Genomic DNA, 242,290 nt, shown 5'->3' with positions numbered 1-242,290 from the left:
CTTATGGTAAAGAGACGACAACTTTGCTCAGATCTGATATAACAGTGGTTTAATCGTTGCGGGTTGTCTTTAAAAAATGGTTGTGTTTTGGAAAGGCATTTTTCATGAAAAAGTTGAAGAACTGAAGCCTATAGCCATATATAATAAACAACTTATCTTGAAATCAAACTTTATAATGGGCGATGTAAGCAAACAAAAAGAAATCATGCTTCAACTAATGACACTCTAATGTTTTCTCTTTTAAGTTCTAGCTGGCAGAATGATCAAAGTGACTTTAGATCTATCCAGATAAAAATAAAGAAGAAGATAAAATAGCATTACTAAGAGCAAATATTTTTTATCCATTATTATTAGAAGAAAGTTTCTGGCATGGGATTTCAAATTATTCAAATTTTAGTGTCTGATAAATATTCTTAATTTTACATTTATGATCCACTAACATTAATACCTAGTAAGCGCTAGACATTTATTTTGTCTAGTTTTGTAAAAACTTTTGTAATGCTTTGTCTCTTTTTTTTTTGGTCCTCCTATACGTTGGAAGGTTTCTTGTAAGATGCATTAGGTTTCAAAGAGTTGTTTTGTTTCAAGGAAAAATATTTATAAGAAGCAAAGACCGAAAAAAATTGTAAGAAATGCAATGACAAACTGAACTATTGGTAGATAAGACTGCAAAAGTTACTTTTTTTTTCTCTTTTGAAAGCAAATTTGTTAATGATTTAAATCAAATATGCTAACAGGGTTTTTTTTCTACAACTATTCACAAACAAGGAAGACTACATTAATAAGAGAGGTGATTTTCAGTTTGTTTTAGAACAATTAAACAATTACTTTTGTTATTGTCTAGAAAAAAGGTCATTACAAATATTTGCATATCTAAACCAAGTGTTTTATGTAATAAAAGTTAAAATATTTTTTTAATTACGTTTATTTTTTAAATTTTCATTCATTTCAATGTATTTCGGTATTTTAGTCAATAGGGTTTGTTGGACTAGTCCGATTCGTTTCTTTGATTAAAAAGTATTGGGCCGGAAGTCGATTTTTTCCCTATATATCTTTGTATTTTTCAGTTCTCTTTTCAAATTAAACTGACATTATTATGCTATAATTTCAAGTGTACCTCATAGAGAAAAAAATTCTGCACAAAAATACGGGTAGTCGGGATATAACCCGATAGAGGCTATAAAAAGAAAAGACCTGAAACTAGCGCGTGAAACTACACATTTACAGTACTTTATTTGATGAGTATTTTACCCAAGATCTGTGTTGTTTTTTTAGGACTAGCTTATTTCATGTACCCGGCATTTTCCGATACACAATTTCATACACAAAATAATTGTTGAAAAAAATTGTAGTGATTTTAAACTTTAAATGATTACTTAACAAGGTGTTACTCTAATCAATTTTGAATATTATTTTGTTATGAATGTCACTGTTTATTTTGTGTCTGTTCTAGTTTCTTAAATTTTTCTTGAGTTAAGGGGTCGTTTTTCTCCTAATGTGTATACCTGATTTCTCCAAGCAGCCTTTGTAAAATATTCGTCCTAAATAATGCTATGTTTATAAACGAAAAATCGCATGGCTGCATTATGATGAATGTACGTTTTAGTTCAATATATTTTATATTACTAGGTAACTATAAATAACCGCATAAATAGACGTAAGTTTAATTTTTTTTCTGTTAGATAAAGTCATATGGCAATTTTGTTTATATCCTATGTGATGTTGCTTGTTCAGGCTGTCTTGAAGTCAACTATGGATGACTGTTGGATTTCAACCAATTACTCTGCAAGCGTTTGGGTGTAATTTTTCGGGTGTATTCCGTGTAGTTGAACAACAATCCAGACGAACAAACAAATCGGTTTTAACTAGTGAAGAGATGTAGTCAACACTGATGAACAACTTCACATATATTTATTCTAATAAAAGGCCACAGTAGAAGTCTCTGTCACTAAACACGTCGTTACCCTGGAGTATTCTATCGCTAACTGATTTTCCGGTCTCTAACCCAACATATCCCAAACGTCACTAGTCCCGTTCAATATGCGTCTCCTATGGTGCGTCGCTAAATAACTAAACTATAAATAAGGTGTCTAACACCTAATTCTAAAAAGGAATAATAATAGAATTATACAGTAAAAATAATCACTAAGATTTTCTTTTAATAGTTTTGAAAGTCTAACTGAGTTTGTGTTTTTGCAGATGTACACAAGCTACACTATGAGTCAGTCCATCTCTTCTAATTGTTTAGAAATGAGTGTAAAAATGTAGGCTTCAATATTTTTAGCCTGAATTTAAGAAGTTAAAAACTTCAAACAACTAATATATTGCCTCTACCATAAAACTTTGTACTTAAAAAATAAATTTATCCAATGCTCGAAATCCTGCTTGTATACTTAGGCCCTATTTAAATCGATCCGGTATCAATGTATTAAGTAGCAATAACCCCGCAAATAAAAATTAAATGAAAGAAGATTGAGATATACATATATTTTTGTGACGGTACGCACCGGTACGAGGTACCGGCACCTTTTTTCAATGTCGGGAAAAATGATTACTTTTCTTGTAATTCAACGTTAATTGTTAATTTATTATTAGTTGAAAGTTAGGCAATCTATCACTGAGTACCGACATGCCTTATTATTAAAAACACCTCTATGTGAACTTCTCAATCATCTAGAGTCTTAGACAGTCATTATTTTAGACTAGATTTAAGTAGAGTCTAGACCTAGATTTAGTAGGCCTATTATTATAAAAAAAAATACTCAGTCATTATAGACATCATTCGCAATTTTATTATTAGGTCTAGACATTGAAAAGTAAATCTAATAATAAACTATAATAGATCTAAGTCTAAGTACTAGCTTATTAAATAAGTCATTATAAGTAGAAGTATTATAATGAATATTGTATATATCTAGATTGACTAGATTATAGATCTAGTCTACTAGATTAAGTATAGAGTATAGTAAACGTATTACAGTATTATTAGATATATGTCTTGTCTATATCTAACAATCAAATAATTAAAAAACTTTAGTCTTTATTAATATCTAGACTTTTTTCTAATAAAAACTGACTATAGGCATAGCATAGGCTAGACTCGGCAATCTAGTCTCAAGATAAAATCTATACTATTACTAGATCTATTCGATTTTTATATATAGATCTAGACTAAAATTAGATTATAGATCTAAATATACTAATGAAGAGATGATATGAGGTGTTAGCTAATAGCGTTGCACAAAAAACAAACCTGGGTTTTTCTAAACTCTAATACTTGGTATGTAATAGTAAAACAGCACCTACCTAAATAAATAGTAACTAGCAATCAAAAACCTATATTTATTGTAGTATATATAGGTCTGTGGTTATATTTTATATAGCCTTCGTATCTTCTTCTATAGAGAAATGACTTTTGTAATTTCTTGTACTGAAAATTGGGCTATTCGCGTCTGACACATATAATTTTTATGTTCAGAAACAAACCCTATTATATCATAAAGCAACATTTAATAAGCAGACTTCGAGTTCAAACATTATATAAGGCGACACCTTTAGACACCTTATCAAATGGGTTGGCTTCTTCCTTGACGGCTTGAATGAAAGATTGACAATTAACAAAACCATCAATTAGATGATTTTTTAAATACATCAGTTAGGTTAGCACTGAGCCATATCTATTTAATTAGTTTTGTATTCATTTACTATCCTTTAGTTTAACAAGCATCTATATAAACAGTAACAGAGTGATACTCATAGCTCGAGGGATTGATGTGCTTGGTAAAACCGTGTACCGTGGACACTACATAGTATTCGCAGCGCAAACCTGTGTGTCATCAGTCCTAGTGTGTCAAATCGTCGTACTGGAGTCATGGACGCTAATCTACTACGTCGCATAGGACGCACATGTGTGTTACTCAAATCACGACCAGATAGCGAGGTTTTCCGAAATATTCGTCGACTTGGCATCGGGCGTAAACTGCCGACAGTTCGTGGGTCTAGGGCTGGGCGTCTTATTCGCCTATGGTATAACCCATCGCAATTCAACTCAACAGATACATGTCACACAGTTTAGAGGTCTCTTAACTGTGTTGTTAACCCCACCCCTACCCCTGTCATTTCTTCTACGACAGAGTTCAGCAGTTCCCTACTAAACTGTTTTATTAACCACCCCACCCCTATTGCTCTTCACACAACAGAGGTCAGATGTCCCCATCAAAAACCTATAATTCGTGATATTACTCCTCCGGTGTCTTTAAAATGTGCTACGCCTCTGGTGACTATATCCTCCAGTCTGCTTAAAATAATGCACCTAAACGCCCAGTCATGCAGTAACAAAGCTCTTGAGCTTGCAGACACCATCACTGATGATAGCTACGACATCGTTTTCCTTAGTGAGACATGGCTTAAAGAAGTTGGTGATGAGCCAAGAACCATTGAGATAACGCCACCAGGCTTTATTTTAAAGAGTCTCCCTCGAAAAACAGGAAGCGGAGGAGGTTTAGCAATACAGTACAGAGATAGTCTAGCCAAGTATGTAACAATAAGACCAGAAATCTCAACGTACACAACCTTTGAGATGTGCGAGTTTCGCCTTTCCCACCACAGTAGAACACTGACTTTTATTTTCCTGTACCGCTCACCACCAAGCAAGAGAAATAAATTGACAACAAAAGTTTTCATCGAAGAATTTCAAGACCTCCTTGACAGTCACATATCAACAAAAGATCTATTTGTCATAGACGATGTGAACTTGCATTTTGACAGTGAAAATGAGACATACGCGATGTCGCTGAAAAATGCGCTAAAGGATAACAACTTAGACCAACTGATAAATGTTCCGACACACGTCAAAGGCCATACTCTTGACTGGATTGTTACAAATGCAAGTGAGCTTATAGCCAAACTCAATGTCTAAGACCTCGGCTTGTCAGATCATTTTCTTGTACACTTTGAAATGAGCCTATCAAAAGCAAAAAAGCCAAAGAAAAACGTGACTTCCCGTAAACTTAAAGCCATAGATATTGCCTCCTTCAAAATGGACGTGACCTCTTTGTTGTTGCAACAGAGCAACACAGACGTTCTAAGCAATTACATTTTCTGCTTGAAAAAGTTGCTGGACAGCCATGCACCTCTTGTCACTCGTACAGTCTCAGTTAGGCCATCTGCACCCCGGATGACGGACATAAAGACTGCCAAACTTATTCGCCGACGTGCCGAACGTACATTTCAAAAGACAGGTCTGATGATACATCGACAAATATACATACTAGAAAAAAACAAGATTAACCGTATGATTAGAGACGCAAAAACTAGTCATATTCGACAAAAATCGAAACTTCTGATTCTTCAAAGGAGCTATTCAGGATCACCGCTGAAATGTTAGGGGGAGCAAATAACGAACGTTTGCCATCATTTATCCCAGTATCTAAACTTCCTAATTACTTCAATAGATTCTTCATTGGGAAGATTGAGCAGATTAGAAATGACATGCCATCCCTCTCATCACAGCTTGACCACTCTCCAATTTTTCAAAATACTCCTTTTTGCGAGTTTCAGCGTGTATCTGAAGATTATGTCAAAAGTACTATTTTAAAGATGCCAAATAAGTCATGTGACCTTGATCCTATTCCAACTTCCTTGCTCCTTGAATGTTTAGATGAGCTTGTACCTACAATTACTAACATTGTAAACTCTTCACTGACTTCAGGCATTGTACCACAGCAATTTAAGCATGCACTTGTCAGGCCCTTATTAAAGAAATCCAGTCTTGACCCGGAATGTCTAAAAAACTATGGCCCGATATCAAATCTTCCCTTCCTGTCAAAGCTTCTGGAGCGCATCGTGTTAGCGCAAATTCTTTCTCATCTTGAACAGTACTGTCTCTTGGAAAAATTTCAATCTGCATATAGGAAGTGCCGTAGCACAGAGACAGCAGTGGTCAGGGTACTAAACGATTTACTTCACAATTGCGACAAAGGCCACATATTAATTCTTTCCATGCTGGACTTGTCCGCTACACCATGAAATTATGATGGCCAGATTCTCTGCAACTTTTGGTTTAGCAGGAGTCGTCCTAAAGTGGCTTGGATCCTACCTGACGGAACGCACCCAAAGTGTCGCTGTTAGCGGGACGGAATCAACAAGCTTACTTTTGAAGTACGGAGTATCCCAAGGATCAGTTCTAGGCCCAGTACTGTTCACTATGTACTCATATCCACTCAGCGGTGTCATACGGCCAACCGGCATCTTATACCATTTCTTTGCCGATGACTCACAGTTATACGATTCATCAGTACCCTCAGAGGTGTCGCATCTGGCAGAGAAAATCAGTAGTACCGTTGCAAGGGTGAGCGGACCAAAGGTTTGGAACTCACTCCCCATTGATCTCAGACAGACAACATGCTACACCACTTTTAATAAGAACATTAAGACCTATCTGTTTAAAACGTTTTTAGATTAACTGTCATTTTAGCTCTGGTGTTTTTTGTTTGTAATGTTATTACACCGCCTTGAGCCTACATTTTTGTTTGTTAACAGCGGTTTATAAATAAAATTAGTATTATTATTATTATTATCTTCTAAACTTTCTTTGCTAAGGAAACTATACTAGCCTGCAACCTCTTCGAAGCAAACAAGAAAGACTTCGATGTTTTCGCTTTTATCATCAAAGTGCCCCATCGGCATGTGGGGTAGGTTGTTTGATAAAACTTGACTGGAGGCATTGCTTGATGGGGAAAGCACAGAGGAGTCCCGACGGATGGCCTCGTTCTCTTTGTCCTCGACTATCCTTTCTCTCTGTTATCTGTTTCTCCTTTTCTATTTCCCTCTTAGTTATTCCCCATTCTTTTGCTATAGCTACATCTGCGTCCTTATTTTTTTCTTTGTCTTTTATTGACTGCACCGCTAATTCATGTCTTGTTTATCTATTTTTTTTTCTTTTTGTCGCTATCAAGTGCTTTTTGGTGTCTTGGGGGTGATTATTTAAATTTGCAACAAAATGGGCCATCAAAGAATTATTCGGAAGCAGGCATGCAACAAAACAGTCAAATGAATTTGATACAATAATTAAAGATTTACTAGATATTATTTACCTTGTAAATATGTATATACATATATATATATATATATATATATATATATATATATATAAGAATAAATAGGGGGTTGCATCCATCTATTAGTAATATTTAATCATCAGTTTGTGCACGCAATATGATAAAGTATATGTCACTTCGTCCTTGAGCTTAGTATCCTGTAGATATTGTAGATGTCTGTGCTTCTAAGTGGAGCTCTTGCAGCTTTAGGTGGCGCTCTAACGAGTAGAGGGTCACCGATTACTAAGTACTTGTGAAGTATCAATCCAATGTCTCTAAGGTCGGTTGTGTGACTACCGTGGGCACGAAGATTACAGTTGGCAGACCTGATCTAACTTAAGAAGCGTCGTCAATAGGATCAATTTAGTAAGTTGCGATCGATAAAGGTAAGTATTGTGAAGAATCGCATAACAACGTGGTATCAAATAGACACGTATATCAAACAGATCAGTAGCGTCAAATAGACACGTAAAACTAAGTAGGCACGTAGTACCAAATAGGTTGTCAAAACGGAAGACGCCTGCGGGATGCACCATGTATTCCTCTAAAAGTAAAGAGGATGAATGACCCAGACTAGACTATCAGCCAGCTGGAAAAATGACGAAGTATGTCGATTTCCGAATAAATCGAATTCTAAACGTCCGGAAGATTGCGGAAAAGGAGGGGGGCGAGAGATTTCCCCCCCCCCCCCCCCCCGCGTAGAAGAATTTGACTTGAAAGAGTCAGAGTCGTGCCTAGGAGAAAAGAGTACCACAGAGAATGACGTCGGCCCAAAAAGGCGGGGTTGGTAGGTTTATAGGACAATGCCTAGATGACGTTGACTAAGAATGTCACACACCTGGCAACAATGACCAGCGCCCGTACTAGGACTGTTTATCTTTCTCCGCGTCAAGGGGAGATAAGCGAATGGTTGTAGCCAATTGTCGCCAACGTGCTTGACTCAATCAAACGAGAGGAGGAAAAGTTGGCAATTTGGTGTTATAATCGGGATTAAAAGAGAAAATAATTGGGATGAAATGAATAAATAATAATTAATGCTGTAAAAAAAAGAGAAATTGTCTGCAAACATTTGGGCTGCAAGAGTAATAGTAAATTATCTTCCCTTATCCATTTTCTTTAGTCAAGAGTTTTGCCTCTTGAACGGGCACTCTCTATTTTTAAGTTTCATTTCAATGTTTATGGTTCACGTCCGTTTGTAAATAATGATGTCATGGTCGCTATCCATTTACCTTGATTATGTTTAAGATTGTTAACTCCCTCACTTTACTATTACATTTTAGTTCCATAAGTCATCACCTCCACGTTGTACTTTAAATCAATTGATACCAATCTGACAAATGCAATTCAGTCCAGGACATCGATAAGCTGCATGAGAAACAAGTCCTAACCCTTCTATGTTTATCTGCAGCTTCTCTAAAGTATTTGCCTATTCGATATTATCTGCCTTTTTTAGACTTGACTGACATTACTGACCACGGCAGATCAGCTCTGCCTGCACAACTCATCGTGCCCACAAAAGCCTGCCACCCGCACTAATGTGCCCACAACCGACCCCAGTGCCTTCAGATTATAAATCCAAAAGACACATAGGTCCTGCCATTACTTGTTTGCGCAATGTCTCGCTATTGGACTTAGTTGTCAGAGTCTATTTGAGATGCATGCCTTTAGGAGTGTTTTATAGACAATGAGAGCTTATTCCCATTGACAATCCCTGGCCATAGCAACCTATGAAACCCATATATATATATATATATATATATATATATATATATATATATAAAACTATAGAAACTAATTTGAACACTTAATCAGTAACTTGTATGGCTTTTAACGGTTCTAATGTACTTGTGAAATTAAGGAGGGGGATCCATGAAGGACGATATGGCCTAATATGTGCAGATGTGCCGTTACTAAAACGGAAATTCTACAGTATGTCTTACGTAGTTTGTTGTAGTTTAGCATGAAAATTTTGTGAAACATTTAGCTCAATTGAATACAATTTTATAAGCCTTCTTCTTCGTTCGTCATTATACAGTATTTTATTACAAAGTATATAAAAACTCACTCTTTCTGTCTGGAAGAATGTGTGTAAACGCAATTTACTCTATACTCTTTCTCGGATCAAGTTGAAAGAGTGCAAAATTATTTATGGACATGGACAAAATTTAAATTATTACAAAAAGAAACAAATTAGACAATTAATTACTGATAATTATTATTTTTTCTTTATTAGGAACAAGGGAAAGTAATTCTTTAGTTTAGATAGATATGGCTAAATTTGTTTGTTTTAGTCCCCTTAATTGTTTGTTAACGTTGTTTTATCCTTAACGCATTCTCCGAGCAAGTTGATATTTCAAACAATTGTTTTGTTGTATTTAACATAAAATGAATCAATAAACAAATATACTCAATTAGTCAATTGTCAATTAAATAAATTATTTAAGGAATTTTTACAGTTTCGCTTGTATAGTTGGCATCGTCGAAGTCCTTTTCAATAGTTGTTTAGTAAACGATGCAGGTAAAAAAGAGAATTTTTTTTATTTCATTGCACAAGGATAATTTTTTTCTACAATTTTATATTTATTTAGACACTTGAATATTCTATTTCTATCCTTTTACAGTAACAATATATAAAAATAAGCAGCTATAAACTACCAATAATCAATAACTATAACTTTAATTTTGTCTTCTTCCAAAAAGACATTCACATCTCATATATTATACCTCATGTGAAAATTCTGTTGAAACCTATTATTTTTTTAATAACTCGTAATTACATAATTTCTTAAGCTTAAAACTTTTAAAATAAAATTGATTGATTAAAAAAATATTAAAGAACAAATGTAACATCTATTCTCGTTGTTCAAAGTTATTCTTCTAGGATACATTTAAAAAAATGAAACGTATATTACATCTGATAGCGTTGAATAAAATGTATAGTGTGTTTTGAGAATGAGCATTTTAAACAATTGTGTTTTACTCTTCACCTGTTTTGGTAAATCTTTGATTTTAGCTTTTCTGTGCTCTGAAGTATTATTGTCTAGCATGGGCGTAGCCAGGATTTTTTTTCGGGGGGGGGGGGGGGGGGGGTTGGGGGGGGTGAATTCCCCCCCCCCGTATTTATGTGTGTGTGTGTGTGTGTACATAATCTTTATTACATTCTGACCCTTCATTCTTTCGGAAGACGTTTATTGTGCCCTAGAATAGGTTGTTCCATGAGTTAGTGAAAAATTGTAGATTCCTCTACATTACTAGGAAAGGGGTCTGGGGGAGCGCTAGGAGCTCCCCAAGCGCGGGGCGAAGCCCCGCCGCCAAGCACTATTTCTGATATTGAAAACCAACAAAATGCATATTCTGAGGTATCTACAGTGCATTTTCCTGCTATTAAAAAGTTTTATTTCAAAAACCTAATGTGCTATTCTTACTGACTTAGACCCTCCCTCGTCGTTCTGCGCATTTGCCATCAAGCTGTTTCCATAAAATTGTGGACTCCCCGCCATTACTAGAAAGAGGGTCTGGGGGAGCGCCAGGAGCTCCCCAGCGCGGGCGAAGTCCCGCCGCCAAGCACTATTTCTGGTATTGAAAGCCAACAAAATGCATATTCTACAGTCTACAGTCAATTTTCCTGCTATTAAAAAAGTTTTATTTCAAAAACCTAATGTGCTATTCTTACTGACTTAGACCCTCCCACGCCGTTCGGAGCATTTAACGTCAAGCAGTTTCCATAAAAATCTGTCACTGGTAATGTCTGAAGCCTCTTCCCACCTACCATGAGGACCTCCATGAATGAGTGGCGTCAAGTTGTACTAGCATATCATTGCAACTCTTCAATGCGTAATTCATTTTGTCGGAGAACATGACCCGCAAACCTCATGCGTCGTTCTCTCACAATCTTACTAAGGGGTCGACTCCCAGTTCGGTATAGGATTTCCTTGATTTAGATCCGATCTCTATAACTGACTCCTAAAATCTGTCTTAGCCATCTTTGTTGAGCTATATTTAGTGTTTTTCGATTTCGGTAGATGACTATTCACTGCAGTTTATTAATGGAGCCCTGCCACTGGTAAAAATGTGTAACCTCTCTTGAATACGCTCTTGGAATTAAGTGACTGTAGTTTGCTTTTAGATTTTATATCGAAAAGAGAAGTTTTATCGTCAAAATCTTCTGTTGGGGGTTTTCCACCTCAAAATGCTTTCTAGGGGATCTTAGACTCAAAACCATCTGAAGGGGTTTTAAACTTTAAAAAAAAAGCCATCTGTAGAAGAAATTCAAAACCCCCGATTGGCTTGGCTACGCTCAAATAATTTTAGTGTGTAATTTCCTTTTTTTTTTATATTGAAGATGTTTTTTTAGCACCAAACCCCTCTGAATGGGGGTTTAAACTCAAAACCCCTTTGACTACGCTCATAGATTTTAGAGTGAGTAATTTTCTTTTATTTATATTGAAGAGGTACTTTTTAGCTTCAAACTCCACTGGAGGGGAGTTTAAACTCAAAACCCTATAGACTACACTCATAACATTTTTAGTGTATAATTTGCTTTTTTTTATTATTAAAGAGGTATTTTTTACCTTCAAACCAGACTGAAGTGGGGTTTAAATTAAAAACTTAGTCAAAACCCATTTAGCTACGCTCATAACCTTTTGAGTGCGTAATTAGCTTTTTTTATATTAAAGAGGGGGTTTATCGTAAATTTTAGACGGGGTTTTAAAATCAAAATCTTCCTTAACTGTGCTCTTGGAATTAGGGGATTTTCGTTTGCATTTTTTTGTTTTGTTTTATAGAAGAGGGGAGTTAACTGCAAAAACCCCAGGTAGGGTTTTAAAACTCAAAACCCCTGGTAGGGGGTTTTAAACTCAAAACCCCTAGTAGGGGTTTTTAAACTCGAACCGCTCTGGTAGGGGTTCTAAACTCGAACCCTCCTGATAGGGGTTTTTAAACTCGAACCCCCTTTGGTTGTGCTGGGGCAAGTGATGGTTTAGTATTAAAATCTCACCTAAAATAAACAAAATCAAAGCAAAAAATCAGTCACTAAATTCCGACTCCCGGGGGGGGGGATTTCATTTCGGGGGGGGGGGGTTTGAACCCCAAGAACCCCCCTCCCTGGCTACGCCCATGTAATGTCTAGTATACTTTGGATAAGATCTAGTAATGTCTTATTGTTTTCTACTGGTACTATAAGCCAACACTCTGTCAAAATATAATTATTTAATGGTTAGTTGACGCCTTATAAAATGACATTCATACTTATTACTTTTATTTTGTTTAGTACACTAATACTCCAGAAAAATGTTTTATCAATGGTTGATTAAGTTGATTAACTAATTAAATTGATGAAATTATAAAAATATAAAAATCCAAACTCTGAATCTTTATATTTCAAGTATCGCTTGTTTATGAGGATAAGTCACGAATGTGGGCGTGGGTCAAATCCCACTTCTGACACCATGTAACATACACACTAAAACAACAAGAGTCTCAATTAGCATATTGATTTTAGAAGTCTTGTATTTGTCTTCTATACTCCAGGACATTGTTGTGAATCTGACCCACTTTTACACACAGCCACTAGTCATTTTATACAAACTGCACTACTAGCCTTTCGAAACACATGGTGACCCGTTAAAATAGCGCGGACAATATAGCGCCGACAAAATAGCGCGGACAAAATAGCGCGGACTTATATATGATGTGTATAAAAGTAGCGGATTTATGTAAGTGAACGTCCTGGACAACATTTTCGATGAGCTCTTCTTGAAGTTTAATATCTATAGAAGTAAGCCATATTTGAAGATAAAGAGAGTACATATTATTTTATCTCATTCGCTCAGGATTAGTTAAGCTGGTGATAACTTATCTGTTTGGTTAATCTTATTTGTTCCACCTGCCTATCTAAATACTGCGTAGATCTAGATGACTCCTGGCCAGATGTTGTAGACTATTGGTTGAACAACTATATTGGTTGCCAGAGACGAAACCGCAGAGTGACTCCTAAATTTCCGATAGCATTATGCAATGTTAGATATCGAGTATTCACGATCTACCTAGAACAAACAATGCAATGGTAGGATGACATCATGCATTTCAGCTTCCCATTGACAAACATCCCCTTAATGTGTAAAACTAAATCCCTTACTTCCTTAGAGAACAGGAGAACACTGAGAACAAGATTCTGAGGTACAATGCTGGAGAACCTCCAACTTGATAGACGTCTTGCAGCTTTGTTGACAATGTACGAAACAAGTGAGTAATGGAATTTCTATTTGACATTTCCATCAATTTTACTTTTGTGAAAGTGTGTATGTGTGTATATATACATACAAATCTGACAAGGATCTTTGCTTTGTTTTCAAAGTTTACTTTTGGAATGTAAACAAACAATCTTTTGTTCCCCTTGCAATCAAATCATTAAATAGAAACAATCTGATATAAACTTTTCACATGTAAATTATGGGTGTGGTTGGATTGTACATTTTGGTTTCTTATAGTTATAATGCTTTTTTTGTTTAGTGTAATGCACAAATTGTACGAGAAATTTCCATACGGACAATGAAGATTATATTTATATCCAAAAATGTTTTGCCATGAACGAAGAAAAAGAAGTGTTCGAAATCACATAGGATAAATCAATGACAGAATCACTGATAGAATAAACAGTTTAAGTCCTCTTTTAAGTCCTACTGATTTTTGAATTTTGGGTATAAAACTATGTAAACAAATCAATGTCTTTTTATGTTTTAGAGTTCTTACAACCATAAGAACTAGAGTTGTACCGAATAGTACTTTTTGATATTAGGCTGGAGCCGGATATGGCCGGATAGTTCAATATGATATCAACCGTAGCAGGATACCGGCATGACGTGTAATAAACTAAACAATGAGCAAAACTTCTAAATAACATACCTATATTCATACCTGCTTCTGGTGTATAGGTGTTGTTATTGCAATTGCTTCTATTATTATTTCTGTTGTTTCTGTTTTTTAAATTATTGTTTGAGTTATTGTTTCTTTGATGGTTATATGCATCTCTTCAAGATTGTCTATTGTTGTAAAAGTTATTGTAGTTGAAATTGTATTTTAGTAGTTTCTCCTTTTAATAGGACTAGCACTCTGGGTTGACCTATAGTATCCATTGTTGTTGTTAGTGTTGTAATTGGGTTGTTAAGTATTATTTATGTATCTATAATTATTAATATTATTAATGATTTTAGCTATTCTGCATTGACTTTTGACATATCTTTTACTGACACAATTTAAACACATTTTAGCATTAGAATATTTAAAGATATCCGTACTAGTATTTGAGACTGAAACTGTGACTGCTAACTTGTGCAATTCTCTTTTATCTATTGCATGACCTAGATGACTATCCAAATAAGTTTACGTTTGTTATTAATTCAGTTTCAGTTTTATTTTTTTTTCTTTAAGGAAATTGAATACTTGGTCAGTTGCATTGGCTAAGATGTTATCACTTAATATCTTGTCTATAATTTTTTTTTGTGGGGTTTAAGTCACATTTTGATAGTTCTAGCCATTTAATCATGTTTTTCTTCAAGTTAAAGAGTATTTTAATTAGGTCTCACTCTTTATTTAATATACTGTTTTTGAATAATTTTCTGTAATGTTACTCTGATTTACCAAATAGTTCTAGTAATCTATTTTTACTGTTGTGTACTCTTTCTTTTGATGTGATGTCAATGTGCTTATAATGTTTAAATGTTCTCCTGATAAATTTGCTAACAAATGTTTAGCCATATCTACATTTGTTAAAGAGTATGTTAGGCAATATGTTTAAAGTAAATTATAAATGGTTTGTTAGTTGTTTGTTGATTTTGAATATTGGAGTTTATTTTGGTTGCCTATAGTTTTGCTAACTCTACTCTATGTTGACTTTTTTCTGTTTGGTTTCTAATTCTTTTAGTTCTTTTTAATAAGCGCGTTCAGCTGCCCTCTCATCTCTTTTTCTACCCTTTCTTTAATTTTTGCTTTCTCTTTTTTCTGCTTTCTCTAACTCTTTTTCAATAAGTTCCATCATCTAGTCCCATACATTACTTTCACCAAATCTAATTTTTTGTCATAGGCAGACATAAAGTAAAGTAGTTTTTAGATGTATTTAGCAATGTGAAAATTTAGTTAAGTTTTAAGTTTGTTTGAACTCAATATAATCTTATGTTAAATTTGAATCAATATATAAAATTGTTACTTAACAAATTAAATAATAGTGTGTACTTAGAAAAATATCTGCACAGAACTATAGTAGAGTTATCAGTAATTGTAAATTTTTAGAAGAAAAAATGTGTACAATATGGTACAAAATTTCTATACAAAACACCTGTCAGTGATAATCAATTTCAATGTACTTCATCAAAATTATACTTTAAATAAATTCAACCAATAGATCAAATAGATCAAAAAAAAAATGAATGTACTCAATATATTTTCAAGGATCAGTTGCTATATATAGCTATAATGTGTGCCAAGTAAGAATAAAAATATTAAAAAGGAAGAAAATATATATATAGAGAGAAAATATATAACAGTCAAACAGAAACACTAATAATAATATATATATATATATATATGAATGTAACAACCCAGTCTGCTATAAAATAAATATATAAATAGAAGAAATAGGATAGGAGGATTACTCATATAAAAATACAGGACCTAGACAAACAAAAATATGAATACAATAATAGGTTACACTAACAGTTACACAAACAAAACTATACAGCTAAACAGTTTTCAATTTGGTCTAATAGCTCCTAACAACAAGAACGTTCTTAAACGCATTGGACCTTATCAAGCTAGGAGAACAACAAGAAATAATCCATAAGAAGATTCAGTTTTCAAACTTTTTTTTTCTAAATATAGTAGCGTTGTGTCCAAAAGCATTTAGAAGTTTTCTTTTCAGTACTTGATAAAAGTTTTCTGTTCTATGATCTTGATTCTGGCATATGGTTAAAGCTTGGCCATGCACAAAATTCAATATTATCTCTAACCATTCCTCCTCTTGTGCAATGAAACAATATAATTTAATTCCAAATCTATTTAGAAAGTCCGCTGTGTCATTCTTATTTTCATCAAAACCTCATCAAAACCTTTGTCTTTCTTGCTTTACTCCTCGTTTTGTCTCCTCTAATTTCTGTATCCACCACTTGCTGCAAATATTCTGCCAATTGTATTTTGTATTTTCAGCTCCATCATCTTTCCTTCTTGAGTAGAATTTTCCATTTTAAACAATGTAGTCTTTTACAAAGACTTAGTAGATAAATGTATTATTGGAACGCAATTACGAAGCAGAATTGTAGCGATTCAAAAGGTAGTAGAGTACATTGAAAAAGCACGTAACGAGAAAACAGCCTAGTCCAATTGTGCTATTTACAGACTCATTGTCATACCTACAGGTCATCGAAAACTCTGCTGGAAAACTACCGAAACCACTGGCAAAAACAATGGCATGCGTGAACTTCATCGAGAGAAACACAGCATTCGGACGACATTTCAGTACATACAGGGGCATGTAGGGATTGAAGGAAATGTAAGAACTGGCTTACTAGCAAAGTTCGGAAACCATGTGAATGAGCCGCAGATACTTTAGCAAGCTCAGACAATTGTACATGAATGAATGAGAGAAAAGTGGCATAGAACTTGGAAAAATGGAAGCTAAGGCATGGAGGTCTTAGGAAAATTTATAAACACCTTCTAAATCTGAAAAATGGTGGCAGTTAAACAAGGAAGAACAAGTTACAATTGATAGGTATTGTTATGACATGATTAGAATTTAGTATTTGTTTGGGAAATAAGGGAAAAGTTTTACTTAGCGACAAGTGACATGACAGAACTTTAAAAAACAAGAACTCTCTAGGCGACACTTTAGAATCAAGACGTTTTCTTATTTACATTAAAAATAAGAATAATTATAGAGACGGCTAGTAATAGAGGACATCGAAAGGTTACCGTATTCAGTATTAAAAGTGTTTGTTGTTTCAACACCAGCGTCGACTTTATTTATCGAATGTTGGCCTTTCGTCGGTTTTATCTGTTCCAGTATTGAGTTCAGTGTTACCTCCAGTTACATTTTCAAGTACTAGATACCTCGGAAGAGTTTAACAGTATAGATCGGAATACTGTCTAATCGGAGTTTATTTTGCTAAATTAAAGGCGGATTTCTATTCTTCTTGTAGACACTGCCAGCAAGACGACGAAACGTTAACCATCTGATTCCAGAATGCCCGATACAACACCCCAAGAAATGGTCATTTGAGTGAAAAAGAAACTAGTATTCATGACGAGCTAGCCCTGTACGGAGACAAGGCAACTCTACAACAAACTGCACCTTTCCTTGTCCGTGTTATCAGAGAATAGAGTTCTCAACACGGTGCCTCAGTACTATGAGACTTACAAAAAAAAAGGAGATACTAACAAAAGTATAATGTGAACACTGAAGATTTAGTGAGGACGATTCTTAGCTAAGTATTTATAATGTTACAGAGGGTTTGATAGTAAATGTGTCTGTTATGAGTGTAGTGTGCGTGCATGTGTATGAAATGACCAGTTGACCTTCATTGTACATGTATGATTGAACAGCAAGGAACAATGTGTAAGTCAGGACTTGGGCGGATCAGATTGACAAGATGATTGAGTGAAAAGACAAATAGAATACTAATAAATCACATATTGTTAATTGAGACTACTTGTTTTTAGAGTTTCATTTACAGGTTATTTTAGGCATACGATACTAAAGTCTTACAAACGTGTATATCCGAAACTGGATGGATTGTAAAAGGACCAAAGTAATAAAAGAGTAAATTAAATGCTCTTTAAGTTCTACAATGAAGGTACTATTATTTTTACTTTTTTATTTTACAAAATCACACTCTGTCTGAATGGTAATATATAAGCGTGTTTTACCTCTCACTTCCGATTCTCGTATCAGGTTGAAACTTTTAAAAATTATTTTTTGTACCTGACAAAACATGAACCAATAAAAGAATTTAACCGATTAGTTATTAATTAATGAATAAATTAATTAGTTATTAATCTCTTGTTTTGTCAAGTTTTTAATATCATTCCCATTCTCGGGAAAGTTGAAAGTTTGGTAATTATTCATAGTCGATGACAATACAAGAATCAATCCAAAAATTAACCAATTTCTTAATTAATTAGTACTAATTAATTAATTGTGTTTTATAGAGAAGAGGGGGAGCTAAAACTCTGCCTTTTTCAGTTAAATGGCAGTAATTAGCGGTTCTTTCTCATAAGTAAGTTTTTTCTAATATATTTTTTGTTTCACTTGTTTTTTAATGTTGTTTTATTTTTTTTTTTGAAAATATAAAAATTCAAATTATATTTCGCCAATTTTTGGTACAAACTTATATTTGAATTTTTGTTTCTGCTTTCTTCGATTAGTCTACTCTCTATATAATTTAATATGCCTTGCATACTGCACTCCACAATTATTTTATTTTAATACTATATAAACAATTTGTAGATAATTACCAATTGGGTATTGCGTTTCCCAATTAGTCATGTTACGACTATAAATAAATATTATATGGAACTTTGAAATTAATATTCTCTACACATGATACATGTACGTTTGTTAACAATTTGTTGTTGGTATGTTGTATAAAGTAAAGCAAAACAAATACAATAATATTACCATCTTCACATTGACACTTATTATTATGAAATTACCTCCCCCTTTTTCCAAGTGAAATACAAATTTATAGAAACATTCGATGGGCTTCTCCTGATGAGTTAAAAAAAAATGTATAAAAGAAGCCAAAAAAACAAACTAAACTGAATGAGGTAAACATTTTATTTTTAAATATATTTGTATTGAAAACATAATGACATTTATATTTTATACTTTTCCCTTTATAAACTATATAATGCAAAATATTTGAAGATTCATAAGGGTAGGCTACATAAGATAATCAAGTAACGTAATCAATCATTAAAAAACATCTAGATCTATGGCTGATTATTTGATAATAAAGAAATAAAGAAAAAAAATGCTTGCTACATGAGCGTATTACGTTAGAAAATTTCAAATGTACCGAATAGCAAAACGTTTACAATCGTCTTATGAAATTTGAACATATATTTTCTCGTCACAAAAAAATATCATATCTTTTACATACTTTATAAGTAGCTTAAAAAATTCATTAAAGTTAAAATGAACTATAAAATTATAATACGTTTTCCATTTCAAAAGAATAATATATGTTTTAAGACTACTCTATACTCAGAATTAAATGTGAAAACAATCCAACAAATGACAAGGCTAAATCCAAACTACCAAAACTTGACGCTTAAAAAACTTTCATTTTGGTCTAGAGCTGCCGTTTTAGTTTGTAGCCTGATATTTTGAGTTAAATGTTTGATTAAATAAAATATTTTATCCCTTTGTATATTTGAATTGAAAACGATGACTATTTTTAAAATGGAGTATCTTTAAATTAGATAATTAATTGATCAGACCAATTATACTAGTATTCTTAGGTAGTACTCTAACATTGTATGTTTATTAATTATATATATATATATATATATATATATGAGTACGAGACGGAGAAAGACATAATAAAAGAGACATTGAATTATTTAATTTAGTAATCTGTATATTGAACAATACACGGATAACATAGAAAGTCACTAACATTTAAATATATAACCAGGCAAAAATAATTAACAAATTGCTACCACTACTTATATTATCACATTTAAAAAAAAGGATAATTTTTCTAAACATTGCCTTACGTTAAAATAATACATTTACAGTGAAATGTTTATATATCTTAATAAAAAAAACTAGCTACCAACATTAGCAATTACAATTAATTGGTATATTTGAAGTTAAAAGTAATATAAGCAAATAAAAAGTTAAAAAGAAACATGAATTCATCACAAACGAATCTAAGGTGTATTTTTTTGAATGTTTAATTAAATTTTCAAATATCGTAACATCATTATTTTCCACATTTTACATATTCTGAAGTGTTAGCTGAGGACAGTTTTGACTATTTTTTCCTTTTATTATAAGTGCTAAAGTAAATGCTGAAAACAAAAGAACAAAGATGTTAATAATTTTTTTATTTGGAACGTTTAATGAAGTTATTAAGGATAAAGCTTTTAAAAAGTTTATAAATATCCTAAATTAAACCATATCTCTTAATTAAGATAAAAATGAGACTAAGACTACACTATTAAGCTTTATGGATTATTTTTTTGTGATTGCAAGTACTTTTTTTCTCAAATAAAAACAACAACCTTTTGAATATTGCATACATTATTTTGAAGTTCTTGTATGTATATAATGGTACTTACATTGATAGCTTTCATTGGACCATTTTTAAATTCTTGTAATTCTATGACAATAGTAAACGAAAATATATTTAACTTTATATATAATTATGCAAGCACGTTTAAATATATAATCGTCTACTATATATGCTTTGCTTTCAGTACGTTAGAGCATTTGTGACATATTTACTTTAAAAATTATTTCCTTCAGTGAGTTATTACAGAAATGCATTGAATTTGTTTAAGCTCTATAAAAAGTTATATAAATCCTAGTTAGCCCACAGCTACAGAAAAAATAACTGCCATTAAAAAAACTCTCTAAAATGCAACAGAATCAATAGAATAAGTGTATCTATTATTTCAGATTTTTACGTCGATGTCGTCAGGTGATGCCTCGACCTCTCTGTAATGGTGGCATCATTTGCAAAGGAAATTAATATTTACAGGTATAATATACGTATTAGTAAAATAAATGCATACAAGAACTGATGGAGGCAACACTTAAAAAAACCGCATCACAATTAAGGAGATCTGAAACAGGATGATAATGGCCATTTCGGGCCGACGATGTCAAAATAAAAAATGAAAACGCAAACTAAAACTTTATGGTCATACCAAATGTCCTCATAGCTTGCAAAGTCTTTCCTTCGGGGAGCCAATACCAGTGACTAAAAGATTGAAGAAGCAGACAGAGAAAGCGATGGGAAACAGTATCAAAGAATGGGTGGCAAAACAAAAGGCAGAGACAGTCGACAGGTCAGATGCGAATGTCGAACTCTAAGAATTGCTGTACAATGTTTAAACTTCAAGAATTTCGACCTTTCCTTTTTTATTTCTGTAAATTAGGTCACGGATTCTGATAAATAATCAATGAGTTAACCTAAACTATGTCAAGCTGTTGTTTTTTTTTTTGGCTGATGTAGACTATATTTTGTTTAAAAATCGGTCGTTGGGTTGAAGCTTAAAATAGCTGATTTTGCGTTATGACACTAGGATAAAGCTCTATGATAGATTGCCATAACAGAACAAGCCTATTTTTTGTAGAGACAGTAAGGTTTCTGTGTCAATATTTCTGTTTCAATGTTTAAATGTTGACACATTGCTACCTACAATTTGTTGACATTGACATCAAATTAGATGAAAGGGGAGGGTTGAAATGGGATGGAGAAAGTGCGCAGCAATTAGCATGATTCAAAAGTGTTAACCTGTCACTAAAAAGCAGCGTATGCTACGCCACGGGTCGACTAGTTTCATACAGAATTGCAACAGTTGGATCCACATATTTGTTTTTAAAATGTCGACTTATAAAGTCTCTCAGCATTGTAATTCAAGTGTACTAAATGTTTTGTTCCTCAGTCGTTTACCTTGTGCTCTCTTGTTGATTTTAGAATGTGGCAAATGATATGAAAGAAAGTATATATACTTTGTAAGCCACATATCTATCTATATATCTATCTATCTATCTATTTATCTATCTATCTATCTATCTATCTATCTATCTATCTATCTATCTATCTATCTATCTATCTATCTATCTATCTATCTATCTATCTATCTATCTATCTATCTATCTATCTATCTTTCTATCTATTTATCTATCTATCTATCTATCTATCTATCTATCTATCTATCTATCTATCTATCTATCTATCTATCTATCTATCTATCTATCTATCATCTATCTATCTATCTATCTATCTATCTATCTATCTATCTATCTATCTATCTATATATATATATATATAAAATAGAAGTGTAGAATTTAGATTTACTTTTGATGCTATCTATGTATCTATCTATTTATCTATCTATCTATCTATCTTTTTATCTATCTATCTATCTATCTATCTATCTATCTATCTATCTATCTATCTATCTATTTTCCTACCTTAGACTAATGGAAGCTTCACATAAGTCTTAATGAAAATTGAAACTCCTTACATAACCTTATATTTTCTTTATTTAAATGTCTATCTATTCATTTTATTGTCAATAGACCTATATTACTTTGATTTTAATATACTGACAATGCTCGAAAGAATGGCAAATATCGTGTATAAAATTTTTTATTTGTATAGAATATTTTATAGACATGCGAGATCATGGGCGTAGCCAGGGGGGGGGGGTTCTTGGGGTTCAAACCCCCCCCCCCCCTCCCCGAAATGAAATGAAATCCCCCCTTCGTGGGGGGAACGGAATTAAGTGATTGATTTTTGCTTTCATTTTGTTTATTTTAGGTGAGATTTTAATACTAAATCATTACTTACCATAATAATACCATATAATTTTTTTTCGCGTGGGGGGGGGGGGTCGGCTTCCAAAACCCTCCCCGAAAAAAAATCCTGGCTACGCCCATGTGCGAGATACATTATGACGTATAAGAAAAAACTATTTGAAATTAAAAGTAATGAAGAAATATTAATGATTTACTAATTGAATTTATAAGCTTATGGAAAGGAAACAAAAATAAAATAAACAAGTTTACAAAGAGAGTGTATGTTATTATTTTTTAATAATGTAATATGTATTTATATTCATGGCTCAAGTGTTTGAACAAGAGGTAAAGGAAAGATAACTCTTTCATTTCAGCAAGTCGGACTAGAGTTAACCTACTAAAAAAAAGAGTTGGGAAAACTAGTAGTATTTATCCATCACAAAATAGCAGGCCGGACTTCATCGTTGGAACAAAGAAGTCATGGAAAGATTAATCTTTTTTATTTCTAACCCACGTAGTTTTATCTTTAAAAAAAAGAGATGTGGGGAGATGAACAAGTAATCTACTCTGTATTCACCCGTCACTAAATAGGAGGGCCTCGCATAACCAAAGTGGGGATTCGTGCGAAAGGAATTTTGCTGCGCCATAATGGAGTAAGGTTACGAATAATAAGAAAACATTAATAGTTTGTATTAGAAAATAAATTCGTTTTTGCATTTTATTCATTCTTTACTATGTACACCTTCCGTGTAGCGAAGTCATATATTATATCTTGAAAATTATATTTCCTACATAGATATTACTCAATAGCAAGAATTTAAAAATGTTTAAATCTATCTACGAGAATTTTCGACCTCAAGTCATTCTTCATTAGTTTGAGGGTGAAAAGCTTTTTTCACCACATTCCACAATTAAGGGTATCGCATAATGCCGTTCCTTATCGAGCGTAGGATTCAATAATGAATGACACCCCAAAATGACAGAGATTTTTATGAGTTTTCAATAGAGTTTAATAATTTCCGGATATTTCCAGGAATTGTTCGTATATTTAGCAATTTCAGGAGATTTCCTGCAGCTCCTGATAAATCAGAAGACCGCGAAAAATATGTAATAAGTTATAAAATGGTTTATTTCAATAATTCTTACAATTATTACTAGCGCAGGCCCATGAAAGTGCGGGGCACACTGCGGACGCATCGGTTGACTAGTTGCAAATAATTCCCACATCATATCTTGTAAAATAAGAATTAATTAAAAGTCATACAATGAAAAAAAAATGGCGACAATTTCATAATATTTTTGGCACTCTACTATTGATATTTTTTATCATGAAAAAAAATATTTCTCGTTAAACAGGGATCTATAAAATGTGGGTCGTGGCCAAAGATCTTTACACTCTTAAACACCAGCAACAAATCTTTTAAATATGATACCAATTTTTTTTTCAAAATTATAAGATTCCTCATAGCCATACTATTAAAGTCACAGATGTTGTTCAAACTTTGAAGCTCTGTCATTTTTTAAAATCATATCACCTACTTTTATGCCTATAGACTTCTCTTATGCCATACCAGTTGTGTATTGTAAGTAACGCCCTTCATTTTCAAACTAATATAAAAAAAAAAGCAATGTTAAAAAGATGGTTTGTGTGTTAACAAGAACTCGAAATTCGGCCCCAAAATAGCCCACCCAGGCAGGTAAAAAGGCAGTTTTTAATATTTTTAGAAAGAACATCAGAATAAAATTATATCAAAGACAAATGACAGAGAATAATGGAGACAGATCATGTGTGGTGCCCCGGTCCGGCAGACTAAAGAACAAATGAAAATGAATATGAATTTATTGAATTGATACTGGCCTAACTGATGTCTTATAATGAATATCTAATTAATCTAATTGTTTTGTAAAAGGTCAATCTCTTATTCGTCAAGAAAAAAACATTTCCGTAAAAAAATCCTTTAGTTAATTTTTCTGCATTCATACAGTTACTTATCAGTTCACGTGATAATAGGAAAAAAAAACTAATTATTAATTGTTGATTTATTATGTCCAACTTATATGCATACTAAATAAATTTTTTCTCTTTAAAATAGTTATCATTTTCAGTGTAAATGTAGTAGTTTGTATAACAGCACTTATCTAACTTTGCATAAATGTGTTGAAAAAAAGGAAAATATCACTCTACTCCTATTAAAAACCTCTAATGTTTTTTATTAGTAATGCATATTTGTAAAAGTGGTGTATCTTTAATGAAAAAACTGCTTGCATACTTGATTTTAAAAATTAGATTTTTCGCTTTTAGAAAAGAAAAAAAGTAGCCGTAGCATCAGAGCTTTGAATGGTCTAAGATATGATGTCTGATTTAGTGTAGGCTGGGTGTTTCCTCAGGCTTTTTTAAAATATATAAATATATATAGTCCCCGCATTTTAAGGGAGTTTTCGGTCTTGGCAATTTTCTCCAATACTGACATAAAAGGAAACATCTAGGTCTGAAGACTGTAACCGGAATATCCATGGGACAAGGTGGGGTTGGCCAATGGTCCATTCTCCGCCATCCATAGAGCTCTCCAAATTGAACTTTTCTGCAGTAGAAAGCTTAAAGTGGACTGTGCCCTGGGTATGCTCTGTGGAATCGTCACATCCTGGATCCAGGCCCCTTCACGATATCACATTCACCAGATTTAGAAAAAAACACTTCATGTTGGGTTTATGTCTAGTATTAAAATGTAGTGAGACAAGGACCTCCGTCTGGTGTAGTGCAATCCAGACCTCTGTCAAAAAGCACCTAGTGAAATGCAAGTGGAAAGGCAGTGGGGTTATTTATTTCTCTTGGTCATTTCCAAGCCCCGATACCCACACGGGGGAGTATCGCCACAGAGTGGAGGTTTGGAGTCAGAGTTTTCCTTCTCCTAGATGGGTTGCGTTATTTAGGCTGACGTGCCCCATCAACACAAAGCTGAACAACTGAAGAAAACAGCACACTTTTTTTCCTTGGCACAGTCTGCAAAAGAGCTCACAGCTCAGCAGCAATAAAGCTGGCTAGAAGAAGAAGAAGAAGAATGTCTGATTTTTGCTATCTTTTCTAGTTTACGACATTTAAACTGGACGGACGGACTTACATTCTACACAAAACTAATAGCGTTTTTTCCCCTTTCAAAGGGTGCTAAAAACACTACATTTTTATTGCTCTTAAAATAAATAATGACCTTATATCATAGATTTCTGTGAAATGTAAACGAATGGATAATGCATCAACAGAATTGTTTTAAAGGATATACTTTAATAATCACGCTACAGAAACTTACCTTTCTTGTGTCTTCGTTTTAATACTCTTCCTCTATGTATTGTCCATCTAGCTGAATTAGAATAATTGGTTCGACTGTATAGAATGGAAAAAAATACATTGATCTATATGTTTCTTTAGATTACCACATACCCAACAGCATTGGACGGTTATATGATCATAAATGGCGCTATTACTGATTTTTTTTTTACGGAACATTTCTAAATAAACGGTAGTACACCTTAAGTTTATGTTCAAATATATTTAATAACATAAATGATATTGCTCAAATGAACACTTTATAAATGAGATGGGTCATCTGAACACACACATTAATGTTCTCTTGCTAAAGCTTAATAAACATTTTATCTCAGTGATAAAATGAAACATTAAAGCATTTTTTGTGGTAGATTTATAAAAGTTAATAAATAAATTTTATTTTTATTTTATTTTATTTTTGTACTTGTATTTGAACAAACGTATTTATGAAATAAAAGTTTCTTCTCCTTCCACAAAATATATGGACATAAGTTGTTTAGCCCAAATACCGAGATATAACCAATATGTGTTACATGGTCACTCTTCATTAATCAAATTAAAATAAACATAGTTATGTAGAGATAATTTCATAAGTATACTTATAAAAAGTTATCTTTCTAATAGATCTTCATGTGTTGTTTTTTTTTAGAGTTTGCTTTATATATATATATATATATATATATAATAAGAAATCTAAAAAGTCATTAATTTCTAACATCTACTTGGTGACAGAATAAAGCAAAAATGAAATCCATGCGTTTGATAATACATTTATTTGCTTTAAAAAATAAATATGAATGCAGTATTTTGCAAGAATCTGTCGCAATTAGTTACCTCCATAATAAAAAGGTACTCATTCCGATAGCGCCGCTTTTATTAATAGGGGATGGCGTCATTTATACATAGACACTTTATAAAAAACAACTAAGACTTCTTGAGCGCTTTCACCAAAGATGCTTGCGCTCCATCATGGACATTCGGTGGCAGGACCGCACTACAAACAGCGATGTCCTTGCGAACGCCGGTATGGACAGTATAGAGGGACTACTTATGGTCCGGCAACTACGCTGGGCAGGGCACGTATGGGAGACGAACGTATGCCAAAGGCAGTCTTTCTTGGTTAGTTAAAAGGTGGTCGACGTAACAGAGGCGCCCCACGGAAACGCTTCAAAGACCAGCTTAGGCGTCAACTTTCCTTGGCTGACATAGAAGAGAGCACTGAGCTGCATGCGGCGTCGGAACGAGACAGCTGAAAATCACTCACGAAGGTCGAGGGATACACATTTGAGACCAAAAAAAAAATATGCTGCCGAGGACAAACGCAGACGACAAAAAGAAAATCAATGGTTATGCTTGCCCTGGATGTGGCAAAATATGCATGTCTCAGATGGGGCTGCGCAGCCACGGGAAACACTGCATTCCTCATTAATCTTCGGACTCGAAGACAAGCCTTATTATTTGTATTATCATTTTGTGTAGTAATTTGTTTTCTCCCCTTGCGCTTTATCGTAATTTTCATATGATGTCAATATTGTCTTCTTGGTAGTTTGGTGCATTCATGCCATATTGCTGGACAGAAGCAAGCTGTATCTTTGGAGTTCCTAACTTATCCAAGTGCTTATGTTACTGGACAGCCTTTGCCTTAGTATATATTCTCAAAGGACTATTTGACCCCTCTTTAGGGTGAGTTTGTTTTATTTCACAATGTAAAGTTATTTTAATATGGATTCGGTCGTATTGGTATTTTTGTTCTTAGGTTAGAAGATAGAGGAATATGTTATTTGTCTTTCTATAGGGTTTTAAGTTTTGGGTTCTGGATTTCAAGTTCCAGATTTCCGATTTTTAGTGTCAGTCTTGGTGATACATAGTGATTTGATTTATTTTTTCGGTGATACTCTGAACTTTGGTTATCTTCACCATTGCTGAACATTCGTCTTGGTTAGAAGATACTTGTGTTACCATAACAATATATGAAGTGAACTAAATTTTTAACGGAATCTTTGTCTTTGTCGGAATCTGTGTCAGGTTCCACTGTAATTAATTCACCATTATTCAAACGACTCTCACCCAGATAGGCAGAAGTACAAAGGTCTGTTAAGACCCTGTTAGATTTCTTTGCATGTGTACTGTCACCGAAGGGCACCGCATGTATAGTTCTAGTCAATTGCATGGATGCAGTTGCCATGCTTCGAGTTTTATATCAAATTGTTTCTTTCTTGGCCTTTGTTAAGGCCCCGTAGTCACAATTTCACAGAAGGAACCAAAACAACAAATTAAGACCGGTCTTTAGGCGTTCATAGTTTTAATTATCGTCAAATGTATTGATAGATGGCAGACGACTTTCAGGTTCACAACAGCAAACTTTTAAGCAGACCCAAAGTTGTCTTGATCTGTCTGGCTTATTGAGGTACTCGTTGCCACGTTCTCGCCTTGAGAGCCTCAGTCGCGATACTTGCCTTCATCTCAGTCACAAACGATGCTACAATCACTCAGCGCCTTCATCACCACTGTTTTTGCAGCCACAGTCCTAACCAGACAACTTCTCTTTTACCAACGAGTCTCTTTCACCTTTCATTACCATACAATATTTTCTCTTAGGTATATTTGGCCTTCTACTTGCAATACAGTAGAATTATCTGCAATGTTCCCCATCATGTTCACCATCATGTACATTCATTCACGCATCTAATTGTTTAAATCTTGTCGGGAGTCTTAAACAGTATTCAAAAGCTCGACGAAATACGGTTTCACCTCAAACAATATTATTCCAGTTCATTCCCTTTATCAGCTAGAACCTGCCAAATTCGTGCTCTAAAATTGTCTTAAATCTTCTCAAAGCGTTTCAAACGTTGTCATTTTATCTCTTTTATCAGTTCTTTTCATTTCAACTTGTCTCGGCGTTCATTTGAAAAAAAAAAAACTTACATTATGCTCCAGTTGAGTCACCCAATCCCACTTCTAGACACCAATGTCATAACAACAGATATATTTGTTTATTCACGGGATATTTCAAATACATACAAAAACGTCTGTGTATAGCATGGCGTCTTCGTAAGCTTTAGACATGTGTGGAACATCATTATCTTCTTCCAAATATAACAATCCTTCGAAGTCTACACTATAACAATGAACATCTTCTGCACTAGCTTGGATGGCGGTGTGTATGGCATGGTTATAACAATACTAGATAAATAGTCAAAAGTTTCTCAAAGGCCAACGTCGCTTTTCGTCGTCTCTTCGACTACAAAGTTTATAAATTAAGCTCCTCACGACATTTTTGTATAGCTTTTTTCAACTGAGTACTCTATTGGAAGACTTTTGGAATGCTTCAAATTAATAAGTGTCTTCACTCCAAAGTAGGCATAGTCCAGAAAACATTTTAATAATGTAACGTAATATGCTAATGAGTTAAAATTTGCATCACGGGGAAATTTTTTCTGTTTTATGTTGACTTTGCGTTCATTATTTTAAATCACCCTTAAAAACTTAAACATAAACGACATTTATAAGTAAAATACTTTAGAATATCGAACGTATCTTTATTATCTTCATTGATGCCGAAAAATTATTTTAACTGTCAAGCTGCAAACGACAAAATGACTGTCGATTGTTTTAACCAATTCATCTAAGCAAGTAAAGATTGATAGTAATGTACTGTAAATAAATAAAAACGAAAAAGGAAAAAACCTGAAACACTAACTAAAAATATATTTACTTACACAGCATAGAAACTTTTTTTAGGTGAACATTTGTATCTTTTATTTAGAATGGAATCTGTTGATAAATAATGAAAGTTACATAATGCAAAAATCTTTTTAGGCGAGACTCATGTCCACTAAAAATCACAATTCAAAGCTATGTTGTGTAGGCCATGTTTTGGGAACCGCGAAGTAGAATTTTTGACGCTAGTGTGGTTTAGTTGAAGTCATAATTATTTTTAATATATTGTAATAAACCTGGTAGTGACACATTGGGGTAGTGGTATGTGTGTAGTCAGCCGACGCAAATCGCCCGAGGAAGCGCAAGACGAGCGATCAATAGTGACGATTTAAGACGGTCAGCCGAGATGAGTGTCAACGTGACGGTTTGGGAAGGATCTCCGTCGTGAACAGAACTCAGGAGCATCACGAGGGATGTAGTCATTTGGCCTCCCAGAATGGTCGAGCGACGTTCGATCCGGTTCTGGAAGTCTATTGGGGACCCTATATAAAGAGCAAAGGTATCAGATTCGAGTAAGTCAAAACTTTCCGATCGACGGTTTAATTCAACTGCTCAATACCAGTCCGAGGCCAGGCAGAAAGACAAGTGCAAGAATTGATACAGCGAAACGGTGTTATCGGAGAGATATTTGTACAGTGTACGTGCTGCCAATTGTACAGTGTTGACTGTTATTTATTGAACATTAAGCCATTACGTTATTACGGAGCCCTGAGTTTTTTAAGCTGGTGGTGTCGTGTGGCCTGCGGAGAGTCTTGATAGTGAGATTTGTTACAAAATTTATTTTTTTTCTAACATTAAACAATGTTAAACAATTTAATTCTATTTAACTTGAATTTTTCAGCCCTAAAAAAGAAAATGTATTTGTATTTGTTTTGTCTGATATATCTAATTAATCGTTTTACATGTTTAAAAGTAATTAAAGAAAATAAAATATTTTAAGTTCAATTTTATGATTTTTTTCCAGCTTTTAATTTTATATACTACTAATAATTTTTGTTTTTAAAAAAATAATCTATTATTATCTCAATTTATTCATGTAATCAATATTTTTTTTTTACATACACCTCTTCATGAAAAGTCCTAAAAATTTGGAAATATAGAATTAAAGCTAGATGCTGAAACAAATGATGATTCATACATATATTAAACATAAATGACCAGGGACCAAATTTTTTAAATGAGAGAAAGTTGTGAATTAAATGCCAAGAAAATAAGGGACTGCGCCGACTAAGGCTCGTACCAGTGACCCTGGAAACGACAACACCCATAGTGATAACGTATTTAACTAATAAACCTCTAGTCCTTCGAAATGTCCTTCTTCTTCTTCTTATATGTTACAGACGTTACTTCAAAAAAAGAAGATGAATACATCCTACGCAGCATGTATTTAGTCATGCATATTAACCGATGACCTAAATTCTGCCAAGTCACTGGTTTTCCTGGCTGGTTCTGGAAAGCCATTCCATGCTCCAATAGCGCTAGGGAAGAAAGAGCTTTTCTACAAATTGGTCCTAGCATCTTTGTGTCTTTCTGAGTATTTTATTAAACTTTGTTTTTGTATTTGAAGATTATGGTTCAGTGTTTTATGTATAATTACTACTTTACTTTTAAGTCTTTAATCCGGTCCAAAAAACATTTTTCTGGTCTAGAGTAATTTCACCCGTATGCATATTATCACCCCAGTGGTCAAAGGTCACATGCCTTAGCTAGCCTCCTCCCCCACCTCGCCACATCCGTTCACCGACAACTTCAATATAGCCGCAACGGACAGCCGTTAAGCATGTATTAGACAAACAATGGCTCTATTTAATTGTGTATCTCTTATAATGACAAGTGGACAACATAAATACATTACATACAGAAGCTTCAGTGGGTATGAGCAATTAAGCTTGGAATGTAAATATAAAATTGAAGCTAGGTGCTAATGATACATGATGATGATACATACATATATTAAACATAAATGAACAGCAGCACCACGGACCAAGTCTTTAAATGAGAGAAAGTAGTGAATTAAATGAGACGAAAAAAGTGGTCCTTGGTGCTGATGTTTAGCAAAATGGAAAATCTTTTTTCTTCGTAGCATTTATAAATCATCTGTATTTGTCGTTTTATCATGTTGGCAGAAAGTCTGACAATGCATAAAAAAAAGTTTAATACTGCCCGACACATGTTTGATAATAATAATTAACATTTCAAAAAGTAATTGACAATGTGAGAATTTGAGTTTTTAACATCAAAAGAACTGCTTGATTAATATTGCGAATTAAAATGTCTATAATTAACTCAAAGCAGCTGTCACATTAGTAGAGTTTTATCATTTGCCTAGAATTAATTTTAAGTAATCTCGATGGTCACATGAAACCCTCGTTAACGGTGGACCACATAAACAGATGACCCATAGATCACAACGCTTATAAGGAATATTTCCCTTTAAAAATAAAATAAATGTAGAATAAAAAAAAAAACGTTGAGTTATTCCAAAAGAGATTTTTCAAATGAGTGGATGTACTTTTTTTTTCTAAATTTTTAAGACATACATATGTTCCTCATTTGCAATAACAAAGTTTCCGTTATGATAACAATAATATACAGAGAGATACAAACGAGACCTTATAACATTGAAAATTGACTGAGTATAGGTAAGACAGAGCTTGAGACCACACTACATGGAGAGAGATGGAGACCAAAAAAAAAAAAGATATGACTAACGGAAAACATGGTCTTCAGCCCTATTAGATAAGCGTGCCTTAAAAAAATGTCTGGCTCCTCTTCCACCAAAGCGAAAGCCACCTTAACCTGCAAATATATGTGAACGGAAGTGTCCCTCCCAAAAAGGGCTCGACAGTAACATGAAAAAAAGTGTTTAAAATAAACCATTTTCGTTCTTAGACTAAAGGAGGCCAACAAGAAATAAAAACAACAACTCATATGCACCCATGATCGATGGCTGAGGAAATGGAAAAAGGCAAAACGTCTTTGAAATTTTTAGCGGCCCCCGTAACAAGAAAGACACTAAAAGGTTTGTGCAAGACGTCCGTCTGTCCGTCTGTAACATTCAGATCCCGAAAACTAGAAGAGAAATGAAAAGTATTATTTCCCCATGGGATGCTGCTTGAAAAGTTAAGGTGCAACGGCTACTTTTGGTTTTCTAAAAAAAACGTTTAATTTATTAAAATTAATTATATAAGCTGTTTTTTCCATAAAAATACACCAATTGAAAAACAATTACATAAATGGAAAGGAGGCAATGTTACAATATGTTAACAAAGAAATGACATTATTTTTAAAGATTTTCAGTATCCCTAAGTCAATAAAATGTACAAGAAATGTTCACAATATATGTAAATATTAGTTAAAGGTTGTTGTTTTTTCTGGTTAACAAGCTGCTGAAGTTAAAAAAAAACACTTATGTTTGTTTATAAAGGCTAAGAATGCACTTCGTATATAAATAACAAGCAAAATTTTTTTAATGGACTTTTATGCAGTGACTATCGAGCAGTAGCGTAACGCCGCGACATGATATAATGCTAAACTAATTTCTTTTTAAATAAGCAGATTTTATAAATTTTTTGTTTAGTACCCCATCAAAATAAAGGTCAGTTATTTTGTGCGTTTTGTCTATTGGTCGGTCCGTCACTGTCCGTCACGTTTATTTACAAAAACAACAACACTAAACGCTAGTGAAATTCTGATTTACTTTTAAAGTTCCTTCCAAAACATTGCAATATATTTAAGTATCTATTGTTTCGGATGTTTTTGTGAAAAAGATCAACGGTAACGAAAGTTTATTTGCTCTTCTAATTATATTACATATAGTGTCTGTGATATGAACTATTAGTATTATGATATTGTTTTATAAAAAAAAAAATATGTCAAACGATTATTTGAATTAGCAAGATTTACGCTTATATAATTGGACAATAAGTAACTACAGTTTAATTATCGATATCCAATTCTTCCGTATTTTTAGCTTAAAACAAATTTATGTCAAATGACTTTTTTTTCAAAAATATCGACAATAGGTTGTTCAGGTTTTTAAAATAAGGATGTAATTTATTACAAACAATTATTGAAAACCCTTTTAATGAAATGCTAAAACAACTCGGTACAGTAATGTTTATATAAACTTCGTTAGCATGACTCGTATTTTAAAAGGACATAATAGCTAGATTTAGATCTAATCTAGATTTTTTAAAACTACATCTAAGTTTTTTACATTATATCTAGATTTTTTAAAATTAGATCTGGATTTATATTCTAATTAAAATCGTTGTAGAGTATAGATCTAGAATTTTTAGGTCTAGCTTACACTGATATAGACTAAATCAAGATATATAATTTCGATTTCTAGACTTAAAGTGTAGATTTTGATTTTTAAACCTCTAGATCAATATTGCTATGTTATAATATACTTAAACTAATCATTTATTTTTAAATTTAATGTTGCATATTGATAGATTATCTAGGATTTTTTTTACATAAATTTAATATAAATTACATCTAAGTTATTCCAAATTTATATTCTAGATCTAGATCTAGATCTAGTTGATATTGATCTTAAGAGTTCTAAATCAGAAGTTTATCTTATCTTATCTTATCTTATATAATACAGACGTTACTTCAAAAAAGAAGATGATTACTGTAATAGTAAGTGTATGTTTTGCGTGGCTGGTAGTGCAGTTTGTGTGCCTGTGTATGAAATGACCAGTGGACCATGAGTTTACATGCTTGAGTGAACAGCAGTGTGTCAGGGACTGTGTGTAAAAGGAAGTCAGAGTATAGAGAACAAGTGGTTGGAGTAGAGAGCATAAATATGGACGAATAAAATCATTGTGTTTATTGAAGTTCGTGTTGTTTTAGTCTATTACAATTACGTCCTACGCGTCATGCATTTAGTCATGCATATTAACCAATGACTTAAATTCAGCCAAGTCACTGGTTTTCCTGGCTAGCTCAGGCAACCCATTCCATGCTCTAATAGCACTACGGAAGAAGGAGTATTTGTACAAATTTGTCCTAGCATATGGGACGAGGAATGTGCCTTTATCTTTGTGTCTTTCAGAGTATTTTATGAAATTTTGTTTTTGTATTTGAAGATTATGGTTCAGTGTTTTATGTATGATTGCTACTTTACTTTTGAGCCTTCTGTCCTGAAGGCTTTCTAAATTTAGTGATTTTACTAAAGGTGTTACTCTAGTCAAATGTAAATATTCGTTTGTTATGAATCTCACAGCTCTATTTTGTGTCTGTTCCAGTTTTTTAATGTTTTCTTGAGTTGAGGGGTCCCAAACGGAGGATGCATATTCTATTATTGGCCTAACCAAGGTTAAATAACATTTAGTTTTATGTTCTTATTTGATTTATAGAAATTTCTTTTAATAAATCCTAATGCTTTGTTAGATTTTTTTGTAGTTTCATCAATATGTGGATTCCATGACAGTTTTTTCATTTATTATAACACCTAGGTATTTTGCGTTTTTAGTCTGTGTTACTGGTTTGCCATGAATAAGATAAGTGGAATTAATTTGTTTTAGTTTTTGTTACTCTTAACAACTGACATTTTTCTGGGTGGAAAGACATGCTCCAATTTGATTTGTTTAGTTTATACAGATCTACATCCTCATTCTAGTTCCGTTGCATTGAAAAAGTCAATAGCTCTTTTGATAACTGTGCAGAGACATCGAAGTACAAACACGATATAGTTGGTCTTTTCTCTTTTTTTTCTAATTATAAATCAATGCTGAAAGATTATCTAAAATCACTCATCTGACATATTGTAAGTATCCAGTAGATGCCATGCCATAATGTGTAGGCTATTAGTTTGTAACCAGTTCGCTATGTGACAGGTTGGGGAAATATACGTGTGTTTGGCGTGTTTAATGTCTAGGGGATGATTATTTTTGAAAGCTTTCACACACCAACCCGTCAGCATATAAATCGGGAGCAGGCACGCAACAAGACAAGCAATGAAAGAAAGATACAAAGTTAAAAATAAAGAATATTTATTTACATAAATATTTACATAAAAGAAAAAAAAGGGGGAGGATTTGCATCTATCTCTAGTTAATACTGTGTTTAATCATCACTCTTGCACTTAATAAGACAGTATGTCACTTTGTCCTCTGACTTAGCTGGTTTTCCTGTTGATGTCGCAGCTGGCTGTGTCCTGGCATGAGGTTTTGCAGCTGGAGGTGGCGCTCTAGCGGGTAGATGGACGCCGGTGATATAGTTCTTGTGGAGTCTCAATCCAAAGTTCTAATATCTTTAGTGGGCACAGTAGGGCGGGTGGCCGTCTACCCTTGGCACAAGTGTACTGCGGGCAGAGCGGATCTGCCGTGGGCAGCGTAGTGAACAGGATAAGTCCAATGAGTTGCAGAGGGTTTGGCGTAGCTATTACGCCTCGCACAGATCTGAGTCTCTAGGCACGTCGCACCTAATAAGTTGACAGGTGGGCTATCGAATAGGCGGGCAAGGCCGATAGCGCCAAGTAGTAGTGTTGAGTAGATCCACGTAGGCAGTAGAGGATACTCAATAGCAAGTGGGCAAGTGATCCGATAAATAGGTAAGTGCAGTGCTGAATAGCACTAAGCACATAGGCAGTAGGTGATTCTCGATAGTAAATAAGCAGACACCTGAGGGAGGCTGCGGATAAATAAAGACAGGTTAGGACATGTCTCTCATGCATCCTATTGATGCCCTCGACTGAGGTGCATTCGTCAGATTGGTAACATTGCTTTAGAGTACAATGGGGAGATGATGACAAATGGGATATGGAAAAATAAAAAATGGAGAGGGGCGCAACTCTCGTTAGAGTAAAATGAGTAAAGGGGAGACAATTCATATCTCTTCTCTTCTAAACGCAGTAGCAGTGCGCTAGTAAAATTATGAAGGCGGACAGCCGAGATAAAGAAAATAAAATAAGATGTACAAATATATACATTTTTGCATCAACGATCAATTGAGCAACGCAGCATTAATAGATTAATGCAATACTTAACTACATACATAGGACACGTTTATGTTTTCTACTTACGATAGTGAGAAATACACAATGCACTAATTAAATGTAAATGGAATAATAAAATACACATAATAGTCTCCAGTGAGAAATATGCACAAGGTAACTAAGATGGAACTTGTGATTAAGTTCGGCTTATCACCAGTTATTCCTCTAGGAGAAAGAATAAATGATATAGTCCAGACTCGATAGCTCAGCTCAAATGAGAAAATGAGAGAGTCTGACTTGATTTGATTTACCTTATATACAGGCCTGGAAAATGTGGGCGGAAAAAGGAAATGTCCTAGGCTAAGAATTATCTTACACGTGGGTGAATACGACTCGAGGTGGGAGTCGCGCATAGGAAAGATCAATAGATGTGTTGGTCCGAGTGATCTCCTAGATCAAAGAGAGACGTGGGAGAAAAGGTGGGGGGGGGGAAGGGTGACTTGCATTCCACACAACGTGGTGTCATCTGCGACAGTCATTCAGACATCCGGTGGGTAAGATTAAAGAGACTGAGTTTATCTTTCCCCGATCAAGATGAGATAAGTCGAAAGACGCGGCCTAGCTATCTCCAATGTGGTCAACTAAGTCTAGCCTGGAGAGGAAAAGGTGGTGCGGGTTGAGAAATTGGTGGTAGGATGGAGAAATAATTAAAATAAAATAAGTAAATAATGAATAATAATAATTAATGCTGTGATAAGTATATATGGATTCCATGATAGTTTTTCATTTATTATAACACCTAGGTATTTTGCGTTTTTAGTCTGTGATACTGGTTTGCCATGAATAAGATAAGTGGAATTAATTTGTTTTAGTTTTTTTGTTACTCTTAACAACTGACATTTTTCTGGGTGGAAAGACATGCTCCAATTTGATTCCCATTTCTGTAATTCATCTAATTCTCTTTGTAAAATATCTGTGTCTTGTGTTGTTTTTATTGTTCTATATATTATGCAATCGTCTGCAAATAATCTGACTTTTGTTCCTGAACTAATGCAATATGGTAAATCATTTATGTAAATTAAAAATAGTAGTGGACCCAAGACTGTACCTTGAGGTACACCTGAGTTTACTGTTATCGGTGTTGATTTAGAGCCATTTATTATTACAGTTTGTTCTCTCCCTATCAGAAAGTCTTTAATCCACTGATGCAGTGGACCATTAATGCCGAAATATTTTAATTTTTTAAGCAAACTATGGTGGTGAACTTTGTCAAAAGCCTTAGAAAAATCTAGTAAGATAGCATCTATTTGTTCACTATTATCTAAACCTTTTGAAAAATCATCAATTAGTCCTATTAGTTGTGTTTCACATGATCTATATTTCCTAAAGCCATGTTGGTATGGTGTGAGGACATTATGTTTGTCTAAGTGGTTTATGATGTTGCTACATATTATGTGTTCTAGGATTTTACATGTGATGCTGGTAAGTGATACTGGTCTGTAGTTCCCTGGGTCAGATTTTTCTCCTTTTTTAAATAGGGGGGGTGACATTAGCTTCTTTCCAGTCCTTTGGTACTCTGCTCTGGTTAAGTGAAGCCTGAAAGAGTATTTTGAACACTGGGGCTAGCTCATTACTTAGTTCTTTGAGTAACCTAGCTGGAATACCATCAGGTCCAGAAGCTTTATTTGGTTTGGTGTTGGCTAATAGTTTTTGAATTCCATTTTCTTGTACTACTATATCTTCTATGTTGTCTACTTGGTTCAAATTCAGTAATATGTCTTTGTCTCCTGGGGCTGAGAATGCTGATGCAAAGTATTTGTTTAGAATGTTTGCTTTAGTTTCATTATCATTATGTATTATGTTATGTTCATCTTTTAATGGCGCTACGCCTGTTGTTTCCATTTTCTTAGACTTAATGTATGACCATAGGTTTTTGTTGTTATCTTTAGATATTACATTGTTTATGTATTCACTCTGCAGCTGTCTGCTTACTTTTTGGGTTAAGTGTTTAATTTTTTATATACTTTTTGTAAACTCTTTCTGCATTAGTTTCTTTAAATTTTCTATAGAGGTTTTCCTTCTGTTTACAAAGCTTCTTTAGTCTATTATTAAACCAGCATTTATTTATTTTGTTTGATGTGTATTTAGTTGGTATATGATTTTCTATTATGCTTTTAAGATGGTTTTTAATGAAATTCCAGAGGTCATCGACTGGTTGGTTAATGTCTTTTTCTAATAAGAATGTTTGTTGAAAGTTTAGTGCAGCTTGGTGTAGTTGTGTTAGGTTACATTTATTCCAGAGTAAGATTTTTCTTTTGGGTTTTGTATTGGCTACTGCTTTTATCTGACTGTGTATTTTTATGATCTCATGGTCTGATAGACCAGGGATAATTTCATAATCAACTACTAATCCAGGTCAGTTGGTTAAGAAGAGATCTAATGTGTTGTTTAATCTAGTTGGCTTTTTAATGATTTGATCTAAACTTAGGTTGTGTAAAGTTTCTATGAAAAGCTCATTTATGTCCTTAAGGTTTTGGTGTTTATCTATGGTTAGTGTTTTCCAATTTATATCAGGTAGGTTGAAATCACCCATAATCCAAAAAACTGCATTTTTATTTGTCTCTTTAAGTGTAGTAATCTGATTACATAGTTCCTGCATGTATTCTAAACTAGAATTTGGTGGTCTGTAAATGCTGCCTATTATTAGGGATGTTGAGGTGGTATTAATTTTACAAAATGTTGATTCTACATTTTTTGAGTTAGGTAAGGTAATTTCTTCTGCTATAAGAGTGTTTTTTATTGCTCTATAAAGGCTTAGTACGTTCCATGTCGCAAAACAAAAATCATGTCCTTTTCCAGGCCTAGGTCGTTTTCCGTTGAGATCCGTCCGGGTTTTCTTGTGTGTATTAGCTTTCGTAACAGTATTTTTTATATGACAGAGTTGTTAGCCCGGTGCATAACCATCTGGGGGGCTGCCCCTTTCAGCTCTCTGGATAGCTGCCTTTATTTTCGGGTAAGGTGCCCTAGCCTTTGTGGATCCCTCCACTTCCTGCAAGGCACCTGGGGAGGCGCTCGATGGGAGATCAAAAACTCCACACGAGCACAGTTGTATAAAGTTAGCTTAAAATGAGTAGCTTTTAGGTTCTGTTCAGTACTATTAACAAATGTTACTGTTAAGATTATAGCTCAATTAGTAATACTTATTAAAGGTATTGATAAAACTTTTCTGAGATCTTTAAAAGGGAAAAAAAAAGTCAATTTTTTATGTATTAAGAGAATGTCTTAAAAATGCGAAAGTACCTACTTGCATTATTATGATGAATGGAGTGAAGTCCCCAAATTGATAAAGAAAATTTGTTGTGATTTCAATTGAAACTACCAGCAAACTTAAGACTAGTTAATAATAAATTGGAAAAGAGATTTAAAATTTAAATGCTATTGAAAAGATGTATATATTTTCAGTATACCTTTAAATATGGATTAAGAAACAGTGGTAAAAGATATGAAGTTAAATTTATTTTTCCATCTTTTTAAACATTTTAACCTTTCCAAAATAGCCGTCTAGAAAGACATTTTTCCAAAGGTAATATCTCAATAATTATGCTCTATAAATATACCAAAATATATTTATAAGCAGCTTAGAAAAAGCTATGCCAGAAATAGATTGACTGGTGCACAATTCAGACAACTTTTAATACAAACTACCTCCAAATCTAAACCAAATTTAGAAGAACTATTTATTATCAAAACACTCTTAAATTCATACATCATAAGTTTTAGTTAGATTGTGATATCATTAAGTGTGATATAAAATTTATGTATTGAAAAATTGTAACCAGACATATTTTTTTTTTAAATTCCTTTTTTAGCGTACTCCTTAAACCTTTGCCCATCACTGAATTAAATGATAGTAATTAAAATATAGTGCATTTTAATATTTTAATTTGTGCCTAACAATAAAAGACAGATAAAGAAAGTTAGTTGGTTGAATTTAAAGCTCATCATTTAACACACTTAACAAGATTAAAAAGAAATGATTTCTTACTTGCTTTGGCTGAAACTGGAGCAACACACAGAGATTTCCAATTTTTTTCTGATGCAGATATGAAATATTTAGATTTAATTTACTAAATAAAAGCATCTAAATACTTTTTAGATAAACATACACATATCTTACTATTAATAATTTTTCACTGTAGAATATTTAGTATTATTTTTAGCTTCCGGATAACATGTTGCAGAATGTGACACTAATTGTTTCTAATTAAAGTAAATACAGTAATAAAACATGTTTTGCTGCAATTTTAATATTTCACTATGTTTGTAAAATAGCACAGTTTAATAACAATTTACATTACTAACACAGACAAATGAATATAACTCTCTCTCTCTCTCTCTCTCTCTCTCTCTCTATATATATATATATATATATATATATATATATATATATATATATATATATATATATATATATATATATATATATATATATATATATATATATATATATATATATATATTATGGGCGTAGCCAGGGGGGATCTGAATTTAGTGACTGATTTTTTGCTTTGATTTTGTTTATTTTAGGTGAGATTTTAATACTAAACCATCACTTGCCCCATCACAACCAAGGGTGTTTTGAGTTTAAAACCCCTTACCAGGCGGGCTCGAGTTTAAAAACCCCTACCAGGGAGGTTCGAGTTTAAAACCCCTTACCTGGAGTTTTAGCAGTTAAATCTCCCTCTTCTATAAAACAAAACAAAAAAAATGCAAACGAAAATCCCCAAATTCCAAGAGCACAAAAAAGCAAATTACACACTCAAAATGTTATGATCGTAGCTAAATGGGTTTTGACTCAGTTTTAAGTTTAAAACAAACTTCAGCGTGGTTTGAATGTAAAAAATAACTCTTTAATAATAAAAACAAAGCAAATTATACACTCAAAATGTTACGAGTGTAGTCAAAGGGGTTTTGAGTCTAAACTCCACTCCAGTGGAGTTTGAAGCTAAAAAGTATCTCTTCAATATAAATAAAAGCAAATTAACCGTCGTAATGCTCCGTACAGAACCACACCGCTTAACTGTGCTGTAGTCGACCAGACTGTATTGAACCAAGCTGTAGTGGATCTTCTATCGTGAACCGGGCTCTGAATCTCCTTTCTAAATCGTCTTAACTGCTCCGCTCTTTATATGGGGTCCCTGCTCGCCTTCTAGAACAGGACGGAACGTCGGTCGACGTTTCTAGTTTCCACACATGACTACATTCCTCGTAACGCTCCTGAGCTGTGTTCACAACGCCGAAACTTCCCGAACCGTCATGTTGACACTTGTCTCGGCTGACCGTCGTAACTCGTCACGGTTGACCGCTCATCTAGCGCTGTCCTGGGGCGATTTTCGTCGGCTGACTACGCACACACACCAATATCTTTATCTGTGCCACCACCAGGTTTATAACAATATATATATAATAACAATAGCAAGAGGAGTAGAAGTTGGGATTTAATCGGGTATTTTTTGAGTGACGCGTCAGAACATTTAAAAAGTTAAAACTGAAATAGAGGAGAAACAATTAACGGACGAATTACGACGAAGAAGACCGGCTTGTACATAGAGATTATGTCGACTATGCTTTTATTCCGTAATAAACTGTTGTTCAATTTAATAGCTGGATTTCTTTAATATTGTGACGGAACTGGTGTATGTGAGGCTTGTTTGGTGTCTAGAGGATAATTATTTGGAATTTGCAAACTCACCTAGAAATCAAAGATCATTCGGATAAATGCACGTAAGAAAACTTAAAAGAATTACTAGATATTTATTTACATAAAATATGTGTAAAAAAATAAAAAAAATACGGGTCGTATGTAGATCTCTTGTGTAGCTGACTGTGCTCCTAGGTGGAGGTCTTGCAGCTGGATGTGGCGCTCTAGTGCTCAGTATAGGGTCGTCGGAGACCCAGTACTTGTGAAGTCTTAATCCAAATTCATAGGGGTCGGTTGTGGGTACTATAGGGCGGGTGGAAGGCTACATTGTGCACTAAAGGTGCAGCAGGAAGACCAGATCTGCCGTGGGCAATATTATCAATAGGATATGTTAAGTAAGTTGCGATCTACCTGGCGAGTTCTGTGAATTATTGCTTAAGAAGTATCAAATAGACGCGTAGTATCATACACTTAGTGTCAGATAGACACGTAGTACCCAGTAGACATTTAGTATACAATGGCAAATAGGCATGTAGTATCCAATAGCAAATAGCGTCAAATAGGCATATAGTATTCAATAGCAAATAGCGTTAAAAAAACATACACAAGATGGAGGCTACGAATTAACATAGACAAGTTAACATAGACATGTTAGGACATGTTTCTCATGCATCTTATCGATGCCGTCAACTAAAATGCATTAGTCAGATTAGTAAAATTGCTTTTGAATATAATGGAGAGATGATAACAAACGGAATGGCTTAACTAGATAGATTATAGTAGTGTTATAAACCTGGTGGTAATACAAATGAGGGTAGTGGTGTGTGTGTAGTCAGCCGACGCAAATCGATTCAGGCCAGCTCTAGACGAGCGGTCAACCGTGACGAGTTACGACGGTCAGCCGAGTCGAGTGTCAACAGGACGGTTCGGGAAGGATCGCCGTCGTGAACAAAGCTCAGGAGCGTCACGAGAGTTGTATTCATCTGACCACCTAGAAACGTCGAGCGGCGTTCTGTCCGGTTCGAGAAGGCAAGTAAGGACCCTATATAAGAGCGGAGGTGTGGCAGTCAAGACGGTTCAGAAAAGGGGTTCACGACAGAAGGTTCACTACAGCACAGTTTAACGGTATGGTTCTGTACGGAGAATTACGACGGTTCGTTGCGGAGTACTGTTAAGTACAGTTGAGACGACTTGCGTCTTTATCTTGGTCTTGATCTTGTACAGTGTATGTGTTGCCAATTGTACAGTGTTGGCTGTTATTTATTCAACTATTAAAGTGTTACGTTACTTTGGAGCCCTGAGTTGTCAAGTTCTTTAAGTTGGTGGTGTAAGGTGCAGTTTGCAGAGAACCTGGATAGTGAGATTTGTAACAGTAGCAATACAAAAAATGTAGAAAGTAAGTGAGATAACTAGAGAAATTTAACATAACAAAAAAGGGGGAAAGGGAGCATGGTCATAAACCTTGACGCCATGTTTGCATGTGGTCTTCGACCATAAACAAGGAACAGAAAAAATATTAAAGGGGCACAACTCCCGTCAAAATAAAGTGGATAAAAGAGAGATACAATAGAACTCTGTCAATGCACAGTGTCAGTGTGTTAGAAAGATTCTAAAGTCGATCAGGGTTAGTCAATATCAGGGTTAGTCAATATGCATACACACTTTGAACTGTGAAAGACCTCACGCTGCTGGATTAATTCTTATGGGGGTAAGTTAAAGATAAAGTGCAGTGATGCCCAACCTAATTCGAACTGCGGGCCATTTTAATTTCTGACACTCGTGTCGTGGGCCACATGAACGAAAATGTACACATTAAAAAAATGAAATTTACCTGAATTTGAAACTAATAGATTAGAAGAACACGTGGAGCTAGTGCTTACATTAAGGAATTGGATATCTGGAGTGATTTGTTTTTCACGCGTCAGAAAATGGCTTAATTTCTGTACTTAAAAAAAGAACAACATTGTTGCTACCTTTGACGTCAACTCATTTTATTGTCGCTTTTTGGTAAATGTTTCCAACAATCCTCCCATTTCTATGCGTAGTCTAACAATCTTTTTATTCGCGGCTCAAACCAAGAATATTTGTTTCATAATGACGTTTATAATTTGTTCTTTTTAGAAACAGCCACACTTTTTTTATAGATCAAATATGATCCACAAAAAAAAGTTAAGATCCGTTCCCTTTTTCAGGTAGATTCTTATTTCATAAACACACTAATGTTAAAGGTCATTATACCAATCAATTAAAGAAAAATTAAGGGTCATAACATAGGTAAAGATACATAAGTCAACTTTTTTTTCAATGGGGTTGTCTACACTTTGTGCCGACATTTCGGCGGGCCGGATGGAACCACGTCGTGGGCCGGATCTGGCCCGCGGGCCGTATTTTGGGCATCACTGATAAAGTGTATCAACTTAAATCACTTAACCTAGACACATTGTGGAATGAGATTCAGGCGCGCAGAAATCTCTATTGTACGATATACGGAATCAGTGTTGACTCGTACTCAGCAATGTATTGATGCTGAAGGTTGCGTCAATGATCAATATATGCAATGTACGTAGAGATAATAATTTTTACACATGGTAGACAAAAGGTAATGCAATCAAGTATGTACACATAAAATTATGTATCCCATTTACGCAAGTTAGAAATACATATATACACACATAGATTGTAAATGAGAAGAATTAAATCCAAATAATATTATCTAGCAAGAAACACTGATTAATTTCAGCTTAGTACCAGTTAGAAAAAAAAAGGATTTAATAATAAGAGTCCGGACTCGACTGTCAGCGAGATGGAGGAAATGACAATGTGTGTGATTGACCGAATTAATTGAGCTTATAAAGGTCCGGTAGAGATGGTTGGAAAATGGAGGGGGTGGGCGAGAGACTAAAGATTATCTCCCACGCTGAAGAATCTGTACTAAAAGTAGAGTTTTACCTAGAAATATCAAGAGACTTTTGACAGGGGATTATCTCTTTGATCAAAGGGAGACTTTAATATGGGTGGAGAAAAAAGTTTTACGGAGAATGGAGTATGTCCGGAAATGCGAAATGGTAGGTTTGTAGGACAATGCCCAAATGGTATCGATCATAAAACACCTGGCGCCACTGAACAACGCAGTACTAGGACTTATAATCTTCGTCCGTGTCAAGGAGGTGTAGTTTTTTTAACTACGTTGTCGCCAAGGTGGTGGACTCAATCTAAGAGAAGGGGAAAGGCGGGGTTTGGTGTGAAAAAGAGAGAGAAAAAGAACGAGAGAGAGAGAGTAGTGTACACATATATACATACACAGATATTATCCTCTTCGTACACATGACTTTAAAACGATTCTTTCTCCACATAAAAAAGTTGTGGAAAAGTTTTGTAAACACCATAGATAAATTTATTGATCTCTTCTTTGTTTATTGTACACCTTATTGTACATAGAAAGGAAGCGAATACTTTTTTTATTCAAGTTAAATCCGTTATGACAAATAGCACGATTTTGGTAAGTAACTTCCTAGGTCTAATTTTCTTATTAAAACTATTCTCTTTGATATAAATCATATTAAATATTGTTGTTAAGATGTACGTAATTAATATGATACCATTTGAAATATAAAAAGAAGATAAATACATATAGATTAATTTATTGTGCTAAATATATTCTTTTTTAAAGTGATGCGTACATGATCGATAATTGGTACTACGGCTTTGTTCTTCTAGATCTATAGAATTAAGATCTAAGCCTACTAGATTTATACAAATAATAACAATTCTACAAGGGTTTATTTGAAAAATTCGAAGCATAAATTATAGATTTATTTCTAAATTATAGTCTAGATCTATAAATAGTTTGAATAGTTCTAGTAGATCTTTAAATATATATATTTAAATGTTAAATGTATCACTTCATTTCCTTGTTGTATGTTTCTGTTTAGTTCTTCGAATTTTTTGTTTTAGATTAGAATTTACATTTCTAGACTAGATCTAAAACCAACTAGATTTAACTAATGTATAATTTAATAAGTTAAATAAAATAAAGTCTAAAAGTAGTCTCGAACTTATATACATTAAAATTATATCTGTGTCAGTCGATGACAACGTTGAGTGAATAAGTGAATGTATATGATTGAATATGTAGACCCTAATTGATCATTTTATACACATAATTTAAAATGTTTGATTATTAAATATAAATTATAAGTTTAAACATTACATCTGTTCATTTTTTGTTTTTATTATAGAAAACACTCTATAGATCTTACTCTTAATTATATATATATGGTATAACTAGAATAGTGGTATTTTAAGAAATATGCTTACTCATTATAATCTTTATTATAAATTTTAATAAACTTATTTCATTTTTTTAAACTCATACCATATATTTATTTGCAAAAATTTACTAATTTACTAATTATTTTTTTTTTAAATTATATTATTGTTATTGTAATAACATCTCTATCCAGATTTTTATCCATAGGACACCACAGTTCTAGACTTGGGCAAAACTCCATTATCTTCTTTCTAAAGTAAACATCCCTCCTAGTCTAGTCTCTGACTGTGCGCACCTACTGCATTATCTTAGATGGCGGTGTGCATGACAGGGTTATAAAAATATAATGGAAAAAATAACATTTCTTACCCAATATTTTATCACTGTAAAAAAAGAGAAAAACAGGAAGTAAATTATAACATATACATGTAAAAAAAAAAGTCATATTTTCGAAAATTTCAGCAATTATTTTGATACAAGCATGAAGATAGTTTATACAAACTAAGACCAGCGTTTCTCAACCTTATAACCTCGGAGTTTTTTTTTGTTTTGTTTTTGTTTTTTTTTACTATTCCTCGCTTTGAAGAAATTCCCAAAAGTACAAATATTGCTTAAGCTCAGATTTCATTATTCTAATGTTAATATTACATATACATCGCAAAAGCTTTATGTTTAATCACGAAATATTAGGTACTTATATTCATAGAATTTATCTTTATATGCTTCTCTGTATGAAATGATTGCATATAAATGAAATTGTATCTTTATGACGTGCATTGATTTACTTTTCCATGTCTTGTTCAACCAAGTCATGTTGGATACTTATGTAACAATTTGAAAAGTATGGCGAGCTCGGATAGCGTTTTGGATAATAGTAAACTACTTTAATAATTTACTAGAAATGGAAGAAAAAGGGGCAACACTAATCGGATAATGATTGCAAACATTTTGTCCTGATTTCTTTAACTGGTATCAACGAAAAATTATCGATGTTAATAAGATAAATTGACTCTTTTTCTAAGGAACACACACATTTTTTACTGTTGTCACGCACCGCTGAAAAAAAACAACATTGTCATGTGGCTTTTGGAGGTGTGTTAAATTAAAAACAATATATATATATATATATATATATATATATATATATATATATATATATATATATATATATATATAATGTAAAGTTAATGTAGTGTAGAGATTTTTTATTTTACTTATTTCATATGAAAAATTAGTTAACTAGGCAATAAGTAAATATTCTTATTTTTTCTAGGTGTAATAAATAACTGTTTAAAATTACAATTTTATCGGAGAATGGGTGTCGGAGAAATAAGGTGATAAATTATCAAAGGGACGAAATTTTACAATTTATTCGTATCTGTCAATGTTACAATATTATTCCTGCTAGTATCAAACAAAACTTCAAACACCGGCAAAATGCTAAAACAATCAATATAGGTAGTCGACGCTAGTGTTGAGATAGCAAACACTTTTAATACTCAAGAAGGGACCTGTCGAATGTCCTCTGTTGCTAGCCGTCTGTATATTACTTCTTATTTCCACTGTCCTAAGAAAAAGAGCGTTCTTAATTTTAAAGATCTATCACGTCATTCGTCTATAAGTGAAACTTTCCCCTTATTCCCAAAACAAATACCTAATTCCTAATCATTTCATAACATACTGACAATTGCTAAGACATAGCCTTAGACCACACTAGTCAGAGAGAGAAGGTGACCAAGAAATACATTGGCTTTAGCTCTTGAAGAAAAGCGAGTCACACAGAAAATGGCCAGCTCCTCTACTACCAAAGCGAAAGCCACATTGACCTGCAATATTTATGGACAGGGGTGTCTCTCCAAACTAGATCTCCACACTCATATGAAAAAGTGTTCAAGACGGTTCCCGGTCATTTCATCACCTGGCCATTTCATGCCATGGTCACTTCATCACCCTGTAATTTCATCCCCAATTAAATATTTTATTTATAAACTATGTTGAATGCTTTTTGACATGTTATGACAAATTACTGCTACGTTTATAGTGTTTTTCTTACACTTTGAATTCTTAATGGGAAATCTTCTAATATATTGTAAGTCTGGGTGTGTAATTTGCTATAGCCCTTGTAATGGATATGGGTGATGTAATATTATACTATTATCCTGCGCAAGACCTTAATGATCAAAGGTCAAGGTTTGGTGGAAGTTGTAAAAATCATTTGAGATAGAAGTGCTATTAGAATAATTGTGACCAAGCCGCTGATGACCTATCATCAAAGATCAAAGTGTAGTGCAAGTAGTGGAAATTATTTGACAGATAGAAGTGTGATTACAATAATTATGACTGTGCCACTGATAACTTATCATCAAAGGCCAAGGTGTGGTGAAAGTAAGGCCATGTTTCACTTTATTTTATTTGTCAATCGCTCTTTCTTGAAATATGCAACACCGGCAAAGAGAATTACAAACATTGTTCATCAATATAAATTGGATCGTCTTCTGAACTTACAATCGTTAATACTATTTTATATAATACAGGCGTTACTTGAAAATAGAAGATTATTACGTCCTACGCGTCATGCATTCAGTCATGCATATTAACCAATGACTTTAATTCTGCCAAGTCACTTGTTTTCCTGGCTAGCCCAGGCAACCCATTTCATGCTCTAATAGCACTAGGGAAGAAGGAGTATTTGTACAAATTTGTCCTAGCATGGGATGAGGAATGTGCCTTTATCTTTTTGTCTTTCTGAGTATTTTATTAAATTTTGTTTTTGTATTTGAAGATTATGGTTTAGTGACTTATGTATAATTGCTACTTTACTTTTGCGTCTTCTGTCCTGAAGGCTTTCTAAACTTTGTGATTTAACAAAGGTGTTACTCTAGTCAAATGTAAATATTCGTTCGTTATGAATCTCACTGCACTATTTTGTGTCTGTTCCAGTTTCTAGTTTTTTTTGAGTTGAGGGGTCCCATACAAAGGATGCATATTCTATTATTGGCCTAACCAAGGTTAAATAACATTTTAATTTATGTTCTTATTTGATTTATATAAATTTCTTTTTATAAACCCTTATGCTGTGTTTGATTTTTTGATAGTTTCATGTCAGTTTTTCATTTATTATAGCACCTATGTATTTTGCGTTTTTAGATTGTGTTTTAATAGTTCATCATGAATAAGATAAGTGGAATTAATTTATTTTTAGTTTTTTTGTTACTCTTAATAACTGACATTTTTCTGGGTGGAAAGACATGCTCCAATTTGATTCCAATTTCTGTAATTCATCTAATTCTCTTTGTAAAATGTCTGTATCCTGTATTGTTTTTATTGTTCTATATATTATGATATCGTCTGCGAATAATCTAACATTTGTTCCTAACTAATGCAATTTGGTAAATCGTTTATGCAAATTAAAAATTGTAGTGGACCTAAGACTGTTCTTTGAGATACACCTTAGTTTACTGTTATTGGTGTTAATTTAGAGCCATTTATTATTACAGTTTGTTCTCTCTTTATCAGAAAATCTTTAATACACAAATGCAATGGACCATCAATGCCAAAATATTTTATTTTTTTAAGCAAACTATGGTGGTGAACTTTATCAAAAGCTTTGGAAAAATCTAGTGAGATAGCATATTTTGCTCATTGTTATCTAAACCTTTTGAAAAATCATCAATTAGTCCTATTAGTTATGTTTCACAGGATCTATATTTCCTAAAGCCATGTTGGTATGGAGTAAGGACATTATGTTTGTTAGATTTTTCTCCCTTTTTAAATAGAGGCGTGACAGTCCCTGGTACTCTGCCCTGGTTAAGAGATGCCTTAAAAAGTATTTTGAACACTGGTGTTAGCTCATTGCTTAGTTCTTTGAGTAATCTAACTGGAATACCATCAGGTCCAGATGCTTTTTTAGGTTTGATGTAGGCTAATAGTTTTTGGATTCCTTTTTCTTGTACTTCTATATCTCCTATGTTGTCTACTTTGTTCAAATTAAGTAATATGTATTTGTCTCCTGAGAATGCTGATGCAAAATATTTGTTTAGGATGTTAGCTTTAGTTTCATTATCATTGTGTGTTAAGATGTCTTCTCCTTTTAATGATGCTATGCCTATTGTTTCCATTTTCTTAGACTTAATGTATGACCATAGGTTTTTGTTGTTATCTTTAGATATTACATTGTTTATGTATTCACTCTGCAGCTGTCTGCTTACTTTTTGGGTTAGGTGTTTAAGTTTGTATGTACTTTTTATAAACTCTTTCTGTCTTAGTTTCTTTAAATTTTCTATATAGGTTTTCCTTCTGTTTACAAAGCTTCTTAAATATATTATTAAACCAGCTTTTATTTATTTTGTTTGATGTGTATTTAGTTGGTATATGGTTTTCTATAATGTTTTAAGATAGTTTTTTTATGAAATTCCAGAGGTCATCGACTGGTTGGATAATGTTTCATTCCGATAAGAATGTTTAATGCAGCTTGGTGTAGTTGTGTTAGGTTACAATTGTTCCAGAGTAAGATTTTTCTTTTGTGTTTTATATTGGCTACTGCTTTTATCTGACTGTGTATTTCTATGATTTCACGGTTTGATAGACCAGAGATGATATCATAATCATAATTGCTAAGCATATCTATCTTACTAATGTAGATGAACATAAAAACACTTTTTTACATTATCTCTATATTTATACATGTTAAATTTTTATAGTTTTTAATGGCATTTAATTTTATTTTTATTCTAATCTAACGTGTTACACTTTTTTTTCATTGAAATAAAAAATGAATACATTAAATATTGCGCATTTAATGATTTTTTAAATTACTATTTGTTAGATAAAATGTTCAGATGATAAAAATTGCAGGGGATGAAATGACCGTGGAATGAAATAACAAGGGGATTAAATGACCGGGGAATGAAATGATCAGGAGATTAAGTGACCGAAAATGAAATGACCAGCGGATGAAATGACCTTGGATGAAGTGTCCTTGAATGAAGTGACCGGGGATGAAATGACCGGTCACCCGTTCGAGATGAACCATTGTCGTTCTACGACTGAAGGAGGCCAATAATGTCTTTTACATGTCAATGAAAAAAAAATCCTTTTAAGACCTTGAGATTTAAAGGCCAGATAATGTTAAGTTCATCTGTTTCTATGGCCAACGATTAACGAGCAGGGTGTCTTGTGGCCAGCTCAATAGACAGTCATCTTTTCTTTCCCAACTTAATTCAAGTACCATAAAAAGCTAGGTGGAGTATAGGGGAAATCTAAAAATTTCGAAATCGAAAGTCCAAATCTTTTCTGAGATTTGAACCCAGGATCCCAGAATCGGAAGATGTTACAGTCTCGGTTGACTTTGCCTGCTATATCTTCACCTCGGATTAAGTTGGTGAAAAGACACGTGGAACTCTTGATATAGAAACAGGAAGTAAGAATGACTAAATTTACTTGTAGTCAGTAGTATCTTTTGGTCACAGGAGAACAGTAGTAAGAGTCGAGAGAATGGTCCCTTGAGAGTCGGTAGTATCTTCTAATTATTAGAGAACAGTAGTAACTTAGAGCTGAGTAGAGTCGTCTCTGAAAGTAGAGATAGTACATATAGTTCTAATAGATGTTTTCTATACTTGGTACTGAACACATATTATTGTAAGTTTATTGTTACCCACTGTGATGCGGATGTGATTTAAAGGTAAAGTTATATAAAAACCTATATTGGATATGTTTAATACCGCTGTTATACGGGTGTAACTATATTTCTATGTATTGGATCATTTTTGTAACGACCAGAAGTGAAGTATATTATTAATGAATAAACGTCTTATTTGTTTGTCAAATATCAACTCAATTATTGTTTTCTATTCATGTCCGTTATGTGTTAAGTGGATGCACGAACCCAGCATTCCTCAATATTGCACACATTGACCAAAAATTTGACCCTTACATTTTGATAACCAGCAGAAGTGAGATATTTAGAAATGTCATTCAACATGGGCTTTACAGAAGTCAAGCGCTTAACCAGTCACTTTTTTCTTTGCCAATGAATAATTGTGCAAAATTTTAACTTGAACCGAGAGTATGATTTATAAAAATGACGTGTCCCAACTTTTACAAGAGAGACAGACATATTGAGTTAACATAAGCTTTGTAAAAAAAAAAAAAAGATGAAGCATCTATAATTCTGATATTATTATGAAAAAATAGAAACGAAACTCAACTTACCTCCAATCCAAATATTGAAAAAAAAATAGATTTAGATGTCTTTGCAGCAAGAGATGGACATGACTTTTAGGTATAATCCGAAGAACCAGTGAAGTCTTAGTCTTTAGTGCCTGTTTGTTACCTCGTGCAGGGTTGTTGAGTAATAAGATAAGAAGGAAAAATGGATGGAAGGGGAGAGGGCTTGAAAGTGATAGTCAAGGCAAGCAGAAGCATCTCAGCTTGAACCCATGAAAGCGGCTTTTTAAAAGTTTTCATCAAAAGTCAAATCTGTCCGAACTAGGCGGGGAAAGTGAAGAGAGAATGCAGGGGATTATAACATGTCACTTTTCAACGTATCAAATTGCTTCCGTAGTGGCCATTAGTGTAGGATTGGGACTAACTTGGCATTGTTTCTTAAATTGTTGTATAACTAATTTTAATGGAGTGGTTACTTTTGCAAAAGTTGAGGTTGCTCAATGTGGAGGTAAGAATTTGCAAATTTTCTGCTTATTTAGTAAGTACATGGTATTTTAGCGTTAAAGTCGAAATTTGGAAAGTAAAATTAACTATTTCTTTGGTTAGCGGTTAACGAGCAAGTTGTTTAAAAATCCAGAAAATTAAATGTCTCAGTCTTCAGCGAGATTTGAACCCAAGAACCCACGCTCGAAAAATCAAGAGTTTAAACAATTAATCACAAAATGAATAGCATCATAGAATTACAGTAGTGCTGCGATGTTACTGTCTGTACTTTTAACTATTGTCATACTTACAGTATTTTTAATATCTGAAAAAAAAAGTTATTAAACAGGTAAAACATTAAAGGTTATTGAAGTTAAATGTATATATATTCATGGGCGTTGCAAGGATTTTTTTTCGGGGGAGGGGGCTTGGGGGGAATTTCGCCCCGCCCGATAAAAACTTAATCACATATATATATGGATGTGTGTGTACATAATTAATCTCTATCGCATTCCGACCCTTCATTCTTTCGGAAGACGCTTATTGTGCCCTAGAATAGGTTCTTCCTGGAGTAACTGGAAAATTATAGACTCTCCGCCCTTGCCAGCAAGAGGTCTGGGGGAGCATTGAGAGCTCTTCCATTGCGGGGCGGAGCACTTCCGCCAAGCACTATTTCTGGTATTGAAAGCCAACTAAATTCATATTCTGATGTATCTACCATCTATCATGCTATTAAAAAGTTTTATTTCAAAAACCTAATGTGCTATTCTTATTTACCTAGACCCTACCGCGCCGGCAAGCTGTCATGAAAGTGTGGAGCAAAGTTGTACTAGGATGTCATCGAAACTCTTATTATGAGTAATTCATTTTTTCGGAGAAAATGTCCCGAAAACCTCATGCGACACTCTGTCACAACCTTACTAAGGCATAGGAGTTTTTTAATTGAGACCCGATCTCTATAACTGACTCCTAAAATCCGTCTTAGCCATCTCTGTTGAGCCACAATTAATCTTTTTTCAATTTCGGCAGATGACAATTCACTGCACTTTATTAATGGAACCAAGCCACTGGTAGAAATGTGTAACCTCTCTTGGCTACGCTCTTGGAATTAGGTGACTAAAGTTTTCTTTAGATTTTATATCGCAAAGAGAAGGTTTTTCGTCAAAATAATCTGTTGGGGGGGGGGGAGGATTAAACTAAAACATCTCTTGAGCTGTTTTTTTCTAAATTCTAAACCCCATTTAGCTACGGTTATAGAATTTGGTGACTGTAGTTTGCTTTAGAAATAATATTGAAGAGAAAGGCTTTCAACCTTAAAACGCTCTGTAAGGGAATTTTAAACTCTTAACCATCTGGAGAGGTTTTAAACTTTAAAAAAAAAGCCATCAGGAGGAAGGGGTTTAAACTCAAAACTCTCCATGGACTTGGCTAAGCTAGAATAATTTTTAGTGTGTAATTTGCTTATTATTATTATTTAGCTTCAAACACCGCTGATAGGGGTTTAAATTCAAAACTCCTTTGGTTACGCTCATAGTGTTTTATTCGCTTTTTTTTATATTGAAGAGGTATTTTTAGCTTCAAGCCCTGCTGGCGGTGGATTTAAACTCAAAACCTTTTTGGTTACGCTCATAAATTTTAAAGTGTGTAATTTAATATTTTTTATATTGAATAGGTATTTTTTTAGCATCAAACCCCTCTGAAGGAAATTTAAACTCAATACCCCTAATCGGCTTGGCTACGCTTATAGCATTTAGAGTGCGTAATTTGCTTTTTTATATATTGAATAGTTATATTTAGCTTCAAATCCTAACTGGAGGGGGGTTTCAACTCAAAACGAATAGTATTTTTAGTGTATTATTTGCTTTTTTGCTTTGCTTGTTTTTCAAATTAAAGAGGTATTTTTTGTAGCTTCAAACCCCACTGAAGGATGGATCAAAATCAAAACCGATTTAGCTACGCTCATAACATTTTGAGTGCGTAATTTGCTTTTTTTATATTGAAGACGTATTTTTTTTTGCTTCAAACTCAGCTGAAGGGGGGTTTAATCTCAAAACCCCTTTGGCTACCTCATAGAATTTTGAGTGTGTAATTAGCTTTTTTTATACTGAAAAGGAGATTTATAGTAAATTTTTTAAAGGGGTTTAAAATCAAAATCTTCTTTATATGTGTTCTTGGAATTATGATATTGTCGTTTGCATTTTTTTTTGTTTTGTTTTATAAAGAGAGGGATTTAAATGCAAAACTCCAGGTAGTGGGTTTTAAACTCAAAACCCCCTGGTAGGGGTTGTAGACTCAAAACTCCATTGGCTGTGCTGGGCAAGTGATGGTTTAGTATTAAAATTTCGCCTAAAATAAACAAAATGAAAGCAAACAATCATTAACAAAATTCCGACTCCCCCACCCTGCTGAGGTGGATTTCATTTCGGGGGGGGGAGTTTGATCCCCAACCCCCCACCCCCACCCCCTGGCTACGCCCATGGTTATATTACTATTAACATCTATATATCTGTCACGCAATAGTTTTTTTGAATAAATCGCACCACCTGCCTACAAAAATCAATGTTGACCTACCGGTGGTTCCCTCAACCCTTCTATATGGATTAGAGACATGGACACTAAACAGAAATCAACTAAGACTACTTGAGAGCTATCACCAAAGATGCTTGAGCTCCATCATGGACATTCGGTTGGCAATATCACACTACAAACAGCGATTAATTTGCGAACGCCTGTATGGACAGTAGAGTTATGTTACGACAATTACGTATCCCGTATAGGAGGCGAACATATGCCAAAAGCAATCTTTTTTTGTGAACTTAAATGTAGTCGGCATAACAGAGTTGCCCAATGAACACGCTTTAAAGACCAGCTTAGGCTTAAAGTTGCCTTAGTTGATAAAGAGAAGAGACCCTGGCTGCATGCGCCTCGGAACGAAACAGCTGGTGTTTACTCACAAAGGTGCGGAGTACATATTTGAGACCAAAGAAAAACCGCTGCCAAGGATAGCCACAGACGGTGAAAACAAATCTTAAACGACCACCGGTGACTATGGTTATGCTTTCCTTGGGTGTAATAAAATATGTAGATCACAGCTTTTATTGTATAATTATGGGAAATTCTTCATTTTTCATTATTCTTTGGACTCGAAGATAAGGCTTTTTTTAAATTATTATTATGGCAAACATTTAAATAATTACATATAATCACTAATTTAAGAATAAGATAAATTAAATTCACCCTAAAAGAACACAAGTTCTGTTTATTTCTAATTTCTAAAATATCTGATAGTATTTCCCTTGTGTTGAACAGTGCGCTCTTGTGCACTATAATTTTTGGAACAGATGTAAAGTTATAGCATTACCCCATTTGTAGCGGTGTTCATCCTAAACAGGTAAAAAAGCCTTACATAGTAGTGGGGACTGGTCAATGTACGTGGAAGGTTTGTCAGTGACAAATGAAATTTGATCAGTGCAAGAGGACATAAAACAATGGGAGTAATAGATTTCAGGAAGCTTTTTCCAAATAAGTAATTCCAACTGTTGACAGCAATCGCCGATTTCTCTTTGTCCGATTAGTCAGTCTGCTCTTGAGACGTTATCCTGATCGTTGCTTCCTCATCTTTATGACAAGCAGTTGGTCAACCACGTCTCTACAACATACATTCTCAATGTAAGTATCGTAGAAGAGTTAACTCCCACATAACACATTATAATTTATTAGGATCAAATAAATCGTCTATATCATGTTTCATTTTTTACACAATATTTTATAGAGCTCAACACATCCATTCTTCATTCTCGAGGTCGTCCTATATTTTAATTTTACTATAATTAACTTTCATTAAATCTTGTTTATTGTTTTGTGCCTTTCCATCTTCTCCATCATCGACTAATGTATCATTCATGTTTTTTTCATTGATCCTCCATATTAAACATGTAGCTGTTTTATTAGATATTGAGCTAGACAAGCTCCTAGTGTCTCCTTGTTATCGCTAATCATCAGTTCTCTGACTTTAAGTTCCTATTTCAGCTAAATGTAGCTGAGCGCATCTAGCTAGTTTAAAAAAATCAAATTTCTGAAATCTAATGTAGAAAATCTATGTCGAATATTTAACAAAATGAAATAAAAAATTAGTTTTATCTCTAAATAACAAATGAGATAAAGGCAAAGTTCTGTTTGATTCTCTTAAACATAGTCGAAATTCTCTTGTTCATCTTTACATCTGTACATCGCAAAAGTTAAATAGCGCGCGTGCGTATTCTATGCAAAATAGGAGAGTTTTAAGAATATATGATGTAAACAATTTAAAGCGTATGTCACTAAATACCTTAGATGACATAAATTGTTTTTCTTTAACATAACATAAAGCCCATTTTAATATTTTTTTGTACAATACATTTAATAAAAAAAATACCTTTTCTTTCATCGATGTGACAAAGTTTTCAATGAGGTTTAATATTTCTGTTGAAAATTAATAATACTTTAAGTAATTATCGTAGTTATATGATTTATGATTGTGTTGGAATGGTGTGTAAATCTACAAGGAGATAGACAGAAAAGACAGTTATATAAAAAAGAAATAATCAATTGACATTAAGTAAATAAAAATAAATAAATAGCAAATTAATAAAGTAAATATATTATACAAGTGCGTGCGTGTTTTTTTACTTGCACGACTAAGGTAGTACACATAGGATTTAGAAGCTATTTCAACTTTTACCTAATTCAACTAAACTTTACTTTGGTAAATGACATTTCTTTTTCCTTTTAGACCGGTTAGGGTCAAACTTTTAAAAAACTTATTAGTCCATATAACATCAAAAATATATCTAGAGTCTACATTTCTTTTTTTCTAGAGAGAGAAAGAAATTACACTTTCTATCACTCTCATTTCTATACTTTCTCTGCAATTAATAAAACAATAATGATATTTTTGTATAAATGCTAATATTGTGAAGACAAAGGTTAAAACAATTTATAAAAAAAAAAAGAAAAAACCCAAAAATATTTTCAGGTCTATTAAAATTTTTAAAAAATATTTCGAAGACACGATTCTCAATTTACCAAAATAATGTAGTGAAATAATCCTTTTTCAATCTTAACTAAATAATCTACATATGTCTTCCACTACAAAATTAACTGAATGTCACTATAACTAAACATACAGTTACTTTAACCAGATCTTACAAAATAGTACAACAAATAAAATGATAAAATTATGTTCTTAAGCTATGTACAATTTGGTCAGCTATAGTTCTTAAATAGTTATACAAATTAATAATGATCCTCATACATCGATGTGTTTTCGCCACAACACATTCTCTTTTCGGTCATAATCACTTAATTTTTAAAAGATGGAGCCTACATCATCATTTATGGTTTTTAATCTGGCGCGACTTAAAGCCAAATTTGCCTAATGGCATCAACTATAGCTAGGAGTCTTAATTTATACATTGAGGTTACAAAAGGAATTTAAAAAGGCTTCTACAGCAACGACAAAACTCTCTAAACGTCTCTGTGAGAGTTGCCAATTTAACAACTGCAAACAAAAATATGCTTGTCTTTAACAAATGTATAGTAAGCACTCTTCTTTTAGGTATTGAAATCTGGTCACTATACATATTATAAAGTGCATAATTTATACAGTCATTCCTTTCACTGATTTCGTCACTTAATGTCGTATCCTGGATTGGTAAATATCAACAATACAACAATACAACTAAATGTTAATCAAACAGTTAGAAGCCTAAGTTTGGCATTAACTACTTTTTCAAGCTGTAGAACAGAAATGGCTAAAAACGATTATCATTTTTTAAATCAGAATTAGAAGATAAATATTATAATTATATTGTGCAGAAACATTTCAAAACTTAATTAAAATTAATTATAATGCTATATAGAATATAGTGTGATACCTGTTTAATCTGCCTCAGACAAACTTCATTGCAGGTACTAAATTAATAATTCCACAGCGCAACACACACACATATATATATATATATATATATATATATATAATTAAAAAAAAAATGTCTTATAATTGAAGAAAAACGTACTTGTATTTTTCAAAATTAAAGTTAGAACCAGCTAGGAAAACAATATATTAATTACAAAAAAAATGTCTCAGGATAAAAGAAGAGGAGTACTTGTATGTTTTACAATCATTATACTAATTAAGGCATATAATATATATATACAAGTCCTTCTTTCCTTTTATCCTGAGACATTTTTTTATTTATATGTATTAATTTAATTAACTTAATTATATTTACTTTTTAAATATGAGTTTCCCCCACCAAAAACAAAACACCAAAAACAAAAGGGTAAATCCCTAAGCAGGAGCACAGCTTTGCTTTTTTTTTTTTTTTTTTTTTTAAAGGAAACCTCAGAATTCAGTTTTAGCTTTATCATCATTGGAATCCTTGGGCCTTAGGCCTCTTTTCTTTGCCTCTTTTTTGGGCTTTATGTGCCTCTTTTATGGGCCTCTTTTATGGGCCATCTTGCCTCTTTTGTGGGCTTTTTTTTTTTATAATATGTTTTTATTTGTAAGTTATCATAATTCACAAGTATTAAATCATAAACAATTGAAAAGTGATTAACCTTAAAATATAATAACAGTAATAGAAATATTATTTAATATCAAAGACATACTACCTAACCAATGAACCCCCTAAAGACAGAAAAATTTTACAAGTATACTCTACTCCAGAACAATCAACACAATATCAGATATCCCTGACCCCCAACACCCTATTTCTGAAAAACTACATGAGCATTGTACAGGTATATGAAAATCAAACTTGATAATTCTCTACCCTAAAGTCCATTATTTTTCTAAATGTTAATTCCAAGTGATTAGGATCAAACACCTTATTATTATGTAGACATTTGAGCCAGCTAGCCCAAACAAGATTCCTGTATTCGGAAACAATAATCAAGTTAAAGTTATGTATCATTTTATTTTCTAGTTTTGGCAGCTTGTTTAAAATAATAGACAAGTTAACATTTACATAATTGTCACAGTTTGCTTCCAATAGGTCCATTACAGTACTTCTAACTTGAAGGAATAATGGACATTCCAAATACATATGTTTCAGCATTTTCAAGGTGGCATAATATACATTCACGGTAATTTGCCCGTCTTCTAACCATAGGGGTCATCCCAAAGATAAGTCTATAACTAATCTCTCTAGCTTTTGGTGGGATATGTTTACTGTGTAGGTTTATGAATGTGTCCTTGAATTCTGTCACCCCAAGAACTCTCCCCCACTTAATCCTATTCACTAGGCTTTCCTGTAGCAGCTTTTTAAGTGTTGTGTATGATTCTTTGGTTTTGTTGTGTATTAAATGTTCATTACCAGGTAAAATTCTTGAAATATATCTGTAAAATGGGTGAGTGACTGTACCAAAATAGTGAGGAGTATCATTGTGTATTGGAAGAAGACTACTTAATCTTAAACCATAATAGTAAATTGTCAAGGGAAAGTTTGTTGGGTTCCTAACTACTTGACCTACAAATTTTAGTCTTAGCGAATGTATTTTTGTTTTAACATATTGCAAAAGTTTAATTAAGTTTGAGGCTTTGACAAAAATATTCTCCCACTGGTCTTTACAATAGAACAAAGGATTACAGGTATAGACAATACCACAAATCTTGATTTTATTAACAATTCTGAAAGCGCTATTCTCTTTGAATTTCCATTTCCCTAGTCCCATTACAGAGGATTTATTTATATTTATTTTTGAACCACTAGCTTCTCCGAAAAGTGTAAATTTCTTTAGTATATTCTCAATATCTTACTCTGAAGATGGAAAAAAGGTTGTATCATCCGCATAGGCTTTGACTTTGATGGTTGAGAAGGAACGACCCGGTATATTTATCCCAATAATAGATGGGTCAGATCTTACAGATTCCAAGAAGGGTTCCAAGCAAAGAATATACAAGAAGGGGGATAAGGGACAGCCCTGTCGGACAGACCTTTGTATGAGGATACTCCTACTAAGAGAATGATTAATTATCAATCTACTTGTTGCATTGGTATAGACAAGCTTTATATATCTGATTAACAGGGAACTTATTTTACATTTCTCAAGCACCTTGAACAGGAAGCTATGAGAAGTTTATAGTCCGTGTTGAGAAGTGAAATGGGCCCAGCCGTAGTTTTTATATTAAAGAAAGGAAATATAAACAATTACTTAGATATATCTAAAATTTTGAGGATATTTTTGGTACACGTATCTAATCTTATAAAAATATAGACGTTATTTAAAAAAAAAGATGGTTACGTCCTACGCGTCATGTATCTAGTCATGCATGCTTATTGTCACAGTTAAAAAGCTCGCTAACAGAGTCACTCAATTTTATCACAGCATTAATTATTATTTTTTTATTTTAACTTAATTTTTTCTTACTTCTAAATTCTTTTTTCACCAGCAAACCCAACCTTTTCCTCTTCTCGCTAGACTGAGTCCACCCCCTTGACAAAAACAAGGACACGACTTTTTACTTATCTCCCCTTGACCGGGGGAAAGATAAACAAACATTTCATAGGCGCAGGATGTCCGACGTTCACGGTCGATATCACCAGGGCTGAAATATACTTCATTCTTTCTTCCACTCCTTACTCCCGTCTCTCTTGGATGAAGGAGATTATTCGTGTTAACACGCCTCTTGACACATCAAAGTACGACCTCAATCTCGAGTCAGATTCACCCACGTGAGAGATAATCTGTCATTTCTCCTTCTTGCTCACAGTCGAATCTGGACTAATCAATATTCTTACTTCTAGAAGAATACTTGAAGATAAGCCGAACTTAATCACATTTCTATCTTAATAAGTTTGTGTGTATTTCTTGCTAGATATTATAATGATTTTAATTTTTTAATTTATGTTTAATGTGTACAATGTGTATTTCTCACTGTCATAAGAATGAAACATAACCATTGCATATGTACATATTTATATATTGCATTTACCTATGTCCACATTATTATTGCTTCATTGCTCAATTGGTCATTGACGCAACATTATATATATTTGTACATTTTATTGTATTTCCATTATCTCGGCTGACTGCTATGATTATCTTGTTAACTAATTAACGTTGCGTTTAGAAAGACGTTATGAATTATCTCCCAATTTTAACCATTTTACTGTGAGGAGAGTCGCGCCCCTTTTACGGACGCTCTTTTCATTCAAGTGCACTCCATTGTTCATTGCCCACTTCCGTATGTAAGCAATGGCGTCATAGTCACTGATCATCGTCCATTTCTCCCCCCATTCTTTCTACTTATGTTGTGTGGTTTAGATTATTATCTCCCATCTCCCACTTACTTTGTACATTGTTTTTATCTACTATAATTCATCTATTTTCCCACTCCCATTTGTCATCATCTCCCATTGTACTCAAAAGCTTTTACAAATCTGACGAATGCACCTCAATCGAGGGCATCGTTAAGATGCATGAGAGACATGTCCTAATATGTCTTTGTTTATCCGCAGCCTTCCTCAAGTTTCTGACATTTTAATCTGCCTATCTGGCAATATATAGCTCTGCTATTCGGCTCTACTTGCCTGCCTATTTGACAGTCCTTTTGGCAACCTATTAGGCACGGCGTTCCCTTAGACCACGTGTCTATGCGAGACGTCATAGCTTCGCCTACTCACTGCAACTTAATGGACCTACCATGCTTACGACGCTGCCCACAGCAGTTCAGCTCTGTCCGAAGCAAACTTGTGCCCACGGTAGCCTGCAACCCGCCCTACTGTGCCCAAAACCGATATCAGAACTTCTTGATTGAGAACTCTACCCGCTAGAGAGACACCTCCAGCTGCAAAACCTCCAGCCAGGAGCACAGCCAGCTGCTGCATCAATAGGTTGATTTGATTTGATTTTGATTTTAGGCACATTGGCACAATTAAGGCCATGTCGTGCATGTAGTCCCTTAAGGACTACTCTCTCTCTAAACAAAAGGGCCAGAATCTATACAGTCATATCATTAAAATCAAGGTCTATTCACAGTTAAAATAGTAAAGGAGTTTAAATTTAATTTTTTGGTAAAAATCTAATGTAAATAGTACATGTTCACAAATTCATAAATCAGATCTTCGTAGATAACCCCACTTTCCGGATAAAGCCCAGTACCTTCCATTATCAAATAGTGTTTTTAAGTTAATGGCTCTAAATTATTTCTCCCTGACATCCTGGTATCTGGGGCAATCAACGAGGATATGTTCCACGGTGAGGCGAGAGTCACAGTACTCACAAAGTGGGGGCTCTTCTCTCTTCAGCACAAAAGAGTGCGTGATGTAGGTGTGGCCAATCCTAAGTCTGGACATGGTCGTGCTACCACGCCTTGTCAGACCCTTAGATGTGGGCCGCCACCTGACATCCGCCACAATCTGCCTGAGTTTACTGTGAGTCTTAGCCTCCCATCGGTTCCGCCACTCTCGATAGGTGGTAGAGGCAATACTTTGTCTCAGGTCCGAGCAGGGAATTTGGGTTCCTGACACCGCTTGATTTAGGGCTCTCTTTGCTTCTCTGTCTGTGACTTCGTTTCCCTCAATGCCAACATGGGAGGGGACCCAGATGAAGGTAACATCCCTACGGTCGGCTGTTATTTGGTCCAACAGCTTCAGGCTCTTATGTACCAATGGGATGTCAGTCTTCATCCGCCCCAATGCTTGCAATGCAGATTTGGAGTCGGAGCAGATTATAAATTTCCTCCTTTCTGATGCTTTTACGGCCATAAGTGCAAGCAATATTGCGTGCAATTCGGCCTTAAAGATGGAGCAGCCATCGGGGAGTCTACGGGAGATTGTTTTGTTCCGAAAGGAGCAGGCACACGCGACCTTTCCCTCCATTTTGGATCCGTCTGTGTAGATGGTGCCAAAATCTCCGTAGCTCTCCTGCAGTTCCCTAAAGTGGACTTGTAGTATGCTTGGGTCTGTATTTTCTTTTTTGAAATTAAGGAGGGATAATTTTAATTTGGGTTTATTCATTAGCCAAGGAGGATTCTGAGGGGTTTCTATTTTAGAGATTTGGTCAATGGGTGAGGTTAAATTTTGGATGGGTTCTCTCGTTCGAAGGCCCAACGGCTGTATGACGTTAGGCCTTCAATTGTATAATTCTATCTCTGTGGGGTTAAATATAGAGTCGAAAGCAGGGTTCGTGGGGTTGATTTTAGCTTGACTATATACTGCATTGCAAGCTTTTTTATTCTTATATCCATGGGGAGTTCTCCAGCCTCCACATGAAGACTTGGGATAGGTGATGTACGAAACGCGCCGAGACAGAGACGCAAGGCAGCATTTTGTATTGGTTCCAGTATTTTTAGGTACGACTTCCTTGCTGCTCCATATATTATGGATCCGTAGTCTAGCTTGGATCGAATTAGAATCCGATATAGCAGCAGCAAGGTATCTCTGTCAGCTTTCCAGTTTGTATGGCTTAGTACTCTAAGTATGTTTCATGACTTTGGCATTTCTTCTTAAGTTCCTTAATGTGGGGGAGAAAATTAAATTTGGAATCTAAGGTGAGGCCTAAAAATTGTGTAGTTTTCACGATAGGAATCTTCTTTTTTTTATATAAATAGTTCAGGGTCTGGGTGGAGTCCCCTTAAATTACAAAAAAAACATACTAACTGTTTTAGAGTCCGAAAATTTAAAACCATTATCGCTTGCCCAACCCTGAATTTTGTTTAAACATAACTGTAATTTTCTTTCTAATGTGTTCATATTTTCCCCATATGTAAAAATGACTAAGTCATCAACATACAAAGAGCACTATATGCCAGGAGACAGAGCATTTATGATGCTATTTATTTTAATGTTGAACAGGGTGACTGACAGAATGCTGCCCTGGGGTACACACATTTCCTGGTCAAGAGTGTCAGAAGCGGAGTTGCCCACTCTAACCTGAAATTTTCGGTCTTTCAGGAATTCCACCACAAAACGGAGGAGGTGTCCCTTAAGCCCCATAAGCTCCAGGTCATGTAGAATGCCATGTTTCCAGGTTGTGTCATAGGCCTTTTCTATATCGATGAATACAGCTACTAGATGTTCTATTATGAGTAATGCATTTCTATTATAAGCTTCAAGCCTTAACAGGTGGTCATTTTTTGTCCGCCCTTGCCGGAATCCACACTGGTAGTTGGAGATTACTTTTTTCCTCTCCAGGTACCAGACTAGCGTTCTGTTAATCATTCTTTCCATGGTTTTGCAGATGCAACTTGTTAGTGCTATTGGTCGATAGTTAGCTGGGTCAGAGCCGTCTCTTCCCGGTTTAGGTATCGGTATAACTGTGGCTTTTCTCCAGCTGTTTGGGAAAGCGCCTGTTTGCCACACACAGTTATAGACCCCTAGCAGGACTGCCAATGAGGGTTCGGGAAGGTGCTTGAGAAACTGGTAATAAATTTCATCTTCTCCAGACGCTGCGTCATATGACTTGTCCAGCGATTCCCTCATTTCCTCAAGCGAGAACGGTTTGTTGTAGTCTTCATTGTTCTCTGACCTGAAATCAATGGGGTGTCTTTCTTCCCTGGTTTTGACTTTTTGGAACTATGGCGTGTAGTGTGCAGTGGATGACTTTTCTGCTATTGAGGATGCAAGGCAGTCAGCTATTTCTCTGGGGGACGTGACCGTTCGTCCTTGGTTTTTCAGATGCCCTATTGCTTTGATTCTTTCCCTTTGATTCGCCTTACTGCCTTCCAAACCGCTCTAGCAGAAGTTTTAGCATCCAGACTGCCGACAAAACTTCTCAAGGAATTCTTTTTGGCTGACCGTATGGTTTGTCTAGCCTTTGCTCTAGCTATCCTAAATAGATTTAGGTTTTCCTGGGAATGATTCTTTATAAATGCAGCCATTAGTTTCTTCCTATCGCCAATAGCACTTTTGCAAGCTGTATCAAACCATGGTTTGCTAGGCCGTTTTGGATTTGCGGAGGTTAGGGGGACAACTTTCCTGGCTATACTAAGTAGCTTGCTAGCAAAGGTATCAGCTGGGTTATGTTCATTGAGGATATTTCTGTGATATTCTCGGAGCATCTTTTTTGGAATTGTTACCAATCGGCCTTATTTAGTTTCCACCGCTGAGGTCGTCCCATTGAGGGGAGATTGTTAGTAACGATGATTAGAAAGTGATCACTTCCCCGTAGATCATTGCTAACTGACCATTTAAAGTCGTCCAGAAGTCCAGGGACGCATACGGTGAGGTCAATGCATGTGGTCGGTTATGCATCATTAAGTATGCATAAATCATGTTGGAGGAATATATCCTCCAGCATACGACCTCTTGTGTCGGTATTGTTGGATCCCCACATGGTGTTATGGGAATTGAAATCCCCACAGATTATATAAGGCCGGGGGAGTTGTTTCAATAGATCCTCCATGTCTGTTCGGTTTAATGGAGCGCCTGGTGGTAGATACAGGCTGCAGCAAGTGATAACCTTGTGAAGGGTTATCCTAGCTGCTACGGCCTGTAGTGTGGTCTGTAGTTTTACCCTCTCATGGGGGATGCTGTCCTTCACAAGGATACAGACTCCACATGATGCTCTCTCTGCATCCTCAACATTCTTGCAGTAAGCACTGTAGCTTCGGAAACTGATGCTATCTTTCAGAAATGTTTCCTGTAAGCAGACAGCTACAAGAGTCTCAGAGTCCATCAGTAGCTGCATTTCCTCATAATTGGCCTTGAGGCCTCTACAATTCCACTGTACGATTTCGGAATCCATGGCTTATTCTAAATAACCTACTTGGAGCTATTTATTTTGGGAGGCTCCCGGAGGGGTTTCCCTTTATTCCAGTGACCTTGGTATTTTTATTCTTGGGTTTGGATGGAGAAGAGGACAACCCCCTTTTGGGGGAAGTCTTTCTCTCTGGAGAGGGGAGATCCATATGGTTAGAGCAGAGGTTATTTCCTACTCTCTCATCTCGAGCATCCTCTCCGCTATAATTTCTCCCCTTAGAGAGTTGGTCAACCTCTAATTCGGTAGACGTTGGGGTGTCTGGCTGGATTCTCTGTGGAGAACCTGTTTCAGACATGATGTCTCCGGGTTCTCCCGAAGTGTTGGTTTTGACATGCTGCTCAGTCTCCATGCTCTCATCAGTGAGCACAGAGAACCTGTTCTTTAGCATGACAACAGGACTTTCTTGTTTCTTCGGAGGTGTGTTATTTGGCGGTATTTTCTTCTGGGTTGGAGAAGGAGGAGGGGGTGGTGGGGTCAATGTGTCCGTCTTTGTGGCTATGAATCTTCCTATCTTAGCAACAGCCTGGGCGTAAGTCTTTTTCAAGCCAAATTAGCCCTTGGGTAGGGCCAATACAGCCGATTTCGCCTGGCTGAAGGTACATCCATTTCTTGCCTTGTACTCCTGCACGGCGACCTCTGTTTTCCTAACAGGGCAGTCCTTGGAGTAGGCTGAGTGACCAGCGTGACAGTTTGGGCATTTGAACTGGGCTGTGCAGCCTTTGTCCTCATGACTCTCTCCAGCACATCTGGCACACACAATGTTCCTCTTGCAGACTGCCGCGCCATGTCCATAACCCTGGCACTTGAAGCACCTCATGGGGTTAGGTATGCAGGGCCTCACTGGAACTCGTAGGTATCCTGCCTTAACATACTCTGGCGGTGTCCTAGTTCCGAATGTGAGGATAATAGTGGCGGTTTTGACCTCCTCATCATCCCTGCGCCTGGTAATGTGCCGGGCATGGGTGACTTCTTCAATGCCCTCCACTATTTCCTTCTTGGAACATTCCAGTAGGTCCATAGAGCTGATTACATCTCTGCTGGTGTTAAGACTCTTGTATGGCATTACTTCCACCTGGAGATCACAGAGTCTTCTGCATCTTAAAAGCCCATCAGAGTGTGTCTTGCTATCTACTTCTACAAGAGGTTCCATTGACTTGTGTATCTTAGACACACTCTTGGGCTCTCCCACCAATGACTTGAGTCCCTAATGATAAGAAAAGGGCTCAGATTTTTCAGGCTTTTCCCCTTCTCTGTGCACCTGACCACCAAAAATGATGGCCAGGTAGTACAGCTTTTTGTGGCCTCCTCCTTTTATGCCTCAATACGGCGTCTCTTGCCCAGACTTAAATCTGGAGCAAGTAGTTTATAGTTTTTTTTATCCATATATATTTTCTTGTTAGTTCGGCACCTGTGCTCCCCACCCGCCATCGAGTCCAACAAGGGGATGGGCCATTCGGATGTCCAGAATGAGCCCGCCAGGGCTACACAGGTGCTATACTCAGTCAGCTGCTGCATCGGCCATGTTTCCGATACAGCAGCTACCTGATTGACCCTCCAGCCACCGCCCTCCAGCATAAGTCGACGACCTATGATGATAGCTCGGCATGACCAGCCGGTTGACCCAGAGCGGGCCATCTGGGCCTCAGGTCTAGGGGAACTTGGAGTCAAAGTATTGTGTTGTGGTGGTTTATCCTCAGATAGCCACCACTCAAACACCAGGATCTCTTTATCCCCCCTTACCCGTCGCAGTCCACGGCAAACGGACTGGTCTAGGACGTAGTGAGATTTTAGAGATAAGGAGACAGAGTGATGATCAATAAAGGCATACTGAGGAAAAGAGGAGGCAGACACAAAAGAAAAAGAAAAAGAAGTATGGCACTTTTGAGGTACAAAAGTGCTAAGGAAAGAGGAGCGCAGTTTAACGTCATGTCTCGGGACGCTTGCATCAATAGGACAACCAGATAAGTATGGAAGACAAAAGTGACATACTCTCTGATTAAGTGCCTTGTATGATGATAAAATATAGCCAAAAAAATAGATGCTAATCCCCCCCCCCCCCATTTTATTCTGCCTTGTACATTTGTGTAAATAAATATTCTTTATTTTTTCAATATTTGTATATTTCTCCATTGTTTGTTTTGTTGCGTGCCTGCTCCCGATGTATCTCTTATGGCCCAGTGTGTGTCCATTTAAAAATAATCGTCCCATATACATTAAACCAGCATTCACAAACGTCATACATGATGCCTGTCACACTTATCAAATAGTTAAATTCTGGCTGGGTAGGCAACCCATTCCAAGTTCTACTAGCACTATGAATGAAGGAGCATTTGTAAAAAAAATGTCTTAGCATATGAAACGAAGAAGGTGCATTTATCTTTTGTATTTGTAAGAATTTGGTTTATTCTGTTTTTGTATTTTTTTTCTTTGCATTTAACTCTTCACATGTCTTCTTTTTGATGTAATGTCCAAATTTTTATAAGAAGATTTTTTTTTTTATGTTTTTCAAGGGTAGACGCGGATATAGAAAATTGCTTCTAAATTAACGATCCCAAAATATAAATGCGTTTATATATCGGGGTTCTCATTATGGAGCGGGTCTTTCCAATGCAAGTCAAACGCTTATGTCGAAAAAAATACAACACACCGGTTAAGAAAAAACAAAACAAAATGGGGGTTCCAGAAAGCGAAAAAGAAAGTGAGTGTTAGTTTGTAGGTTATAATGTGGCCATTTACTACAAATTTAGAAACGAAATAAAGGAAAAATAAAGATGTTACTGCTATAAACATAAAGCTTGTGAACTAATCAACGTGTTAAGCCAGTGAGTACTGTTAATAGATTAAATATTGTGAGTCTTTTTTCCAGTTAATAAAATGTATTTTAACATTTTTTTAAAACAAATAATAAATACACAAAATATACCTTTTGAAACTTCTGATGTAGCAATAGAAACTGTTTGCTGTCTATTAAAAAAAAACATACATTTGTTACTACTTAATAAATATCAATATTCATTAATTGGTATATATCCAAAGATATTATAATTTGGATGTGGATAGCTCCTGTTTCACCTTCGTAATATTTTTCAAAAACTTTATTGTAGCGAATCGAATATTATATAAGAGTAAGTCCTTGGCTTGTTTGTGTCTTATAGTGCGCAGTCTCGAACCTAATTACAAGTATTTGTTCTAAAGTGCGGTTGAATTGCTCCACCATTCAATCCGACTGCGGGTGTAATGGGGTAGTGCGAGTTTTATCGATGCCAGCACCTGGCACATTTCCTGATATACTCTAGACTTAAAGTTTCTGCCCTGGTCGGAGTGTCGCTCTATAGGAACAGCAAATCGGCTTATCCAGTTCTCTACAAGCGTCTCTGTTACATCGATTTTTTTCCTTTTAAACGGAACTCCAACTATTTATTGTTTCCGTTGTCCCCTTGGTTTGCGTTGAGGGCCATTTGCGGCTGTAAAGAAGTTAATCTCCTGCACCATTCTTCCACATCCTCTCTGTATCTTAACCAGTATAATTTTTCTTGAACCTTATCTAGATTCTTATTAACATTAAGATGAGATCCGCTGACTTTTGGTAAAATAAGCTTAAGACGCCTTGATGTGCCGTCTACTGATTCCTAGACCCTTTTAATGACACTATTAATGATGGTTGATGGGAAGAGCTGGGAATTTATAAAAAAAAATTAGCATAAGACCTTGGAGAGTGGTGTGTTTTTTGTTGAGGCCCTACGTTACATGAGAAACCCAAAGGAATGATGATGGTGATTAATGATGGTTATTGAGTCCCATTGAGCGCATTTCGTTTGTGAGTCAGCCCCCTTATCAGAGATGTGCTGCCATTCGAACCGTTGTCCATTCTCCTTTCATAGCGGAATGGGGGCCAGATCATTATCTTCTAATTTGAATTAACTTGATTTAATCCTGTGTTCTTCCAGAGAATCATTGGGCCGCAACCACACTTCTCCAATAAACTCGGTTCTGTGCAGCTTTCTTAATCTGCTCCCATGACATTCCAGTACCCTTAGATTCACTGATGACTGAGCTTTTCCAGGTTTGCTTGGGTCTGCCCACTTTTTTCTTTCCTTGTGGGTTCCAGTCAAGAGCCTGCCTTAATACATTGGTATCTGGTTTTCGCAGAGTGTGTCCTATTCAGCTCTATTTTCGATTTGTGATGCTATTTGTGAACATTTTAATTAAATCAGCTACAGCCAACAATTTCCGTCTCGTAACACAATAATTCAATTGATACTTTGACAAACTTTTACTGAAATAAGCTATGATCTTTTCGTTTCCGTCAAAATTCTGCGATAATACAGCACTGATCCCTGTACCGCTTGCGTTTGTATCCAGAAAAAATGGTTGTACCCACCAGTGAGTATGCTAACATTGGCGACGAAAGAATAGCTTCTTTAATTTTTTTAAAGCTTTCTGGCATTCTTGTGTCATATGAACCGTTTTTTTTCGTTCTGTTGTTGAATTATTAACGCAATCCTAGATAATCAAGGAACAAAGCGTCGGTAATAAGTACAAAGACCCAGAAAACATTTCAATTCCTGTACACTTTCAGAGACAAGCCGTTGCCTAACCGCTTGGCTTTTGTCTAGATCCGTGCTTATACCTTCGTCTGATACCACATGGCCCACGTTTTTTACTTCCTTCTTAAACACTTCTTGGGGTTGAGCTTCATGCCTGCACTTCGAATCCTCTGAAACACTTCAATCAAATTTTTCAAATCTTCATCAAATGTTCTCCCGAGTACAATACTGTCATCAATCTCTCAATAGTGGCTTGTGCATTACAAAGGCCACATGGCATCAACATTATTCAATGCCTTGTAATCAACACAAAACCGCCAAGTCCCATCTTTCTTTTTAACCAGCACAAGGTGAACACTACGGGCTGTTATATGGCTCGATGACCCTTTGTTGTTCCATACGTTTCAGCATATTGTGGGCTTCTTGTTGTTTTTCCAACTATAGTCGGCGCTCAGTGGTTGTCAAATGGATCTGGACAATTCCAGTATAAATACGATGTTGTGCAAGGTTTGTACTCCCTAAGTCATCCTCGTCACAGGGAATCATGTCCTTATATTTAAAAATTAATTTCTCAGCTTTATTATATTCCTCCATCAAGAGAATTTCTTTCATCTTGTAAGATATTTGTGTATCTGTGCGTTCTCCTTCGATACCATGTTTGTCGATCCCTCCACGTTCAGACATTGTGTGACCGGATCAAATGAGTAAACTCCCCGCTCGTAATTTATTTTCCTGTGAGCAAAGGTTCATGACTCTCACTGGGACCTTTCTTTAATTATCACTGACTACTAACGTCTTACCTACAGCCAGCCTATTCTCTATTCCTCTCGCTCACGAGTTTCGTATTGATCGTTTTGCAATCTCATTTAATCTTTTAGCACATTAAACATTCTGACTGTGCTGGTATTGTCGTATCTTCTATCAACAATTTTTTTTCTCGCTTGACCATCTCCTATATCCTCCTCAAGTAGTGGAATCTCCAGGTTAGAATAGAGTAAAGTGCTATTTGCTATAGTTAAAGACAACCCGAATGATTGCATAAATTCGAAGCTAAGTTACACTCACAGTCACATTAGCGATTGATCGGTAAGGTTTGAAATTTAGTCTAACCAGTCCTAACACTGGTATTAGTTCGCCACTGGCTGTATTCAGTGTACAACCGTTCACTTCTGTTATTTGTTGATCTCCAATATAATAGGGTCGAATTATTGGCCGATGTCCAAAAAAAGCATAACACCCGCCGCCGATCTTTCCTTATACCTTTAAAGTTTTATTTCGTTCCAACACTGTGACAGAAATAACCATTTTTGGAGCCTTAGTATTTCGTGCTGCCTGTTTCAGCTCCTTGAAACCTACAGACTTTAGTTTTCCCTGTTACCGTTCTGCCTTTCTTGTAATTACCGTCCACGACCCCAAAACACTCTGGTACAATTCATTTGCATATGAACAGGGGTGTTGAAATTCCAGTAGCAAAATAGTGTTTTATTTTGTCTGATACAGGCTTGCTGTTCGTCTCTAGTCTTTTCCATCACCCTTCTGACCAGCCGTACAGGATCCTTGTGTCTTCCTGGGGTCTTCTTTTGTCTTCCTACCAGTTCTTCCCGAGCATATATACAAAGAAAATATGTTACGCAATTCAGACTAATCAGCAAGGATTCTTTGAATACTCGATAATGGTACTAACTCATTAATTGGTACCAAACTCATTGATTGGTACCAATTGCAACTGCTACATAATAGGAAAATAGTGATGTCCCACACTAACTTACTTAAGTGACTACCTTAAATGACTGTGATGTAATGACTATTCTTAATGTCTACTATCAAGTAACTTCGGCCAATGTTAAATATGTTCACTGGTGGAATCAATGAGTTTTGAATTTCCTTCATTATATCAAAATAGGATTTCTACAGTATGGCACAAACTTTAAGGTAGTGACAGTAAAAAAATAACAAAATATGGTGGATCAATAAAAGAGAAACGGATTCTATTGAATTCAGGATTCAAAATTCAGAAGCCAAGCGCGTAACCAATCATTTTTTTTTTAGTGATGAATAATTATGGAATATTTGTTCTTGAACCGATAATGTGATTGATGGAAATAACGAGTTCATTTTTAAAAAAATGAGAAACACAGAGTGAGTTAACATAAGATTTGTAAAAAAAAAAAAAAGAATAAAAATATAAAAATCAAGCGTATATAATCCTGACATGTTTGAGAAGGACAAGACATTTAGGCGTAATCTGAAGTCTTAGTCTCTAGTGTCTGTTTGTCACCTCGTGCACGGTTTGAAAGTAATAAGATTAGAAGAAATGGAGAGGCGATGGTTTGAAAGTGATGATCAAGGCCAGGTGAAGCTACGTGTGGCATCTAATCGCTTCTGACCAAGCTAGGCGTTGAAAGTAAATAGAGAAAAGGGGGAGGGGGTTTGACGCTCAAGATTGGAGAAAAAAGTCATGTTGCATCGCCTCATTTTTGTGTCGTAGGTGGCCATTGATGTGAAAGTGGGACTATGTTGGTTACTTTTGATACGTTGAGTATGGCGAAATTTGATAAAAATATGCTAGATCGCATTGTCTTAACATCGATACATTTTGTGTTTGTATTTTTTTTTTACATTTTAAAGTAAAGTTTTAATTTAGTCTTGGAAATCAGTGACATATAATAATGTTAAGATGATCAAACAAACAAGATGTCTTAAAAATCCCGAAATTTAAATTTCCCAGTCTTTAGCAAGATTCGAGCTTAAGAATCCAGGTTTGGAAGCTAAGAGTTTAAACAATTAATCACCAAATAAATAGCAGAAATAAATTTTAAATTTTATTACTACTGTGATGTTTTTATACAATATTATAGCTTTAAATCTACTTACCCTTTTGTAAATAACTGAAAAAATGATATTAAACAGTAGAACATTAACACATCAATAACATTGTATCTGATTTTTACAAATAATTTTAGGGTAGTGTGTTAAAAAGCAATATGGTAAAGACGATAACATTTAACTCTTTATCAATCAATCCATCAATCTATCTATTTATCTAACTATCTAACTATTTGTCTTTCTTTCTGTTATATTCCTATAGCAAGCAGGTTTTTTTTTTGTCAGCTATGTGTTCAATCTTTAACGTCTACTAGCTTATATAAAATCTCTAAAGAGATGGTCATAACGGAGCTTTTCTTTGCCGTTCATTGTGCTCTGTTATATCATCATGAAAATGATCTCCGGAACGCGGTTAACACATTTGCAGACATCGAAAAACATATCGTGATCGACCGCAGAAAATATTTGATTCCTCATTAACATTCGGACTTGAAGAAAAACATCAATACTTCTTTTTTTCATTCTCGAGTTCGTCTTCTATTTAAATTTAATGTAATTAACTTTCATTGAATATTGTTTAACATTTTGTCCTTTATAGACTAATACATCATTCATGTTCGCTTTCATTTAATCCTCTACATCAAACATGTAGCTGTCCAGACGCTTCTCTTCCAGTATTAGATCTTGAGGGAGACAGGGTCCGAGTATCTCCTTGTTGCCGCTAATTATCGGCTCTCTGACTTGGAGTTTCTACTTCAGCTGTATGTAGCTGAGCTCATCTAGCTAGTTTAAAAAAAATCGCATAGCCAAAATTATTTATTATTCGTTTTTACATCTGTCCTTCTCTAAAGCTGAATAGTGCTATTGTGCACTATAGATGCAGAGAAGCAGAGATTATCAATATATAAAATATGTAAAAATTTTATTGCGTTAATTTTTTAAATTTCTAAGATGATATAGATTGTTGTTCGTTAGTATAACATAAATCTTATTTAGAATTTTATCATCAAAAATAAAACATTATAAAGAATACCTTTTCTTTCATCATTTTTATTACATCTTTTTGAAAAATGTTTAATATTTCTGTTGAATAAAACATCGTAATCATATAAGTAAATTGAAACATTTTTATGATTGTGTAATTGTGTTGGAATGGGGTGTTGACAACCAAGGAGACAGAAAAAGGGCGATGTAAAAGGGAAAAATCATTTTAACAGTTAATAGATGAAAATTAAAAAAAATAATGCATCAATAAATTATATATTAATATATTATATAAGTGCGTTAGCTCTTTTATATGAACGACTAGGGTAGTACCTGTAGAATTAAGAAGTAATTTCATTTTTTACCTAATGCATCTCTTTTTACAATTTTTTAGACCGGTTAGGGTCAAACTTTAGAAAAAAAAATCTCAATAGTCCTTATAACATTAAAAATGTATGTATAGTCTACATTCATTTTTTTCTATAATTGTTTTTTTTTCTGGCTGACTAAGGAAACCCATTCCACGATTTATTAAAACTATAAAAATAAAAAGCATTTGTAAAAAAATTTTTTAACAATTCTAAGTATTTTATTATATTCTGTTTTTGGGTTATATTATTTTTTTTTTTGCATTTAACTCTTTATATCTCTTCTTTTTTATGTAAAGTCTAAATTTTTATAAAAAAAAATAAAATAAGATAAGATAAGCGTACGAAGGACTTTTTTTTCCGAGAGTCGAAGCGGATATAGGAAAATGCTTCTAAATTAACTGACTTAAAATATGAATGCGTTTATATCTCAGGGGTTAATTATGGAGCAGGTCTTTTTAATTCAAGTCAAAGGTGTAAGTCAAAGAATATACAAAACTCCGGTTAAGGAGAAAATAAATTCAACCAAAATTAGGGTTCTAGAAAGTGAACAAGAAATGGAGACTGATAAAAATGAGCGAGTCGTGCAATTTCCTTGTTACATAAACACTAATTAAAGTGCAAAAAATGAGTTTTAAGTTGATCGATATAATGTGACTATTTACTACAGATTAAAATAAAAGAAACAAAGGCGATGTTGCTAATGAAATTGTAAACATAAAGCTTGCGAATAATTAACCTTTGTATCAGGTGAGTACTGCTAATAGAATACATATTGTGTTTCTTTTGCCAGTAAATACATTGTATTTTAAAATGTGTATTATGAATAAATGGAATAAATAAAATATACCTTTTGAAACTTCTTGTATAGCAATAGAAGCTGTTTCCTGTCTATATATGAAAAAAAATTTGTTACAATGTAATACAAAAATCAATATTCATTAATTGGTATATATCCATTGATATTTAACTTTAGATGTGGATATATATGGATCCACCTTCGTAACAATTTCGTAAAAACTGTTCGTATTTAATTGCATATTATGTAAGAGTTAGTCTTTGGCTTGTTTGGAAATAGAAATGTAAGTTTGGGGAGAATCAATAATAACGTTTTGAAAACGTTTTATTTTTTAATATCTGTGGCTGAGAACCATCTGTATGATACAAAGCTAAACACGGAATAGTTAAAAACTACATCTCAAAGATATTGGTGTATTTAGTAAATACAAATAGGATTGCTATAAATTTTTTACTTACACGAGTAGCTGTGTCGGTTGCTGTTTGGATAGCTATACGAGTCAGTACACGTTTTAAAAAAAGTAATAATAGAAAAATGTATTTTGCAGATGGCCAGTGGTTTAAACATATGATCATATGGAAAAACTTGGTAACAGTTTTGTTAAGTTTCTTTCCCTTTTTGAAGCTTTTAGGGGCCATATATTACAAAGACTGTTTGTTTAAATAACAAACTCAAATATTTCCCTAAAATTGTTCCACCTAGAGTCTTCATCAAGATTCGAACACGGGACTTTCAGTTTCAATTGCTTTACCCCTTAGCCACAGCATTTCAATATATTTATTTAGCGTAAATTTATATTTAAAAAAAAGTATTAACCACATCCACTTTAGCGTAGCCAGGAATTTTTTTCTGGGGTGGGTGGGCTTAAGGGGGATTTTTTCTCCCCCTCCCTCAGCGAAAAAGATGTATGTGTGAGTGTGTACATAATTTATCTTTATTACATTCTTACAATTCATTCTTTTGGAAGACGTGAATTGTACCCTAGAATATGTTCTTTCTGGATTTAGTTGAAAAAATGTAGATACCCCGCTCTTGCCAGAAAGGGGTTCTAAGGGAAAGCTTGTAGCTCCCCTAGCCCGGGGCGTAGTTCCGTCAACAAGCACTATTCTGGTATTGAAAACCAACAAAATGTAATTTATGAGGTATCTACAGTTCATTATCCTGCTATTAAAAACCTTATGTGCTGATCATTCCGCGTCGTGAGGCGTATGGTCAGTAACTGCTTTCACAAAAATCTGTTACTGGCAATGTCTGAAGCCTCTTCCAGCATAGTGTCCACCTGCTCTGAGGACCTCCTTGAAAGTGTGGCCCATGTTGCAAAGAGATGTCCTAGTTTGCGATTTCCTCTTAATGGCCTCCCTGTCATCGCAACTCTTATTATGCGTAAATAATGTTATGTCACATTATATCACACTTCTGACATTACTAAATATCACAATGCTATTTTGGATGGTTGATGAGGGACTGATTGTAATGGGTTGGTTACTTTTTCTAAGTTGTATATGTATAAAGTCAAGAGTTGAACAATTAATCAACAAATGAACAGATTATACAATAGCATTTGTATTTCGTTGTTGTTGTTTAATATCATAACAATTAACTTACCCATTTTGTAATAACTGAAAAAAAAAGATATTTAACAGGTAAAGTACATAGGATATACTTAGGATATATATATATATATATATATATATATATATAAATGGTCATGACTATAAAAATTCTCTTCGTTTATCAATATATCAATCTATTTATCGATCTATTTTTGTATCTATTTCTCTATGTATATATGTATCTATTTATCTATTTATATCTATCTATTTATCTATTTATCTACCGATCTTTCGATCTATCTGTTTATCAAAGTATTTATCTATCTTTATTTCTGCCTATCTACCAACTTTTCTATCTGTAATATCCATATGGCAATCACGTTTTGTTTTAGTGTATATGTAATTAATCTTTGACGTCTTATAGCTTATATAAAATCTAAAGAGATGGTCATAACGGAGCTTCTCTTTGCCGTTGATTGCTCTCTGATAAATCACAATGAACAAGATCTCCAGAACGCGGTTAATAAATTTGCATACGATCCCGCTATTTTCTGGTTTATCGATAAACTTCTAAAAAATGAAAATCATGTTCGAATAGTCAACAGGTAAAAACTTACAGAGCCCCGAAGATCACCCTAATCGAAAGCTCCTTAACGTGGCAGAACCACTTTACGTATTGAAGGTGGTCTTCGTAAACTTAGGTGCCCAATGAAAACGCGTAAACTTGTTTAAGTTGATATAGAAGAGAGCACCTGGTTTAAAACGGCATTAGAACAAAACCGATGATAAATATAAACAAAGGCGCAGGACCAAAAGATAACCCGCTGCCGAGGACAGGTGCAGACATCGAAAAACATATTTTGATCGATCACAGAAAATATTTGATTCCTCATTAACATTCGGACTTGAAGAAAAACATCAATAGTTCATTTTTTCATTCTCGAGTTCGTCCTATATTTGCATTTAATGTAATTAACTTTCATTGAATATTGTTTAACATTTTGTTTCTTTTATCTTGTCCTTTATCGACTAATACATCATTCATGTTCGCTTTCGTTTAATCCTCTACATTAGACATGTAGCTGTTCAGACGCTTCTCTCCCAGTATTAGATTTTGAGGGAGACAAGCTCCGATTATCTCCTTGCTGCCGCTAATTATCGGCTCTCTGACTTGGAGTCTGTACTTCAGCTGTATGTAGCTGAGCTCATCTAGCTAGTAAAAAAAATCACATTTCTGAAATCTAATGTAGAAAATCTATGTCAAACACTTAACGAAATAAAATGAAAAAAAAGTTTTATTACTAAATAACAAATTAGATAAAGGCAAAGTTGTGTCCATTTCTCTAACACATAGCAAAAATTCACTATTGTTCGTTTTTACATCTATCCTTCTCTAAAGCTGAATAGTGCTCTTGTGCAATATATATGCAGAAAAGCATAGATTATGAATATATAAAATATGTAAAAAAAAATTTGTCGTAAGTTTTTAAATATCTAAGATGATATACATTGTTGTTCTTTAGCATAACATAAATCTAATTTAGAATTTTATCAAGAAAATAAAACATTATAAAGAATACCTTTTCTTTCATCAATTTTATTACATCTTTTTGAAAAATGTTTAATATTTCTGTTGAATAAAACATCGTAATCATATAAGTAAATCAAAACATTTTTCTGATTGTGTAATTGTGTTTACAACCAAGGAGATAGACATAAAAAGGGCGATGTAAAAGGGAAAAATCATTTTGACAATTAATAGATGAAAATTAATAAATACATAAATAAATCATAAAAAAACATATTATATAAGTGCGTTAGCTCCTTTATATGAACGACTAGTGTAGTACCTGTAGAATTAAGAAGTAATTTCAATTTTTTACCTAATGTATCTGATTTTTTATTTTTTTTAGACCGGTTAATGTCAAACTGTATAAAAAAACAAACATCTATATAGTCCTTATAACATCAAAAATATATTTATAGTCTACATTCATTTTTTATAAAATTGTTTTTTTACTGGCTGGCTAAGGCAACCCATTCCACGATTTACTAACATTATGAAAATAAAAAGCATTTGTAAAAAAAAATTCTAACTATTCTAAGTATTTTATTATATTCTGTTTTTGGATTTTATTATTTTCATTTTGCATTAAACTCTTTATATCTCTTTTTTTTTTTGATGTAATGTCTATATTTTTATATGATAAAATAAGATAAGATACGTTTACGAAGAACTATTTTTTTCCATGATGGAAGCGGATATAGGAAAATGCTTCTAAATTAACTGACTTAACATATGAATGCTTTTATATCCCAGGGGTTAATTATGGAGCAGGTCTTTTAAATTCAAGTCAAAGGTTTATGTCGAAGAAATTACAACGCTTCGGTTAAGGAAAAAAAATGGGGTTCTAGAAAGCGAAAAAAAAAGGGAGACTGATAAAAATGAGCGAGGCGTGCAATTTCCTTGTTATATAAACACTAATTAAAGTGCAAAAATGAGTTTTAAGTTGATCGATATAATGTGACCATTTACTACAGATTAAAATAAAAGAAACAAAGGCGATGTTGCTAATGAAATTGTAAACATAAAGCTTGCGAATAATTAACCTTTGTATCAGGTGAGTACTGCTCATAGAATACATATTGTGTGTCTTTTGACAGTAAATAAATTGTATTTTAAAATGTGTATTAGGTATAAATGGAATAAACAAAATATACCTTTTGAAACTTCTTGTATAGCAATAGAAACTGTTTCCTGTCTATATGTGAAAAAAAGATAAATTTGTTACAATGTAATAAAATAATCAATATTTATTAATTGGTATATATCCATAGATATTTAAATTTAAGATGTGGATAGATATGCGTCCACCTCCGTAACCATTGAGTTAAAACTGTTCGTATTGAACTGCATTTTTGTAAGAGTTAGTCTTTGGCTTGTTTGGAAATAGAAACTTAAGTTTGGGGAGAATCAATAGTAACGTTTTGAAAACGTTTTATTTTTTAATATGTGTGGCTGAGAACCATCTGTATGATACAAAGCTAAACAATGAATAGTTAAAAACTACATCTCAAAGATATTTGTGTATTTAGTAAAAACAAACGGAATTGCTTTAAAATTTTTGCTGACACGAGTAGCTGTGTGGCTTGCTGTTTGGATAGCTATACGAGTCAGTACACGTTTTAAAAAATAGTAATAATAGAAAAATGTATTTTGCAGATGGCCAATGGTTTAAACATATCATCATATGGAAAAACTTAAAAACAGTTTTGTTAAGTTTCTTTCCCTTTTAGGAATGTTTGTTTTAATAACAAACTGAAATTTGTCCCCCAAAATAGTCCACCTAGAGTCTTCACCAGAATTCGAAAATGGGACATTCAGTTCCAAGTGCTTTACCACTCAGCCACAGCATCTCCATATATTTATTTAGCGTACACTAATATTTAAAAATAATAATTATTAACCATATCCACTTGGGCGTAGCCAGGAATTTTCTTTTGGGGGGGGGGGGGGGTAGGGGGATTTTTTCTCCCCCTTCCCCCGCGAAAAAATGTATGTGTGTGTGTGTGTGTGTGTACATAATTAAACTTTATTACATTCTTACACTTCATTCTTTCGAAAGACGTAAATTGTATCCTATAATATGTTCTTTCTAGATTTATTTGAAAAATGAAGTTACCCTGCTCTTGCCAGCAAGGGAATCTAAAGGAAAGCTGGTAGCTCCCTTAGCCCGGGGCGTAGTTCCGCCAACATGCACTATTCTGGTATTGAAAACCAACAAAATGTATATTATGAGGTATCTAAAGTGCATTATCCTGCTATTAAAACGTTTCCTTTATAAACCTTATGTGCTGATTCTTCCACGTCGTGAGGCGCATTGGGCAGCAACTGCTTTCACAAAAATCTGTTACTGGCAATGTCTGAAGCCTCTTTCCGAATATTGCCCAACTTCTCTGGGGACCTCTATGAAAATGCTGCGCCATGTTGCAATAGGATGTCCCAGTTTGCGATTTCCTCGTAATGGCCTCACGGTCATTACAACTCTTATTATGCGTAATTCATTATGTCGGATAACGTATTCCGCTAACTTCATGCGACGCTGTGTCTCAACTGAAAATCTTACCAAGCACTATTGTCGGTATTAAAATCCAACAAAATATATATTCTGAGGTATCTACATGCATTATTCTGCTATAAAAATTTTATTTCAAAAACCGAAGGTGCTATTGTTACTGACTTAGACACTTTCGCGCCGTTCGGCGCATTTGCCGGCAAGCTGTTTCCACAAAAATTTGTCATGGCAATGTCTGAAGCTTCTTCCCAACTTCTCCGAGGACCTCCAGTAAAGTGTGGCGCCAAGTTTTACTAGGATGTCATTGCAAGTCTTATTATGCGTAATTCATTTTGTAAGATAATATGTCCCGCAAACCTCATGCGACGCTCTGTCATAACCTTACTACGGGGTCGATTCCCAGTTCGTCATTTGATTCCCTGGATTTAGACCCGATCTCTAGAACTGACTCCTAAAATCTGTCTTAGTCATCTTTAATGAGCCATACTTAATGTTTTTCAATTTCGGCAAATAACTCTTCACTTCACTTTATTAATGGAGCCCAGACACTGGTAGAATTTTTTAACCTCAATTGTCTACGCTCTTGGAATAAGGTGACTGTAGATTGCTTTAGATTTTACATCGAAAAGGAAGTTTTATCGTCAAAATCATCTGTTGGGGGTTTTAAATCTCTGGAGTTTTTTTTTTTTTTTCAATTCATAACCCCATTTAGTCTTGGAATTAGGTGACTGTAGTTTGCTTTAGAATAATATTGTAGAGAGAGGATTTCCACCAAAAAAGGTTCTGTGTGGAGGGTTTGAAACTCAAAACCATGTGAAGGGGCTCAAACTGTTTTTAAAAAGCCATCCGGAGGAGGAGGGCTTAGACTAAAATCCCTTATTTGCTTGGCTACGATCAAATAATTTTAGTGTGTCATTTGCATTTTTATATTGAAGATGTATTTTTAAGCATCAAAACCCTGAAGAGGGGTTTAAACTCAAAACCCCTTTTGACTACACTTATTTTACATGTGTAAATTGCTTTTTTTTTAAATTGAAAATGTATTTTTAGCTTTAAACCCATTAATGAGGATTTAAACTGAAAACCCATTTTGCTATTATCATTGCATTTTCAGTACCTTATTATTATTTTTTTTTGAAGAGGTGTGTTTTTTTTTTAGCTTTAAACCCTACTAATGAGAGGGAAGGTTTAAACTCAAAACCCCTTAGGCTACGCTCATAGTATTTTGAATATGTAATTTGCTTTTTTTATATTGAAGAGGGGGTTTATCGCAAATTTCGGAAGGAGTTTAAATTCAAAATATTCTATAGTTGTGCTCTTAGAATTTGGGGATTTTCGTTTGCATATTTTCGTTTATAGAAGAGGAGGATTTAAATGCAAAAACTCCAGTTAGAGTGTTTTAAATTAGAAACCTTTGGTAGGGTTTTTAAAATGAAAACACCTGTAGGTGGTTTCAAACTCAGAAATCTTGGTAATTAGTTTTAAACTCAAATCCCCTAGTAGGGGGTTTTAAACTCAGAACCTTTGGTAGAAGCTTTAAACTTAAAACCTTGTTAGGAAGTTTTAAACTCAAAACCCATGGAAGAGGGATTTAAACTCTAAACCACTTGGCTGTGCTGGGCAAGTGATGGTTTAGTCTTAAAATCTCACCTTAAGTAAACAAAATCAAAGTCAGTAAAATCGGAGGGGGGGGTTGAACCCCAAACCCTCTTCCTGCCTTCGCCCATGCATATCCATACATCAAAATTAATAACATGTTACATTGTAATAAATTGAAACTAATAAAGATTTATTCTTCTAACAAAATTAGATAAATTGGCTATCCAAAAAAAAATTGTTCGAATTTAATCTACAATTGTGTACCAATGACAAAAAAATCAAGTCTTAAACTTTTTCGATCGCTAATAAAATTAATATTTCCATTGTCATTTGTCATTTAAACTAGACATACATCTAGCAATTAGATCCTTGCTAGATCTAGACCTAGTTTAAATCTAAAGCTACATTCAAGATCTAAGTCTAGGTCTAGAAATAGATCTAAGTCAATATCGATCTAGAGTCAATATCTAAACAAGTCTATTTCTAAGTCTATATCTAGAATAAGATATAGAATCTTGATATAGATTCTACTATACCTAGACTAGAACTCTTTTTATAAAGATATGTAGATCTGGGTTCTATTTAGTCTTACTTAGACTGTCAAGTATAGGCACCTATAATAAGGATATGTCATAACTTCGCGCTAGTTATTTTTTAAAATTATAACTTAAACGAAATTCGTATCGAAATTATTTTTTTCAAATAAAATTTGAATCAGTTTTCTATTCAATGAGTTAGTTAATAAATGGAAAATTAATTTTATAATGATCCATTTACACCTTTACTATTGTGACTTAGATGCAAATGTTTTGTACCAATGCGCAAATCTATGAAACAAGCTTGATTTATTAATGAAGAAGCCCACGACATTTTAAAAAACAGTTTAATTATTTTAAAAAGATTACCTCTGATGAATTAAAAAAAAGTCTCTTTGCATATATAATTTTAAAAAATTACAAGGTTTACATTCGGAAAAGAAAAAGTATCTCTTGCAACAGAACTTTGAATGATCTAAAATATCATTATATCCAATTTTCAGTTTCTATTTTAGTTTTTAGGATCCAAACGGGATCAACGGACGGACGGACAGACGGACAGACAGGTCACACAAAAATAAAGTTCAGGTTCAGTTTAAGTAGATAAACGTTACGTGCTTCCAGCAGTTAAATTTTTGGTGTAAAATCGTTATGCTATTTTGACCCAAAGTTTCCAAGTCTTTATTTTTATGTCGCGAATAGTCTAGCTTTAGAATAAAACTGAGAATCCTATAGTATACAAACATAAAGAGGGTAAACTAAACAATGGAACATATAACAATATACATATACCCTAACCCAAAAGTAATGTCAAAGACGTATCCTACACAAAGTCCTTGACATTTCTGAATCCAACTATTAAACTTCTAACATTACTAAATGTCACAATGCTATTTTGGATGGTAGATGGGGGTCTGATTTTAAGGGGTTGGTTACTTTTTCTAAGTTGAGTATGTATAAAGGGAAGATAAGAACTTAGCATATTTTCTGCTTTCTCAGGAGAGACGTGGTATTTTTAGCGTTAAAGTCGACATTTAAAAAGTAAACAAAAAACTCACGACTTTAATAGAAAAAAAAAGAAATGCTGGATAGCATTGTCATAACATAAATACAATAAAAGTTTTTATTTTTTTAGATATAAAAGTAAATGACAATTTCAAATCTGGCAATCAGTGGTACAAATAATGTTAAGGCCATATGTTTTTCGGCTGTCGGTTAATAACCTTAAAACCAGTGTCTTACAAACCACAATTAAATTTCCCAGTCTTAAGATTTAAACCCCAAAATCCAGGTTTGAAATTCAAGGGTTTTAACAATTAATCACCAAATGAATAGAGTATACAATTACCTTTGTATTTCAATGTTGTTGTTTAATATTTTAGCAATTAACTTACCCTTCTTGCAATAACTGAAAAAAAAAGATATTTAACAAGTTAAATACATAGGATATATTATAGAAAATCTCTATGTCAATAAATCAATAAACCAATCTATCGATATATTTATTTATCTATTTATCTATATCTATATATCTATATATCTATATATATTTATCTATATCTATATATCTATATATCTATATATATATATATATATATATATATATATATATATATATATATATATATATATATATATATATATATATATATATATATATATATATATATATATATATATATGGTCATGACTATAGAATTTCATTCAATCAATCAATCAATCAGTCTATCTATCGATCTATTTTTTTTATCTATTTATCTATTTATCGATCTATCTATAAATGTATTTATATATCTATATTTCTACCTAATTTTTCTATCTGTAATATCCATAAGGCTATCAGGTTTTGTTGGGACGGCAATGTGTTCACTCTTTGACGTCTAGTATCTTTTATAAAATCTAAATAGATGGTCATAACGGAGATTCTCTTGATAGATCACAATGAACATTTTCTGGTGTACCGAAAAACTTCTAAAAAACAGAAGTCATGTTCCAAATGTCACCCGATAAAACTTACTGACCCCCGAAGATCACCGTAAGCGGAAATCTCCTTAACGTGGTAGACCCACTTTTCGGATCTAGGATGTATCGTATCAAATGACGCACCGCTTTAAAAAAAAATAATAACCGTCTGGCCAGGGCCAGTGGTGCTTTAGGACACCGTCAGGTAAGAATTAGTCGAAAAAAATCGCACCACCTACCAACAAAAATCAATGTCAAACAAGCTGTGTTTTTCTTAACCCTTCTATACAGATCTGAGACATGGGTACTACACAGAAAGCAGCTAAGAATACTTTAGTGCTTTTACCAGAAATGATTGCGTTCTATTGGAGATACTGTGGCAACATTACACTACAAAATACGATGTTCTTGTGAACGCCAATTTGAACCGTATAGCGGGACTTCTGAAAATCTGACAGTTACGCTTGGGCAGGTGACGTATCCCGTATTTGAGATCAACGTATGCAAAAAGCGGACTTTTTGTGAGCTTAAAGATGTCGATGTAAATGAGGAAACGCTTTATAGACCAGCTTAGGCGTAAATTTGCCTTAGCTGATATAGATCATAGCACCTGGCTGCATACAGCCTCGGAAGGAAACAGCAGTCGGACACTCACAAAGACCGAAGGAACAAAATGAGAGACTATAAGAAAAAATCCTGTCCAGGACAGACGCAGAGGGCAAAAACAAAAATATATATTAATCGACCTCAGGCAGACAATGGTTATGCTTGCCTTAGGTTTGGAAAATATGTAAGTCATGAAGACTATGAGACAAGCCAAAATACTTCCATTTTTCATTCTCATGTTCGTCCTATATTTAATTTTAATGTAATTAACTTTCATTATATATTGTTTAACATTTTGTCCCATTCATCTTTTCGTTTATCGCTTTCATTGAATCCTCTACATTAAACATGTAGCTGCCTAGATGCTTTTCTCCCCTATAGTTGTCCCTTTCTTTTTCCCTTTCTAGAACCCCTATTTTTTTTTAACTTAACCGGCGCGTTGTAATTACTTCAACATAAACCTTTGACTTGAATTGAAAAAACCCGATCCATATTTAACCCACAACATATAAACGTATTTATATTTTAGGTCCGTTAATTTAGAAGCACTTTCCTATATCCGCATTCTATCCCGGCGAAAAACAAAAAGTCCATTTCTCTAAAACATAGCCGAAATTCACAATTGTTCGTTTTTACATCTGACCTTCCCTAAAGCTGAATAGTGCGTATGTTCACAATATATGCAGAGGAGCAGAGTTTATAAATATGTATATAAAATATATAAAGTGTATAGTGTAAGTTTTCTAATACCTAAGATGATATACATTATTTTTCTTTAGCATAACATAAAGCTCATTTAGATTTTTATCATAAAAAATAAAATAAAATTTAAAAAATACCTTTTCTTTCATCAATTTTAAATCTTCTTGAATGACTTTTAATATTTCTATTGAATATATAATAATACTTTAAGTAAACATCGTAGTCATATAAGCAAATTATAACATTTTTAAGATTGTGTTATTATGTTAGAATCAGTGTTAACAACGGAAATAAAAGAGATGTCACTGCTGAAATTAAAAACTTAAAGCCTGCGAACTAATCAGCGTGAGTAGCCTGTGAGTAATGTTAATTGAATATATATATATATATATATATATATATATATATATATATATATATATATATATATATATATATATATATGTCATTATATATATTGTTACAAATGAGCAGTGATAGGTAGAGGTCAATGTATGATCCCGGCGAGATGACACAGCAGGGAGTGTTCTCTGGAATCTACATGTATAAACTGTGATAGTAAATGTGATTGTTTTGTCAGGCCCGTCCTATTATTGTAACCCAGTAACCCACATTACTGGCATGTCGAAAGAATGTGCTAATTAACAGATAGGGGGGATAATTGAATTCCTTTTAGGCCTATATATATGGACGATCTAACATGAATAAAGCAGCATTTAAACCAGTGGTTCCCAAACTTTTTGTCTCGTAGACCCCTTGCCATGTTTTCTGTTTTTCGGTAGACCGCCTGCTTAACTTGTATTGCATTTTTGCAGATTCATTAATTCATTTTTAAATTAAAACTAATTTATAACTGTGGTGACACGGTTATTGTGTGGTCAACCGTGACACACGGTCAAGTGTTGAGTATCGAGAGTTAGGGGACTTGGGGGAAATGACTAGTGTGTAAACAAGAGAGAGAGAAAAAGGTCAGCGAGTGAAGCAGGAGATCTGTACATAACGTTGCCGTGTATATGTGTTTTTGTTAAAATGTTCCACAATTAAAATACACTTTTAACGTAAAAGGACTTGTTTCTTCACAACTGGCGACCCCGACGAGACTCGAACTCGCAATCTTCTGATATTAAACAACAATTTGCTGCCCGTTTTCACCCCCAAGCAAATGGGATGTGCGAACGCCTGAATTCAACGCTGAAAACAATGCTGAACAAAGTAGCACAGGACAACCCAACAGACTGGGACAAGCTGATCAACCCCATACTGTTTGCCTACAGAGAAGTAACACACACAACAACGGGCTTCTCACCATTCGAGCTGCTCTATGGCTCACCTGTTAGGGGACCCATGTCACTATACAGAGACTTTCTAGTAAATAGGAACATAGAACATGACGTACTCACAGGATACGATCTTGTCATCAAGACAAGACAAAATATAATCAAAGCATGCGAAACTGTCCAAAAGCAAACAAACAGAGAGAAACCAGAACTATTGAGAAAGCTAAATCAGGGGCGAAAGTTGAGAACACTACAAGTTGGTGATAATGTCATGGTTCTGCTGCCTGACAGAAATAACCAGCTATTTATAAAATGGCAGGGCCCATTCCAAGTCACAAAGGTGATTTCGAAAGTCGACTACAGTATAAACATTAGAGGTCGAGACAAAGTATTTCACATCAATATGCTGAAGCTGTACATGCCCAGACCATTTACTCTTTCAACGAACGCTAAGCAAGACACGCAAGACAGTCAGAGAGTTATGATGATAGAAACAATAGAGGAAACAGAGGAATTACCATGTCCAGTTATTGAAAGCTGTGAAACTGTGAAAGATATAGACACATCACATCTCCAGTATCCAGTTAAGCAAGATATTGATAAACTGCTAGCTCATTGGGCGCCAATATTCACAGACAAACCGGGTAGAACAACTGCCATAAAACACACTATCCAACTGACTGATACGAAGCCCACAAAATCCAAACCATATCCAGTTTCCTTACACCATGAAGAGATACTGAAAAAGGAAATTGAAACGCTGTTAGAAATGGGAATAATTGATGCATCCACATCTCCATACTCAGCTCCAGCAGTCCTAGTGAAACAAAAAGAAACAACCGGAAAGATGCGTCTATGTGTAGACTACCGGAAACTAAACGCCATCACAGTGAAAGATACATACCCAATGCCTAACATACAGAACATTATACCTAAACTTAGAGGTGCAAAATATTTCACTACTCTTGACTTAGCCAGAGGTTATTGGCAAATTTCACTAGACGAAGATGCTAAGCCACTTACAGCATTCACCACTCCATTTGGTTGTTACCAATGGAATTACATGAGTTTCGGGCTTAGTAATGCGCCTGCAACCTTCAACAGAATGATGGCAAAACTAATAGGGAAAAGACCTGATGTCATTTTCTATCTTGATGACATATGTGTCTTCCACAACACATTAGAAGAACACGTTGCTGGCCTGCAACAAGTATTCCAGATAATACAAGACAACGGGCTTACAATAAAACCTAGTAAGGTTAAAATCGCCAGAACAGAGATTGAATTTCTAGGGCACAGAATACAGCAAAATACGATCAGACCACTACAAGACAATATAAGCAAGATACTCAACTTAACAATACCTACAACAAAGGGACAAGTCCGAAGCATCTTAGGTTTATGTAATTACTATAGACGGTTCCTGGCAAATTTCACAGGTATTACACAACCTCTAATTGAACTGACAAAAAAAGGCATGCCAAACAAGATCACATGGAGCTCCAGACTACAGGAATGCCTTCAAAGCATTAAAAATGTCTTCTCAGACGACATAGTACTCCAGCTTCCAGACATCAGAAACCCTTTCTACTTGGCAACAGATGCATCCTCCACAGCAGTGGGAGGCACTTTAATGCAGAAGTGTGATGCAACGCTAAGACCAGTTTACTACATTAGCAGAAAGCTGAACGCAGCAGAACAGAAATAGTCCACGATAGAGCGTGAAGCTCTAGCTATTGTGTTCTGCATAACGAAACTATCCCGTTACTTGCTTGGGAAATCATTCATCATGTTAACAGATCACGCCCAACTAGCTTATATTAATACAAATAAGCTAGCCAACCAGAGGATCACTAGATGGGCTTTAAAACTTCAAGACTTCAGCTTTACAGTTCAAGCTATTCCGGGACAAATCAACGTGATTGCTGACGTGTTGACGAGATGTGTCTAGGGACCGCTGGACTTAGGTTCATTCATTAATCAGATGATGAGAAAATTACCAAAAAACTTGTATGATAACTTTAAAATTTGTCTTGTCAAAAATTGAATGAACATTACGCTTTTGAATTTTTTTTTTAAATTTCATTCAGAGATGTGAAAGTTGTACTACAATTTAGTTTTTTAAGTTTTTTGCATTGATTGTAGTCATAAATGTCCATTTAGGAACTAATATGAAAGAAACACATAGTAAACAATTCCCTTAATTTGGAAGATGTTTGATGTAACATAAAGTATTAACTAATTGTGCATTTTTCACCTGACAATGTTGGCATTCAAAAGATTATTGTTACATAGAAAAAACTAAATGCGTGTATTTTTTTTTGTATATAAGTTGTATAATATAACAGGAAAGCTTTCTGCGATAGATCAATTGGAAATGTCCCTTGCAAAAACATATTATTGAAAATTTATTTGTCGTTATAGGCATTATCAGTTCTCTCATAGTAGAAGATGCCATTGTATTACATATCATTGTTTTTTTCTTGTCGATGTTAAACATTATTAATGTACACCCAAACTATTGGGTTCATGAAATTTTGATATGATCAAAATTTTTCTCTGCCCTGGGAGGACTGTGGTGACACGGTTATTGTGTGGTCAACCGTGACACACGGTCAAGTGTTGAGTATCGAGAGTTAGGGGACTTGGGGGAAATGACTAGTATGTAAACAAGAAGAGAGAGAGAAAAAGGTCAGCGAGTGAAGCAGGAGATCTGTACATAACGTTGCCGTGTATATGTGTTTTTGTTAAAATGTTCCACATTTAAAATACACTTTTAACGTAAAAGGACTTGTTTCTTCACAATAACTGTATTGAGTCGAAGAGCGAAAAACTAATTTTAAGCTACATCAAAAGTTACAGAGATCTATCTTTTTTGACTGATAAAATTTAAACCAAAAAAAAAAAAGTAATATGTATTGCTGCAATCACCAAACACACTAGAAATGTTGTTGTTGTTTTTTTTTGCATGTTCATCATTCGTTATTACGGTTATTATGTTTCATATAGACATTTTTTGTTCTATGAAGTAGTCCTTCAAACATTAAATATTAATTAATTAATCAATTTGCCTTAAATATCATTTTAAAAGTTTTCGAAAAGAGCAGTTTCTAGTGTGTTTCTTGATTTTTCACATCTGGCTCAAATATAAGGCACGCGGAGCTGTTTTCACTAACATGAGAAGGGTCAAAGACGAGTTACTGGTGCCTAAATCAGTCAGCTTTGGCAGGAGGGACTCATTAGCCTTGGCAAGCCAAAGGAAAACAGAATTCAATAATCTGCTGCTTTGCAGCTATACCCAAACATGGGAAAGGTTTTGTGGGTCAGCCCTGGGGATAAATATGGAGCAGAAGACCATTAGGCAGCTTGCAGCTTTAATGCTCATCCCACCGATGTGCCCTTGAACTATAGTGTTTCTTAAAGAAATTTGTTGCATAATAACAGATTTACGTTTATGTAAAACTTTTTTTAAAACTACTTCAATGGCTGGTAAAATCAATGTTTTATCTATAGTGTTTTCCATATTTGGCTATAGGTAAAGAGATCTTATAAGACACTTACAAATCACCATCTTTTCTATATGATATAAGAGATCTTATAAGACACTCATAAATTACCATCTTTTCTATATGATGTTGAAGAAAGATTGTGTGGGTTTACTCTGAACTTTATTTTTGAGTATTTGAAATGTTTTATCACCTTTATCTTTTTACGAGGGTAGCATCGTCTCAAATAATCCTCCAGTGTAATTGGTTTCATATGGTCATAAATAGGCACTTAGACATCCACTTATTTAACCAAGGAAATAAATAATCTATGATGTAAAATCTAGATTTCTTTTTGTGAAACATTAGTTACATGTAGACAAAAGTAACTATTTACATAAGTATTGAAATTATATACAACAATTTTACATTTCAATAGCAGGACAAATAAATATTTATTACTAAATTACAAATTATTTATACTTGCTTGAAATAGTTACATTAACGGAGTGTGAACATTAAAGTTATAACTTGCTTAATTGAAATCCAACATCGTAGACCCCCATGGACATCTCATAGACCCCCAATTTACTTTTTCACTTTCATGGACCCCCTGGAGGTCTTCGTAGACCCCTGGGGGTCTATATAGACCACTTTGGGAATCACTGATTTAAACAGACAAGAAAGTGTTTGTTAGTCTCTACAAGCCTACTATTACATAAAGAAAGACAGGATTTGACGTGTCCTCACGTGTTGTTCCAGGGGACGAACAGATCTAAGAAGGGGGCAGTTACTAATGAACAGTGAAAGATAGAGGTCACTACGTGTGACCCAGGCTTGATGACACTGCAGCGGGTGTTATCTGCAAACTACATGTATAAATAAAGACAGGATGTGACGTTTCCTCACGTGTTGTTCCAGAAGGTACTAGCAGTGTTTTTGCAATATTTTAGGAGCGATTATGGACTCTATATAAGCCAGAGAGTTAATGTGAAAGTCAGTCGTATGGAGTCGTAGGTAGAATCGTCAGTACAGTCTATGTTACTGTTGTCTACTGTGCGAGACAGTGGAAGAGAAATGTGTACGACTCGATGCAAGTTAACTAGGGTAGAGTTAACTGGAGTGGACAACTGTCGTTAAAGTCTATACAGCGAACTACAGTGGACTTGAGCCGTTACAGTCGATACAGACGATGTAAGACGTGTGCGGCTCTGTGGAAGAGAAATGTGTACGACTCGGTGCAAGTTAACTAGGGTAGAGTTAACTGGAGTGGACTACTGTCGTTAAAGTCTATACAGCGAACTACAGTGGACTTGAGCCGTTACAGTCGATACAGTTGATGTAAGACGTGTACGGCTCTGATTCGGTAGACTTGAGTACGACTTGGTTTAGCTTTGGGAGACCTGGAGCGACACTGGGAAGTGTGTCGTTGGTCTGTTCTGTGGAATACGGCTCGATGAATTGCAACGAATTGAAGAGATGAATTGCAACGAAGTATAGCTAACTGCAAACTGACAGATATTCTACAGTCTTCTACGCTACATGTTACAGTGACGAATTGTTAGAGTTAATAGTCGATAAAGTTAGATGAACCTGAAAGCTGAGTCGTCAAGTTCTTTGCAGTGTTTTTATTTGTGTGCCTACTAGTACATTTAGCCAGAAGATCAGAAATACGTAACAATATATATATATATATAAATTATCATTCGCCAGTTGATAAATGTATTTTAAAATATAGATTAGGAAGAAATAAGTTAAACTTCACCTTTTGAAACGTCTGCTAAAGCAAGAGAAACTGTTTTCTGTCTATGTAAAAAAAAAAAGATAAATTTGTTACTACGTAAAAGAATCAATATTCATTAATTGGTACATATCAATAGATATTTAAAAAAATGACATGGCCTAAATTGTGCCGATGTGCCTAAAATCAAATCAAATCAGATATTAAAAAATTAAATATGGCTAGATTTTTTTTTTTTACTTTTTTTTTGTAGCGAATAGCATATAACATAAGCGTAAATGCCTGGCGTGTTTGCGAATACAAACTAAAGTTTATGGGGTATCATTAGTATTGTTTAGTAAAGGTATAGCCATTTATTTTTAAAGGTGTGATTAATAGACACACTAAAACAACAAGAGTGTCAATGAACACATTGATTTTATTATTCTTTCATTCGTCTCCTTTACTAAATCAGTTACAGTGAAAGTCATCTGGTCTTTCATACACAGTCACCCACACATTGCACTACTGTCCACTTAAAAAATATACACTTACTATCACATCTCTCTCCTTTAAAGCATTCAGACATTAATTGAATATACAAATTAGTTCTTTGTCTCCTTATAAACATAAATTAGTAAATTGATTACATGTTAAACACAACAGAATGTTAAATAGATTATCAATAGTAAAAATATAAATTATATAATGTAAAAACGAAAGGTTTTGGTTTAAAAAAAGAGACATAAACTATATCAAAATTGCATAATAATAAATAGATATACGTGTATCTAATTATCTGCATCAGGATAACGTACTGTTGGCCAAACTTGCCTGTCATATCGAGTTATCACTGGCTGCGTATCGGTAGTAGTAGTCTGTTCCTGCAGGATGTTTGTATCGCTTACTTTCTCTAGCTGTGTCGGTTGACTATTAATGACTGTCACTGGGGTGTCCATTTAAAAATGTTATGAACCTTAATCTTGTACACGTGTCTCTTAAGATTAATATTTCTTTAGTATATTATCTCTTGCGGTGTTCTTAACCAGCAGAATCTTGGGCTCTTCTGAGATGACCACTACTGGTTCCCATTAATCGCCAGGTTTCTCTTGCATCCACACTTTGCTATCAGGCTAAATGTGTGGTCTCTCGGTGCGTCTCGTTGTTTTGTTATACTATTTTGCTTGATTTCTTTTTCTTGTTTTCCAAGAATTATATTTTTTTGTCTGGGATTTAATAACTGAGATAGGCCTCCGTTTTCGGAAGAATTGTCCTTAGACGGCAGCCCATGAGCAGTCGTAAAGGTGAAAGTCCATCAGGGCATGGGGCATTTCGAATTTGCAATAGGGTCAAATATGAGTCTTGACCTGACATTCTAGCTTTATTTAGAAGCCATTTCACTGTTTTTATGGCCCGTTCTGCCATACCATTAGATTGTGGAGATCTGGAGCTAGAAATAATGTGCTTAAACCCCAGTTTTAAGAGAATTTGAGAAAGTCTTCCCAAGTAAATGAGGGTCCATTGACACAAATTACTTCCATTGGGCTACCATGTCGAGGAAATAGTGATTTCATTTCTATGATCACATTGGAAGCTTTTAGAGTTAGGATAAGATTTATCTCCAAAAAATTAACTATAGTAATCTACAAGAAGCAAAAAGTTCTTCCAAGATACTCAAAAATATCAGCTCCAATTTTTCACAAGGAAGTACAGGAGTATCATATGGTATCAATGGAAGTAAAACAGCACTATCTGCAGTGGCCTGCAGAAACATGTTTATATATTTATCTGACATGGGTAAACTATTGACGAAGTGATGAACTTGTGCATCCCAGTCATTACTTGTGGTATTTTTTTTTACTGTTAGCGATGCTCTTGAAAATGTGGAATAGACAGCAGTATTTCATATTTCATTAGACGAAAAAGCATCCGCTGAAGCCTACCTTGATACCTCTTTTTTAACAATAACCTCGGAAAAAGCGATATTATGTTCTGGAATTCATCCAATAGAAGTAAGTCAGCCCCATCATGGTAGACAACTTCACAAATCTGAAAATCATAGTATCAAATGTCGCATTTATTTTAAGTGAGGATGATAAGGGCCAGTAGTACTTTTGGACGCCTCCTAATAATAGTGTGGCGAGAAAAATCATTTTTCAGCCTACAAAATCAGTGTTTATTAAGCATTGTTCCTCTTTACCTCTCTATGTGGATCTGAGACATGGGTACTTGACATAAAGCAACTAAGATTTATTGAACGTTTTCACTAAAGAGGTTTCCATACCATCATGAACATACGGCGCTAAGACCGCTCTACAACACGGTATGAACTTACTATAGTCATACAGTCACGCTGGGCAGGGCACGTTTTCCTTATTGGGCTCTAACATCTACCAAAGTTTTTTAGTGAGCTTAATGGTGTTAGGCATAAGGAGTTGCTAAAAAAGAAAGGTTTCTTTACAATACTAACGCAATGCTTTTAAGTGTCTTAAGGAAAACAGTGCTATGTTAGTTTGCTATAAATGTATGTTTTACCCAAAACGTAGAGATTTTGCTCACTTGATGTTTCACACTAAAGCTATAATTAATACACTGATTGTAATATTAATATCTGAACGTAACTATTTAAGTAATACACTTGTAAAGACTTTCTACCAAACCAATAATAGGCCAATAGCTTAACGCAAAAGAATCAATATGAGCTTTGTTATTCTAAGCTATTGGGAGAATTTTTATTCCATGTTTGGCATGTACTATGTCCTTTAGAACTAAAAGTATACAAAAGCAACTCTTCGTATTTTGTAGTTTTTAATCACATTTCCTTGACATATACGATCAAAATTAAAAACGTCAACACAGAAAAAGCATTCGACGAATCCCCAGACAAACGCATGGCAACAATTAGAAAACAACATAGGCAGTTTGCACACACTCCAAGAAATAGACTTACAACTTCAAGATTCTTACAGTTGGAGTGTGGGTTTTGAATAGGAATTAACATATATAGAAACAAGCTTTGAACTGTGCAAGGTTATTGCTAAGACACCATCTCAACATGTATTGTCTTTTTCTATGGCCAGAGCTTTTAATGAAAAAGTTGCAATGGATCTCAAACAATACAAAGTTTAATGGATACTAGAACTTGAAGCGGAAAATTCAGACGTAGATCTGGAGACTGTCTTATTCTGGGCAAATATGGCTAAAAACTTGTGAATAAGTGATGGTTATAGAAAACATCAGATTGTGTTTTGCAGAAACCCTAATTTAGCAAACATTCTGCAGGCAAAACTACCAGCTTTACAGGGTAACACAACAGTAAAGTCTTTCTTAAGCACATGTCTGCTCTCCACAAGGCACGTAAAGCTTACGTTCAATCAGAGTCAGGTGAAAGAATACGACGAGCCCTGCGTTCTAAGGTTCGAGCATCAGAGCAAGTGTTTCAAAATGGTGACAACGTTTTTTACAAGCGTAAAGGCAAAAAGAGATTGTTGGGACCTGGAAAGGTGGTATTTCAAGATGGCAAAGTTGTTTTTGTGAGACATGGCGTGTGTTTGTCAGAGTGGCACCAAACAGACTTTATAAAGCGAGCGTCGATGGTGTAGAGAGTACAAAAGATAATGAGGACACAAAAATGATTCATGACGTCATCAAGAGTGGTGTAAGCGAAATATTTGATGGAGATCGTGAACTTATTAGAGATGAAAGTAACACAAGGACAGACATTCATTCTGTAACTTGTTTGAAACCAAATGAACAAATAGAATAAAGAATGGACAAATCAGAACAATGGACAAAAGCTAGCATTATTAGAAGAGCAGGCAAAGTCACAGCAAATTATAAATATTAGTATAACATAGAAAATAATGTGGACAAAGAAATAAAAAGTGTAGACCTTAAAAGAATTGAGTAAAAATATTCAAGGGGTGGCAATAGAAACAATGTATGTTTATCAATGATTAAATCAAGCAAAGAGATAGATAAAGCCAAACAATTGGAGCTACTGAAATTAAAGCAGTTTGAAACATATGAAGAGGTTGAAGACTGTGGACAAACTGCTATTTCTACATTGTGGGTTATAGCAATAAAAATGAATGGGAGCTGCTTCTGTTCTCCAATGCCGCCATGTTTTACTGCAGCAACTAAACTGACTGTATAGGTGTCGTAGGATCTGGATGACTTTTTTGGGGATGCAGTATTCTCAAATAATTTTCCAAAGTGATTCTCGATGGACTCCAAATCTGAGGACCTTGTTTTTTGCTGACCTTAGCTTTCTTCGTTACTATCTCTCTTCATCTATTGCGTTATATGGCTATGCCTTCCCAATGGTCAGAATCATGTGTTTTTTTTACAGATTTGAGATTCCGTTTTATTACATCCATGTAACGGAGTTGGGAGCGACCTAGTATTTCTTGAGCCAGACGCGAGTTGCCCTAAAATAATGACTTTTATTTCTCTAAAATGAACTTTTGCCGACATGTCTATGGTATCATTCAAATCTTCAACAAAATGTATACAAAACCAAAACAAGAAAATGTACCTTTACCTTTACCTATCTCTTAGTCTGTTGAACCGTTGGGGCACCAAGCACGACCTGTCGACTGTCTTTCTCCATTCCTCCTTGTCTTTTGTCTTGTTTAAAACCTCATTCAATAGTAGGCTGGTCCATTCTGTTTATTGTTGTCCTCCCATTCAACTTTTGGTGAAAGTAGGCAGCCTTGTCTTAATCCAGCTGTGGTTTTAAACCAGTCCTCAATATTATTGTTGAAGTACACCGCACTGGTGGCATCCTTGTAGAGGTTCTGGATAACTATGATTATGTTTTTATTAATGTTGTACTTTTCCATTGTCGCCCAGAGTGCCCCGTGCCATACTCGATTGAAGCTTTTTTGAAATCAATAAATACATGCAAAAGATTCTTTTAGTGCTGGAGATATATTTCACAGAGTATTCTGAGGCTTAGGATTTGTTCTGTTGTGCTGCGACCTTGTCTAAAACACGCTTGTTCATATAGTACGATGGTGTCTGCTATCGATTTTAACCGGTTTAATATGATTATTAACAGTACTTTGCTGGGGTGGCTTATGAGGCTGATGGTGCGATAGTTTTGACAGAGTTGTAACTTACCTTTCTTTTGAATAAAGCAAAAATAAAGAGGATAACTCCCCAGTTAAATGTATACTTCAATAATGTAGAAGTTGTTTCCTTTATTTTATATGAGCAATATAAAACATAAATTTATTACCAGTAACAAAATATTCTTTTTTTTTATTTTTTTAGGTACAGTAAATATTTTTTAACGTTACAAGTGTATCGCAGAATGGGTGTGGGAGAAATAACGTGATCAATTATTAAATTAGACGAAACCATACAATTTCAGTCGAATCTGTTAATACTACAAGATTAATTTTCCCTGCTTATGTTAAGGAAAATGATAATCAGTAATAAATGTACTAATTATTTATTTTATTTTATTGGTTAATGTATTTTCTATGTCAATAAATGAAATTGAAAAAAGAAAGAAAAAGAAAAGTTCTTTTTAGATCTTGTCATCTGTTTCTATTGCCAAGAGTTAACGAGCAGGGTGCCATGGGCCAGTTCAACGGCCAACCTTCTTTACTTTTCCAAACTAAAGTCAAGAACCCATTCGATTTCTTTTAATCCTAAAATTTAAATTTCCTGTCTTTTCTGAGATCTGAGTCCAGGATCCCAGGCTTCGGATGCCAAGCGCTTAACCACTCAGGGAAAATTGATTAAAGGGAAGATGGCATTAAAGACATAGTCGAGACCAAGAAAAAGCAACGTTGTGTATGTTATCGGGAGCCCATGAAAGTGGATTTTTTATGTACCTGCAACAGTCTACTCTGTCTGAGCTGGGCAGGGAATGTTGAGAGACTGGGAGATTTTAACGCTTAACTTTGGAGTAGCAAGTGTCACGTTTCGTCACCTCATCTTGTGTTAATGGTTCATACAGGGAAGTTGAGATAATACAGAAAGGTGTCTAAAATTGTTTCATTTTAATTTATTTCAAAGGGGCGGTTACTTTTGCTTAGTTGAGTATGCCCAAAGGAGATATAAAAACGTTGCGATATTTCAGCTTATTTTTAGAAGAGACGTTATAATTTAGCATTCAATTAAAATTTGGACAGAAAAAAATATTTTCTTTAATAGAAATAAATAAATGCTTGGTCGCGTTTAGGGAAAATCTGTTTAAGCTGGACTTCTGTCACAACGTCTAAACATTCTGAGTGTGTATATTTTTAGATATAAAAGTAAAGTTCCTTTTCAGACCTTGCAATAAGTGGTGCAAATAATGTTAAGGATATCTTTTTTTTTTTTGGCTAGCGATCAAAGAGCAAAGTGTCTTAAAATCCCGAAAAATAAATTTCCCAGCCTTCAGCAAGATTCAAACCCATGACCCTAGGTTTGTAAGCCAAGAGTTTAATTAATTAATCACCAAAAGAAATAGCACAATAAAATTACTGCGATGCTATTTAACGTTGTTATAGATATTACCGTACTTACACTTCTTTTAATATCTGAAAAAAAAAGTTATTTAACAGGTGAAATATTAAAGCTTATTTACGTTATATTATATATATCTTGATGTAAAATTAGATTAAAGACTGTCTCTAAAATACTTTATGGCAGATTTAAAAGAAAAGGCATCACAAAGATTAAACATAATAAAACACCAAGAAGGAACATCCTGGGGAACTGAAAAGAAAAACTTAAAACAGTTATACAATGGATACGTCAGAACTGTCATGGATAACTATCTCTCCATACAAGTAGCCGCCAACAAAAACTAACAGTCAGCTTTGGACACAGTCCAAAATCAAGTCTTGCGTCTGATCAATGGAGGTATGAGAACTATTCCCACAGCAGCCTATGAAATAGACTTAAATATTGAACTTCTTAAAGTAAAGCGCAACAGAGCAGCATTAAAAGCTATTTAGAGATACAGAAGGTTGGAGGATGACCATCCATATAAACTACTAACATAAAGAAGTAATGGCGACACTTTCTTTTGTCATCAGAACAATTCTGTAATCAGAATTCAAGCTTGTAATTTTTTTGCTAACGTTAAATGCAGACAGTTTTTGTTGCATGCGATGTGGTTGGATAGAGTTGCACGTGGAGGTTAGTCAGTGCACTTTGAACGTTGAACAATAGGAGCAACATACGTAAAAAAGCTTTCTCCCACGAAGTCTTCCACACTGTTATCTGCAAGTGCCTTTTTTTTCTTTATCTGATAGGTCAAAATGCTATTGAGACGATGTTGTGATCATTGCTTGCTTTTTTTCATGACAGTTATCACTTTTATAAGGTACCTTTGTTTTCTCATCAGAGCAGTTGGTCCAACACGCCTCTACAACAGACCTTCTTGATGTACGTCACGTAAAGGAGTCCTAGTCCCACAAAACATATTAATCCTCAGCCATGTCGTTATAGTCCCACAAAACATAATAATCCTCAGCCATGTCGTTATAGTCCCACAAAACATAATAATCGTCAGCCATTTCGTCATAGTCCCAAAAAACATAATAATCCTCAGCCATGTAGTCCCACATAACACATAATAATCCTTAGTCATGTTAATATAGTCCCACAAAACACATAATAATCCTCAGCCATGTCGTTATAGTCCCACAGGTCACATTATAATCCCCAGCCATGTCGTCTGGGATCTCAGCTTAGTTACTTTTTTTCTTAGTGTTGCCTACAAATCGTATGCATCATTTTTCCTTTCAGACTCAAACTATTTTATAAAGCTCAATAGTTCCCTTCTTCATTTTTGATCTCGTCCTTCATTGTATCTTTCTTACAGTTTACTTCTTCTTTATCGACTTATATATTATTCATGTTCGCTTTCATTGACTTAACTTTACCATTCATTGAGTCATCCACATTAAATATGCAGCTGTCCAGACACTGTTATACCTCTATTGCGGGGAACAATCTCTGAGTGTCTCCTTGATGCGGCTAATCATCAGCTCTCTAGCTTGGAGCTAGCCTCTAGCCTCCTGAGCGTTAAAAATAACATATCTGACACGAAATATTGTAAATCTATGTCAAGCACTTTAAACAATTAGATAGACAATTATACATAAGTATAACCAGTTAATAACAAATGCGGGATAAAGACAAAGTGCTGTCGATGTCTCTAGAACATAGCCGGAAATCCCTGTCCCTTAATCGTCAATACATCTGTCCATCACGAGGGTTGATTAGTGCGCTCGTGCTCACCATAAGCAGAGAAGCAGAGGTATAAAAATATGTAAATATGATATAAAAATTATATCGCGCATGTTATTTAATACTTAAAATGATATAAATAGATTTTTCTTTCTCGTAATATAATATAATAATAATAATTTTTAATAATAATTTTATTTATAAAGCGCTGTTAACAAACAAAATGTAGGCTCAAGGCGCTGTAATAACATTACAAACACAAACACGACAATGGCAATAAAAAACTAATCTAAAAAAGTTTTAAACAAGTAGGTCTTAATGTTCTTCTTAAAAGTGGTATAGCATGTTGTCTGTCTGAGACACTGTCTCTATAAGCTCATTTAGATTTTTTCATAAAAGCAAAAAAAAAAAAAAAAAAAAAAATACCTTCTTTTTATTCTCTGTTACTTCGTTCTGTACAAGTTTTAACATTTCTGTTGAATAGTCAATTAAACTTAAAATAAACATCGTAGTCATAGGAACTAATCGAAACATTTTTATGAATGCATAATTGTGTTGAAATGTGATGTTAATAAACTATGAGACAGAAAAATGTTCAATGTAAAATGGGGAGAATCATTTGACAGTAAGTAAATTAAAATAAATAAATGATACCTAAATAAATTTTATATTATATAAGTACATGCGGACCTTTACTTGCACTACTAGGGTAACACCTCTAGGATTTAGAGGTGATTTAAACATTTTACCAAATTCAACTCAACTGTAATATGCCGAAGGTCATTTTTTTCTTCCTTTTAGACCGCTTAAGGTCTACCGCAATAAAAACAAAAACATGCTAATAGTCCTTATAGCATCAAAATTATATCTAAATTCTACAGTTCTATTATATATATATATATATATATATATATATATATATATATATATATATATATATATATATATATATATATATATATATATATAGATACATAGATAGATACATAGATAGATAGTTTTAGTATATAGGGACACTAAACCGATTTCTTCTTCTTCTTCTTCTCTTCTCTTCTGGCAGACAGAAAAAGCGATGGGAGGACAACATAAAAGAATGGACAGGCCTGCCATTGAGAGAGGTTCTAAACAAGGCAAAAGAAAGGGAGGAATGGAGAAGGACTGTCGACAGATCTTGCTTGGTGCCCCAACGGTCCAGCAGACTAAGGGATAGGTAAAGGTAAAAAAGGTAAAGGGGTAAACCGATTTATCAAAATGGTCACGAAGATTATTATTTTTTTATTTATTTAGATAGAACTCGCGACTCTTAGACTAAGGATACCAGATTTGTTCAAATAGCTTAAATATTTAAAAACATGCATGTAATATATGTCAAATTGCTGGGAATTTATAGATCTGTAAGAATAAATTACCATAAATAATATTTTATTTCAATATTTTGCTGTACATATAAATATAATGCAATGGTTTACTAAAACTCTAAAATAAATTAAACTTAATTGAGCTAAAATATGACACTAGTATACCAAATATAAACAAGTTAATCTCCATACTTTAGAAAGCTTAGATAAGTCTTCCCCTCTTCCAAAATTATAATGAATAGCATATACATATTAATATAAACTTCTGTTTGTAGGAAGCGTACTTGAGAGGCTAAATGCTTAAACTTGGCTTGCCTTGGCTACCTATGAAAGGGGTTCGAGGTTCCACTCCCGACTCGGGCAGAGTTGTGTTTACTGAGCGCCTAAAGGCAGCACGGAAAAACCTTCTCCTAGTTATCCCCCTCCACAACTGAGTTTGGACTAAAGAGCTCTGAGCATGCTATAAAGATGAAAGTAGCGCTATATAAAAACCATAATTTAAGTGTGTTGCGAACTAATAATAGTAAAAAACAAGATTACAAAGAGAGTTTGTGTTACACAAACTCAGAGGCGGCCCCCGTCGAAGTCGGATCCCTGTCGGATCTGCATACTCGCAAATAATATTCAAGAGGTGATTTAATTTTGATGTAAAATGTTTTACACGTTTCGGATGTTCCTTCAGAGTTGAAGATAATTACTTCCTAGTCCAAACGTCCCGAAGGACTACGGGGGATGGGAGCGGGCAGGGTTTGAACATTGGGCCATCCATAAATCTGAACGACAGTCCAGCGCGCAAACCGCACGACCAGGCAGCCATCCGATGGTCAAAAGTAATAATGTTTCAAAGATTCATTTGCCGTAAATTTAAATTTAAATTTAATAAAAAAATAGTAGATTAGTTTTAGTATATTAAAACATTACAATATTGATCAAAACGTTTGGAAATGAAAATCTACACTTTTTTTTTACACTTTAAGTTTAGAAATTGAAATTCTACATCTTAATCTAGTCTATTTTAGTCTAAACTAGATCTAGAAATTCTAGATCTAGACTCTAAAATAATTTTAATTAGAATATAAATCCAGATCTAGATATACTGTAATAAAAATCTAGATCTAGTTTAAAAAATCTAGATTAGATCTAAATCAAGATATCATTCCTTTTTTAAACGCGAGTCACATAACGAGGCTTAATAAACATTACTATACCGAGTTCTTTTTTCATTTCATTTGAAAAAAAAACACTACGTCAAACGGAATAGCTAGAATAAAAATCGCCTTCATCATTACGAGCCTTTTATCGAGTGTTCATAGACATTGGTGCACCGAGTGCGTTCTTTTAGCATTTCATTTAAAGAATTCATTCCATATGACGTCAAAGGAAAAAAAAAACACTACGTCACAAGGCCTAGCTAGACTAAAAATCACCTTTATCAACACGATCCATTTCTCGAGTGTTCATAGACATTGGTGCACCGAGTGCGTTCTTTTAGCATTTCATTTAAAGAATTCATTCCATGTGACGTCAAAGGAAAAAAAAACACTACGTCACACGGCTTATATAGACTAAAATATGTTTTCATTAATACAAGCAATTTTTTCGAGGGTTAATAGACATTGGTGCACCGAGTGCGTTCTTTTAACATTACATTTAAAGAGTCCATTCATATGACGTCAAAGAAAAAAAATTCCATTACCTCACAATAGGCTAGTACCGGTACCATAAAAAAAAATGTCTTTATTTACACGAGATATTTAACGAGAGTTCATAGACATTGGTGCACTGAGTTCTAATAGATATTATTTAAAAAGGATCAAAGCCACATTGTTTTTGCGTTTTGTCTGTCAGTCGGTCTGTCCGTTATCTTGATATAAAAAAACAACTAAAAGTTATTAAAAATTGATTAACCTTTATTTTACGTTTCAAAACATCGCAATAATTTTTAAGTATGAACACAATTGAAAAGTTTATATAATAGATTGTTCCGTATGTTTGTATAAATAGTAAAAGAAAAAGAGAATTTCAAATAAATGTAATACCGTTAATTAAATTTTTTGGATTGTCTTGTATAAAAATTAGATGTACTACAGCCACGCAGAGAGATTTTCATACCTTACTTTGGTGTTTGGATTCTGTTTTCCTTAAAAATCGGAACTTAATATTAACGATAATTAGATTTTGTAATGTTTTAGGTAGAAAGTTAAATGTACTGTAAGAGAGTAGTGAGTTAAAATATTTTTCATAAAAATCCGTAAAAACATTATTTCGTAAATGAGAAGATTATTTGTTTATTAATTAGAAGAGGGAGTTCAAACAATTATTTGGCGTTAGTAGATTTTTAAATAAATTCGGAAATTTCTGGCGACGATTTGTAAGAAACAAAATCCGGAACTTTCTTTATCGATTACAAAACTTCTATGTTATGTTTTACAAGAAAATTAAATGTCTAAAAAGTAATTTTCAGTAATCAATTCTAGTAAATTACTTTTTTTAAAAGCCTTATGCAATTTCAAACAATCATTAGGCATAATTCATGTTTTATAAAACAATATCCGGAACATTTTTACACTTAATGAAATTTAAGTCAGTATAGAGATTATGATTTAGCATTAATATGCTATTTACATAAAAAACGGAACAACATATTATTGATAATGTGTTTTTGCAACGTTTAAGCATGGAAATTGAATGTAATATAAGTTAGAAGAGCAAACAAACATTTGTTGGCGTTGATTAGTTTTGCACAAAAAAATCCGGAACAATCAATTTTAGATACTTAAAACTATTGAGATGTTATGGGAGGAACATTAAAGGGTAAATCAGATTTTCAATAGCTTTTAGAGTTCTAGTTTTTTAAATCTAATCGTGACGGACAGACCGACCAACAGACAAAACGCACAAAAATAAGCTTCTTTTATTCGGATGGGGGCACTAAACAAAAAATAAATAAAATCTGATTTTTAAAAAAAGTTTAAGGAATTGGTTTAGCACCTGATCATGTTGCGACGTTACGCTACTGCACGAAAATCGCTGCATAAAAAGTCCATTTAAAAAAATGTGAGTGTTATTTACATACAAAGTGCATTATTAGCCTTTATAAACAAACAGAAATGTTTTCTTTTAATTTTAGCAGCTAGTTGACCAGAAAAAACGTCTTTAACTATTATTTGTATTTGTTGTAAACATTTCCTGTACATTTTAAAAATATATTTGACTTAGTGATACTGAAAATACACAAAAATTGTCCATCTTTGTTAGCATATTGTAACATTGCCTCCCTTACATTTACGTAATTGTTTTAGAATTGGTGTATTTTTATGAAAAAATCGCTTGCATAATTAATTTTATAAATTAAACGGTTTCTTTTAGAAAACCAAAAGTAGCCGTTGCACCTAAACTTTTCAAGCCGGATTTAATGATGAAATAATATTTTTCATATCTCTTCTAGTTTTCGAGATCTGAGTGTGACAGACGGACAGACGGACAGACGGACAGACGGACATTTTGCACAAGCCTAATAGCGGCTTTTTCCCCTTACGGGGGCCGCTAAAAAACATACAGTCCATAGCTTTACTTAGATTTCTAGACAAAATGATCTACAAAGCCATTCAACTCAATGCTTTTTTATTTATTATTATTGAATCTTTAAACTCTATAAGCTGATTTGATAAACTGAAAATCAGAACTCTCTTTGTGTGCAGAAAAATGTTTAAACAAGGCTTTTTTATATCTTTTATATGACCAGTAATTTATTTTAAATAAAGCTCAACTATTCAAACACTTAATTTTTGACATATTGACTGTCTAAACAAAGAGGTTTGCATGAAAATGTAGGATATAAGCTGGCTACTGAATTGTACCATATAGACATCACTCACATATATTTGTCATCAATTTCATTATCTTTCTGTAGCAAAGTTACACTGATAAGGTTGCATGAACTAGAGTTGTGATATGAGGTTTGAAATTTCTTCTACAATTCCTAAATTATTAACCAAAAGTAACTGCTTCAAAGTATATTAACAATTAAAAAAATATTAATATAAAAATATTAATACATCCCAATACTAATGTGCTGTTATTACAATCTCAACCATCAAGAAGTTTGCCTTACAGATATAGAGAAACATTAGTATTTATAATCTTGCATCAGATGTTGGCCGATTAGGTGGGGTCGGGAGTGCACGATAATATCATTGCCGCCCCACCATACACTTTCGAGTGGGGGGGGGCGGTCCAATTTATTTGTAGAAATCACAACTTGCTAACAGAATCAATTAAATATCCATATGACTAAAACTTGTTATTGATATTTTAACCGATCTTTATATTATGTCGTTCCCTGTTTGCCGATTGATAGGGGGGGGGGCGAATACCTCTACTGCCCTTCCCACCTAAACCCTTTGAGCAAGGGGGGCGGTCCGTTTTTATGGAGAAATCATAGTTTGTGAACTAAATTAGTTGAATTAATATATAAATTTTATATTATGTCGCTCCCTTTCTGGTATTTTGGCCGATTCGGTGGGGTTGGGGGGAGGGCGATTGCATATACTGCCCTCCCTACTCTAGCCCTCTGAGTGGGGGGTGGTCCTATTTTTGTGGAGAATCATAGTTTGTGAACAAAATTAGTTAAATATATATATATATATAATATAAACTACGTATTGATATGTGACCCATTGTATATTATGTCGTACCACACTCTAATCTCAAATTGAATCATTAATAAATTTAAATGAAGAAGGGTTGTACCAGGTGGTAGGGGCGATACATGCAATCGTATTTCCCCCATCGGACAAATCAATACTTTTTGTTTTTGTATTATAGTTAAGAAATTACAAAATTTAAAAAATCTGTCACTAATATAATTTATATATACTATAAATTAAATTCTTATATCGAGTCGCCAAACCCCAATTCTTTAATGCTAAATGCAATCTTTAGCAGAAATTATTAAAGGAGCGAGGATTAATCGTTTTCACTCTATCGCCCCTCTCATTTACAGACAAAGTTTATCTAATTTCACATGAATTTATCATAATTATTTTTAAAAAAACTTTGCATTGGAAAAGTTAGAATTCAAACGAAATTTTTCAGTATAAGAGCCATGATTGAGATGAGTTCTAAACTCAAATAATATTTTCATAGTCGCCTTTTCGCAAAATTTACTTAATCTGATATTTTTCTAGTTGAATAAATTTGGGACTATAACTCACAATTTATACTATTTATCGAATATTTTTTTTTAAATATGTGGGGTATCTTATCTTTTCAAGGAACAAATCGGTTTTATTTGCAATGTATTTAGGGCCTATAAATTCATATAAGAATATTTTTCAAGTACAACATTATTCAAAAGGTCCTTTTTTAATAGTATGAATAATGAGCTTTAGGTCAGGAGAATGCGTTTCTGCATTGAAGAATGCACAAAAAAAGCTTTTGTCGTCGGGGCTTCGCCCTGAACTACATGATAAATAATTATCTGTACTTGTCCGAAAAATGAGTTTCTGCAGTGAAGAATGCAAGAAAACGCATTTGGTGTCGGGCGAACCGAACTCCATTGATAAATAATTAGCTGTACTTGTCATGAGAATGCGTTTCTGCAGTAAAGAATGCAAAAAAAACGCTTTTGGCGTCGGGGCTTCACCACGAACTCCACTGATGAATAATGACCTGTACTTGTCAGGAGAATGCGTTTCAGCAGTGAAAAAAGCAAGAAAACGCTTTTGTCGTCGGGACTTCGCCCCGAACCCCACTAGGGAACCTTATAGCACTGCCCCAGTTGTTTTGTTTTTCGCCGAAGGTTGAGGAATGCTGCTTTTTCTATTCACATATACATAGAGATAGATATAGATATATATGTGTTTGGGTTTGCGTAGTTATGTGAAACACTGCACTCAGCCGCAATCTTCGGAATCGAAGGCATTGGAAATATTATCATTATACAAAACTTATGTCAAATAATTTGATGTGACTACACAAAAAAATTAATCTGATTGTCATGAATTTCTTTCATATCCTAACAATTTTGGAATATTAGGGCCCACTGGTTTCAGGTTTAATTGTAGATTTATTTTAATTTTTAATATAAACATTATTATTGCTGAATTCACCACAAAATCAATTTTTATTTTATTTGTGTATTTTATTTACAATTTTTATAATTAGGTTCCAATAGAAATGAAATTTTTATTTAGATGTTGCCTGTGTATCATAACTCACAAGGTGAATAAAATGAATAGATCTGTTCTTTATTCTACATTACTTATGAAGCTACTGTACAACCACTGATGGTTCCCTACATGTCGTTATAAGCTACATAACTACACAATTTTAAAATATTATTTCATCACTAACAGAAAAAAGTCTTTTGTGTAACATATGTTTTTTTTTTTTTAATTAGCATTAATCAATTTTCAAACAATATCATAAGATTTAAAAAATAAAGCTATGCATTTTTCTTAGAGGCCACTAAAACAAATCCTGTTTTGCCGTTTTTTGGTTTTTAATATTGTTTTAATAGTAGACTTTTATAATTGTTCAGCAATATTTTAGAATTATTTTTGAAAATTGCTATATGTTCGTGAAGCCGACTTGGTTACATAACTTCATCTGAAAATGCCGGTATTCAAAGTTGAACATGGAATAATTTTTACCTGGTGGAAATTAACTAAAACTCTTAGAAATATTTCATTATATACTAGTGAGTTTTCGTATCAACACTTTGCCTCACTTTGGCAATATTTTTGTTTTAAAAAAAAAGGTAAAATTTTTCCATTTGAATGTTTGCTTTAATGTTTTTTTTTCAATTAATATTTACACATCAATCTATTTGCATATGTAGATAAAATAACAATAACCTAAATAGCTTATCACCTAGTTTGTTTATTAAATCATAAACGTTTATGCGCAAAAGAGCTAAGAACACTATACTCTACAGTTACAGCAAAAGAGTAAGAATTTAAAAATAGAAAATGGGATTCCCGAACTCCATTTCAAACGTTGTTTTTGTTCTTCAATTAGAAGCAGGCCAACTAGAACTTGTCTACATGCAGTTTGCCAGCTTTAATGTTGAAGATTTTATTTTATTTGTTTTGTTTTTCAGTGCACCATTAGTTTCTTCTTTCCCCCTTTATTCCCAGCGCCCACTTACCGCCCCCTATTGTGCCCAGCACCCCCTACCGCCCCTTTGGCTCGTAACGCCCCCCAAAATCTCGAAAACGCCCCATTGGGGCAAAAACAATGTCTATTTTCATTGTAGTCATTAATCCATGTCTGAATATTATTAAAATTACATAATTTCAAATGTTTTAAAAATTAAAATATTTTAAGTAAGAGATGTCGCTTCATCTTCTAATTGGGCCTTGTTAAATGTAGACTTAAAGAACGTTTTACAAAACTTTAAAATTATATAGGTAATACTATTGGTCCATTTCCGAAAAATAGCAACTGACTCGTTTTGTGATATTTCGCTATGTAAATTTCAATTAGTGTTAATAGTGTTAAATTAATATAAATAAAAAAAAAAAACCTAAAAATTGTGTTTTTATTATGAATGTTTCTTTTTTTTTTCATTACTTTCTTAAAACAAAAACTTACGACCTCACTGTGGGAGCCCACAACGCTCCTATAGATCCCCAGCTTCTAGGCAGGGCTCCAACGAAAATTTTGTCATGTAGGGTGTCAGCACACCGAAATTTTTTAGAAGCATTGCCTTATTGTGTTTTATTTCAAATCATTGTATAAGTGACTTGTACTTGGATTATTTAATTTGTATTAATTGAATAAAAAAAAATCAGCGCTGAGTGGCTTCATTTTGTCCTGGTGGTGTGTTGGATAAAGTTGTAGGCACCTATAAATCCGCGTAAGTCAGATGATTTGAAAAGAAACCTAAATAATCTTTTATAGAACGAAGTTTTATCGGCAACGTTTCGCTTTTAGATCCATGAAAAGTTTAACACCAATACAAAAAGATTATTTTTTCAATTAATAAAGACGATTTCAAAATTTGAGTGAAATAGAAAATGAAATCCTTGAAATTTTTTAAGCACACAAATATTTTTACACAAAAAATTTAGATTAGATTTACACCAGATATGTCTTATACCGAACTAATCTCTATTAATATTGCTTCTGTTTCTTAGACACCTTATGTAGAAATACATGAACTGGAGAAGGGCTTTATAACTTTGTAGTACACAAAAATGCAAAGTTAAAATTGGGAAAAAAAAAACATCTAAGAGGACATGAAGGATACAACAACAGTGCGATTATAAAAGGAAAACAAAAAACGATTGGTCTCTAAACATGGTTTTAAATCAAAGAGTACATTTTGGTACAATGGCCTGTCTAAAACTCAGTCTTAATGGGTGAGGGGGCGGCATTTTAAAATTTCGCACGCAGTCAGCCACAACCCTCGCGGTAGCCCTGTATCTATCTATCTATCTATCTATCTATCTATCTATCTATATATATACATATATATATATATAGTATAATAAATATATATATATATATATATATATATAGATAGATAGATAGATAGATAGATAGATAGATAGATAGATAGATAGATAGATAGATAGATAGATAGATAGATAGATAGATAGATAGATAGATAGATAGATAGATAGATAGATAGATAGATAGATAGATAGAAAGGGAGATTGATTGATTGAAAGAGAGATAGAGATATATAAAGAGATAAATGCCAAGAAAAAGGAGATAAAAATTTAATTTTATACATTAAGGAATCTAGTAATTGAGGAACCTTGGGAGGATTTTCGTTTTCGTTACGCTCAGCTAGTTCCAAAAAATCCATTCAATACTAGTATTAAATTTAAAAAAAACATGTCTCAGGATTGAAGAAAAAATAAGTTTTTTTTTAAATTTATCATACTAATTTGTATATATTAATTTATTATACTTATTTCTTTATAATATATTTTTAAAATGTTGCGTCCCCACAAAAAAAGGGTGAGTTCCTAAGCAGGTGCACAGCCATGTACAATCGGGAACCCAGCCCTGATTTTTATATTGAAGAAGTGACATATAAACTATTGTTTACATTAGGAGTGGGCACCTTTTTCTATCGAGAGCGCATTAAAAAATTTGGGGACTGCCATTAGCATAAATTTTTTCCTCCCAATGGTGGAATTACAACAAGAGTTAGCAATTTCTTTAACTAATTTTACGAATTATTTTTTAAATGTTGTCATAATCACAACATGTCACCACAAATGTACAATTGTACTTCATGTGAAGCATTAATTTGTTTACATCCGTGCATAATGTTCCAAAACTGTAGAACTAGCTTACTAGATGTTTGTTCTTGCGGCTGGAGTCAAATTACAGTCAGTAAGCATCGACCTGTTCTAGCAATTTATAATTTTGAAACAAATTTTTTTAAGTATCGGAATACAGGTTCTGGCACTCATGAAACTTCCGTGGAAGAAATCACTTTAAATTCTCTTTCAAATCAGAATTTGCTTGGATGTGTGTCTTCTTGAATTAAATAGTGAGCAGATGATATTGAAAACTAGTTCCCAGTTCTTGAAGTCTTAAAATTAACATTCAAGTTCCACAATAAAGGAATCCAAATAAGCCTTGTTTGTTTTAACATTTCACTAGAAATAGTTTTACCGCCCAGCTAAAAAAAATGACAAAACCTGTATTCACTTGCTGGCCTGGAGAAACGGAATAGCTTTGTTTGAAAAGATTTAAGAAGCACATACATTTATTTCATTTGCAAACAAAACATTGCAATGTCTCCAATGATAAACATAAAGTCTGTCTTCAACTCTTCATTGGATATATTGGTAACCAAGTCACATTCAATGTCCTGCAATGAATCTAACTATTTCTTCCTTAAGATTCCATATTCTTCTAGGCCATCGGATCCTACTGTGCATTCGAACATCGTAATGTTTTGTTTTCAAATCTTCAAGTACTTCTCGGAACTGCCAGTCATGGCAGGCAATTAATTGGAGGTCTTGGCAAAGTGAATGAGTTGGCCTCAAATAAAATTTAAAAAAAAAAAGCGACAAAAGTACAATTATTCAATTTATTAAAAACATATTGTACTTCAAAAATAACATTAATGATACGTTTCGTCATTTTTTCTCTAAAACCTACAAAACATGTATGTAGTGCAAGGCCCTCACCAATTGGTTTCCATAAGCAGTATGTCTGTCTAAGGCTGGCCTTTGCCAAAAAGGTTATTGAAATATCAATCCCAACAATATATTTAATATTCAATGCTTTATTTTATTAAATTGCCTGTTTTTCACATTCAAAGCATGGAATTCATTAGTTGTTTTACTTGCCATCTTGTACAAGCCGACCCAACACTTCCAACAAAGTTTTTCATATAATTGAATAATACTGGCTTGTGTTTGTCTTTAAAGGAATGTTTCGAAATGTTGATAAATGAATAATCTTCTTTTAATTTGAACTTTATATAATGACGTTTAAAGACAATGTTTCTTTAGCCTCTTTACGATAAGTGATAAGAATCAAAAGTTGCAATGTTTTTAGATCTATAGATATTTAAAATTATTTATTTAAATGCATTTGCATTTTTATAAGCGTAATGTGTGGGCACATCTAATTAAAACACTCCAGCGGGCTGCATGTGGCCCGCGGACCGTAATTTTCCCACCCCTGGTTTACATATATCCTAATGTTGTAGTTTTTTTAACAGTTGGTTAAATTGCTAGAAATAAATGTTCTTACCTTCTTGTGAGGGAAAAATATTATACGTGTTATAGTTGTAGGTGTCTAAGAGAGAAATAAATGACAAAGTTTGTTAAGTTTTATCTGAAATAACATATACAAAACATAGGCCTACTTTTTACTTCACATAGTTAATGCAAAGAATTGCAATAGCTATAGTTAAATGATACATTTATTTTTACATTTTTCTTTCCCTTTTTTTTTTTTAAAGTTTGTTTTAATAGTAAAATCGAATCGTTAAAAAGTAATATATTATATAATTGTAAAATACCACTCACTGACACATTGATCAAGCCGTATTGATTTACATGAAATTTCGTAGACAGATTCGATACCTGACGAAAGCTAATAGTGAAAAACCGAAAGCTTTGTACTACTACTTTCTATTTTCTTCTTGGTATTTTTCCAAAATGTCGCAATTTAGTTATAAAGCATTAAAAAAGATAGAGCGAATTGTTTGTTTAATGTAAACTTTTTCTTTTTCCTAAAGTCAAATTATTTTTATTATACCTAAATCTTTACCGCTTTCGTTTAGCAGTTAGATTCCTAACAAATGAATATTCATATTTGACTAGAGTAACACCTCAAAAGACTCTAAAGTAAAGTAGCTATTATACATTAAACACTGATCCATAAACTTCAAATACAAAAACAAAATCTAATAAAATAATCAGAAAGACACAAAGATAAATGCACATTCCTCGTTCCATATGCTAAGACAAATTGTACCTATGCGCTACTTCCATAGTTCTATTAGAGCATGGAATTGGTTACCTGAGTCAGCCAGGAAAACCAATGACTTTGCAGAATCTAAGTCATTAGTTAACATTTTTGACTAGATGCATAACGCGTAGGACGTAATCATCTTCTTTTATGAATTAACGTCTGTATTTTTATAAGATAAGATAAGTGTACGAAGGACTAATATTTTGTGTTTTTTTTTTGCCGGAGGGGGCGGAAGGATAGGTGAAAAATGCTATTAATTTAACGGAACCAAAATATTATTTCGTTTATAAGTTGTGGGTTTATTATAAAGCGTGTCTTTCCAAATCAAAGGTCCATGTCTAAAAATTACAATGCGCCGGTTAAAAAAACATAAACAAATGGGGGTTCCAGAGTGCTACATTGTTAGGTTGATTGTTTATATGTGGCCAAATCATTGCAATCTAAACCAAAACATAAAAGAAGAAGATGTTCTACAGGTTTAGCAGGTTGGTACTGCTAATCTACTTTATAAAGTAGAAAGTAAGGCATATGTATGTATGTATGTATGTATGTATGTATGTATGTATGTATGTATGTATGTATGTATGTATGTATGTATGTATGTATGTATGTATGTATGTATGTATGTATGTATGTATGTATGTATGTATGTATGTATGTATGTATGTATGTATGTATCTTTATGACGAATAGAAATCAAAACCATTTGACCAATCTTGATAAAACCTGGCAGAATTGTTCCTTGGGTACTAACTTAGACCGTAGTGTATGTATAGTAGCCCTAAAACAAAATTAAGACCCTCATAAAAAAAAAAGACCAACTCAGTTACAGCTATAGTATTTTATGGATCTAGGCCATGTTTACATGCTTAGTTTAAATGATGAAAGACGGAGAGGTCACGCATGCGCAGAGATACTAGATCTAAATTAGCTCTAATTTAAGAAAACAAAATTGTGTAACTTTACACATGAGCATACAAATTAGTGTCTATTCATTTTATTATTTAATGAAAATTAACATTCAAATTTGAGTTCAAAAAACATTCTTTACATAAAATTGTTCGCTCTAAATGCGAGAATAGCTTTAGCCGCATTGAAACCCTTTTCCCAAACTCGCGCCCGCGGAGTGATAAGAATGAAATTAACGTCAGAGGTCATAATATAACGCATTATAAAGGCATATTATTAAACAAATAAACTACTTACATAAAACAATTCAATTTCCATTGTGTTTTTAATTTATTTTACCCTACAACAACCGATTAGGTTTAATTTTAAGTCTTTATTTTCAATTTACTTTTTTTTTTCAAATTTACTTATGCGCATTTAAACATATTAATAAAGTAGCTACAAATATACATAAGCCGTGTCCACAAACATTTTTAATTCGTCATACCGCGGTTTCTAGGGCAACACAAAGTGTATAGTCTTTTTCTATAATAGGCTAAAATTTGTTATTTATGACTAAACTACTTTGGCATTCAATTTGTTTACATTCTATATTTAGATCTAAATAAAATTAAACTAACAATGTTATATAAACAATTACAGTTGCGTGTTCGATTTGATTATTAAATATATTTTTAGTGCTTTTTGTCACCTACAGTTTACAGTATTCACCAACGCAACGCGTATTGAGGTCATGAACTTTCGGCTCTAAATAAAATTAAAAACAGATGTTAACTCTTGACTAATAAATTGAATAAACTCTATTTTGCGTTATTTTTAGATTAAATCATTGAGAATTCAATATTTTACTCTCTTAAATATATACATTTGACTATACTTTTAATGAAGAATACACATTTTAGAAATACATCTAAAACCTACTTTCATTTACAAAACGTAATTAAGACAGCGAGATCTTTACTAGATCTAGATCTTTACTAATTATAGATCTACTCTATTATACCGAAATTATTTCAATTTCTATTTGTCTACATATAACTTTTATAAGTGAAACAAAAACAAACAAAAACTTATTTATTTTATAAGTAGATCTAGGTCTAGAATATAGATCTGTACACAATCATTCTCCAGTTGGGGAAATCATCTATCTCTGTCATCTATGTAGCCATTAGATGATACTTATACTAGAAATATCTAGATTCAAATTTCATACTTTAATCAAATATATAAAGGCCTACAAACGAATGTTTTTATTGGAAAAAATGGATTTAGGTTGATTAGCTAATTTGATATCTCAATTCATTCTATTTTTACATTCACGCATTTCGCATTTGCTTTACTTATAACATTATTATTTCGTTTAATCATTTACAAAACACTTTCAGTGACTACATCGACTGTGATATACGCAAATTAAGACCCTCGGGCCGTGGGTAACATATGGCTAGCAGAATATATATTTTACCTCAATAAAAATGTATATTGTGGAAAACAAAATAAAGAAAATATACCTTGTGAACCGACTATAGATGTTGCAATATTAACTGTGTTCCATCTAGGAAAAAAAGATACATTTTTGTTACTATGTAATAAAATCAAAAGCCATATAATGGTATAAATATATATAAATATATATATAAATATAAATATAAATATATATATATATATATATATATATATATATATATATATTAAAATGTGAATGTGAATAAATAAATTGCATTTTATGTAAGCGTAAGTGCTTGGCGTGATTGTGTTTCTGGAGAATAAATATCTTCTTATCTTCTTATATAATACAGACGTTACTTCAAAAAAGAAGATGATTACGTCCTACGCGTCATGCATTTAGTCATGCATATTAACCAATGACTTAAATTCTGCCAAGTCACTGGTTTTCCTGGCTAGCTCAGGCAACCCATTCCATGCTCTAATAGCACTAGGGAAGAAGGAGTATTTGTACAAATTTGTCTTAGCATATGGGACGAGGAATGTGCCTTTATCTTTGTGTCTTTCAGAGTATTTTATTAAATTTTGTTTTTGTATTTGAAGATTATTATTCAGTGTTTTATGTATGATTGCTACTTTACTTTTGAGCCTTCTGTCCTAAAGGCTTTCTAAATTTAGTGATTTTACTAAAGGTGTTACTCTAGTCAAATGTGAATATTCGTTTGTTATGAATCGCACTGCTCTATTTTGTGTCTGTTCTAGTTTCTTAATGTTTTCTTGAGTTGAGGGGTCCCAAATGGAGGATGCATATTCTATTATTGGCCTAACGAAGGTTAAATAACATTTTAGTTTTATGTTCTTATTTGATTTATAGAAATTTCTTTTAATAAATCCTAATGCTTTGTTTGATTTTTTTGTAGTTTCATCAATATGTGGATTCCATGACAGTTTTTCATTTATTATAACACCTAGGTATTTTGCGTTTTTAGTCTGTGTTACTGGTTTGCCATGAATAAGATAAGTGGAATTAATTTGTTTAAGTTTTTTTGTTACTCTTAACAACTGACATTTTTCTGGGTGGAAAGACATGCTCCAATTTGATTCCCATTTCTGTAATTCATCTAATTCTCTTTGTAAAATATCTGTGTCTTGTGTTGTTTTTATTGTTCTATATATTATGCAATCGTCTGCAAATAATCTGACTTTTGTTCCTGAACTAATGCAATTTGGTAAATCATTTATGTAAATTAAAAATAGTAGTGGACCCAAGACTGTTCCTTGAGGTACACCTGAGTTTACTGTTATCGGTGTTGATTTAGAGCCATTTATTATTACAGTATGTTCTCTCCCTATCAGAAAGTCTTTAATCCACTGATGCAGTGGACCATTAATGCCGAAATATTTTAATTTTTTAAGCAAACTATGGTGGTGAACTTTGTCAAAAGCCTTAGAAAAATCTAGTAAGATAGCATCTATTTGTTCACTATTATCTAAACCTTTAGAAAAATCATCAATTAGTCCTATTAGTTGTGTTTCACATGATCTATATTTCCTAAAGCCATGTTGGTATGGTGTGAGGACATTATATTTGTCTAAGTGGTTTATGATGTTGCTACATATTATGTGTTCTAGGATTTTACATGTGATGCTGGTAAGTGATACTGGTCTGTAGTTTCCTGGGTCAGATTTTTCTCCTTTTTTAAATAGGGGGTAAATAGTAATGTTTAGTAAAGGTGTGGACATACATTTTTACAAGTGTGTATTGGAAAACCATGTGTATGAGTACAAACATCAACTAGTTTAAAACTGTCTGTTGTATTTATGTGTATTTTTCTGTTGTGTTGTCTTTATAAGAGAAAAGATTCCTTGTAATCACAACAAATTTCCGTACGGATCAATAAAGCAGTCTTAGTCTTAGTCTTAAAATCTTTGTGAATATATAACTGTAGTGACCTAATAAAACACTACAGGAAGACATGTCTTGAAGCTAGGCTTTATTGAACAAGAATGACAAAACAGTTCACATAACACAGTATATAAGCTGACCTGGACACCATGACATTTTGACACACTAGAACAGATGAGTTCACAACACACAACAGGAAACAAAAATACACAAGAAATAGACAAATTGTTATAAATACATTGATAACACGGGTGTATGAAACATGAGAAGTTAGTAAAAATTGATAAAGTACTTGTAGGAAAGATCCACATGAGGCACAATAACATATTTAAGTCAATTAATTATAAGAGAACCAAGTACATATCCATTGTCCATTACATTGCGAAGCAAAAATATTTCATTGGAGAGGTTTGTTTGTGTACCTCTGCTTTCTCCCAATAGGTACAGAGAATTAAGTAGGTAGGTAACAAAACAAACATTTCTTTCCCTTTTTACATTCATTTATTTATAAAAAAAAATTGTCAGAAATTAATTTAAAAAAACAACTATAAAAAAATTATTAAGATATACACACTTTATGTCTTCAACTTCTATAAGATACATGTCTCTTTGTTGTTGTTCAATACTGGCTATTTTGATCATTGTATCAAGGTACTTTGCTTCGAAATCTGTTAAAGAATCAAAATGTGTTATGCTTTAGTACTTATTATTTTGACTTTGCGTTTAAAATGTAACACGTATTCCTAAGAAGCATCATTTAAATGAAATTGCCATACCATTTATACCAGTAATATATATATATATATATATATATATATATATATATATAAGATAGGAGGATAAGATAATTTCATTGATCCAATCAAATGGCAATTAAGTTTGACTACAATTGACAACCTCAGCATAACTACTGTACAAAAACAATATAGATAAACAATTCGAACAACATTCACTCTCGAAATACTAACACATTTTAGTCCTAATGGAAAGAAGACGACCACTCTTTTCAGATCTTATGTAACAGTGGTTTAATGGGTGCAGGTTGTCTTTAAGAATCGTGAGTGTTTTGGAAATGCATCTTTCTTGAAAAAGCTCTTCAAGAGATGGTAGCTGTATTTGGGTGATATACGATGCTTTTGTAATTAGTCTATTAAGTCTATGTCTTTGTGCCATTGAAGTATTACCATAACAGCAGGTGATGGCAAAGTTGATTAGACTGCTGATAGTTGCTGTGTAAAAAAAGTTTGATTATTGTTTTGTCTATGTGAAATTTTCTTATTAGCTTTCTGAGATGAAAGAGTAGCTGGTGAATTTACTTGTATATGTTTACACACACACACACACACACACATATATATATATATATATATATATAATTAATTAAACCTTGCAGTAAAAAGCTGCTATTGTGTACTGGTTGTTCTGTTTATCCGTTTCGTTAAGATTTATAACAATTGTTAATTTAGTTTTACTATCCTCCTAACTGTCCACCCAGCTCTCATGGGTACCTAAAATTAGTTTGGGAAAAGTAAAAACGAAAGGCGGTTGGTCGTTGTGCTGGCCACATGACACCCTCGTTAACCGTAGGCCACAGAAACAAATGACCTCTACATCATTCGACCTATAGACCAAAAAGTCTAAGTGGGAAACTTTACTTCGTTACTACCTCACTGTACATTATATGGTTGTGACGATAACTGCTAGACCTTAGAAGAATTTTATTATTATAACCCGGCCATGCAGACAACCACCCAAGATAGTGCAAAAGGTGCGCATTATTAGTGCACGATCTACGCCCATATCTAGAAACGATATTAAGATGCTGTGTTCAAGGAAGACGTTGTCTTCCGTATGTGTGATGTCATCGTGTAAATAAACATCGTTGCCTCGTTAAGTTGCCTCCCTTTAGTATGTACATTGGGGTCAGAAGTGGGCTTATAATGTGTAAAATTAGTTCACAATGGCATATTTACAACAACTAGACAACTCCTAGTTAAAATTCTTAAGCAGGTTCTTCGTTGCCGACGTCTGAAGCTTGGTGTTAGCAAGGAGATGCTAATAGCTCATCTCCGGCAAGCCCTAATCGATGAAAAAGAGGATCCGGACACCTACCTATTTAAAATTTAGCCGGAGATTGTTGAGTTCATGGCAAGATACGGCAAGGTATTGTGAGGTGATTTGTGAACAAATAAACAGGAAGGGGAACAAGGTACGTAACATGGTGTCGAAAGCGAACGAAGGAATAGACATATATTGAGTATAATAGTAAAAAATAAAAAGAGTAATACTAAACATGAACCTACTGAATGGGTAATGTCTGTTTTTCTCATCTTCTGGTAGCAGACGAAACAACAAGGTGATTGGCGGCATCATAAACAAAAGTATACTATGTTCACAGGTAAATGACATAAACAGACGATGCCATAATTCTTCCGTTTGTTGCTCATTAGTTTTTATTGCAGAGCTAATAAAAATAAATTATAAAAAAATATAGAACGAAATATGTATGAGCAAACTTAAAACCGTTTATATGTCTTATTTTAGGATTTTGGTAAATAAGGAATGTCCTTAGTATTTTTGAAACACGTCTAAGTGACTAAACAGTAAAGCGCTTGACTTCCTAACCAGGGTGCGAGATTTGAATCCTAGTGAAGACTGAATCCTCCCAGGTCTAATGGGTACCTGACATTAGTTGAGGAAAATGTGCTGGCCACATAGCACCCTCGTTAACTTAAGCCATAAAAACAAATGACATTTACATTATCTGCCCTATGGACCACAAGGTCTGAAAGGGTAACTTTACTGTTCTATATGGTTCCCATCCTTTTATCCCCGGTCACTACATCCCCTTTTAAAGGTGACCCGACAAAAAAGGGCAAGAAAAATAGTGTATAATTATATAAGGTTTCTATCTACTTCAAAATAAATATTTCTAAAAGTATTATATATTAACAGAGAAAGAGAGTACTTTAAAATTTGATCTCTTTCTCTTTTTTTATCCAATGTTTCAAATCCATTACTTATTTATTTATATGTGTACGTGTCTATTTACTAACTTGAACAGTGCGATGATTAAATTGAAGAGAAGAATATTAACTATAATGACATAGATGCCCATAATTATTGGAACGTAGAATCTTCCCACATCAGAAGGACATCGTAGCTGCTCATTGTCCAAGTACACTGATGCATTAAAAGTACATTCTGAAAGCAAAATTATATATATATATATATTGTTTCTGTAGCTGGAGAGACTATTGAAATAGTGCAAACCTTTAAATACCTTGGTACTATCCTAGACAATAAACTAAATTTTACTGCCAATACTGATTATATCAGCAAAAAAAGGCAGCAAAGGTTTAAGATTATTAAGAAAACTGTCCTTGTTTAATGTTAGCGAAAAGGCCTTGGCTATGTTTTATCACGCTCACATCTGCAATATTTTAAGTTTCAATATCACTGCCTGGTATAGCAATCTGAGCATTAAAAATAAAAATAAAAAAAAAATAAAAAATCTTAAATGCTTCTGGTAAAATCATTGGCAAAAAACAAACCCAATTTGGGCAGTTGTTTGAGACAAACATCTATAAAAAAGCTAACAAGATCATCGAAATAAAGAATCACCCTTTGTGTCAGGATTTTGTGATTTTACCATCACAAAAGAGACAAGTGTGACAGGTTGGGGAAATGTGATGTGTGTTGGGCGCGTTTAATGTCTAGGGGATGATTATTTTTAAAACTATCATACACCAACCCGTCAGCATATAAATCAGGAGCAGTGATGCAACGAGACAAGCAATGAAAGAGAGTTACAAAATTAAAAATGAAGAATATTTATTTGCATAAATATTTACATCAACGAATAAAAGGGGAGGGTTTGCATCTATCTCCAAGCAATAATGGATTTAATCATCACTCTAGCACTTAATAAGAGAGTATGTCACTTTGTCCTCTGACTTAGCTGGTTGTCCTGTTGATGTCGCAGCTGGTTGTGTCCTGGCTTGAGGTTCTGCAGCTGGAGGTGGCGCTCTAGCGGATAGAGGGACGCCGGTGATTCAGTTCTTGTGGAGTCTCAATCCAAAGTTCTGATATCTGTAGTGGGCACAGTAGGGCGGGTGACCGGCAAACGTGGGCACAAGGTTACTGCGGGCAGAGCTGATCTGCCGTGGGCAGCGTAATGAGCAGGATATGTCCAGTGAGTTGCAGAGGGATGGCGTAGCTATGACGTCTCACACAGATCTGGGTCTATAGGGACGTCGCACCTAATAAGTTGACAGGTGGGCTGTCGAATACGCGGGCAAGGCCGATAGCGCTAAGTAGGAGAGTTGAGTAGATCCTCGTAGGCGGGAGATGATACTCAATAGCAGATAGGCAGTTGACTAGGCAGATAATGCCAAATAAATAGGCAGGTGATTGATCCGATAAATAGGCAAGTGCAGCGCTGAATAGCACTAAACACATAGGCAGACACCAGAGGGAGGCTGCGGATAAATAAAGACAAGTTAGGACATCTTATCGATGCCCTCGACTAAGGTGCATCCCTTAGATTGGTAACATTGCTTTAAAGCACAATGGGGAGATGATGACAAATGGGATATGGAAAAATAGATGGCTGATAGTAGCAATATAAAATGTACATATAAGGGGAAATAATAATCTCAAATAATCAACACAAGTTGGAAGAGAGAAAAAGGGGGGGGGGGAAGGGCGGTGGTCAGCGACAAAGACGGTATGTTTACATACGACCGTCGACCGAGAACAATGGAGCGCGCTTGAATGGAGAGGGTGTCCGTTTAAGGGGCGCAACTATCGTTAGAGTAAAATGAGTAAATGGGAGATAATTCATATATCTTCTCTTCTAAACGCAGTATCAGTGCGCTAGTAACATTATCAAGGCGGACAGCCGAGATAAAGGAAATAAAATAAGATGTACAAATATATACATGGTTGCATCAACGATCAATTGAGCAACGCAGCATTAATATATTAATGCAATACTCAAATACATATATAGTGTCGCAGTTACTAAAGTAACTGCATACGGTAGTCAGGACAATCAAATGTAAATAATGCCGAGTTCAACACGTTTGATGACGTCATTGTGTTTATTTTCCTCCAAGTATTTTGTTTAGCAGGTTGTGTCCCTTGGTTTCTGGTCATTAATTTTTTTACTAATACTCACTCGCTACTAGTGACGTAGCGGACGGTCTGTCGATCTCTTTCCCATCTTGTAGTCTAGAGACAAGACGTTTGTCTTGAGGGAGCTCTGATGTTCGCCATGTACTTCACTACTGGATAGACTTAGTGTTGTGTCTTGGTGGATATTCAGATTATTCTTGAATTGGATTATCTTGACCCCTGTTTAGGGGTCTTATTTTAGGTCTTAGTTTCAGGCTTTAGATTGGTTCTAGCCTTGGACTATTTAACTAACTTTTCATCTTGGAGTTCTCTGTCTGATGTGTGGTGGTAAGGCGGAGGGTACCGTTCCAGACTTCGGCTGACTGTATTCAGACCGGTTGTTGGATTATGACGTTCAAGCTTTTGAAGGTATTGTGACCCACGCTGTGGACTACTAATGAATATTGCTCTACGTGTATTGCTAGTTGTTATTTGGACAACTACCTAGGCATACTTATTGAGTTATTGAAGTTAAGTGATTATATTATTTGTATTGAAATAGTCAATCACTTGAGATGAATTAGAGCATATTATTTCATATCAAGTATTTATAAACCTTATTGTAACTCACCTCATTATTATCATTCATACTCACTAAGTGTATATAATTCATTGCATTAAATTCTTAATTTTATTTTAATCATCATACACATGGTTTATTACTTTATGCATAACTGAATGTGTATGGTGTGACTGTTGGGCTGAGCTCGGGCCTAAATTAGCTGTAATACCTAGACACATTTCGCAATATATACTTTATTAATACATGAACACATTAATTCATGGTGATAATTCATCAAAGACCTGAAACATAGGACATGTTTATGTTTTTACTTACGACAGTGAGAAATACACAATGCACTAATTAAATATAAGTGAAGTAATAAAATACACATGATAATCTCCAATGAGAAATATGCACAAAGTAATTAAGATGAAACTTGTGATTAAGTTCGGCTTACCACCAGGTATTCCCCTAGGAGTGAGAATAAATGATATAGTCCAGACTCGATTGAAATCAGAGGGTCTGGCTTGATTTAATCTACCTTATATATAGGCCTGGAAAACATGGGCGGAAACAGGAAATGTCCTAGGCTAAGAATTATCTTACACGTGGTTGAATTTGACTCGAGGTGGGAGTCGCACCTTGGAAAGGTCAATGGGCGTGTTGGTTCGCGTGATCTCCTAGATCAAAGAGAGACGTGGGAGAAAGGGTGGGGGGAAGATGACTTTAACTGCGCCCGTCAGACATCCGGCCGGTAAGATCAAAGAGGCTGTGTTTTTACCTTTCCCCGATCAAGGGCAGATAAATGAAAGGACGCCAAGGTGGTGGACTAAGGTCTAGCCTGGAGAGTAAAAGGTGGGGCGGGTGAAGGAATTGGGGATAGGACGGGGAATATTAAAATAAAATAAATAAATAATAGTAAATAAAGATTAATGCTGTGATAAATTTGAGTGACTCTGACAGCGAGCTTTTGACTTGTCACAACAAGTAACCGATAACAAAGACAAACAGGCACAAACACTCTTTTCTTCCCCCGGCAATCAAATAATTAAATAAGATCAATCTGGTATAAACTTTGTCACATGAAAATTATGAGTCTGGTGTGAATGTACGCTTTGGTTTCTTATAGTTATAATGTTCTTTGTTTGGTGTAATGCACAAATTGTAAGACAAATTCAGTACAGACAACAAAGATTATTATTATTATTATTATTATTATGTTAGAAATGAACGAGTAGTCATTCTCTGGCGCTGCCAGGGTCGAGTTTCGCTAAAGAGAAACAAAATTCATCGTAGTCCCTTTAACAGTTTCCACTGAGGAATTTTCTGGTGATGTGGCAGGTCTGCAGCAGTACCGCCTTCTGACAGGCAACGAAGATGTTCCTAGGAATGTTAAGGGCCTTGAAGGTGTCTGTGAGGTCAGTTGTTATTATCCCCTCGGTTGATATAACAATGGGGTATATTGTTATTTTGGACAATTTCCATAGACGCTTAATCTCCAAGCCTAGGTTCCCATATTTTCTTTGTTTTTCTATCTCAGTTTTTCTTAAATTATGAGACAGTGGTACGGCGATATCGATAATGGTAGCGGTTTTTTCTTTTTTATCGATGAACAGCAGATCCGGGCGATTGAAATCTACCGTTTTGTCGGTCAGAATAGGCCTATCCCAGTACAGCAGATGTTCAGTAGACTCGAGAACCTCTTGCGGAGAGTATTTATAATAAGGGGGAGTGTCCTTACCGATCAATTTGTACGTCAAAGCCAGGTGTTGGTGTATTAACTTTGCAACTTGGTTATGGCGACCTAGGTAGGCTGATTCTGATAGGGCTGGACATCCTGCCATAATGTGTTCAATCGACTCGCCCACATTTCCACATTTTCGGCATTTGTCGACAACATTGAGTTTCAGGATATGCTTCTTGTAATTTTTTGTCCTGATTACTCTGTCCTGTATTGCTGTAACAAAGCCTTCTGTTTCAGGGTAGAGATGACCTGCTTTGAGCCATGTTAAGGAAGCAGCCTTGTCGATGTTGTCCCCATGTAATGAAGCCGGAAATTTTCCGTGGAGTGTTTTCTCATTATTATTATTATTATTATGTTAGAGATGAACGAGTAGTCATTCTCTGACGCTGCCAGGGTCGAGTTTCGCTAAAGAGAAACAAAATTCATCGTAGTCCCTTTAACAGTTTCCACTGTGGAATTTTCTGGTGATGTGGCAGGTCTGCAGCAGTATCGCCCTCTGAAAGGCAACGAAGATGTTCCTAGGAATGTTGAGGGCCTTGAAGGTGTCTGTGAGGTCAGTTGTTATATAATTTGTTAAATTTCAGGAAGAGTTTTTGCCTATAACCTGGGAGAGGTTTATCATCACAAATGTTTACACGGAAGAACGATTTGATAATTTCTATATTCATTTCTCTCGTCCATTTGATCCTTTTGGCTCCTCTTGTTCTACCACCAACAGCACCTCTCAATTGTGTGGGGTGCGAGTCAGGGAGTAGACCGACCTCTTGTGTTTGGTCATGAGGTTGTGAATCGCCCTCAGTAAACACTCGACTCGTTGGTGAATAATATTTACCGCCTAATTTACTTCATATTCATCGCTGTCCTGGAAGAAGCAATGGGTCCGTTCTATTTCCTCAAAATTCAAAAATGAAGATAAAAAAAATGAACGTGCGTTGACTAGTTTATTTTGATCTACTGTCTCAGTAAACAAGCTTTTTAGATCTAGGTCTAGTAATCATGGAAGTGACGCAGCGAAAATGGCGTCCCTAGCCTAGGATAAGAAGTGATCTTAAAACCAAGAAAGTTTTCAAACCCAATGCATGAAAACATCCTAAATACATGCAGACCTACAACCATGTAGCAGTGCTTCAGTATTTGTAAAGTCTAGAGTACAAATACCTCCTTGATCTCGCTAAAAATTATTATCATTATTATTATTATTATTATTATTATCAAGTAACAGGGAGTAATGACTTAAGCTCCCAGAGTCTTACTAAAAACCAGAATATACAACAGACCACGGGCACACTTCTCGGTGTCGCTTCATGTCTCCCAAACTGTTCCTTGGTATCACACAGGACAGCACTCAGCACAAGAATTGTTTAGGCTCCCTTGACTTCAGCCCAATCTACAACAGCTATTCTACCTTTTTAACATGTCTTATACTACTTGTGTTCAATGGCGTTCTCAAGCGCATAATTAGTGTGGCGAGGGACCGGAGTTACAATTATATATATAAATATATATATATATATATATATATATATAAATAAGTATGAGGTGTACTTTTTACTATTTCGTAAACTATCCGGTAGTTATATTCGACCGGAGCTGAATATGGTCAAGTAGTGAAAAAAAAGGCCAAATATTCGGCAGCAGCCGGACCCGGAGATAAAAATCCGGTGGAACCCTAATAAAAAAACAAATGAATAAAAAAATAAATGATAGTCCCTCCAGTTGGTGGCTCGGAACGGCTACTAAGCATAAGTATGATGACCGCATCTGGAAAAGTGACTAATTAGTGCCTATGCCCCCACACAATGCTCGCTTCAGGAGGACAAAGACAAGTTCTATGAAGACCTCAAAGAAGCCATTGCAAACATTCCTCAAAAAGAACATATGATCCTTCTAGGTGACTTCAATGCCAGAGTAGGATCAGATCACACTACCTGGCCAGACTGTCTTGGGCTTTTTGGAATCGGAAAGATGAATGAGAACGGACAAAGACTGCTTGAATTCTGCACATACCATAAGCTCTGCATTACCAACACATACTTCAGAACAAAACCACAGCACTGTGTCTCATGGAGGCACCCTAGGTCTGGGCACTGGCACAAGCTGGATATGATACTGAAACGAAAAAAGGACATTGGAAATATACTGCTGACACGCAGCTACCAAAGCGCGGATTGTGATACTGATCATACTTTAGTGTCCTGCCGGACAAGACTGCTGCCAACTAAGATCCACACATCAGAGGGAAAAAGAAAATCACGCCTGAATACTACTAGCACAAAAAATCCTGATCTTTGCACCGAATTTGAGAACAAATTAGAGAAAGCTTTTAAAAACTTCTCTGTGACTGAGGTAGAAAAAAGCTGGACGTTTATGCGTGATACAATCTACCAAACATCATCACTGGTCTTTGGAAACAAAACCAAGAAAAGTGAAGACTGGTTTGAAGCTAGTCTACCAGAAATGGAAACTGCCACTACGAACAAGAGAGCAGCCATGCTAATCTACAAGAAGGATCCCACCCCAAGCAACTTAAAAAGGCTCAGAGCTGCACGTAACAATGTCCGAAGAGTAGCGAGACAATGTGCTAACAAATACTGGCAGGAGCTATGCGAAGATATTCAATCTTGTGCCGAGTGTGGTAACATAAGAGGACTATAAGAGGGCATGAGAAAAGCCTTTGGACCTTACACCAGCAAGTGTGCTCCGCTCAAGTCAAAAGATGGCTCAATCATCAGCGATCGTGCGCTGCAAATGGAACGATGGGTAGAACACTATGCAGAACTCTACCAGATTGAAAACGCCATCTCACCAAATGCTATTTCCAACTTCCCATCACTTCCAGTTTTGACGGAATCAGACGAAACGCCCTCAGTAAAGGAGCTGAGCATTGCCATTGACATGCTTGCACATGGGAAAACACCCGGAGGAGATGGCATTCCTGCTGAAGTAATTCAGGCTGGAAAACATGCCCTAATCAAACCACTCCATGAACTGCTAAGCTTGTGCTGGGAACAAGGAATGGTTCCCCAGGAATTGAAAGACTCCAACATTGTTACAATTTATAAAAATAAAGGCGACCGCTCTGATTGTAACAATTATAGAGGCATCTCACTGCTTAGCATAGTCGGAAAGGCTTTTGCTAGAGTATTACTAAAGCGATTACAGATCCTGGCAGATCGTGTTTATCCAGAGTCGCAGTGTGGCTTTAGGGCAGGTAGATCTACAACAAATATGATTTTCTCTCTTCGGCAGCTACAGGAGAAGAGCAGAGAACAAAAGCAGCCCCTCTTCATAGCATTTATTGATTTGACCAAGGCCTTTGACCTTGTTAGCAGAAGCGGTCTGTTTGATGTACTAGAGAGAATCGGCTGCCCAAATAAGTTAAGAAAACTAGTGTCAGCTTTTCACGAAAATATGCAGGGCACCGTTCAGTTTGAAAGTTCTTCCTCCAGGCCATTCTCCATTAAGAGCGGTGTAAAACAAGGATGTGTACTGGCCCCTACACTATTTGGCATCTTCTTCTCAGTCGTACTATCCAGTGCTTTTAAATCCCTGGAAGACGGAATATACATCCATAGCAGATCCGATGGAACGCTCTTTAACCTGGCACGTCTTAAAGCCAAAACGAAAAGGCGTCGTATCTTGATAAGGGAGCTGCTGTTTGCCGATGACGCGGCACTCGTATCTCACTCACAAGGAGGTCTACAGAAGCTAGTGAACGCCTTAGCAGCTGCTTGTCAAGAGTTTAGCCTTACTATAAGTCTCTCCAAGACCGAAATTCTGGCACAAGACGTCGTAGAAATACCTATAATACAAATTGGGAACCACACCCTTTCAGTGGTGCGGGAATTTACCTACTTGGGTTCAACAATTGTCAGTAACCTAGACTTAGACATCGAGCTGACAAAAAGGATAGGAAAAGCTACCACAGCATTGGCAAAACTCTCCAAGCGCGTCTGGGAAAATGTAAATTGACCACAGCGACAAAAATCCTAGTCTACAACGCCTGTGTTGTGAGCACTCTCCTTTACGGCAGTGAAAGCTGGTCAACATACATGTACCAAGAGCACAGATTGAATAGTTTCCACTTGCGCTGCCTGAGACGCATAATGGGCATCTCTTGGAGGGACCATGTCTCCAATCAGGAAGTTTTGAGATTGGCCAATATGAACAGCATGTATGCTCTCCTGACACAAAGAAGATTACGCTGGCTCGGACATGTTACCCGCATGCTAGATGGTAGAATCCCGAAAGATATCTTATATGCTGAGCTTGTGGAAGGAGTCAGACCCAAGGGCCGCCCAAGACTAACATATAGAGATGTCTGCAAGCGAGACATGAGAGCCTCAGGCATCAGTGAAAGTATGTGGGAAAACATAGCCAAAGACCGGAGTGCATGGAGACAGACTGTGCGTGCTGGGACAACCCTTGCTGAGAACAAAAGAATTGAAGCGGCTTTAATCAAGAGGGAAAAAAAAGAAAGCTGCCCTGTCTGCTAGCCCTAAATCAGAGGCATACACATGTACGAATTGTGGCAAAGTCTGCCGTTCTAGAATTGGCTTGATTAGCCACACCAGATTCTGCCCCGTCTCAAGATTAAGCCAAAACCAGTGACTCATCTGGGCGCATCCATTGCCTTTCGAGACAAAAGGAGCCATATATATATAAATGAAAATTTACATTATAAACGCGCTTTACAATCAGCGCACTAATGACTGGCACATTTGTTTCCTTTTGTTATGACCTTTGAGAGGTTAGTTAACATGTTATGATATTATATTCCTTTACTATGTCATTCTGACCAGACGTCTTTCTAGCTATGCAGGTATATATTCTGAGGTAGAGATGAACGACTCTCACCACATTTGATTGGTTCAGTCCATTACATTAAGTTTATTAATAGACAGGTGACCACAAGTAAAGTACGATGGACATAGGTTTAATGTCAGCACATTGACACTCTCTCGAGGTCACACCTTACGAGGGAACTGAGTTTGTTTACTTGCTACTAATTCTTTATTAGGGGCTGGACTTCAAACCAAACCACTACACAAGAGGTAGAGATGAACAACTCCCACCACCATTTATTTGTTTAGTCTATTACATTGAGCTCATTGATAGACATGCAAGCACAAAAAAGATATGATGGACGTATGCACTCTCTCGAGCTCACACTACGGAACTGAGTTTGTTTACTTGCTAGTAAATATTAATTATGGGGCTGGACTTTAAGCCACACCTGTACACGGGTCACCGGAAAATGTGTTTGCTTATTTGAAGAAAAATCTCAATCACGTGCCTGGAGTACAGGCCACACGTTTTTACAAGTATTGTACCGAGTTTGCTTACTTGGATTTAAATATAAATTAGTTAGATGGACTTAAGATCACACACCTAAAAGAGTGACGTTTTACTACACTGAACACTTATTGTGAGATTTCATAGCCCAGTAAGTCAGTAACTAATTATTTTGTAGAAAAAAAAAAACAAGACAATGATTTGGGTTTATTGTTAAGGTAAAATTTACGACCAGGCCTATCTTTAAAGGGAGAGCTTGACATCCCTTTTTTCTTAATGTATTTATTATGTCCTTAACACTCATTTTATTGATAGACGTTGACCATTTCTTTTATACTGTTACGAATCTCACTATCCAGGCTCTATGCAAACTGCACCTTACACCACCAACTTAAAGAACTTGACAACTCAGGGCTCCAAAGTAACGTAACACTTTAATAGTTGAATAAATAACAACCAATACTGTACATTTGGCAACACGTAGACTGTACAAATATCTCTCCGATAAAACTGTACCGCCGTATCAACTCTTGCACTGGCCTCTCCGTCTCGTTCCGGGCTTGCACTGGGTTCAACAGTTCAGGACTGACGTCACACACTAGGCTCGTTGTGTCGGACTCGATCACAGACCAAGATCAAGACGTCGTTCGTCTCAACTGTACTTGATAGTACTCCGTACTGAACCGTCGTAATGCTCCGTACAGAACCACACCGCTGAACTGTGCTGTAGTCGACCGTGTTCTGGACTCCTGTCGTGAACCTCCTTTCTGAACCTTGCTGTATTAAGCCATTTTTCTCGACCGTCTTGACTGCGACACCTCATCTCTTATATAGGGTCCCTACTGGCCTTGTAGAACCGGACGAAACATCGCTCGACGTTTCTAGCTTCGTCACATGACTACATCCATCGTGACGCTCCTGAGCTCTGTTAACGACGTCGATCCTTGCCGAACCGCCATCGATTCTTCCCGAACCGCCGTGTTGACACTCGTCTCTTCTGACCGTCGTAACTCGTCACGGTTGACCGCTCGTCTAGCGCTGGCCTGGGGCGATTTGCGTCGGCTGACTACACTCACACCACTACCCCCATCTGTGCCACCACCAGGTTTATAACAATACAGAATTGATAATTACAACATACTAAGACACCACACTGTATATACATATTACAGTTTTACATTACATTAATACATATTACAGTTTTACATTACATTAATACATATTACAGTTTTACATTACATTAATACATATTACAGTGTTAAATTACATTAATACATATTACAGTGTTAAATTACATTAATACATATTACAGTTTTACATTACATTAATACATATTACAGTTTTACATTACATTAATACATATTACAGTGTTAAATTACTTTTCCTAACGTGTTAACTTGAATATTGCTCCTGGGTTAAATGTCTCAATTTGATATATATATAATTAACTCCTTATTTTTACTGTGTTTGCTTTTTTTTACTTACGATGCTTACTTAACAAAGGTGTATCAGGCCAGTACAAATTTTTACAAACCTGACACTCACGGGCTTACTAACGTGCCCTTTTATTACATTTACAGAAACCACGATAAAAACGGTAATTATAAAGGAAGATGCTTCTAACATATATTCTTTGCACAATAAAACAAAACAAAGATATGTTTGTAATTTTTGCATTGCATATACATCTTTAGAAAGAAGGCTAATTTCGTTGTTTAATTCTACTGGGCTAATAGTGTTAGATCTAGCAAACAAAGAGATAATATGCTGGAGTGTTAAGAAACAGTTACAGAGTTTAAAACAATAATGAATTAAAAAAAATATACAAATAATAATACAAATATTGGAAATGTATTTAGCAGTTTTACAAAATACTCAGCAACACATTTTCTTACAAGATGTGTAGGTTTCCGGCTTCAGCACCGGTCAAATATTATATTTTAGCATCTGGCCATATCAAGCTCGGGCCTAATATAAAATGACTATTGCTGTGCATTCCTAATATAAATAAATAAATAGATATCTACAATACATGGGCGTAGCCAGGGGGGGGTTCTTGGGGTTCAAACCCCCCCCCCCCGAAATGAAATCCCCCCCCCCCTTGAGGGGGGGGGGAGTCGGAATTTAGTGACTGATTTTTTGCTTTGATTTTGTTTATTTTAGGTGAGATTTTAATACTAAACCATCACTTGCCCCAGCACAACCAAAGGGGTTTTGAGTTTAAAACCACCTACCAGGGGGTTCGAGTTTAAAACCCCCTACCAGGGGGGTTCGAGTTTAAAAACCCCTACCAGGGGGGGTTCGAGTTTAAAACCGCTACCAGAGCGGTTCGAGTTTAAAAACCCCTACTAGGGGTTTTGAGTTTAAAACCCCCTACCAGGGGTTTTGAGTTTTAAACCCCCTACCTGGGGTTTTTGCAGTTAACTCCCCCTCTTCTATAAAACAAAACAAAAAAAATGCAAACGAAAATCCCCTAATTCCAAGAGCACAGTTAAGTAAGATTTTGATTTTAAAACCCCGTCTAAAATTTACGATAAACCCCCTCTTTAATATAAAAAAAAAGCTAATTACGCACTCAAAATGTTATGAGCGTAGCTAAATGGGTTTTGACTCAGTTTTTAGTTTAAACTCCACTTCAGTGGGGTTTGAAGGTAAAAAATACCTCTTTTTAATAAAAAAAAAAGCAAATTATACACTAAAAATGTTAGGAGTGTAGTCTATGGGGTTTTGAGTTTAAACTCCCCTCCAGTGGAGTTTGAAGATAAAAAGTACCTCTTCAATATAAATAAAAGAAAATTACTCACTCTAAAATCTATGAGCGTAGTCAAAGGGGTTTTGAGTTTAAACCCCCCGCCATCTTCAGTGTAAGAAAAAAAGCAAATTACGCACTCAAAATGCTAAGAGCGTTGCCGAAAGGGGTTTTGAGTTTAAACCTCCATTCAGAGGGGTTTGGTGCTAAAAATACATCTTCAATATAAAAAAAAGCAAATTACACACTAAAATTATTTGAGCGTAGCCAAGCCAATCGGGGGTTTTGAGTTCTTCTACAGATGGCTTTTTTTTTTAAAGTTTAAAACCCCTCCAGATGGTTTTGAGTCTAAGATCCCCCTACAGAGCATTTTGAGGTGGAAAACCCCCAATAGAAGATTTTGACGATAAAACATCTCTTTTCGATATAAAATCTAAAGCAAACTACAGTCACGTAATTCCAAGATCGTATTCAAGAGAGGTTACACATTTTTACCAGTGGCAGGGCTCCATTAATAAACTGCAGTGAATAGTCATCTACCGAAATCGAAAAACACTAAATATAGCTCAACAAAGATGACTAAGACAGATCTCAGGAGTCAGTAATAGAGATCGGATCTAAATCAAGGAAATCCTATGCCGAACTGGGAGTCGACCCCTTAGTAAGATTGTGAGAGAACGACGCATGAGGTTTGCGGGACATGTTCTCCGACAAAATGAATTACGCATAAGAAGAGTTGCAATTCATGGAGGTCCTCATGGTAGGTGGGAAGAGGCTTCTGACATTACCAGTGACAGATTTTTATGGAAACTGCTTGCCGTCAAATGTTCCGAACGGCGTGGGAGGGTCTAAGTCAGTAAGAATAGCACATTAGGTTTTTGAAATAAAACTTTTTAATAGCATTAAAATGGACTGTAGATACCTCAGAATATGCATTTTGTTGGTTTTCAATATCAGAAATAGTGCCTGGCGGCGCTGGGGGAGCTCCTAGCGCTCCCCTAGACCCCTTTGCTAGTGATGTCGGGGAATCTACAATTTTTTCACTAACTCATGGAAGAACCTATTCTAGGGCACAATAAACGTCTTCCGAAAGAATGAAGGGTCAGAATGTAATAAAGATTATGTACACAAACACACACACACACATAAATACATATAATTTTTTTTTCGCGGGGGGGGGGGGAGAGAAAAATTCACCCCCCCAAACCCCCCCCCGAAAAAAAGTCCTGGCTACGCCCATGCTACAATATATATAAATATGTAGATAGAAATAAAGTAACATTTCCTCAAATACTAAATGACCAACCTAACTGACACTATATATCAGCATTGTTTAATGAGTGTGAGCGTAACCCCATCCACACGTAATGACTGTTGATGTGTTTTATTCTATTTTTTTGTTTTGCTTGAAGGTGAAATTTAACGTAAAACCATTACTAGCACCAGCGTTACAAAAAGATGAACTTTAAAACCACATCTTCAATATATAACTATCGCAATTGACGCTAACCTATTTCCATGAGCGTAACCAAGAGGCTTTTGATGTTACCCCCCACCCCAATTATTCATTTTTTTTTAAAAGTAAACAGATAGCAACAAGTTCATAGAGCGTTGCCAAAGTAGTTTTTGTAATTATCTCTCAACATAAGGCGGTTTTCAATTAACGCAAATCCTTTCGATTAAAAAAAAAAAAAGAAATAAACTACAGTCACCAATAATTTTATGACTCTAGCCATGGAGAGTGGAAGTTTAAATTCTATTCTAATAAAAAGAGAAACAAAACTACAGTCGTTAAATTACATAACGTTAGCTAAAACAAAGGTTGCATGTTTAACTCCCTCCCTTTTTTTTTTCAATAAAGATAACTAGTCACAAAAATCTACAATTGTACTTATTGAAGTTTCACATATTAAATTTCCAATACCAATAAAAAAAAAGAACAAGATTACAAAGAGTGTTTGTGTTGCCACACAAACTCAGAGGCGGCCCCGGTGGAGACGGATACCTGTCGGATCCGCATATTCACAAGGAATATTCAAGACGTGATTTTGTTTTGATTGTTAAAAGTAATAATGTTTCAAAGATTTATTTGGCGTTGTAAAAAAAAAAATTAATATAAAATCTGCCGCTTGTCGTCGGAGGATGGCATCGAGCAGGGTATGAAACCGAGACCGTAGAGATAATCAGTCCTGCACGCTAACCGTACAACCAGGCATTGCTCTTAATCTAATGACAAACTGGTTACAAACTAATAGCATATTATTGATAATATACCTACACATTACGGAATGACAACTACGGTATATGTACAATATGTCAAAAGAGCGATTTTAGATAATCTTTTGGTATTGAGCATATTCACTTAAATGGAACTAAAATGAGGATGTAGATCTACCTAAAATAAACGTCTAATTTAGCACTCTCAATATCTATATCTACTTGATCTAGATATAAAATATATATTTAGATAAGATTACTGTAAAAAAAAAACAACACACTAGATAATCAATTAATAGACTAATCGCAATATTACATTTTAAAATAGTAGATTAGTTTTAGTATTTTATAACATTGCAATAATGACATATTGACAATATTAGAAATAAAAATCTACACTTTAAGTTTAGAGATTAAAATTATAGATCTTGATCTAGTCTAAATCATGGCTGTCTGGTAGTGCGGTTTGCGCGCTGGATTGTCGTTTGGATTCATCGATGGTCTTAGGTTCAAACCCTACACGCTCCCATCTCCCGTCGTCCTGAGGGAGGTTTGGACTACAACTCTGAAGGAACATCCGAAACATGTAAAACAACAAACATTCTAAACTAGATCAATAAATTCTAGATCTAGATTCTACAATGATTTTAATTTCAACTTAAATCTAAATCTAGTTTTTAAAATTTAGCTCTAATGTAAAAAAAAAAATATCTATCTCTAGTGTAAAAAAAATCTAGATCTAGTGTAAAAAAATTAGATTAGATCTAAATCTAGCTATTATGTCTTTTTAAAACGCGAGTAACATTACGAGGTTTAATAAACATTACTATACCGAGTTGTTTTAGCATTTAAAGAATTTATTCCATATGACGTCAAAGGAAAAAAATCCACCACGTCACAAGGCCTAGTTAGACTAAAACATATCATCTATACGAGCAGCTTGTCGAGTGTTCATAGACATTGGTGCACCGAGTGAGATCTTTAAGCATTTCATTTTAAGAATTAACTTCATATGACGTCAAAGGAAAAAAATTCCATTACTTCACACGTCATAGTTAGACTAAAAAATGTCTTCTATACGAGCAGCTTCTCTATGGTTCATAGACATTGGTGCACTAAGTTAGTTATTTTAGCGTTTCATTTGATGTGCCAGTTAGACTAAATATGTATATAACATATATATAAAAGGATTAAAGAATCATTTTGTTTTTGTTTTGTCTGTCAGTCTGTCTGTCCGTCATATTAATAGCGAGGAAAAAAAAGGCTAAAAGCTAATGAAAATCTGATTAAAATTTAATTTCCCTTCCGAAACATCGCATTAGTTTTAAGTTTTTTATAATAGATTGTTCCGGATGTTTATATATTTATAGGGAGAGAAAATAAGAATTCCAGATTAACCAAATACCGTTAATTAATTTTTTGGGATGGATTGTTATGAAAATTAGATGTACCATAGCCATATGGAGAGATTTTCAAACCATACTGTGGTTTTAGGAAGTTGTTTTCCTTAAGAATCGGAACACAATGTTAATGATAATTAGATTTTCTTACATTTTAGCTAGAAAGTTAAATGTAGTGTAAGAGAGAAGTGTGATTTTACATAAATAGAGTTAAAATATTTTTCATAAAAAATCAGGAACAACCAATTTTCGTAAATGAGAAAATTATTTGTATTTAGGGGTGCACCGGATAGTACTTTTTAATAATTTGCCGGAATCGAATATGACCGGATAGTAAAATTTGATATTCGGCCGGGGCCGGAGTCGGAGCCGAATACCTAAATGTCTTGTAAATAGACTTGTATTGCTGAGCATTTTACGAAACTATTAAATAACATACCTATATTTGTTGGTATTATTTTTTTCCTTTTAAAATACCTTATTGTTTTAAACTGTGTTACTGATTGATTTATTAAAGATAAACAGTATGTATAAACAGACATTAATCTGTGTAGCATGAGCGTGTCTGTGTGTATGTACGAGGCCACCAACCATTTAGGCTGTGTGTTGGAGAGTCAATGTAAAATATGTTAGTATATATTTAACTAGTTACTCATGTAAATCTCTCATCTGGCTTGTATGGTGGTTGGATGTATGTGTTCAAAAATTTCTGACCAACAACCGGTCATCAGACTTGTAATTTTAAGTCCAAAGACTGCTTCTGGTTCTGGCTTCAAGGGCTTAATACTGATAGCTGTTAGTTAATAGTTGGAATCTGAAGCGTAGTAAGTCATATATTTATTAATCCATTTGCGGCAAACGATATTTTATTAACCGCAGGAACATCTATTATACCTACTCATATCATTAGCCTTAGATATTGCATAAATGAAGCATAGATTTAATTGTAGTCTATAGGCATATTATTGATATCTATGTTTCGATCTACAGTTATATATATCTAAGAGCAGTAGGAAAATAAACTATAGATGAAAAAAAAACCTCACCCACACCCTTCCTACCAAAAAAACATAAACATAAATAGACTTTGTGTTCGACTGATTGTAACAACCTGGTCAGATAGACGTAGTGAGCCTACACATCTAGGCCTAGTGTAGTGTATATAGATGATTGTGTTGACCTTCACGCGTAATTTTTTCATTGGGCATACGCAATAGTGTTTAGTGTGCAAGCAAAAAAAGATAAAACATTGGCATGGTCAGTCAAGCATATAGATAAATTATATCCGTACATTAGTTACAGAGGTCTAGTGTTTCTTAATATTCCAGCATATTGTTTCTTTGTTTGCTAGATCTAATTGTGGTCCTTTAGATCAATTTATTTTCTGCGATGTTAAATTTTACTGTAAGGTTTTCCTTTATGTATTAAGTCAATAGAATTAAACAATAAAATTACCTTTCTTTCTAGAAGTTTTAATACAAGGGGAAAAAATGAATACACGCACACATGCACATATTTGTTTTATTTTATTGTGCAACGAACGTGTGTTCAGAGCCCTAAATGACATTTCTGTCCAAGTAAACAAACTTAGTCTCATCATCTAGTCACCTCTAGACAGTGTCAATATTTCTCAACAATCTGCGTTAATCCATTCTGGCTTAAGAATGGTCAATGTCTATCAATACATTGTCATCGATTAAACAAATAAGAAGTTGGGGGTGTTGAGTCTCTTGAGCCCTCCCTTTAAAGATACCACTGGTCAGTGTCTGTTTGGCTTGTAGTTCAGCCTCCTAATTGAGACTTAAAGTAAACAAAATTATTGTCCTGGCCAATAGTATAAAAGGTGTGGCTTGTGATCCAGACCCTTGATTGACAACCTATCTCATAATAAACAAACTCATACCAGATTAACTTTATATAAATTTGGCTTTTAGTCCAGCCCCTAATACAAATTCTTCTCCAAGTAAACAAACTTAGTTCTCTCATAAGATGTGACCTCTAGACAGTGTCAACACGTTGAAATCTGGCTTAATGTGGTCACCTGCCTATCTGTGAACTCAAACTTATGGACTAAACAAACAAAAGGAGATGGGGATTGCTCATCTCTACCTCTGGAGATATACCCCCAAATCTAGATAAATTATCAGCGTGACGTAGTTAAGGAATATTACATGTTTACTAGACCACTCAAAGGTCAAGAAAAGCTTTTAAAATGTGCCAGACATCGCTGCTACGTATGTAATGTGAATTTATAATGTAAAGTTATATTTCTATTTAGATCAACACGCCTTGTCTTTGTACTAAAAAATATTTGGTGCATAGTCATAGTTTATAGTTTTAAAAACAAATTCTTTTATTTGAAACAAAAACGTTAATGTATTTCGGAACTGACATTATTGAATCATGTCCACTTTATGAGTATTGGTATATTTTTATTAACATGGAGATTTAGTTTAAACTTCTTGTTGGACATCAGCGTCGACTACCTTTATACTGTTTGCCTTTCGCCTGTGTTGTTTCGATATTTAAGTGTTACCTCCGTTTGGCGTATCTGGAAAACACTTAGCGCGTAGGCGCATAACAATATTAATAGAAATACTGGTGTAGATTTTACTATCCGGTTTACTATCCGATAGGGATATCCGACCGGAGCCGTATTGTGCCGGATAGTAAAAAAGTGCCGAATATTTGTCAGAAGCTGGAGCCGGAGCGACTATCCGGTGCACCCCTATTTGTTTTATTTATTAAAAGAGGGATTTCAAACATTTATTAGCGTTTTAAGATTTTATATAAAATTCGGATCATTTTTGGCGACGATTTGTAAGAAAATTATAGTAATATATGTCGATTTCTTTTTTGAAACAAAATCCGGAACATTCTTTACCGATTAAACAATTATTATTATGTTTCAGCAAGAAAATTAACTGTAAAATAAGTTTAAAAAGTGATTTTCAATAATCGTTTCTAGAAAATTACTTTCTTTTTTTTTTTAAATCCCTAACAACTTATTGTCGATATTTTTGAAAAAAAAATTATTTGACATAAATTTGTTTTAAGTTCAAAATTCGGAACAATGGATATTGATAAATAAGCTATAGTGACGTAGTGTCAAAGAGTATAAGTGTAATATTAGTCAATTATATCATTATACGTTGCACCTAAACTTTTCAAGCCGCATTTAATTGTGAAATTATATTTTTCATATCTCTATAGTTTTCGAGATATGAGTGTGACAAACGGACAGACGGACATTTTGCACAAACCTAATAGCGGCTTTTTCCCTTTACGCTAAAAAACTATCACCAGTACATTTTATGAACGTAGCTATAACAGTTTTGATGTTAAGACTTTGTCTTCTAAAATATTTTAACTCAAAATCCGTTCCTTTATATAATAATAATAATAATAATAATAATAACAATCTTTATTATCTGTATAGCAATTTGTCTTACAATTTGTGCATTACACCTAATAAAAAATATTATAACTATAAGAAAATAAAGTGTACATTTACACCAGACTCACTCATAATTTACATGTGACAAAGATTATACAAGATTGTTCTTATTTAATGATTTGATTGACAGGGGAACAAAAGAGTGTTTGTGTCTGTTTGTCTTTGCTATCGGTGTCTTGTATCTCTTTTGTGATGGTAAAATCACAAAATCCTGACACAAAGGGTGATTCTTTATTTCGAGGATCTTGTTAGCTTTTTTATAGATGTTTGTCTCAAAAAACTGACCAAATGGGGTTTCTTATTTGCCGATGTGGTCCTCAAAAACGTTTCAGAAACTGGCGGAACGTCACACGTCTTTCTTTTATTGTAAATATTACTCTATCCGACGTGACTGGAGAAAGTAGAGTTTCCTATAGATCTTTCTGGGAGCGTCGCAGAGCCGCTCGTCTAATGCTAAAACACAGCACTTTACCTATTTGTATCCATATATATATATGTGTTCTTATGTGTATATTCGAGTATAGAGGAACAAAAATTAACTCTACCAAAACCACCACTCCTATTAAAAAATCCTGAATACGATCTCGTATATTGGACACAATAAAAGATAACGCAATGTGTAGTGTAAGCCTGGAATTTAGATCGAGGCTACTTCGAAGTCTTCTATCTTTAAAAGATTTAAATAATACTTTTCTTAGTCTAAAAAAATATTGGAAAAATAATAATTTTAATATCTATTTATGTATTGAAAATATTCCCCAGACTTTCCACTAACTCTAATATAATCTGATATATATATATATGTGTGTGTGTGTGTGTGTGTGTGTGTGTGGAGGAGGGAAGAAACAAATTTCCTCCAACAAAAAATCATCGCTATCTCACTATACACACACACACATTATAGAAAGACAGACTAACAGAGAGTCAGAGACAGAAAAATATCATAGAACTAATAATAATAATATGATTAAGGACGAAAATTGAAAACCAAATTGAATTCCTCCTTTTTTTTACATATCATAGTGTCACAAACCGCTGTGAGCCCACAACCGTTTGTGTGTGTGTAGCAGAACAACCGCAGTCCACTACCATGGCCTTAGTTATTGTGTAAAGTTTTAAGTTTATTTCTGTTATTTATATTTTAGAACTAATGTCATTATTTATGTTTTAATATATTTTAATTAGATTTGTTTTATTATTGGAAGTTTTATTATTAGAATGTTTATTTTGTTGTCACGGGACCAGAGTACCTAGGCTACAACGAGGACGGGGTGATCTGGGGAAAGGCAGTTGGCGCGGCCTACGTCATCACTGGTCAGATACCGATGATGCATGTAGACGTAACCACTGAGGTTATGCGTCACTGATGATGCAAGGGGACGTAACCACTGTGTTGCAGTGTAGTCCACGTGGGAGGAATTTTGCTCTGAAAAAGGCACAGTTGGTTGGCGTGGGTCTTGTAGAGCGGACGGTCGTATTTCCCACTTCTGCTCGTTTCCTAATCTGGTACGAGAAAACTATAGCAGAATGACTCCATGATTAGAGACATAGTCATTAGAGATCTGAGTTTAGTTTTAGTAGTTGATGTACCTGTATATGACGTTTCATTTGGAAGATTATATGTTGTGTGTAAATAAAGTTACAGTTTGAAGTTATAGTTTCTAACTATATTCCGGTGTTTAGTTTCATATCTTAATTATATAGACTAACACCAAAATCGCGTCAGGGCTAAAGCCACCAAAGTTCCAGCGTCAACAGTCGGGCCTCCAGAATCACCCTAGACTACGACCAGTTCAAGCAGGCGCCAGCACACTGCTAGCGTCTTGTGACACATAGTTTATGATACAAAATGAAATCAATTTTTTGCTCTGTTGTTTAGTTATTTGTCAAAAATGCAGCTTTGTTATTTACTATTTAAACATTTGTGGCAAGAAATATTAACAGTTTTAAACAATTGAAATAACTTAACACTTTTAGAATATCTGCGTTTTTTAATTAATGTGAAATATGTTGCAGATATGTCTACTTACCACTAGGTTCAAGCTCATCCAACGTAAAATCTCCAAACACTGACCAAAAAGGTCGTTTGAAGATACGAAAAAATAACAAACCAGTCAGTTGTGTCTTAGGATACAGAACAGCTTGTGAAGACACAGCGAAGGCGATGAAGAATGCAAAAATGATGAGTAGAAACTGGCTCAAAATTTTAATCTAGAAATAGACATTATATTTATCATGTTATTAAATTAATAAAGTGATAAATGAATTGTTCTATCTATCTATCTATCTATCTATCTATCTATCTATCTATCTATCTATCTATCTATCTATCTATCTATCTATCTATCTATCTATCTATCTATCTATCTATCTATCTGTCTATCTATCTATCTATCTATCTATCTATCTATCTATCTATCTATCTATCTATCTATCTATCTATCTATCTATCTATCTATCTATCTATCTCTAATATATCTATCTATCTATCTATCTATCTATCTATCTATCTATCTATCTATCTATCGATCTATCTATCTATCTATCTATCTATCTATCTATCTATCTATCTATCTATCTATCTAATCTATCTATCTATCTATCTATCTATCTATCTCATCATATTATATCCGGACATCTATCATATTTAATATAATTTTTATTGAACATTTCTTCTTCCATATTTTTTTTTCTAATTGACCTTTTTTTCTAACTTATTTTGTAACTATTGTTGGCCTTCTTCACCCAAAACAACTATAGTTTATCATTTATTTATATGTTTGTAGTAATTTCAAATGAAAAAAAGACTATATTTTGTATTTGTTTTTGAATTTTTGATTGTATATCCTGTTTATACAATTTAAAAGAAATGTAACAACTTTAATACATCATATTTTTCATACCATATCGAGGAAAACTATAAGCCTTGGTCCTAATAGTTGTATGACGTAGCAGAACTCTAGAGTAAAAATACAAAAGAGCATGAAGTCAATACTAAAAAGTGTTAAAACGCAGTCCATTAGTTGCTGATTGTCCTGGTGTAAGTAGGCAGCGATATGTAAGATCCAGGAAATGAGAAATACGACAACAGAAAATCGTTCTATGTTGTCTATGTAATTCCAAGTTAACATTTTGTGTCTCATAACTTTCCGTGTACACTGAAAGTAGTTTGAATGAAAGTAATTATATAGTGTAATTAATATATTTAGCTTATTTATATTTAGAATGCTTGCTATGTGTTTATTTAAATTATATTTATGAATAAATTACTAGAGATGTCCTACCTGATCGACGATTTTAGCTAGGTAGCATATTACCCAAATCAAAAGTACCCATTCAATCCAATGTAATGTGTCAGCTGCTAGAAAGAAGATTATCCAAATAGCAAAGAACCCCAGAAACATAATGTGAGAGATCTGTGTTAAAAAGATGCATTTTATTTTTTAAATTTGTAATACTACAAAAATTAGGAAATACATTCAACTTAAAAATTAGGTAAGAAACATTTATTCATTTATACCCTTACATTATGTTGTTATATGGAAAAACATGGGCAACAATTAAAGTTTGAGCTTACATATTTGTTGTTTCTTTTTCTTACAAGAAAAAGAGTTGTATAATTATTTTTTTAAAGACGACAATTATTTTTATTCAAAAAAAGGTCACTTGGTTCACTTTCATGTACTTAGCAACTAAACACTAACACACTCATATGTTTGAATCGATAATAACAAGTTAATAATATGAAAAGCAATAATACAGAGAGAGAGTTTGTGTTATCACATAAACTCAGAGACATCCCCGTTCGGATCACCGGGATCGTATTGCAAGGAATATACTAAAGTGATTTTGTTTTGATTTTCAATTGTAATGATATGTAAAAAATTTATTTGCCGTTTTTACAAATTATTTTATTTTTCAGTAAAATGTTTTACATGTTTTGGATTTACCATCAAATTAAAGAAAATCATTGTCCAAACCTCCCGCTGAACGAAGGTGGATGGCAGCAAGCAGGATATGAACCTAGGATCGTCGAGATAATCATGCTAGCTAGCTAATCGAACGAATAGGCATTGCCTTTAACTTCATAACAAACTTATAGACGATAATTAATAAAGAGATATACTACACGTTATGGCATGAAAACTACCGGATATGTACGATATGATAATTTTAAATAATCATTTTGCATTGATTGGTAATTAAAAATAGAAAAGAGCAGTTATCTAACTTGTACTTTGTCAACGTCTGCTCGATATTCCAACACATTTACTCACTGAGCTATCGGCGTTTTCATTTCAATGAAACCGTAGGCCACAAAAACAGATGCATTTTACATCATCTGCCCTATAGAACACAAAGTTGGAAAGGGAAACTTTACTTTTTTTTACTATACATTTCTAGATCTAGTGTTAAAAAATCAAAATCTATTGTAAAAATTCTAGATCTAGTGTAAAAAATCTAGATTATATAGAAATCTAGCTAGTATTTTTTTTTTACTGTTGCTAGGTTTAATAAACATTAATGCACTGAGTTCTTTTTGTATTTTATTTAAAGAAATCATTGTACATGAAGTCAAAGAAAATATATAATATATAAATATATTATGCCAAACGGCCTATTTAGACTAAAAATGTCTTAATTAATACAAGCTAGTTGTCACGTGTTCATATACATTTGCTCTTTTAGCATTCTATTTAAAGAATTTATTATTAATTCTATATGACGTCGAAAGAAAAAATACACTACGTCACACGGCCTCGTTAGATTAAAAATGTCTTTATCAATAAGAGCAAGTAGTTGAGGGTTCACAGACATTGGTGCACCGAGTTCTTTAAAGCATTTCATTTGAAGAATTAATTCAATTAGAAAAAAAAACATTACCTCACAACTAGCTAAAGATTTATATATCTATATTGTAATAATTTAATGGAAGGCAACTCAAGGAGACATACATGTTTATTTATACGTAGACATGACAAACACAAAGGACATCTGCCTTGAACACAACATCTTCACTTCGGCTCTCCAGAATTGGGCGTAAATCGATTTTCTTTCTATTGTAAACTTCCTTCCTAGTCTGGTTTCTAGAAGTGCGCACCTTCTGCAATAGCCTGGTTGGCGTTTCGCATGGCAGAGTTATAATATTGTTACGTCCTTCTCTCTCTTCTACTCAGGCGTTATGTAAACACTGCTAAACACACAACGCATCAACACAAGAGCTTCAAATAATCTGATACCTTATTAAAGGTCAAATAAAACAGCTAATATGACAATTGGCAACACAATAAACTATACTGTACATTACGTATAAAAGTATACAGTCTCTTCCTCAACTCGTACATTTCAATCGAGGACTCTAACAGGACTGACTTCATGATCGACTCACAGTTCGGTCTCCTCCGTGTCCTCTCTTGAACTGCACTGCCTTACACACACTGTCTCTCTGATCTGCCCAGGCCTATGATCAGATGACCATAACACAAGTCATATTCACGTGCAAAGTTCATACCAGTACTGTCCCTTGCCGTTTGATTTAGCACGCTAAACTGTACTACTGGCGTGTCACATATGTCAACTGATAACACACAGTTAACCTTATCGCGTCTTTAATAGGGTTATTACACTGCCCCATTCTCATATTTGTCCGTCCCGGACAAAATTTACCTCACGACAAAGGCTGTGGAGGTTAGTCGAAGCAGGCGGGGGTTAATCGGTGAGGGCGACAATGGGCTTATATTGCCATCTTGATGGAGCCATCTGCGTTGCAGTCAGCAATTGTCGCTTTCGTCTCACCTGGTTGCATTGACGTCTCTATCGCATCGAAATGTACTCTGGACTTAGCAAACGTGACATTAATCTCTCTTTCACTACGGAGGGCAGCCACTTAACGCATGGGAAGGGATAGGATGCAGGGACCGGGGGTCACCAGGATCGTTGACCCAAAAGGTTACTTTGTAGGGCTTCTAGAAGAAGGGCTTAGAAATAAGTTTCAGGTCCATATGAGGGGAAATAGTGGCACACATCATCTTCAGGCTTGTCTGGAGGGGCAATATGGCAGAACTCCACTTGCAAAGGTCTCTCACTTTCAGCATCAGGCTCCATTTGAATTAATTGACCACCAACAGGGCTTTTCAAGTTAGTCTTGTCAGCAGAAGAGTCGTCTGTTGAGTTCAGACCCCGTCGATGACTTTCAACTTTCAGATGGCCGTTAATTGCTGCATCTGGCTTTGTTGCATTCTTCTGAACACCATTAGGACTTCTCTCTCTCTGATCTGTGCAGCTCTCATATCACGTACGTCTGCAGCACAAGCTTCGGTCAAAATGTAGGCCTTTTCTTTTTCTTCTTCATCTGTCTCTAACTGTATGTCACCATTGACTACATTCTGGAAGCTAGCCAACATCAGTTCTTGAAAGGTGATCAAAAGCTCTACAACATAGGGTATGAGTTCAAAGAGGTACCTGTTCGGATCTTTCTTCATCCACCAGGGCTTGCCGGAGACGTTCTTCAAGAGTTTCGTTGTTTTTTTCGTAGTTCTTCAGTCCTCACCATTTCAGCTCTTGTTTTAGATCTTTCAGATTCATTTCAGCAGTTTTACAGAAGCCATAGGTAATCCCACTTCTGACGCCAGTGTTACTTTGTTCTCTCTCTCTCCTACTCAGGCGTTCTGTAAAGACTGCTAAACACACAACGCATCAACATAAGAACCTGATAACAAGAGCTTCAAATAATATGGTACTTTATTAAGGTTTAAAAAAACAGCCACTATGACAATTGGCAACACAATAAACTACACTGTACATCATTGTACAAAACTTTAATGTCTCTTCCAGGACTTGTACATTTCACTCGATCACTCTACCTGGACTGACTTCATGGTCGACTTACAGTCCCGATCTCATCCGTGTCCTTTCTTGAACTGCACTGCGTTACACACTTTGTGTCTCTGGTCTGGTCAGGCCTATGATCAGATGACTATAACACAAGTCATATTCACGTGCAAATTCATACCAGTATTGCCCATTGCCTTTTGATTTACCGTGCTAAACTGTACTACTGGCCTGTGTCACATATGTCAGCTGATAACACACAGTTAACCCTATCACGTTGCCAGTAGTGTTATTACAATTTTACATTATTATTATTTTTATTATATAAATACGACTTTAATCCTTATATATATTTTTATGTAACTGAGTTTATTTTCTGCGAAAGTCCAGCGTGTCAGAAGGTCATGTCTAGTGTGTGTGTGTGCTTATAGTACTTGAGCAATTTAAGATGTGCTTGTATTCGTTCACTATTCTACTATAATCTTGTTAAATAATGCCAATAAAGTGGTTTTCTAGAAATAGTTATTTCATTACAATTAATTCAACATGATTATGTATCTGGATTAGTGTTGGAATCTTTAAACAACAATAGATAAATTACTTAGACCGAAAGAGATAGATATCGATCCAAATGCTCCCCCAGCCTCAGAAAAATAGACTCACTGGTATGGTACATTTCAGTCCATCAAGGATATTAACGATGGCTTTAAGCTTTTTTTTTTGAAAAATCACGTAACAGTTACGTTATGCATGCTCATCAGTGATGTATCGTCCTATTCGATGGCCATAGACACAGTCAAGGCTACTTATATCAAGGTAACGAATGACACTTTTGCTACACATTTGGTTGCTACATGTAAACAGCAGCCTGGAAAAACAAAGACTATGAAGACTCGATGGGACTGTGACATTAAAGAAGTAACTGCAGTCCAACACTATTAGACAGCGGCTACTGTAAAAAACATCGCTTACTCTACAAAGCGTTTATGACGAAGCTTGAGTGTTAGAAACAGCAAAGACGCATGCAAATGCTTAAAATTCAACGAACACAATCTCTTGTGTGGCAATAAAAAGGTAAAAGCCTGAACAACCTATTGTCGATACTTTAAAAAAAAATATATTTTTAATTGAAAATACGGAAAAATTTGATATCGATAATTAAACTATTTTTAGGTATTCTCCAAAAATATAAGCGTAATATAAGTCAATTATGCGATTTCAAACTATCATTTGACATAATTTATTTTTAGTAAAACAATATCCGGAACTATTTTATAGTTAATGAAACATATGTCAAGATAGAGAGTTATATTTAGTTTTCATATGCTATTTGCATGAACAAATTGGAGCAACATATTATTGTTCATGTATTTTGGCAACGTTTAACCACAAAACTTAAATGTAATATAAGTTAGAAAAGCATACAAAATGTGTTGGCATTGATCCAGCTTTCAAAATACATCCCATACTATCTATTATGGATACTTAAAACTATTGAGATATTTCGGAAAAGCATCATAGGTTAACCACTAAACAAAAAGAAATAAAATCTGATTATTTAAAAATTGTGAGGGAACTAGCATAGCAGCTAGTTTAGAGAAAAAGAAAAAAAGTTAGCTAATATTCATATTTGTGTAAACATTTCTTGTACATTTTATAAATATATGCCTAAGTGATAATGAAAATGGAAAAATAAATATGCAACAGTCTTTGTTAACATAATGTAACATTATCTCCCTTACATTTTTGTATTGTTTTAGTATCGGTGTATTTTTATGAAAAAAGAGTTACATAATTAATATTTAAACTAAACGGTTTGCTTTTAGAAAACAAAAAGTAGCCTTTGCCATTAAACTTTGAAAGCTTTATAGCATGATGAAATAATGTTTATCATATTTATTCTAGTTTTTGAGATCTTAGTGTGACAGACGGACATTTTGTACTAATCCAATAGCCTATTTTCTTTTTCAGGCGGCCAGTTAAAATTGTAGCTCTAAAAAGCATGAAATTAAAACAAATAAGCTTTAATCAAAATAATACTAACACTTATGTCCCTTTATAAATACTTACAAATCGAAAAAAAGCTATCCAGCATGGAGCTTGTAGTTCACAGATAATGCTAGTGCAGCTACTGGAACAGAAGAATTTTTCTTTTTTTTATTTTGAAATTAAAAATTTTCGGAAAATTTAGAATTTATAATAAATGTGTGTTTTAGGAATAAACGAGAATTATATGATGCATCTTTTTTGACATAATTAGACATTGGTCTTAGGCTAAAGCATCTGAAGTAAATTTTAGGTGCACCCACCACCCCAATAAAATCCCCCAAAATGGGTAGGTTGGAATTGTGTAACTGTTGTTGTTTTGTTTTTTTTTATTCGCTTACATTTGAATGTTTAAGTTTCACCATCACTTGCCCCATCGCAGCCAAACTATATGTAAAGCAAACTAGAATCTTCAGAGTTTACATCGCCCTAGCAGATGGTTTGGAGGTAACAAAAAATATTTTCATCTAAAGCTAACTACAGTCATTAAATTACATAAGCATAGCCAGTACTGTTTAGTCGAACATAATTGCAAAAAAATTCAATGGGAGAGGGCTGGCACCCTGAGCTACCCCACCAGGTGCCACAGACACTGCATGGAATGTTTTCAAGATACTTTAGGTGTTTAGTTAACACAACTCTACTTATTTCAATAAAAAATTGAAGTGTCTTTTAAAAGGCGAAGTGATGTCATTGTTTGCATGCATGTAAAAAAACAACGCCAAATGAGTGTTTTTTTATTTTATTATTTTTAACGATCAAAAAAACTATGGCTGGAATATTCTTGGTCCATTGGTGAATTTGATGGGACCGCCTCTGAGTTTGTGTGATAAAACAAACTGTCATTGTAATCTTGTTTTTTTTTAGAATTAACACCTTAACGTACAAAATTCTAAAGTTTTACCTGTTTTTTGTTGTTTCTGACGTTTCCATTTTCGCTTGTTCGAATCTACTGTTCCTTGGAACGCTGCTATTGTTCCACATCTCTTCATTCAGCATGATGCACGGTGTTTGAGATAGAAATTTACCAAGTTTGTTACATAATGCTAAGTCCAAACAGCTGTAGCCATTCCACGATCCTTCTAACCTACAGATGAGCAAGTCATAAACGATGTCTGGATTTGTAGCGTATGTTTTGTTTAATGTGGAAATGGCCAAGTCTTCAAAGTTCCTGAAAGAAAAGTGACATGTGTTTCAATAAAACAAAATCTGTTATAACTATAATATAATAATTAGTATCAATTAATATTTACAAAATATATTAGAATTAAAAAAAAATTAAAAACCTTTTTTCTTTATCCAGTTTAGTATCGTGGTCGTCGTGATCATTTTTGTATAATGTCTTAAGATCATTTATTATTTCTATGGCATACAGTGCTGCTATAGTCGGTCTCTAAGAAAAGTTGTATCCGTGATAAAATTAGTGAAATTAGTTTTACAATTGTTTATTGCAAATAACAGTACATTATTACAGCAAACAATTTATACGATAGGTACATATACATTCATAGCCAAAATTATTTTTAACATTTTGTTTGCAAGGCAAAATTAATCTGCAGAAGAAACATGGAGAAAAAAAATTACAAAGCTTATATTAACTCACTCTGTTTGTCTGTCTTTCTGTCTGTCTGGTAAAACGTGTTTAAACGTTTTTTCTACCATATCCAGTCTCGAATCAAGTTGAAACTTGCACAATTAGTCACTAGCATATGTCAAATTCTGTTCTTCTTAACAGTTGGCTTATTAATGGTTAACCAAGGACAATTAATTAATACTAAATAAACTCCATCTCCAGCTCTAGCTATCCATGACAATAATAATAACTTTAATCAGCAATAAAGCACACATTGACTGCAACACTTTCAGTAAATATTAAGTACACAAACATTTTAAGTACCCAAACACCAGTTCAAGAAACAACTGTCCTTCCTGGACTGGTAACAGGGCCCCACAGACTAGCATATTCTCTCTCAGATTCAAGAAAACTAAACCATTTAGTTCACATCACGGACATCACTATTCACATTCATATATCTATTCATACTAAAAATATCAACAAAGAAAAATATTCACACTCACCATATCTGCTCCTGACAGCATAGTCAAGACATGAATCAATTGAAAAAGTAGCAAATTAATAAATCAATTCCTGGTAATTAAAATTTTGTTTGTAACCAACAAGGGAAACTAATCCTTCAGTATTCACAGATACTGCTTCATTTTTAGGGTTAAGTCATCTTAAACAATTTTAATGCTATTTCTCCCACACGAGTTCTCTGTTTTAGTTGATTCTTAAAACAATTATTTATTTTACCTAACTAAAAATAAATCAATTAAAAATAAACAAGTAATTAATTAATTTTTTTTGATATGGAAAAAGTGAAATAACTTGTACATTATTGATATAGTGTTAGAGGTAGGTTCTTCCCCTCTACAAAACATTTTCTTTAAAAAAATAATTTTGCTTGTTTAGTTGTTTAGAAATAAATTAGTTTTTAGTACTTTTTGTTAAACGTAATTCGCTTATGGGTGCCAAGAACATGACATTTCATTGTGACATATAAAATTGTATTACCTCTTTATAAGAAATGAAATCTTTTAAGTCAGATTGTTGTTTGCAGATAAAATAATGGCTGAATAACTTACTTCTGATGAATTAGCTTCGTTGATTATTGATGTCTGTCTAAAACGTCTGCTAACTTAACTTTAGTTTCCCATCTTCAGGTGTGTTTACCATGTTCTAAGTTGTGTTATGATAGACTATATTTACTGTTCATATTACTTTCGCGCTGGAATTGTATATGGTAGTGCTGCAAAATCGATGTTTTTTTTTTGTTATTTATTAGATAGGGAACTTGTTTGGTACCAGTTTTTTTTTAATCCCGATTCAAAAAAGGGTGGGGGGTGGAGCGACTTTTTTCTGTATTATTAAATTACATATGCTTAGTATTGATATATTTTATTTCATGTTTTTTTTTCCAAATTTGCACTACTAGCAAGAAAAAGATAACTAACGTATTCTTATTTATTTTTACTCTTACCGATAGAGTTCTCCATAATAATACAGCTAATTTAAAATTTTCTGTTATAACTGCATATATATAAAGATCGCGTTCTTTGGAATCATTTCCTGTGTTTGAGCTTTGATCATTTGTTTTGTCATAGTTATCGCATCTCAGCTTTTGCTTTTTCTGTTCTCCCTGTTCATCTGTATCAAGTGATATTAATTAAATAAAGATAATGCTTTCTAGACATAATATTTATAACGCTTAGTGTTATTAGTAAATGTTCATAAATAATCATTATTTTATTTAAATAATATATATAAAAACATTATGTTTTAAATTCAAGGCATATTTTTGCATGACAATGCTATTAATTATGTAAAAAAAAAAAAAAAACAAACCTTCTGTTTCAATTAAATATTTAACTTTTAGATGGGCTTTGTTTTTCTCTGTATTCTATAAGAAGTAAATTAAAACATATTATGTTTGCAATCCAATTAAAAAAATATTCATGCATTTTTGATGAGCATTTTCAACATTCTTGTCACTTTTTTTTCATACTAAAACAACTGTTTATGTGTTTTTATTTATGCCCTCTTATGCATGTATAGTAAAATACATTTAAAGATTGCTGCTCATGAACAAATATAATATTTTTATTTACTTTTATGTAAATTATAAGACTTTAGCGAAGATGAAGACTATTTATAGATTATAAATCCCTAGATTTAGACTTCATAAAATAGGAAATATATATATATAACCTGCATTGCACGTTTTCATTAGTCGCGAAATTATGTACACCATAAAGAAACAAAGAAGATAAGGAAACCAAGGACGCTTTAGCTTTTATTTGTTTGGCTCTAGATCTAGTTTCTTAGTTGTAATTAAACGTGAAACTTTATAATCTGTTCGTTGAGGTTATGAGCTACATTGCGCACTGTGATTAGATGCAAGACTGTGACACAAGACAGAGACACGCTAAAAGATTGAGGAAGTGAAAGATGGTCAATAATAGACGAAAGACGACCCAAGGAAGAGGATCTTGCACGGTTGGTCAGAAGGGTGGTGGAAGAGGCGAGAGACGAACGGCGACCCTATGCCACACAAAATAGAACATCATTTTGCTCCTGGAATTGCAACACACCTGATCATATGCAAAGATATTGCTAAAGAAATAGAAGTTTAAAGATACAACAAATGATCGGCAACAAGTATCATGCTTTACTTTTGGACACTGAGGAATCTCGATAATTCGAACCGATTATATTAGAGTTTAGAAAATAACAGAAACAAACGGGTATACACTGAAATTTGCCACTGGCAAGCTAATACCAGTTTTGGAACAGGTCAGACTAAACTACGAAATTCAAGCCCAATCATTCAATATAGAGTTTCTGATCGCCAATGTGACCAACGAGTGTATCATTGGTTTATATTTTATGCAAGCATGGCTCTTTACAAAATACTTAAGTAGGATAAGGGAGACGATCAAGCAAAAGAATTTTGTTGGTAGAAGAGAAGACCATATCAGCACAATCGGAATGTATTGTTATAAACCTTGTGGTGACACAGATGAGGGTAGTGGTGTGTGTGTAGTCAACATACGCAAAATGCCCCAGGCCAACGGTTGACGAGCGGTCAACCGTGACGAGCTACGACGGTCAACCGAGACGAGTGTCAACATGAAGGTTTGAGTAGGATCGGCGTCGTGAACAGAGCTCAGGAGCGTCACGAGGGATGTAGTCATATGACCACCCAGAATGGTCGAGCGACGTTCTGCTCGGTTCTAGAAGGCCAGCAGGGACCCTATATAAAGAGCGAAGGTATCAGAGATGAGTCAGTTACAACTTCCCGATTTACAGTTCGTTACTACGGCTCAGTACAAGTCCGAGACGAGACAGAGAGACCAGTGCAAGAGTTGAGACGGCGGCACGGCTATTAACTTGAGAGATATTTGTACAGTCTTGTGTTACGTGCTGCCAATTGTACAGTATTGGCTGTTATTTTATTGACATTAAACTATTACGTTATTCGGAGCCCTGAGTTGTCAAGTTCTTAAAGTTGGTGGTGCAAGGTGCAGAGAGCTGGATAGTGAGATTCGTAACAGTATAATATGGGAAAAGGTTAATGAAAATTGCGAAGCGATCGGCACGAAACTCGCAGTAACATCGAGAGGAAAACGAAATATGCTTGCTGTGAGAAAGACGTTGGTGGTCAGTGTTGATGATGAAAAGGTCCCTGTCATTAATCTTTAGTCGCAGGAAAAGACGTTACGAGCGGGAATTGTAATAGCAAACAGTTACTCTGTGGATCTGATTACACAATGTCTGAACGCAGAGGCATCAACTTACACGACAACGAAAGAGAACTCTCGGAGGCACATACTTCTTACAAAGACGAAAGAAAGTCTTTCGATGGAAGAAAATAATAAAGCTGAGAAATTAAATTTAGAATTTATGGACATTATGCCATTATGACAAGGATGACTGAAGGATGACAAACTTTGTACAACACATTATTGTTACAGGAAATGATAGACCCATTCAACAAACTCCGCAAGAAGCCTTTGATATGCTGGTCCGTATGAAGCAACAAGGAGTGATCGAGCCATCCAAAAGTCTGTGGTGTTCATTAGTTGTGCTGGTTGAAAATAAAGATGGGAGTTTGAGGTTTGGTATAGATAGCAGGGAATTGAATGATGTCACGCAAAAGGCAGTTATCCTCTTTCCCGCATTGATAATCCATCTAACACACTAGCCTTATTACGAGTCTTCTCGAATTTAGACCTCAAGAGTGGAAATTGCCAGGAAGGGATGTATCTCAAGAATAAAATTTCAGCTGGAAGGGGCCTGTGGGAAATTAAAGTGATGCCATTTGGTTTATGCAATGTAGCGGCCACTTTTCTATCTCTTACTCCGCCGAATCGTCCCTGTACATATCTTTGGTATCGACCTCGGTTACTATAAAACTGTCCTGGTCTACTACCCATTTGGTTCCTTCCTTGTCCTCTAAACCTATTTTGTTCATCATATCTAAATCGTCTACCGTTGTTGATGTAGTTGTCTCGTGTATCCCTTGTTCTGTTAAATGCAACTATTTCTTCTATGTCGCTGCCTCTGGATAATTTCTTCTCGGGATGTGCCACCTTATTTCATAAATTGTTTTGTCTATCATTAGAAATGTCTTTAGACCGTCAAATGTCTTTTCTATTTTAGCGTTTTCAGTCCAATTTTCAAAACTACTGGTCATTCTGTCCATGAATGTCTGTGGGTCATCATTTGTTTCTATCGCACAGTTAACAAATTGTTCACGGTAGTACGCCTCTTTTTTTCCGTACGTTCGTAGTAATTGTTCTTTCACCACGCTATAGCTGCTCTGGTTCATGCATATCTTCGATGGAACCTCTGCTACAAATGACTTTGATAATAAGAATGGCCATTTGTCTTCGGGGTATTCCAGTTCTCTCATTTCAATTTCAAATTTCTTCAAAAAAATGTCAATGTCCATTTTGGCTTCTTCAAATATCGCACCTTTATATTTTGCCAGTTTATTCCCTGTAGTTTCCCCTTTTCTTTTATCACTCTCTTTTTCTTGGTGTGTTTTTTAACTTTTTCTCTGCCGTCTCTTTTTCAAACGCTAATCTTTCTCTTTCAATGGCAACTAATTCATTTTTCTTTTCCCTTTCAATTGCTACTATCTCCTTATTCTTTTCACTTTCTCTTTTGTCCTCCTTATCTAATCTCTCCCTTTCTTTTTCTCTTTCCATCGCTAATCTCTCCTTTTCTTTTTCCCTTTCTCTTTTGTCCTCCTTATCTAATCTCTCCTTTTATTTTTCTCTTTCCATCGCTAATCTCTCCTTTTCTATGGCTAATCTCTCCCTCCCCATCAACCTTTCTTGTACGTATTTTCTTAGTTCTGCCCTTTCAAGCTCCAACAACCTTCCCTCTTCCTTCAATGCTGCTACCTTGTCCGCTATAGTCTATTACTAATGATATCGAATTGATTGTTCTCCTGTCTCTAGATCTAGACTTTACTATCTCTACTGTCTTCTGACAGGAGATCCACTGTGTATAGAGGGATACGTGGGTTTTACCTTTGCGTTGGGCGCCACTTGTTACGTCTTCATATGGGATAAGACTCTTTAGACATGGAAACGACAAATCACAGTTTATAAATACTTTAATCTTTATTAACACTGAAAACACTTTCTTGTTCATATTCCTCCATTTTTGTTCTTCTTCCATTTTCAACACGCATTCGCACCATTTCACATTTACACTAAGATGCGCACGTAACACACCAAAATGCTGATGCTCTATCTCTACAACCATGCGAAACAGAATGCAAACATTGTAAGAAAGTCGAAGAAAAGGAAGCGATAATTTATTGAAGACGTTTGGACCTGAATGTTTTAGCACTTCAATCTAATACTAATATCCGAGAGGATCAGCTGAAAGATGAGGATGTGGCAACCGTTCTTCTTTAAAAAGGGGGACAACAGCCAGATTGGCAATATATCGCAGAGAAAGTGGCTACCATGAATACGTATTGGGCACAATGGGATTCAGTGGTAGTAGAAAAAGCTGTTCTTAAGTGAATGCGGAACATCAACACGATTACAAATAGTTCTGCCCAAAGTTAGAATCCAAGAAGTACTCCAAGAGTTGCACAATGGCTCCACTGGTTATCACTTGGGTATTAACAAGACGTTGGAAGCTTTTTTATTGGTGTTGATACAAGGAAGACGTAGAGGATTGGTGCAGAAGATGTGACCGATGTCCAACAACCAAAGGCTCACAACGTCGAAAAAGGGGACCCCTACAACAGTACAATGTAGGTGTTTCATTCTAGAGAATCGCAATGGATGTAGCTTGTCCTTTTCTGAGACACTAAAAGGTAACAGATATAATCTTGTGATAATGGGTAGACTCATAGAATTTTGAGTATGTAATTTGCTTTTATATATTGAAGAGGTGGTTTTTAGCTATAAACCCTCTGGAGGGGGTTTTAAACAAGAACCACTCTTGGCTACGCTTATAGAATCTGGTGACTGATGTATGGATAGTCTAATATTGAAGGAAGGGGTATCGTAGATTTGGAGGGGGTTTTAGAATCAAATTTTACTTAGCTATTCTCTAGAAAATTGTGGATTTTCGCTTGCATTTTTTTTTCCGTTTTTGTTTTATAGAAGATAGGGATTTGGCTGGAAAATCTCCTAATAGGGGGCTTAAGCTCAAAATCCACTTGGCTGCGCTGGGGCATGTGACGGTTTAGTATTAAGATCTCACCTAAAATAAATAAAATCAAAGCAGAAAATCAGTCACTAAATTTCGATCCCCCCCTGCGGGTGGGGATTTCATTTCGTTAAAGTTTGAACCCCAAACCTCTCTGGCTACGCCCATGATATAAACATTTATTTGTATTTTTATTTGCAAGTGATACATTTTTTTTAAACAGGCTTATTTGCAACTTCGTTTTGTAACAGATCTACAATTCAAAGCTCAAAACAATAAAAAAATTCGAAAGTGGGAGGAGAAATTTTGTTTACCAAATAGGTTCTACTCTAAATTTTTGCATTGTATGGATTCAATTGTAAATAGTGAGTTATAGCCCCACATTTATTTATACAGTATAATAATATCAGATTTTGTAAGGGTTGGAATGTGGCGACTAAGAAAAGAATATTTGGTTCAAAACTTATCTCAATTTTTTAATATTATACAGAGACATTTCTTATCAATTCTAAACTTTCCAAAACAAATGATAAATGTATGTGCAATTACATAAACTTTGTCGCCATAATTGTCTATTCTGTTTTAAAACGTCATGTTTTCGTCTGAAAAGAGGAGGGAACTGTAAAAAGAAAACGTTTAATCGAGTAAGAGTCCTTGCTCCTTTTTTTTATAATGTCTGCAAATAATTGCATTTGGCATAAAAGAAATAAGGAAGAGGCGACTCGATATAAGAACTTAATTTAAAGCATATATAAATTATATTAGTCACTTTTTAAAATTTTGTAATTTCTTAACTAAAATACAAAAGAAAAAGTATTGGTTTCTCTAATGTGACGAGGGTGATTGCATGTATTGTCCCTACCACCTGATACAACCTTTTTTCATTTTATATTTACTAACGATAAATTTTGAGATTAGAGTATGGTGCGACAAAATAATAGGTTAAAATTTTAATAATAGTTTATATCCTATACTCTTAAGCGAGCGATTCTTGTATATATATATTGTGGTGACACGGTTACTGTGTGGTCAACCGTGACACACGGTCAAGTGTTGAGTATCGAGAGTTAGGGGACTTGGGGGGAAGTGACTAGTGTGTAAACAAGAAGAGAGAGAGAAAAAGGTCAGCGAGTGAAGCAGGAGATCTGTACATAACGTTGCCGTGTATATGTGTTTTTGTTAAAATGTTCCACAATTAAAAGGCACTTTAAACGTAAAAGGACTTGTTTCTTCACAACTGGCGACCCCGACGAGATACGACGAGGCACAAGTAAGTGGAAATGTCGATGTACAAAATATTTAGAGAAGCGGGCAAGGAAAATGGCCTGCAAGGGGAAGAACTGGAAAAGTTCATAACATTAAAAATAACACAGGAGGAAGAAAGGGAAGAAAGGAGATTTAATAGGGAAGAAGCCAAAAAGAAAGAAGAAGATAGTAGAAGGAAGGAAATTTTACAACTAGAACTAAAACTTAAAGAAAAGAAAGACAAAGAACAGCAAAATGAAAAGGAGGAACACTTTGACAAATACAAACAATTAGACAGAATGTCTCCATTTGACGAGAGCCAGAATGAATGCATTGACTCATATCTACTGAGATTTGAGGATATAGCAACATCATGCAACCTCCCACAGACAGAATGGGCAAGAAGCCTCATGGGGCGCTTAAAAGGTAGAGCCATCAACATCTGTCTTCAAATGAGAGATGAAGAAAGAAAAGAGTACGTGGCCGTAAGGGAGGCGTTGCTGAGACAGTTTGGCTCCACAAGTTACGAATACAGAAGGAGATTGAAAGAGTCGACACCTCTGGCGAACGACGATCCTCAAATATTCGTCACCAACATGTCGATATACTTCGATCGATGGGTAGACCTGTCAAAAGTGGATCACAAATATGAAACCCTCAGAGAACACATCATAATGGACGCTGTGATGGAAGCTTACAATAATAATGTGAAAACATACGTCACGGAGCGAGAGCCAAAGACCATCAGCAGCCTGATAGCACAACTAAGGCAGTATAAGGCCGCACACCCAAGGGAAGTGTTAGCTAGAGAGAACCCAACTGCGACATCAGCTTTTATGGTGAACAACGCTGCAAGAATGCGGACTCCTAGCCCTTTATATAGAAGAGAGAACGCTGACAAGAGCCCAACATATAGATCTCGAAGAGAGAAAGATGAAGGAATGAGCCCAACATATAGATCTCGAAGAGAAAAAGATGAAGAAATGAGCCCAACATATAGATCTCGAAGAGAAAAAGATGAAGAAATGAGCCCGACCTATAGATATCGAAGAGACAACGATGAAGAAATGAGTCCAACATATAGATATCGAAGAGAGAAAGATGAAGAAAGGAGACCAACATATACTTACAAGAATAGAGAATATCAACGTAATCAGCAAAGAGTTCGTTTCCAATGTCAAATTTGTGGTAGAACAAACCACACAACAGAGACTTGCTTCTACAACCGACGCAATAAAGATTGGAACGACAGACCAAGAGATCGAGCATTTGCTGCCAAACACACTAATAAACTGCAGGTATACCCAGGCTTTGTGGGAGAACAAATGACCAACGTACTGTACGATACAGGTGCAACTGCAATTTTAGTCGCAAAAGAATACGTCAATCCACAAGAGTACACCGGAAGAAGACAAGACTGTGTTGGTTACACTGGTCAAGTAACTACACATCTGGTAGCACGTATCAACATACACACACCGTTCATCAGTGGTTGGCATGAGGCTTTAGTACTAGACAATAAGCCTGACAACATTGGCCTTATCATTGGCTGTATCAAAGGCTCTAAACCTTGCACAGTAGAATAATTGAACAAGTGGAAAGAAAAATACACACAGAAATGTTCCATGGTTACTACAAGAGCTCAGAAGAAAGCAGAAGAAGTGCTAAATACAAACGATAACATACAAGTTCCTTATAACAATGAAAATGAAAATACAGAAACAGAAATTAGCGATATGAGAAGCCATAATCAAGTGAACAACCCGAATGAAATCTCCACAGAAAGTCAAGACCCACTACACATTAAAACAGAAAAATTTGTCAGTGAACAGAAAAATGACCCAGATCTAATAAAACTCATAGAAAGTGAAGCTCCACCAAGACGAGGGTTAATCAAGATAGGCGAAGATGGTGTCTATGTGAGAGAAATTCATCTGAATGCAGGCAAGACACAACAATTGCTAGTTCCAAAGAAGTATAGAGAAACAATTTTAAAGCTTGCACATGACACCCCGTTTGCCGGACATATGGGAGTAAAGAGAACATTGAATAGAATCTTGAATGAATTTTTTTGGCCGAGAATTACGCAAGAAGTCAAGGCCTACATAAAATCCTGACATATTTGCCAAATACATGGAACAAAGGGAACATATATGCAAGCTCCAATACAAACAACAGACTTAAGTGAAATGCCATTTGAAAAGATAGCTGTAGATATTATTGGACCAATGCCAGTAATATCCGGAAGAGGCCATCGCTACAAAATGACTGTTGTAGACATGTGCACACGGTTTCCAGAAGCAATACCATTGAAAAGAATTTCTTCCGAAGATGTCGGAGACGCACTTACAGCAATATTTGCAAGAACAGGTTACCCTCGCATAATACTGAGTGATCAAGGCACCCAGTTTAAATCAAATGAATTCGCACAGTTTTGCAAAACTCTGAATATTAAACAACAATTTGCTGCCCGTTTTCACCCCCAAGCAAATGGGATGTGCGAACGCCTGAATTCAACACTGAAAACAATGCTGAACAAAGTAGCACAGGACAACCTAACAGACTGGGACAAGCTGATCAACCCCATACTGTTCGCCTACAGAGAAGTAACACACACAACAACGGGCTTCTCGCCATTCGAGATGCTCTATGGCTCACCTGTTAGGGGACCCATGTCACTATACAGAGACTTTCTAGTAAATAGGAACATAGAACATGACGTACTCACAGGATACGATCTTGTCATCAAAACAAGACAAAATATAATCAAATCATGCGAAACTGTCCAAAAGCAAACAAACAGAGAGAAACCAGAACTATTGAGAAAGCTAAATCAGGGTCAAAAGTTGAGAACACTACAAGTTGATGATAATGTCATGGTTCTGCTGCCTGACAAAAATAACCAGCTATTTATAAAATGGCAGGGCCCATTCCAAGTCACAAGGTGATTTCGAAGGTCGACTACAGTATAAACATCAGAGGTCGAGACAAAGTATTTCACATCAATATGCTGAAGCTGTACATGCCCAGACCATTTACTCTTTCAACGAACGCTAAGCAAGACACGCAAGACAGTCAGAGAGTCATGATGATAGAAACAATAGAGGAACCAGATGAATTACCATGTCCAGTTATTGAAAGCTGTGAAACTGTGAAAGATATAAACACATCACACCTCCAGTACCCAGTTAAGCAAGATATTGATAAACTGCTAGCTCAATGGGCGCCAATATTCACAGACAAACCGGGTAGAACAACTGCCATAAAACACACTATCCAACTGACTGATACGAAGCCCACAAAATCCAAACCATATCCAGTTTCCTTACACCATGAAGAGATACTGAAAAAGGAAATTGAAACGCTGCTAAAAATGGGAATAATTGATACATCCAGATCTCCATACTCAGCTCCAGCAGTCCTAGTGAAACAAAAGGAAACAACCGGGAAGATGCGTCTATGTGTAGACTACCGGAAACTAAACGCCATTTCAGTGAAAGATACATACCCAATGCCTAACATAGAGAACATTATACCTAAACTTAGAGGTGCAAAATATTTCACTACTCTTGACTTAGCTAGAGGTTATTGGCAAATTCCACTAGACGAAGATGCTAAGCCACTTACAGCATTCACTACTCCATTTGGTTGTTACCAATGGAATTACATGAGTTTCGGGCTTAGTAACGCACCTGCGACCTTCAACAGAATGATGGCAAAACTAATAGGGAAAAGACCTGATGTCATTTTCTATCTTGATGACATATGTGTCTTCCACAACACATTAGAAGAACATGTTGCTGGTCTGCAACAAGTATTCCAGATACTACAAGACAACGGGCTTACAGTAAAACCTAGTAAGGTTAAAATCGCCAGAACAGAGATTGAATTTCTAGGGCACAGAATACAGCAAAATACGATCAGACCACTACAGGACAATATAAGCAAGATACTCAACTTAACAATACCTACAACAAAGGGACAAGTTCGAAGCATCTTAGGTTTATGTAATTACTATAGACGGTTCCTGGCAAATTTCACAAGTATTACACAACCTCTAATTGAACTGACAAAAAAAGGCATGCCAAACAAGATCACATGGAGCTCCAGACTACAGAAATGCCTGCAAAGCATTAAGAGTGCCTTCTCAGACGACATAGTACTCCAGCTTCCAGACATCAGAAACCCTTTCTACTTGGCAACAGATGCATCCTCCACAGCAGTGGGAGGCACTTTAATGCAGAAGTGTGATGCAACACTAAGACCAGTATACTACATTAGCAGAAAGCTGAACGCAGCAGAACAGAAATATTCCACGATAGAGCGTGAAGCTCTAGCTATTGTGTTCTGCATAACGAAACTATCCCGTTACTTCCTTGGGAAATCATTCATCATGTTAACAGATCACGCCCAACTAGCTTATATTAATACAAATAAGCTAGCCAACCAGAGGATCACTAGATGGGCTTTAAAACTTCAAGACTTCAGCTTTACAGTTCAAGCTATTCCGGGACAAATCAACGTGATAGCTGACGTGTTGACAAGATGTGTCTATGGACCGCTGGACTTAGGTTCACTCATTAATCAGCTTATGAGAAAATTAACAAATACCTTGTAAGATAACTTTAAAGTCTGTCTTGTCAAGATTGAATTAACAATACGCTCCAGAATTTTTTATTTTCATTCAGTGATGTTAAATTTGTACTACAATTGAGTTTGTTTTATGTTTGTTGCATTCATTGTAGTCATAGATGATAGATGTCCAGTTAGGAACTGGTATGAAAGAAACACATAGTAAACAATTCCCTTAAATTGGAAGATGTTTTGATGTAACATAAAGTATTAACTAATTGTGCAATTTTTTTACCTGGCAATGTTGGCATTCAAAATGCGTGTATTTTTTTTTTATATAAGTTGTATAATATAACAGGAAAGCTTTCGGCGATAGTTCTATTGGAAATGTCCCTTGCAATAACATATTATTGAAAATTTATTTGTCGTCATAGGCATTATCAGTTCTCTCATAATTGAAGATGCCATTGTATTACATGTCATTATTTTTTCTTGTCGATGTTAAACATTATTAATGTCCACCCAAACTATTGGGTTCATGAAATTTTGATTCGATCAAAATTTTTCTCTGCCCTGGGAGGACTGTGGTGACACGGTTACTGTGTGGTCAACCATGACACACGGTCAAGTGTTGAGTATCGAGAGTTAGGGGACTTGGGGGAAGTGACTAGTGTGTAAACAAGAAGAGAGAGAGAAAAAGGTCAGCGAGTGAAGCAGGAGATCTGTACATAATGTTGCCGTGTGTATATGTTTTGTAAAAGGTTCCACAATTAAAAGGCACTTTAAACGTAAAAGGACTTGTTTCTTCACATATATATATATATATATATATATATATATATATATATATATATATATATATATATATATATTATTTTGAAAACGGCTCTAACGATTTTCTTTAAAATTTCACTTTATGTGCATAATAGTATGACAAAAAATTCTCAACTCATTGGCCACATCTGAAAAACTCGATTTCGGCCGTTATATCGGTTTTTTTAAAATGGCTCATTATCGAAAAATTAATTTTGGCTAGAATGTTTTATGAATGAAAATTTTCCGTGACGTGAACGGGAAAAACTCTGCCTACGTCACTAGGCTTACCGCAGTACACTAAAATATTTCTTTGCAAACAAGAACGAGTTTTAAAGAATCAATAGACCTTATTAAACATTGGCGCACCATCTTATTGGAGATAGATTTATTATTTTAACTATGAAAGAGAAGTAATAAAATTAAATGTGCCGATGTATGATTAGTTATTGTGTTTTGAAGGCTTTATAAATTAATAACACTTGATATGTTGTTTATTTTGCTGGTGACCTTCAGCTGTTCTATTTCAGCTAATGCAAGTTTTCGCCTAAGCTGGTCTTTTAAGCGTTTCGGTGTTACGTCGTCCTTTTTGTTTAGCTCACCCCGCTCTGTCCAGCGTAACTGACGGACTTAAAAAATTACCTCTATTCAAAGGCCCCGGATACACATTTGAGACCAAAGAAAATCTGCTGCCGAGAACAGAGGCAGATGCGAAAAGAAAATCTTAATCGACCACCGGTTGACAATGGTTATCCTTGCCCTGGATGTGGCAAAATATGTAGGTCACAGCTGGGGCTGCGTAGCCACGGGAAATACTGCAATCCTCATTAATCTTCGGAATCGAAGACAAGCCTTATTGTTATTTTTTTTTTTTTTTGCTTTTGAATTATTACCATGTGTTCTTGCTTTGTGTCTACTGTCCCGTACTAAAACAAAGGAAATAGTCATAACACAGCATCTCTAAGCCTTACTTGCTCAAACTGAACATGATATCTAGCTAGCTTCCAACGAGTTTGCGTACGCTGCAGCCTTATTTGATTCAACTATAAACCTCGGTAAAAAGCTTTGGGTTAGGGCTTGGAATGGAGGGATGTGTAAAGGCAGGCCATATCCAGGGGCGTAACTAGGGATTTGGGGGCCCGGGGGGATTGACCTCTTTGGGGGCCCCTTGCATTTTGACATTCGACATATGACATGAGATAATGTACGCAAAAATAAATAAGCCCCAAATCAAATTGGTTAGTATATCAGTAAACTTAACAAAAAAGTAATCATCAAGACTCTTTTAATAAATAATACCGTTGTTTATTAGTTAAATAATGCACAAGTGACAAATCTAAATTGATATCGCTTCACGTCGTGCATTATGTGCAGCAAAGACATCTATAACATCAACTACATCGATACTTTCTAGTGTTTGTGACTTCACTGACATTAAAACATGATAAGCCTTTCTTGCGTCATTGTGCTCCTGAAATAGTTTTTGATGAATTTAAGCTTTGAGAATGATCTCTCACATGACGTAATGGAAGTGGCCTGTGTTAGCGGTATTCGGAGGAGGCTGCAAAGTTTGAGCACACGTAATTCCCATATGAAGCCTGTTTCCTCAATATGTCTATTGGTGATTGTATTACTGGTTTGTTAATGAAAAGTGCTCGTGCATCAATGACATCATTGAAAAAGCGATTTTCCATTTATTTCATCATACAAACAGGAAAAGTAGCACAGTTTGTCACAAGCGTGTCTTCATCTAACAGGTGTCTTGGTTCAAAAAGAAACCCAAAGGTATCCATTTTCTTTCCAGCCTTTGGAATCTGCCCTTCATCTCCATATGAAATCTGTCCAGCACTTCTGTCGCAACACGTTTGAATTGCAGTTCTATTGACAGTCCTACATCAGAACTCAACTTCCCATCAACTCTTTTCTTTCTTCTGGTTGTTTTGATTACATGGAATCCATAGCATTCACTACCTTCTTTTGCTTTTTCGATGGATTGGGTTTTTGTCAGTTTCTCATCATTTTGCAGAAAGCATGAAAAAATACTAATTTCTTTAGCAGCTTACCGTATATGCTGTCCAGACTTTTGTAGTTTCTTCCGAACTATATTAATTGGGTGCAGGAGCTTTGACCAGAATTCAAGATAGGCAAAAAATTCTTAATTTTCCACTGCATGAAGAAGATTCTGTGCTAATATTATATGGTATTACGTCATTGTTGGTTGTTTATGTTTTGTGCGAAAGCAAAAGGATTCAGAGCATACAAAAGTGGGAAAGATCCATATCTCGTTATGCTCGAGTATAGAAATAGTCCGATAAGTGGACTGCCGTATTCACCATCACAACTGCTGACGAGAAGAAGACTCAGGGAATCATTCCAACTGATCACAAAATATTGAAACCATCGGTAGCTGAAAATGCAGAGACATTACTCAACGAACGACAGATGAAAAGCAAAGTGAAATACGATGCAAAAGCAAGACTACCTAAAGATTATTCTGTAGGAGAGTTCGTCTAGGTCAAACATGGCAAAAAAGCAGTTGTCCTAAAAAAACATTCAGCACCCAGATCTTTCATCATAAAGACAAACGATGGTAAAACATACAGAAGAAATCAACGCTTTTTGAATAAGAGTTTCGATGAAGACATCTCTGGGTACTATGATACCGATGAAGACAATGAACTGCACACTGTTGGAACAAACGAAACAGAGAGTTATAGACCAACGTCTAGAGAACTTGTTGTGCCAGTCAAGACAACCAGAAATGGACGAATTGTTAAAGTTCCTAGTAGACAGGGCCGGCCTTAGGCCACTGCAGCCTATGCGGTCGCATTGGGCGCCGCGCTTTCATAGGCCCCGCACTAATTCCAAGTGTACATTATTAAATTAAACAATTATAACGTATATAAAATAACAAGGTTTTCGCGACCTCCTGATTTTCCAGGGCCTCCAGGAAATCTCTTGAAAAGGCAAAATATACGATAAAGTCTTGAACTTTTTAAAAATTTATTCAAATCTCCTGAAGAAGAGACGAAATTGACATTTTGGGGTGCCAATAAATAAAAAGTGGGCTTTCATTTGATAAAACTTTATTGCAAAGACGAAAGTAGGCCTATTTTCTAATTCAAAAAAGATAATTTTGACATTATGCTTATCCCTACCCAGACTAGACCCCGCGAGATACGTTTCGCATAGGGGCCCCGCAAATGCTAGGGCTGGCCTTGCTAGTAGATATCACACTTAAGAACTTTAAAAGGAAGGGTATGATAATAACTTCAAAAGGAAGGATGTGTTAATATTATATGATATTACGTCATTATTTTTTATTTATGTTTTGTGCGAAAGCAAAAGGATTAGATGTAAATAAAAAGAGAGTTTCCATTGGATTGAGGAAAGATGAATAAAGGGGTAACAACTAGAGTGTGAAGTTTAATTCTGAAATTATAGACGCCAAACCCGAATAATGGACAATTTTAGCATTATTAAGAATAACTTTTAGATCTGTTATACTCGATTCTGTAAATTTTGCTTCAAGGTTAATTAGTGTAGCCATATAATTCTCGCCATTTAGAGCTATTATTAGTAAAAGTAACAAGATACCTGGAATTCGCTGTATATCATGCAGTTTTATTCGTGGCAACAAAGTTTAAAATGTAAGACTAATTTTAAAAAATAATTTGATCTCTCTGGGAAAAAATATTTTTTAAATGTCAACAAAGTCAACGTACCGATAGACCTTGATCTAGGTTTAGTCTTTGTGATAAATTTAATCCATAAATGTTGAAAAAAAAAGACACCCGTTAACACTATTTGTCTATCAAATATATTAAATTATGTATTTACAAATAAATTTCGGACACCCATTTGGGGGCCCCCCCTAGGTGGGGGCCCGGGGGGATTTTAAAATTCTCCCCCCCCATCCCCCCCCCTTAGTTACGCCACTGGCCATATCCCTCCACGGGCTGTAGTACTACTGGGATGGATGGATGGCAAAGGCGATATGAACTTCTTATAGTCCAACAGTCAGGCTGGTCAGGGCACGTATCCCGTATGGGTAACGAGCATATTGTTCGGCCTAACAGAGGTGTCCCACGGAAACGTTTCTTTAGAAATCTAATGCAATGATTTAAGTCTATTAAGAAAAATGCGCCATTTTACTTTGTCACAATGTGCCTGTTTTACCCTATAACGTAGAGATCTGCGTCACTTTATGTTTCGTACTAAAGCCATAATGAATATATTATATATATATAATTAAATGTCTGAACGTAACCATCTAAGAAGTTACACTGCAAAGACTTTCTTCCAAGCCAATAATAGTAGGCCTACAATAGTTTTACACAACAAATGGATTGTAAACTATAAGACGGACGTGAGCTGTGGTTTGTTTAGACTGTAGGATGACTTAAGAGACTTTATATTTAATCGCCATGTACAATTACATTTAGAACTAACAAAACACTAAAGCAACTCTTCAGATTTGTAGTCTTTATCTGATCGTTAATTTTCGTAATTACACAAATTTTCCCAAAATGATTTAGGAAATTATTTAACCGAGCGAGGCTCGGCCACCTGATATTTATATAAATATTCATCTAATTTTGTTTACAAACTATGATTTCTCGACACAAATAGGACCTCCTCCGCCACTCAAATGGTTTAGCTGGAAAGATTAGCAAATGTATTCGCACCATGCCCCCACCTTACCCAATTAGCCAACAGGTTAATGACATAATATAAAGATGGGTGAAAATATCAATAATAAATTTTAATTCGTATAGCTATTTAATTGATTCTATTAACAGGATGTGATTTCTAGAAATAAATTGGATCGCCCACCTCCACTCGAAAGCTTATGGGTGGATTGATGTCATTGCCCCCTCCCAACCCCACTAAATCGGCAAAAATACTAGATAGGAGGGACAAATAATCTAAAAATAGGTTGAAATATACAAAATTAGTATATATTTTTAACATAAGTAGTAAATTCGTATACAAATTATTCAATTTCTTTACTAAAGTTAGTCCGACCCCCTCTAAAACTGCCAGTGATTGTTTATGGTCGAAACCATTTTGCCCACACAGCATTATTCCTTCTCCACGCAACAGATGTGACCAAGGAACGGAATATCCGATAAAGTTTAGGATCAGTAGCGCAGCAGGTTCTCCCAGGCTGTAGAACCGTGTCCCACTATCCGCCTAAGGGTCACCATCTCATGATTGCATCCTGAAGCCTTTTCTGTGCTTATGTATTGCCGCAAAGCAGCGGATGTTTGGATTCAGAGTTTTCCGTCTAATAGATGGGTAGTCTACTTAGGGAAACGATCTCCTCCTGCCCAAAGCTTACAATTCTCCATGCTCTAAGGAGCACTAGTATAATATGTGCGTCTAAAATCACACGGTTGTTCTCATCTATTGCAAGGAAAAAAGTGAAAGAACGCCAATGAATTTTTTTTTTTAACTTTCAAGTTTCCAAATAAAAAATATTACTTACGTCAATGATATCGTCTCTCTCTAAATAGTCTTTTATTTTCACTCCATGTTGTATAAGATATTTGATAAAGTCAAAGCGCTCAAGATTTTTGGAAAACAACACGATCTGTTTTCTTATGAGCTTATTCTCATCCTTAGCCTAAAATGAGTTGACACACAAAGACATAGTGGTTAAACAAAGTAAAACAAGCATCATAGAAATAGTGTTGATTTTTAATGACCATTTTTCCATTTATGAAGCTGATGAGCGAGTACTTTGCTCTTATGAACGTAATATGTAATGAATAATAGAATAAAAACAACCTAAAAGTAATTTAAAAAAAAACTCTTATTCAAAGTGTAATTGCATTCAATTAATTTAAAAAAAAACACAACCAGATATGTTTTCTTTTGTAAAATTAATTAATAACAAGGCTACAAATTTTATTTATTCTGTAATACATTTGTAAATAAAACTATTTTGACAAAAATCTAAAATCAAAAACTGTTTTAAATAGCCGTGTTTTTTACTATATATAGTAAATTGTTGAGTAAAAATGATGTATTTTTATAAAAATAACTGCTTGCATAATTGATTTTAAAAAGATTGTTTCGTTTTCAGGAAAGAGACAAATATCCGTTGCATCAACACTTTAAATGGTCTGAGATATCATGATGTAGGATTTTCAATATATTTTCTAGTTTACTAGATCTGAAGGGGACGGACGGACAGACAGACGGACGACAAAAAGCTAATAGCTTTTATTCCCTTTTCGGTGACCGCTAAAAAGTAATATAGAAAAAAAATATAAACAAAAAAAAAAACGCTAATAAATATATTTCTATATCTAGATGATCACTTTTAGAAATAAATAAATGAATAATATTTTCTTACAGTGGGTTTAGTTACCTAAATTTTGTGAATTTGTTGTTTATACCGATCGTGTCCCTAATCGCTTTTATATATTTGCAAAATGAAGTAATATAATGTTTATTGTTCCAATCATGGAACTATACTAATGGAACACCAGCTTCGAGTTTTTTACAAAGACAAAGAGAGTCGAAGTGCCGTCGCGCATCTTTTTCGCGCACCATACCATTTTGAAAAATCGATGAGGATGTCAAAGAAGAAATTTACTCCGAGAGCCACTTGGATTGACCTTCATTGAGAGTAAAACTTCCCCACACTATATTTTATTAGATCTGTAAAAACTTTATCCATTTTCTGACTATCTGATAAAATAGATACAATTTCCCTGAATAAGAGATCGTCACAAAAGTTATTTTTTTCGATCACCCTATAAAATGCCACTTATTTTCCAAAAAATAGAATCTAAATTCCGAAAATACAATCTTTCAGTGTTTCTGTCTTTGGTTTATTTACACTAAATCTGGATTAAGACCTGTCTACCGTTCCGCCAAATGCATATTTGTTACGATATACTAAATTGCACGAAATAAAAATAGGAGGCCTAATACAGTTTTGACACTCCAAGCTACGCATTTCTAATCGTTTTTTTTTTATTTATTATCGAAAGGACTAGGCTATAGACATACACGTCTCGTGGGAAACAAAGAAAAAGTTAATCTTGATAATATTGTAGCCTAAATAAAATGACAAAAAAAACAAAACAAAACAACTATAGCCTAATCTAAAATGAAATAGATCTAGAGCTAGATTTTCTTGGACGAATGATATAAAATAAGTATAAATAATAAGTCATATGAATCTGATAGATCTAAAACAAATACTGATAGTCATTCATTAATTAATTATTAGAATTACTTGACTTCCAACTGGGTATTTTTATTGCCAAAATACAATGTATTTTATGTGCATTTATTAAAAACAACAACCAAAAATTAAGCGTTTGACGCAACTAGATCTAATATTAGTTATATATAGATTCTAGTTCTAGATCCAGAAAGCTACTTCTCTAATTCCGTTTTCTAGTTTAATTCTAGTTAGATCTAGATGTCTAGACCACTAGATCTAAATCTAGCCAGGGTTTTTGTCATGGAATAGATTTATAAAACTTCAGCCACCTACTGATCACGATATGACAGATAGGCCTACTCTCTCTACTACTAGACTCTAGATCTAGAATCTAGTACTAGTAGATCACTACATTTGACTACATGATTACTAGATCACAGTAAAATTCAATGTGTACTTCCGACTTTAGCTCAACAAACAAGTCTACTCCAAAGTATAGATCTACTAGTAAAGTCACAAAGTGTAAAGGATCATTATATATTCACATAAAAAAAATTATAGGCCTAAAATGAATCGAATAATCAGTCACTAATTTGACTAATCAGTAATCTAAATTGTTTTTTTTTAAATGGCAAGTGTTAATATGACTTCTGACTTGTAAACCAGTTGCAGAGATTCTAGTTTTTATTTTGATGTCATGTTACGATATATCAATGATATTTAGATAAACCTAGTGGAACAGACAGAAGGACCATTTAATATAAGGCAAAGAAGTAAGATGTTTATAATCCATCAAACTCACAGAGGACTTGTGTCATTTGTGACGGCATTTCATGCATTTACAGAAGCTACAAACTATTCTACAAAAATGATAGGCTTGTCTTTGATTCCGAAGACTTATGAGGAATGCTATGTTTCCAGTGGCTACTCAGCCCCAGCTGTGACCTACATATTATGCCAAACTGAGCACAGGCATAACCATTGTCCACCTGTGGTAGAATCAGTTGTTTTTTTTTCTTTTTGCCGTCTACCCTCGGCAATTAATTTTCATTGGTGTATACCACACCTTTGTAAGTGACCTCCAGCTGTCTCGCTCTGAAGCTGTATGCAACCAGGTGCTCTCTTATTCTATGTCAGTTAAAGCAAGTTGGCGCCTAAGCTTGTCTTTAAAGCATTTCTGTGGTACCTCTTTATGTGCATATGACAGGTTAGGCAAATAGGTTTTGCCTATCGGAAGGCCATTTGGGAATATATAGGTGTTTAAAATGAAACTCCAAACATCTGGACTTCCAGTAACCAAGAAAATAAGCTTAGGATTCAAAGAGACGACACTGGCATTTCAGCTAAGACAATCAGTAAAATTAATAGCAACTTTAATTGCAGTCCACCAAACAAGATAAAAAGAAACAAGTGTGGCTTCAATAGCATTGATGATATTTAGTTTACTTTTATCTCATTTACTAGTATTACTATTTCATTGACTAAGGTTTTTTATTGTCAAATATGCATAAGTACATGTACTAGTTCCTGCAATTTGATGAAAAATAATAATTAAATTGTGTGTAGTCTATATACAAATGTTTATAAGAGATCACAGCTTAGCTTAATTTACTTAATTTCAAAACTATGATTTTGTGTTCTGACTCTACTCTAAATAAATTATATTTTATTTTAAGAATGCAAAGTTGGAAATTCTGTTCTGATGAAAAAAAATTATTAAAATAAAGTAGATGTTTATGGTTTCTTTGTATTTATTTTAAAATTATTTATTCATTAAAAATTAATTGTTCATTAACATTTACTTGAAGTAAAGATCAAAAACACAAATTCAATTCATGCAGATCACAGCCCATCACTTAAATGTATTTACTGTCAATTCTACACACTATTCATTTCAAAATGTTGCTTTAAATTGTTATATGACACAATCAAAGTACTGGTACCTCACATTGATGTAGGCCTAAAGCACCTGAAATAATGACAAATTTTCATTCAATAACTTGTACTGTCATTTATTATCAGACGTGTTAAAACTAATGACCTGTATCATCATCATTGGCCTCCTTCAGTCGTAGAAATAGAAAGACTAAGGTTTCATCTCAGAGCACACTTCCTCATGTGGCTGTGGAGCCCTATTTCGGAGAGACACTCCCATCCACAGATAGCACAGGTTAAGGTGGTTTTTGCTTTGGTGGTAGAGGAGCTGGCCATTTTTCGGATTGTACGTTTTTCTTCCTGAGCTGAGACCTATGTACTTTCACTGTCCATAGCTTTCTTGGTCACTGTCTCTCCATCTGTTGCGGTCTAAAGCTATGTCTTCCCAATTGTCAGTATTGATGTTGACTGATTTGAGGTCACGTTTTATTACATCTATGTAATGGAAGTGGGGGCGACCAGTTTTTCTTGTGTCAGTAGTGTGTTAAAACTAATGACCTGTGTATATAATTTATTAAGCAGGAGCATCAACAAATCTTGAACAATAATTGTCTACAGAAAAACTTTATTCTTATCCAAACAATATACATTTACAATGTATTTAAGCAAGTTAATTTATATTTATACAAATCTATATGGCCTAAAGATTATAGCGTATTTTGATGTGTGAATACCAAGTTACATTATAACATGAAAATAGTGTACTCATTTTTAAAATATTCTGGGTAATAAAAATAAAAAACTAATGATACAATAAAATTGAAGCATTAGTCAAAAAAAGAAAAATTTCACTCAAGATCTATGTGAACTCTGCTTGAAAATTAATTAATTAATTAATTTTGAAATTAATTTAAAAAAAATTATGGTTCTTTAGTCAATGGAATGATAGCAACAATTATTTAACAATTTCATGATTATCCATTCATTTCAATATACTTATAACTGAAAAATAATTCATAAGGTTTAGATACAACCATTTGAAATAATGATTATAATTTTTTTCTTAATTTGCTTAATTCAAATCTAATATAAACAAGATTTCCTCTGTCAAGAAACTTATGAGGGAACAACATGCATGTTCTTCTCAGTAAGTTTTGCAAAGGGAATTAAGAATATTTAATTGATGTTGTTTTTTTTTTTGCCAACATTTTAAACCTTTGCACCAGGTTTTAGTTTTAAGGAGAATGCACCATATTTTATATGTTTACTTTTGTTAGATTCTTATTTTAATTTAAAAAAAGTAAAATTTCCCTTACCACTCATCCACTGCACTCCCTCTTGTTTTAATGGGGCTCAGATTAATAGTTTTCAAGTACAATATCAAACAGATTTAAAGAAATACTAAATCCAAACCTGTTGGCTGAATGACAGGATATACATAAATATGTATACAGCTTACAGTATAATATATATATCTTAAATTAAAATTGGTCCAAGACTTTTATTTTGCAACATGATGGGATTTTCCTTTCTGGTGGTGCTATGCAGGAGTCCAAGAATCTCATCTTTTCTCATAACAGAAAGTTATCTAGTTATAAAAATAAATAAAAGGATTTAAAAAAAAATAAAAAATATGTGTGACATGTGTTGTCCATGCTAAACGTATATATGTTATTAATTATAGTTTTATATAATTTTGCCATTCTAAAAATAGTCTGTACCTAAAAGGATCTACTGCGTTAATGTGTAGACATGGCCCTGACCTTAATAGTTATGAATTATTACTATAGGTGAAGGCAGATGTTCAGTTAATTTGATGCACATTGAACTAATCTAAAAGCAACTATAACATATATTATGATTTACATTTTCATGGAAAACTAGTTTTTCAAAAATACAAGTACTTCAGTTTATGAGAAAAGTACATGGGAAAAATTGCAGTACCTTACCTTTAAGAGGTGCAACCAATCATTGACTTTTCAGGAATGCATGCCTTTTTCTTGCATTTCCAAACATAACTGTAATTATACAATTAGGCATATTGGTTAATTTCTTTTGAAAACATTACAATTAAAAAATAATATTATTAAATTGAAAACGTTGTATCAAACATACAAATTATCAGAAAATTTTGCCTAATTTCATCTAACAGTTTATTGTAAAGGAATGGCCTGCACAACAACCAAGGTATATTAGGCATTCATGAAAGATGAATGTGCTTAAGAGTGTTATAAATAAAAAAAAAAAAACTTAGAGAAAAATGTTAAATTCCATCCCAGATATTTGGATGTTGCTTGACCATGAAAATCACACAATTCATAAAACATCTATTAGATAACTAAAATAAAAATTGTATAGTAGTACTTACATTAAATATTGAATGGATGCCCAGAGAGTAGAAATAGTATAAGTATGATCCTTGAGCCATTCTGGTACATCATTAGAACTGGTTGCCATGGTTCTACTTGTTAATAACTGAAACATTACAAACATTTTTTTTTATTTATAATTTATCACAGACTAGAATAGAAATGTTGCCAGGAAAAATACCAATGGTTAGAATACACCTGATGCTACTTTTGTAGCCTTATTACTGGTTAAAATGCACCTAAACTTCATTAATTAAATCTGATAAGAAACATATATGTATCACACAAGTCCAAGTTTATCAGAGTGTCAGCAAATAATTAACTAGATATGTGAGTTTTATATTAAAGTACTGAATTTCAGGGGATAGATCCAACTTGACACCACATCATTTATTATTTCATGAACTCATGGGTATGGCATGGAATGGACCGGGAAAAGTGGATGGTTTGGTTGCGCGGGACAGATGATAAAAATGACATGTACATAAAAAAAAATCCAGATTTTGTGTAAAATACCCAAATGAGGAAGTACTGGAAACACCTATTTTAATGAAGTGGCCTTAAAAAAAAATCTTTTGTGACGATCCATTATTCAGGGAAATTGTATCTATTTCATCAGATAGTCAGAAAATGGATAAAGTTTTTATAGATCTAATAAAATATAGTGTGTGGAAGTTTTACTCTCAATGAAAGTCAATCCAAGTGGCTCTCGGAGTAAATTTCTTCTTTGGCATCCTCATCGATTTTTCAAATTAGTATGGTGCGCAAAAAAAGATGCGCGACGGCACTCTGATCATAAAATCTCGAAGCTGGTGTTCCATTAGTATAGTTCCATGTTCCAATCAAACGAAAATTCAGTTTGACTACAATTGACAAACTCAGCGTAACTACTGTAACAATAACAATAGAGATGCAAATACGAACAACATTCACAAACGAAACACATACAAACTCAGAGCCAGTGCTTTATGTATGGACTTCTATTTACTTCTCGATAACGACAAATGATCTTTCTGTTTTAGTTCTAATGGAAAAGAGAAGACCACTTCGTTCAGATCATGTGTAACAGTGGTTTAATGGATGCAGGTTGTCTTTAAGAATCGTGTGCATTTTGGAAAGTCATCTTGCATGAAAAAGCTTATCAAGAGATGGTAGCTGTGTTTGAGTGATATACGATAAGTTTTTTAATTACTCTATTTAGTCTAAGTCTTTGTGACAGTGAGGTATTACAATACTAACAGGTGATGGCAAAGTAATTAGGCTGCTGATGGTTGTTGTATACACAAGTTTAATTATTTTTTTTATTGATGTTAAATTTCCTTAGCTTTCCAAAATAGAAGTGTCGTTGGTAAATTTTGGTGTAAAGGTTTGGACAGTATTCACTCCATTTCAGTTTGTTGTTGATTGTTGTATTTAGGTATTTTTATTCTTACACTTGCTCTACGGTTCGGTTTTTTATCTGAGTTTCTGATAGATGGCATTTATGTTTCCTAAAATATATTATCATTTCTTTAGTTTTCTGAACATTTAAAATTAAAAATTTATCTTTACATCATTGGTAAAAAGTGTTAATTGTTGAATGGTACAAATTTTAGTCAATATCAATGAGGCTGTGTCGTCAGCAAATTTTACGTTGGAAGAGTCTGCTGATAGGCTCTGAATGCCATTTGTGTATCTGGTATACAACACTGGTGACAGGACGCACCCCTGCGGCTCTCCTGTGCTAAGCTCTCTCGTGTCTGACACATGTCCTTTCACTTTTTTATACTGTGGGCGTTTGATAAGAAAGTTTAGAATCCAAGCTTTTTTTTTTTTTCTAACGTTCAATTCAGATATTTTTTGAGATTGTGTACTATCTAATGTGTCTTGACCTTTACAATAAGTGTAGTTATTTTTGTCATTCTGTCTAATAAATTTTTAGCTGTTAAAATTATTATTTGCTCTATTAAAGTACTGCAGTAATACTTTCAAAATTAGGAAAAATTAATACCTGAGACTCCAGTGAGTTGAACTTCCACAGTCCACCATGCTGAACTGCAAGATCTAACTGATTCAGCCGAATGCACAGTAAAAGAAAATCTTCTACATTGTCTTTACCTAAATTGCGCAAATAAAAAAATAGCTACATGAATTACTTTGTATTAATTATTTTCATGCATTTGAGAATAACATAATGGTATATTAGTTACCATTTTTGTCTTTCTCGATTTTATTCACCCTAAATCTCTTAACCTATAAAAATCTGGTGACTGTCATTTCATCCTCGGTCACTTTATCCCCTGTTATTTCATCCCCAGTCATTTCATTCCACTTCATCCCCGGACATTTCATCCCTTGGTCATTTCATTATGTAATCATTTTATCTAACAAAGAGTAATCGTAGAACTTATAACACAATTATAATTTAATATATTCATTTTTATTTACATGTGAAATAGTGTAACATATTTGTTAAGAATAAAATTAAATGCCACTAGAAACTACAGAAATGTAACATTTATAGATATAAATTGTATTTGTTTATCTATATAAAGCAGAAAGGCTATTTTAATTACAGAATACGATCCATCGATTTATTTTGCGGAACAATGTTTGTAATTCTCTTTGCCTATAACACAATGTACAACTTTTGTGTTTAAAACTTGTATAGGCAACAAGATATCTTAAGAGTGGGTGAAGTCAGCTTTTATTAGAAAAAAAAATACAACCATATTTCAAAAAAAGAGCGATTGAAACATAAAATAAAGTGAAAGATGGACGTCAGGAGTTATCAGTCATGATCATTAGTATTCTAATTGTTCTCATCTCTTAAAAGATTTCCACTACTTACACCACACCTTGGCCTTTGATCATTACGTCATGCTCAGGATATTATAATATTAAACCCCCACATCCAATAGAAGCGTTATAGCTAAGCTCACATCCAAATTTACAATATAGTATACGCTTTGTAACCAAAATTTAAACTGGAAGGGGAAACACTATAAACGCAATGATAACATGTAAAAATAGAGCAATTTACGTTATCATATTTATATATTAGATGAAATGTAGGCTTAAAATCAAAGCCTTAACAGCACAATTAAACAATGTATAAGAAAAATATTTAATTGGTGATGAAGTGACCGGGTATGAAATAAATGTCACCAAAAAACGGTTAATCTATTTATCTTTTTTCAAAATCCCACAATCAAAAAATATGTTAATCTATTTATCTTTTTATAAATCACACATTCATATTTCGATATTTCTATCTCTATCTCTGCTCTTTCTCTCTCTCTCTCTCTCTCTGTATATTTTCCGCCCAAGCTAGAGCTGATGTAAAAATGCTGTGCTCAAGACATGTTGTTCTACATGTATTTGTGATGTCCTGTAAATAAACATCTATGTCTTGTTGAGTTAGCCTCCCTTCAGTTATTACATTGGTGTCGAAGTGTGATTATAGGCGACTCAACGAGAGGAAGTAGGATTTACAATGGCAGCTTTGAAGCAATTAGACCAACTCTCAGTTAAAGAGCTTAGGAAGGAACTTCGTTACCGATATGAGATAATTGGTGGTACCAAGGAGGTGCTTACAACTCGTCAACGGAGAGACATTACAGGAATTAGCAGCAGACGTAGAACGTCTCGCCCGTCTTGCCTACCCATCGGCAACACAGGAACTTCTGGATGTTCTGGTCACAGATGCTTTCATAGATGGAGTGCGAGATTCGGAACTTAAGAAAGCCATCCGAATAAGCGGAAAACGAAAAATCAACGAAGTCCTCATCTATGCCATGTCCTACGAGGCGGCCGAAGTTTCAGCGAGGAACATACAGTATTGTCGGACGTTAAATGTGGCGGAAGAGGAGGATCTGCCGAGGCTGATTCAAAGAATGGTGGAGAAGGCTTTAAGTGAACGGGAACATTATCAGACCTCAAGGCGTAGTAAAAAGACTTTTCGTTGTTGGAATTGTAACACTCCAGGTCATTTTCGGAGGAATTGTAACATGTTGTTCCAAGGCCAAGGCTGTGCATCAGAACGTCAACCGCTACGATTCTACGGGCTTAGGAAGCAAGAACTGGCAACCCAGAAAATCGAAACTCCTAGGATAAAGACTCCTTTCAAAATGTTAGAACAAAGCAGAACCTTGAGGGTGCAGGGAAAGATTGGTTCTGGTTATTATAGGTTCCTCTTGGACACAGGGACTACGCGGTCGATAATTGGACCTAGTCTGATTGGTGATCGGGAAATAATACGAGTGAATGGCTACACTCTTAAAATGGCAGGTACCTATATTAGGACAGGTACGGCTTAATTTTGAAATAGGAAGTCAACCATTTAGTCATGATTTTCTGATCGCCAATGTTGTCGACGATTGCATCCTGGGTTTGGATTTTATGCAGGAATTCGGTTTATCTCTAAACATTGGAAGTGGAACTGTACAATATGGACGCATAGAGTTCCCATTGCTTGATGATGGTGTGAAAGGCATTCAGGTGAAACGAATCGAACATACAACCATACCAAAATGGTCTAATCTGTCAGTAAACAGGTATCATAAAAGGGACAAACTGAAGTGGAACAAACTGGAAGGCCTGCTACATCCTAGAAGAGCGGAGATTGAAACATCAACCAATCATTGTAGTGGCTATACGGGTAGTTACAAGGAAAGTGTTGGTGGTGGCAGCGCCGTCAATCATCATAATGACAAATCAGATGCATCTAGCTTTCATGATAAAGGAAGTGGCAACCTTTTCAACGATAAGCGCGGACCCGAAAAGAAAACGCTAGATGAAGAAACTAGAAGAGTGACCTACAGGCAGAGTGAAACTATTGCTTTCGATGTCCTTGCTATGAGTGCTTCAATGGGCATGACCAAATCAGACAACGTTGGGTCTGTGTCCAATACTCCTGTTTGGCTACCAGTACTAACTGCAGATAGAAATTTAATAAGAACTGTACGGGCGGCACCTCGAATAAACAATGCAAATACCAGAAAAACCATCAACAGGTCTGGACTTGATAAACGTGTGTACGTCTGCCTTCCCAAAGCAGAGTAAAAGATGAATCGATTTCAGCAGAAACTGGACACTGATAATGTGGTTATTGGACATGTGTAGACAGGCCTACCTTCTGGAGATGGCTTAAAATGACAGTGTGTTTATGACCTGGCCTCCAGTGGAACTATAACTTTTTTGCCAGAACTTCATCTTCACTGACAATTCTTCAACCCTTGTCGAAAATCTGGTCATGTTCGGGACGAACATAACTAAGGAGGGGGCAGTGTTATGACTTTACTCTGCGCACTGTCATTTGGCGCGACATTGTGTACCAGAGGACACGATAGAGAACATAGAAAGAAAGATGACCGATGATTAGCGATGTAAACAAGAATGCCTGAGATGTGATTTTAAGTTTGGCTCTAGATGTAGTTTATAATTGATTATTAAACGTTCTGTTTTATATCACTTTCGTTGAGGTTAATTGCTAAGTTATAGCAATATTTTATTTTTGAGTCTTCTCTCCTAAACGCTTTCTAAATTTAGTTGTTTTCCTTAAGTGTTACTCTAATCAACTGGGAATATGTGTTTGTTATGAATCTGACTGCTCTATTTTGTGTCTGTTCCAGTTTCTTATTGTTTTCATGAGTTGAGGGGTCCTAAACAGAGGGTGTATATTCTATTATTGGCCTGTTAAACAGGAAATGGTAGCTAATGTCATTGGATTTAAACCTGTAAGTGAAAGAATCTGCTCACTACGTTTGAAAGGAAAATTCTTCAACATATCATTTATCAATGTTCATGCACCTACTAAAGATGCATTTGATAACACAAAAGAAGCCTTCTGTGATGGACTGGAAAGGATGAAGCACTAAAGCATGACATCAAAATAGTCCTAGGATATTTCGATGCCAAAATCGGAAAGAAACCATCATTTAGACCAACAATAAAAAGCATACAAGAAGAGACTAACAATAATAACATAAGATTAGTAGATTTTGCATGAAAAAAGAAATGTCTATTTGCAGCACAAAAGTCCAACATAAGAATATTAACAAGGTAACCTGGATCTCACCTGATGGCAACACCCAGAATAAAATAGATCGCATTCTCATAGAGACGGATCCGATATACTAGATTTAAAAAGTCTCAGAGGAGCAAATGCTGACTCAGACCACCTACTAGTAAAAGCTAAACATAGACAAAGAATAAGTACCATACACAATTACTTAAGAGCCAGGGCACAGCAAAAATCACAAACGATCCACTGGTGGCAAAAACTTAGACAATTGCACTCCAAACGAAACTAACAACATTAGAAAAGGACAGTGAATATAACATAAATGAACATTGGTAAATAATAAAGCATGCAATCAAAAGAACAGCAGAAGAAGTAGTTGGATTTAAACGAAGGAACAAGAGAATGGGGTAGTATGATGATGAATGCAGACACATTATAGAAGAGAAAAACAATGCTCGAATGATAATTCTACAGAGAGAAACCAGAAACACAAGACAGAAATACGATGAAGCAAGAAGAAGGGCCACGAAAGTTGTGAGAAAGAAAAAAGGGGAACTGGAAAAATCAAAGATTACTGAAATAGAGAAACTAGCAGAAGAGGGAGACATGAGAGGAATGTATATGAAAATTAAAGATGAAAAGAACGGATTTAAAGCTATATCACACATGTGTGAGAACAAAGATGGTCTAATTATTACAGAAAACAGCAGAGTCATTGAGAGATGGGCTGAATACTTTGAGGATATCCTAAATACCACTGAAGATGGAGACAAGGAAAATGTGAACTGCTACATGGAGGACCAGATCCTTTAGTGAACCCACCAACACTCATTGAAACATCAGAAATAATTAGGACCATGAAGAATCACAAAGCACCAGGAGAGGACCAAATTACAGCATAACTAATGAAATATAGAGTGAAAGACTTACATTCCCAAATACACAGACTAATATCAAGAATTTGGTAAGAAGAAGTAATACCAACAGAATGGGAAACAGCTCTTATAACCCCAATACGCAAAAAAAAGGATCCAAACTAAAGTGCTGTAATTACAGAGTAATCTCTCTACTAAATGTGATATATAAGATCCTGTCTAGGCTTATATCTATGAGGCCTGGAAAATATTCGGAAGAAATCTTAGGTGACTACCAATGTGGTTTCAGATCCAATACATCTACAACCGATCACATCTTCACACTAAGATGTATACTAGAAAAATGCCTTGAATACAAAATACCAATCCAACAACTCTTTATAGACTATAAATAGGCTTATGACATTATCAGAAGGAAATATCTATATAACACTCTACAGAATTTTGGAATACTTAACAAGATAACATATGGCATTAAACAAATTAAAAAAGTAAAGTCATAATACAAGGAGAACACTCAAGAGAATTTAGGATTAAACGAGGATTAAGACAAGGAGACGCACTTTCCTGCATGCTATTTAATTTGACAATGGAGAGAGTTATAAAAATATACAGATAAACACAAGGGGAACTATCAAACTATTACTAACTACTTCAGGAGAGAAAACATGGGTCCACAACTAACAGGGACGATATACAGCCAACCTCTACTATACCTTGCTTACGCCGATGACATTGTCTTATTGGGTAAAGAAACCTCTGACATTGCTAGAGCCTTAAAACAACTAAAAGAAGCATCTCCACCAGCAGGACTAAAGGTCAATGACAGTAAAACCAAGTACATCGTAATGATAAATAAACAAACTGAGAAAAATATATCAAAATCAAAGACCACGAATTTGAAAACGTCCAAAATTTCAAATATCTAGGTAGTACAATTGATTTAAAAAATAACCTACTAACAGAAATAAAGGAAAGAATATCAGGAGGCAACAGAACATTTTATAGTAACCGTCATTTACTTAAGAACAAAACAATTCAAGACCAGAAGCAATGTATGCAAGTGAGACCTCGACACTGACTAAGACATCAGAAAATTTAGCTTGATACTATCCTAGACAATAAACTAAATTTTACTACAAACACTGATTATATCAGCAAAAATAAAAAGCAGCAAAGACTACGATTACTAAGAAAACTGTCCTCTTTTAATGTTAGCGAAAAGGCCTTGGCTATGTTTTATCACGCTGACATCTGCAATATGTTAAGCTTCAATATCACTGCCTGGTATGGCAATCTGAGCATTAAAAATAAAAATAAACTTTTTAGAACCCTAAATGCTGCTGGTAAAATCATTGGCAAAATACAAACCCCATTTGGGCAGTTGTTTGAGACAAACATCTATAAAAAAGCTAACAAGATCTTCGAGACAAAGAATCCCCCTTTGTGTCGGGATTTTGTGATTTTAACAATCACAAAAGAGATACAAGACACCGATAGCAAAGACTAACAGACACAGACCCTGGCAATCAAATCATTAAATAAGAACAATCTGATATAAACCTTGTCACATGTAAATTATGAGTGCGTCTGGTGTGAATGTACACTTTGGTTTCTTATAGTTTTAATGTTTTTTGTTTGGTGTAATGCACAAATTGTAAGACAAATTTCAATATGGACAATAAAGATTATTATTATTAATACTTGGGAACGAAAAATTCTTAGGAAAATCTATGGTGCTATACAGGATGAAACAGGGTGGAAGACACGCTCTAACCATGAGATATATCAATTATATGAAGACCCATCAATAGTGACCGAAATGAAAAAGAACAGACTACGTTAAGCAGGTCACCTTGAAAGAATGTCAGATAACAGAGGAACGAAAATCATATACAGGCAAAAACCAAAATGCAAGCGAGCAAAAGGCAGACCCAGAATGCGATGGATTGATGATGTACAAGCAGATCTTGGGGTTAGGGCGTGGAGACAAAAGGCCCAGGAAAGTTCTGAATGGAAGGATGTGTTGAAGCAGGTCAGAGCCATCCATGGGCTGTAGCGCTACTGTGATGGATGGATGACTTAACCAAGGTTAAATAACATTTATTTTTACATTACTATTTGATTTATAGAAATTTCTTCTAATAAACCCTAATGCTTTGTATTTATTTTTTTATAGTTTCATCAATATGGGGATTCCATGACAATTTTTCATTTTTAAAACACCAAGGTATTTTAAGTTTTTAGTCTGCGTTACTGGTTTATTAATAAGATAAGTAAAATTTATTTTTGTTATATATTTTTGTTACTCTTAAAAACTGACTTTTTTCTGGGTGGAAAGACATGCTTCAATTTGATCGCCCTTTCAGTAATTCATCTAATTCTGTAAAATGTCTGTATCTTGTGTTGTTTAAATTCTTCAATACATTATGCAATCATCTGCAAATGATCTAACATTTGTTTCTGAACTAATGCAATATGGTAAATCATTTATGTAAATTAAAAATAGTAGTGGACCTAAGACTGTTTCTTGAGGTACACCTGAGTTTACTGTTATATGTGTATTTAGAGACATTTATTATTACATTTCGTTGTCTCCCTATCATAAAATCTTTTATCAACTTATGCAATGGACCATCAATGCTAACATTTTTTAAGCAAACTATAACTGGTAAACTTTATCAAAAACCATAAAAAGTTTATAAGATAGCATCTTTTTGCTCACTATTATCTAAATTTTTTGAAAAAACATTATTTAGTCCTATTATTTGTGTTTCATAGTGTTACAAATGACCAGTGACAGGAAGAGGTTAACGTGTGACCCAAACGAGATAACACAGCAGCGGGTGTTCCCTGGAATGTACATGTATAAACAGAGACAGGATGTGACGTTTCCTCACGTGTTATTCCAGAGGATACTAGCCGTGTTTGTGCAACTTTGGACAAGCGATTAGGGACTCTATATAAGCCAGAGAGTTAATGTGAAAGTCAGTCGTGAGTGAGTCGTCGGTACTGTCTACTGTGCGAGACAGTAGAAGAGAGATGTGTACGACTCGATGCAAGTTAACTAGGGTAGAGTTAACTGCAGTGGACTACTGTCGTTAAAGTCTTTACAGCGAACTACAGTTTACTTGAGCCGTTACAGTCGATACAGTCGATGTAAGACGTGTGCGGCCCTGATTCGGTAGACTTGAGTACGACTTGGTTCAGCTTTGGGAGACCTGAAGCGACACTGGGAAGTGTGTCGTTGGTCTGTTCTGTGGAATACGGCTCGATGCAAGTTGAGAAGAGATGAATTGCAACGAAGTGAAGAGATCAATTGCAACGAAGTATAGCTAACTGTAAACTGACAGATATTGTACAGTCTTCTACGCTACATGTTACAGTAACGAATTGTTAGAGTTAATAGTCATTAAAGTTATAAGAAACTGAAAGTTTAGTCGTTAGGTTCTTTGCAGTGTTTTTATTTGTATGCCTACTATTACATTTAGCCAGAAGATTCAGAAATACGTAACAACTGGTGTCAGAAGTGGGATCTTTCTGGCTAGAATATATTCCACCAAACTTCTTAATAAACTCTACATGAAAGAACTTAGACAAGAGCTTCGAGAAAGAGGTCTACAGCTTAACGGAAATAAGGAATCGCTAACAGCACGTCTCAGACAAGCCCTGTTGGAGGAAGATGAGAATCCAGACACTTGCCAATTTGAAATCAAACCTAATACGATGGAGCTCCTTAGAACTTTGCAATACAAAATGAACTCGGTGAAAGAGAGCATTAAGGAGATAGAATCGAAATCAACACCAGATTTTCTTCATTTGACCAGTTGACCAAAGCCATGAATGAAAATGAACAAATAGCTACCACGCCCAACAAGACAAAAGAACAAATAAAAGATCAAACGAGAATCATGATTAATGAGCTGCTGAACACCCAGCAGTATCAAATTAAGTCGACTGATGAAAGAGCTACACCATTGATGAACAGCGAACAATTGTCCAACCAAGGATGTGGCGATACAGACAATTACGATAGGCATGTTGGTGATAGTTGTGCTGTCTTTGACTGTGATAGCAAACCAAATGAATGTGGCCCACAAGAGATGAAAAGAGACGATAGCTGTTATTGTTTCAACGAGAAGCTGAATGAGACAGTTGAAGAAAAAAGAGAAGAGACCTATAGTTCAACCGAAGATTTTGCTAGAGATATACCCGATATGAGTACCTCGACCAGCCAGACAGAACAAGACAACGTTGGGTCTGCGTCCAAGCCTGTTGCTGTGGGCATTAAAGACTTCTGTCTTCGATCTGCCAGTGTCTACGAGAGGAACTCGAAACTTGATTACTGCAACAATGCGTTTGACAAGAACTATACGTACGTAGCTTTACAAGAAGACTGTGAATGCCAAGAAATACACCAGCAAAGTCTGGACTTAACAGAAGCTTGTCCAGCTGTCAAGATCAGCGCGAGAAGTCCTGGTCAAAGTCAAGAAAACACAATAGAATCTGATGCTGAAGTTGATGGACCTTTGCACGTTGAATGTTATCAACCTGCCCCACAGTCGAAATCTCCAGACTCGGATGAAGGTGATGACGTGTTTGACACCTTGCCTTCAAGTGGACTTGCAGCTCATTCGCAAAGCACCCTTCGAAGAATAATGCTTAAGCAACTTGTTAGATCTACAGTCTTGATGACTACAGCTATGAAATGCCATACCTTCCTATGTGCTAAGAGGCTGCCATCAGCATTGATCGACAAGAAAGCAAGCCAACGACAACGACATCAACGCAACCAAAGAAATATCAAATTGAGGAGAAGGCGGAGAAAGCGACACATGCAGAGTGCAACGTGGATGGCTCCAAAAAGATCAAGATACAAACCCACCCCTTCTCCCACTGATAGACCCCCACCTGCATTTATGAAACTCCATAGCCCATGTTGTTAGAAAACAAGCCCACCACTTCTCCCACTGATAGACCCCCACCTGCATTTATGAAACTCCACAGCCCATGTTGTTAGAAAACAAGCCTACAACTTTTCCCACTGATAGACCCCCACCTGCACAAACGAAACTCCATATCCCATGTTGTTAGAAAGATTCTGTCTGGAACCATCAGACCAAAGAAGAAAGCCTTACGAATCAGTTGAAAGTGTAAAGCCAGCGCAGCCTTGTACACTTTCTCATGCGAAGTCGCTAAAGAATCATCTAAGAACATCCCTCATGAGAGTAGTTTGATGAACTATAAACAGAGGTTTTAGAAGAATGATAATCTAGTCAGAAGCAAGAAGGACAGAACTAGTGTAAGGTGACAGAACTGTGAAGTGAGTAACTCTGCGATAGAACTGTAGGAAAAAAACTGTACGAGAAGATCAACCCAACAGACATCGTACAAACCCAAAGTTAGTTGCTGTTGTTTAAAAGAATATTGCTGTACTGTGATGAACCTGTGTATCTCTGAAGAAGCTCTGTAAAAAGATGCTTGAAAATGTAAAACTCAGCCAGTGAAGCACGAACTCGTTAGAATGCTGCCCAATGTCGTCATCTGAAGGTCGATGTTTCCATACCATGATTGATGAAAACATTTGTGAGGACTTGCTGAAAAATGAGGATTTGGCTCCCATTCTTCTATGAATAGAAGATGGACAACGGCCAGATTGAAAGAACATCTTAGAGAAATGGGCAACCACCAAAGCTTCCTTCTTGAAAACGTCGATCGGTTTCTTCAGTATCGTGGTGAAATGGAATCTGTTCGGGACGAAGAGATCTAAGAAGGGGGCAGTGTTACAAATGACCAGTGACATTAAGAGGTTAACGTGTGACCCCGACGAGATAACACAGCAGCGGGTGTTCCCTGGAATGTACATGTATAAACAGAGACAGGATGTGACGTTTCCTCACGTGTTATTCCAGAGGATACTAGCCGTGTTTGTGCAACTTTGGACAAGCGATTAGGGACTCTATATAAGCCAGAGAGTTAATGTGAAAGTCAGTCGTGAGTGAGTCGTCGGTACTGTTTACTGTGCGAGACAGTAGAAGAGAGATGTGTACGACTCGATGCAAGTTAACTAGGGTAGAGTTAACTGCAGTGGACTACTGTCGTTAAAGTCTTTACAGCGAACTACAGTGGACTTGAGCCGTTACAGTCGATACAGTCGATGTAAGACGTGTGCGGCCCTGATTCGGTAGACTTGAATACGACTTGGTTCAGCTTTGGGAGACCTAAAGCGACACTGGGAAGTGTGTCGTTGGTCTGTTCTGTGGAATACGGCTCGATGCAAGTTGAGAAGAGATGAATTGCAACGAAGTGAAGAAATCATTGCAACGAAGTATAGCTAACTGTAAACTGAAAGATATTGTACAGTCTTCTACGCTACATGTTACAGTAACGAATTGTTAGAGTTAATAGTCATTAAAGTTATATGAAACTGAAAGTTTAGTCGTCAAGTTCTTTGCAGTGTTTTTATTTGTGTGCCTACTAGTACATTTAGCCAGAAGATTCAGAAATACGTAACAATATGATCTATATTTACTAAAGCCACGTTAGTATGGAATAAGGACACTATGTTTGTCTAAGTGGTTGATGATGTTGATACATAATATTTGATCTAGAATTTTACATTGTATTTTTAGCGTGCCTTTTTATTTGCAGAATGACTCTGAAACCATAACAGACGTCAACCAGACTTCCTTCCTCAGCTTGACCAACACAATCCTTTCCAGGACCTACAGCATATCTAGCTGATTTACGCCGAGGAAATTGGACTGAAAACGAAGCGGGAACACCCAGCAGTTATGCTGGCAAACGACTGGACAACAAGAAATGTTACCATTCAGTATCTGTTATGTTGTGAGCAGACTAAAAAGGACCACAAAAACGTCACGATGGCAAATACCGGTGAAGAAATTGGATAAGGATGACGCACTCTCATGGCCTCATGGTACAAGAGGATTCTTTTTGCCGATTTGTATGACATGACAAAGAGCTTTTGGTCTAAACTGATCATAAATTGTGACGTTGCAAATCAGTGATGAGGCTTTCTATAATGAATGGTCCCGACAGGATGGACTAGCCTTCTATTACAAATGGTCCCGATAAAATGGACTGGCCTTCTATAACAAATTTTCTCAACAGGATGGACTGGCGTTCTATAACAAATGGTCCCGATAAAATGGACTGGCGTTCTATAACAAATGGTATCGACAGGATGGACTGGCCTTCTATAACAAATGGTCCCGACAGGATGGACTGGCCTTCTATAACAAATGGTCCCGACAGGATGGACTGGCCTTCTATACCAAATGGTCCCGACAGGATGGACTGGCCTTCTATAACAAATGATCTAGACAGGATGGACTGGCCTTCTATAACAAATGGTCCCGACAGGATGGATTGGCCTTCTATAACGAATTGTCCAGACAGGATGGACTGGCCTTCTATGACGAATGGTCTCAACAGGATGGACTGGCCTTCTATAACAAATGGTCTAGACAGGATGGACTGGCCTTCTATGACGAATGGTCTCAACAGGATGGACTGGCCTTCTATAACAAATGGTCTAGACAGGATGGACTGGCCTTCTATAACAAATGGTCTCAACAGGATGGACTGGCCTTCTATAACGAATTGTCCAGACAGGATAGACTGGCCTTCTATAACGAATTGTCCAGACAGGATGGACTGGCCTTCTATAACGAATGGTCCAGACAGGATGGACTGGCCTTCTATAACAAATGGTCCCGACAGGATGGGCTGGCCTTCTATAACGAATTGTCCCGACAGGATGGACTGGCCTTCTAGGACGAATGGTCTCAACAGGATGGACTGGCGTTCTATAACAAATTGTCCAGACAGGATGGACTGGCCTTCTATAACGAATTGTCCAGACAGGATGGACTAGCCTTCTATAACGAATTGTCCAGACAGGATGGACTGGCCTTCTATGACGAATGCTCTAGACAGGATGGACTGGCCTTCTATAACGAATGCTCTAGACAGGATGGACTGGCCTTCTATGACGAATGCTCTAGACAGGATGGACTAGTCTTCTATGACGAATGCTCTAGACAAGATGGACTGGCCTTCTATAACAAATGGTCTAGACATGATGGACTGGCCTTCTATAACGAATTGTCCAGACAGGATGGACTGGCCTTCTATAACGAATGGTCCAGACAGGATGGACTGGCCTTCTATAACGAATGATCTCAACTGGATGGACTGGCCTTCTATAACGAATGGTCCAGACAGGATGGACTGGCTTTCTATAAAAAATGGTCTAGACAGGATGGACTGGCCTTCTATAAAAAATGGTCCAGACAGGATGGACTGGCCTTCTATAAAAAATGGTCCAGACAGGATGGACTGGCTTTCTATAAAAAATGGTCCAGACAGGATGGACTGGCTTTCTATAAAAAATGGTCTAGACAGGATGGACTGGCCTTCTATAACGAATGGTCCAGACAGGATGGACTGGCCTTCTATAACGAATGGTCCAGACAGGATGGACTGGCTTTCTATAAAAAATGGTCTAGACAGGATGGACTGGCCTTCTATAAAAAATGGTCCAGACAGGATGGACTGGCCTTCTATAAAAATGGTCCAGACAGGATGGACTGGCTTTCTATAAAATATGGTCCAGACAGGATGGACTGGCTATCTATAAAAAATGGTCTAGACAGGATGGACTGGCCTTCTATAACGAATGGTCCAGACAGGATGGACTGGCCTTCTATAACGAATGATCTCAACAGGATGGACTGGCCTTCTATAACGAATGGTCCAGACAGGATGGACTGGCTTTCTATAAAAAATGGTCTAGACAGGATGGACTGGCCTTCTATAAAAAATGGTCCAGACAGGATGGACTGGCCTTCTATAAAAAATGGTCCAGACAGGATGGACTGGCTTTCTATAAAAAATGGTCCAGACAGGATGGACTGGCTTTCTATAAAAAATGGTCCAGACAGGATGGACTGGCTTTCTATAAAAAATGGTCTAGACAGGTTGGACTGGTCTTCTATAACGAATGATCTCAACAGGATGGACTGGCCTTCTATAACGAATGGTCCAGACAGGATGGACTGGCTTTCTTTTAAAAAATGGTCCAGACAGGATGGACTGGCCTTCTATAAAAAATGGTCCAGACAGGATGGACTGGCTTTCTATAAAAAATGGTCCAGACAGGATGGACTGGCTTTCTATAAAAAATGGTCTAGACAGGATGGACTGGCCTTCTATAACGAATGGTCCAGACAGGATGGACTGGCCTTCTATAACGAATGGTCCAGACAGGATGGACTGGCCTTCTATAACGAATGGTCCAGACAGGATGGACTGGCCTTCTATAACGAATGGTCCAGACAGGATGGACTGGCCTTCTAAGACGAATGGTCCAGACAGGATGGACTGGCTTTCTATAACGAATTTTCCCGACAGGATGGACTGGCCTTCTTTAACGAATTTTCCCGACAGGATGGACTGGCCTTCTATAACGAATTTTCCCGACAGGATGGACTGGCCTTCTATAACGAATTTTCCCGACAGGATGGACTGGCCTTCTATAACGAATTTTCCCGACAGGATGGACTGGCCTTCTATAACGAATTTTCCCGACAGGATGGACTAGCCTTCTATAACAAATTTTCCCGACATAATGGACTGGCCTTCTATAACGAATGGTCCAAACAGGATGGACTGGCCTTCTATAACGAATTTTCCCGACAGGATGGACTGGCCTTCTATAACGAATTTTCCCGACAGGATGGACTGGCCTTCTATAACGAATTTTCCCGACAGGATAAACTGGCCTTCTGTCGTCTTTTTTCTATCTGGTTTAATATTTAGCTCTATTTGCATGGAACAAAATGGTGATAAACTCTCTCTTTGGTATTGACACTGTTAAGGTTTGTCAATTAAAAGCCTAATTGAATGGGGAGATAACATTGAAAAATCTTTCAATAACCTCAGAAATAGAATCATTTCTTTATTTTGTGATAGACCTATTTAGCTGCTTGTATTTTTGCAGAGTGGTACTGGCTAGAAAATGATAAGGTGCACCTCTTACCCTGCTAAATGAAGATTTGCAATAGCGTTCGAAAGCGCTTATGTCAGCATAAGACATGCCAAGAAATATCAACTTGCAGTTTGGTATTTAACATAATATAGCCAAATCCCACAACCATGAGGGGTAGTTCAGTTGAAATACTTGCTTTTGATTGCTCTGACTTAAATATTTCAAATAAAAAAAAATGATTTGCTACCTCATTATATGGTCAGGATTCAAAACCTTGCCACAGAAGTTTAGTTGGTAAATAAAACAATAAAGCCCTAATCACTCGGTTCAATTAGACTTTACACATTTTCTTAAAGCTCTTGCCTGCAGTCCATCTTCACCTTCACTGAAGTATAGTAGGGAATTGGCGCCTATAGTTAGAAAGGCTTTTATCTAACAACCAGGCCTGGACATTGGGATTCTTCATCCCATGTCCAGTTTGAGGGCTCCCAGCGGTAGACGACCATATTGATTGACTGGGCCAGACCGGGCCGTGCCGCGTACACAGTGCTCCGTCTCGGAGCTTCCTCACCAGCTATAAGTGATCGAAGACAGTGCTAACTGCAAAGAGCTTGTATCATATTTCTTTAATGTAACTGCCACTGTTCTGCGCAAGGGTCGCCAATCCAGCAATCCGTATCTGATGACGACCCCCCACAAAATGGGTCAGACGCCATCACTAGTCACTCCCATACATTTTTCAAAGAAAAATATCCTTTATGATGGTTGAAACCTTTTTCAACAGGTCTTGGCGTGATGATCCCATGCTTTCTCCTTATATTAACTATATTATTTCAAAATTGATGTTTATACTGTGAAATTCAAGAGTCGACCGGTACCAGATATGCCCGTTTAATATTATGCTTTTATTTTAAAACAGCCACATTATTTTTATAAAACAAATATGTTGGCTTGTTATCATGTTCCTAATAAAAAAAGGAAAGATTCGTTCGCTTTTCCTGGCAGATTTCAAATGTAAGTGTTAAAGGCCATGGTACCAATCCATCTTTGCAAGCGTGACTGACCTAACAGAGAAAAATGCATTTTCAACTTTATTCTGTTGAAGGAGTAAGATCTTCTACACTTTGTGCTGACCTTTCGGCGGGCATGATGGAACGACGCCGTGAGTCGTATTTTGGGCATCACTGATATATTTAAAATAATTATTTAAATATTTTTTTAGTTATATAAATTGTAATTATTTAATGTATTTCTTGTTTAATTATAATTATTATGTATTTGAATTGTTTTTATTTCAAGTATAATTTTGTCGGGTACTACGTAACAAGATCTTACCCAAATAGGAATGTAATATCTTCTGTGCAATGGAAGTTTCTGTCCATGTTTGGTTGATGTTCATTGTGACGTAATTCTTTGAATGAACATTCCCTTTTAGTACGTCACTAGATCTGGTAAACGGAATCAAAATCTATATTCATATGGCATATAATTTAAATGTATCTTATAAACCATATATATATAAATATATTTGATCGTAACATTACATTTGTATTATTTAAATGCAAAGTTGATAAGAAGAAAGTTAAGTTAAAACATAATTTACTTATCATTTAAGGCTTTTTCAAATCTGGTTAAATTTTCAGATTCCTGAAATTAAAAGAATTGTTACATTTAAAATAATTTTATCATATTATTTAATTTTTTCACACCATTTTTTATTCATTTTATATTTCAGATGTATTAGAGATACTTAACAATCAAATTAGTAATTGTATAATTTTCCGTTCTGTGTTTTCAAATAGATAATTAAAAGATATTTTCTGTTTATGAAAACAAATATCTTTAAGCAATTTTATCTAAGAATTAAAACAAAATGAGGAAAAAATATAAACAAAAGCATTAGTTTGAAAGTGATTTTTGACGTGGGAAAAAGCATTCATACATAAGAGAGAGAGAGAGAGAGAGAGACAGATACATAGTAATACATAGATACATAGATACATACATACATATTAAACAGACAAATACTGTTCAACATAAAAAAAAATTGAAAAAAAAAAGTTTCTGTAGAATGAGTTATCTATGAGGAAACCTATGTATAAACATTTTAATTCAGTGTTTCTCAAACTGTGTTCCGCGGAATAGTAGTGTTCCGCGAGGCCTAATTAGGTGTTCCTCGAATTACTTTAATAATTAACGAGTAGGGTACCGTGACAATTAATCGATTTTAAACAAATATTTATCAATATGTTCCATTAGATATTTAGAAAGATCAAAGTGTTCTCTTAAGAAAAAATTTGGGAAACACTTTTTTAATTGAACACATTTGTTGTTTAACAAGTATTAATTACAGACATTTTAGTAAACAATTACCTTCAAAATTATGATATTTCTATTATTTTTGATATACTCTTCCTGTTCTTTCTCATCCATATGATCTCCATTGTAAACAAGGAGACATTCTAGAAAAATATATTTTGTAAATATAGTTAAATAAACTAAAATGCTGTTAGTTAAAATCCATATATTAGTTGATCAATTTAAAATAAATAATTCAATGCATACTATTCATAACTTTTTTATACGAAATCTCATCTTGGAGAGTTAAAATATAGTTTGTGCATTTGAGTTTTAGCGGCCCCCGAAAGGGGAAAAGCCGCTATTAGGTTTGAGCAAATTGACCACCTTGTTCGTCTGCCACACTCAGATCTCAAAAACACGAGAGGAAAAAAAAAAAATGTTATTTCACCATGTATTGTGGCTTGCAAAGATTAGGTGTCACGGCTATTTTTTGTTTTCTTCAAGCAAACCGTTTAAATTATCAAATTAATTATGCACCAGATAATACAAAATCTCTAACCCTAACCTTTTCCTCTAAGACTTCAAAACATAGTGCTAGTATTTTAAAAGTTTCATCAAATCCATTTTTGAAAAAAAAAGTCGAAACTGTAAAGTGTAAATACAAATTTAATATTTTTTTGAAAATGTTGTTTGATATATGTACATATATATTGTAATAAATAAACACAAAAAATAAATATTACGCTGCTTACTCTAAGCTATCTAAACTGGGAATATAAGGCGGTAAGACCGCATTACAAACAGCGATGTCTTTGCCAAAATCGGTATGGACAGTAAAAAGGGATTTTGTAAAGTCCGATAGTTACGCTGGGCAGAGCACTTATGAAGTATTAGAAACGAACGCATGCCATTCTTTTTAGGAGAGCTAAAAGGTTGTCGGCATATTAAAGAAGCCTCACGATAACGTAACAGAGGAACCCCAAAGTAACGCTTTAAGGACCAGCGAGACAGCGATCACTTACAAAGGTACAAAGGCCATGGAATACCAATTTGAGATCACTAACAAATCCTCTGCCCACGATAGAAGTAGTCGGCTAAAAGAAAATCTCAATCGACCAGAGGCGGACAATGGTTAGGTCTGCGCAGAAAATGTAAATCGCAGATGGGGCTGTGTAACCGCGGGAAATAGCCATTACTGGGTATTATAAAAAAAAATTCACACATTTTTTAACTAGTACTTTAATTATGTCAAAGAAAAATTCAAAAATCTATTCCAAAATCTACTAACATATGTTTCTACATTTATTTTTTTCTCTTTTGTTTTGCAAAATATACGAGCATTTTAACCACATACCTGAATTGATTTATTATGAAAGAAAAAGCTGAAATAAAATTTACTGAGGTCTTTTTATAGTTATTGTGTTTTGCCTAATTTATACTTAGTTTACATTTTATTGCTGATAGTCGTGTAAGTGGTTTTAACTTTGATGAAGACTAATAAAGATACAATGCCAATGTTGAATTAGGCTTACTCATTTATTGAAAGTTGTTCTTTTTTCAAACAACTTTTTAAGCCTAGTGACGTAGGCGGTGTCATATTTTTTTTTACGTCATTCAAACCACTTTTATTCATAAAATTTGTGTTGCGAAAATTAATTTCTTTATATTGAAACATTTTTGAACCGAAATAACGGTCAAAATCGAGTTTTCACAAAAGTGGCTAGCGAGTGGATTTTCTTTTGTGTATCCGCGTATATATATATGCAACAGTCTCTAGGAACCCTCGTAAACGCAATCCCATGTTATAAAAGACACATTTTAGTCTCACTAGGCCTTTTGAAGTAGAGGATTTTGTTCCTTTGACGCCGTATGGAATAAATACTCTAACTTTAAATTTCAATGAAATGCTATAAGATCTCGTTGCAGAAATGTCTAGGAACCCTCGCCAACTATATCATATTGATATTGGCTTTGTGTTACTGTAACTAGGCTGTGCAACGAATTGGCATTTAAATTATAGATGTAATTTTAGACTAGACTTAGCAGTCTAGATGTATAATCTACAATGAATCTAGCTCTAGATCTAGTTAAAAAATCTTGATTAGATTTAAATTTAGCTTGTAGATCTAGTAGGATGCTGCGTGGTCGTGCGTCATGCCCGTTGGACTAACGTTCCCACTTCTTGATGATTCCAAGTTCATACCCTGCTCGCTGTATTTTACAACGCCAAATAAATCTTTGAAATATTATTTTGGACAATCAAAACAAAATCATGTTTTGAATATTCCTTGCCCATAGGGAATGCAAAATGGATCCGACGGGGGTGCCTCTGATTTTGTCACACAAACTCTCTTTGTAATCTTGTTTCTCTTTATCGTAGAAATGTAATACTTCCCATCAAGTCCAGTGATAAGATAGTCATAATTAACTTTTATTTTACTAACTTTAAATATTGTATATTCCATAGTTCGCAATATATAAACAACTTATTTATTTTATTAAAATATTTAAGAAGTAAAAGAATTAGGCATCAAAAATACGTTAGACACACATACTGTAGATCGACTGATTCAGACTTTTATAACATGGTATTTTTAAAACCCAGCAGTAAAATCGCAGATAACACAGGATTTACTTTGGAGCAGAACTTTCTATATAATTCCAATATTCAGATATTATATTCAGCAATTGATATTATATAAATATTTTAAATGGGATAAGTGTTTAGTAACACACATCTGAATATAGTGATATACATATTCATATTATATTTTAAGAACACAAATGTATTTCAAACTTACCAAAATGTCTGAAATCACTTATCAATTTCAGAAAGTCTTCCTGTTAGTTTAAAATAAAGGACACATTTAAAGTTTAAACTATATTATATGAATAACTAAAGGTTACACTTTTAACTAGAAATTATATTTGTAATTTAATTATTGCTTAGTTTTACCTCTGTTGAAAATACAACTTTTTCATATTCTTTAGTTAGAGTTTGACTTATTCTTTCAACTAATTTATACAAAGTGTTGTTATTTCCCTTAGGCAAAACAAGACAACAATCTGAAGAGACAGAAAAAAAATTAATTAGTTTGGATGAGTCATTTAATTAAATTTGTAATAAATCTAGACTAGCATTAATAAATCTGTGCGATTCTAAATACTTTTACTAATGTTTTAGTTTAGCGCAATGTCATGCTTTTAGCTTTCTGAAAGCGCTATGACTCTACCACTTATCTCGACTAGCTGGGAAAAGAAGGAGAGGGAAGAGGGAGGGGTATCTGGGTGAAGATTACCATAATCGCTTTTTAAGTGAATTTTTGAAATAAGCTTTTTAAACTCTAACCACCGTGATTATGAAAATAGAAGGTTATAAAGGTATGTATTGTTTCTTGAAGCCATGACCTACTTCTTAAAACAAATTATATAGGGATTAATAAAAATATGCCATCAAATCTGTTAACTAAATGTTTTTTTCCCTGCTAGATACCAAGCCAAATATTTGTCCGGGGCCACCGTTTCTTCCTTAATACGTTGCTCTATCTGTTCTAATGCGTTTATTTGGAAAACGATCTGTGGATCTTTGTAAGTAAACGCCCATCATGAATCTTGGACCTGATGACCAAGAAGCAAGAGCACATTTCACGCTAAGCACAGTGATGATGACTTTGCATAGGAGCAAAGTTGTTCAATAAATATTTTATCGTAAACGTTAATATGCCATCAATCTCGCAAATTACTTTTTTTGTCATTTTACAGTTGAACATTTTTTGATGTATGGAAACTTTTTAAAAATAATTACTTAAAAATCATTATTCACTATAGTGCTTATAATGACTTATTCTAAAAAAAAAATCACATTTATTAACATTGGCTATTTATTATCCTAGTCGTAGAAAAATGATACCATATAGTTCAAAAGAATGTTAAATAGCACTGTCTTAGAAGATTTAACAAAGTTTCCTTATTTTATTTTAATTTCTTATACAATTGTAATCATCTCGTGTATACACAGTAATATTAACATATGTAATAACTAGACTTTCAATGCGAATGAAACAGAATTTAGCCTCCGTCAAATGATCGCCTTCACGAACTATGGAAAACACCAAATGTTTTCGACATTTTTAGTGAAAAACATTCAACTAAAATATATAAACATTTAATTATATGTTTTAAGGATAGAGGCGGTCTTAAGTCACTGCAACCAACGAGAACGCAGTAGGCGCCACGCTTTCTTGAAAATCTCCTGAATTTATTTTACTCTCCTGAAAACTCATAAAAATCTCGTGGAAAATATACAAAATTATCATTTGTGGGTGTCATTCATTGCTGTAAACGCCAATCCTACGCGCGATAAAAAAGGCATTGTCAGCTTGCATGTAATACAATGTAATAATGGGGCGAATTTTCATCTAAATCGGAAGTTCCAATACTTTATTTACTTTTATAGTCATTACCATATAAATATGCCATAGGTTGCAAGGTTCTTAAAGTAAAGTTAATTTAATCGCAATTTTGTACTTAGTAAAGATTAAATACAAATCAGAGTCAAATTTTGTTTTCTAATACAAAATCTTAAATTTTATTTATTATTCTTTTTTTCACCCAGACTAGGCCCCGCTCAATCAGTTTTGCATAAGGCCTCGCTATTGTTAGGACCGGCCCTGTTTAAGGATGTTGTATTGGGAACCTAGCTACACTCACTCGTTTTTTTTTTATTAATCTGTGTGCGATTTATTTTTTACTTGGATGTCAAACAATGAAGGGTGCAACACGGCTCGGACCGCGTCCCCTCACATCTCCTAATGACACCATTGCATGTAGATTAATATAAACATATACATTTCCAATCGGGAACGTTCGGCTATTACTTTACAGTTAAAAGGAGGGGAGTGAGTCTAAAAATGTGTTACGTAACAAAACAAATATTCAAATAAAATAACATACTTGTTAAGATCAATTTGACATTTTAATAATCATGTTTCTTATGTTATCACAGAGCCTTGAGCTAGCATGATTTTGTCAACGCTTTTTATAATTTAAATTATTTATATTACTTTCGCGGGTCCCACTTTTACTTACCACAGCGTTGTGAAAGAATTTCGATGTTCGTGTGTTTGTCGTGGTGCTTATTATGGCTTGATTAAGAATTATTTTTTTTATTTCGGAAATAGTCAGACGTTTTGACCTAGAGACAATGAATTGACTAGGAAAAATAAGACTTGCTTTTAGCCAGAGCGAAATATCAGCCGATGTAACGAGACTAATTCCAATACGCACTAGAGATCGGGAGATTGTTACGAACAAAGTGATTTAACTAACATTCGACGGTTCCCTCCATTTCTATTAAACTTCTTGTTCAGTATCAGCCTCGACTAACTTATATTGCTTGTTCGCCTTTCGCAGGTATTTTTACTTCCGTTAGGTTTATATTATACACCGCGGAAGCGCCTAAAATGTATGACTGTTACCCTTAAGTTACGCCCCTGTACATGGCCAGTGAATGGGTCATCCTAACGGGGGTAACGTGAGGTCAGGCGAGCAGAACAACAGTTTAACAGGCTGGGCCTGTTGGTGTAGGTTGTGAAATAGAAATTTAGTAGTGAATAAAGCACAGCAGATTGATGAAACATATTTAGCGACCTCCGAAAGGTAGCAATCACACCTATATATATAGGACAGAGGTATACGGTTTTCTTTCTTTAATGATGTGGTTGTTTAATAATATATAGAACGTATCACAAAGAGGTTTTCAAAAATATTACAAAAAAACACCTCATTTTTTAACACCATGTTTGTTTTTTTTTATTGTTCGGCGGCCGTACAATGCATTCAAACACTATTGGGGAAAAAACTGAATACGTCTTTGAAGCACCAATTAAGTCTTTTCCCATTAAAGTGCACTATGACGTCTCTAACTTTCGTTTCAATCTTATTGCTATAGAAGTCTTTTATTCCTGAATTTCTCATATCTTGCATCTTGACAAACAAAGAGAAAAGCTCCATCGTACATTAAAATATTCACAATAAATTCTTCATAAGCTCAACAATCATTTGTAGTTTGTTTAGTCTTACCTTCTTTTTTTAATAAATTAATAAGCTTGAAAAGAAAATTCCGAAGGTTGTGGTCAGATTCAATACTGTAGCCTTCATCAGACTCTTCTAGAACCGAGCCAACAAGTTTGACAACCAACTGTTGACATGTGTGAAAATAAAATATATTCGCTGTGTTAATTAGGACACAACGTTCATGTTTAAAGAAACAAAACAACAAATTTTAGCGGCCCCCAAAAAGGAAGAGTAGCAGTCCAATCACATCAATGTGTCCGTCAGTATGTATATATAATTTAATTAGATGTTTCACCAATTTGCTTAAATTAAAATAATAATTGAAGATTTTTTTAACATGTGTCAACTAGCTAAGCTAACAAAATATATAATTTGTCAATGTTTAATTGCAAATGTAATTCACATTTACCGAAAATGTATTCTCTTTCTTCTCTTGCTCTGCAGACTTTGGCTTCAATTTATTTCTTCTTGAACAACAATTGCATGTTGACTTTTTATCCTTAAACTAAAATAAATATTATGAAAATTATAACCAATTGTGTTACAATAATTGACTCTCACATTTCTATCAATATATATATAAAGCCCTCTCTAAGTTCAACCTGCAGGCCAAATTAATTTCCGACACTGGTGTCGCGGGCCAAATGACCGAAAAGGTACAAAATCGAAATGAAATTGACCTAAAACAATTTCAATAGACAACGGTTAATCTAGTAGTTACTACTTACTGTGCTTACATTAATTAATGGGATATATGAAAGATTTTTTTTTTTGCGTCGGAAACTTGTTTCATTTCTCTACTTAAAATGTGAGTAGCTAGCTAGCCAAAGATTTATTTTCTTGTCTCTTTTTGGTAACTATTCCCTTCGATCCTCCAATTTCTAGTAGTTTAAAAATCGTTTTATTCGCGCACAAACTAAGAATAATATTATATTTGATATTTCTTTTATAATGCCGATTATCTGTTGTTTAAAAAAAAAAACACAATGGCTACACTTTCTATACAAATCAAATATGTTGGCTTATTATCGTTCAAAAAACAATCCGTTCACTTTTCCTGGTAAATTCTAAATTCTACTTGAACTCTTCAATTTCGTAAACGTATAAATGACAAAGATCATGGTGCCAATTTATCAGAGGGCCCTAAAGTAGGTGAGGTACATTTTTCAACATTTTGTTATTGTTTTTTTTTTTTTTTTTTTGGAAAAGAGGGGGATTTCCTACTCTTTGTGCCGACATTTCGGTGGACCGGATGGAACCTTGTCGCAGGCCAAATCTGGCCCGCAGGCCAAATCTGGCCCGCAGGCCGTATTTTGGGCATGACTGACTATGACAATTGCAAAAACCCAATACCAAAAAATATAATAATAATAATCTTAGGCTAATGTACAAATTTATTCAGAGCATACAAGGCATAAGCGGATCCAAAACTTTGGCGGGGGGGGGGGGGGGCGATTTTTTTCAAAACCCTAACCCTATGCATAAACGTGCGTACAGCGCACACACACACACACACACATTGTAGTGTAACTGAGTTGATTTTCTGCGTGCGTCCAGCGTGTCAGAAGGTCATGACCAGTGCGTGTTTCATGTCCAGTGTGTGTGTCTGTATAGACTGCATCAGTGTTATGCCAAACGTGCTGGTTTCATTCACTGTTCATTGTAGTTCAATTTTGTCGAATAAAGCCATGTTATTGGAATACTAGTATTTGTTGTTTCATTACACACATACATGTATGTACATATATGAGAATTAAAAAAAGCAGTATTTCTCAACCTTCGGCGAAAATAAAATAACTGGGGCAGCGATATAAGCTTAACTTGTGGGGTTCGGGGCGAAGCCCCGACGACAAAAGCGTTTTATTCCTTTTTTTTCACTGCAGAAACGTATTCTCCTAACATCTACAGCTCATTATTTATCAGTGGGGTTAGGAATAAAGCCCCGACGCCAAAAACTTTTCTTGCATTCTTCACTGCAGAAACGCATTCTCCTGACATCTACAGCTCATTATTCATCAAAGAAGTTCGTGGCGAAGCCCCAATGCCAAAAGCGTTTTCTTGCATTCTTCAATGCAGAAACGCCTTCTCCTAATCTAAAGCTCATTATTCATACTATTATAAAAGGACCTTTTGAATAATATTGTAGTTGAAAAATATTTTTAATATGAATTTATAGGCCCTTAATATATTGCAAATAAAACCGATTTGTTTCTTGAAAAGATAAGATACCCCACAGATTTAGATTTTGTCTTTGAGGATCGCCGCCGAAAAAAAACGTATTTGATAAATAGTATCCGAGAATACTCTAGTGAGTATTCGATAAATAATATTCAATAAAATTGAAGTATAAACTGTGAGCTATAGTCCCAAATTTATTTAACTAGAAAAATATCAGATTGAGTAAAGGTTGGGAAAAGGCGACTATGAAATCATTATTTTGATTTAGAACTCATCTCAATCATGACTCTTATACTGAAAAATTTCGTTTGAATTGTAACTTTTCCAATGCAAAGTCCTTCTTAAAATAATTATGATAAATTCATGTGAAATTACATAAACTCTGTCTAGAAATGGGAGGGGTGGTAGAGTGACAACGATTAATCCTCGCTCCTTTAATATTTTCTGCTAAAGATTGCATTTGGAATTAAAGAATAGGGGTGGGGCGACTCGATATAAGAATTTAATTTATAGTATATACAAATTATATTTATGACATATTTTTTTTTAATTTTGTAATTTCTTAACTATAACACAAAAAGAAAAAGTATTGATTTGTCCGAAGGGGGAAATTCGATTGCATGTATTGCCCTTCCCACCTGTTACACTCATTTTTCATTTAAATTTACTAATAATAAAATTTGAGATTAGAGTGTTGTACGACATAATAAACAATGGGTAGTTTATATTATATAGATATTCAACTAAATTTGTTTACAAACTATGATTCTCCATAAAAATAGGCCCCCCCCACACACTCAGAGCGCTAAAGTGGAGAGGGCAGTACATGTAATCGCCCTCCCCCCAACCCCACCGAATTGGCTAAGATACCAGAAGGGGAGCGACATAATATAAAATTCATATATTAATTGAATTAATTTTGTTCACAAACTATGTTTTCTCCCTAAAAGTAGGAAAACTCAAAACTCAAAGGGTTTAGGTTGGAAGGGCAGCAGAGGTATTCGCCCCCCCCCCCCACCAATCGGTAAACAGGAAAAACCATAATAAAAAGATCGTTAAAATGTTAAAATATCAATAGCAAGTTTTAATCATATAGATATTTAATTGATAATGTTAGCCAGCTGTAATTTCTTCAAATAAATTGGACCGCCCCCCCCCACTCGAAAGTGTATGGGGGGGCGGAATTAATACCACCACCCCCTCCCGACCCCACCAAATCGGCCAACATACTAGAAGGGGGGGGGGAGAAATAATCTAAAATAGGTTGAAATATAAATAATTATTATATAGTATTAACATTAAATTCGTATACCAATTGTGTGAATTCTATACCGAAATTCGTCCGCCCACCCTTCGGGGTGGGGGGGTAAGGCGAGTGGAGGGAGTTGATCGCCCCTACCGCCCCACTAGATCCGCCAGTGATACAAGGTGCAAATGTATATAGTTATAACTTTTGTAATTTTACGGATTGTGGTAGAGTGTGTAGTCAGGCAACGCAAATCACCACAGGCCAGCGCTAGACGAGCCATCAACCGCGCTTACTGCCAACAACAATTTCACAATTGTTTAATTTGTTCGCTACAAAGAAACGCTACTTTAAGAAATATCAACACTACTTAGACCAATTAAGTAAGCTACGGTCATGTAATCAACTAGAAGTCACATTCCTCGTTCCACATGCTAGGACAAATGTGTACACGTGCTCCTTCTTCCCTAGTGCTATTAGAGCATGGAATAGGTTGCCTGAGCTAGCCAGGAAAACCAGTGACTTGGCAGAATTTAAGTCATTTGTTAATATGCATGACTAAATGCATGACGCGTAGAACGTAATTATCTTCTTTTTTGAAGTAACGTCTGTATTATATAACATATGATAGGAAGTGTCGTGCGAAGTTACGCCAGCTTCTAGAATGCTTTTAGGGGCACACTATAAAGATCGGAGATGTCACTGATAGGACGGCTCACTACACTCTTGTCCAGGGGTGGGCAACCTTTTTTTATCGAGGGCCACATTGAAAAAAAAAATCGGAATAAGGGGGGGGGGGCGCATATATGTTTCAAAATATGTAATTGCAAGTTAGAAAAATAACCTAGCTGACTGTGTAAAAAGTCAATTATTTAACATTTATACTGAATCATACATATCATTTTTTACACTTCTATTTAAGGACTTACAACAAGGGTTAGCGATTTCTGAATCTAATTTTACTAACAGTAACACTTAATGTGAAATATTTAAATGTTTACACTTTTACATAACTTTTCAGAATTATGGCACTTGCTTACGATTTTTATCTTTGTGACTGCTGTCAAATTACAGCCAGTCCGCAGACCTTTTTTACACTTGTTTATTTTCAAACAAAAGAAAAATCTTCTTCACGGGTGTATTTGGACCCAAATAATGTAAAAGTTTAGTTGCAAAGTTTTTTTAGCATGGGAATACAGTTTCTGGTTTCCACAAATTTCTCGAAGAAGAACTGACTGGAACTTTTCTTTTGATTTGAGTTATGTCCAGTGGAGCTGAATCAGCTTCTGCACTTAATGGTGAGCTCAGGATATTGAAAACTTGTTCTTGACGTCTTATTGTTTAAAATATATTTGCATTTTATATGAATACTTTGTGGGCATACTCGATTTCTGTAGATGTTCGGGTTAGGGGCCGCATAAAACACTCCGAGGGGCCGCATGTGGCCCGCGATCCGTAATTTGCCCACCCCTGGGCTAAGCTATGTTCAGTTCAGTGTTGTTCAGCGTTTTGGTTGGTTCTTTACGACGACTCATTAAGACGATTCGGTGCGGAGTAAAGACAAGACAGCGCGCAAGTACGAGACGACGCCTTCATCGTAATCTACGATCAAGTCCAACACAACGAGACCGGTGGGTGAAAAGTCAGCCCTGAACAGCTGAAAGCAGTGAAAGTCTGGAACGTAGCAGAGAGTCAAGTGGTGTTCGATACAATTTTTACATAAATTGATATATTGGTACGTTTGTTAAGTGTTAAATATTTGTACAGTCTGTGTTACATGTTGCCAATAGTTCAGTACTAATTGTGATTTATTGTAAATTAAAGTGTTGCGTTATTACAGAGACCTGATTTTTCAAGTTCTGTGTTTGTAGTGTTAAGTGGAGCAGTTTGCAGAGAGCTTGTGTGGTGGCCCAACAGTTCAACAAATTAAGGGATATATAATAATTAGTTCGGATTAGTCATGTAATAAAACAATAAATCTGTGCGATTAGTAATATATTTACCAATTTGTTTAGCTCTATTTCATGTTTTTATCGTTTATCTAGATCAGAGGAAAAAACATGATACCACTAACGTCTATGGTCTACAGAAATACACTGAACATTTCTTTACAAACAAGAAAACATTTTAATGCAACTTTTGCGAACTATAGTATTGTAGGCTCTAATTTTATCAGCAAAGTAAGCCACCTACATGGCTCCCCGTGATTAAAGTGTACACAATTTATAAATAACGCAAATGACATTAACCTTGTTAAATGTTATTTCATTTTATTCTTCCATAAAAATAAATGTATATACTTTTTTGTAAAAGTGGTACTTCTTTTAGAGAACCAAAATGTATTTCCTAGAGGGAAAAAAAAAAGCAAAAAAAAAAAAAAAGCAGAGGCAAGATTTGTGTATTGTAAGTGTTAATGTTGATGTCGATTGTACAGTATTGGCTTTGATGTATTTGACATTAAACTGTTACGTTACTTTGGAGCCCTGAGTTGTCAAGTTCTTTAAGTTAGTTGTGGCATGTGGCGCAGTTGGCAGAGAGCCTGGATAGTGAGTAATAGTATTAAGTTAGCAGTTAGTGAAATAGATTAGAAATATTTTAAGTCTATATGATATTACATAGTTGTTTACCTGTCTGTTAATATTTATGGACGCATCATTCTGCAAAAAAAGTATCATTCAAGTGAATTAAAACTAGTATTTTGTTTAAAACTAAATACTACTACTATTGCATTGACTTTAACAATTTAAAAAAAATACTATTTCTGTAGTACCTTTTATAAAAAAATAAAAAAATATAACTATATACTTACTTTCTTAACTATAAGATACTTGTCTGATTCCAATTTATGCTTTTCATCCATAATGCTTGTAGTGTTGTTTTCATCATTACCTTCCATTTCTTTTTTTTTTAATAAAACAAACGAACGAAATTGTAGGCCTACTTAGTTACTGCATAGTATGTATAATATAAGCGAAATTCAACTCACTGGCTGATCACTAAGAGATCTCTGAAACAGGGAAAATTACATATTCTAATACTTTATGAGACAATTATCATATTATTGAGTAAGTTATAAAATGAGATTTAATGTAATTTATTCGCGTAATAAGACATTGGTTTATTTATTATATAAACTATTGTATATTTTGAAATATAAATCATACTCTACTCAAACTCTAAGGTTGTCTTCTAATTTTCATTAAATTAACTAATTTAAAATTATTGGCCAAAAAAACCCCAGACCAAACTACTGCGTAGAGTTAACAAATTTCACACCATAGCTAAGCCCAAACCATCATCTATTTTAAAAGTTTAAACCTAAAACTGGATAAGACAAACAGCTACAATACGAGTGACAGTAACCAAATACAATCTTCATTTCTCAATAAGCATATCGAAGGGCAAATGGTTATTTCCGCAAACATCACACTGGATTTTATGTATGCCTTATTTCATTGGTGTCAGGAACCTCGAAACTAATAAAGATAGTGTTTCGAAGATTCATTTGTCGTTTTTCAGTTTACAGGTTTTGGATGTTCCTTCAAAGCTAAAAATAATTAACTTCCTTGTCCAAACCTCCCCCTTGACGACGGGGCATTAACCCGGGATCGTCGGGATAATCAGTCCAGCGCGCTAACCGCACGACCAGGCATTGATGTTAACTTAATAACAAACTGATTACAAACTAATATCCTATTATTGATAAAGAAATACAATACATATTACACCGGATATGTACAATATGTCAGTTGAGCGATTTCAAATAAACGTTCAGAACTGATTGGTAATCACAGAAAAAAGAAGAAGAAAAGAACAGATATATCGTGCTTGTACTTCGATGTCCCAGCACAGTTACCAACAGAGCTATTGGCATTTTCATTTAAATAGAACTAAAGTGAGGATGTAGATCTACGTAATTTAAATTTCTGATTTAGCACTCTTGAAATTTATATCTACTAGATCTAAATTTGGAATAATTGAAATATAATTTAGATTAGATTTATGACAAAAAAAGCGTTGATAATATACCAATAGACTAAAAGCAACATTGAATTTAAAAATAGTAGATTGTTTTAGTATATTATAACATTGCAATATTGATCTAAACTAGGAGTGGGCAAATTACGACCCGCGAGCCACATGCGGCCTGGCGAAGTGTTTTATATGGCCCGCGGACACCAAAAGAAATCAGGTGTGCCTACACATTACACATATAAAATGCAAATATAATAAAAATAAATAATTGTAAATATCTATAGAACATATTAATACTTTTGATTCTTATTACTTATAATGAAGAGGCTAAAGAAACAATCTATCTAAACGTCATTCTAAAAAAATCAAAGTAAACGAAGGTTAATTTTAAATTTCAACATTTCAAAAATTTCAGTCAAAGACACAAGCCCAGGCCACTATTTATTCAGTGCTCTGAAGAACTATGTTGAAAGTGTTGGGTTGGCTTGTACAAGGGTAAGAACTGATGGAGACCGCGTTTGATTTGAAAAACAAGGCTTTGTAATAAAACAAAAAGTAATATCCCAACCATAAACTCATTAAGAAAAAATTTACACAAATCTGCATTGAATACCGTTCTAGTTATACTACGATAATGATAAAGTTACTTATAGAAGGCATATGGCCAGCCTTAAGCATAAGTAAACTATGCAGTGGTTTAGGCCCCACGATTGTTGAGAGCCACTCACAGGATATATATATACATAACTATAATCTCATCTGTATCATACAAGATAAGATAAGATAGAGAAGACATAGCGAAACATTTCCTCATTGTTATTGTACTGTTGTTGTCCTCACTGTTATTGTTAAAATACACTAGGCTTTTAATAAGCTGCATAATTTTTTATTTTTGCTGTTATTTATATTTTTTCTATTTTATTCGGGGCCAACGAATTCACTTCAATTACGGCCTCCAATTATCCAAGGCCGGTCTTGACTGTTAGGTTCATTGAAGGACATTGTCTGCGACTTTATTACTAATAATTCTAATGAATTGTTTAATACAGACCTTATGTTTATCGTTGGAAGCATTGCAATTTGTTGTTTGCACATGAAAAGCATGTGCATCTAAAATCTTTTCAACCAAATCTATAGCATTTCTTGAGGTATGCAAGTGAAATCAGGCCTTATCATTATCATTAGTTGAAAGGTGAAACTATTTTCAATGAAATGGTTGAAAAGTACAAGACTTATTTGGAATCTTTGATTGTAAAATTTGAAAGCAAAATAATAAGACGTCAGAAACTTGGAACCAGTTTTAGATACCCTCAGCTCACCATTTAATTTAGAAGATGATTCAGCTCCAGATGATATACCTCTTGGCTAATTATGTTCTGAAAGAGAAGTTCCAGTCAGTTCTTTCACGGGATTTCTTGGGTGACAGAAGCTATATATCCACATTTAAAAAAAAATTGCTTATAAACTTTAACATTATTAAGAACCACATTCATCTGTGAGCATACTTTTTTTAAAAAAAATTATCAACTATTTGAACAGGTCGATGCTGATTGATTGTAATTTGAGACTTGTCACAATGATAACAACCAGTAGGCCTAAGCTAGTTCCACGGTTCCGGAACATTATGCACGAGAGTTGACTGTTATATACTTCACATTAAGTACAACTATATATTTGTGTGGAAATATTGTGATGTAAATAGTAATATGCAACATTAAAAAAAAATCATTCGTAAAAATAGTTCAAGTAATTTCTAACTCTTGTTATAATTCCTCAATCCCCATCCCAATTTTTTAAAAATTCGGCCCTCAACAGAAAAAAAAGTAGCCCACCCCTGATCTAGACGTTTGGAAATAAGGAAATAAAAATCTATACTTGAAATCTAGAAATTGAAATTATATATCTTGATCTAGTCTATATCATTCCAAACAAGACCTAGAAATTCTAGATAAAAAATCCAGAAATGTTTTAATTAGAATATAAATATCGATTTAATTTAAAAAATCTAGATATACTTTAAAAAATGTAGTTCTAGTTTAAAAAAAAATAGATAAGATCTACATCTAACTATTATGTCTTTTTTAAATACGAGTCAGATAACAAGGTTTAATAAACATTACTGTACCGAGTTCTTTTAGAATTTTATTTAAGAATTAATTCCATATGACGTCAAAAAGAAAATTCACTACGTCACACAGCCTAGTTTGACAAAAAATGTTTTCATCAATACGAGCACGTTGTTGAGAGCTCATAGACATTGGTGCACTGAGTTAAAAGAATTTATCAATATGACGTCAAAGGAAAAAAATACATACGTTTCAATGGGCTAGTACAAAAATATCTTTATTAACACAAGAGAGATTTAACGATGGTTCATAGACGTTGGTGCACTGGGTTCTAATACAATTCATTGACATAGAATTAAAGCCGCATTATTTGTGCGTTTCGTCTGTCAGTCTGTCATGTTACTATTAAAAAAAAACAACTTAAAGCTATGTAAAATTTGATTGACCTTTAATTTTTCTTTTAAAATATCGCAATAGTTTAAGCATGTATGATAGATTATTCCGGATATTTGTATATATAGTGAGAGAAAAAGATAATTCCAGATAAATATATTACCGTTAATTAAATTTTTGGGATGGTCTCGTATAAAATTTAGATGTCCATAGCCTTGTAGACATATTTTCGTAAATGAGAAGATTATTAGTTTTATTTATTAGAAGAGAAGAGGGATTTCAAACAGTTATTTTGCGTTAGTAGATTTTTCATATAAAATTCGGAAATTTTTGGCGACAATTCGTTAGAAAATTAAAGTAATGTAGGTATATTTCTTATTTCAAAATCCTGTACAACCTGTTGTCCATATTTTTTAAAAAATAAAGTTAATTACAATAATTTGTTTTAAGATGAAAATATGGAAAATGGTGATATCGATAATTAAAACTATCGTTAGTATTGTCAAAGAATACAAGTGTAATTTTAGTCAATTAAGCAATTTCAAACAATCATTGGACATAATTAATTTTTTTATATAACAATATCCGGAACAACTTTATAGTTAATGAAATTTAAGTCAGAAAGCGTGATCTAGTGGCTAAGTGCGCTTAAACTTGGCTTGTCTTGGCTACCTAGAAGGGGGCTCGAGGTTCGACACCCGACTAGGGGAGAGTTGCGTTTACCGAGCGCCTAAAGGCAGCATGGAAAACCAACTCCTAGATACCCACTCTCCCCACTGGTCCACAAATGAGATTGGACCAAAGCGCTCTGAGCATGCTATAATCATGAAAGTAGCACTATATAAAAGCTATAATAATAATATTCATTTAGCATTTATATGCTATTTACATTAAAAAAAAACGGAACAACATATTATTGATCATGTGTTTTTGCAAGGTTTAAACATGGAAATTAAATGTAATATAAGTTAAAAGAGCAAAAAAAAAATCTTTGTTGGCATTGATTTGTTTTTCACATAAACATCCCAAACAATATATTTTAAATTATTATGATTGTCGCGATCATCAATGATGCTAGATGTCACGATGAAGATTAGCTTGATCTAAACAGCACAATCAATGATCGTGGTTGCCGAGGATCTATAAATCATCAGTTGATAGGATGATCATTTAGAAGTTGCCAGTTCATAAGAGGATCATCTAGAAGTTGCCAGTAGATAAGAGGATCATCTAGAAGTTGCTAGTCGATAAGACGATCTAAGTATATTATATTATATTCAATGAAGAAACTTCTCTTCGTCAAATACAAATACTTTAATTCAGAACTAGAAAAAGCTATTCACAATATTGATTGAATAAAACATAAAATATATATTTCTACTAGATTAAATGATCTACACAATAATATGATCATGTCATCTTTCTTTGAGTTCCAACACGAGACTGGCGGTAATATCTAGAATCTTTTTAGACCTTTGGGCGTTACCATGTGACTAATCTCTTCCTGTCACTTGGTTAATCAATTGACCAATAAAATACAGAATATCGTACAATAACCCGTCAAAAAAGCTCGAACAAAATAGTGCAGACAAATTAGCGCGGACAAAATAGCGCCGACAAAATAGCGCGAAATTTCCCGACAAAACAGCGCTAGACAAAATAGCGCGAAATTTCCCGACAAAATAGCGCAAGACAATATAGCGCGGACTCTTACATGATGTGTATAAAAGTACCGAATTTTTAGTAATTTAATGTCCTGGGCATCATTTTTGTGGATGTCTCTCTATCTTTTCAATATTAATATAACTAAAATAATACCATATTTGCAGACAACGAAAATACTCTAAATTTAAAATCATTTCCCTCTTTCACCTTTGATTAAAATGCTTAACTATATTGCCAATGTACGAAAACAAGCAAGTGATGGAATTTCTACATGACATTTCCTACAATTTAACTTAGTGAAAGTTATTGTCCGTGTGTATGTGTGTAAATTTGACAAATATCTTTGTGTGTTTTCGAAGTACACTTTTATAATGTAAATAATTGCTATATTTTGAAATTATTCATTTGACCTTATTATGATTTTTGCTTATTTATGTTTAAAGTTATCTAAAGTGTTTCCTGCAAAATGACGGTAAAATTATGACAACATTAAAACAAAACAAAATTTATTGGCTCTATTCATATTTTACGATATATAAAGTATTTCTTTCAAAATGACTGAAATATGTTTTATTCTACGCTATTTTGTCCGCGCTATTTTGACGGGGTACCGGCTGTAAATGTATCAACTCATCCAATGGTTCTCTCGCTACAATCTCTAGTTCCTTACATCTTGAGACCTACAAACTCTCTTTAACTATTTGACGATACAGTCATTGTTGATATACAGGGTTTTAAGCCACACTGAGACTGGCCTTAAATAAAAACTAAAACTGCATTGATGGCAAGGTATGTATAACATACATGTTTGAATATCTACACCTATAAAAGACTGACTAAAATGAATGTAGACATAACTGCCGTTTTCAAAACTTGCTTAGCTGACTCTGGGTCAGTCAAAGAGAACAAATCTCACCTTCTTCAGGTAGGACATTTCGGAAATGGTAATAAAGCGTGGCAATGTCTAAGCAATGAAAAAAAAAACACTTCTGAATGCATTGATACTAAACAACAACGCAGGAAAACATTTATAACTCTACATAAACACATCAGTCAAAAATGTGGCTTTGATAATTGCATATGCTCATACCTTAGGTTCTACTCCAGAGACAAAAGACATGTTTTGTGACACTCTTTCATTGTTGTACAATAAATGAATGATTCAGAACAGATTATTGCAGGGCTATCACAATTTAGGAATTCAATCTGAATATTTTAATGGTCGTTGAGGTGTTGAGAAATTAAATGAAATTGGACAGATTTGTAAGATATCTGCTCTCTACATTTCCTCGGCGGCTGCAACACCTACTTTAAAATTAACCGGCAGCACAGAGTGTAATGTTAAGTCAGTACCCTTGTTTTGTTACTGTCATTCATTGCATGTATTTATAGACGCAATTCTAAGAACAGCGTCAAAATACCCGGATCTTCAATAGTGCATACAGAAAAACTTTTGTGAATGCCTGTATTCCAGGGGATCTAAGCTTGTGGGTCGCGACCTCTTGGGGTCGAATGACGAATTGCCGCGGGTCGTCTAAGACCCAAAAAAATATGGAATTTTTGTCTATTCCATTGAAAATTAATTTTTTCTTTAGTTATGAGAGACAGACAACCGATTAATTTCCTTCTAACGTTGTTGCACTAGAAATATTTTTGAAAGTTTAAATTCATTTAAAATAGTGAATAACACTACATTTCGTCATGCGTAATCATAGATATTATTTTCGTCGAGACGCAATAAAAAAGATATTTGGTAAATAATTAATAATCCGCCATTGTTTTATAGCCAATGTTATTGAACGTAATATATTTCCGTTATTAAACAACACCAGAAAAAGCATCTCAACAAAAACGTAACGAAAAGAGAATAAAATGACGATGTTTACGTTATATGTTTACTTAAAGCAGCAATTGCTAAACACCAGTTGGTCAGTTCTTACGAATCTATAAAATAAATGTAACGTCAATTTTTTAACAAACAAACTATTTTAGAGGTAAGAAATCTCTTTCGCAAACTTCTTGAGACGACTAATAGAATGTTGGTTCATTTTTGGAAAAATATAAGGTTTCTGGAAAAAAAATATTAGTTGTGTCTGCAAAGATGGAGTTCCAAGTTTCTATTAGGTTAAATTTCGGTACTGAATAATTCGCCAAAAGTTATTGGAACTGAACCTTCGATTCATCGATTTGACTGAAAAGATCCGACCCTCGTGGACGAATCTTAAGATTGGGAAAGAAAATTGGACAAAATTAATATTTACATCTTGCAAACCTTATCAATTTTTATGAACAAAATTAAATTGAACATGACAAAGAAATACTATAATAAATTTTGTAAAAAAACAAAACAAAAACAATTGTGCTTGCTTGCAGACACAATTTTATCATACTTTCTACCTTGCCAGAACTCCATTCACAGTTAAAGTAGAATTTATTAAACATATTGTTATAACTGTGCCATGCGCACCGCTGTTCAAGATAGCGCAGAAAGTGCGCACTGCTAGAACATTGACTGAGAAGGATGTCAACATGAGAAAGAAGAAAGATTTCCGCCCAAGTAGAGAGCCGATGTGAAAAGACTGTGTTCAGTGCAGTTGTTGTTATAATGTACTTGTGATTTCCCCGTGAATAAACATCTTTGCCTAATAGAGTTGCCTCCCTTAATTTATTACATTATTAATAGATACGTGTTGATAAATGATTGTTTTCAATGACAATTAAACTCGTCTGGATAAAGGGTTTGAAGTCTTATACCGATTTGTCTGTCGTGTGTCTTCTTCTTACGTTTCCAATAATATAGTTTCACAGCCTGCTGTCTTGTGTAGTGCATAAATGTCGCCATACATGTCGAGAATTTTTGGTTTTACATACCTTTCGAGACGGAGATCAGCAAGTCTGGGACAGTCAAACAGAATATTAGGCATTGTTTCTTCTGATAGAAATAGATTGCCTATTCCTGACCTAGACTAATAATACTAAATCTGTGCTAACATAATTTTTTATGTTTTAAGCGATATTTCATGCTTTTGGCTTTTTCAATACGCTATGATTCTATCACAGCGGTTCTCAAACTTTTAAACCTAGCGACCCTTTTTACAATCCCCGACTCTTCCGCGACCCCCACTCACACCCACACAGCAATAGAAGAATAGACAAAAACAATCCATAATTTCGATGGACTTAGTCGACCCCTGACAAATCGTCAATCGACCCCTAAGGGGGTCGCGATCCACAGGTTGAGAACCCTTGCACTAAAAGTACACTATATATGTACATACAATCTGCATGTCTTAACTTCTGGACATCAAAACAATCTCTAATATGTGCACTACGCCCTAATTGATTAATCTTATCTTATCTTATATAATACAGACGTTACTTCAAAAAAGAAGATGATTACGTCCTACGCGTCATGCATTTAGTCATGCATATTAACCAATGACTTAAATTCTGCCAAGTCACTGGTTTTCCTGGCTAGCTCAGGCAACCCATTCCATGCTCTAATAGCACTAGGGAAGAAGGAGTATTTGTACAAATTTGTCCTAGCATATGGGACGAGGAATGTGCCTTTATCTTTGTGTCTTTCAGAGTATTTTATTAAATTTTGTTTTTGTATTTGAAGATTATGGTTCAGTGTTTTATGTATGATTGCTACTTTACTTTTGAGCCTTCTGTCCTGAAGGCTTTCTAAATTTAGTGATTTTACTAAAGGTGTTACTCTAGTCAAATGTGAATATTCGTTTGTTATGAATCTCACTGCTCTATTTTGTGTCTGTTCCAGTTTCTTAATGTTTTCTTGAGTTGAGGGGTCCCAAACGGAGGATGCATATTCTATTATTGGCCTAACCAAGGTTAAGTAACATTTTAGTTTTATGTTCTTATTTGATTTATAGAAATTTCTTTTAATAAATCCTAATGCTTTGTTTGATTTTTTTGTAGTTTCATCAATATGTGGATTCCATGATAGTTTTTCATTTATTATAACACCTAGGTATTTTGCGTTTTTAGTCTGTGATACTGGTTTGCCATGAATAAGATAAGTGGAATTAATTTGTTTTAGTTTTTTTGTTACTCTTAACAACTGACATTTTTCTGGGTGGAAAGACATGCTCCAATTTGATTCCCATTTCTGTAATTCATCTAATTCTCTTTGTAAAATATCTGTGTCTTGTGTTGTTTTTATTGTTCTATATATTATGCAATCGTCTGCAAATAATCTGACTTTTGTTCCTGAACTAATGCAATTTGGTAAATCATTTATGTAAATTAAAAATAGTAGTGGACCCAAGACTGTACCTTGAGGTACACCTGAGTTTACTGTTATCGGTGTTGATTTAGAGCCATTTATTATTACAGTTTGTTCTCTCCCTATCAGAAAGTCTTTAATCCACTGATGCAGTGGACCATTAATGCCGAAATATTTTAATTTTTTAAGCAAACTATGGTGGTGAACTTTGTCAAAAGCCTTAGAAAAATCTAGTAAGATAGCATCTATTTGTTCACTATTATCTAAACCTTTTGAAAAATCATCAATTAGTCCTATTAGTTGTGTTTCACATGATCTATATTTCCTAAAGCCATGTTGGTATGGTGTGAGGACATTATGTTTGTCTAAGTGGTTTATGATGTTGCTACATATTATGTGTTCTAGGATTTTACATGTGATGCTGGTAAGTGATACTGGTCTGTAGTTCCCTGGGTCAGATTTTTCTCCTTTTTTAAATAGGGGGGTGACATTAGCTTCTTTCCAGTCCTTTGGTACTCTGCCCTGGTTAAGTGAAGCCTGAAAGAGTATTTTGAACACTGGGGCTAGCTCATTACTTAGTTCTTTGAGTAATCTAGCTGGAATACCATCAGGTCCAGAAGCTTTATTAGGTTTGGTGTTGGCTAATAGTTTTTTAATTCCATTTTCTTGTACTACTATATCTTCTATGTTGTCTACTTGGGTCAAATTCAGTAATATGTCTTTGTCTCCTGGGGCTGAGAATGCTGATGCAAAGTATTTGTTTAGAATGTTTGCTTTAGTTTCATTATCATTATGTATTATGTTATGTTCATCTTTTAATGGCGCTACGCCTGTTGTTTCCATTTTCTTAGACTTAATGTATGACCATAGGTTTTTGTTGTTATCTTTAGATATTACATTGTTTATGTATTCACTCTGCAGCTGTCTGCTTACTTTTTGGGTTAAGTGTTTAATTTTTATATACTTTTTGTAAACTCTTTCTGCATTAGTTTCTTTAAATTTTCTATAGAGGTTTTCCTTCTGTTTACAAAGCTTCTTTAGTCTATTATTAAACCAGCATTTATTTATTTTGTTTGATGTGTATTTAGTTGGTATATGATTTTCTATTATGCTTTTAAGATGGTTTTTAATGAAATTCCAGAGGTCATCGACTGGTTGGTTAATGTCTTTTTCTAATAAGAATGTTTGTTGAAAGTTTAGTGCAGCTTGGTGTAGTTGTGTTAGGTTACATTTATTCCAGAGTAAGATTTTTCTTTTGGGTTTTGTATTGGCTACTGCTTTTATCTGACTGTGTATTTTTATGATCTCATGGTCTGATAGACCAGGGATAATTTCATAATCAACTACTAATCCAGGTCTGTTGGTTAAGAAGAGATCTAATGTGTTGTTTAATCTAGTTGGCTTTTTAATGATTTGATCTAAACTTAGGTTGTGTAAAGTTTCTATGAAAAGCTCATTTATGTCCTTAAGGTTTTGGTGTTTATCTATGGTTAGTGTTTTCCAATTTATATCAGGTAGGTTGAAATCACCCATAATCCAAAAAACTGCATTTTTATTTGTCTCTTTAAGTGTAGTAATCTGATTACATAGTTCCTGCATGTATTCTAAACTAGAATTTGGTGGTCTGTAAATGCTGCCTATTATTAGGGATGTTGAGGTGGTATTAATTTTACAAAATGTTGATTCTACATTTTTTGAGTTAGGTAAGGTAATTTCTTCTGCTATAAGAGTGTTTTTTATTGCTAAAAGAACTCCTCCATGATTATCAGCCCTATCTTTTCTAAAAATTTCATAATTACTATTGAAAATTTCTGCATTATAAATTTCAGGATGCAGCCAAGTTTCTGTTCCTGCAATTATGTCTGGTTTCTCACATTCTAATAAAATTTCTAAGTCTGCTGTTTTGTTCCTAATGCTTTGAAAATTTATAACTAAGGTTTTAAGGTATTTTGGTATTACTTCTTTAGTAGGTTTGTTAAGTGAGGCTGTTGTATTAATTTTAGTAGATTTAGGTTTAACAGGAGTGGATCTGGCTAGTGGTTGGTGAGTTTGGTTCGGGATGGTGTTTAGGATGTTGTATGGGTTAGAAGTGTCCGCATCAAAGGAATCAAACAGTCCTGATGTAAACTGAGGTAACCCACACGGTACACAGTGCCATGATGCGTCTTTGTTGCCTAAGGCATAATACACAGGTGTATTCATATGGAGACATGATGCATGGTACCATTCATCGCAGGTGTCACATTGAATGGCTTTCTGTTTCAGGGTGCATATTTTTTTGCAGATGTTGCATCTATCTTTAGATCTAGGCCCTGGATTTGACTCTACATCTCCTGCCATTAATATTAACAGTGATAGGTATTTATTTCTGCTGTGTCTGATTGAGAACTTCCATTTGTGATGGGTAATCTTCTTTAATGTTATAGATGTGTATGTTAGGTTATTTTTGAAGTTGCATTGTTCTAAAGTGTGATGATTGATTATGACTGTTGTTTCCTTTTTAAGTTTAGTGTTGACAGAGGTAGATCTAGTTCTGTGTTCAGCTAGTGTGCATTTGGTGATTATTAGGATAAATAGCCAGAGCAATTTCATTTCAGATTAATGATCTGAATCTCTCACGCAAAACTAATTTAATTACATTTGAAATAATGGTAGTAGAACTAGTGGATCCAGAACTTTGGAGTGGGGGGGGGGCGATTTTTCTTTTCAAACTCAAACCCTAAAGCCCAGTAATCCCTCGCCCTATGCATAAAAGTGCGTACAGCGCGCACACACACACACACATATATATATATATATATATATATTATATATATATATATATATATATATATATATATATAAGAATAAAAAAGCAGCATTTCTCAACCTTCGGCGAAAAACAAAACAACTGGGGCAGCGCTATAAGGCTCTCTTGTAGGGTTCGGGGCACTGGCGGATCCAGGGGGGGCGGTAGGGGCGATCGCCCCCCCCACTCGGCCGACCCCCCCCCCCCCCCAAGGGGGGGGCGGACGAACTTTAGTATAGGATTCACACAATTTGTATACGAATTTATTACTTATGTTAAAAATATATACTAATTATTTATATTTCAACCTATTTTTAGATTATTTCGCCCCCCCCTTCCTCTAGTATGTTGGCCGATTTGGTGGGGTCGGGAGGGGGCGATGGTATCAATCCCGCCCCCCCCCCCCCTTAAATTTCGAGTGGGGGGGGGGCGGTCCAATTTATTAGTAGAAATCACAGCCTGCTAACAAAATCAATTAAATATCTATATCCTTGTAACTTGTTATTGATATTTTGACCGATCTTTATATTATGTCGTTCCCTGTTTGCCGATTGGTGGGGGGAGGGGACGAATACCTCTTCTGCCCTTCCCACCTAAACCCTTTGAGTGGGGGGGGGCGGTGCGTTTTTATGGAGAAATCATAGTTTGCGAACAAAATTAGTTGAATTAATATATAAATTTTATATTATGTCGCTCCCTTTCTGGTATTTTGGCCGATTTGGTGGGGTGAGGGGGGGGGCGATTGCATGTACTGCCCTCCCCAATCTAGCCCTCTGAGTGCTGGGGGGGGCGGTCCTAATTTTGTGGAGAATCATAGTTTGTGAATAAAATTAGTTGAATATCTATATAATATAAACTACGTATTGATATGTGACCCATTGTAAATATGTCGTACCACACTCTAATCTCAAATTGTATCATTAGAAAATTTAAATGAAAAAGGGTTGTACCAGGTGGGAGGGGCGATACATGCAATCGCATTTCTCCCATCGGACAAATCAATACTTTTTCTTTTTGTATTATAGTTAAGAAATTACAAAATTAAACAAATCTGTCACTAATATAATTTATATATACTATAAATTAAATTCTCATATCGAGTCGCCCCATACCTATTCTTTAATGCCAAATGCAATCTTTAGCAGAAATTAGTAAAGGAGCGAGGATTAATCGTTTTCACTCTACCATTCCCATTTCCAGACAGAGTTTTTGTAATTTCACATGAAGTTATCATAAGTATTTTATGAAAGACTTTGCATTGGAAAAGTTAGAATTCAAACGAAATTTTTCAGTATAAGAGTCATGATTGAGATGAGTTCTAAACTCAAATAACGTTTTCATAGTCGCCTTTTTCCAACCTTTACTCAATCTGATATTTTTCTAGCTAAATAAATTTGGGACTATAACTCACAATTTATACTTTAATTTTCTTGAATACTATTTATCGAATAAGTTTTTTTTTTGTTCGGCGGCGATCCTCAAAGCAAAAATCTAAATACGTGGGGTATCCTATCTTTTCAAGGAACAAATCGGTTTTATTTGCAATGTATTATGGGTCTATAAATTCAAATTAGAATATTTTTCAAGTACAACATTATTCGAAAGGTCGTTTTTTAATAGTATGAATAATGAGCTTCAGGTCAGGAGAATGCGTTTCTGCAGTGAAGAATGCAAGAAAACGCTTTTGGCGTCGGGGCTTCGCCCCGAAGTCCATTTATGAGTAATGAGTTGTAGATGTCAGGAGAATACGTTTCTACAGAGAATAATGCAAGAAAACGCTTTTGGCGTCGGGGCTTCGCCCCGAACTTCATTTATGGGTAATGAGTTGTAGATGTCAAGAGAATGCGTTTCTGCAATGAAGAATGCAAGAAAACGCTTTTGGCGTCGGGGCTTCGCCCCGAACTCCATTGATGAATAATGAGCTGTACTTGTCAGGAGAATGCGTTTCTGCAGTGAAAAAAGCAAGAAAACGCTTTTGGCGTCGGGGCTTTGCCCCGAACTACATTGTGAAGAATGGGCTGTACTTGTCAGGAGAATGCGTTTCTGCAGTGAAAAAAGCAAGAAAACGCTTATGGCGTCGGGGCTTCGCCCCGAACTTCACCAGAGAACCTTATAGCACTGCCCCAGTTGTTTTGGTTTTCGCCGAAGGTTGAGAAATGCTGCTTTTTTATTCTCATATTTATATATATATATATATATATATATATATATATATATATGTGTGTGTGTGCGTGTGCGTGTGTGTGTGCGTGTGTGTGTGTGTGTGCGTGCGTGTGTGCGTGTGTGTTTGTGCGCGCGCGCGTGCGCTGTATGCACGTTTATGCGTAGGGTTAGGGTTTACTGGGCGTTAGGGTTAGGGTTTGGAAAAAAAATCGCCCCCCCCCCCCACTCCAAAGTTCTGGATCCGCTAGTGGTTCGGGGCGAAGCGTTTTCTTGCTTTTTTCACTGGAGAAACGCAATATCCTGACAAGTACAGCTCATTATTCATAAATGGAGTTCGGGGCGTAGCCCCGACGCCAAAAGCGTTTTCTTGCATTCTTTACTGCAGAAACGCATTCTCCTAGCCTAAAGCTCATTATTCATACTATTAAAAAAGAACCTTTCGAATAATGTTGTACTTGAAAAATATTCTAGTATGAATTTATAGGCCCATAATGCAATGCAAATAAAACCGATTTGTTCCTTGAAAAGATAGGATACCCCACATGTTTAGATTTTGGCTTTGATGATCGCCGCCGAACAAAAAAATTCGATAAATTGTATTCAAGAAAATTAAAGTAGAAATTCTGAGTTATAGTCCCAAATGTATAAAACTAGAAAAATATCAGATTGAGTAAAGTTTGGGAAAAGGCGACTATGAAGACATTTATTGAATTTAGAATTCATCTCAATCATGACTCTTATACTGAAAAATTTCGTTTGAATTCTAGATTTTCCAATGCAAAGTCTTTCTTAAAATAATTATGATATATTCATGTGAAATTACATAAACTCTGTCTGGAAAGGGGATGGGCGATAGAGTGAAAACGATTAATCCTCGCTCCTTTAATAATTTCTGCTAATGATTGCATTTGGCATTAAAGAATAGGGGTTGGGCGACTCGATATGTGAATTTAATTTATAATATATATACATTATATTAGTGACAGATTTCTTTAATTTTGTAATTTCTTAACTATAATACAAAAAGAAAAAGTATTGAATTGTCCGATGGGGGAAATGCGATTGCATGTATCGCCCCTCCCACCTGGTAAAACCCTTTTTCATTTAAATTTACTAATGATACAATTTGAGATTAGAGTGTGGTACGACACAATATACAATGGGTCACATATCAATACGTAGTTTATATTATATAGATATTCAACTAATTTTGTTCACAAACTATGATTCTCCACAAAAATAGGACCGCCCTCCCAGCACTAAAAGGGCTAGAGTTTGGAGGGCAGTACATGCAATCGCCCCCCCCCCCTCCTCACCCCACCGAATCGGCCAAAATACCAGAATGGAAGCGACATAATATACAATTTATATATTAATTCAACTAATTTTGTTCACAAACAATTATTTCTCCATAAAAACGCACCGCCCCCCCACTCAAACGGTTTAGGTGGGAAGGGCAGTAGAGGTATTCGCCCCCCCCACCAATACGCAAACAGGGAACGACATAATATAAAGATCGGTTAAAATATCAATAACAAGTTGTAATGATATAGATATTTAATTGATTTTGTTAGCAAGCAGTGATTTCTACAAATAAATTGGACCGCCCCCAATCTCGAAATTGTAGGGGAGGGGGCGAGATTGATACCATCGCCCCCTACTTACCACACCAAATCGGCAAACATACTAGTGGTGGTGGGGGGGGCGAAATAATCTAAAAATAGGTTGAAATATAATTAATTAGTATATATTTTTAACATAAGTAATAAATTCGTACACAAATTGTGCGAATCCTATACTAAAGTTCGTCAGCCCCGGGGGGGGGGGGTCGGCCGAGTGGGGGGGGGGGCGATCGCCCCTACCGCCCTCCCCCCCTGGATCCGCCAGTGGGTAATAGTACAATTTCTTAGGTTATTTTAAGCATATTTTCTGCTATACTATTTACAAGGTTAAATACGTTTTAATTAAAAGTAACATCTCTATAGATAAATTTTATTCTATTTCATTGATTTAAATCACAGATTTATTTTAAAAAAAAAAGGAAATGTATTAATAAACAGAAAGAAAGAAAACATGAAATATTTACCCAGAATGCAAAATAGCAACGATCTGTTTGAATGAATGATTTTCTTTTATAACAAATTGTTTTATACTTATGCATTCCTTATCTAAACATGTTTCTAACTAATTTTTTAAGCACCTAAACAACCATTCAAATACATTTATTGCCATTGAAAACAAAACAAATACAAAAAAAAATTATTCTAGTAACTAATGACAACGAACCTATAATGAAGTTCCAAGAACAGATTAACAGAAAGCGTTTGAACTCGATCTACCAGGAGAACTAGAGCGTAAAATTATTATTATTATTATTATTATAGCTTTTATATAGCGCTACTTTCATTTATATAGCATGCTCAGAGCTCTTTTGGTCCAATCTCATTTGTGAACCAGTGGGGGGAGGGGGTATCTAGAAGTTGGTTTTCCATGCTGCCTATAGGGCCTATAGGCGCTCAGAAAACACAACTCTGCAAGTCGGGTGTCGAACCTAGAGCCCCCTTCTAGATAGCCAAGCCAAGCCAAGCCAAATTCAAGCGCACTTGGCCTCTCGACCATGCTTCCCACCGGCGTCAATATGTTGTATTCCATGTTAATATGACACTGACGCAACAAAAAACAAACTAAAATATATCTGAAGTTTTTTTTTTAAATTCAAAACCACATTTAGCTACGGTCATAGAATTTGATGACTGTAGTTTGCTTTAGAAATAATATTGAAGAGAGAGGCTTTCAACCTTAAAACGATCGGTAGGGGGATTTTAAACTCAAAACTATCGTGAGGGGTTTTAAAATTTTAAAAAAGCCATGTGGAGGAGAGGGGTTGAAACTAAAAACCCCCATTGGCTTCTCAAAGAATTTTAGTGCGTAATTTACTTTTTTTAGCGGCCCACAAAAGGGGAAAAGACGCCATTAGTTTTGTGTGAAATGTCTATCTATCTGTCCGTCCGTCCCGCTTAGATCTCGTAAACTAGAAAAGATAGTGAAAATCCGACTTCACAATATTTTATACTATTCAAAGTTCTGAATAACGGCTACTTTTTTGTTTTCTGAAAGCGAAAAATCTAATTTTTTAAATCACTTATGCAAGCAGTTTTTTTTTTAAGAAAAAAGGCTAATTAGTATGCATTACAAGTTAGACCTAATTAAAAAGAATAGTAATCTTGTAAATTGCATTTTCTTGAACATTTTATTTTAGCGTAAATGTTGCTTTTTTTTTTTTTTTGAGGATTCGAATAAGAGATTGAATCTTTTCAAAACAATTACATCATTTATAAGACTTCAGTTAGGCCAGGAGAGGCGCGGTAGCTGAACGTTAAAGCGCTTCGCTTCCGAACCGGGGGTCTCGGGTTCAAATCCTGGTGAAGACAGGGATTTTCAACCTCGGAATCCTTGGGCGCCTCTGAGTCCACCCAGCTCTAATGGGTACCTGACATTGGTTAAGGAAAAGTAAATGCGGTTGGTCGTTGTGCTGGCTACATGACACCCTCGTAAACCATAGTCCACAAAAAACAGGTGAACTTTGCATCATCTGCCCTTTAGACCACAAGGTCTGAAAGGGGAACTAGTTAAGCCAGGTTCACGTCTCGTCTAATTTTGCATTCACTTGCACTTATCTTTTGATCTGCTGGACCGTTGGGGCACTACACAAGATCTGTCAACCTTCTTTCCCCATTTTTATCTCTCATTTGTCTTTGATATAATTTCATTCGGATGTTCTTTCTGAAAATATTGAAGCCTGCCTGGGTGGACCACACAAACTGTCTTTGTAACCTTGTTTTTTAATGTTATTTAACGTGAATGAAAATAGAATTGTACCTTACATAAATTGTCAGCTTATGTCAACCTTTTTAAGTGATCCGGACGGATTCTAGAACTATTTAATTCTATAGGTTAATGTTGGTTCCTTGATGGCTAATTTACAAGCAATTACGCCTACATTTATTAACCTGGAAATGTGAATTATGAATTTTGTTAAATATTTTTATAATTATTTTTTTTTATTTACAAATTATTGAAGTCGCATTACATCTGATTTTAATGTCACCACAACCTTCACATTTCCTTTAGTCTTTTGAACCGTTGGGGCACTACACATGATCTGTCGACCGTCTTTATCCAATTCCCCTTGTCTTTGTCCATGCATTACTAGCGGATACAGAGATTTTGAGTGGGGGGGGGGGCAATTTTTTTCAAGCCCTATCTATTTAAGCCCTAACCATATTTGTGTACACGCACTCACACAAACACATTGAATTTATAGCGGCAAAGTTTCTCAACGTTCTATTGAAGAAAAAAACTAAATTGGTGTCCCTCCTTGTCGACAGACATACTTGCGGAGCACTGTAAGTTTGGAGCGCCGACTCCGATCGTTTTATTGCAGTCTGAGATGCACAAACGCATTCTCCTGGCTTTTGCTTCTCACTATCTGTCCTATTAAAAATGCGGGTCAAAATAAATAAAATGAAATAAAATAGGATCAAGGGCGTCTTCAATAGCTAGTCGCTCTAAGCGAGCTCAGTTAGCTAACCCAGCCGAATTTTGTTTCTTCATTCTTAGACGCTCAAAGGCATTCCAAGAAGACTACAGCTTGCTATTCATCCTATTAAAAAGGCAGGTCATATTTTAAGAAATATAATACAGGTGTGGGCACGGGCACACTGTGTGGGTGACAATAGCCCCTACCGCCCCCCTCCCATGGATCCGCCATTGCCTTTGATAGTTTCTTTCAATGACAGCACAACCATTCTTTTAAGTTTTCTGCCCATTGATTACTTTGTCTGCCTCTTCGTCGTTTCCAGGTTCTGTTCCTTTAAGGAAGGTCTTTGGGAGCCCTGAGGACCGACTTGGTGATTTGATCATTAGGTTTCAGTCAGGGGTTTTAATAATGATTAGTAGGTCATTGTGGGGCTAAATAGCCGTTGTTATCCAGTATCTAATTTCTTCGTTTGTAATTGGGTCTTTGAAGGTGATACCTTCTTTAACATCTCAATTCCATTGCAATTCTCCTCTAAAGTTATGCAGTCAGCGTTCAAGATTCTAAAGCATACAATAATGTGACCATGACCAAGAAGCGCATTAGTGTCGAAGGTAATGTTTTATCTTAACAGACTGTTTTTAAGTTTTGCAAGTGGTGCTGTGGCCAAAAGTTGAGGCCTGGTTCCTTCATCTGAAACAAGGGATTTAAAACTACTAACACTGGCCAACTTGTTACCCACAACAATGACTTTGAAACATTACTAAATATTTATAGACATTAATTTGCATATTGTATCATTAGTAAATTTAAATGAAAAAGGGTTGTACCAGGTGGGAGGGGCGATACATGCAATCGCCTTCTACCCACCGGACAAACAAATCCTTTTTTTTTATTGTAGTTAAGAAATTAAAAGATAAAACAAATATCGCATTTCCCCCATCGGACAATTCAATACTTTTTCTTTTTGTATTATAGTTAAGAAATTACAAAATTAAAGAAATCTGTCACTAATATAATTTATATATATTGTTACGAATCTCACTATCCAGGCTGTTTGTACCACATGACACCACCAACTGAAAGAACTTGACAACTCAGGGCTCCAAATAACGTACTAGTTTAATGTCAATAAAATAACAACCAATATTGTACAATTGTCAGCACGTAACACAAGACTGTACAAATATCTCTCAAGTTAATAGCCGTGCCGCCGTATCAACTCTTGCACTGGTCTCTCTGTCTCGTCTCGGACTTGTACTGAGCCGTAGTAACGAACTGTAGATCGGGAAGTTGTAACTGACTTGTCTCTGATACCTTCGCTATCTATATAGGGTCCCTGCTGGCTTTCTAGAATCTTTCTAGAACCGGGCAGAACGCCGCTCGACCATTCCAGGTGGTCATATGACTACATCCCTCGTGACGCTCCTGAGCTCTGTTTACGACGCCGATCCTACTCGAACCTTCATATTGACACTCGTAACGGTTTACCGTCGTAGCTAGTCACGGTTGACCGCTCGTCAAGCCGTTGGCCTGGGACAATTTGCGTCGGCTGACTACACACACACCACTACCCCCATCTGTGCCACCACCAGGTTTATAACAATATTATAAATTAAATTCTTATATCGAGTCGCCCAACCCCTAATCTTTAATGCCAAATGCAATCATTAGCAGAAATTATAAAAAAGAGCTTGGAATAATCGTTTTCACTCTATCGCCCCTCCCCTTTCCAGACAGAGTTTATGTAATTTCACATGAATATATCATAATTATTTTAAGAAAGACTTTGCATTGGAAAAGCTAGAATTCAAACGAAATTTTTCAGTATAAGAGTCATGATTGAGACGAGTTCTAAACTCAAATAATGTCTTCATAGTCACCTTTTCCCAACCTGTGGGTAGCGGTTCTATTTTTTTATAGAAATCATAGTTTGTGAACACAATGAGTTGAATATAATATAAGCTACGTATTGATATGTAAACCCATTGTATATGATGTCACACCACACTCTAATCTCAAATTTTATGATTATTAAATATAAAATAAAAAAGGGTTGTACCAGGTGGAAGGGGCGATACATACAATCGCCTTCCCCCCACCGGACAAACAAATCCTTTTTTTTTGTATTATAGTTAATAAATTAAAAGATAAAACAAATATTTTACCCTAGACTTTAATGCCAAATGCAATCATTAGCAGAAATTATAAAAAAGAGCTAGGATTAATCAATTTCACTCTACCGAAAAGTTAGAATTCAAATGAAATTTGTCAGTACAAGAGTCACGATTGAGAGTTCTAAACCCATATGACCATCACAAAGTCGCCTTTTCCAACCTTTACTCAATCTGATATCTTCTAGTTACATAAATTTGGGACTATAACTCACAATTTACGCTTGAATTTTATTGAATGTTATTTATCGAATATTTTTTTTCGGCAGCGATCCTCATAGCCTTAATCTAAATATGTGGGGTATCTTATCTTTTCAAGGAACAAATCGGTTTTATTTGCAATGTATTAAGGGACTATAAATTCATATTAGAATTCTTTACAACAATGCGTTTCTTCTGTGAAGAATGCAAGAAAACACTTTTGTCGTAGGGCTTCGTCCCGAACTCCACTGATGAATAATGGGCAGTAGATGTCAGGAGAATACGTTTTGGCAGTGAAAAATGCAAGAAAACGTGTTTGGCGTTGAAGCTTCGCCCCGAAACCAATTGATTGATAATTAGCTGTAGATGTCAGGAGAATACGTTTCTTCAGTGAAGAATGCAAGAAAATGATTTTGGAGGCGAGGCTTCGCCCCGAACCTCTCTGGAGAAGAATACAGCGTTCTCCCAGACCCTCAAGCTTGCAAGAGAAATTCCTCAATATGTCTGTTTTATTGTTGTTTTTATTCTCCAAAGATTGAGAAACACTGCTTTTATATATGTATATGCTGTACGCACGTTTATGCATAGGGTTAGGGTTTACTGGGCGCTAGGGATAAGGTTTGGAAAAAATCGCCCCCCCCCCCCACTCCATAGTTCTGGATCCGCTAGTAGTGACCACAGACAGGAGAAGGTGCAAAGGCGAGCAACTGGCGCCAGTAAGCTTCGAGCAGGAGGGTCTCGTTATCCTTGGTTTGCTACCCATCTATGAGAAGGAAAACTCTGAATGCAAACCTCCTCTGCCTTGCGGTTATACCCAAACGCGGAAAAGACTTCGGGAGACAAACCTGAGGAGCTGGTTTAGTATGCATATAAGTTGGACATAATTTAAAACAACAATTAATAAGTAGTTTTTCATATTATCGAGTGAACTGCAGTGCGATATTGTAACCTTACAATACTCAACCTAAGGGATTTTATTATATTTGTTTTATGCAAATGTTTTTTTCTTGAGGAATTGAGTGATAGATTGACCCTTTACAAAACAATTAGATCAATTAGATATTCATTTCTACCAGTGGCGGGGCTCCATTAATAAAGTACAGTGACTAGTCATCTGCCGAAATTGAAAAACACTAAATTTGGCTCAATAAAGATGGCTAAGACAGATTTTAGGAGTCAGTTATAGAGATTGGGTCTAAATCAAGAGAATCCTATGCCGAACTGGGAGTCGACCCCAGAACGTGACATGAGGTTTGCGGGACATATTCTCTGACAAAAAGAATTACGCATAATAAGAGTTGCGATGACATCTTTGTACAACTTGGCGCCACACATTCATGGAGGTCCTCAAAGCAGGAGGCTTCAGTCATTACCAGTGACAGATTTTTGTGGAGACAGCTTGCCGCCCAATGCGCCGAACGGCGCGGGAGGATCTAAGTCAGTAAGAATAGCACATTAGGTTTTTGAAATAAAACTTTTTAATAGCAGGAAAATGCACTGAAGATACCTCAGAATATGCATTTTGTTGGCTTTCAATTCCAGAAATAGTGCTTGGCGGCGGGGCTCCACCCCGTGCTGAGTGAGCTTCTAGCGTTTCTTCAGACCCCCTTACTGCCAATGGCGGGGAATCTACAATTTTCCCACACATCAATACATTCCAATTTTTTATTCGCGCGGGGGGGGGGGAGAAAAAAATCCCTTACAAAAACCCCTGAAAAAAAATCCTGGCTACGCCCATGATACATATATACTTTCCCCACCTAATGTCAGGTATTAGATCTGGGTGGACTCAGAAGCCGCCAAAAATCTAAAAATTAAAAATCCCAGTCTCTATCAGGATTTAAACATGGAACCCCTGTTCGGAACCCAAGAGTTTTAACCTCTCAGCCAACGATCCTCCAAATAGACATTATAAAACTACAAATAAAAAAAAATTACATTCTTAACCTGTTAGTTTGCTTTCTAATTTGCATTAAATTAACATTTAAAATTGTCGGCTGCTAAACGGACCAAACTGCTGAGTATATTAAACAAAGTTCCCACCATAGATAAGCCTAAGCAATCATGTATTTAAAAGTTTAAACCAAAACCTGGATAAGACACAGCAGCTACTTGGCGATTGACAGATTGACAGCTACATTTCTTAATTGACTTGGAGAAGGGCAACAGTGTTACTTTTGCAAACGTAAGCTGGATTTCATGTAAGCTTTTTTGTTGGTGACAGGAACCTATAAACTAACTACGATAGTGACATATGACGAACGGTTGTCTTTTTATGAATGTAACAGTTTATTTTTATGAAAATAAATTGAAGAAATTTAAATGTACTAAATAATTCAAAAGTTATTCAATTTTTTAAAAAAGTATACTTGAAAATAAAAGAAAATACATTTTTAGACAAATGCACTCAACTAAACATCCAAAAATGTATTATTATGGATGTAGTTACTCAACGATCTTCTGGAAGTATACGGGTATACATTCATCAACTCATCAAATGCTTCTTACTTTACAATCTCTAGTTCTTTACATCTTGAGACATACCAACTCTCTCTACCGTCTTGACGATACAGTCATAGTTAATAATCAGGAATTAAAGCCACAACAACACTGGGTCCAAAACAAAACTAAAACTGAATTGATGGCAAGGGTTTTCAGCAGCAACAGCGTCTGATATAAGACCAAACAGTACTTAAGTCAATAACACCTCTTTCAAGTTACAGGTCTACTTTCTTTCAGTATACACAATACACACTGGTCATTCTTACAAATCAAAACATTGAGGACTCATTCAGAAGAGAGTTTAATTTGGGCTATCCAGATAAAAGTCACAATAAGCAGACTAAAACATAAAGATGGAGATACTGACAGTTGGTTACAAAAATATACAGGAATTTACAACCGAATCAAACCCAAACTTTAAAACTGATCGGTATTAAGCGAACCGAACTAATTGTTTTTACATTGACCGATTTTGCAATATTTAAAAAAAAAAGAAAAGAAAAAATGTTTTTTAGAGAGATTTTTTGACAGTTTTTTTTATTTTTTATTTTTGAAAACTGGATCATTTTGTATCTTCTTCTTTTAATGCACCTTGAATGGTAGCGAACCTTTTATTATTGTTAATGAAATTGGAGAGTAAAAAAAAACAACTATAAGTAGAGTCTGAAAGTAAAAACTACCAGGAAAGTGGAAAGATCTTTGTCTTTTATGGAGCACGAAAATAAGCCAACATTTTTTATTGGTATAGAGAAATGTGTTTCTGTTTTTAAAGAATGTAGCTTTTAACAGCATTATAAAATCAAAAACATACACAAATATTGCGGCATTTTTAGTTTGCGCCACAAAGACAAGATTGCAAAGAAACGCCTAGAGATTAGTGCATTGGTTGGCAAAAAAATTCTGTTACGCTTCCGCTGCCTAAAATGTAAGTACATGTTCATACTTCGCAAACCAAGCTTTCCCATTTCACAGGGCAAGCAAGCAAAAACAGGCTTTGTCATTTTCCTTTGCAGAAAGGTGAAACTATTTCTTATAATAATATTAAGCTTGTCTTCGAGTTAAAATATTAATTAGGAATGCAGTATTTCCGCTATCTCAGCGGACCCAGCTGTGACCAAATTATTTTGCCTTCATCTATCGTAGAAATAACCATTGTCGCATGTGGTTGATTTCGATTTTCTTTTCGCTGTCTACGTCTGTGCTCAGTAGCGGGATTTTCTTTTGGTCTCAAAAGTGTATCCCGCGGCCTTTGAAAGTTAGAGAAAATTTTTACTTTTTAGATTCCTTAAATGTGGAAGTTATAAAAGCAAATAAAAGCAAAAACAAGAACCAGTCTTAACTACCATCAGCTCACCATTTAGTGCAGAAGCTGACTCAGCTCCGGAGGACATGACTCAAAGTAAATTATGACATAAAAAAAAATTCCAGTCATATCTACCATATGCCAGAAGCTGTATTTCTACTCTTTAAAAAATTTGTTGCTAAACTTTCACATTATTTGGATACAAATACATGTGTGAACAAGTACAGTTTAGTGGAAACTAAGCAAGTGTTATCACAGTTTGATGCTGACTGCTAGTAATTTGACAACAGTCAAAAGATTACGACTGGTAAGCTTGTTTCGCTATTCATTAACATAGCTGACTAGTGTTAACAGTTAAATACTTAACATCAGTTACAACTATGCATTAGTAGTGAAATGATATGATGTGAAAAGACAATATACTTTTTTTTGTAATCGTAAAATTGGTTCCAAAGCCACGATTGGGAATGGAAAAATGAATAGTGAATGTATATTCTACCTTATAAAGTAGAAATTAAGGCTTATGTATGTATGAATGTATGTATGTATGTATGTATGTATTTATGTATGTATGTATGTATCTATGTATGTATGTATGTATGTTAGGAATAGAAATCAAAACCGTTTCACTAATCTTGATAAAACTTGGCAGAAATGTTCCTTGGATACTAACTTATAATTTAGTGTATGTATTGTAGCCCTACAACAAACTTAAGACTAGTTAAGACCCTCAAAAAAATTGACCAACTCTATTAAAGCTATAGTATTTTATGGATTTAGGCTTTGTTTACAATGTTGACATGTGAAAAGATCGAAAGGATTTATATCTAAATCTATATTTAAGAATTACACTTTGTGTCATATAGTTGTTTTTTTACTTTCACATAGAATAATAAAACAGATTTCATTATATAATGAAATTAAACTTCAAATTTGTGTCTTAAAAGCATTTTTTACATAAATTCGTTCATTATAGCTGCGAATTAGATTTCCTGACGAACAATATATCATTAGACAATACCGTAATGTTGCACATCTTTCCATTCCTAGATCTAAAACCCTAATTCAACTCTAAGATGATAGAACTTCTCTTCGCAAAGATAGTTTTATACTTTAACACATGAACATACTAATTATAGTCTATTCATTTCATATTTTAATCAAATTAACAATCAAATTTGTTTTTGAAAAGCATTTTTACATGAATGCAACTCTATTCTTAAAATCGCGTGAATGTAGGTCAATTTTATCTCCATTCATAATATTTTTTTATTCATGAATTCATGCATTCGCTTATAACATTATTGTTTTCTTTGTTTCTAATGCATTATATCAGTGACTACATCAGCAATACGCAAGTTAAGACCCGAGGTAAGCGGGTAATATCTGTCTAGTATGGTTTAAATATGAATTAAAAGAAATTTTACACTGTTAGCAAGCGTATTTTTCAAATTTGTAAGTACATATATATATTTATATGGTCCCCCAGTCCCAATTTTTTTTAAATGCAGAATCTGAAAGAAAAAGGTTGCTCAGCCCTGGATTATAGGACTGTTTATAGGAATGCTTATTTCCAAATCTTTAAAAACGTATCTGAACTGCCTGTGGTTAAGACAACTAGCTCTTATAATGACATCAATGATCAATGAGATATTAGGGTCAATAGCATGTTTTATATTAAATGCAAATTTGCATAATCAATCCTGTGTAGAGGTAAGTTTTGGTTGGAATATTGTTCTTTAATTTCATTATAAACACACATTTGTCTCAGTTAAAGCACGGGCCCCATCAGTTGTTACACTCGCAATCTGAATCCACAGTTCTTCATAACATAGAATAAATACTGAATGTGCGTCTTTGACTCAATGTTTCAATGTAGGCCTTCTTTAACTTTTCAGAATGTCAAGATAAGACACTGTTTCGTTTTTTTAGCCACTTCATTACAAGAATCGAAAATTTGATAAATTACATAGAAATAGATACTTTCAAATATCTATTTCTAATAATCATGTATATTTTGCAAATACATTCTGAAGACAAATCTAAGAATTTTAGAGGTTCGCGGGCCGCAGAAAACACGCCAGTTTGCCGCATATAGCGCGAGGTCCGCTGCTCTAGATGTATTATTAAATTAAATTACATACCTGATCCTAACCATTACTATACATTTTTTTCAAAGTATTCATTTTAAAATTTAAAAATAGAAAAATACTAAGCTCATGTTAGCTCATGTATGAGATGGGTACGAACAGTAGTAAAGCAGTATTGTCAAATGTCAAGGTTGTGTTCAGTAGTTCACGTAACAACAGTTCCAGTTGACCTGTAAGTCTTGCAGACGTACAGTCCTTACTCTTTGACACTGATTATGTAATTATGAATGACTAAATCATAGATAATTACCTCTTTAAGACTAATAGGCTACGGTAAACGTGATTGAATAGCCGTGCGGAACGTTTTGCTAGGTAGCTGTCTGTTACGCTCAGAAAGCTCTTTTCATTCCCTCGAGGCTAGGGTTGAATGGATGAATGAACTTTGCGACTTTAACCTAGGACGCACGTTATGTCTGGCACGCAGTATTTTGGAAGCCTTATCGGCATCCATATGATACCAATAACCATGCAGGCTCTTGAGGTGACATTTTTAAAAAATTTCAAATACAGTTCCGTTTCGGTAAAGACAGCATCTTATGACCTGTTGATTCTACGAGGCTATCAATGTTTAACAGTTCACATTAGCATCAATAAAGACAAGTAGCCCTAATTAAAATACATTAAATCAGATTTAAATAGGAAATCGCGTAGTGATCAAGTTTAAACCAGTTGCGAACTATAGTTATAGTTATTTCTATATGAAAGAATCATGGGTCAGTTATATTTTTTTTAACATAAAGGAGACTTTTGAAGTATTGATTCCTTGATAATAATAAATAAAGAAATAAATTGTTTTCTTGACTTTCGAGGAGATACGATCTGAGACCGCCCTCAAAAATACAATTTCCGCGGTATTTAATTTCATATGCGTACAACATTTTCGTATAGGAACAACTTTACATCTTTTAAATTTGACCTTCTCTTAATAATCTTTACATCCCAACTGTTTCTGACGTTATTGCCTGTAACGGAGCAACGAGCTATTGGTCTACACAGGTTGCGACGCCGCAGGGCAATTATGAGACCTTCTAAAACGATTGATGTTCTATACTGTAACCACTATTTGGCTTTGGCGTTCGGACCACGCATCATGAGAGATAATACATTATACTAGCCATATTAAGAGAATGGTCATCATTTCCTAAAAGACTCAGTTGTCTAAAAAGGGTGGGTTTGGACACACACCTGTGTGCTCATACCTGTAGAGCGAGGAAGGCGTGGGTGCGGGTGGATAGAGGTTCTAAAAGGTGTTAGAGAGTTAGAATGCGTGGGTGGTGTCCAGCATGGTTAAACTGCGTAGATAATTATATATATATATATATATATATATATAGATATATTGTTATAAACCTGGTGGCGGCACAGATGGGGGTAGTGGTGTGTGTGTTGTCAGCCGACGCAAATCGCCCCAGGCCAGCGCTAGACGAGCGGTCAACCGTGACGAGTTACGTCGGTCAGCCGAGTCGAGTATCAACAGGACGGTTCCTGAAGGAACAGAGCTCAGGAGCGTCACGAGGAATGTAGTCATCTGACCACCCAGAATGGTCGAGCGACGTTCTGTCCGGTTCTATAAGGCCAGCAGGGACCCTATATAAAGAGCGAAGGTATCAGAGGCGAACCAGTCACAACGTCCCGATCTACAGTTCGTTACAACGGCTCAGTACAAGTCCGAGGCGAGACAGAGAGAGACCAGTGCAAGAGTTGACACGGCGGAGAGATATTTTACAGTCTTGTGTTACGTGCTGCCAATTGTACAGTATTGGCTGTTATTTATTGACATTAAACTGTTACGTTAATTTGAAGCCCAGAGTTGTCAAGTCCTTTAAGTTGGTGGTGTCTGGTGCAGTTTGCAGAGAGCCTGGATAGCGAGATTCGTAACAATATTATTAGTGCAAAGCGACAAGCTAAAAAAAACTCCGTAAATGATTTCTTCTGTGACCGTCTTAACAACTGTTTGGTTACTACTTACATATTATCTGCTTTGTTTATATTCATGCAAAATGTTTCTGAATCAGTTACGCTTATCAACCTTAAAAGGGGAAATTACAATACAGTATGTAATTAGTAATCTTATCTTATCTTATCTTATATAATACAGACGTTACTTCAAAAAAGATGATTACGTCCTACGTGTCTTGCATTTAGTCATACATATTATGACTTCAATTCAGTCAAGTCACTGGTTTTCCTGGCTAGCTCAGGCAAGCCATTCCAAGCTCTAATAGCATTTGGGAAGAAGGAGTATTTGTACAAATTTGTCCTAGCATATGAGACGAAGAATGTGCCTTTATCTTTGTGTCTTTCAGAATATTTTATTAAATTTAGTTTTTGTATTTGAAGATTATGGTTTAGTGTTTTATGTATAATTGCTACTTTACTTTTGAGTCTTCTGTCCTGAAGGCTTTCTAAATTTAGTGATTTTGCTAAAGGTGTTACTCTAGTCAAATGTGAATATTCGTTTGTTATAAATCTCACTGCTCTATTATGTGTCTGTTCCAGTTTCTTAATGTTTTCTTGAGTTGAGGGGTCCCAAACAGAGGATGCATATTCTATTATTTATAGAAATTTCTTTTAATAAATTCAAATGCTTTGTTTGATTTTTTAAATAGTTTTATCAATATGTGGATTCCATAACAGTTTTTCATTTATTATAACACCTAGGTATTATGCGTTTTTAGTCTGTGTTACTGGTTTGCCATGAGTAAGATAAGTGGAGTTAATTTGTTTTAGTTTTTTTTTGTTACTCTTAAGAACTGACATTTTTCTGGGTGGAAAGACATGCTCCAATGTGATTCCCATTTCTGTAATTCATCTAATTCTCTTTGTAAAATATCTGTGTTTTGTGTTGTTTTTATTGTTCTATATATTATGCAATCATCTGCAAATAATCTAACTTTTGTTCCTGAAGTAATGAAATTTGGTAAATCATTTATGTGAATTAAAAATAGTAGTGGACCCAAGACTGTTCCTTGAGGTACACCTGAGTTTATTGTTATCGGTGTTGATTTAGAGCCATTTATTATTACAGTTTGTTCTCTCCCTATCAGAAAATCTTTAATCCACTGATGCAGTGGACAATTAATGCCGAAATATTTTAATTTTTTTAAGCAAACTATGGTGGTGAACTTTGTCAAAAGCCTTAGAAAAATCTATTAAGATAGCATCTATTTTATCACTATTATCTAAACCTTTTGAAAAGTCATCAATTAGTCATATTAGTTGTTTTTCACATGATCTATATTTCCTAAAGCCTTGTTGGTATGGGGTAAAGACATTATGTTTGTCTAAGTGGTTTATGTTGTTGATACATATTATGTGTTCTAGGATTTTACATGTGATGCTAGTAAGTGATACTGGTCTGTAGTTTCCTGGGTCAGATTTTTCTCCTTTTTTAAATAGGGGATGCCATTAGCTTCTTTCCATTCATTTGGTACTCTGCCCTGGTTAAGCGATGCCTGAAAGAGTATATATTTAAATACTGGGGCTAGCTCATTGCTTAGTTCTTTGAGTAATCTAGCTGGAATACCATTAGGTTCAGTCGCTTTATTTGGTTTGGTGTTAGCTAATATTTTTTTATTTCCATTTTCTTGTACTATTATATCTTCTATGTTGTCTACTTGGTTCAAATTAAGTAATTTGTCTTTGTCTCCTGGGGCTGAGAATGCTGATGCAAAGTATTGGTTAAGAATGTTTGCTTTAGTTTCATTATCATTATGTATTATGTTATGTTCATCTTTTAATGGCGTTTTGCCTGTTGTTTCCATTTTCTTAGACTTAATGTATGACCATAGGTTTTTGTTGTTATCTTTAGATATTTCATTGTTTATGTAGTCATTCTGCAGCTGTCTGCTTACTTTTTGGGTTTAGTGTTTAATTTTATATACTTTTTGTAAACTCTTTCTGCCTTAGTTTCTTTAAATTTTCTATATAGTTTTCCATCTGTTTACAAAGCTTCTTTAGTCTATTATTAAACCAGCATTTATTTATTTTGTTTGATGTGTATTTAGTTGGTATAAGATTTTCTATAATGCTTTTAAGATTGTTTTAAATGAAATTCCAGAGGTCATCGACTGGTTTGTTAATGTATTTTTCTAATAAGAATGTTTGTTTAAAGTTTAATGCAGCTTGGTGTAGTTGTGTTAGGTTACATTTTTTTCAGAGAAAGATTTTTCTTTTGGGTTTAGTATTGGCTACTGCTTTTATCTGACTGTATTTTTATGATCTCATGGAAGAGAGCACCTGGCCGCGGGATACACATTTGAGACCAAAAGAAAATCTGCTGACGAGGATAGACAGAGATGGCGCAGCAACCGGAAATACTGTAATCCCCACTCGATGAAAAGTCTTATTATTTACATGGTTAAAAGGTTTATTTTAATTATAAGCAACATCTTTGTTGATATATTACATTCTATTTTATTTTTTTTCAAATCACAGATTTATTTATAAAAAGGAAATTTGTTAAGAAAAAACAAGAAAGAAAGAAAACATGAAATATTTACCTAGGCTGCCAAAAAGCAACGATCTGTTTGAATGAGTTACTTTCTATGATAACAAATGTTTCATACTTATACACTCCTTATCTAAATATTTTCCTAACTAATTTATTAACCACCTAAAAAACCTTTTAAATAGATTTATTGCCATTGATAACAAAAACAGTTTGCATTCTAGTAACTAATGACAACTAACCTATAACGAAGTTCCAAGAACAGATTAACAGCAACCATTTCAACGTAACTTTTAGTAATCAGCTAGGAGAACTAGAGCGTGAAATCAATGTATTGTTATGTTCATTTCTACGTTAAGGTGACATTGACGCAACAAAGACCAAGACGAACTCTAGAACTAAATGTCAGCCGACTTGACTAATTCCAAATGGGATAAATGAGGCCTTTACAACTGTATAAACATGACACATTTTTTAAGAACAACAAAATAAGGAATAACAGTAGAAAATAAAGTAACTCCTTTCAGACCTTGCAATCTATGGGGTGGATTATGTAAAGGTTAACTGTTTCTTTAAGCTAACTGTTAACAAGCAAAAAAGTCAAGTAACCATTGGAGTTGGGTGGACTCAGAGGCGTCGTTAAAATCACAAAAATAACAATCAAAGTCTTCACCGAGATTTGAACCAGGAACATATTAGTTTAGTTAAGTAGCTAATCGCTCTAACACTTAGCCAGCAATATATTTATATACATTTTATATATAATATACAAGATTACAGAGGTGGCTAATGTGACGATTGCACTTGCCGGGGATTATATTATCAAACTTGATAATTCTATGAAATGAAGAAACATCTCTGTATTTTCTTCAAAACTTCTTTAATAATACTTCTTCAACTTCTTTAACATCAAATTAACTTCTCAATTCAACAAAAATTTGACTTGATACTTAATAAATAAAACTTAAAGATATATGAAACTTTACTTAGTATAACTTCAACTTTAACTACTGTAACTTCAATTAATATAACTTCAAATAATATCACTTCAAATAATATTACTTCAACTAATATCACTATAATTAAATAGACCCGCTAATAGTACAAAACATATAACTCAATCGAACCTTTACTAAGAGGGGACTTAAGCGAGGAACATCGCTCTATGCGAGGAACAACCACTATATTAAATCATTTTAAGCGAGGACCCCGAATCACTGACCTTATACTTTATACTTTCTTAATCGTACATTCCTTCTAGAAGCTGACGTATGCTATTTTTTCCCCTCACCTCTTTCTTTGATTGGATACCTAAATTAACTTGTTTACACTGGACAGCACTGGTTTAACCTTGCTTCTAGAAAATAGGTCAAAGACTCGACTCGTGACACTACCTTCGGATCCCCATGTTCTCCGCCTATTTGCAAGGAATATTCAAGACTTGATTTTGTTCTGATTTTCTAAAGTAATAGTGTTTCATAGATCATTTGGAAAATGTTGTTTGTTTCTTTTTGTAAGTTTTACACGTTTTGAATCTTTCTTCAAAGTTTATGTTAATCTACTTCCTAGTCCAAACCTCCAGATGAAACATACAAAAGTGTGGTTACCAGGCGTTACATTTAAAAACTTTAAGTATTTGGATGAGGTGGCGCGTTATAATGCAGGCAGACTAGAAGGCTTCAGCAAATTGTTCTAAGATATGTTTGTTCAACCTTTATAATACGGGGTTCTGGAGCGATTACAGAGCTTTAGAAAAAGGAGGAATAATATAAATTTAATTGGTAGAAGTTTAATTGTGGGTTGGAGGAGTTGTAATGTGTTTCTATTTATTTCTTGAGCAGTATACACATATACTTATATTTTAACCTTAAAGTTGCACATGTATCAGGAAATTAATATTAGATTAGTATTTAAAACAAATTATTTAAATTTCATATTAAATTCTAGAAATCAACTAAATTATTT

The 242,290-nt window shown here is 34.7% G+C and overlaps 1 protein-coding gene across 6 annotated transcripts; it reads right to left on the bottom strand.

Moving 5' to 3' along the window:
- Nucleotides 1–20,029: 20,029 nt before the first annotated feature.
- On the bottom strand, nucleotides 20,030–240,707 carry LOC106051110 (transient receptor potential cation channel subfamily M member 2-like). Of its 6 annotated transcripts, none has more exons than XM_056003788.1 (44): nucleotides 240,568–240,707; nucleotides 208,522–208,719; nucleotides 208,340–208,369; nucleotides 202,698–202,793; nucleotides 202,295–202,412; nucleotides 199,170–199,279; nucleotides 199,015–199,054; nucleotides 196,286–196,374; nucleotides 195,516–195,559; nucleotides 195,248–195,360; nucleotides 179,009–179,115; nucleotides 171,080–171,217; nucleotides 154,123–154,177; nucleotides 153,758–153,924; nucleotides 152,003–152,109; nucleotides 151,621–151,887; nucleotides 150,741–150,801; nucleotides 145,124–145,255; nucleotides 144,743–144,997; nucleotides 143,870–144,050; nucleotides 122,351–122,498; nucleotides 121,598–121,758; nucleotides 119,869–119,962; nucleotides 117,454–117,497; nucleotides 114,308–114,352; nucleotides 102,642–102,688; nucleotides 100,542–100,555; nucleotides 94,065–94,105; nucleotides 87,675–87,721; nucleotides 85,662–85,675; nucleotides 80,778–80,818; nucleotides 79,637–79,686; nucleotides 78,109–78,122; nucleotides 76,555–76,595; nucleotides 75,386–75,435; nucleotides 74,401–74,414; nucleotides 69,903–69,943; nucleotides 57,648–57,694; nucleotides 46,955–53,558; nucleotides 40,660–40,707; nucleotides 29,665–29,719; nucleotides 25,929–26,002; nucleotides 20,433–20,473; nucleotides 20,030–20,162 (listed from the first exon to the last, which is right to left on the bottom strand). In XM_056003788.1, the coding sequence occupies exons 2-39, from the start codon at nucleotides 208,606–208,608 to the stop codon at nucleotides 53,541–53,543; spliced, it is 3,168 nt and encodes a 1,055-aa protein (XP_055859763.1). In that variant the 5' UTR covers nucleotides 208,609–208,719; nucleotides 240,568–240,707; the 3' UTR covers nucleotides 20,030–20,162; nucleotides 20,433–20,473; nucleotides 25,929–26,002; nucleotides 29,665–29,719; nucleotides 40,660–40,707; nucleotides 46,955–53,540. The 6 variants fall into 6 exon arrangements, with proteins under 6 accessions (XP_055859763.1, XP_055859761.1, XP_055859764.1 ...); XM_056003786.1 differs by lacking the exon at nucleotides 240,568–240,707 and adding an exon at nucleotides 240,378–240,539; XM_056003789.1 differs by lacking the exon at nucleotides 240,568–240,707 and adding an exon at nucleotides 240,378–240,539 and having other exon boundaries at nucleotides 150,741–150,798.
- Between the last annotated feature and the right edge of the window lie 1,583 nt (nucleotides 240,708–242,290).

The sequence above is a fragment of the Biomphalaria glabrata genome, chromosome 11 (genome assembly GCF_947242115.1).
Source record: "Biomphalaria glabrata chromosome 11, xgBioGlab47.1, whole genome shotgun sequence".
In the NCBI taxonomy this organism is placed as follows: domain Eukaryota; kingdom Metazoa; phylum Mollusca; class Gastropoda; family Planorbidae; genus Biomphalaria; species Biomphalaria glabrata.
Note: the sequence above shows the minus strand (reverse complement) of the source record. Positions and strands in the feature narration are given on the sequence as shown.

What these genes read in the sequence shown, in the direction of transcription:
- LOC106051110 (XM_056003788.1), bottom strand. Translation starts at nt 208,608, where the DNA reads ATGGAAGGTAATGATGAAAACAACACTACAAGCATTATGGATGAAAAG. An exon ending in AAGTTGTATTTTCAACAGAG is followed by an intron (nt 199,055 to 199,169) that starts GTAAAACTAAGC and finishes TTAAACTAACAG; the next exon opens with GAAGACTTTCTGAAATTGAT. An exon ending in GGATAGCTTTTTTTCGATTT is followed by an intron (nt 145,256 to 150,740) that starts GTAAGTATTTAT and finishes TTTTTAACACAG; the next exon opens with ATCTCTCACATTATGTTTCT.